This window comes from Xiphophorus hellerii, chromosome 9, assembly GCF_003331165.1.
Source record: "Xiphophorus hellerii strain 12219 chromosome 9, Xiphophorus_hellerii-4.1, whole genome shotgun sequence".
Taxonomy (NCBI): Eukaryota; Metazoa; Chordata; class Actinopteri; order Cyprinodontiformes; family Poeciliidae; genus Xiphophorus; species Xiphophorus hellerii.
In genome coordinates, this window is record NC_045680.1 from 22,939,784 (window position 1) to 23,211,308 (window position 271,525).

The 271,525-nt window shown below is 40.9% G+C and overlaps 9 protein-coding genes and 2 long non-coding RNA genes across 25 annotated transcripts; 3 read left to right on the forward strand and 8 right to left on the reverse strand.

The window, feature by feature from the left end:
- The first annotated feature begins 7,190 nt into the window (after positions 1–7,190).
- Positions 7,191–78,339, forward strand: palld (palladin, cytoskeletal associated protein). Of its 6 annotated transcripts, none has more exons than XM_032571649.1 (23): positions 7,192–7,371; positions 9,476–10,438; positions 33,686–33,861; positions 34,791–34,857; positions 35,350–35,467; positions 35,560–35,622; positions 39,884–40,025; positions 40,130–40,153; positions 40,557–40,676; positions 42,090–42,582; positions 44,879–44,914; positions 62,185–62,862; positions 65,399–65,543; positions 65,802–65,903; positions 68,044–68,082; positions 69,410–69,631; positions 70,328–70,477; positions 70,726–70,814; positions 74,006–74,138; positions 75,942–76,149; positions 76,225–76,390; positions 76,941–77,074; positions 77,162–78,339. In XM_032571649.1, the coding sequence occupies exons 2-23, from the start codon at positions 9,477–9,479 to the stop codon at positions 77,320–77,322; spliced, it is 4,428 nt and encodes a 1,475-aa protein (XP_032427540.1). In that variant the 5' UTR covers positions 7,192–7,371; position 9,476; the 3' UTR covers positions 77,323–78,339. The 6 variants fall into 6 exon arrangements, with proteins under 6 accessions (XP_032427544.1, XP_032427540.1, XP_032427541.1 ...); XM_032571650.1 differs by having other exon boundaries at positions 7,217–7,371; positions 42,093–42,582; XM_032571651.1 differs by lacking the exon at positions 44,879–44,914 and having other exon boundaries at positions 7,217–7,371.
- On the reverse strand, positions 65,388–77,219 carry LOC116725539 (uncharacterized). Its single transcript, XR_004340419.1, has 4 exons — positions 77,120–77,219; positions 73,982–74,172; positions 72,112–72,316; positions 65,388–65,492 (listed from the first exon to the last, which is right to left on the reverse strand). It is a non-coding gene; the product is annotated as an uncharacterized LOC116725539 (long non-coding RNA).
- Positions 78,340–78,690: 351 nt separating the features above from the next.
- On the reverse strand, positions 78,691–82,832 carry cbr4 (carbonyl reductase 4). Its single transcript, XM_032571655.1, has 6 exons — positions 82,701–82,832; positions 82,387–82,535; positions 81,221–81,341; positions 80,194–80,330; positions 79,691–79,825; positions 78,691–79,608 (listed from the first exon to the last, which is right to left on the reverse strand). The coding sequence occupies exons 2-6, from the start codon at positions 82,529–82,531 to the stop codon at positions 79,430–79,432; spliced, it is 717 nt and encodes a 238-aa protein (XP_032427546.1). The 5' UTR covers positions 82,532–82,535; positions 82,701–82,832; the 3' UTR covers positions 78,691–79,429.
- A 2,144-nt stretch (positions 82,833–84,976) lies between these two features.
- sh3rf1 (SH3 domain containing ring finger 1) lies at positions 84,977–129,300 on the reverse strand. The gene is made up of 12 exons (XM_032572220.1): positions 128,980–129,300; positions 127,036–127,539; positions 103,435–103,710; positions 102,804–102,899; positions 100,681–100,986; positions 96,749–96,859; positions 93,919–94,046; positions 92,667–92,837; positions 91,490–91,770; positions 91,130–91,416; positions 88,414–88,775; positions 84,977–88,277 (listed from the first exon to the last, which is right to left on the reverse strand). The coding sequence occupies exons 2-12, from the start codon at positions 127,414–127,416 to the stop codon at positions 88,109–88,111; spliced, it is 2,568 nt and encodes an 855-aa protein (XP_032428111.1). The 5' UTR covers positions 127,417–127,539; positions 128,980–129,300; the 3' UTR covers positions 84,977–88,108.
- A 7,110-nt stretch (positions 129,301–136,410) lies between these two features.
- On the reverse strand, positions 136,411–155,920 carry nek1 (NIMA-related kinase 1). Of its 5 annotated transcripts, none has more exons than XM_032572631.1 (36): positions 155,830–155,920; positions 155,326–155,474; positions 155,141–155,237; positions 154,958–155,055; positions 154,014–154,097; positions 153,861–153,928; positions 153,692–153,778; positions 153,197–153,251; positions 152,806–153,006; positions 152,649–152,721; positions 151,257–151,369; positions 151,050–151,115; positions 150,638–150,697; positions 150,512–150,559; positions 149,998–150,078; positions 149,754–149,905; positions 149,232–149,354; positions 149,047–149,149; positions 148,028–148,114; positions 146,964–147,047; positions 146,795–146,872; positions 145,410–145,505; positions 145,132–145,329; positions 144,297–144,350; positions 143,972–144,218; positions 143,759–143,884; positions 143,533–143,670; positions 143,070–143,204; positions 142,850–142,955; positions 142,001–142,077; positions 141,707–141,921; positions 141,384–141,541; positions 140,280–140,659; positions 139,242–139,375; positions 139,003–139,135; positions 136,411–137,153 (listed from the first exon to the last, which is right to left on the reverse strand). In XM_032572631.1, exons 2-36 carry the CDS (start codon positions 155,440–155,442, stop codon positions 137,140–137,142), a joined length of 4,086 nt encoding a protein of 1,361 aa, XP_032428522.1. In that variant the 5' UTR covers positions 155,443–155,474; positions 155,830–155,920; the 3' UTR covers positions 136,411–137,139. The 5 variants fall into 5 exon arrangements, with proteins under 5 accessions (XP_032428522.1, XP_032428521.1, XP_032428520.1 ...); XM_032572630.1 differs by lacking the exon at positions 136,411–137,153 and adding an exon at positions 137,253–137,379 and having other exon boundaries at positions 143,759–143,875; XM_032572629.1 differs by lacking the exon at positions 136,411–137,153 and adding an exon at positions 137,253–137,379.
- A 995-nt stretch (positions 155,921–156,915) lies between these two features.
- Positions 156,916–166,459, forward strand: fbxl5 (F-box and leucine-rich repeat protein 5). Its single transcript, XM_032571462.1, has 11 exons — positions 156,916–157,072; positions 157,711–157,926; positions 158,993–159,088; positions 159,237–159,432; positions 159,514–159,702; positions 160,785–160,910; positions 161,060–161,214; positions 161,316–161,398; positions 162,294–163,019; positions 164,199–164,347; positions 165,628–166,459. Exons 1-11 carry the CDS (start codon positions 156,989–156,991, stop codon positions 165,702–165,704), a joined length of 2,097 nt encoding a protein of 698 aa, XP_032427353.1. The 5' UTR covers positions 156,916–156,988; the 3' UTR covers positions 165,705–166,459.
- On the reverse strand, positions 159,819–161,149 carry LOC116725424 (uncharacterized). Its single transcript, XR_004340400.1, has 2 exons — positions 161,037–161,149; positions 159,819–160,941 (listed from the first exon to the last, which is right to left on the reverse strand). It is a non-coding gene; the product is annotated as an uncharacterized LOC116725424 (long non-coding RNA).
- Positions 166,460–166,466: 7 nt separating the features above from the next.
- cc2d2a (coiled-coil and C2 domain containing 2A) lies at positions 166,467–184,424 on the reverse strand. 3 transcript variants are annotated; one of them, XM_032571459.1, is made up of 39 exons: positions 184,211–184,423; positions 184,026–184,107; positions 183,763–183,816; positions 183,500–183,580; positions 183,274–183,412; positions 182,125–182,216; positions 181,912–182,022; positions 181,761–181,841; positions 181,460–181,678; positions 180,566–180,722; positions 180,353–180,489; positions 180,129–180,260; positions 179,381–179,590; positions 179,157–179,263; positions 178,940–179,080; positions 177,802–177,958; positions 177,435–177,715; positions 176,578–176,755; positions 176,322–176,475; positions 175,230–175,377; positions 174,411–174,549; positions 174,122–174,325; positions 173,919–174,011; positions 173,732–173,823; positions 171,769–171,936; positions 171,594–171,651; positions 171,396–171,505; positions 170,994–171,090; positions 170,812–170,910; positions 170,565–170,735; positions 169,423–169,437; positions 169,102–169,305; positions 168,924–169,013; positions 168,735–168,848; positions 168,113–168,247; positions 167,894–168,016; positions 167,332–167,390; positions 167,046–167,223; positions 166,467–166,852 (listed from the first exon to the last, which is right to left on the reverse strand). In XM_032571459.1, the coding sequence occupies exons 1-39, from the start codon at positions 184,222–184,224 to the stop codon at positions 166,667–166,669; spliced, it is 5,010 nt and encodes a 1,669-aa protein (XP_032427350.1). In that variant the 5' UTR covers positions 184,225–184,423; the 3' UTR covers positions 166,467–166,666. The 3 variants fall into 3 exon arrangements, with proteins under 3 accessions (XP_032427350.1, XP_032427351.1, XP_032427352.1); XM_032571460.1 differs by lacking the exon at positions 169,423–169,437 and having other exon boundaries at positions 184,211–184,424; XM_032571461.1 differs by lacking the exon at positions 183,763–183,816.
- A 1,804-nt stretch (positions 184,425–186,228) lies between these two features.
- On the reverse strand, positions 186,229–193,127 carry c1qtnf7 (C1q and TNF related 7). The gene is made up of 3 exons (XM_032573311.1): positions 192,623–193,127; positions 189,884–190,120; positions 186,229–187,121 (listed from the first exon to the last, which is right to left on the reverse strand). The coding sequence occupies exons 2-3, from the start codon at positions 190,110–190,112 to the stop codon at positions 186,493–186,495; spliced, it is 858 nt and encodes a 285-aa protein (XP_032429202.1). The 5' UTR covers positions 190,113–190,120; positions 192,623–193,127; the 3' UTR covers positions 186,229–186,492.
- Positions 193,128–195,868: 2,741 nt separating this feature from the next.
- On the reverse strand, positions 195,869–222,355 carry cpeb2 (cytoplasmic polyadenylation element binding protein 2). 4 transcript variants are annotated; one of them, XM_032571729.1, is made up of 11 exons: positions 220,941–222,355; positions 215,557–215,838; positions 210,176–210,266; positions 207,007–207,057; positions 205,902–205,925; positions 203,471–203,644; positions 203,274–203,363; positions 201,596–201,714; positions 201,370–201,484; positions 200,270–200,451; positions 195,869–200,187 (listed from the first exon to the last, which is right to left on the reverse strand). In XM_032571729.1, the coding sequence occupies exons 1-11, from the start codon at positions 221,838–221,840 to the stop codon at positions 199,960–199,962; spliced, it is 2,256 nt and encodes a 751-aa protein (XP_032427620.1). In that variant the 5' UTR covers positions 221,841–222,355; the 3' UTR covers positions 195,869–199,959. The 4 variants fall into 4 exon arrangements, with proteins under 4 accessions (XP_032427620.1, XP_032427621.1, XP_032427622.1 ...); XM_032571730.1 differs by lacking the exon at positions 205,902–205,925; XM_032571731.1 differs by lacking the exon at positions 207,007–207,057 and having other exon boundaries at positions 220,941–222,354.
- Positions 222,356–254,621: 32,266 nt separating this feature from the next.
- Positions 254,622–268,979, forward strand: ndnf (neuron-derived neurotrophic factor). The gene is made up of 4 exons (XM_032572778.1): positions 254,622–255,448; positions 263,774–263,968; positions 264,338–264,462; positions 266,794–268,979. The coding sequence occupies exons 2-4, from the start codon at positions 263,775–263,777 to the stop codon at positions 268,188–268,190; spliced, it is 1,716 nt and encodes a 571-aa protein (XP_032428669.1). The 5' UTR covers positions 254,622–255,448; position 263,774; the 3' UTR covers positions 268,191–268,979.
- The last annotated feature ends 2,546 nt before the right edge of the window (positions 268,980–271,525 follow it).

A 271,525-nucleotide genomic window follows, 5' to 3' on the forward strand; every position in this document is an offset into this window, starting at 1 on the left:
ATTTTACTGTCTTTCTTATATTGGTTTTATGTTTTCTATTGTTTTAAGGCTGATTTCTATTGTGATTTGTGATTTTATGTCTGTGACAGGCACTTTATAAATAAGCTTTACTTAATTACGCTAAGGAAGAACAGAAGTGGAAAACAAGGCAAAAATAGAAAATCTAAGGAACACCAAAAATGACAAAATTCCAAAACCAAACTCAAACAACCCCAGATCTTGACAGCATCTTTGTTTTTGCTACAACAAAAGGACGACATGACAATTAGTTTGCATGCTTGTTATTATTATTGATATACAGTAAATGTTACTGACAGCACCGACTGTTGTCGCCGTAGTGATAGAAGACAGGAGGAGAGAAAGAAGTTCCCTCACATTCCAGATGTTGCTGCTGTCTTATGTGGATCAGGCTTTTTCACCAGTGTGGATTCGCTGATGATGCTTCAGTCCTGCAGCAAATCTGAATCTCTTCTCACACTGACTGCAGCTATAAGGCTTTTCACCAGTTTGGATTCGCAGATGGCTGTTAAAATCACCCTTCTGAACGAAAGCCTTTCCACACTGGTCACAGAGATAGCGCTTTTCACCAGTGTGGTTTCGCTGATGAGTCTTCAGTCCTGCAGCAAATCTGAATCTCTTCTCACACTGACTGCAGCTATAAGGCTTTTCACCAGTGTGAATGCGTTGATGAATTTTCAGATACGTCTTCCTTCTGAAATATTTCAGACACTTGTCACAACGGTGTTTTTTCTGCAGCCTCTGGGTGGGCTGAAGCTGCTGTCCATCTCTGGGACCAACTGAGGCTTTATCATCATGTACACCTGGGTTTGTGCAGGTTTGGTTCTACGAAGGGAAGTACAGTAATTATAACCAACAGTAAATATAATACACAAACACTTTGATAGTCAACAGCTTTATTGCTTTGCAAAGATTAAAAGCATCCTAACACGTTTAGTTTAATCAAATGCAAAAAGTATAAGTATAAATAAATTTCCCTCCGGTAGACTAGAGGTCTGGAATCTGTGGCCCCACAAGAGGCTCTTTGGAAATTTTATAATGGCTCCTAATAATTTTGCTAAAAATGCAGAAAAACCAACTGACGGTCTTTTAATCTAGGCATAATGACAAAAGTACATTTTAATAAAATGGTAAATAGATCTTTTCCAAACATTTTGACCACTCAAAGCAATTTACACTGGAGTCACATCCACCCACAAACTCTCACACATTTATATATCAGTAGGGGGTAAGTGCTTTGCCCAGGGGTACATCAACATGTGCCAGGAGGAACCTAGAATTGAACCTACAACCTTCTGATCACAAAACAACTATTCTACCCACAGAGCCACAGTCGGCTTATAGTCGTCAGTAGTATACAACAGAACAATTGCATTGAATTTCCACAACAGAAGGATAAGAAAAGTTCCATTTATGTATTTTTTAATCTGTTTTTCTTGTCATTGTGTTGAAAACTATCCCATAATTTTACTTAATTCTCCACAAATATCTTCATTGAGATGAGTGATTATTTGAAGGCAGATTCAGGTTTAAATTTTTACATTTAACCTTTTTAGCAGTTAATTTATTCTTCAGGTGTTTTATGATAAATAACTATTTGTGAGGACAGGGACGTCTGTGAATCCGGGAGGAAGGTTAGTTCACACACACTCATACTCATAGCAATTCAGAGAACCCAAATGAAAATAAATGTCATGTTTTTGAGGTGTGGCATGAAGCCAGAGTACCCAGAGAAATGCCATTCATGCACAGAGAGAACATTCAAAGTAAATGCAGAAAGACTATTAAAAACAAAAAAGTAGCACTTAGTTTCCCACAAGTTTTAATAACTAACCTCTTCCAGTGATGCATTCTCTTCCAGGCAAAGTTTCTCCATTTCAGTTCTGCATAAAACAAACATTCATAACATGTAAAATGTAATTTACGATATTTGCGCAGCAGCGGCAGCAGTTTCAGATATAGTTGAAACCAGAAATTTATTAGCGACAACCTGATTTCACACATTATGATTTTAAAGCGGTCTTAACTTCCTGCTTTATGTCAGCCAGGATTAAATACATTCCCTAATTTCTCTGAAAAGTTTTAATTTCCGTTTTTAATTTAGAAAGTTTTCATAAGCTAAGCCAACTATGCATTTAAACAGATGCTTTGTAAATTTCTAGCACTTTTAACAGAAATAAATGAGAATCATGAAACAGAGGGACGATTTCTGCATCACACGTTTACGTTTTAGTAATGACATGATTCTACATTTTGTAAAGTGAATTATTAAACATGAGTATGAATTATTACAAATATATGTGATTGTAACAAGGTAGCCGTTCGCGGTAGGATTTTACAGTGACGAAGCGTTGAGGCAGAGTCAGGTGGAAAACAGCAGTGGTTTAATTCTTCACACAACATCAACCAACACTTCACAGGTGAAAACTGCAGTCTTAAATAGTCCCAGCTGTGACGGATCAAACCACCTTTAATTCACAGGGGAATCTCAATTCATCAATATCCACTTATGTAATTAAAATACCTTTTACTAAATATAAACATTTCTATTTACTTTTTATAAATATTTTATGTTTTATCATTACACCAGATGAAACACCACAAAACCCATAAACAATTCCCCCCCCCACACTTTTCAATGGCCTCTCCCAGAGACTATATATGGTGTCTGGACCCCCGGGGCAGCATTTGTCCAAACACCCTGGAGAGGACACAGAAAAGACAGGTGAGTCACTCTACACTAGCACTCCACACCCAACAGATTATGCACAACACATTTGCTCAGTTTTACCCACTAGTAGCTCATTGCTCTGAGTAACAATTATCCTCCCTCCACAGGCAACCACCTCACTCGTCAATGAGGAGCAGCTGTGCAGAGCCCAGAACAAAAGGCTACATGCTAATGTCTAAAAATACTCAATAAATACAATTAAAACTTCTTGTGTGCAAATTGTTACTGATGTGCAAATCTATGCTTAAAGTGCAGTGCTAAATAAAGTGCTTGTTAATAAAGTGCAAAAATACTTTAAAAATGCAATACAGTGATTTCAGTAAAATAGTCCCAGTAATGAAGATCTCTTCATTACAGTGATAAAGAAATAAGCCTTTACTTACAATTTCTGCGAGCCACCTCTTCAGATTATCTTTGTCATAATATTTACATTTGACAGATGCTCTTATGGTTACCATGGTAACATTGTTCAAAGGATTACAGCTCCATAAACATTTAACTCTCTATGTATTTAAAACAAAACATTCAGCCATCTGATTAGGCTAATTACAGACTTTATTCTGCTGTGCACCAGAAAGTTTCACTTAAATGTTAAATCTATTTTATTTTAACAGATCTGGAAACTTGTTATGGTGCATACAGTACTGTTTCCATGGAGACAGGCTGTTTGGATATTTTAGATCTTAATGTAACCATAGTTGTAACAAATGACTATATTTGTTATGTTTTGTTTTGTAAATGTCACTTCGTTTAAAACAAGCTGCATTCGTATGTGTGAGCCTCTGTGTTTATATCAATCAATCAATCAATCCAATTTTATTTGTATAGCACATTTCAGCAGCAAGGCATTTCAAAGTGCTTTGAAATATACGAGCATGCAAAAGCTAAAAGAGACAGAGGAACACAGAATTATTTATTCCCAACAGTCCCCCTGTCAGGGTGGCAGAAATATCACAACAACAATCACTAAATGTGGTGCATATGGATCCTGCGCTAAAATATGACGGCCCGTTCCTTCCGGCCGTCGTAGCCCCGTGGGCCCCCGACCCGGAACGCCATGGCAACGGCCCGCAGCCCTCAGGGTTGCAACCCCCTGGACAACTAAGCTAATGTGATACTAAGACTGAAGTAATTAAAGTAAACGTAAAAGTTTAAGCAATTTATTGTAAATCATGAGAAACAAAAGTCAGACATTCCTGAGAAAGTAGATGTCAGGATACACTGCAGAAACACAAAATCTTTCCAATTTTCTTCCGTAAAGATAAAGGTAATTTTATTTCTATAGCACATTTTCAGCAACAAGGCAATACAAAGTGCTTTACAGGAATTAAAGGGAAATACAAACAAAATAACAAACCAAAGGAAAGAGCAAAAAGAAGAAAAAAATCGAATGTTGATCTATTCAAAGTATATGAACTAGATGCTCCTGTTCAGGGTTGCAAGATAAGTATAAGTAAGTATCCTCTGGTCTAATTCCTTTGTCTATTTTGTAGTTCAAATATTTTAGTAAACTTGAAATATGCAAAACTAACATACAAGTAACTTTTTAGCAAGATATAGAGGATTGTTTTAAGTCAATAATTCCTTAATATGGAATTATTGGCAGATTATTTAACCTGTAAAAGCCATTTTCCCATAAGTTAATCAGAAAATAGAACTAGTACTTTGTCATCAATATTAAGGATTTACTTAAAACAATCCTTTATATCTTGCTGAAAAGTTACTTTCAAGTTAGCTTGTCTTATTTAAAGTGTTCTAAGATATTTGGACTAGAAACTCGACCAAAATGACTTTAAGTTCCCTGCTAGAATAAAAAAATAATCTGGAGAACAATATTTACATGAAAACCACAGAAACAGGTTGTTGTCTGCATTATTAGCAAAAATAATCTGTTTTCACAATTTTCAGATGCTTATTGGCATTTTGTGTGATACACTGCAAAAACACAAAGTCTTGTCTTTACATGTGCATGTTGCTGTAACTGAGCTCAGTCACTACATGTGCTACTGTAGACCAATATTAATACTGCTGCTGCTCAATCCTAATCCTGCTAAATCTTTCTGGTTCCACATCAGGGTTCTTTGTCCCTCTGAGGGGGACTTCCCTGATGCGGCTCGGATCAGATCGGTTCATTTATTCATATAAACTGCCTGAATGTGAAGCCTGCAGCTGTTCTGGGCGTCCAGGAGAAGCAGAACATGGCGGCGGAGCTCAGCTCACCTGCAGCCAATCCAAGGTAACGCCTATAACGCAGCAAATCTAAAAGCAGAAATCAGAGATCCTGATTGTCATGGAGCCACGATGCAAAGTTTTATTAAACATTTCAAGTCTCGTATAACTTGAGGGACATTAAAGGTATTAAAGCTTCAACAGGTGCAAAGATAAGAAAACAGATCTGGGATTACTCAGCCGCAAAAGGTATTTCAAGAGTTTTGCTAAAATAATCCTTCGTGAAGCTGATTTTCTTGATGGGACTGTTTGGGTCTGGCTTTGTGTTGTGACTCTACTGCTTTAATAACTAAACGCAGTGAATTCAGAGTAAATTCTGCTCATTTGGGTGAAAACTGAACGCTAAAGCAGGTTAGAAGTCGCTCTCCGAGCCCTTTGCCCCTGTTGAGCCGCTCATCCAGCCCACTGAGGAGCACGTCGCCCACCAGAGCCCAGCTGACCAACTCCTCACGCCACGCACGCCTCGTCTCGCGTTTCAGCCATCCATTGCTATCCATTGCTATCAGAGTACAGAGTGCTAGATTCAAATGCACATCACACTAACCAATGTTTTGAATACCATGCAGAGGTATAAATACTTGGGAAACTGTGTATCTTATTGTGTTTTCCTCTTAGGATGTAATCCTTGCTATGAACAAGAACCCCCAGATCTCCTTCCCTCCAGAAGTGGACTTCAGACTCATCAGTCCCTTGATCAGAGAGACCTGCAGGGTGGCTTTTGCCATGCAGACTCTGGACCCACCTCTTGACTTGGCCTACGGAAGCAACGGTGAACTATTCAACAACGCCAAGTTAGTACAATGTCGATTTCTGGGGAACGTGTGTAGCTAAGCAGAGGGCTGACTGCAGTCCTTCTTAGAGTTTTCCAGACAATAGTGGACAACACAAAAACATGCACAAATTACTAACGGTTTTTTTTTTTTTGTACTGTAATCATTAAAAAATCTCCCCTTCAGTTCAACCTTATAAGTGGAGACACATTGTTGATGTTACATTATAAAATAGCTTACAATTAAGTTTTGGCAAAGATCAATGTAATTTTCACAGCGTTGTTGTTAGCAGCTGCTGAAAGTAACTAAAAAAGTTACTTTTCATGTAACTTGGTTACTTTCTAAATCAAGTAGTCAGTAGTCTAACGGAGTTACTTTTTCAAGGAGTAATCAGTAATCTGATTAAAGTTACTTTTTCAAAGTAACTATGCCATCGCTGGTTTTTGATTACACAAATGGGTGTGGATGTTAACTGCAGCTATGAAAATGTAACATTGGTTTGGTTGGTTTGTTGAAATTTGTTTAAGTGCACATGTTTAGTTCTAACTAAAGTGACTGTGTTGCTTCTCTGCTACTACACAATTTTCACCAGAAAACAGAACTACGTCTTTATACTATATTAAGAAGTCACTACTGAATAATGCAGTTACTTCTTGACACCTTACCCAGGGAGCTGATTGCTGCAGACTGACACACAAAGATAATTCCAGGTTGCTCATTAGTTGTTGGACAGCAGGCATGCGTGATGACAGTAAAAAAAATTCCTTCTGGACTTATCACCTGCACTTAACTGTAATCAGTAGATTCAAGAAGAACCAGAATAGCTCATGGAGCACAAAATGTGATAGCAGACCAGAAATAGACCAAGTGAGGCTGTATGATCCCCAACAGCCTGACTATCTGACGGTGTAAGCGTACGTCTGAAGTGTCTTTTTATAACAGACGATTAAGAAATTTGAAAAATGTGTTTACTGGATGGATAGACAGCTGAAAATAATACTTTTAAAAAATAATAATAATAATTGCACAACATTTTCCTGAACTCTAACCTCAACACTAGAACGTGAAGATTATTGGGGGAAAATAAAAGCAGTCCAGCGGTCCGGGTCATGAGGTCGACTCAGCTGGAGAGAGAAGCAACACTGTTATCTCTTCAGGTGTACTAAGAAGACAAAAGATAGTCATGATGCCCTACCCTGCTCCCAGTTTTGCAAGCCTATAGCAGCAGAGTATACGTGTGATGTCCTAACATTACAACTGTCTGTGCCCACTGTGTTTAATTAATACCAGATCAGTGCAGAAAATGTCACCTCCACCTTCTGTTCCTCAGGACCACCTCAATACTGTGTCCTCTTGCCAGCAGTCTGGCTGTGTAACATGAGTCAGGGGCCAAATATAGCCCCACACAGTGAGCAGCTAGGGACCGGCACAGATGGGACAGCAGCAAGCTGCACAGGCAGTATGCAATTGGACCCTGAACCTGAGAGAACCTGCTGACCGTCTGACCAATAAGGCGAGGGACAGTGAAGAGAAGCTTCGTTTTGTTTCGTTCCAACATAAACAAGACAAACCTGGACCCGAAGAACCAGGGAAGAACCTTCAGCCACACAGGGACACTTGAAGGTAAATATGGATTTTTAAATGAATCATATTTTAAGGACTGGTTTATTAGTTGTTTATCAAACAGATGGAATCATTTAATTCTGTAGTAAAGTGTTTCAAACAGCTGTTTTCTGTACATCAGCGGTTGTCTTTTCTGTCAGGTTATTCCAAGGTTATGATTTCCTCTTATTTTGAAGTATAACTTTGCCTTCAATATATCAAATGGTCAGATTGTAATGTGTAAGCCTTTACAGCATGCATATACTTACTAATTAGTATATACAAAACACAGTACTTTCAAAACGAAACACAAAAGACAGATTATATCGGATCATTGCCACAGATTTTCCTCGTTCACATTAAATCAGATCTGTGCGGTTGTTGTCACTCCAAATCGATTCTGTGGAAATCTTCTGCGTTTTTGCTCTGGCTCTAAAGTGATTGTCTCTGCTTGTTTGTGAAAATGTCTCCACTGATACCTGTGTGAGTGTTTGGAGGTATAGCGGCCCCTCTCCTTCTGCTCTGGGCGGGAGGGGCCGCGGCGCTGCTGTGAAACATAGCCGCGGGGGATTATAAATAACAACAGCTGGTCTTCGGGACGCCATGAGGCTCTGAGCGTCACATCATCCGCGTATCAAGTCCAAAGGTTTCGCAGCACATTATTCACAAGCTCAGACTCAGAGGAGAGCAGCTATAAGAGCAGAGCAAATCTGCTCCATTTTGACTTCCAAAACCAATGCTTGTTATTACAGTTTAATAATGCTATAGGAGTAACTCAGAATTAGGTCCACATGCATGCTTGGATTGTATCTAAAGTTGTTGTTTTTCTCCACCTTTTGTTTATGAAATAACATTTTTACACCAATGGTGAACTGTGTTTTCTGTAGGCCAGGCTGCAATAGCAATGAACTCAAAAACACTTTAGGATTCATCCATTTCAATTTCCATTCATCTAGTTTTAATAATATTTATCCAAGGCATTCGGATCAAATGCATGTGTGACTCATTCAGCTCATTCAAAAGTAAAACAAAAGTAAATTATATTTAAAAAGAAAGAAATGCAGTAGGATTAATAAAACTTAAAGCTGTTGCCTGAAGTTTATGTTGTTCAACATAAACTAAATGCATTTATTAATTTGTGATAAATACATCTTTATGTCCAGACTTTGACTAGACTACTCCATAATCTTCCTTTTTGGTTATCGTTGCAATGCCGACATGGGCGTGCTGGTATGCTTTGGATTTTTTATTTTTGGAAATGTAATAATAAAAATAAATAACTTTTTGCATTTACTTAGATTGTTTTTGTTTGATGCTGAAATTTGTTTGATGACGTGAAACATATATGTGTAACAGGAACGACCGCCAAAAAATAGAAACAGAAAATAGCAAAAGCAAAGTATTTAAGAGGACAAATACTCATTCACACCACTATTCTTTTGCTTTGCCTTGATAAGTTGATGAGGACCGAGACTGTCAATTGGAAATGGACAATGTTCCGTTTTTCTTGGGTATAAGTGTGTCTCATCAAAATGGGTACGACAAGAGAACCTGCCATTCCAGTAAATCACACTTTGACACTCGACCGTCAAAGCAATAGCTTAAAACAACTTGAACTTTGACAAACAAGGCTGGACAAGGACTCCAGTTAATGTTGGCAAGTGAGACAAAAACATCTCTAACAATGAAAGTAAAAGAATTGCAGCAAGCGCCACCAAGTCTGCACAACACCTTTTTATTTTAAGACTTTTATATACAAGCTTACCAATAAATGCCAATAACTCTGGAACCTGTTTTAAGTGATGTGATGAACTGTTATGTTGTGTGATGACTGTATGTTGAACTAGACACAACTAGAGAAATGTCAGCGATGTGGACCAGAACCTGAGTAAAGACCTTTGCTAATACCCACCAGCTGTGTCCAGACAGCAGCGCCCTGAGTCATCCTGCCAGCTATGGATGTCTGAGCAAATGACACACTACTGTATTATAAAGTCTTTATTTTAAACTGGACCTGCTGTCATTGCCTTTTTGCAGATGAATATGTAATGTACAGTGAGTCCTCTTTCTGCCTGCAGCATAAACACCCAAATGGTCTGACTAATGAGGCGTGTTTGTCTTTCAGGATGCAGGACGGGAGTTGGAATCAGCCACTCCCCATTTCAGTGCTGCTCAAGGATCCAGCAGCAGGTGGGACTTCGGAGGGCGATGCGGGTGTGTTTTCTGAGGCCTCCTCCGATGGAGAACTCTACCTTGACTCGTCGACAGAGCTGGATTCTGGACACGGGGACTTTGCAGATCTGACTGCCTTCTTGAGTGCAGAGGAGATTAATCTTAGCCTGGACCTGGCCCGGGAGGCCTTCGGTGAGGCGGATGAATGTGAAGATCAAGACCCCTCTAGTCTTAAACAGCTGGAGCAGGTTCTCCAATCTGTCCCTTCCCCCCTTGTTGTGCCCTCTCAAACGACTGAAAACCTCAACTCAAGCCCAAACCTACACCACCAGACCAAAGCCGTTTGCTCCGATGACAATGGAGCAGTTTCAGTTTCCTCCAACCAGATTGCTCCCATCAGCAAACCCGTACAGATCTCCAGTGAGGCTCCGTCCTCAGCTGAGAAGGTTGTACGGCACAAGCCCATCCAGCCCGTGTACAAGCAAGACAAGCCCAGGCTGGTTCACGAAGGCCTCGAGCTGAACGACCGAGCGGCTTCAGTCACAGAGTTCTGCAGCCGAGCGGCCACCTTCATCGAGGAACTGTCATCCATTTTCAAAGGTTCTGCTCAGGCGGCGGAGGAGGAATCCTCCTCTCCTGACAGTGGCTACCTGTCTCCGAGAAGCCAGCGGACCGTCCCTCAAGGCTCGGTCTCTACGTCCTCCCTGCCTGCAGGCCCACAAGAGGACACACACAACAACCCGCCAGAGACGGGACAGGGGGGTTCGGAGAGGCACCTACATGCTGGAGCTTCAGCTGCATCTGAACCCCTGTCCCCACCTCAGTTCCTCCAAAAGCTGAAGAGTCAGGAAGTGGCTGAAGGCAGCCCCATTCGTCTGGAGTGTAGAGTTCAAGGAAACCCACTGCCACTCGTCAGGTAGGCGGCTACACCATTCTTTTGATCCTATGCTGCAGCCGGGTTTTCATGGCTAAAGTATTTAATTCTAGTGTAGGTTTTTTTTAATTATATTTTTCCCATAGTAAAATTCTATAATTACTTCACCATAGATTGGTTCCTCTTTATGTCACCAGTAAAAATATTTAACCTTTTAACCAATCATCATAAATTAAAGCTGCCTTCATCTCCAGGAGAACTGGATTATAGGGGACCTATGATGCAAAATTCACATTTTGCACATTTTTGTACTTCCATTGCTTTGGGTCTCTACTGCTTCTAAAAGCTGCCCGATCGCTTTAAAGAAAAAAAAAAAACTGATATTTTTTTGAAATCTGGAAAATGATCTGTTTCAAAAACTACTGTGGGAAAAGAAGATAAGTCACCTGTTGTGCTATGAATGGGTTTTTGGCCAGACGTTATACTTATCAAACTTAAACTGGATTACAATTAGAACTAGATGATAAAAAATACAGTTTTATGCAAAATGGATTTCATTAAAGGACAGTGTTTGCTTGCGTATGGGGCATTCGCAGAGGGCATAAGGAGCCCAAAAGTAGGAAACCCGTCCAGGGTGCCAATGATACATGAAGGCCAAGGCTGAAATCAACGGTTAGATGTGCATAAACCCCAAATCATGTCATGTACCTGGGATTAATATAGCTGCATAGGGTTGAGAACATCTTGTAAAACTATTGTCACTCAGCACACTCAATCAGTGCATCCAAAAATGTAACCTGAGACGCCGTTTATTAACTCTGTGCTGCAACGCTGCTGAGTCCTCGGCACCATCTGACACCAGATGCACGGAAAAACAGCAAACGCTTGTTCTGTGGTCAGATGACTCCACGGTTCAGCTGCTTCTGGGACAAAGCAGTTGTTCGATGAAGAGGAGAGAGACTAACTAGACTTTAATCGGTGAATTATCAAAAGCATCTGGGATGACGATTTAGGGAAAGAGTGTCTGTGTGACATGACGGACCAATCAGAGCTGCAGTGGTTTACAATAGTGGTTCATATATTTTAAGGTTTTTCTTTGTGTTTTGATATCACAACCACAAGCTTTAGTTCGTTTCACTTCAATCCACTGTTCACCGTAATGATGATGTACTGGGTTAGTTTTCTCCAATATCTTCATGATCTTTGCAGAACAGATGAGTATCAGGCTCAAAAAGCTCAACACAACATTAAATGAATCACTTTCCTCCATTTGAACATATATTTCTGTTTTATGAAACTGAAGTTGAGTTTCTGGCTTGTGCACACAAACCTGGATGATAAACCGAATTGTTCCACTTCATAATTCTGCGTAACGTCTTAGTGTTGGTCTGCCACGTAGAATCACAATAAAATACATTGTGTTTGTAATACGACAAAATGCTTAAAAGTTTAATGGCTATGGAAATTTTTTTGCAAAACCACCTAAACAGTCTTTTTTGTAGTCAGTTCATGATAAATGTTATCATATGTGAATAATTGCACTAATTTCTCTAACAAAAATAGACGTATGAAACTAATATATCCCAGATTTTTAAAAGGATTTTGAGGGTAATTGGACTTACACTGCTTTTAAAATCTTTTTATTTTTTAACACAGTGAGTCTGTTATTTTTGGATCTGCCTTTAAACCCTTCATATAATTTCTGATCAGCTTTTAGCAAGTTTCCACTGGTGTTACGTTTGAGTTTATTAGCCCACAATTTTAGAGTTAGTTTTATTCTCCCTTCACATGAAAGTTGCGAACATCTTAACTTCATAGGGTTAGGAAGTACTAGTGAAAAATAATTTAATGACGTATTGATTTCCAGGTTATATTAGCAGTTTCTTTTCCAGTGAGCTTTGTGTTTATTTTAGCAAAAACATTGTTGCAACAGAGGCTTTTTATTTACAGAGGATGCTCTGTTTCTAAAGTGATATTATTAGAAACACACAACCAGCAATTCACAAATATAATCAATATAACTGAGGCAGAATTTACAACCATTCTCATTGGTTTAATTTTTTTATTAAAGTGAAGTTTGGTGAGTGAAAACACTAAAAATGTCTCTTTGTGTACATTTGCGTCTATTGGATAAAAGTTTGCACAACTTAAACTGCAGATTTTTTTAAATGGCTTTTTTCCATTACGAAACATGAGGTCCATGAATTTAAATAGTTTCCATTAATTAGTCTGGATAAAACAATATTGATTCTCACCTGAGTTGCTTAGGAAAACCTGTTTGCTTTTATGGCATTTAAAGAAAACGAAGCAAAACCTGCTCTGACCTTCAGTATGTGAATCAGCCTGGGATGTTGGTGATGTTGACCAGAACCAGATCCAGCCTCGCAGGCTGACTGTTGCAGATAAAGTGAGTGATTTGGGAGGGGGCCAGATGGTGAAAGCTACCCCTGTGTTGACAAGTCGAGCACCTGGTCTGAAGTTTGGGGAACTTCCACCCAGTGTTGGCACATTTATCCAGTCAGAGTGATGCTTCATTTATAGAGCCTTAAACCCCCTGAACTTTCCACAATTTGTCACATTACAACCACAAACATTTAAATATCTTAATGGGGGTTGATGCCATAGCCCAACACAAAGTAGTGCATAATTATTAAGAATGAATTTTCAATTAATACTTTTTTTTCTTCTAAACCCGTAATGTTTTTTATGTTTCATGGGAAAATTAAAAATTTTATCTGGTCAGGTGAAACCAAAATGGTTTGTGTTTTATATTGTTATCTGTGTGGACTGCACAACACCCACAGTAAAACATGGTGGTGGCAGACTTATGCTATGGGATGCTTTCTTCAGCAGGGTTAAGATGATCAGAGTTGATGGAAAGGTTAAAAAACGAAATAAAACGCAATCCTGGAAGAAAACCTGTAGTAACTTACGACTTCTTTTAAGTTACTGCAGGTTTCCCATTTTTCTTGGCAGAAATATCTGAGAAATCATTTATGCTACTTTGAATTGGTCTGTCACATAAAACGTCGATGAAATTAATTAAAGCTGGTGGTTGTACGGTGTCAAGATGTGAAAAAAAGTTTTGTTACTTTGCAAGGCAATGTATGCAAGTGATCAGCTCAGAGGAGCGTGACCTGTGTTATTTGTAGCACTTCATCAGTAAACTAAAAATACTCAGCTCTGTGTTTTTTCTAGATCTCACAGCTCAGGCTCTGTGCTCACTGTTTACTAGAGAGACATACCTGAGCAAATGAGACCTTCAAGCTATTTGATCGATTGGGTTAGGCCTTCTCTTGACTGAGTTCCTGTAATATACCTATATTGACCATACATCCAGTTTATGTTTTGTACCTTTGAAGATCATATCTGTAGGTGAGTCCACATGTAAATCAAAAAGATACGGCTCAGGATGTGTATCTCCCCTTTTTGACTGCGAGGGGCCTCTTCTTTGGCCGTATAAATAGGCTTCAAGGGAGTAGGAGCCAAGCACAGGAATGTGTGCAATCCAATGACAAGGCGTTTTCAGTCCAGGCTCCACATCTCCCCACACCTTCTGGGGAAATATGAAGCATGTTTGACTGCACAGGAACAGGAGAGCGGGGTCGCTGCAGCAGCACCTACATTGTGCTGCATTACATAGAGAACTGAAGAGGGGAAGTTCTCAAGAGATAAAGGACTGTGAAAAGCTATTTTGTGTTTTGTGGTTGGTTTTTGTCACATTTAAATGTTTCAGATCACCAAACAAAGTCAGACCAAGATTCAGAATGGAGTTTTCAAGTAATGATTTTATTGATTATAGCAACAGTATGTAAAATTGACCTTTTTTTTTGTTTCACATCATGATGTAATGTTATTCCCTCATCAAAAACATACCTGGAGTGTTGCTTAGATTTTTTTCATTCCTGTTTGAGAAATTGTTTAATCTCCCGTGGCAACCATTTAGCTGTGCAAAACGCTTAGAGGAACTGAGTGCCACAGTCGAGGCAAAGCTTCACCTCAGAGCTGCAGCTTCCAACCCTTCCATCTCACAGAGCAGCCTTCTCCAGCAACTCCCCCACTTTGCTCCTTCAGACTAGCCAGGAGCAATTAGCAAACACCTGGTGGAACTGAGCATCTGCTGAGCTCATTGTAGAAGCTACTGCTCAGTGAAACGCTGGTAAAAATGTTATTATAGAGGAGCGGTGTTGTGATTTCTTCCTGAAGGCAGAGTTTCAGAAAGAGCAAGAGATTTTTAAAGAAACAGTAGCCCAATTCCAAGGCGCTAATTACGAAGTCAAATTTCTTTTAAGTCATGTTTGACATTTTTGTAACAACTGAAGGTAACATAGTTATTTGATTGTGCTATAAAATGATGCCATGTGGCTGGAAAACACATAATATTGTCTCCTTAAGGGGAAAATAGCTATGTAAACCAGCCTGAGCTCTGTACAAAACCATAACTGCTGTCTAAACCCAATAACTGACTGTGCCACCCTGACATCCAGCAAATAATATACCAGACAGTACGCGTTTTTCATCGCTATGGAGCAATTTTTTCCCACTCTTCTTTGCAGAGTTGTTTTAATTGAAACAACCGAGAGGGATTTTTATCATGAACTGCCTGTTTAATATCATGCCAGATGAATATAGTTTGACTTGGCACTCTTATTTTGAAGTCGTTCAGAGGTGTACTTCTTGCTCATTGTCTAGCTACTTACCTTAAGTGAGCTTGAATTTAGTGGAAAATCTTGAATCTCCTTCACAACACAGTCTGTCTGTCAAAGGGACACCAGACTATTAGTGTCATGTTGTTTTTCTGAAATTAGGTCTTAGTTTTATGCCTGATGTACCGGGACACATCCCTTCCAACAAGTTCCTCCTTTTTACTGTCAAACCAGAGAATATTCCCAACAAGCCTCGGTGATCCTCCAGCTGTTTTTGGAGCAATGTACGGTGGGTCTTTGTGTTCTTTCTGGTCAGCAGAGGGTTTTGGATTAGACGGCATCTATGGATTTGGTCAGTCTCTTTCTGATAGCTGAATCTGTTTAAATGAATTGTGGTGACTGAGGCCTGCAGTGCTTTGGATATTGTTCTCAGTTTGTTGTGATCTGGTGAGTTCTTGGAGCCATTTGATTAGCCTGACGACTCCTTGGAAAATTCACTGTTCTGTTTTCTCCATCTATGGATAATAATGGCTCTAATTATATTTTGCTGATGTCAACAAACCTTAGAAGTCACTTTCTAATCCTTTTCTAAACTGATAGATGTCAATGTTTTTCAGCTGTCCTTAAACTGATTTGCACTGATTCTTTTTAGCCTATTTCATGTCGTCACACAGCTTCTGTTCAAGTTAATTTTTGGTTCAACAGGAACTAAAAATCGCTGCGGCGCTGTTTTTTTGTTTTCTTCATAGGGCTAATAAAACTGAACAAAAACAACAACAACAAAAAAAAGAGTTAAACCCCAATTAAATCATGATTTAATGAAGAGAAGACAGTTGTGTTTTCACACAAGGCCAGGTTGTTGAAAATAAAGATGAAATATAAAATATATATATATATATATATATATATATATATATATATATATATATATATATATATATATATATATATATATATATATATATATATATATATATATAATTATATTATTATATATTCCTTTATTTAACCAGGTAAACCCCATTGAGATCTACAGTAGATCTCATTTTCAAGAGGGGCCTGGGCAAAAAAAATTGCAATACATAGCAACCTGGTTACAAGATAAAAACAATTAATACATATGCACAAATAAATAAAGATGAAAATAAACAAATAATTCACTTCATTTTTTAAATTAGAAAGTAAAGTGTAATTGAACTGGATGAAGTTAAAACTATGCCACTTGAGGAGCTTTGGGTAAAACATTTAAACAGACGAAGGGGTTTTCATCTGAAATGCAAAATGTATATATATTTTTGTGCACTTTTGGATTAAGTACTGTTCTGAATATGTAGATTTTTACCCCCGGAAAATTGCAGGGTTTTTTTTGAGTCTGCATACTCCAGTTAACTATTAATCAGTTACTAAATTAATTATTAGTTATTATTGCAATAATCGATTCATCACAATTAATCATTTCAGAACTGCAGGGCAGTTTTGCTGCTTTGTCCACTGAGTGTGTGATCCTCAATGTTTGGGCACTAGATGGCAGCAAATTGTTTGCTGTGCCACATAATTCACCTTCTGGGCGCTGAAAAGACATCAGCGACCTAAAGAAAAGTTTTCACAGTCAAAGCATTACTGATGCACTTTCAGCTGCGTGTGACTAAAGTCCAAGAAAACAAATGAAAAACCGGTCGGTAAAGATCCCCAAACCTGAAGCGGGTTGTGTTTCCCAAGTCTCCATGCTGCTGTTGTTTGATGGCGTTTGCACTTTTCGATGAGGTTTTGCAAACTTCTCAGGAGCTCCTTTCCCATGGGGAGCACCTTTGATGCAGCTGCCAGAGTGAGCAGGTGACGCACCTCCTCACCTCCACAGACTCTAATGAGCCGGTTCTGATCCGATGCCAGCGTTCTGCAGAGGCAGCGAGAAGGCATTCCTGGCGGATGGGAGCTAGGCGTGACCTTCCGTGGTCAACCACAAGCTGTCTCCGCCAGAAAGTATTATGGTGCTGAGCGCATGGTATTCTCCAGCATGCCCTCATTCCCCTCAACACACAATGCATAATGCAGCGCTCTGTTTTTAAGGGATTCGTTTCTTGCACAGGGATACATGCGAGCTACATCCCAGAGGGGAAATCATGCATTTCTTTACCCTGAGTTCATACTTTCGTCTTTTTAGTGGCTGGATTTTTGGGGTCAGGATTACAGGATCAGAAATCAAGGGAATGTGTTGAGTCAGTGCAAGACCCCAGTGTAGGTCTGGGCTGCTAAAGAGAGCATGTCTAAACATCGTTGTTGGTGTGAGGTCCCACTCTGCAAAGCACCAAACAAGCCTCTCTATTTCAAGTCCCTGCAAATCAAGTGGAGAAAATCACCGGCATGCTAATTCCTGGAATTTCATGCGACGCTCTCTTCCATATCATTACTCTGACTGCCTCCTGCGCAAACAAGGCAATTCAAAGCTTGGGATGTCGAACATTTGAGGATGATGGGCAATTAAGGGTGGGAGCAGCCTTGGCTTCTAAGTTTCAGACAAACACACACAAAACCACAATGGAAACATTTGAATGCTTTAGTGGCTGCTCAAACATTCTGCCTAGACATCCATGCAAAGCAAAGTTTCCAACCCCAGCATAAGACTGAATCTGCCACTAAGTTCCAGGCATCGCACATCTACAAATGGGATCATGCATCTCTGCTTTCACCAATATTAATCGCAGACAGGCTTTACATTGCAAATACTTATGATGACTTTTGTTAAAAGCAGGAGAAAAAGTTTTAGGGGCTTCCTTAAAATGTTCTGGGAAAGTCATTCAAAAACTACAAGTAACTTTCTGTAAAACCACATTGTTCAGATGGAAGCAATGAATTTGAATTTTTTCCGGTTCTTGAATAGACAACACAATATGTGGCTTTTCAGTAAACGGTTTAAATGTAAATCACATGTCACCCGTTTTCCATCATCCAGAACACGTTTTGGACGTATTAAACTTGAAAACAAACATTGCTTAAGCGTTTTGAGGGCATAAACAAATGAAAGTACTGAGGGAACATGGGAGGAAGACATGTCCACTAATGAGCACAAATTGATTTACAAGTGTTGGGATTTACAAATGGAACTTGCAATTTGCATGCAAATACTAATTGATTCAGTTCAACTCGGTTTGTGTACATAATGCCAATCAAACCACAAATGTCCTCACCAGAAACTTGACACTCATATTTAACTGTACAAAAAACAGAATTAAATCAATTCAAAATATACCAGTCCGACCCAATCACATAGATTCAGCAATGCCTAAAAATGTGTGGAAATACGTCATAAACTCAAAGTACAAAATTTCATATATTCCCTTTAGTGGCATCATGTCTTTATGCACACACTTAGTTCGTCACAGAGCTGATTAAACGCAGGTAAAAACTTGGTTCATGCGGGCTGTCATTAGATTCTTATAAAATGTTCTCTCATTTATGTCTCAACTGATAATTTTACCACAAATGCCTGAAAGTATTTTTCTAGATGTAAAGCATCCTAACATGAAATACATTTAAATTTGCAGTCTTAAAGTACCGTAATACTTTCTACTCATCAAGCAGTGAATCAGTGACAATATTAGACTAATGAATATATTAGACTTCCAGCTAATGAACTATAATGCTCCAACATGTAGTTTAAGGATATCAAGCCAGAATTTGATTGTTTTTCCTCATGTTGATTTTGCACCCAACGGGGTCTGAACTTTCTACTCATTAGCACTCAAAATATGGAACTCCCTATTAGTATTATTTACTCTTAGTTTAACAAGATCCTATGATTGCCTGTGCTAATGCAGATATGTAGTGGTTTGACAAAGACTAACATATAGCACACTATGAAACAAAATCTTAACATTTTATCAACAGATATTCCAGCACCTGATGTTAGCATTTAACACCACTGGATGCTTGCAGAAAAGCTTTAATAACGGACCCTTTGTGAACCTTTGACTTTACAAATATCCTAACTAAGATGTCAAACCGAAGCCCTTAAGGGGCCGTTTACCTCCATCTTTTAGATTTCTGCTTCAAAACACCTGACTCAAATAACCAGGTAATTAGCAGGACTCTGGAGAACTTGACTGCGTTCTGAACAGAGCTGGAGTTTGAGATTCTTTCTGTGAAACTTCACTGGAGGCTGAGGAGGTAATGCAGCCATTTGGTTCAGGTGATGGACCAGGGATGATACAGATCACTAGAGTTTGAAACTGGTGAAGTTTATGGTTGTAAAATTGACTGTCTTGGTTTATCATGTGAAGTAATACTGCTAGGGCTTTTAGATAGTGGTGTGTCTACTCTAGAGGGTGTGTAACTATAGCTTTTCATTGCTCTTGTCCTTTTATGCACAAATAAAAAAGACGGATTTGAAATACAAGTTTGCTGTGGCATTTTAACCAGCATACCATTACAGTAGCTCTTCCTCCTACATTTAGTGAAAAAGATTTTGCATGAGGTCATGGCAGGTGAGATCCCATGATGTAATCTGACTGTAATGCTCACTGTTTGGCCCATTTCTGCAGGGTCATAATTTTTAAGTCTCCCTAGCGGACTCATTTGATCTCTGCAGGAGAAATGGAAAGGCAAAAATAATGATTTTTTTATATTGCTTCCTTCTTTAAAAGTGTTGCAGGCATGAAGTCATTTCCTAATTTATCTCCAAATGTCTGGTGTCGAGAATGACCTTGACCTATGCTCAGATTTAAAGCTACAGTACAAGACGTTTCTATGACTGTAGTAAGCATTTTCGCTTAAACATGACAGCATTTGAAAAGGAGGTATTCCAACAAGCAAAACAGAACAGAGATTGTAGCAGTGTGGTGAGATATAGCCAGCTTGACGTACTGCTTAGCTCTCACCATGCTGATACCTGAACTCTGCTGACAGCATGTGTCTAAGGTGAGAGCACATTTGAACTGCTTCACCACAGAGCTATAAGGGGCTGCTCTAATTTAACTCAGATTATCAGTGAACCAACCATGCATACACCCCTAAAGGCGCCCAGGGGCCTGCACACGTCATTTAAACATCAGCAGTAAAATGCTCTAATAGACGCATGTAGGACACTTTAGTCACTGGTTTGTTAAATGACCATATGACAAGTAGAGCTGCTCCGTTAAGACTCAGCGGTGACTCCAGCTTTCCTGCTGGCCTGGAGACAGAGTGTGAAGTTTCATCTGGCTAGGTGAGACATTTTCTGCTCACCTTGCAGCCTTGGTGTCTGGCAGGGCCCTGATGTTGACAGCCTATGATGAATGGTAGCAAAACTCACACAATCCAGTTACTCGGGTTCACCTTGGTCATGTTAACGCTACAGAAATGCGAGCGGGGCTGTGTCCTTCCGCTCCTGGCCTTGGTCTTGTGAACTGGCAAACACTGCAGGATCAGAGTGTCCCTGCTGAACTGTAGGAGCTTACAGGAAAGGAGATCTTAAAAGACAAAGTGTTTTAACTCTTTGTCCATAGGTTAAATACGCCCTAGTAATCTCATCTTTGGAGAAAGACCATTTCTACAGCCAGAAATGATTCTGGGCTCAGTGTCAGCAACATGACGCAATCATGCTCAGTGCTCAGAGGATGGGTCTTGTGAAACAGTGAGAATGGATATGACTCTATACTTCCCTCCCCAAAAGACTGACCCAGGCGCCAAACGTTAGAGGGAACGCAACTCGCCTCCCTCTTATAAACTGCCAAACATTACAGGACCAGGGTGTACTAATGAACTAAACAACCCACCAGAAATAGGGCAGATTTAAAGCAAGGAACTGATGAAATGAGCTTTGTAAGGACCAGATCAGTGATTGCTGAAAACATGCCATACCAGGTTTAACAAAGAATGTCTGTGGTGGATAAAAGCAGCAGCAGGAGGAGGATTATCCAAGGGGAGGATGACCAGCGGAAGCTGCCTAATAATCCCCACTGAAAACTTCTATGTCTACAGAATCAACCTGTGTGTAATTTATTCTCAATATAACTGCAGCCTGACTCAGGTGTTGTCCCAGTCCTCCATGTAACCTTGAAGAGAGAAATTTGGTTTTGCTAAAGGGCACATATTGTGCAAAATTTACATTTTGCATGCTTTTGTACTTCCATTTGGGTTTCCACTGCTTCTTTTTGCCAGTTTCTGGCAATAGGTTATTGTTTTTTGGTGCCTGGAAAATGTGCTGTTTGAAAAACACTCTGAATGTAACGTCACAAATCCGGTGGCACTGCCCCTCACCAAGCAACCCCAGAGAAGCCCAGCCTGTTACCTAGCAATACAAACTGGTTGGTCAGCTGGTTTTACTGCGGCATGTGCTGTATAATTACTGCTGAAACAGAATAGTGTTTTGTTGTTGACTTACCATTCATAAACCACTTGCTGCATTCATGTTGGTTGTGCAGGAGGCTCTACTTTTACTTTTCAAAGATGTACGGTTGTATAATTTCACATCTGTTTACAGCCATTTTCACATGCGAGTGTAAACATTGAGTTAGAGGACGTGGCCAGCAGCAAATTATTGGATTGGGTTAGGGCCTTAAACATCTCGGTCTGAAAGGAGTTTGAAATAGGAAGAACTGACCAGACTGAAATCTCATGATTTTGTTCACAAAATGTAACAAACATTCTTTATTTAGCCCATAGACTTATCCTACTTGTTATAGGAAGCAAATATGTCACCTTTAAAGATGTTTTGTCTTTATGGCTTTTGAATTTGTATGGTCCTACAGGCATCACCCCTACTATTGCCTATAGTAGATCTGCCCCTTGTCGACAGCTGGACTTCAGTTTCCGAAAAGGTCTTTTCCGTCTCATGCTAACGTTTGTGGTTCAGAGTGCGCGCCACAGCTGGACTGTGAACAGCGCGCTCTGGACTGCCTTCTTCGGTTCACCTGTTTAAACGACTCTCTGCGGTTCATCATGCTTGACGAGGCACTGCTGTTAGACCCGGCTTACAGTAATACGGCTTTTGATGGGATATTTTAAGGCCGGTACTTTTTTTCCTGGATGGTGGCTTCCTGTGCAGCTGCCAAAAAGCTGCGTTTGAAGTAGAGCCTAATTCAAATATGTAGCTCTGACGAAGCTGAAGACGAGGAATTTTGGAGATCTGGTGCGCCTGTCTAAAAGAAACACCAGCAGACTCCCGTTGGAGCGCGAGGCGGTGAAAATGTGTTGCTCCCGCTACGTTGTTACTCTAAAATCCGAGGCTGCACAAGGATACTTCTTTTATGAGCAGATGAGAGGTCAGCGGGGACTCATAAAAACAAGCCAAAAGCCTTCCTTCCCATGTGCATGTGACAGGATAACAGCTGTGCGGACGTTAAACTGTCCAGAACGGAAACTCAAGATGGCCATCTCCACTCCTTTGCCCTTTGTCTATGACTGGATGAAACAATGTTGAAGGCCCTGATATCACGGGGAATGACGGTTTCAGTGGGGGGTCCGCAGAATCGGCTTTCATACTGGCAGAAAGAGGAAGATGTTTCATGTCAAGTTCATGTGTTGGATTAGAACTCGGATGGGTGTCTATAAATCCAGGAGAGGAGGGTGCAGAGTTCAAACCGTGACTGGAGCAGCGTCAGCCTGTTGCAGATTTTGGCATTCGTCTTCTCAAGTAGGCAGGGAATTTACTGCAGTTTCCTTCTTTCTCCCCTCCCCCGTACATTTCTCCAAAACAGCATTTTGAAGATCCTGCTTAGGTCAACATCGACTAACTTCCATATCTCAGCCGAGTTAGGAGAAGAAGTAATAAAGAACTTTGTGATATTTAGATGACATGTAGACACCTTACAAGAAACAGGTGGCCCAACTGTTCTATTCATAAATGTTTAGTATTCTTTTTTGGTGTTTGTGGAAAGATCGTGGGCAGCTTTCTTTGTACTAATGTGTTTCTTGAAAGATGTGACCATACCGTGAGTGACTCACTAACCCTACGTGGGGCCCAAACATCTGCGCAGTGACAGACAGCTATTGCATTAACTGAATCAAATCGATCTTCCCATAAAGTGGTGATACATACCTAAAATTAGTCCTGACACAGGCTGCTGTGTGGTTTATCGTCAGCTAAAATTACTCTTTGACAGAGAGATTGATGGTAGTGGCTATGGAGTACTTTTGAAAAATTAGTAAATTGGTGTATTTGTCGAAGCAAATCTCTAGTTGGGAGCACGCACTTTTGCACAAAAGCTTAAGTTTTGAATGAATGCTCGTGGGGTTTTACATGATGCTAGAAAACAAAACAAAAAGAAAAAAATTAAGACTCACAAGCATAATAATAGTGAAAATGTGCTCTTGTCAGCATTCCCCTTTGTTTTCGTTGGAACTTTAAGCTGCTGTTTAAATGCGCAGTCTCATTTATTGGTTATGGCTGATATGTTTAATTTTGGCCTCTTCTGGATGTTCCTTTTGTTGGTTTTCAAGCTGGATTTATTTGACAATCAGGAGGATACATGGTCTTAACAGTGTGAGATCATGAGCGGACATGGCCTGTGTTTTTGTTAGCGTCACTTGGTCTCCTTGGAGCAGGAACACAAGATGACAGCATGGGCCCACTCTCAATGACGTCAGCTGACCCTCATGGGACCTTTTTGAAACGCAACATGGTCAAGGTTTAGTTGGACTCTTATGTTATTTGCATTTTCGAACCAGAACTCTGCATTTATTTTCCTACAGTTATTTGCAAAAAATATGGATACTCCTTGAACTTTGTCACATTTTTTATGTTAGAAATATGGATGTAGTGTATTTAGATTGTATGTGATAGACAAAAGTTTTGTGTTATTTTCCTTTTCCAATTTTTACAAATAAGTCTGAAAAGTCTGGCATGCATTCATATTCAGACCTCTGTTTACCGATACCCCTAAATAAAATCCAGTGCAACCATGAACAGTGAGCTAATTAGTTAATGTTTCCTTGTAGGAAAGTGTTCGGCATAATCAGCAACTCACAAAGACATCAATATCAATCTAATGATTGATTTTGTCATATTTAGTCATATTCCAGTCTCCCGGTGTGGATAAAACCACAGACCTCATTAATAATTTTATTTTAAGAGTAAACCATTGTGTAGGAACGTTTTCTGTAATACTCACTGGGATATTCGCTGGGATGTAGGGGAAAAGGTGTGGCCTGAAAATTATGCATAGAAATGCACAAAAACCCCCGTCAGTCTGAATCGCCTGGGAAGTCTGGGAGAAAAAGTTCATGTTCCAATTAGATAAAACGCAGCTAACCATAATGCTAAAGAAACACAGGAATGCCTTCGGGAAAGAACTGGACTGAAATGACCGGAGTCTGAATGTGAGAAAGATCTCTGAGGAGACCGAGAGACTCTGGCTGTCCATTCAGCCGAAGCATTTCTGCTAATCAGCTGCAAAAAGTTCTTGTCAGGACGGGGAGTGAGTGCATGTTGCTTCAGCATTATTTCATGCTGCACTTTCTTGTATTAGGTGGAGCCCGAAAACAAGGCGCTGTGTGAGAGAGCGCCACTTTGACTCATTCAGTGATTAATAGGAGCATAGGAGCATGCATGCTCTGTAATAACATGGCAAAGTTTAAGGAGACATTCACACAGCAAGTCTTTATTTTCAAAAACAGTGTTGTTGTTTTTACTGAAATATGATTATTATTATTATTATTATTAACTTGCCGTTCATACTACTAATTAAACCAGTCCGCCACGAGATTTCTTTGAGAAAGCGTCTCGCATGCGCAGAAGAAAAACGTCGATATCACACAGCAGTGCACCTACGTTTACTGAAGTAATAGTGGATGGTTGATTTTGTTCAGTTTATTCAGCAAGGGGAGCCGACGGTATCGTCACAAGATCATAAAAAAACCACAAAAACAGCTAATAAAGTTTTGTGGAGCACTGACTGCAAATTCAGTAGGGAAGTGTGTTCAGGTGTGTAGTCAGAACCAGGAGTAGTCTGGTCATGATGTGATGCACTTCAGTGACATAAACATCTTTCATAAGTTCGTAATCATAATTTCCAGCCAATGTTTATGCCCTGATTGACCACATCTGGCCTTTAAAGACATAAGTCGTTTAAAATGCGACATAACCGCTCAGACTGCAGAGGTTTTGAAAACAATCGGATACTTATCCGATTTAGTTCCACAAATGAAAGTGGCTCAGATTTTTTGTGGGAGCGAAAAAGTCGATGAAAAAGTTGGATATGAATCGCACATGGACATACGGTCGCGTTTGACTGCTGTGTGAACGCAGCCCAATAGTCACATGACTTGCTGTTTGTCAGAACAAATGGACGCGAGCTGATGCCCAACGACAGATATTGTCAGAGGTTTGTTTTTCTCCTCGTCGATCTTCATGTCACCAAGTGGAACCGACACAAAGAGAGCTGACCCTCTCAGTAATGACACCTCGAGGAATCCCACCTGCCACATCCCAGCGAAGCGCCATTGGTGACCAAAAATATCCCGAGTCCTGTATGCGGTAAAGCCCGACTGGCGAGGAGATCCTGCGGAGACCGAAGCACTCCACCACGCCCTCTCGCTCGCTGCATCCGCCAGCAGCTCTCCGGCTCTGAACAAAACCACAAATGGCCGATTTTCGCCTGCTGACTGAGCAGATTTTTAAATTTAATCACCGCTGTCTTATTTTGGCGAGAAAGAAATGACGTATCCACACCTCTCAGAGTAGCCGCAGTCTTCTGTCTTGTTCCTGCCAGGTGCTGCCAAGTCAAAGTGGTCCATTTAGACTCTTAACTTATGCTATTTTTGTACAGGCCGAATTAGGCTTTTCCAGTTGCCTACTTCTAGTTTCTGGCATGAGGAAGTGATTAGGCTTGGGTCAGTGTATTTCATGTTTTCCCCTCTTTGGTCACGCCATTGTGCAAGCTGAACCACTGTCATCTTTTATTAACTTAAAAGCCTTCCTCCTGCCGTTGGAGATTAGAGCCCCAGAGGTTTCCATCGTGATAGTGTTGACTGGCTCCAGCCAAGTCCTGCTGTGGCGCTTTTGATGGTCAGCGGACTGTAGCCAGGACTTCTCTCGCAGCTGAAAAGCAAGATTTCTTTTTTTCCTGTTTTTTTTTTGTTTGTTTGTTTGCTTTCTTTGCTTTGGTAAAGGATTTTAGAATGCACAACCAGAAAAGTTATTTAAAGGTTTGTTGCCCGCTCAAAAAAAAACGTATGAAGTTTACCTGCTCCAAGTTTTGATGGGTTTAAAGTTGCAGATGGTTTGAAGTGCATGAACCGGATTTATCTGTGTTGCTACAGAGAAGCTTCCAGATATTTCAGGAAACCGCTGGAATTACATGAATGAATTCAGTGTGGGCAGTCGTGAAACATTTTTTTTTGTCTCTTTAATGAGTCTTAAATGTGTTTTTTTTTTCCACTCTTCTGTTTTGTGTGGAATTTGGCAGCTCTGAGCTGCTCTCTCTCTCCCTCCTTCCCTCCCACTCAGCCCTCTGCTCAGTCTGAGAAATGTGTGTATCTGTGTAACACTGAGTTGCTCAGTGTGGGTCATGCTGTCAGGAGAAGAGGCTCTGTGTACATCCTTGTATCAGGAGCGTTTTTACTGATCTTGGTTCACCTCAGCGGGAAGTTGGAAACAGAGCAGGTGAGTTGCAATTTGGGCGACATCTGGGTTAAAGGTGTAAAGGTAAAAAAAATCAATTGCTATTATTTTTAAATGAATCCTCATTTACTCAATTGCCACCTGAGACTCAGCTTATATTAATTATTATTACTGTTATTAAATATTAATTAATGTGTTAAAATAATGCACCAGAAGCTCATATCTTTCAGTGCAGAAAGTGGGTGAGAGCGTCACTTGATTTCTATGACGTTGCGTCGCGCTCGCATGCATTTCCGCTCATTTGCGTGAGTTCATGTGTGGAGGGGGCATCCCACTTGAGTGCTGAGGTGTGTCCAACTTTAGCTCAGCTGTTGCACTAATCTGGTACTATTTTAATCTTTGCATTTCATGCATACACACACAACACGGCCGCAATTCATTCCCTCTCACTCTTATTTATCTGGAGCGTTTTCAGCTAAGTAAGGGATGCACGTATTCCTCATCACCTCTTTTTGAGGCACGTTTCATATAGTTGACAGTGTTGATTCTCTAACTCTGAGGTTAGGGTTGTAAAGGTCCTGATGGCCGGAGCTGAAATTCCTTACAGTCTTGTATATTCTGGTTGTTTCCGGTCAGAATATTCGACTGTCATCAGCAGCTGTCTATTGTCTAAATCATCCCAGTCGGGTTTGGCCCATCATTGACCGGGCTCCATCATCACACAATCTGGGCTTGTTTTTTATTTTAACCTCTAACCAAAGCGTTTCTATTTTTTAATTTCTAAGGCTCTAAGTGGAACATCTTAAACTGACCCCAGTGAACTAGGAGTGTTAACGTTTTCCTTCTCAGTCCAGTTGACAGCATTCAAATGAATGAGGTGAGCTGGGCTTTGTATATCATGATTACTCCATAACTGAGAAACAAAACATTCATTTCATTTTTTAGTTGGAAATGTGCACATTCTTTTCTCTGGGTTGAAACTATGCTAGTAGCCTACTGTACTATAATCCAAAGACTAATATTTGCTTGAAGACTGTAGATTACGACAGTGCTAATCAAAGAGGTTATCAGGAAGAAAAGATCACCCAACAGGCTCTCAGGTGGAAGCCCAAAGGGAAGCGAAAAACAAGCCATCCACAAAACATCTGGCGATAAGACCTTGAGGCAGATGTCAAAAAGATTGTCTACACCTGGAACCAGAATGAAACCAGGACAGAAGTCTCTGGAGTTCTTCCTTTTGCAGGCCATACCCTGGGATGGAAAGAAGACGTCATAAACATGAGTTAAACAAGCATCTCATCAATGAGTGAATGGTCTCCAGTTTGTTGTACGGCATCACAGGGCAAACAACTATGGGGCAACTTAGAGAGACCTAACCTCATGGCTTCCTTCCTCTTCCAGGGGAGGAAGCCAGAGTACCTGGAAAGAACCCAGAATATGGACTGAGAGAATAGGCTATCTCCATGCACAAAAACCATTGGCCGGCATTTGAACTTGTACCTGTGATTTAAAAAGTGTCTTTAAAAATGCCTAAAGAAAAACAAGAGATCACAAGAGTAGTTGGAAGTGGTGCTCAGACTTCTTGTAAAGATTTATTGACATACAATCAGACTGAATAAATCAGGATAGCAACCTAATTGGCTATGCTGCAAGTGTGATCCTACCATACCCTGCTTTAAGGATATTTTACAATACCATCATATTGGACACTGAGAAATCATCACTGTTTATGTATAATGGGGACTGTTTTTGACTTTGGAGGCTTTAAGGCTGCATTTGTTTGTATGAACTCAGTCTGCATCCATGGGAGGGAAGAAACCCAGTAACCCTTCCCTTTGCTGTTTGCTTGAGTTAGGCGATAGTAAAACCAGCCCAGCCTGCTATAAGGTTTGGCCAGTCTCCCTTGATCTCCCTCTGTAGTTTGTAATTATGGGTAAAACCAGCCTTGATGCTGCTCTTGTTGTCCGTTTCGGCCTTGGTCCAGTTCTGTGGTCTGCAGACATTAAACTCTCCCAACTGAGAATGCAGGACAGATTTGTCCCAAGAAGATGACCTCCTGTCTTTGTGGGAGGGGAGGGGGTGCTGTGTTCAAGTTGGTCACTCCCTTGTCAATGACAAGGGAGGGTTCAGTCATCATAATGACTGAAACCTCCTTCTTCTACTTCCCTTTCCCCTTCTCCTCTGTTCTGGCCTCCTCCCGCTTGGCTTTGTGGTGAAACTGAGCTTTGCTTCATAAAATTTTCCATCAACTGCAGCAAATAACAACAGGGTCAGACGAGGAGAGAGCAGCCCGTCGAGGCCGGGGCAGCAGGACTCGGTTTGGCCCGTGAGACCCTCTCTTCATTTGGAGAGCAGCTCACAGTTCTTTCTCAGGCTTCATCCAGACTTAACTAAGTTGTGTAAGCTACTTTCCAACATGAGGTTATTGTTCAGAGAGCACAGTGGGAGGCTGTTTGATGCTGATGGTGGGATGTGTAATCACCTTGGTGGCTGACTGCCATTGGGTGGGATGAACGGAGAGTTGAGGTGTTACTCATAAAGACTTTGAGCTCATTCGCATGCATGCTCCGAATAGTTGGGTTTTGTAACGGCATTGTGTTGAGGGGAAGTGGGTGGTGAAGCCACACTCTGCCAAGAAATGTCTACCTTCAGCGCGTTTTCTCAGTGCATTGACGGCTTTGTCTCGACCACACCCTGCTGAAAAGGAGTCTACCGATGGTCAGATTCCTTCTTGTGCCTTGGGCTCCGTGTCTGACTGGAGAAAGTGTCGGTTCCCTCGCTGGAGAAAGCGCAGCATGCTGTTTAGGCCTGTTACGTTCAGCACATTCCAGAGAAACAGAGAGGGGATTAAATAAACATTACCAAATGGCTTTAAATGAGTTTATACAGTAATTATGCGTAATTGCACATAATTAAGGTTTATTAATAAGGGTTTTTACTGTTTTTGTTGAAAGTAGCTTGTGTGTCCCATTTTAATGTCAATGTGATGAGAGCCCTTGTTGCTTTGAGAGCAACAAAAGTTGTATGTTTCCATTCACTACTCTAATGTACATTACAGTTGCAGACGTGCATTTGGGTTCACCCCGCCCAAATCAACACACAGTCGAAAGTGTTTGGCTGAAAGCTTGAAGTCATTTGGATTGTGTCTCCACATGCTTTGCACTTTCAGAGACTGAAATTCTTGCTCGGTCTTATTTGCAAAACAGCTTAAACTCAGCTAGATTAGAGGAAGAGTTTGTGAACGGCAATTTTCAAACTTAGCTACAGAAACCCTGATCTTAGGTTTTTCTGTTTGGGCCTGGACTTTGTTAACACATGAGATTACTTTAATCTAAATCCTTGCCTTGTTGTCCTTCTGTGTAGTCAGTCTCTCTCTCTCTCTTTTACTGTCAAACCATTTGCTGCTTCTGACCGGTTTTCTTCCTGGATTGCCCTGTATTTAGCTTCATCTATTTTCCCATCAACTCTCACCAGCCTCATTGTCCCTGTAAATGAAAAAGACCCTGTAGTGTAAAATATGCTTAAAACATCATTAATATGATTCACTTCACAGTGTAAAATGCATTGAATTTTGCTGGTCTAACGTGAAAAAGTTGACAGGATTTGAAACTTTTGTGAGGCGCTGTCTGTCAGATTTCATGTCTGGGTTGATTCAGAGCAAAGAATCATACCGGTCTGAGCAACCACCTCCCTCCGCCTGTAATGCCCTCTGATCCCCAGTAACTCCATCAGACTTTACTTACGGTTTGAATGACGCATCAAACCCTGCTTGTTTTTAGTGCAACTTAAAACACGATTTTAGAGGATTTATATTAAACAAGCTTCTTCGCACTCTTTGCATTTGTTGCAAAGACCACAGTTAGCAATTTCTTAATATTGCTCGCAGACTGTAGAGATATTTAATTAACCTAAACAACCTGGCTTTCAGGAGTTAAGCCCCAGCAGACACAAGAGTCACGCAAGCACGTTGTTTTCACTTTTCCCCAGCTGGTTATGATCCCGGAAAATGGATTTAAAAACCACACAGGGATATTGTTTGGTGGGGGGGGGGAATCTTTATTTCACTGTCAGCCATGGGCTGGTCTTAATTAGGAAGCAGAATTTGAAGTGAGTGTCGTGTTGCACATTGTTTTCATATCACTGTACGCTCTCCGACTCACAAGACATCATAATATATGATAAGTGACACATGATAGTAGCTACCTGTGCACTAAACAGTTCACTTAATAAATGTAGCCTTTAAAGTAAAGTCACTTTGGCCGCCATTTCTGACAGAAAGCCATAAGGAGTCCTCTTCGCTGTTCGTCACAAGCGGTGCAGAAGAAAGTGCTCTGAATGGAGAAAAGCAAAATGACCACAGACAAAACCCTAAATGTGAAAGAAAACTAATTTTGCACATCACCCTGAACACACAAGCCCCCTGTAATGTGTAATGTGGTGGTGGCAGCATCGTATTTTCCTTTAGCAAGCTGGTCAGAGTTGATGAGAAGATGGATGAAGCTAAACAAACAAAAATGAAATCTGTTAGATGTTGCAGAGGCCTTAAAGCTGAGGTGGAATTTCACCTTGAAGCAGAAAAATGACCCTAAACAGAGAGTCAGAGCTACATTGGAGTGGTTTAGAGCAAATCATCCTGTGTTAGCATGGCCTAGTCAAATCACGTTTAGTTGAATAGCACATTTCACCAACAAGCAGTTCAAAGTGATATACATAATAAAAACATAACACAGTAATCATGAATTATTAAACAAGCAATAATTTTGTCAAATGCCATAATCAATATCATCAATGCACATGAAAATATTGATCAATATTCCATTTGCTATGCTTCAAAAGCAACTCTAAAAAGGTGGGTTTTTATTCTGGATTTAAAGGAACTCAGTGTTTCAGCTGTTTTGCAGTTTTCTGGTGCATAGAAGCTGAATGCTGCTTCTCCATGTTTGACTCTGGGGATGCAGAGCAGAACCAGAAGATCTAAGGAGACTCGAAGGTCGACACCATAACAACAGATCTTTTATGTATTTTGGTGCCAAGCTGTTTAATAATTTATAAACTAACAACAATATTTAAAAGTCTATTATCTGGGTTACAGGGAGCCAGAGTAAGGACTTAAGAACTGGGTGATGTGCTCTATCTTCCTGGTTTTAGTGAGAACACAAACAGCAGCGTTTGGATCAGTTGCAGCTGGAGGATTGATTTTTTTTTTTTTTTTTTGACCAGCATACATGAGTTACTGTAGCTCTTGTTAGAAATCCTTGAAATGTTCTTCAGCTGATAGGTCGACTTTGTAAATGTCTCTATGTGTTTCTGAAAGTTCAGGTTTGAGTTGATCGCTGCACCCAGATCTTGCAGTCAAAGCAAAGACCAGAATCCAATCGACAATCTGCAGTAAGATTTGAAAAAATCTGTTTCATCTAGTCTGACTGAATTTTGTAAAAAAAGAGCGGGCAGAAATTTGTTTTGCAAATGAGCTATACTACAGAGCAGGGGGAGTTTTTTGGATAAGATTTGGATATTTATTTGTAAAAATATAAAAAATTTGCATTTATACACTACTTTGAGTACTGTATTGAATAATAATAATAAGAAGATTTTGCTAGTGATGTGAAAACGCTCAGTATCTGTGTATACTTTGCACTCCTGTCACTTTGTCTGCAGTATCTCACCAATCATCATTTTTTATGTCTGACTTTTCCTTACTCATGCTCTTTCATTCACTTTTCCATATCACAGTTTCCACCCACGTCAATCAGCTCAGTCGTAAATTCATCAACTATGAACTATTGTCTGGATGCGCGAACTGATTGATTGCTGTCTGGAAGACGAGTCAGCGGGCCGTCCAACTGACACATCGGGTTGTGAAAAGTGAAATTACGGCCATGCGGCGGGTTGTTGGAAATTATGCAGCTCTCTGAGACAGCAGGAATGCCTTCAGGTCATGGCTCTGGGTTTGTGAAACAGCTGTTCTTCCGGCGTTTTGGGAATTCCTGTGCCTCCCTCTGACGATTCGCAGGCCAAGAGGTGAAAGAGAATTTATATCGCTTATCATTTAGCGGCGTGCTGACGCTCTTAGTGGTGTGTCAGCGGAGAGTCGACGCTTTGAATGTTTGGAAAACACTTTTAAATAGATTAAGACGTTGCTATGGATCAAAGTCTCAGAATGTGGTCTCGGAGGAAATAGGGTCTCAACAAGGAAATAGTTGAGTGGATCATCACGGTTTGATCTTGGGCTTGATGTGGTGGCACTGACTTTGAGCCCTGCTTTAATCCTGACCCTGTGAAGAGAGATGAAACAGACAAAGCTGCTGGAGTTGGAGGCTCTCTCTTATCCACCTCAAGTCCAAGATGAAGCGAAGGCTGTTCCTCGGCTCCCCAGGGAGAGCTGTTCAGGGCTCACAGCGCTCTGATTGGAAAGAGGGCAGAGGGTGTTCCTGCTTCCCGTAACAGAGCGGCTTGTCAGCGCCTCGGGGTGGCTGATGTTTTGGAAGATATGGAAACTCATACATGCCCAGCAGGTGTGTGGAGGGGTGTGTGTGGTGCGCGTGTGTGTGTAGGTATTCACGTGAAGTTGATTAGGAGACATCCATCACATTTGGAGTAGAAAAGTAGAAACCAGTTTGGTTGAATTATTTAAAGCTGCAGTATATAACTTTTTACTTACAAATATATATGTTTTACATATTTGTTGAAACTGTCGCTATGCTGTGACAGTTTGATATGAGACAAATAATATGTGAGACATTTAGGAGCTCAGTCACAAGGCTGATAGTGTGAAGACCCGCCTCCTGGCTCCGATTGGCTCTGCTTTTTTTCAATAGTATCTCAAGAAGGATGTTTTATTTTTTTCACAGTTTATCTGTCTCTTTTTACACTGTCACGACAGTATAATAAAATTTTTACATATTTGATTAACAAATATGTAAAAAAAACATATTTCTTTATAAAAGTTACATGCTGAAGCTTTAAGAAACAATTTGCACTTTTGAAAAGATTTAAGCTGAAAGCAGAAAATCCTTACCACCACTGCAGCTTTGCTTCTGTAATAAATGAAATAAGTATATCAAAATGTTGCTGGTTGATGTAATCCAGGTGCTCCCCTCCCTGCAGGTGGTTCTGTGAAGGCCGCGAGCTGCAGAACTCCCCTGACATTCAGATCTGGAGGGAAGGAGACCTTCACACGCTGGTGATCGCCGAAGCCTTCGAGGACGACACGGGACGTTACACCTGCGTGGCGTCCAACAGCCTGGGAGCAGATAATACCTCCGCCGAGGTTTACATCGAAGGTCAGGCATTCAAGCTGCTGCTCTCATGTAAATATTCACAGCTGCTGGGGGAAGTTTTCACAAATGGACCTGACATAATTATTATTGAACTGCTCTGTAACATAATCCTAAATGTCGCTTGTTTGCCTATAATGAGCAGGAGTTTTTTCTTTGTTTTAGTTTTTTAACCTCTCTTCCTTTTCGGTTTTTGTGCACCAGAATGAGTACACTAAAGTACGTGTGTCAAACTCAAGGCCCGTGGGCCAAATCTGGCCCGTCATACCTTTTTATGTGGCCCTCTAGATTCTACATTTAACACTAAGTGTGCTTAAATATCATGTTATCAATCAAATCAAGGCAGTTTTTATCTGTTTACTGTCAGATCATATCAACCAGTCCCTCCAGTTTCTTGAGAATCATTGTGGAAATTCATGCAAAATCAACAAATCCCCGCACTTTGTTGCGCTAATACATAATTGGTCCAAAACTTTCTTACTTGTACTAAACAGCTGCCTCAGCCTTAATATCATCTATACGGCGGGTAGTAAAAAGTCGCTTTTACCGTCATAAATATGTGCAAATATTTCCAAATTAGTACCACAAACGCTCTGATTTCAATTGTTAAAAAAAATCACAAAAAGAATCCTGGAGGAACTGAAAATATGTTCAATAATATTTAATTTCAAGAATTCATTGATATTTTAACAGGTTGTCAACAAGGTTTTATCACTATCTTGATTTGGCCCAAAATGAAAATGAGTTTGACATCGCCTCACTAAAGAAAGAATATTAAATAAGACCGGTTTGACAAATTATACATGGAATATGCAGCAAATTGTTTGTGTCCTTGTGGCCTTCAATAGCAGCAAAGAAGATCTTCTGCAAGTTATTTAAAGGTTCTCTATAAAGTTACAAAACTGGCTTCTGCTTTTGTTTCCATCCACTCACAGGGGCTTCATCATCGGACTCAGAGGGAGAAGGAACGGCGTCAAAGTCAAGATCAGGAGCCATGCCTCAGTACGTGTGTTTCTGCACCGCCTCTTGTGACCTCACGACCCTACGGTGAACGCCGAACCCCAGGAAGGGTCAACTGAGCCCTGCAGCAGCCAGTAGTCTACTGTCTGCTTCTCTTTATCCAGGCCTTTAAAGAGCCTTAAGCCTGACCCAGAACGTGGGACGCATTCCTCTAATAAAAGGTCCAAGGGGGTTAATATGAAAAAGAAGCACCGTGTCATTCCATGCCTCTACTTACCTCCAGACTTTAACCTTTCATCTGCACTTCACTGCCTACATGTATGTTTCTTCCATTTCTTGAAGCTCAAGCTGCTTCATACGACCCTTTTTTAGAAACCAAAATAAAGCATCTTGATAAGAATGTATTCTTTCCAGTCCGGCAGAGCAGAATCACTTTACTCCAAATGTTTTTGATTATTCCCCTGTCTTTCAAGGATTCTTGGCTACATTTTGTTTACATTTCCTTCAAGTGTTCCTTCCTTCTCCGTCTTACAGGGCGCAGAGAAAGACCACTTCGATGTCCTTAACAATACGCTCATCATCACCCAAAACCCCAGAGGTGCTTCCTCATCGCTCAGCTCTGGTCCAGTCCATGTCTCAGCCCCCACAGCGGGTAGGATCCCAAACCAGCCGCGATCGTACACCTTCAAAAATATAAAAAATAATATCTTCCTCTCTCTCATGTGTGTGTGTGTTGTCTTCTAGATGCAGAGCCCTGTGTCTGCACTGCATGGTGGTGAGTCGTCAGGCCCTCCACTGTTCACAAAGGTACGCTTGAATAAATGTAAAGTGCTCCAACCCCAAATTCCACCGTGATTTATAAGGATTTTGTGCGATAAATAGGCCAACACAAAGTAATTGCTTATAAAGTGGAAAGAACAGGAAACATGTTTGTTTTTTTTTTTTTAAATAAAAACCTGAAAAGTGTGGCATGCATTTGTATTCCCTTAATCAATGAGATTCCTCTTAAGATTTATTTATGACATTATTCTCTCATCAAAAACAAACCTGGAGTGTTGCCTTAAATCTTTCATGCATGTTTGAGAAATCCTTTAATCTCTCATGGGAACCATTCAGCTGTGCAAAACGCTCCGGCTCCTTCAGACTAGCCAGCAGCAAATGGCAAACACCTGTTGGAACTGCACACCTGCAGAACTCATTATATGAGCTACTTCTCAGTGCAATGTTGGTAATAACAATGGTAAAGTTTAATAGAGAAGCCATGTTGTGATGAACGTCCTGAAGGCAGAGTTTTAGAAAGAGCAGGAGTTTTTAAAGAGACAGAGGCCCAATTTGAAATCGTTAAGTTACAAATTGAAATTTCTTTTGAGTCATATTTGATTTGTATATCATTGTTACAAAACTGAAGGTAACTTAGTTATGGCATTATATGGATGGAAAATACATAATATTGCCCCTTTAAATTAAACTGTGTGACTACAGTATAACCTGAACCATGAAAGGACTCCTCCATGCTTGTACATGGCACCTCATCCAGGCAATCCATCCACAGATGCATCCATAAATGTCCTCAGACATCCCATAATAACTGCTGTGGCTTCCACCAGTGGGGGTCCAATAAAACAGAGACTTTTCTGGTTCAGACTCTCCAGCTCTCCGCCGTCTCCTCCCCTCCTCTTCCTCCTCCCCCAGTCTGCGGGTCTTATGATAGCCGAACTGAGACGGGCTGAGGCAAAGCTTCAAACAGTCCTGCCAAGCCCACACGGGTCAGGCCCCCTTCACTTTCATTCAGCCTGTCAGGCCCTAAATCACTTCCCACTTCATTAGTAAAGGACATTTGTTTTTCCTTCACCCCCACATCGAATTCCTTTCAAACCGCTGCCAGACTTTAATCACGACATTCCCCCGTTGGTCAGCACCCGTCCTCACTGACCCATGAGGCATATTTCTCCTGTGAACCTTCTTTTAAACGTGTCCGTGCTGAAAGCGCAGAATGAGAAGTTCCCAGGTCCATGCGAGCCCACCGAGGCTGAGGGTTCATTGTCACAGTTCGTGTATTCATCCGACTTTATAGATTGAGAGTACTTGTGCAGGAACACTTGATTTTTCCTTCATTTTCTCACAAACTATGCATTCTATGAGGATTTTCTGCAACAGACAGAGACAAGGTAATGCAACACACAAATGTGAAGTGGGTTGAAGATGATACATGTGAACCTAATAATAATAAAAAAAAGAAAAGTGTGGCATGCATTTTTGTTTTTTTTTATGAAGACGAGGAACTGTCAGAAATTATTGACTAAAAAAAAACTTAGAAGCTGCAGAAAATGAATACTAGATTGATGTTGTATGTTTTGTACAATGAACCAAAACATACACCCAGATTTATATTTATATGATTAAATGGCCCAGTCAAAGTCCTGACCATAATTTAATTGGGAAAAGTTGAAAACTGACATTTACAAATGCTCTCCATCTAATAAGTTCCAGTCTCTAGATGTGCAAATGTTCAATGTAAATGTACAACACAGTTTATATATATATATATATATATATATATATTTTTTAGTAAAACGTGTATCATTTTCTCTGAACTTCAAAGCTATGCATCGGTCTCTGTTGGTCCATAAGATCTTAATAAAATATATAAAAAATACACGTGACGTGATAAAATGTTAAAACGTCCAAGGGGCCTGAATACGTTACAAAGCCCCTCAGGAACCAGCTTTACGATGTTGGAGTTTCCTGTTTTCAAACTTTTCCTATAGCCGATTTTTATGACCCCCTTTGTTGTGTGAAATGATCTCATTCGAATTTATTGACTGTTCTGTTTGCTAGCTTCTGATTTTATTTTCCGTATAATCAGAAAAGCACTTCGTAACATCTGTTTCTAAAAAAAATTGCTTTGAAAAAAATAATTAAAAAATCGGATCCCTATAAATCAAAGGAAAATCACCACGACAATCATTATTTTTCAGAGTTTCCCCAGGCAGTTTATATTTCAACAAGACAGTGGCTTGAGTCCTTAGAAAACGGCTAAATTGGACCTTGAATCAATTTGGCTTGATTAAAAAACATGTTTGAGAAGTTATTTAAAGCCTTACTTTGATGTGGAGACGATCATATCTCCAAAGTCTGAACTGAATCCAAGAGAATTTCCTGATTCTTTAAGAGCAGATGGTAATCTGAGCATGATGGGAACCTTGTAGCAGCTTTGGGAAAACGGCGAGACGTTCGTTGTTAGTGTCAGGACTCTGGGTTTTTATGTTTGGTAGCATTATGTTTTAGTTAACTTTAGGTTAGCCCTTCATGGTCATTTCAGTTTTATTCTTTGAGGTTATTTAGTGTGATTACAATTGCCTTGTCTTCCTTATTTTCAGTTCTTCATTGGGTTTCTAGTTAGATTTATTCTTTAGGTTCTGTTATTCTTCTATGTCTGAGTATATGTTAAGCTTTCTTTAGTGATTATAGTTTATTTTTATTTAATCCTCCTAGTTATTCCTTATTTCAGCCTCCCTGTAGTGTTTCTAGTAATGTTTATTTCTGAGTTATTTTTCATCAGTTTACCTTTCTTTAGTAGTTCCAGTTAAGTTATTTCTTAAGTCCTTCTAGTTTTTCCCAGTAGTGTTTATAGCTTTTTTTTATTTTGTCTCTTTAGGTTTAGTTTGCCTTTTGTCTGAATCTATGTCCATCCTTCTTTAGCAATATCTAGTTAAGTTATTTCTTTGTTTAGTCCTTCTAGTCACCCTAGCTCTATGTCCTTAGTTCTTATTGTTAGATCAGCATTCTTTCTGTTTAGGTTTGTTTATGTTTTTCCCTCATGCCTTTTTGTCTTCTAGTTGATCAGATTTTCTTTAGTATTAGTATTCCTTTAGTTTTAGAAGTATTTTCAGCTCCCTGTTGTTTCCTCCCTGTTTTTCCCAGTATGTTTCCTTAGCGTTCCAGTGCCATCTTCTCCCCGCCCCTCAGCTAGCTCCTGTGCCAACTACTCACACCTGCAATCAGTTATCTCATTAGGTCCATTGTTCCATTTATTACCTGCCAGTATTTAAGCTCTCCTGCCCCAGTCACAACCTGCCAGTCTGTCTTGTTACCCTGCTTATCTCCATGCTCATCATCCCCCCTGCAGTGCCCGTGTTCCTTAGTATCTCTTCGTGTCTCAGTTTTGGATTTGCTTTGGTTTGTTTTTGCGTTTCCCTTGGATGTTCATTTTTTGTAAGTTGGACTCTGATTTTGTTAATTAAATTTTCTAAACCGTACCACGTCTTTACGTGCTGCTTTTGGGTCCACCACACCAGATCATGACAGGAGTTTCTTACTATAAACCAACAGTTGTCCGTGGCTATTAATGATTTCCTACACACTTTAAACTCGGACTATGTTCAGACTTTCCTCTGCACCTCTGCAAACAAGGACAGACTCCCAATTATACATCGTTGGCCTTGCGTGTCAAGCAAACATTTAGCTGAAAACTTTCAAAAGCTTTAAAAGGAAAGTTGCTGAACCACAGAGCATCTGTGGAGAGACTTAAAAAGACTTCCCTAATCTGCTTATTCTTGACTGTTCACGTCTGAAAGAACGGGGAAACAAAAGCTTACAAAATTCACATCAAGCACACAGGTTCATTCCCCCAAAAGACATACGGGTTTAATTGAGGCCTAACAAAAGCATCTGAATTTCTATATTTATGTAACAGATTAACAAAACCTTCCAAACACCTGCTTTTGCTTTGTCATTGTGGAAAATGTGTGGTGAGAATATTCCTTTTGGAACAAGCAAAGGGCATGATGAGAAAAATGTGGACGGTTCTTAAAAACTTCTAGATGGACTGTAATGTCCAACAGGAGGGGAGTTATATAATAGTGGGTGGGTTTTTTTTTGGTTTTGAGTGGCCCCAATTTAAAATTTTTTATGAGTTTTATAGCCCTCATCCTCCCTCCTTGTCATGTTTCTCCTCTATAACAGACGTATCTTAATTAGAGATGTGCTCTTCATCCTTCACTCATCGGCATCTTTCTCTTATTGCTTCTCCCTTTCCAATCTTCGACTGTGGCCTCCTCCCCTGCAGCTCCTGCAGGACGTCCAGGCCTCAGAGGGCCAGGTGGTGGTTCTGGAGTGCAGGGTCCGTGGAAGCCCTCCCCTCCAGGTCCAATGGTACCGGCAGGGGAACGAGATTCTGGACTCACCCGATTTCAGGATTCTACAAAAAAGTGAGACATTTCCAAGCTTGACGAAGCTCAGTAACTTTCAGACGTGTGCTGACTGATAGTTGTTTTTTTTTTTTCTCCTCTCCTGCGCTGACTGAACACATCAGAGCCTCGGTCTGCAGCTGAGGCAGGTACGTTGCCTCAGGCGCTTGCAGCTACATTCATGTTTAACACATCCAGGTTAAATAAGCAATGGACTGGCAGCTTTGTCTGGGGATTTAATCTTGATTTCGTCATGACGACAGTGTATCGCTGCAGTCAAAAGGGAGTCCCATCTATTAATAACGTTAAATCACATATTTCCCACCTGTGTGACTCCATGTTTAACTCGGGCTGTGAGTCAGAGAGACATTCCCAAACATCTGTGTGTCTGTCTGCTAGCTTGTCTTCTACACTCTGTTCGTCTGACTCATCAGTCTACCTGAGATAACCATCATCCTTGTCATTTCTGTGTGTGACTCGGTCGTCGTCTTGTCGTATTTCTCTGACCTCATTACAAACAAATGTACTTATGGCGGCGATGATTTATTTCAGAGGAGATCTGCACCTTGGTGATCGCCGAGGCTTTTCCAGAGGATGGAGGTCTGTTCTTCTGCAAGGCGTCTAACGCTTTTGGCTCCGTCAGCAGCACGGCCCAGCTGATCGTGAATCCAGGTGCGTCCAGCGCACAGTCAAAGAGATGGTCAAACTTCACAGGGGCAAAACCGTACCATGAGATGTGGTGTCTGTTTAATTAAATTAATTTACAAGGTAAACTACAGAGAACTTGAACAGAGCAAAAAAAAAAAAACTTTAATAATTGTACTCCTTTCCTTTTCCATTTTCTGGTTTAAGGTGCTGTATAGTCATTAAAATAAAATAAAAATTTCAAGCTTCCATAACAGATTTCAATAGATAATAGGTTAATTCTGGTGTTTTTTTAAAAGAGCAGCTTAACCAAGTAGGCTAGATCACTTGGTTAAGCTTCTAAGATAAACATAAGGATAGGATATTGTTGTTTTTAATCATTCATTTAAAGCATAGATGTTAGAAAAGTCTTAAAGCTACTGAAACAAACAGTAAAACACAAATGACAGAGTTAATGTAATCCCACAGGCGATCTTCTGGCTAGCAAGTTAAGCTAACGGCTAGTTATGATTTAGCTAACACACATGCCATCTTTCTTCTGGGTTAAAAATAATTTAAAGAACATAAATGAATGATTTTTTTTACACAAAGGTTATGCAAGCTCCAGTCCTTCATTGACTTGCAGCTTTTAAATATCTTTTCAACACACCTGAGTAACAGAATTAGGTTACTGTCAGGAATCTGTAATAACACAACATGTCCTCAAAGAGAACAATACATTTATGATTTCGAGAGCTATATCGTTCAGCTTCCAGAATGTGTCCAACCCCAGAAAGAGCAGTACTTTAATATTACCACAAATATACTTTCTTTAGGTTGTCGGGCAAAAAAAAAAAGAAAAAAAGATTAAGTTCAATGTTTTCAGAAATTATATACGGTACTCACAAACTGTGTCTGGAGGTTCCTTCAATTTTTAAGTGAGAGAAGTAATTGTATTAAATTTCTTAATTGAAGGTTTTAACTGAAGATTGAACATCTAAGATAAAATTCAGTTATTTGAGTCATTTTTAGGAAGTTTTGGCATGGCTATAATGCTAAAATCCAGCTAACTTCAGTAGTTGTTTGCTGAAGATCGAGCTGGTTGGGTTTACTCATATTGTCAAGATGTATCTCAGTGACCATCTCCTCGGACTTAACTTAATTATGTTAAGTCTGTATAGAAAAAAGAGAGTTAAACTAGACACAACTATTTCTGTGTATATTATCACAAACAGAGCTGTTGGTACAGTGCAGGATTCACCACACAGTGTAAAGGAAAGGCTGAATAAACAGGGATTGCATCAGCCTGACTGGACCCAGCTGTCGCCCCATATCAGACCAGCTGTGATTCACTGTGTTTGTGTTCAATTTCCACTCAGTAATGGTATGTGCAGGTCCAGAGAGAACTAAATATCAAAGTAAGAAAAAAACAAAACACTTTCCACTGTTTGCTTCCCCCAGCAGCTGAGGACTCATCAAGTAATGGCATGTCTGGCGATAGTTCAGGATTTGAGGATGCGGCCTCCTTCCCTCCTCCGCCTCCTCCTCCTTCGCCACCACCCACCGAGATCAGCCTCCTGGAGTTGCCGCCTAAGGCGCTGCCTCAGCCCGGTTTAGACGCGTTCCGTGTCAATGAGCTGGAGTTGTGGCCCAGTGCGTCCGTTCCCCCTCTGGTGCAAATTAGCTCAGAGGTAGAAGACGGGGACAAGGAGAGAGGGCAGGAACCTCTACAGAACGGCCAACACCCACCGTCACCTCCAAGCTTACCTAAAGACGCCCCACTCCCACCGCCACCTCCTCCTCTGCCACTGTCAGAACCGGCAGCAGCAGACATCCAGGTCACGCCCTCAAGTCAAACCCACATCGTACGAGATTCTCCTCCGAGCCAGGGCAAGCTGTCTCCATCCCCCGGGAAAGATGGTCCTCCGATCCCTACCAAGCCAAAACCAAAGCTGTGAGTACTTGTCATTCCTGGTATGGCTGCGTCCCAGAGGAAGGTTGGATAGCAGGGCTGAGAGTCTGACTGGGAGGACTGGGAGGACTGTCTGAGGGGGAAATGATGTTGTTGTCTCTCTGCTTTGTCAAAAGGGTCCACAGGGGGAAATCCCAGACCTTTTGGAGAAGAAAGCATTATCTTTATGTTGGTGTCAGTAGCTGCGTTTCCATTACAAATCTGCACAAAAGTTTGTCGATATTCTACTAATGGTGGAAAAACCCCCACAATTTCACAATTGCTGTGTTTCCATTAAATAAGAAAAGCAATTAAAATCACACGTGAATAAGTTTGTTCACGTGACAGGTCATTAAAAAACATGGCGCGCCGCCATCCTCCTCCCACTTCCTGTTGTCTTCTTCATCTTTTCTGCCGGTGGTAACGTCCGGCTGTTGATCACATGACCTGTGTGACGTGACAAAAGTGTTTCCATTGCAGTTTTGCAAAATGCACTAACTTCAATATGGTCAATAAACTACCTTATCGTAGCACAAGAACTTTTTATCTTTTTTTTTTTTCCCAAAAAATTTCCTTGTTTCCATTAAGTGAATTTGTTTTCATAATTCCAATTTGTGCAAGTTTAAGGTCAGTGGAAACGCAGCTTGTGTCTGTAACAGATCTCTGTGCTTCTTCTGGATGGCTCCCATTGTATCCTTGTGACCTCGCTGTGCATGCACGTCCCAGGATTCGGCTATTGTGTTTTTTATTCCTGAGGTAGAGTGTCGCTGTCATTTTAGAAGAGCTGAGCAGTAAATGGTTTTCTTTCTGTAGTAATCAGGCCTTGTCTTAACCATCCTACCACACCTTTCCTTTTTTTTTATTGTAAGAATAAAGTGAAAAACTGAGGACAATAAGGAGCAAAGGAAAGACGTGAGGAAGAGAGGTCTGATGTGAAACCAAACTCCACATTCAGAATAAACCATTATGTGGTTAGCCTTTTAATCCCTCAGGCTTTCCGGATGCCTCGCTGATACATGCTTGAATATTTGCTGATGAGTTCTTTACTGGTTTGAAGTTATTCATTAAAGTAGCTAGTCTATGTTTGTTTTCCAGACATTATAGGATTTTTCTTTTGATTTGTTGGCAAGTGAGACACGGTTGGTTTTCTCTTTAGTACATTCTGTGATATTCTAACTAAGTGATAAATATTGTTCTGCTCCATACAAGATGGAAGATAAAACCTAACAACTTTAAACAAGTTTTCCTTTAAACAACTTTAAAGGAATAGTTCAGATGTTTTTAAAGTTGAGCTCTATGAAGTCACCATCAATAGTGATTCCCTCATAGATTTCATAGATGCATGTAAAGGGAATCGTTTTTTCAGCTTGTGTAACTTTTAATGTACAGAATGGATACTTGCAGCCTTAATTAACTCTTCCAGACAGTGATAGTCCTATCTAGGCCTGGGTAGAATATTCTTTTCTGAAAATGTTTAAAAAAAATAATGTTTGAAAGAATGATTCCTTAGTAATAATGACGTATCACAAACAAACATGTCCTAAACTCCTCCACGCTTGAAGACATCATGACTGTGTACTCTGAGTCAGTGCAGAGACGCCATGACTAAATGATGGGGCAACTAAGAGAGAGAGGGAACCGACACCAAGTGAGAGCGAATTTATTAAGTCTGGATCAACTCTGTTGAAACTCTGTGACGTTATTTTGAGGGAGACATTAAATTGCTTGATCACTTGATAATGAGTCCTATGAAAATGACACCTGGAAAAGCATAGCAACACCTGTGACCTTGATACTCAGATGACAGCCTGTTGGGAAATACAAAGTGAATTCCCCTGTTTACTGAACTCATGTAGCACTGATTAGCTGTTAGCATATTCCACCACCTGAAGGGTTTTATTCTAATTTCTACAAACTCACTGCAATTTAACATTTCTCCGGTACAATTAAGTAAACTGTTATTGCTAGTAATTTCACCAAAAAGCGCTTCTGAACTATCTGAACTATCCCTTTAAATTTTGTCTACTACTTTTTCAAAACTGAAGCATGTAGCTTGATCCCTTTTAGTCATGGTTGCAGTCGACGTTTCAGGAGGAACTTTAACCTTTTATGTTGCGTTTTAAGAAAAAAACCTACATTTTCTACCTAAATCATACATTTGAACCTCTGCCCAGCTGCTGCTGATGATCACCTTGCCATGATTCTCGGCTCTATTTGTCCCTGCATGCGCTCCAGATTGCTGCTTATGGGTGCATCCATGTACTGAAAACGTTGTGACTTGATAACTCTGTGCTTCCAGAGCTGACAATATTGAGGAGAAGACTGAAAGCGCCAGGTAATTATTTTGTCGTGTCTGTGATGCTGTCAGCAGCATTTATCTGTGGTTATGGAGAATGCGTTTGTAAAAGCACAATGGAATTTCTTTAGAAGCAATCAAGTTTCGATAAACCTTTTATTTAGCTCTGATTTTTATAGATATGGACATTTTTAGGAAGCTTTTGTGTGAATTCAGGAGGTTACATCTGAGAAAGTTAGACATTAAGAAAATGACCTCGTGCGTAAAGCTGCGTTTACAGTTTAATAATTCACCAGAGTTATATTACGACTGCATACTTTGGACAAGGCACAACATCTGACTTAGTTGCGTGACAAACCCTGCGCAACAAAAAGTCTTATCTGTTTATTTTTTCACAGATAATAAAGCCAGGATGTTCAGGGATTTTTTTCTTCTTATTGGCTTAAATACTTGTGTTCTTTTTCCATAACAACACACTAAAACAATCGGCCTCCGACGTCGAAGAAATTTGCGTCGCCCCCCATCTTCTGCCCCATTACATTGTTTCCTTGCTTAATGAAAACAGCAGCACCGCCATTAACCAAAGGTCATGTTTCTGCAGCACTGCGCTTATGAACAGTGGCCGACTGTAACCAATCTGAAGCTTATCAGTTCAATCAGATCCTGCTTGTTGTGCGGCACGTCGTCTGCAGGCTTCTTCTCAGTCAGCTGCTGGGGAACACTCAATATAAACAGGATGTTTTTATCTGAGTTAGCTACACTCATCTTAAGGGCATGTGTCCTTATTTTTAGTATATATATTTTGTATGTAAGAAGGTGGGAAAGGACACAAGTACAATACATCAGCTTGGCTTAGTGTTGGTGAAGATTGATGACCCTCCATGAAGAACACCATCCCTGGGTGGTGATGCGTAACACCACGGCTGTCCAATACAATAAGGTTTTAACAGTCTCCCACTTCGAGTTAATAAGGGCAAGAGTTATTTGTTTCAGAGAGGAAGAGGAAGTTGGGGGGGAAATGTGGTGTCTGACAGCAACACACAACCTAACAGACCGGTACCCTACTCCAGGATTTAAAAGCGCTCTGTGGCATCCCCGGCCTGCCTGTGTTTCATCACAGTGGCTGTTTGTTTGCTTGTTACAAGATTATGATTAGAGAGACAAAAATGTCAGCATTTTCAGAAAGACCGTTGCACTAAAACAGCCTGTCGACCAATTTCATAAATTAGACTATAATTGAAAACTTCATATATTTCAGTAATTTAGTTCACCAAGTAGAATACTTTAAATATAGTAACTACACTGACTGTTTTTAAGAAATTTTCTGTTAAATACGACAATTTTCTGCTTGTAGCTATGTAAACAGGACATTCAATGTTAGAATATTGCATCAGACCAATTAAAAAGCTTAACAAAAAGCACGTGTAATCCACCCTTGAAGGTTGTTTGACTCTGACAAATGATCCTAATTGAAAAGCACACTCTGATGTAATGAATATAATTCTACACTTCTTTGTGTAAAAGCTAGCACCAGTGAATGAAGGGAGCCAATTCCTGCTTTTTTCACAAAATCACTTTGTATTGCACCTGTGTTGGTTTAACTGCATGATGGAGCTAATGGAGCCGTCAGTGTAATAGTCTGAGGACACAGTCAGGCCCACCACTCAGAGAAACTGTAAGGGAAGTTAAAACACTGATTTTAAATCTGTCGTTCATGTGGCTTACACACTGTGAGGGACAAACAAGCCACCGCTGCAGCCAGTTCTGGTGGGTAAACAGTAAGAGGAATGTTTGTAGAGACCAGATATCGATTTAATTTCTTGTTCTGTTTTGTAATATAAAAGTCCTGAGGGAGAGTATCCAGTAGACTTAAGCATACCATACCATCAAGTCCAACTCTGAATAGCACAAAAAAGAAAGAAAGTTCTGGAGAGGCCTACGCAAAACCTGGACATAAATCCAGCTGAGACACAGAGGTGTGGTTGAAACTAGAAAACCCTCCAGATTGGATGAAAGAAAATGTTACAACAAAATATTGATTAAATTTCCCCAGTGATTAAAAAAAAAGAGACAGTTATTACTGTAGTTTGGAGGCTGGACTTAGAATTAGGTATCAGGGCAACTTGCTTTTTCACATGTAGCTGGGTTGGTTTGGATACTTTATTTCAGCATAATTTGTAAAATGCGTTTTGTTTTTATTGAAGTCACCATTCTCTGATATTAAAGTTGGTTTAATCTAAAACATATTAAAGTGAAAAAAGCACAAATAGAAGAAAACTAGGGGTGAAAATACTTTTTGATGGCTTTCATTTTAATCTAAAGTTGATTCTTTCTGGACTTTTTTAAAATTAATGTATCTATACATCACTGGACAATATGGCTGGAAACATAATATGATACAAGAATTTCACATAAACCAACTAAAGGTGATTATTGATTAGTTTTTTGTTCTAAATATCTGAAATACTGCCAAACTGGTGATGTGATCTTTCCTGTTGCATCAACGGTTTTCTGTTGAAACTGCTGCTGCATCAGTTACTCGACAGGCTGTTGCTAGGTAACCAAAGAGTGAGTGAGTTAGTTAACGCCCCCAACCTTGTTTAGCGGGCTGTGAGAGTTCGAACAACTAAAGCCTTTCTTCTGCCTACATCTCCCAGAATGCTGTGTGGTTCTTGATCGGAGTTCAGTGAAATTATTGAATATTGTGCCAGACGTATTATTTACTGATATTTATCACATATCTATCACAATATATATGTTGTTATTGATTTATTGTATGTAAAACTTTTACTTACGAACAACTCGACCCATTGATTGACTTCATAATGGCTTCTCAGCTTGCAGTATTAACAGACAGAAAACCTGCGATTTTTTTATTTTTTTTTGTTTGGCTCGAGTAATGTAGAGGGTTATGGAGCAAGCTTGAGAGGAAGGGACGTACTGCGGGAGACCTGGCCAATGAAAACAGACCTGCTGACTTTTTTTTTTTGTGGGCTGGATAAGGGCAGATGCCAGACATCGGCGGAGGAATCGAGTGAAAGCTGAACTCAAACTTCCCAGGGAGAGACTCGGATTCTCTGCTTGGATCAGAGCTAAGGCACAAAGTCTGGAGAGAAACCAATGACTTTACCACATGCTGGTAGAGACAGGAGTTTCTCATTGACTGCCTTCCCCCCCAGATCATTTCAGTGTTTCTAAGCATAGCCAACAATAATATTTTAAGGTGTGTTCTTTAGTCCGAAATAACACCTTGATTCACAAATTCACAGGCTGCTGATTGCAGGATAAAATGAACGAGCAACACTTTTCTATAGAGACAGTGTTTTCTTCTCAGAAACTGCTGCAGGGTTTAAGCACACAAAGGAAAAGAATGTTTTCTTAACCTAACCCTACTGCTGGGAGCTTGTGTGTTTTGTCATCGAACCAGAAGTTATCTTGTTGTTGGAGGCCAGTTTAATTGTGTGAGCTTGGCAGGAAAACAGGAGAGCATTGCTACTGAATGAAACGGCTTTCGAGCATTGTGAGGCAAAGACGCGGGCGAGGAGACGGCGCTCGGGAGATTTATGACCCTGTTAGATAAGCTGAGTTGTGTTTTCATGATGCAAGACACCAGCTCGCTTTTATTTTGTTCAGCGTTCACCTGAACACTCACCTTGCAGAACGTAAAGTCGCATTACGACAGGCAGGTAACACCTGGAGCTGGTCGTTCTGATTCACATGTGAGCACATGTTTGTGTTTCAGGATGAGGAATCGACACCGACCATGATTTACAGCTCCTGTTTGTAAGGTTTCACTGCAGTTTTTTTTTTTTATTAACATTCTGCTGTGATGGCGTTCTGCTGCCATTACAATACCAATATTGATCATTTGCAATAATCTTGGCTAGAGATATAGGATTATTTGATATTGTTTAGAACGTGAAGCAAAAGATGTTCCATTATTTCTTCTGTTAACTTTATTAGAAAAGAAAAATCTTGGCTTTAAAAACTTGATCAACTTTGAGGCTGTCCCACTTGTTGCTTCCATAAGATCCTAATAAAAGCATCAGCTGGGATTTTCTACTATCTGAGCTTTCAAAATATTCTTGAGCTAAAGTCAAAAGCTGTTTCAAGGCAGGTAGGAAGGTGGCCTAGTTTTTAAAACATAAGTCTTAAACCTGGTGCTCTGATTTGTGTTCTTTCTTTACTCTGAGAACACTTTACATTTTTTATGGCCCAGTTTGTGTTGGCTTATCACATAAAATCCAAATGAAATATTTTTTTTTGTGTGGACTTAATGTGATAAATCAATCACATCCAAATGGGGTAGAAATAAAAAACCTTGGAAGATATTTGAACCCTGTGAATATTGCTGCTCTGCTAAATGATAGAACATTAGAACATGCAAAGACTTTACACTTTGAGTAAAAAAAAAAGCATTTGACAAATTAGGAGGCATACAACTGGAGCAAAACGATAAAGGTGGAGCCAGCAAAACGCTGCCTGAGCATTATATTATAGGTTGGTACAGTCTAACGTCTGGGTGGGCGTCTCTGTGAGCACAAGAGGCAGAGGCAACAATTATCCATTCCTCTGCTTAATCTCTCTTTCATCAGAGCAGGAATCAACACTGACAGTTGAAATGATTCTCTTGCACGGATTTCGCTCCACAAAGTGCTTTTTGTGTACGCGCTGAAGTCTCACTAGCGGCGTAACTGTGGGTTTGTTTTTGACGCAGCACCGCAGTGTGTTCTCTTTTAGCCTGCATGATGAAAAACAGGCACTCTTTAGCACTTAGCAGAACCTCAATTTAGCCGTTTTTTTCCCTTTGCTACACTTATCCTGGTGTTCCGGCAATCATTCAGGTTTTTTTTTTCTTGCTCTTTGGCTGCATGGATACTGAGGTAATGACTGATTGTAATCTGCAGAACTTGGGTGGCTTACATGAAACCAGACATGGGGGGGGGAGAGAGGTTAACTCAAACAGTCGAATGTATACAGTTTGCAGCCCCTGAACCTGATTTACAAATGGTTTAGAGATGATATTTAAAGAGCAGCCTTGGAGAGAAAAGCACAGATGTGTTTGTGTGAATGGAGCGCAGGCATCGCCAGAGCCACTTTATTTTTCTTTCCTTGGTATTTACATCTTGTGTGCCACTGTAAACTTCCCAATCACATTTCAAGAAAACACTGCAACCTCAGCAAATCACCTATAGACCCACTTTAAGAGAGAACAAGGAAGAAACTAAAGAGTTATACAAAGAGGCATTTTGTTTTTGCAAATGAAAGATTTTCTGTTCAGAAAATGTAATGGATGTTGCATGGAGTAGCCCAAACTTAAGATGGCCAAAGTATTGATTCATTACAAAGTACATGTGGATCTAAAATATTATTATTTTGCTTGAGAAAGATGAAGAAGAAGCCAGACCATGAAGTAAATAAGGGAGCAGGAAACTTTTTTGTGTTGTTCCTAGATGTTTTTGTTGTGAAACATGATGGTGGCAGCATCATAATACAATTCAAACGTATCATCTCTGACCACGCTGATATGAACTTTACAAAAACATTATTTCAGTCCAGTCATACATAAGTTCCAATAGATCCTCTAATGTCTGTCTGCACTACTGGACTGGAAGAAGCTGAACGATTAGAACCCAGAGAGAACATTTTTGAGCTCAAGTTAAAGACTGATTTGGTCACAACACAGCAAATGAAGACGAGGTCAATGCATAAACACAGTGTTGATGAAGGCCAAGAATGTCCTAATCAAATTTAACATGACCCCTGCCGCCTGCTGCTTGACCTCGTACCTTTCAATCCAGGTCGGCTGACATAACGGCCATACCTCTGAGATGAAATGATTTCTGCAGTAGTTTCCAGACCTCTTCAGCTCCACAGAGGCTGCTGTCTGGGGAATAGCAAACGCACCGTTTTCACACACAAACACACAGACTGTGGAGTTTCAGCAGAAGATTAGCTGATCTCCGTTTTCCTCCTACGTTTTTTTTTTTTTTTCTTTAAAGAAGCGGAGGGCATTCACTCAATCTGGTGAATATTTTTTGTCTTGTTTTTTTTTCTGAGCAAAATGCTTTGGTTGCCAGGATCTGTCGCATATCTGCGCTGTGACTCAGAGCTTCCCCTCAGCAGTTTGTTTGTGTTTACGAGGTGCAAACTCTAATGAAGTATTAACAGTCACTTTCCTCTCGAGGTGTTGCTTGCGGTTTTGTAGAAAGCAGGAAACATGCGTGTTACAGAACCACATACAGCCGAGACGGCAGGCTTCTCACCAATGGGTTGTCGCCACCGTACGTCTAATTAGAAGCCGCTGAACACCTTACAAGGCCACATGCTTGGTTTTGATTAGCGGTGTTTGGGAAAAGGCAGACAGGAAGCTGGCTCTCGTTTCGTTGGGAGTGAGGTCCGTAAAATCGAATAAAAAGTGAAAAGAAGTCGCAGGAAGCTCGAGGGAAGAAGGGATGAAGATAATTTCACATGGACTTCTGCAGCTGGGGAAGGGGGCCAGTCTATAAAAGGACATGGGAGACACGGGACTGGCTGAGATGGCAGATCAACAAACCGCTGGATTGGTCGGGGAGGCAAGAATGACCCGAGTGGAATGAAGAAACTCTCCAAATAAGGAAGAGATCTGTGGGAGCTGACCTTCAGAGAGACGAGCCAGAGGAGAGGGAGTGATGAAAGGACGAGCGCTGGGATGTGAGGGGAGCGAGAGACGAGGCAGTGTGTGTGTTTGGGGAGTTGACAGCATGGAAACTCAACTACCTCAGAGTCCCCTCCCCAGTATAAAGCGCTGCTGTATGTAAAACGCACAGATAAACACCCACCAACATACAGCACCTTGAATTTGAATTTATTTCATAAGGGACTGAGCTTATTAAAGAGAAAGTATTATGTAAAACCAACTTTTTTGATATTTACATCATGTTATAATATTATTCCCTCATCAAAATCATACCTGGAGTTTTGCTTTTGATTCTTTCATGAACGTTTGAGAAATCCTTTAATCTCCCATGGCAACCATTCAGCTGTGCAAAACGCCTTGGTGGACCTAGCTCCGCCTTCGAGATGGAGTTCGTCCTCAAAGCTACAGTTTCCAAGTTTCCCCCTCACAGAGCAGTCCTCCACCACAACTCCTCCACTCAGCTCCTTCAGACTAGCCATCTGGGTTTATACTGAATGAAGAGGCTAATGGCTAGCCTGATATCGGTCAATTAGCAGCAATTAGCAAACATCTGTTGGAACTGAGCGTCTGCTGAGCTGATAATACGAGCTGCTTCTCAGTGAAACGCTGGTAGAAATGTGGTTAAAGGGCTAACAGAGGAGCCATGTTGTAATGACTTCCTGAAGGCGGAGTTTCAGATCGAGCAGGAGCTTTTAAAGAGACAGAGGCCCAATTTGAACATCCAATTTCTTTTAAGTCATATTTGAAGAATGCAGCATTCTTATAACAACTGAAGGTGACATAGTTACTTGATTGTGCTGCAAAATGACTCTTATTGTGACATAAGAATGTCACAATAAAAGCTGCAAAAGATTTCAGACTGGGCTTGAGTTTCATCTTGTAGCAGGACAGAAGCTTTAAACATACAGCCAGCGCCACAACGAAGCGGTTTAGATGAAATAATATAAACATACATGAAATTATGTTTCTGTGCCTGGATATTGAAACCAAAATTCACAAATACTCTTCATCCAATCTGATTGAGTCAAAGATATTTTGCATAAAGCTATGGGCTAAAATGACTGCAGCAAAAAGCGGTTCCATTAAATACTATGGAATCCCATTTCTGCTATGAAACGAAGCCCAACAGGAAGTCATATTTTCCAGTTCTAAAGTCATATTTACTAGAATAAATGCCATAATTAGAAGAATAAAGTCATAATTTTGGCTTTTAATGTCATAATTTTTATATAAAATGTCATAATTTCAACTTTCAGTTATAATTATGAGGTATGAAGTCATAATTTTGAGTTTCAGTCATTAATGAGATTCAAAGTCATGAAACAGTTTGACTATGTCCCTCATAATTATGACATTGAAAGTCAAAATTATGACTGATTCTCAAAATTTATTTTATTCTTGTAATTATGACTTAAAGTCAAAATAATGAGTTTGTATCCCCATAATTGTGACTCTGAAAGTTGAAAATATGACTTTTTTCTTTCTTTCATGGCGGGAATGAGATTCCATAAAATACTGACTCTGGGGTTGAATACAAATGCATGATGCACTTTTTATATTTATTTGTAACATGTAGAAAACATGTTACACCACATGCTTTAAGGTCCAGACTCACAAAAACCCAACAACATATTGAAACTTGTGGCTGTAACATTAATAAAAAGCCAGAGTCTGCAGGGTGTGAATACTTCTGGACTATATAAACACAGACAGAGGGCGACATTTTTTCCTTCTGAGATCAATGAGCCTGTGATCAGGCCGTAGCTCCAAGTGGTAAATGTGGCTTATCTCCCAATGGACACTCTCAGTTGGTTGACCACACAACTCCCACTTGTGGATCTCAATTAGAGGGCTCTGTAATGGGAACACACTCCAGTCTCATCACACGGCTGTCACCGAGAACAAACACAGACGGAACTCGCTGTGATTCGCCCCACAAAGTCCGTGAATCAGCCCGCGAGGTATGACTCGCTTCGTAGTCGAACGAGACTTCCCCGAGTGGCTGTCTGACCTCCAGCCGGTAACTGGACTGGGCACATACAACACCCCACTGGAGCGCATCCCAGCTCTCCCACCTTCCACTGGTTCTGCCGTGACTCATCAGCCAGCCTGGAACGCGCTGGCTCTAAAAATAGAGCCATAACACACCAGAATAGAAATGAGAAATTTGTAATAACAGGAGCTTTGCTTCATGGCTCAACAATGAGGAAGAAAATCCTTCTCTTGAGAAATACTTGTGGAAATAGTTGTGTGAATATAAAGCAGAACTATACGGTCAGGATGGGAGTGCTCACACACGCCACACAGAGAGTCGGGCTCTTATATTATTCCCACACCCTAAAACAACACACACTGCATAAAGCTATTGTGCTCCATATGCTGGACATGTAGATAACGTCTTCATACACACCTCTAACATATGAGGGGTGATAATAACAGAGAGCTAGTTCTACGCGCCATCAAACCAAAGCTTGCCAATGATTAAAGGGTTAGTCCAAAATCCTGGAAGTGAGATTTTCTTGAAGCAGCGAACATCTTAACTACCGTAGACGACTTTCAATCTCCAGGATCAAGTCATCTGGGTTTATACTGAATGAAGAGGCTAACGACTAGCCTGATATCGGTCAAAACTCTACAGTCTCAAAGAAAAAGGTCCTGTATATGAACATTAGTTTATAAACCTTTTTAAAAGCATCACTGAAACAGATGCTATATAAAGGATAAAGAATATTTAGAAAGGAAACAAACTTTGGTTTAGCCTGGTTTTCCAAAGTGGCAGAGATGTGACATCATATAGTAGCTCAAAAAATGTAGAAATATAAAAGTAAGCACGTTTGTGTGCTATACATCTTATTACACTGCAAAATTCAAGTGTATGAAGTTTTCTTGTTTTTCTCTCATCTTACAGTTTTGTTTTGTAATTTCTGTCAAGTATTTTGACTTTTTGTAAGCGGCTGCTTTCTGGCTCACACTGTGGAGGGGAGGAGCCCACAGAGCCACTGACTCATGCAGAGAGAAAGAAAGAGAGAGAGGGAGAGAAAGGCAGGGAGGCGGCCTGTGTCACTGTCTGGCTGCCCACAGCTATAAAAGCCGCTCTGTACCTGGCAGAGCAACACTGAGACACTGCAGCGGTTCATTCACACCGAAGATCACCACACTAAAGGTAGACTTTTGTTGTTTTTTTTTTTGTTATTCTCTTGTGTCAACTGGGAGTTTATTCTGACAACATTACGCAGACTCTTGGGTTGGAATGGGAGAAAGGGAGGGAAATGGGCTTTTCTGTAACTTTTTAAGAGTTTTACATCAAGTAGAGAAAAGTTTTCAAAAATGTCAACTCCTTTTATTTCTCGTTTTTACTATTCATAGCCTTCATTTTCTTAGGAATCCAAGTTACCAAATGATGATGTAGATTATATACATTTCAATTTTCCTCAGCTTGTGCTGAAATCCTGCACGTTCAGAGTGGCTCTGGTCTTTTTGGAAACACACAGAGGCTTGAGTTTGATACCCGTTCATTTAGGTGAGGCTCATAAAGAGGGAGCCATCCAGGCTGAAGAAACGAGAAGGGGAAAAAGCATCACCAGAAACCCGTTCTCTCTCCAGGCTGGTGTCTGTAACAAACTCAGACTGTGTTTATGTGGCGGGGTTCGTGTGTTTGCCGAGCTCCCCGGCGGAGTCGGATGGATTAGTTAACACAATAGACTCTCCAGAGTGAGAAAGCTCGTGGCTTGCTGCGCTCCAACTCATTTGCTGGCTGATTTCTTCACTTTCTGCATCTCCTCCTCCTCCTCTCCTTCCACTCCTGCTGCTAATCCCATTTGATGGCGATCTCGCCAATCCAAAGAAGAATGTCTTCAGCATTCCTGCAGCAGAGGAAACTCACTTGAACAGAGAATAGGAATAGGAGAATGGATGAAGATGAAGCAGCCTTCATCTGTTTTACTCCTAGATAAAAAAAAAACGCATACGAAGCTTGGGAGCGGGAGGCGATGGTGTAAGATGAGAAAGAAAGAAAGTAGGACAGGGAGAAAGTGTGCGACTGTGAGTTGTTGGTGTGGCTGGAATAAGAAAAGCGCTCTGTGCTTCGCTTTAAAGATTGTAAAACAAAGTAGGGTCGGGGGTGGGGGGGTGAGAAAACAGTCTGCTTCTATTTTATGTGGTGTGTGTGCAATTATAGACATGGGCAAGGGGAGGAGGAGGCAAGAATGGATGGTGGTACCCAGGGAGGAGTGGGGTTGAAAGTAAGTTGAGCCGTTTAGGAGACAAAAAGCTGGAGTAAGACAGAGCAGCAGATGTGAATGCAGTGACTAATGGACTGTAGACGGATGCTTCAAAGTATTTTATTGGGTTTTATGTGACAGACCAACACAAAGTTCTGCAAAAATGGGAAGCAGAAGGTGACGTCTCAAATCTTTCACAGGTTTGATTGTTTTCCATTTTAGCTCCATCCATCATTCCCCACAACTATGACTAGCTTTGAAAAGCCTGATCCTCACAGTATGATGTTGCCTCCATTGTTGTTTCATCTTGGGAGTGGTTGGGGGTTTTTTTTTTTTTTTTTTTGCCACACAGAGTTTTGGAAAAGTTAGATTTTGATCTCTTGTGATTTAAGTTCAATGATTGGCTTCTGGATTTTTGATAATGGAGTACATAGTCATGCCACACTTCTCAGAATTTGTAAAATAAGAAATGAAAACTATGGATTATTTACATGTCATATCACAATTACGCTCCACTTTGAGTATCCTGAAGTTTGGAGTTGTAACTTGGCATCATGTGAAAAAGTTCAAGGGTCAAGAAATCCTTTGAGTCTACACTGCAAAAACACTAAATCCTACCAAGTATCTCCTCTATCTTTCTGAAAAGTTACTTGTAAGTTAGTTTTGCCTTATTTCAAGTGTAGCAAGAAATTTGTACTAAAAACGAGACGGAAAATACTTGGTAGGATTTTGTGTTTTTGCAGTGTCTTAGCTAGAACGTGCTCTGTTTTACTCTGGAGCTAGCTGTCCTAAAATTCATTAGCAATAAACGCCATTTAGACAATAAATGTGTCATAAAACACGTCGCTGTTTTCAGTAAACGTCTAGAAGCTGCTGATGTGACACATTTCTGCAGAACCAGGTGACTGAGGGAGGTCGGACGTCATTCGACCGATCAGCCTTACCAACAGTCCGCCAGTCATTTCACGTATGAGCTCACTCTCTGTGACAGATTAACGGGATTTGCCGCTTCAGGCGAGTTCATGCAGACACACCGCCATGGTGACGCAATGCTCACTGACGGCAAGGCAGCGTTTCAACACAATGAATATGTGAAATCCAGCCAATATCCAGTGGTTTTATTTAGAGGGTATCAGAGTAAAAGGGGGTTTACTACAAATTCGCAGCATGCTTTTCAGGGATTCACTTCGTAATTATGCTCTGCTTTGTATTGAATCTGAATTAAACACATTAAGGGTTGTGGCTTCAACTGTACATGATTCCCACCTCGTGTTTCTGTGACCCTCAAATCCGGTTTCACTTTCCACCATAAATCATTTATGAATAGCAAAGTCCCCGGCGTTACCAGGCCACGGAGGTGTTTGCAGAAACAAATATTCGGAGGTGTAATCCAAACACGCGCTGGTTTTATAAGCTGAAGGCAGGACTCTAGTCTCCCCTCCCTCTTCTGCTTTTAGAGGAGCGCAGGCAGAGACTCGGCTGTCTCCGTGTTGTTGTTGTTTACAGAAGGAAACCCCTCATTAGTGCCGACGTACACTCAACAGCTTCCTGCTCGCTTCCTGTCTTCAGCTGGCGAGGATAATAAAGCGGCTCCATGGTTTATGGCCAGCTGCAGAGCTGGCAGGATCGGACGGCGGATAAAATCCTTCGATGGCTTTCTGCTTACTTGCTCTGGTCCTGAACTGCAAAAACACAAAATGTCAACAAGTACAAAATTACCTAACAAGTCGCTTTTCAGCAAACTATGGGAGCTTATTTTAATATTGATGGAAAAAGTACTAGTGGATTAATCTGCCGAAGGAACATGACAATTTAACTTATAACATGGGGAAAACTTATTACTAGTAGTTTGTTAATCTTAAGGAATTATTGACTTAAAACAAGCTCCTAAATCTTGCTGAAAAGTTACTTGTAAGTTAGTTTAATCTTATTTTATGTGTACTGAGATATTTGCACTACAATCCAGACCAAAACGTTGTGGTAAGACTGTGTTTTTGCAGTGTGAAACGAGGAGTTTTCAGTGCGATGTGGGCCGTTAGAGTTCAAGAAGGCAACAAAGAGCAAACATGGCCTTTTACAACGCCGGGGTCTCCATTTATTAAAGCAACATGCTGCTGCTGCTGGATCTGGGACTTCTCACTGAGCCTGAAACATCACAGCACTGTAAAACTCTCCCTCAGCGATGTTACTGTCAGCCTGCTACAGGGTCCGGTTATTATGCTTTCAGAAATGTGACAGAGATTCCAGTCTGCATCGCTGTTTGTCTCATCTTTCTTCCTCCGAATTTGTTAAGAATGTACAAATCCGACCCAAAAAGACCTCCTCCGTCGACTCCTCCAGAGAGGGGGCAAAGAGACGGAGAGAGGCCTCCGAGAAGAAGAGTAATTGCGTCTTCCAGTCGGAGCAGCCCACAGAGGAGCTGAAGTGTTTTCTCTATGAAGCGAGCGGCTTTGTGGGCCAGTTGGCCCAAAGCAGAACAGCAAAACACAGGACTGTTGGCGTGGCGACACAGGAAAACTTCCCTACTAATTAGACCCCGCTCTGACATATGGACGGAGAGTAGAAGGGACAGATGGAAATCTGCTGTGAATCTGAAGTCTTTTTGTCAGAGATCTATACAGAAACTGTAGGTCAGGGTATCAGCAGCTGAGCTCAGGCGGATTGTTGAAAAAGCAATGTATGGCGGGACGACTCTGTTGGACTTTGCGGTCAAAGATTTCTGGGAGTAGAAGCTGGAGGCTGATCTGTTTCTGGATGACCTCTGGCTGGTAGCTTGATTGATCCAAATTCTCAAGTGGGACATGAAAATATTTACGCAGCTGGAAATAAGACCAGACTGACCATTTAAACATGAAGCAAATGTTTAAACCAGATTCAGATGCAGCTGTAATTTGGCTATAATTATAATCTTCTTGAACTAAGTAGTTTTGGAGGACGAGAGCTGCCAAGTCATGACAGATTTCTTGAATCTGCATCGAAACTCTGTGGAAAAAGCAGGATAGTTACAAAGTTCTTGACAAGCCAAGACCCTAATTTTGTGACCAAATTCCGATCCCTGATTTTTGTGGAGCTCTACCTGCAGATACAGATTTAACAGCTGTAACAGGGGAGATTTCAGAACAGCAATGACAGCATTTAACAAGACAAGTTGTAAATGAAAGTAAAACTAGCTTTTGCGTCTCATATTAGCCTAGTTAGGACGTTCTGAAAGCGTTGCTCTCTCTCGCTCTCTTGCAGCCGGAACAAAAAGTAGAAATGACACGCTATGTCGCAGGAAACAGACCTCTTGGCTTGTGATTTTGGTGACACACTTCTAAAGAAATGTATTTGCACCTCGAGCTGGAATTTGTAACTTCTGCGACCAACCTGAACTCACCATTCGTTGATCAATTTTTGCGACTCTACCTCCTGTTTCAATTTTATTTTTTTTATTCCAAAACGAAATGTAACACAAGTACGTCAAAAAAGAAGAAGAAAAAACCCTGATGAATGCCAAAAGGGCCTTTGAAGTGTGTTCATGCTGAGCCAGTAAAGCAGTGAGGGATTGGGGCCGTGAGGATATGAAGTGTGTTTCCTTTCTGCCGGCCGCTTCTGCCTGACGCACCGAGAACAAAGCCAAAAAAGGAATGAAACTGCTGCGGAGCGCCGCGAGCCTCGCCAGCTGCCAAACTATTCCTGTAAAAGCTCACTTTCTTTGGAGGCCTGAGGAGGAGAGCTTTGGGGGAATGTAAAGGAAAACGTACACAAAGAGGCAGACATGTTGAACTGATTGTGTTGCTTCTTTTTTTTTTTTTTTTTTTTGCGGTCGGTGAGGACCGTAAGGAGAGCACCAGGTGGGGACGAGCTGGAACGATCGGAATGGATGCTTGTGGATTAATGGGTATTTATTTGGGCCTGTGAAGTCCACTCTGGAAGGAAGCGCATAGCCAAAATGAAAAACCAAAATGGCTCGGAGAGACTAATCAGTCATGCTGCTGTTGGCAGCAGGACCTAAAAGAAAGGGGTGGGGAGTAAAGGAGGGGGGGCTGCACTGTCACAGATAGGAAAAAATAGTTGAAACACTCCACTGATTATCTGACATCTGGAAGAGATTTGGGCACGTGAACTTGGTGGACTCCAGACAACATGCGCGCGCCGGGATGTACAGTATTTTCTGAACAGTGAGGAACTTCTCATTCTCACACACTGCACAGCATGCTGCAAGATTTACAGCGTCTCAGGCTTTTCCTAGAGACCAATGTCGTCTTCCTGATGCCTGCGGAGAGCTGCGCTTCAGGCCTGTGGTTTCTATAGTTTGTGAAGGCTTAAAGGAGCCCCACATTGTCCTCATTTGCAAGTTTGGAATGTAATTTTGGGAGCCTGTTGGAGAGGATTTATATACATGCTGCGTGTTGCTGCTGTCTCTGGTATCAAAAGTTCTCTGAAATCCTCCTGTCTTTTTGAGGCCTGTTCCTCGAAAGATTCTGTTTGGTAGCTCAAGTTAAACAAATAATTATACAAATATGACATGTCAGAATGTAAATAGCTAAGAAAGTATACCCAAAACCACAATACCTTGCAAAATTATTCGCATTTCATAAACTTTTCCACGTATTGTTTACCTTGGAAGCAAAAACGTCTGCATTTTATACCCCTAAGGTCCAGCTATGTGGGAAAGCTCCAAAGTGTCTCATGGTGGAAAGAAGAAGTGCTGCTCTCAGGTTGATAATATTTGCTCTATGATTAAAAAAACCAAACACTTGTAGGAGGATCTGTGTGATACTGCATATTTGGGTATTGATTCGGTGCAAAATAAATACAGGGTTAGTATCGCAAATATCGATACTTTTTATTAAGTATCGATATACTTAATATATAAATGTGACATATTGCCAAACTTCTGACGTTGAGGTGTTTTTGTGTTTATAGGTGTTTTCAAAAATACTATAATAGCATATTAAGATGACCAATAAAAAACATAACATAACATAATTGTGTACATTTTTTCCTTTTTTGGTTTTTTTTTTTTTACCCGTGGTTGGGAAACTGCAGTACAAAACTAAAATCACATTTCAAGAGAGAAGCTGAAACGGAAATATCGATTTTTCCGCACTAATACCGATCTGATACCGATACCAACTAGGAATCAATATTATTGATATTTTGGATCAATCCGCCCACCTACTTCTTGTAGCTCCAGTTGCAGTAAAAAATGGTTAAATAAAAAAAAAAAACATGTATACTTTGAATTTACAGTGGCATGCACTTTTTAGTCTATCACATAAAATCCAGTTAAAATAGAGAGAAAGTTTGCTCTAATATGAACATTTTCAAGGACTATGAATACTTCTGTGAGACTAGTGTGTACACAAAGCTTACGAACCACTACAGGATCAAAGGAATCCCTCATTTGTTGTGTTTTTAAAAGTTTATGGACTTCATATACATAAAAAAAAAGCTATAAACAAAATGAAAAGGATCAAAATAACTTAACAACACTTGGTCTCTTTGAAACTTTACTAGTTCATGTAAAGATTCGTGGAGGATAGAAATGTGGAGCAGATGACATCCGAGAAACTCCACCGTCTCTCCTCCACAATGACATCGCGAGGCGGTCACCAAACTGGACAACCGCAACTCTGAAAACCCCCCAGAAAAACAGCATTTCATCATCCGGATAAATGACTCGCATATGTCACAGTTATGTTTTTCGTCTTTCAGCAAAACATTCAAGCAGGAGTCATACCAAACTGTGTTTCACAGAGAGGAAATCGGCCTCTGCAGCGCTTCTATTATCAGTTTTCTAGGCTGTGAGCCGAACAACAGCAGTCTGACTCCTGCAGTGCATTTAAAGTGCTGTCAACAGTCTGACTCTTTGTTAACGGCTACAAGCTGATAAACTATCAGTCCCTGCTGCTCGTGCAGTTGTTTCCTCCCTACAAGTCGGACATATTCCAGTTTGAACAAACCTGGTGCCAGACGCAGCGCAGGAAGATTAGTTCACTGTAGTTAGTAGTTAAACTCTGTCAGTAGTTCTCATTGACTGCAGCTGATGCACTGCAAAAAAAACCCCAAAAATAAACTACATCTTACCAAGTTGTAGTTTCAGTAGATCTAGCACTTTTTCCATTAGCATTAAAGAATTATTTACTTAAAACAAGCTCCCATATCTTGCTGAAATGTGATTTGTTTTATCTTATTTAAAGTGTATTAAGATATTTGCAGTAGAAACCAGACCAAAAATATTTGCTAAGACTTTGTGTTTTTGCAGCGTAGAAACTTGTTGTTGTGGAGAACCTGAAAACAGATGCTGGGTTTTTGCAGCTTTTTTTCTCGGCGTTGCCGTGTTACATCCGCCCTCCACCTGCTGTAAAGCGGTGAGGATTAAAGGAAGCTGGACTGACTGAGTCTTCTTCTCCTTTTCCTCTCAGGAACGCGGCCCAGCTGAAGCAGCTGCAGGACCAGATTCTGTTGGAGCAGCAGGAGGCAGCCATCTGGCAGCAGCAGCCAGAGCACATCCAGGAAGTCCCGCCTCCACCCTTGCATCTGCTTCAGGAAGCACCTCCACCTGCTCCGCCCTCGCCGCCTCTTCCCCCACCCCCCTCCTTCCAGGAGCTGGAGAGCAGCACCGCCATGCAGGCCAGTACCTTCAACTACGCCCGGCCCAAGCAGTTCATCGCTGCCCAGAGCCCGGGAGGGGCGGGCTACGTCGCCCACTCCTCTGGCTCCTCTGGGTCCAGCCTGTCCTCCCCGCTGTCTCCACCCGCCTCCCACAAGCCCTTAAACCGGGTCGTCCTGCCTCCTTTCACGAAGGCTGGCAGCGTCGAGTCCCCGACTTCACCGTCCTTCCCGCCTCCTCCTCCGCCCTTCCTCAGCCTCAGCAACATGTCCTCTCCCTCCGGCTCCGGCCAGGACTTCCCCCCTCCTCCGCCGCCGCCTCCTCCTCCTGTCTCCATGTCTCCAGTCGGCTCAGATGTGTCGTCGCCGTTCTCCTCGGTGCCCCCGTCTCCCGCCTCCAGCTTTCTGTCCTCGGTGCTACCCTCCAGCCCCTCCACACCCGGCAGCCCCACGGTCAACAGCCTGGGCCTTCCCAAAGGCAACGGCACCATGTAAGTGTCCAAATGTCACACATCTGTTACATGTTCAGCTGCGGTTCTCGTTCACACTGCACTGTGTCAAACGCACCGAAATAGTTGAAAACCTGTTCCTCTCCTCGCCTGTGGTGGCGCTGCACCAAGAACAACAGAAAGAAATGACACAAAAACCTCTGAAGACATGAGCACAACTTCGTTCTTCACAGAATGTAAACAAAAATGGTTGTAGGAATTCTGTTTTGTAATAATAATAATAATAGTAATAATAATACATTTTATATACAAAAGGCTTTTAAAGACACGGTACAGTAATATTTATAAAGACAGCAGCAGTAACAAGCAGGCAGGGAAACTGTCTTTGGCAAAAGACCACAACGCAGTTCTCCTGCTAACATGTTTTGGTTGTATTTACCCAGAATGCCCTGCAGTATAGTCCGCTTCCTGCTTTTGGAGTGGTCTCTGGTCCACTTGCGTTCACATACACATTCAAACCGCACCAGAGTTCACTTCAACCAGACAGAGGCCGAGGTTTTTAGGTGCATCGGCGTCAGAGTGCAGATTCGCACCTCCCCAAACGAATCAGACTTTCTAGACAAATGAACAAGACTTGGATCAAAGCGGACTAAACAGCGCACCCTTACACTCTCTGCTGTCTCTTCAGAGTTATGCCTTGTGTCAAGCGGGACATTCAAGGCCCTTTCTACACAGCATGAACCCATAACAGAACCTGGTTGGACGTAAACGTCCAGGCAGGAGGCTTGGACGGATGAGAAACGACATGTTTACATTTTTATACGACATGTTTGAAAAAGAAAAACTAGATAAAGCAGCGAGAGAGAAAGTAAAGTTTACCAAAGGTGTAATGGCAAGAAAATAAACCCTCTGACCTGAGAAGGAAAGGTGAGTCCAAGTCAAACAAATGCTCACACATGCCATTCATTTCATAAAGTCAATTATGCAACCAGAGAAAAATCCACTTTAGTTTATTTTTTGTTTTTATCAGACGTGGAATAATAACTGAAGTGCTTGAGCTTGGGAGTCCAAAAGCCTTAGAATGGCTTTGTGGCCCTTTTCTAGACACATATATTAAAATGATTTTGTTTTTTATTCATCCTTGAATTTCTTCAGATCAGGCCGTGGTTTATCTGTCTTTTACATGTTATCAGACAGATTCTATTTAAAGATGTTCTCCCACCTCTTAATTCACAACACAAGTAAATGAAAGAACAAACATATCTGATAAAATATGCTTTTTTTTTTTACTGGAAATTTGTTTTGCTGATGGAGGATAAAACATTGTTACACTTAAACCAGGCATCTATTTCCACCAGCTCATTCTTCAGAATTTGAATTAGTTTTGTTTTTCTAGTGTGATCTAGAAACATCTGCCCCCAAACAATTTGTAAAATATTTAATATATCATCACGCTGTTGCAGTGCTAATTTGACCTTACACTGCAAGGCAATCAATCAAATCAATCAATCAAATTTTATTTGTATAGCACATTTCAGCAGCAAGGCATTTCAAAGTGCTTTACATCATTACAAACACAGAAACACAAAGCAAGATAGAATCAACAATCAAAACACAGTATTAAGTAAAGTTCCATCAATAAATTTGTAATTGATTACATTTCAAATACAATCCTAAACAGGTGGGTTTTTAGTTGAGTTTTAAAAGAAGTCAGTGTTTCAGCTGTTTTACAGTTTTCTGGAAGTTTGTTCCAAATTTGTGGTGCATAGATGCTGAATGCTGCTTCTCCTCGTTTGGTTCTGGTTCTGCTCTGCATCCCCAGAACCAGAACCGGAAGACCTGAGAGGTCTGGAAGGTTGATACAACAACAGCAGATCTTTAATGTATTGTGGTGCTAAGCCGACAACCAGACCCACAGCTTTGCCCAAGCTTCCTGGACAGGACACAAGGAAAAAAATCGAAATTAAATAACATTTCTTTTCATTCCAAATTAAAAACATGAACAAGAAAATGAGGCGGTGCTCCTCAAAGTTTGAAATTTATCACAGTTTTAAGAAATTAAGGGTCGTGTGTGATTAATCTGTAAACGGAGGATAGAAACTCCCCGATGAGCGTTTCATCTCCCCTCACTGTCCTCTGCAGGGCTGCCTCGTGTTCATATCCACGTATGATCAATCACTTTTATGTTTTTAAGTCAAAATCCCACACCCGGCCCAGTTGATACTTTCATTTTGCTCTTGGCACATCGACTTGGCTGACAAAAATCTGCAGGTCCTTCCTCTCTCCTAATGAGAGGGGAAAGTTTTCCCGTTCCACCTTCATCTCTCCGCCAGTTATTTTTCATCGGCCCCTCACTCACTCCTGCACTCCCTCTCTCACCCTGGCATTCCTGCGGCATTCGTAGAGAGATAAGAAGATATAGAGAGGAATGCAATAGCTGGACATGTCCAGATAAGGGAGAGCGAGTTCTGGTAACGATGCAACAGGAGTAAAAAGATTTGAGATTGTAGGAGAGCGTGTGCAAAGAAGCACGACTTTAATGATGAGTTATTGTTTTGTTTTTTTATCTTTCTTTCAGCAAAGTGTTTCCGAGGAAGTCGTCAGTCACCAAGACGCCTCGCATCGTCTCCGACTCCGACATCCAGGGCTCCAAGGACGCCGTCATCCAGGATCTGGAGAGAAAGCTGCGCTTTAAAGAGGAGCGCATGAGCAATGGTCAACAGGTGGGTTTTCAGCTCCCGTCAGCGAGCGTGATCACCTTTTAATATGGATTAACACGCGCTAAGAAGAACCAAAAAAGCTAATTAAAACATGACAGCGATACTCATTCAGCTTCGGTTGGATTTGCCTTTGGATAAATGTGAAACGTTTTAACAGCGGGCCTGAACGCAGCTGCCACTGGACCCTACGGTGTGTAAACGTGTGTTTTTGTGCGGCTGACCCCACTAACCCGCGCTGACCTCATTAATCCCTGATTGCAGAGGTTAACCTATGAGGAGAAGATGGCCCGTAGGCTCCTGGGGGCCGACAACGCTGCCACAGTCCTGAACACACAGGACACAGAGGAGGAGCCGGTCACACAGGTACGGGGGCCCTTCGCATGGGGGACCGACACCGCTGGGGCCAGATGCTGAAATTATTACTTTTGTTATTCACAGTCATAATAGGTGGATGAATGTAGAATTTCTATCCTCTGAAATTAGGGATTGTCAGTGTTCATACTGGGATCCTTGGAAATGCTTGAATTTCAATTCGGTGTTTTCGAGATTCCTGCATCAAGTCCTTAAAAGTCATTTTTATTCAAACTGCACTGTTTTGTAATAAAGCCAAAAATTTGGAGAAAAACACTTACCGCTGAACCCAGATATTTTCATACACCCAATCAAAAGACACTTTTTTCCCTCACTGTCTGAAGTTAAATTAGACTAAATGTCAGTAAGAATTACCAAGATTATTTATATTTGCTAAACGCCACAATACTTGGTGAGAACATTTTTTTTTTTTTAGAAATGTTGCTTTTAACTTTCTTTGTATGTTGTGTTTGAGGTAATTTACCTGAACAAGATTTGTTTAAATTGTGTTAATGTCATAAATATTTATCATTTCTAATGGCCCAATGGCTTATTGACTCATTTAGTTGAAATAAACGTTCACTCATGTTTGATGTTGGATATTTTACAGCAACATTATTGAAATTGGGGGATTTATTTTGTGAAATTGGTGTGTTGTTCTCGGAGCAGTCTGGTGTATAAGGAGTGTGTAAAAGAGACATTTCAAAACACAATTGTTTTTTTTTTTTTGTTCATCTGGTTTCTGCTGTAGAATACCATCACAAGATATAATAATTAGTAATAAATGATAACATATTGAAGTGACTGGAAAACATATTTTGAAGTCAATTTGTTTTTGTTTTATTCTCCAAAGTGTGGTGCTGGAAAAGTTTGAAAACGTTCCTTGAAAATGCTTGAAAAGTGCTTGAAGTTTACAGTGGGAACAGTGGGCAAGCCCTGAAAAGCAGGGTTAAACTTTTAAACTTTTTTTCCCATTTGATCACATTACAACCACAAACCTTTATGTATCCAATGTTGATTTCATGTAATCAGAAACCAAAAGTGTGGCGTACATTCGGATTCAGCCACCTTTTAATTTAAACATTTCACGAAGCACATCTTCCACATTAAAGGTGTTTCTACCAGGTATTGGCCCCCAATTCAATTACATGCCACACTTTTCAGATTTTCTGTAAAAACCACACGTTGTTTCTCTTCCGCTTCACCGTTATGCACAACATCAGTTGGTCCATCACACAACACTCCAACGCCAAGCGGCGGAGTTTGTGTTTGTATCGTGACAAGATGCGGAAAGTTGGAGGGATGAAACGAAACATCAGAGAGAGAGAAAAAAAAATAAATCAAACAAGCTCTGAATGTCTCTTTATGAAAACCTTTCAGTCGGTAATATATCTGAAAATCAACAAACTCTAAATAATGTTTTGGAACACATGGCTGCAGTTAAATATTTGAAATCAAAAGGGAAATATTGCAAACGTCGGGCTGTGAATAAGTCTCGGTTGCGTGTTGACATTTGTTTATGCATCTGGCCCCAGGAGGGGAACATCACACAGGCATGGAAACGTTTCACCAACACGTCCTCACCAGGGCGGGTTGTTTCTTTCACTCTGCTGCATGTTCACCGTGTGACGCGAAAACGTTTTCTGACGACACTTCTATCTTCTGACCGCCCGTCAGCCCCGCCCTGTGCCTCTGTAAACACCGGCGAGGAGCAGCGGAGGTCCCGCCGGCCCCTCCATAAAAAGCTCTGTTTATCCAACCCTCTGTTGTTCCACAGGAACATCCAGCTAGCGCTAATGTGGCTGTTTGTCTTTCTCAGAGCCAACGAGCCAGTTCTGTTGAAGGGAACAAAAATAGCAACAGTTCCCGGAGCCGGTCGTGTGTTTCAAAGATGAGCCGTCCATTTCCATGTCAACTGAGAAAAAGCTACATTTGAAACAACACGACGGTACAGCCGCTAAAACGCAGCGGTGAACACAAAGGGTTGACGGGTCACTTACAAACTGACCAAACTGATCCACATTTCCATTTCTTTGTGACTCTTTGCATGGAGAGCTGGAGTGGTTGGAGCACCAAGAGCGCTTGTTTCCCCTCACTGTGTGATGCTCAGAGCCAAACACACTCAACCAAAACGTGTGTTTTCTCCCAACAGGAAGACAAGTCAGCTGATGCAGAAACTTACCCTCAAAAGGTTCATTTCAACCTTCTCTTTGCTGACGCATTGTTTTTGTTTTTTGATTATTACTATCCACACCGTTTTTAGATCTGTAAATTGAAATCACACTGATGTGTTTTTAGAAGTTAGAAAACCAGACATGCGAGTCCTGTCACTGGTTTCTACAAGCATAAAAACGTCTCAGGGTTAGGGTAGCACTATAGTGTTAATATGCAGTATTAATATCCATTACAATCTATTACTGGGATTTTGCGAGATGGCCCAACACAAAGTTGCGAATTTATTTCCAATCCTCTCTGATGCCTCCAAATGAAACCTTCAGAAGTAACCTAGTTATCTGAACCACTAGCAAATAAATTAAGAGCACAAAAAAGGAACTTTGTTCAGCATAAAATGCTGAACACTTATGTCCTCTGTGAAACATGGTCATGGCAGCATCATGCTGTGGGGAGGCATTTTTAGAAGAAAACCTGTTAGAAGCTGCACAAGACTTAAGGATAGGATGGAGGTTTGCCTTCCTGGAGGACAAGTACGCTAGAGAAATGGTTTATGTCAAAGGTCATTCTTATATTAGAATGGCCCAGTCAAAGTCCAGACCTAAATGCATATGACAAAACCTGAATGTTTGATTTTAAGAGGTTCTCCATCCAATATGACGACTTAAATTCACACATCTTGAAAGATCTAATTTGTCAGAAACTTGTTTTAAAAACCATAAATCTCTTTCCTTCAAGTTTATCAGTGTGCATTGTTTTGTGTTGCTTCATCAAATCAAATCCCAATAAAATACATTAAAGTTTGTGGTTGCGACAAAAAGCGAAGAAATCCACGCGGCATGAAGACTTTAGTTACGCGCTGTACAGCGTGTCGTGTTGCTAAATCATCACATCTCACAGTGACGCACGTTGTTTCACGTGTTGTTCACGTTTTAAGCGGCGAACAAGCCCGTCTTCCAGTCCAGTTCTCAGAGAAACGGCCTCCTCTCGGTGTGATCGCGGGTCGGCACCGGCCTCCTCTCCGCGTCGGCTCAGGAGGATTAGCGCCGGCTCTGCAGCTGCGCCCGAGGCCTGTCATTATCTGCGGGATGTGTCATCACGCTGAGCTGCTCTGCAGATGTTCCTCCGCGCTCCGCGGAGCGATGAGGGATTGATGGGGATGGTAGTAGAGGAGGAGGAGTGGCTCATCTGGGGGGAGAAGGACTGGGGAGTTGAGGGGAAGAGTTCGGCTCGATTGGGTGATGATGAAAACGAGTTAATGAACCTCGGTGCTCTGTCCCTGCATGCTCCTCAGATTCTCTCTGGTCTAGACGTCTCCTGACTCGCCCCGTGTGTCTTGTGTTCAGGAGTACAAAGTGTCCAGCTTCGAGCAGCGCCTCATCAGCGAGATTGAATATCGCCTGGAGCGTTCTCCGGTGGAGGAGTCGGACGACGACGTCCAGCACGACGAGGACTCCGCCGGCCAGGGGGTGGCGCCCTCCTTCGACCAGAAGCTGAAACACTACAAGGTGTTCGAGGGCATGCCGGTCACTTTCTCCTGCAAGGTCCACGGAGACCCCCAACCAAAGGTGCCCACCACTGATTCAAACGGTTTCATGGGATCACACTTTTTCCTTTCACACAACCTTCCATCAATACACTTGGCTACAGCATTCTGTGTCCATTATCTTCAGAGATTGTTTTTGTGACCTACCGACATGAATAAGTTTGTTCACAGATATGTCATTAAAAAACAAGCCGCGCTATCGTCGTCCTACCACTTCCTGTCTTCTTTGTAGTTTTTGCCAGTAGTAACATCCACTTGTTGATCATGTGACTCTTATGATGCGAAAAAAAGGTTTTTTCATTGCAGTTTTGCGAAATCCACCTCACATAGCGCTAAAAGCTTTTATCAAAAGACATGAGGTGTTTTTTTAAATTGACGTGTTTCCATTAAGTGAATTTATTTTCATAATTCCAATTTGCGCAATTTTATGGTCAATTTTATGGTTGCGCAATTTTATTTCAGTCAGCAGTCTTTCACATTGATTACCTGCAGGTGATGACACTTATTTGAACAATTATTGTATTTCTGTCTTGTGAAACAAATTTTCTGAGTAGCTGAATTTTGAATTTTTGCTAACTGCGAGCCATAATCCTCAAATGATGTGTAATAAATGCTAGAACATGTGAAAACCTGGTGCTACTTTTAAAACATGATGTTCATAGAAAATCAGTGTAACAATAAAACTTGAGTGTTGAGTTTTTGCATCTTTTCCTTGCAGGTCTATTGGTTTAAAGACGGTAAGCAGATCTCCAAGAGGAGCGAACACTACCGGATCAGCCGGGATCCGGACGGCACCTGCTCGCTGCACACAGCGGCAGCCTCGCTGGACGACGACGGAAATTACACCATCCTGGCAGCAAACCCAGACGTAAGTCAGAAGAAAAAAAAAAGAAACATTTATCTGGGAGGCTGCAGATAACGCCCTGCTGGTCTGAACAGGAAGAAGGCGTTGAAGGAAGCAGGAACTCACTAACACCCTCAGAGGGGTGAAAGGTTCATGTAGGACAGGCTGTAGAGCAGCGCTCTCCTGCTTTATCACACACATCTAGTTTCCTCCTGTTTTGTGTGACTGCCAGTCTTGGGTTCAGACTCCAGCTCTCTGTCCTCCCACTGCAGGGCCGGGTGAGCTGCACCGGCAGGATGATGGTCCAGGCGGTGAACCAGCGCGGCCGCAGCCCACGGATGGCTCCAGGTCACATGCGCAGGTGAGGATCCACTGTCTGACTGTGTTTTTTTTCCCTCTTTCTTCATGCTGGGTCAAATTGCCTGTTAGTGTCGGGTCAGATTTGTTCTACTAAAGGGGGGAAATTAGATGCTTTTGTTCAATTAGGTGCGACAGACTGGCGACCTGTCCAGGGTGACCCCGCCTCTCGCCCGGAACGTTAGCTGGAGATAGACACCAGCAGCCCTCCTGACCCCACTAGGGACAAAGTGTTAGAAAATTAATGAATGAATGAATGAATGAATGAATGAATGAATGAATGAATGAATGAATGAATGAATGAATGAATGGATGGATGGATGGATGTTTAATCAGCTGCTGACTTAGCTAATCTGTTTCATTTTAAAAGCCAAGTGCAACCAACCAAGATCAAAACCACAATCGATGGAAATAAAGGGCGACGTAAATGTTTGAGAAAATAACAGACAAATGTACAACTATACATGACGTTTCAACATTTTCTCAATTATTTATTTCCATAATTCCTAAAATACTTGAATACCAGTATTCATAAAAATACTTGCGGGTGGACACGTGGGTAAGAAGTGGAAGTAGAAAGGACTAAAATGTGAAAACTTGTAGGTGTTTAAGGGTAAATTTGGGGTTCAGTAAAATATATGGCAAAAGACACAATCCAGAACTGCATTCTGGGGGATGTAGGCAGAATAAAGGCTTTAGCTGCTCAACCTCTAGAGGCTAGCTAAGCAAGGGAGGTAGCATCAACTCACTCAGTAGTTGGTTACCTAGCAACAACTTGTTAGGTAACTAGTGCAGCAGCAGTTTCATGTTTCACAAAACTGCTTAAAAATAAAAAAAACAGCATGAAGTGAAATCTGGATAAAGCAGGAAAGGTCACCAGTTTGCCAGTATTTCTGATATTTAAAAGAAAAAACAAACCAATAAAGCTATCGACTGAAACGCTTCTATTGTGATATGTTTTTCAGCCATTCGGTTCCAATATTCAAAAGGGCAAACAAAACAAAACCTGTACTTTTTTAAAAAGTTATCCATCCAGCTGCTGGCTGGCACGCCTGCAGCTGCAGCCCCTCGCTTTTCTGCACAGATTCAGGCCAGAAAAGCTTCCAGGAGACTCAGATTTACACAAGTGTTTGCCATGAACTGAACTCACACTCTGTTCTTTGTTTAACTGTTCATTCAAAGGAAATCAGAGTGTTAATGAGAGGGAACACATGCTTGTTCTGACCTTGTATACACGGTGTGTACTCATGCAAGCCCGGATAGTAAAAGATGATCACAGAGGCTGTGGACATAAAAACCACCTGTGAGCTGTTATCACCATGGACACGCCCCGATTAGATAACAGCGCCGCGTTGTTTTGGGTGAGGAGAGAGACCGAGATAACAATCGGTGCCCGAATGACCTTTTTTTCTTTTTGTTTGTTTCTGGGGTTTTTTTCTTTTATGTACAGCCCTGCGTCAGGTGCAGGTGGGATGGTGAGGTCACAGGGAGGATTCAGAGGAACACCTGTGGGTGCAGAGATCACAAACAGGAAGAGGGTTGATGTCAGACCTGATGGGAGGAGAGCGCACACAGCTTTATTAAAATTACTGCTCCGGTTTGAGGGAGTTTTTCTTTCACAAATCAAACATGTTCAATTTAAGAGCAAGTTTCTTCTTCTACAAAACTCACTGTTTGCTAACAAAATGGTTTATTTCCCCTTTAAGCTGGTTCTGTGGTGAGCATTTGCACAGATATATTCTGCTTCTTGCTTAATCCTGTTTTACTTAAACCTCTAAGTAACCCCCTAGCTCCAAGAGGGCAAAGAAAATTATTTAGAAGAGATTTCAAAAAATACGGTAATTGAAAGCACAGACGTCATCCACTTCAAGAGCAAGCCATTCAAATGGAGCACAAAAACTTACTTTTTAGAAGGAGAACAAATTTGTAAGCAGGATTTTGAGTTTTGAGCAGGACAGATTTCAAAAATCATATTCTGTGGTGGCGCAGGGGGTTAGCACGCCCCACGTTTGGAGGCCTTAGTCCTCGACGCGGACGTCGCGGGTTCGACTCCCGGTCCCGACGACCTTTGCCGCATGTCTTCCCCCCCTCTCCTCCCCCTCCTTTCTGTCTGCCTACTGTAGAAAAAATACGAGCCACTAGTGCCGCAAAAACTCTTCGGAGGAAAAAAAAAAAATTCATATACTGTTTTTTAGAAAGACAATTCCCCCAAATGTAGTGCTTAAAAAGTTTTCTCTGTAAGTTTGTAATTCATTAGGTAAAAGCTTTGTTCTTCAATTAAATAGGGCTGAAACAATTATTAATTATTAATCGATTATTGAAATAAACGTCAACCAATTTAGTGATCAGTTAATCATTAACTGTAGTATACAGACTGAAGAGAAGGCCGTTTGCTGAAAGGACAACATATTCAGAGCAGTAATTAAGACAAAACTCTACAAAAAGATTTCTGTTTTACATTTACGATAAAAAAAACTCTTTGTCTGTAAGTACGTTCTACTTAGAACTTCTCAAGTCACATAGTTTGTTGTTGTTTGTTGCTGAAACTCTGCAGAAAATCAAAAAAAAAAATCTCCTATTAAGCTCGTTTTGCTGTCCAATTATTATCATGTTTAACCAAAAACTAGCCAACTGATTAGTCTTGAAGTTAAAAATATTTAATTTGCAACAATTGATAAATCGTACACTAAAGGGATGCTACACTGACTGCATTTAGACAATTAAATGTTTAAATTCTTATTTAAAAAAGGAAATGATTTGTAATTTTAAATGCATTTCTATTCATGTATAAAATAAGCTCAAGAGGTTAAATAAAAATGGGCAGAATGTGCCAATTTTTTTTTATTAACTATTATCAAAATAATCAATTACTAAAATGATATAATTAATGAACTTATGTTTGGACGCCGTCCTTGCCTGCAGCAGGTTCTGTAGGGAAACAACAGACTGATAACTATATGCAACTCCTGAACTCAATCCAATGCAAAGAAAACTTGATGATTTTCTGCACAAGTAGAAATGATGTTTACTCCCTAGCAGAGCATCGTTTATTGACATCAGGAAAATCTGCGCTCAGCTGAAGTTTGCATCTGTTCAGTTCAAAAGCTGGCGCCACTCTACTGGGCTTAAACCGCCCGCCCAAAATCATTACACTCCCCTAACCGTACTCACTGCTGTCCTCTGCGTCTCTGCCAGGCCCCGGTCTCGGTCCAGAGACAGCGGTGACGAGAACGACAACATCCAAGAGCGTCACTTCCGCCCTCACTTCCTGCAGGCGCCTGGTGACCTGATCGTCCAGGAGGGCCGCCTGTGCCGGATGGACTGCAAGGTGAGGACACACCCCTGGCTCTAGCTGCACCGGTCTGGAGGAAAGAAGGTCAGAGCAGTTCGCTGCTGCTGCTGCTTCGTCCAATCAGCTCCTAATAGAAACCATCTGGCCCATCGATTGGTCAATGCATTTGTTTTGTTTTAGATGCTCTTGCTTTGTAGCAACAGATACCCCTCACACCACCATGCTGATCCGTTATGTCATTTTTACTTCAGTCCTTTGTTACCTGGCAACATATAGAAACACAGTAAAGAAACTGGGATTACTGCGGAGGACAGGCCAAAGTTGTGTCATTCTTGAACTGCAAATGGCCCCCGGGCCGCACTTTGGACACCCCTGTTCTATATTAAAATGAAGCGGATAGAATCCTCTAAAATAACAGAAAATGACTGGGGAGGAAAAAAACCCCAGTTCCAAACCAACGGGAATATGATAATCATAGTAATACAGAAAGCGTTTTCAGATCCACCCTTTAATTCAGTGTCTGGATCGCTCAGAGGGCGGCTCCATGTCAGCGCTGCCAAAGAAACATTTCCACACTTTTTCCTTGATTTACTTGATTTAGTCTGTAGGAAATAAGGAAAACTGGTTCAAAGGAGACATTTGCTTTCTTATGAATGTCTCACCATAAATGGAGAGAATGCAAAGATGGGAGCCTTGAAGGACCAAGTCCAATTTCTGCTCGCAATTACTATAAGTACCTCGCCTCCTTGCAACATTTACAAACTACTTAAAGCTGGTTCATGTAATAAAAGAAAACAGACCCACAATTAACTCGCTATAAAAAGACGGTCTTTTTATGCCTGTAAAAAAAAAACTGCTCTCCATTTTTTCTTGGTCTGTGTATTTATAGCGAAGATTTATCTACAAGACCTGTGTGGAAAAAAACCCCCAAAAACAGCCGGACTTCCGGACCCGTCCAACGGCGCCTACACCGCTAAAACAAAATCTTACCAATGCTTCGTCTAGATTCCAGTGCTATTATCTCATCGCACTTGTAGGTTACTCGCTAACTTACAAGTAACTTTTCAAAGTATGGCAGCTTGTTTTAAAGTTAATAATTCCTCAATATTGATTAAAAATAGTTTTAGTGGTAGATCTTTTGATTCATGAATCAGGCAGGCAAAAGCCTTGGTTTCAGTCTATTCCTTTTTTTGTAACTTAAGGGTTTGTAAAGTGGATTTCTTGCTTTTATTCTTTGTGTAATGTTAATTTACCAAAGTAAAATGAAACTGAACTGAAAAATGTCTCGTTATAAGTGAAATAATCTGCCAGTGGATTTATATTGATTTCATCAATATAAAGGAATTATTGACTTAAAACAAGCTCCAATATCTTGGTGACAAGTTACTTTTAAGTTAGTTTTGTCTTATTTCAAGTGTACTAAGATATTTGCTCTTGAAACAAAATTTAAAAAATACTTGGTAAGATTTTGTTTTTCCACTGTAGTCCACATCCCTTTGTGATTTTCCATGAACGCCGCTGAACTGGAATTTCAGCAGAGGCGTTTGGGAACGGTGAATGTTCCAGGTGGGCCAGGTGTTGGGTTTCTCACCCAGATTTAGTCCTTTGTGCTGCTTGTTCCCATGACGAAGCATGCAGGTGACCGGGCTCCGTCAGATAAACACAACAGAGATAAAACAAACACTGCTGTCTCCGTCCTCTCAGTAAACACACAGAGAACACATGCGGCTGACGCACTCCGTTCTCCGAGAACAACAAGCGAAGGGTGCAAGCCTGGAAATTCTCTTCCACACATTCACCGCAGTACAATGACTTTTTAACGCTTCCTTCCGCCCGCAGGTGAGTGGCCTGCCGACCCCCGACCTCGTCTGGCAGCTGAACGGACACGCCATCCGTCCCGACTCGTTCCACAAGATGCTGGTGAGGGAGAACGGGGTGCACTCTCTGGTCATCGAGCCGGTGACGAGCCGCGACGCCGGCATTTACACGTGCATCGCCAGCAACCGGGCCGGCCAGAACTCCTTCAACCTGGAGCTCATCGTCGCAGGTGAGCTAAAAGGTCACGCGCGGACGACGACCGCGGCTTTTGCCGTCGCCTCGGTAACGATGACTCTCTCGACAGCTAAAGAGATGCACAAGGCGCCCTCGTTCGTGGAGAAGCTGCAGAACACGAGCGTGGCGGAGGGTCACCCCGTGCGGCTGGAGTGCCGCGTCATGGGCGTCCCTCACCCGCAGATCTTCTGGAAGAGGGAGAACGAGTCCTTCACTCACAACACAGACAGAATCAGGTACAGGTCTGCAGTTCTTGCTTTTCCAGAGCAACTCGTCTTCGCAACGTTTTCCACATTTTGTCACATTACAGACACTGAGTATGATGTATTTTAGCGGGATTTTACATGGGATTTAATATAATGGACAGAAATGGGAGGAGGAGGAAAAAGGCTACCCTGTTTTTGCCATGGAAGCCTGAAACTTTTGCACTTTTCAGAACCACATTTACGTGTCTGTTAGGGTACGCATCATCCAGCTTTGCAGATGGATATAAAAAATTCTGCACATTTTCTGCAAAACAAAGCCAAGTCACATTTGATTGAGATCATCTGTCTGGGCAAGTTTTCTTAAATTAAGGTCTCGTTATAAGTGAATGTCTCGTTATAAGTGACATTACTAACCGTTTTCAGTGTAAAAGAGGCTGAATACAAATGAGTGCAACACTTTGGATTTTAATCAAGTTTGAAAATGCATTGGATGGTTCATCGCATTAAATCCCAGTAAAATGTCTGCTGTTTGAGGGTTAGAAGTAAATTTGTATCAGTAACACTGATGGCTCCTTCCCAGCATGCACCAGGACAACTGCGGCTACCTGTGTATGATAATCCAGCCGGCTCTGAAGGAAGACGCCGGTTGGTACACCGTGTCCGCCAAGAACGACGCCGGCATCGTTTCCAGCACCGCACGCCTTGACGTTCACAGTAGGTTCAAACCGCCTGCAGAGTCGCACGTTTCCTCCCACGTACTTTGCCGCCGCGGTCTCCAACTCTCTGTTTCCCCCTCCTCAGCTCAGTGGCAGCAGCCGAACCTCCCGAAGCCCAAGAAGGTCCGCCCCTCAGCCAGCCGCTACGCCGCGCTGACGGAGAGGGGGCTGGACGTGAAGGCGGCCTTCTTTCCCGACTCCAGCCCGCTGCCACCCGGCGGCCTGGTGGAAAGCGACGACCTGTAACGGGGACGCAGAGATTTTTGACTCCAACCCCCTCCCACCTGTGAAGGCTGCCCTCAGTCGCCCCCCCCTCCCCCAACACTCCTGAGACATAAACAGAGAGGCAGGGGGCAGACTGAACTCTAGTCCACCACTGAACTGAAGAGATGGGGAGGGTGCAACTGTGGTTTCCTTCTTATAAACCCTTTATAGTAAAGAAATTAAGGTGACTTGGAAGGTGATTGAAGTGCTTATGATGAGAGAAGAGTTAAAGTGCCTCTTAATTCTGTAAAGATTGAAACCCGTGCAACACAGATTCACTACACATGCACACGTCTGATACCTGCAGTAATGGATCTGAGTGGCCAGAATTTAAAGGGACTGGAAGAGGTGAGCTCTTCCATGCCGAATGTTGAAGGTCTGGTATGACGAAGGTTTGAGGTTAAGTTGAGCAGGATGTATGTGGAAGAGCAGGTGTACAGTGGAGTGAGAGTAAAAGGCTTTAAAGATGGTTCATTTAGTCGATTTCCCTCCACTTTGGAGGTTTATTTTTCCTAGCCGTGTGCAATGTAATGTCCTGACTCATGAAAGGTTTCAGTGTAGCTCTCCTACGCAGCACAGATCACACTATCTTATTCTATTTGCCTTCCCCACCATCCTATCTTAAATTATACCTTCAAAAAAAAAAAGAAATGAAGTTTTATAAACGTACTGCCTTAAATCGCTTCAATTAAACAACTTTTCTTTGCATGTTCTTTTCAAACTCCTGTATAGTGCCAAACAGCTTTTACATGGATGTATAAAACACAACTTCTTGCAGTATTCAGGGGTAATAAACACTCAAAATAATAATAATAATAAAAAAAAAAGAAATTAAAATATATTTATATCTATCATTTTGTCCCCGTTTAGACGTCTCTCTTGTATCAGCTGACCTTAAAGTGCTGGCACGTTTCTATGCCAATCAGTGCCTGTGTACAGATTGTTCTCCTGATTTCATTTTAGCTCATGAACTGTAATAAAATTCCAGATCTGAAGAAAGTGAAATGTTTTTATAAACCTCATTATGGAAATATTTTTTAGAAGGATCCATTTTGTAGGCAGTGTAAAAGCTAAAATTAGGTCAATATGTGGGCTATAACTAGCAGGTTGACTAAAACTGAACTACTAAACGGAGCGGGTCAAGGATAGTCAACATGATACAGCGTTTGAGCTAATTCTGGTCATTTTCATGCAATAAAAACACAAGCTGGTTAGGCTTTGACACAAACCTGGAGCCTGCATAACCTCTCAGCATCGCAACCCCTAATTTGGGTCCGACCGATATGCACCCTTTAGCAGGTGCCTCCTAAATTTCTTCACCGATAGACAAAAGCACAATGAAGACCAGTGGACAAAGCGATGTTGACATTTTTTTGGAAAGGATAAAATACAAAAGGGTTGTACTTTTTGCAATGCAATGCAAACATTGAGAGCAGGAGGGCAGAAACATGTAAAGTTGCTAATTCATTCGACTTTTTAAATGATTCTTTTTAATGGTAGAGATGAACCTAGTAACTTCTCACTACTGGACATGACAGTCACCTCTGTCGTCTCTGCAGGTCCGAAGCTGTAACCAAACACGGGAAAACATTCCCCAATCTAAAAATACCACCCCCACCTCTAATTTTCTCCAGCTGCAGCCCAAAGGGCCTCGTTCCCGGACAGGCCCTCCACCAGAGGTGGAATCAGGAGGGTGATGGTGTTGGGAAGATAGAGGGGGTAACATGTGCTGGGGGGGGGATCTCCCGAGGGAGGTGGGGAAAAACAAAACATGAGCGCTGGAATCAGTCATGGAAAATGAGCCGCAGCGTTAAATCTGGTGATTAAATTTAGGACCCCGGGGCACAGAGGTCTGGACAGGGCCAGACACTTCGGAGTCAGCAGTGTTAGTCACAACACACGCACACAATGCGGCTCAGTGACTCAGCAGGACAGCCCTCTGAAGGCAGATGAGGGATTTCACCTTCTAACTCAGCCTCATCTCCATCCATATTAGCATAAAGCCGTCACTCATCATTAGCATCCTTGCTTAAACAAGACATCCAGAACTGAAAGGCTTTCCTTCCTTATGCACCAGTGATGCCGCTCCCTACATGGCCAGCTGCAGTCCACCGTCTGCCACCAGCACCTGTCCTGTAACGTATGAAGAGTCCAACAGGAAGAGGACGGCCGTGGCTACCTCCTCTGGCGTGCCAAACCTCCCCAAAGGGATGGAGCGCGCTCTGGCCTCCTCCTTGAGCCCCACGGTCATGTCAGTGTGGATGAAACCTAAAAGGAGAAAGGAAAAAAGTTGACTGAAAACAGAAAAATGAAGGCGGTGACGTGCGAAGAGTGTGTGCCAACGCCGTACCTGGAGCCAACAGGTTAACCCGGATGTTACGTGAAGCCACTTCTTTGGCTAGCGACCGAGTGAAACCTTCTAAACCGGCTTTACTGGCACCGTACGCGCACTGGCCACAGTTTCCCTTCAGGCCCACCACAGAGCCTGAAAACACGGCTCCGTTAAGGCAACCAGGTGTGATGGGAACGCATGCAAACACAACTGTTTGTTCCACAAACGATTCAAATCAAATTACCTCAGTGATCTCTTAACATGCATTCCTTTAAATAATAATAATTAAAAAAAACATGTAATAAAGGGAATTTTAACGGTTAAATCTTGAGGTTTTCTTGGGAATTACCCGGTCTGAACTCAGTAAACTCGTAAAATAATTTACAATATAATGTAAAAAAAAAAAAATAATTTAGTGCTATTCTATGAATCCCATCTATGTAAGGTCAACGATGTGACTCTGCTGCCTCCTGGTGTCTAAACTGCTAACCTACAGCTAATGTAGAAGCTCTGAAGCAGACCTATGTTAACGATGGCCGCTCCCGGGGTCCGCAGCATGCTGCGCAGTGCGGCCCTGCAGGTCAGCATGGGGCCCAGCAGGTTGGTGTGGAGCACTGCCACCATTTCTTCAGGCTTCGTCCTCAGCAGCAGAGCATCCCTGATGACAGGATCATAAATATTCATACAGCGCCCTACACAGTCACTACCATCCTTAAGAAGCTTAAAGATATTTTACATAAATTAATCTTCTTAGGTGTACCTTAATCCAATACTGAATGAAATATATATTTTGGTTCTTTGTACAACCACCACTGTCTAACAGGACAGGTTTTCCAGTAACAATTAGCACACAGAGACAGAGATTTTTGACCCCTCTAAATAATTTTCTCCAAAGCGCTCGACTCTTTAACCCAACTCACAGATTTCTAAAAGATTCAAATCTGGGTGCTGATATGTTAATAATAATAATAATAATAATAATAATAATAGTAACTTTATTTATAAACCGCTTCCAAACAACATGCTTAACATTTACAAGGAGATAACAAAAGCCCTACAGTAAAACAAAACAGTTTAAAAACATAAAATACCACAATAGATATAAAACATCTCGTTTCTGGTGAAGCACTTCTGTGTTCATTTGCTCATTTCTTGATCAACATGTTGACAGTTAATGGAAACCAGGCCCACAGCACCACTGTTCCTCCACCATGCTTATCAGGGGCGCCAGCGGCTTCTTCACATGCCCCTTCTGTGTTTCACACTAAACCAACTTGGAGTATTTGCAGCCAAAAAGCTCAACGTTAGCTAAGCCTGGCTAAATCTAAAATAACTTAAGCATAAATGAAGAAATGCTTAAGGTATATTTATTTTAGTGAAATTTTTGTTCCCCGAAATGTACTAATATTAAAAGTTGGATTTTTAATGCTATACTAAAAATACATTTCTCTTAAGCCTTTCAGCGCATCAGTTATCAAGTTGGGTACACAGGCCGAAATATGTTAATACTTCTAGAAATGCAGCTGAGATTTCTACTCCGCCGCCCACCTGTTGATTCCAGCGGCGTTCACAAGGTAAGCGATGTCTCCACAGGTCTTCTGGATAGTTTCAAAGGTTTCCTGCACCTGTTGCTCCTTAGAGACGTCACAGCTGAAGGCCCTGTGGTCAGCTGAGGAGCACACACACACACACACACAACATTTCTGTGAGTGAGCGAGCCAATGCATTGTTACAATCTGTTCTTAACCAAATGAGCAGACAAACTTCAACTTTTCTGTTTAAACTCTTTAGACCAGCAAGTGTGAAGGGGACCTGTACAGCGAACGGTAGCACAAAGAGTCAGTGTGTATAAAAGACGTTGCATGTGGAAGGTTTTTGTTATGGAGGATATGGCATTCTGTCCACAGAGGCTCTGGCAATGGGGCATAAAAATGGAAAAACACAAGAAAATGTTGCTTAACACGCGGATAGCTGATACGACAAGAAAAGGTACATAATAATGGTAATTTGCCTGTCCATCCACTTCAAGCATAATTCAGATAAACACAAAGGTCACCACTGGCCCGACGGCGTGCCCCCCATGGACCGGAAGCTGTTTGTTGTTTTTACCTCAGAGTGGCTAACTCTGGTATTCCTATATCGATTTGATACAGTAGGGGCTTCCACACTTCCAATATCAGCACCTTATGTCACGTTTTTCTGCCATTAAAACTGTTTAATCGTTGTTAACACGTCGTGACCTGTCTTTCCGAGCAGCCGAGCGTACGAGGCTCGCGCTGGGTTTACACCTGTGCTGCAGCGAAGGAGACCAGCTGCTGCTGGGCAGAGCTACTCAGGTGTGCGTTAGAATCATGGCAGCAAACCAGCAAAATGCAAAGAACTTGGTACAGTTTCCCCCGCAAACTAACCGACTGAGTTGAGTAATGCTGTTGGATGCAGGTAATGTATATACCTGCATCCAAGAAAGAAAGAAAGAAAGAAAGAAAAAAAGAGAGAAGGAAGGCCAGACAGACAGACAGACAGACAAATAAATAAATAAATAAATGTGTGTGTGTGTGCCAGAGAAGTAGCAATGGGAGGACTTGTAATGGGGGGAAGAAGGGGCCGGGCTCGCCCAGGTCTCTTTTCATGCAGAAACCGCCACTGCGTCTTTGCCTCCTTCGCAAATGAAAGCAAAGTTTTTCACCCTGATACATGTTCACGAATTACAGCACCTCCGTGTAGGGCAGCCACAGCAGCCTCGGCTGCCTCCTGGTTCCTGGAGACCACTGCCACCCTGCAGCCCCTCTCTGCCAGCAGGCGGGCCACAGCCTCCCCAATCCCCCTGGAGCCTCCACAGACCACCGCCAGCCTGGACATGACCCTACCGGGGAGGACACAATCCCACCCGAACAGTTGGAGGGAAAACTATCATTTTCAGCAAAGTAGCCTGGGATTATTAAAATGTCTTCGGCTCAATGTAACAACTGTCATTTATAATTGACACACTTCATCTCTGTGACATTTTACACATACAACTGGTTCTTACCTTATTTCGTTCTGTCAAACCTCATCAGCTGCCTTGTCTGGCTTAGTAAAGCGAGACCAGCATTTATTCTGAATACACAGACGCCGCCATGTTTCCGAGCCTATATATGCGTTTCTAAGCACCAGCCAACAGAGGGCGCTGTGGGCCCACTGGAAACAGACACACCGGTTGAAAATGTCGCTTTCCTACTAGTTTGTTTGAAGTAATATTTTCGATAAGTATTATGCAGCCAGAATGTTTTAATTGAATCACAATTTTCGAAGAAGTATATAAAAGGCGGAAGTAAAACTTTAGAGAAAGCATGGTCGTGACTTGACAACAGGAAATGCTCAGTAGTTGTCTAAAATGGGGTTCAGTTTCATACCTACTGAATTTATTAATCACATTACAATCCTAAGATTGAAAGTATTTTGTGATACTTAACACAAAAGTTTTGCTGTAAAAAGGAAAAGATATTTTATTTGACAATTTTTTTAAAAAGTATTCCCAAACCTACAACATACTGGCTGGAAGTGGGGGGACCAGCAGGTCAACAACTTCAAATTCACACCCACAGCTGCAATGGAATGATTAAGACGAAAGTAAACATTTGTGCTAAAGTGGCCTTTAGCACAAATGTTAAGTCCAGAACAAAATACTATTGATAATTTGCTGCAAGACTTGTAAGTCAATGTGAACAGACACACTGCACTTCAGATATATAGAGCAAAGAAACATTTCAGTCTTTAAAAGTGCAAAGCTACCATTAAGAGCAATATAAAAAAAAAAGCTCATCATAGGAGAAAAAAGCAAAAGACAACAGCCTGCATTGCAGAAAAATGAGTAATGACAGGAATGGGTGGCCTTGCCCCACACCTGAACATCACACTGGTTCTCTGCAAGATTTATCTGCTGAAGTTAAACAACATTAACGTGTAGAACACCTTTGCCCCCCCGGAGTCCTGTGAATCATATCCTCTCTGCAGCAGAAATCAGCGTGTGTTTTAAACGTCCCAGCTCCTCAACACGGTGTTCCTGACTGTAGTCTAGCTGCAGAGCCAGATTGGATTTGTATTCACATCACCTCCCGAACACATTACTCCTCTCTGTCACACCTTTGTGATCCAGTGATCCTTGCCAGCAGAGCTGTGTACTTTTTCTAACGCACAAACACTCCTAGGACAAAAAAAAAAAAGTTTTCATTGATTTTCTGAAAGCGTTTTCCAGAAGACATTGCAGTCCTGAGAGAAAATGTACCTTCTGTTCGTCCTTCACAAACAAAATCTGAACAGGAACAACCTGATGCTGAGCTCCTGAACTACATTCAGTCCTCAAAAGCTATTTTTGAACCACCTACTGTACCACGGCTTCTATTTTTAAACACATCCCAACCCTCCATGCACACACCAAATGGAACAGAAAATTATGCAAATGCATACTGAAGTTAGAATCTATGTCGATTATATATGCTCTTGTTCTTATTTCTGCTGCCAAGTACATACAGTCTTGAGCTCGTATATCAGAATAACCTATTACCATGGTAACCCGACCACTGCAGGGGACTGAGTGCAACACGATGACCTCTGTGGTGCATGTCAGCTCCTGTCAGTGTTTCCCAGCCGAGCACACCGGGGGAGGCTCACCTCTGCCTGAGAGGCTCTTCGTGGAAACAATGACCGCATGTACCCAAACTCGCTCCAACTGTGTCCTCTGAGGAAAAACCAGAGCTGCTGCTGCGTGTGCATGCATACCGAGCAGAACCTTAACATGGATGTAAAAAAAATACAGCTGCTTCCACACTTATTGGCTCCACCGGTTTAGGAAGATTTCAAAATAAATTCATTAGAGAAACAACCTCAAACTGAAAAAATTACAAACATAAGTTTGGGTGTATTTATTTGATGGGGAAAAGCAATTTCCTGGAAATGTATATATATATTTTAATACAATCTCACAATCTCTCTCGTTTTAAAGTTTTATGCTTTATTTCCAGTGACTCAGGGTGTCTAAGAAACTGCAATTATTAACCCGTGGCTTTCCGTTTCTGAGAATCTAATGCAGCAGTGACCTATTCACCACGGTGACTCCTTAAAATGGGAAAGCCAAGAAAACATGGCTGCAAAGTCATCAACTCAGTGCCTAAACCTAAAGAAATGATGGAATAAAAGGAGTCGTTTTTAAACCCTCTTCACAAGGGCCACCGCTGCGTTGCTGTCAATCAACACTTCTGTACGTCTGTACTCCTAATTTGGCCAGGAAAAAACGCCACATTACCATAAAAAACAGAAAACCTCAACAAAATATGGAAACAGTTTGATTTTATTGTTACAGATTTTTTTTGTTTGTTTTACAAAATATGTGACTCCCTCAAATGCTTCAGAATATTTTTTTTTATTTTCACATAACAGGCATGATGTGCCAAATAATTAGATTTCAGTTTTACTAGTTTTAGGCATAAAACAGACTAATTAAGACAACAACAACAAAAAAAAAATCAAGTAAGTCACCTTGGCGTATAAACAACATGTTAGACTGGATGAGGCAAACACTGTTTGCCGATGCTCAGAAATGAATGAACAGAGTTGAGAGTTACTCCAAGAAGCACTTCATGTTTGCAAACTGTGCAGCATATGCATGAGAAGACAAACAGATATTGGTGAAATTAGCAATGCCTTGACAGTGCGTACGTCAGTAGAAATTTGTGCATTTGTGCCTTTTTGGGTAAGATGAAAGGCTAACTGGTGAAAGAGACGAGAGGTTTGAGCAAATAGTCTGAGGTTGGTGTGATTGCCAAGACATCAGATTCATTCTACTTAAAAAGGACAAAAAAACAAAAAACAAACAAGACCTGGACAGTGACGTGTACCATCGTTCTCCACATATCAGGCAAATTATAACATATTCCAGCAGTCAGTCACACAGTGGTCCCCCTTAATGAACAACGAAAGGCAAAAAAAACAAAAAAACATTAAAAATGTGTGCTTGAAATTCTGGGTCCCCATATTAAAAGCCAAAGTTGGCACAAGTGAACATTAAAATCTGAACAGGCTTCAGACGAAGACAATGTGAAAAGGTCAAATTGCACTAACCGTGTCGGTCGGTCTACGATAACATGAAGGACTGCATGTACTTGATAATGATTTTAGAGAAATGTTTCCTCCTGCTGTACTCAGTCTAACTCAGCTAATTTCATTTCATCTTATGCTTAATGAGCCACAAATGTGACACAAACCCCCTCAAATCACAATATATTAAAAGGAATTCAAGTCTGTATCACATTTAAAAAGAAAATTAAATAAAGGGCTCAAAGTGATTGATTTCGATAAAAATCTGAGATTCCACAGAATCACACAACACGCCTCTTCCTGTGGAGTGATACGTCGTGCTACTTTAGGCAAACAGTCTGCGCTTCGGTCAGCAGTGTGCTTTGTTGCCGCAAGTCACATTAGGAAAGAGTTATTAGTGTTTAAAAACAGAAATCCCAGTGAAGAGTTACTGTGTCAGGTCAGTCATAAGCTCTCCCAGCAACAGATGTCGGCCAATGAAATGCCTCGCAGAGATAAATATACAAAAACACAATCTGTTTTGTTTCTGAAATGCAATGTCGCTCTAGTGATGCAGAGCTCTGTCTGGGTTCGGCTACTGTCAGGGGGTCAGGAGAGCAGCTACTCTGGTCAGTGAATATATTAGCCAAAACGTACAAAAACTACTTTCAACCGCAAAAAAGTTCATCTGGAGTGTAAATTTTTAAGACGTTAACATCCTCACCTTCCGTCCAGTCGGTGGATTTTTTACTAACGACATGCAAATATTTGATCTTTGAAGGTAAAAGCATCGAACAGCAACCTCCACCACACCTCAGGAAAGGACAACAAATAGTCATAAAAAAAAAAAAAATCTGCCCAATGGCACAGAAATATTTAGTCATGTGCAGCATTCACAAATTTGAGCTTTGAGGATTCACACGTGCAATACAGCAGATCTCACTTCTACTCCTCTTGTTCAGGTAATGGGAGCAGGAGAGGATTCGGTTTTGTTGTTGTTCTTACGGTGCAGCGCCCTCGTTTGTTCCAGTCACCTCCATCTCCCTGCTGATAGCTTGAAACAATGATAAAACCTTCACCAGCAGGCCAACAGAAGAAGCACTACGAACAGGGTCAATTATGACATAAGGCATGTGCACGACTTAAAGGGATAGTTCAGGGGTTTTCCAAGTGTATTGAACGGAGTTCCTGTTTTTCAGATTATTTTAGTTGTTCTAAACTTATCCAGAACCGAAACATAAAAGAAACCATTTCCAAATTTTCACATCTATAAGAAAACTATGATTAACAAGCTTTTATGACAGATAACATCTTGCATGTGGAAGCTAACTCTGTTAGCATCTTCATTAAGTATAAATCCATGATAACTGATCCTGGAGGCTGAAGCTAACAGCTAGTCCAAGACCAAAATGGACTTCTTAGTGTCAAAATAACTCCAATTTTAATAGCACTGTAACATTTTTTTATTTTTTTTGCAAACCCTCTTCCATTGGTTAATTACACAGGAAACTGAGGTAGTGGGTCAGTCGCCACGTCAGAGTGACTACTTTATAGAAAAGTCCTGTAGCGTTAAGAAAAAACACCCCAATAAAATAGTGTCCACTTGCAGCTGTACTATTTTTGCTTTTTACACTGCTTTACTTTTATATAAAAGTAGAAATACTTCACTAGTTACTTTCCTGTTTCACGCAGGAACACTGATACTGGCGCACCAACTTCTACTTCCATTTCTAGTATAAATAGTCACTGGACTTAGTGGAAATAATCGGCTGATTTAAATGTGACAACAGCTTAAAGGTTCTTGTAAAACAAATAAATAAATAAGAGGAGTTCATAAAAGCTGCTTTGTTGTTTTGAGACCAGAGTCGTTTTAAATCTACTTTAGTTTTGACCCTGTTGGACTTCAGCTAATCTGGATTTATCCTGACTGAAGACACCTAAAGGAGTTAATCACTGCATGTAAGATGTTTACTGCTTATAACTTTACAACTCCAGAACTATCCCTTCAATCTCTCGATGTCTAGCTTCATAAAACGTCAACATGAAATAAGTTAAAAAGTGAAACAATCGGATGAATATTTCATATGGGTTGTTTCAGAACCGGTTACGGTTGTGTCCGTATGTACGATAAAGTGAGGAACAGTACAAGGCACCCATTTTACAGCTGAGTTGTTACAAATATATAAATAACCAAGAAAAAAACAGAAAGGTTTATGAGTAGTGTGCTATTTTCGCCACCTAACTCTGTCCACTGTGCCTTTTTTAATAAAAGAAAATGTATTTCTCTCCCCCAGCTCTGAGCGACTTTAACTTCAAGTGTTGTTGGTTCTCTCAGCAGCGTTCACGCCGGGTCGTAACGATGGTGAGCGATGAGCCCATCTCTGGCTAGATGCTGTCCACAAAGCTGCCGGGGAACAGGCCGGTCCTGCCGTTCCTCTGCAGCGTGCCTTTGAACCAGCCGTCCTCCCTCTTCCTGTGAACAAACACAATGTCTCCCTCCTTCAGTTCCAGCTCGGCCTCGCTCTGCGGGGGATATGACACCACCACCCTGTACCTGGGGAGGACAGCCAGAGGCACAGTCAGACACTCCAACGCACCGCTTCAAAGACAACCGAGCCGTCCTCGTATAACGTTACACCTTCTGAATCTGGGACAGACAGGACAATACGGCGAAACTTTCACATCAGTACCTCTCGCATATGATGGGACGTGCGTCGTGTTGATGTGATAAAAGAGAGGAGCAGGGCTGCCGAGGGGGCGGAGCGATGGGGGCGCATCCGTCGAGAGGGCCGCTCCTCCGGTGAGACGACTCCGGAATGGAGGAGGAGGAGGAGGAGGAGGAGGAGGAGGAGGATGACGAAGCAACGGCAGCAGGTTCAGGCTCGGGGCAGCTGGCTGAGGTCGAGGGAGGGGAGGTGTCGGGACCCACCGCGCCGTGCAGCACCTCTCCAGCTGCAGCCTGCTCTGCTTCAAGGGTGGGAGAGGACGGGGGCGAAGGACGAGACTTCTTCTTGTTGGAGGACAACAGCTTTAGAAGACTCTTCTTTTCTCTCTGCAAAAAACCCCAGCAACAATTAGATGGTAGAAACGAACAGATCTTAAAATCATTTACATGTCTTTATATCTTTGAAGAGACTCATTTTATTGACAAAAACAAACACTGTTGAGAATGATTTTGTTGTATCCTATAGCAGCAATAGCCACAATATTGCCGTTGCCTGGTAACCTACCAGTTGGTGTTAATCTGATAAGTTTGTATGAGCAACTTCAGGTCCAACTAATCAAAGAATTTTGCCAAAAGTTGTTACAGAGTGAAGAACGCTCAAAGTTAGTCTATCTAAAACAAATTCATTCAGGCTGCAGCTACAGACAGCTAGTCCTCCACAGCCGATGCAGAGTTTCACCAACTCAAATTTAAGACCTTTTAATACCACTATGAATAAAATTTAAGACCTATATCACAACAGAATGCACAGGCAACAGAAGACTGCCAGTGGCGAAAACGCAGACGGTTCAGTCAGCTGGCAATAATTTTACACTTACCCATGATGGATGCAAAAAAGCTAGCTAGCTAGGATTTATTAGCAGCTAGTTAGCACTAGCCTCAACTGCCTCGAAATACATAGTCAAGATTTCTGCGTCAGACTCAAAACTTTTGCTTGACAGAAAAGTCTCACAAGAAAAATGAACTACATAGAATACATGAGATTAAATATTTTTAAAATCATACAATTTAAAACCTGTGATAAATGTATTTAAGGCTAAATGAAATATTTTCTAATGTAATTTCCTCCTTCACCATATTGTACATTTGTCAATTCAGCCATTTCATAACTGACGAAAACGTTCAATTGAAATCAACACTGGGGGCATATCATCCAACTTCAGCAGAAAACAGGAAGGCTATAAGATATATTCAAGTTGGTCTTTTTCTCCTTTCTAGGCTTCAACCTTAGTCTGTCATGTAATATAATGTTAGGTATACAACTACAGTTCCCTGGAGGAGAGGAATGACATACACATGCTGTATGAGACGGGTATCCTGGCAGAAAACATATCTAATCATGCCTTTAGGCGAACAACGGTTGTTCCCCCGTTTGTCAGGCGCTCTTCACCGAGCCTAGGTGCTCCATCCAGGTGATAAAACCTGACAAAAGTGTGGAGTGAAGATCAACAAGCAGCAGAGCACAGGTCCATTTTTAATGATGTCCATGAGGCTGCTACACTCCAGCTAGAGTTAGCTCTCTCAGCCTGAGGCAATTGGGAGACTGATGCTCCTATAAGCTGGGGGAAAGGCCTCAACGATCCAATAAGACAGTCTCTGTCTTGACAAGCTCTGCGCCTGGGGGTGTTGGCAAAGCTCACAAACAGTTGATCGGACAGCCACATCCTCTGTGAATGACCAACTTAGACACACAGTGCGTGCACAAGATGCAGGAAGCTCAACCTCCTCTGTTCCACAGAAAGAAAGGGGAGACGATAAAAACCACAGAGCTCAATCTTCATGGAGGTGTAGTCTGATGGAATAACTATATATTTATCATGAACTCTATACTAGGTGGCTGAACAGAGAGAGTATGGAGGTAACTGAGCATCAGTGAGGGCAAGAAGTAAGGCAGCCTTGTATGAGAAAAACTTCACTTGACTGGCAGAAATGGAGAAGCAGAGGCCCTGCCCTAAACGAGTGCAGGGCCAAAGAATTGGCACCTACCGTAATTTCATTAAAGCCCACATCGGAAGCAGCTCTTAGAAAACCTAACTAGTTAGGATATGTTAGCAGTGAGTTAGCATCGGTAGCCTAGATGCAGTGAAGATGTCTGAGTGCGACTCAAACTTTTGCCTGACAGAAAAAGTCCCGCAAGAAAAAACAGACAAAATTTAAGACCTCGGAATATAGTATTAAAGGCCAACTCTTTAAAAAAAAAAAAAAATTAATTTAAGACATATGGTCTTAATTTTAGATACATGAATTTAAGACTTTTTAAAAATGCGTGAGACCCTGTCTGGTAGCAATGAAGTCGATTGGAGCTTTGCCACTCTGGTTTGATAGCTGAGCTAGTGAAGCCTCCAGTCCTTCTTCAAGAACTTCCTCCTGGACAGACTCTGATCTTAACAGAACATCCTGCACAGTCAGAATCTGACAGAAGTGTTTCAGAGTTAGCAGGGTGGCAAGTATCTGGAATAGCAATATTCTTCTGTAAAATATTAACAATATAGCAAGAAACTTGATTTTCTGTTTAAAATATGAGTAACTAGATCATTTTATACATTTCAGAAAATGTTTGTGTAAACATCGCGAATACTGATATTTTTATATAATCAATTGGTGAATTTGATCCGCCTAGCAATAAGAAATTCCTTGAAAGTTTTTGCTCACAAAATCTTTACAGAGTAGAAACGTCCTACCTTCACATCCTTGTCCAGTCTGCAGGCAAGAGCTGAGTTGGACGAGGGATTGAGGGCAGAGTTACTCCCGACAGGAACGGGTCTCAAAGCGTCGCCGTCCAGAGACGCGGCGCTCACGTTGGGTGGGGTCAGAGAAGCAGCAGCGCAACCCATCGCCACCCCCACCCGACTACAGCCTTGAGCGGGACTGGTGGAGGACTGGGAGCAAATGGCAGCGTGTGGGAGGTAAGTCACAGACTGGATGGGCGTCACTGCAGCTGTGGGTCTGTCCTGACTGTGACAAGCAGCTGCAAAGACCACAGAAACGGCATGAGATGGAAACTCTCATTCACGCCTTTAGGCAACATCTGTGCGCTTTACCTGTTCTGACAGCGTTGCGAGCCTGATTCACAGTCATCTGCGAGTTGACGTGCAGGGGAACCTTTGGCTGCTGGCCTGTGGCCGTCTGGGCTGATGTTACAGCTGCAGGTGGGGAGCAGGCAGACACAGCTGTGGAGCACGCAGGGAGGGGTTTGTTGAAATCAGGCCCAGGAACAATAGCCCCGAGGGGAGCAGAGGAAGGACTGACGATGGTGACTCCTCTGCCAGCCTGAGTGCACAGACTCATGGGTACTTTGGGTTGGGTGCTTCCAGATGCCGTTCTGATGGGGGAGAATGTAAAAGAAAATGGTGAAAACAGGGAGATAATTATAGGATTTCTGTAGGTTTCACCAACTCAAATGTAAGACCTTTTCAAGACCATTATGAATAAAATTTCAGACCTGTATTACGACAGAAATGTACAAAAGAAAATGGCAAATCTTTTGTAGTAGTAGTGGCAAACCAATTGGCAATGATTTTCGCTTACCCATTGTAGATGCATAAAGCTAGCTGGCTAGTAAGGGTTTATTAGCAGCTAGTTAGTGGTAGCCTCAAGTAGAAGAACATAATGAAGATGACTCAAACTTTTGGCTGATAGAGAAGACCCACAAGAAAAATAAACTACGGTACAAAGAATAAACGAGATTTAATAGTCCTGCCACAACAAAATGTAAGACTTGTGATTAACGTATTTAAAGCCAGCTTGCATATTTTCTGACAAATGTAAGAGATTTAAAGGTTTTAATTTTAGATAAATAAATGTAAGACTTCTTAAGGATGTGCAAACACCTCGTGTTAAATAAATGAATAAACTGGCTCTCATAAGTCTCTTTACTCTACTGCTCTAAAAAGATGAACTAAAAGCTAACTGAATTGGATTTCTACTCAAAGCATATCACAGGTTTTACATTTTACACTCAAGGAAATAAACTAGTTACACATTTCTAAAGAGGAATTTGAAAACCACTCAACTGCTCATTTTTATGGGAATTTTTTTAAACAAGGGATGGGTCTATGGTTCAGGAACTTCCACAGCAAATGTATCAATATAGTTCACAAAAGCATCAAATAAATAACCTCTAAATAAAATAGGAGTTCATATTAAGGAATGACTGTGCAGATATGCTGCTGTAAAACTAAGCATGAGTGTGCAGCTGACACCGACCCAGCGACTAACCTGCTGACTGGGCTCATGTAGTTTCCAGGGAAGACTCCAATCTTTCCAGTGTGCATCGAGGTGCCCTTGAACCAGCCGTCCTGACAGCGTTCCAGCACTAAAAACATCTCTCCTTTCCTCAGCTCCAGCTCATCTTCCTTACGGGGGGTGTATTGGAACATGGCCACATAGCTGGATCAAACAACAAACAGATAACGCAGCTTTCAAAACCACGCCGATGAAATCCCAACACCGGTCAGAAATAAAAGCAAGTTTGTGTGCGTTTGATTCCCTGACAGCCCAGCTGGACAGCTGTCCACACCTCTGCCGAGCTCCTCCAGCAGAGACTTCGCTCTCTGACCCAGAAGAAAGTCAGCACGAAAAGGATAAACAAGCTGCAGGTCGTCTGCTTACAGGAGCACAAGAACGGGGCTGTAACAGCGGTCAGAGCAGAGCTTTGCAAAGTATGTACAACATGAAATAATTTATTGTATTTTATTGGGTTTTTATATCAGGGTTTCTGCAGGTTTCACCAACTCAAACATGCATCTCCACAAAACGTCGACCTGCCAACTGGTGAGAAATTTGCCCTTATCCATAGTAAAGGCAATAAAGCTTGCTAGCTAGATAGCAAGGGTACATTAGGAGTGGCCTTATTTTTATATACATGGATATAAGACTTTCTAAGGATGCTCACTATATGATAGATCAACACAAAAGAGTGTATAAATGTGGAGGAAGTGAAAGAAAATAAAAATCTATAAGGCATACTATGTGTTAGACAAAATTCTAACCTAAACCTTACACTAAAATGTGAAGTGGTAGTGGGACAAAAATGTGAAAAAGTTAAAGGTATATAAATACATAAATGCCCATCGACCAACATTTATGCACTGGGAGATCCAGATGACCACAGGAGAAGCCGGCATGAGAAGAGCAAACACTCATCAAGTGTGTGGGTTGACTCGGGAGAGTAATGAGGGTAAAGGTGAGCGGGTCAAAAGTCAGAGGTAAGAGAAAGGATCTCCCTAAGGGACCCTGGAAACCTTCAGTGACAGGTTTTGACCTTTTCACCGGCACACAAGCTCCGTCTGCAGGCCCACACCGACAGCTGAGAGGAGGGTGGTCACACAAAGATTTCCCCTCCACCAACCAGGACAGTGCATTCAGTCTGAACCACGGCAGCACCAACCAGCAGTGACAATCTGCAGCATGTTTATGGAGACCTTAAAAAAATCTGTGTGGGGAGTTTTTGATTTCCTGTTTTACTTACACTGTAGGTCTTTGTCTGCCACATTGGTCACTTATGCTGGGGGAGGGTCTCTGTCCAGCAGCGAGGGAATATGCTGCTCCGCTTACCGGGGACTGAGGAGGAGGAGGAGGCGGCGGCGGAAGAGAATCCTGTGAGAGAGAGAGAGAGAGAGAGAGAGAGTTAGACGGGACCAGTGTTCAATTACAATTTCACAACAATTCATTACTTATCTCCTCTTGTTATGACGCACAAACTCAAAAGCAAGAAGTAATACAAACCTCAATAACAAAGTTACATAGGCGGGGAAACCAGTTTGTTTATTAGCAACAATGAGAGAAGGAGATTGAAAGACGATCGGTCACTTGGGTTGCTCCCTTGGGTTTGCCCGCACCAAGGGAGCACGGTCTGGCAGACACGCGCTCTTATCCCTGACTTTCTCTTGGAAAGGAGAATCTCCTGTTCTGCTTGTTTTCTTACTGCTAGGAGACCACATGGCTAGATCTTAAATCCACTGCAGTGTTTAATTGAGACCATATGAAATGAGAAACATGTCTGTGAGCACACTTTAGAGCAACCACCAGAACCAACCCACGAGTGGACTCACGCTCTTCAGAAGATCTTCGACTGCGAACGTTTAAAACACTGCAAGGGAAACACAAAATCCCCGCAAACGGAATAAAAACAAATACTTAAACCCCCCAAAATAAGTGAGCTGAAATGATGCTCTTCTACTCAGAAGTTCCCCGAGTCGAACACTGGCAGCAGCGAGCAGCAGAGTAATAGCTTCCATGACAGGCTGGGGGAGGAGAGTGGCGCTCAGACAGCCCTGCGGTGTGTGCGAGCCTACGTGTGCACGCCAGCGTCGATCTGCTCCACGGTTCGCTGCCAACGCTTGAGCTGAGGTAATTAGGTTGCCTGCAGGCTGGAGAAATCATGTGTACAAAAACATCATGTAGGTTTCCCAAGTGACGCGGAGAGCTCAACCTTTTGTGTACAACATTCCAGCTCATTCAATAACTCTGCATACCAGAGCAGACGCACGGAAAGACAGGAAGTGTGCGTGCTGTTTTCAGCGGCCTGCAGGATGTTTTAATGAAACTTTTAAGGCTTTGTGGACTGTCAAAAAATCTCTAGGAAAGATGGATTTTTTGAAAAGCACATTTTTATGGACATTTTTACACGCTCAACCATCTACAGTGCCTTGTAAAGTATTCACACCCATTAACCTTTGGCTTTTTGTTACATTCCAACCACAAAGTCTAATATGCTTTATGTGACAGACCAACACAAAGTAGATCATAATTGTAAAGTGGAAAAAAAAAAATTACATGGTTTTCAATACTTTTTTATTTTTTAGCAAAATGTAACAAAGTGTGGTGTGTGTTCATATCCACAGTCCTGACTAAACTCAGTCCAACCTAAGACTTTTAAGGGTTGTGTCTCGTTCACCTTTGCAGACTGATATTTTTGCCCGTTCCTCTTTTTTATATTACATTAAGCTCCACGAGACCAGAGGTATTCCACGACAGAATCAAGAAATGTAATAACTATATTAAATGAAAAAAAAAGATTATTGTGCGCAGTTTAGTGATACAAGTTACACTTTAAGTGAGTGGCATCCTGAAGAAGTCTATTTCAAATGGGATTGTTTTTCAAGAACAGGATTTGAGTTTTTGCCACTATGAATCCTGTGACATGCAGTCACAGCAACCAAGAGATCTAAAAATGTAATAGTTGTAATAATAATTTTTTATCATTATCACAATAGTACCACAAAATATTGCAATAAAATTCTAAGTCCATGTCACCCGTCAATCCAACCAAGTCTCCGTTCCTTTGCACTCAGGTAGTCTTACAGGATTTCCCCTGCATATAGCCCTAACATAAACTCTGGTCAACCTTACTGGGTCTGCGCAAAAAAAAAAAAAAAAAAAGCATTTCCACATCACCATGCTGCCACCAACAAGTTTCTTCCACAGATTTGAAATCGGAGTTTTTACTATTTTCTCATGCTGCTCTTCCCCAAAGTGAACATGAGACTCTGCTGCTTCTCCAGTGAATAATCTCCTGACCCTGTCTGTCACTTTGACGACCTTGTCTTGGTTGGTTGGTATTTTTTGTGTCATGCTCTGAGACCTTTAAAAGACAGCTGCATTTAAACTGGAATCAATTAGAAACGGTTCATCGTCATTTACTGATGAGATGAAAGAGAGGGCAATTGGTTGAATTTGATTTTATTTTCGGACATCAAATTGCACCTTAGACAGGGCTGCGCGATGTGGCTTAAATAAAATCTCTAATTCTTTAATGTCAAATTCAATTTCTGATTTTAAATAGATTTCCCCCCCCCCATTTAAAAAAAAAAAAAAAATCTAAAGACAGAAAATATCTGGCATTAATTTGTTTTGTGAGTTCACCTGAATTCAAAGTCAAAGTAAACAGAAGCTGTAAAACACTTTTGTCAAACAAGATGTTAGTTCCTCACTCTGGAAACCCAGAAAGTGCATTGGTGAAAAAAATTAAATAAAATCCAGATTTTCCAAAAATTTAATCTTCAAAAACAGAAAATTTGATCCATGGATAAAACTGATTTGTCGCCCAGCCTTAACCTTAGACTTTTATTTGCAAACCTGGAATCATGCACTACTTTCTCTGTTGATCTGTTAAATAAAATCCCAATAAAATACTTCGGCTTTCTGGTTGTAATGTGACAAAATGTGAAAATGTCTAAGTGACATGAACAAATTTTTTTAATGACCCATAAATGGTTATAAAACTTCCAAAGTGGGAATCTATTGAACGAGCTGTTAAAGCTTGTAAAGCTTTAACAGCTCGTCCATGTTCGACCTACCAAAGCGATGGAGGTGTAGCTCGTCTCTGAAGGAAATGTGAAGACCGTTGCTGTGGTAACCGGACTGCTAGGGGGTGGGGTCACTATTAGTCCCGTTGTGCAAATGTGTACCTGTCAAAGCAAAGAGAAATGTTGACTATTTAATACACTCTCCTCTCATCCAATAAGAAACCGAACACCCTCCAGTGAACACAATTATTGTAACCAATTAACTGATTAATTAGACATACAATACAATTACACTCTGACCATTAACGCAGTCTCATTACTTGAAGAGTTACAGAGTTTGCCAGGATTTCGTTAAAAGAAAAAAATAAATCCCTCTCCTGTCACATTGTGTAAATGACCCACTGAGCAACACAGAACACATGTGGCTTTGTGTCCAAGCTTTGACCACGACGCTCGCCTCGCGGCCCGATTGCTCAAAAGGAGTCAGGTGATCACACACGAGGGTGTTTCATTGGGCATGTTATCAGCGGGCAGAGGAGGGGGGGGCCTTCCCGGTCGGTAATCCACCCGAGTCACTGTGGTGTCCTGGTAACAAGGCAACACTGTTGGGACACACAATATGCCCCTGTAGCTCGGTGACTCTCCACGGCTGGCTGATCCAGACAGATCCGCCTCCTAAAGGTGAGCCTCTCTGGGAGCGGGACGCAACCGTGCGCTCACAGGCGCCTCGGAGAAGCAGCTCGTTAGATGATGGCTTCTAGAAAATGGAAATTTCTAGAATCTTCTGGGAATCTTGGGCTTAGCTTTGTTATTTTCTTTTTTTCTTTTGTTTATTTTTTGGTGGAAAGACGACAAATGCATGCGAAGGTAAAGAGACTGGGCATGCACAGGCAGAACAGTCGTGTGCTGTTGTGTTGTCAGTGGGGAAGATCGCTTTACAGCCGCAAGCAGGTTCTCTAGAAAAGCCTTTACGGCTGAAACTCTCATACATAATAAATTAGAAATGCCCCAATCATGCTTCTCCAGGCCAATACGGAGTTATGATTATCTTTGAAACTTGGTCTGCTGATTACCATTTTGACCAGATCTAATTTGTTGTTTTAAGGAAAACAAATGCATTGCAGGTATAGATGGTAGCTTCAAATCAAAGCAAAAAAGAAGAAGGTATTAGATTAGATCAGATTCTGATTAGGGGTGCACGATAAATCGGCATGAACATCGGTATCGGTTGATATTAGTCAATGGTCCGATGAATAAAACTAAGCTGATTTTAACAACCGATATTTTTTTTCCAGCTTGTTTCCGTTTGTTTCTGGAAAGTTAGGGGAAGAGGTTGGTCATGTGATATTTGTTTAGTCATTTGACAGTGATAGTTTTGCAGCAAAGGATTGTGGGGAGTTTAACTGAAGCAGAGAAGCAAAGGTGAATCAGCAGTGTGGTCATTTTATTTCAAGGTGTCTTATTGGCCCAAATTTTCACATCCATGCATCACAAATTTTTATTGAACTCAAAATTGAGTGCCTCAAATTTAACAGACACAACCATGCAGATTCTAGTTTTTATGCACTAAATGAAAGATGAAACAGATTTTTTTTTATTTCTGTTTTATAATAGGCCCACCGATCACTAATCAGAGGCAAACAAGGGATAGTTGGATGATCGATTGGTTCATCTCTACAGAAACAACAACATGCTCAGAAAAAGATCCTCAGGAGAGGCTTTGCTGTAGAGGAGCACTGAGTTCGTCTCACAGAAAACTCAGGAACATTTAACGGTAGAAGTTAACAGGAGGTTTTAGTGCAGAGATTTGCAGAAAGTCTAAATGCATCAAAGCGAATATGTTCCAGAGAAAAATGTACCCAAAAACACAGACAGTAATAAAAAAAGAGTTCACTGAAAACTCAAAGTTGATGAAAGTAGGACATTCGTGCGGCAAGAGAGTCGTCGTCTGTGTTTCAAATTATTCACAAACCAAACCCGTGTTATTTTTTTAATGCCCGTCATTGTTGAATATAAATAATGCTGTAAGAGAAAATACTCAAAGCGGTGACAACGCTAGTGAGATTCTGTCTGGAAAAACAAATGATAAATTCATGCCGCATATTAACGGAGGTCTATTCTCAAAAATGTATCGGGCTCTTTTTGCTCGGCCACTTGGGCAGTTTAAAGCGACATCAAAGTAATTGTTTTGTTTATCTCTACACATCTGTTTTTCTGGCTTTAAAGCATCAAATCAAGACTCAACTTCCAACAAGTAGAAACCACAGCGCAGCTTTGAGCTTCTCTCATGTCAGGATTGGTGTGGAAACCTTGAGGGCTAAGCTGGAGTCATTTCTGTGGATGAGTCAAGACGCATATGGATGACTTTAAGTTCCTAAAATCAATAATAGTTTGCTCGGTACAAAGAGAGAAAGAGACGTTTGTCTTCATGTTCAAAGGATAAAAGTGGTGCTTCCTGGAAAAATAAAGTTGGGAAAATAAGAGCAGCTAAGTCGAGAGTCTTGCATAAATGCTTGAATGCTGGATCCTATATAAAGGCCATTTGTTCAGGTTATCAGTTTTAACCAGATTAAAATTGTAAAAATAAAAAATAAAAAGTTTTGTATTTTGTGAGAATTCCCTGGCTTTTTAGTTATTTGATTAAAGCAAATTATTTTCCTCCAATAATCAAAACGTTTTACTTTTTATCTGATAATTATTACATTAACCACACTCCACTCAAATGTTAGATACATTAAAGTCCCAACTATATGTATCACTGGCCAATTAAAGAATGATAAAAAACACATAAATAAGACAAACAAAACTTATGATCTGAATTCATGTCTCTCCTGTCAGCTCACCAGTAGACAGTACATGCATTACGCCCTGCTGAACCAAAACAAAAGTGCTCATTTATCATCACCTACATTAAATTACTCAGATATTTTTTTTCAGTTTGAAGATAAAAACTGAAGAAACTGATTAAACGAGTACATCCCTGTAGTACTTTGCAGTAGTTGCACTTTTTTTTACTTATATTTTGCATGGAAACAGAAATAGATTGCTATGCTAGCCGGATGATAAATGCTTCAACAGGTGACTGAACAAGTAATTGACTGGTCTTGGGTTTCGGCTTGTCATTAAAGGCTGATGGTGCATCTCAAACGCTGACTAGTTGGGAACTGGCTTAGACGGAGCTGATTAGTGGTTGGAGCCAAAACCGACTGACACACGCACCACACCCACAGGGTGCCAACAGACTGAAGCCAGGCGCTACTTTATTTTGTCTAAATGCTCCAATAAAAAAAAAAAGTAACAAAATTAAAGAGGCGGTATTATGTATTTTCCAGGCATTTTATGGCACAATCCAGTAACTATGTTAACTTTAATTGTTATAAAAATATTACGTGTAGGAAATTTGGCTTTATAGGTTAACATCTTGAAATTGGGCCTCTGTCTTTTTAAGAAACTCCTGCTCTTTCTAAAACTCCACTCCCAGGAAGTCATCACAACATGGCTCCTCTATTAACCCTTTAACATTGATTTAACCAGGGTTGCACTGAGCAGTAGCTCCTATAATGAGCTCAGCAGATGCGCAGTTCCACCAGGTGTTTGCTAATTGCTTCTGGCTAGTCTGAAGGAGCTGAGTGGGGGAGTTATGAAGAGAGGGCTGCACTGCGAGGCAGAAGCTCGGAGACTGCAGCTCTGAGGAGGAGTTTTGCCCTGAAGGCCCAGGCCTTTTTTCACAGCTGAATAGTTGCCACAGGAGATTTAAGGATTTCTCAAACATGAATGAAAGAAGCAAGGCAACACTCCAGGTGTGTTTTTGATGAGGTAATAATATCTTAACATGATGTAAAGTAATTTTCACATTTTTATATAACACTGCCCCTTTAACAGAATTGTGAAGACGAGAACTCACTGCCCAAACTAACAAGTCAGAAACGAACAACATCCAGAAAAAAACCCTCCTCCATGCATCTCCCAGCTGACCATCCTACCTGTGAAGGTGCGCTGCAGGAAAGCCCCCCGCTGATCTCTCCGATCCGGGCGGCTGCGGTGGGGTTGCTGGAGCTGATGAGGACCGGGCCGCTGATCTCCATGGAGTGGCGCTGTGGCGGAGGAGCGAGCATGGGTTTGTGGGACATGGTAAGAGAAGTGAAGGAATGTCGTTTCTTGGTGTTCTTCTTCTCCCCTGGCCGCTGGGCGCCGTTGCTCTGGGGTCCCAGGGAGGCTCCTTCAATGGACTCTCCACTGGAGTCGGATGGCTTGTCCAACTCTATGAGCTGGCGGGCTGCAGAGTTGAACTATGGGAGAATGAGAGGCAAGGGAGGCAACAAAGAGAAAATCACTAACAGAGGAAAATTGTTTTGAAATCTGACCCTACCCTGCAGCTGATTGGCCTATATTTTCTTACATTTTAGCTCTTAAAGTAACGCCATAGTTGGCAGGTCAAAGATTTACCGAAACTGTGAATGTGAAGAAAACGTTGGATCTCTGATGAAGCATTAATGACCTTCATCATAACAGTGTCTGAATGTCTACTTCATCAACATATTACCAGAAATACTGCTGCTTCTACAAGCAGGACCAACTTTATTTTAAGGAAGCTTATTGGTCTTAGCCAGCTGCTAAACTGCAGGTTTTGAGACTCTTTAGGCAATGTAACGTGCGAGTGAAAGACGAAGGTAAAAATCCAAGCAGCAGTTTTGGTTAATCACAGGGTGCGTGAACTTGCCATCATCTCTTGCCCCAAGCAGCTCTTTTTACTTAAAAGCCTAAATGTTTCAGAGCAATCCGGTGGTGAGTCTGTCTGGGTTAATCGCTGAAAGGCAGACAAGTACCAAATCATACAATAAATCAACTTCAGATGAAAACAAATGGCTCAGAGGAAAGGAAAAACGCAATGACCTAAATATTCCTTATTCACTCTGAACTTTCATTGTTTAAAAATATACAGAATGAGCCATTCTCAATTCTGTCCCTCACAATATTAGCAATGAATACAATGACAGTTAAACCAGAGGAAGAGGGGATTTATATTGTAAAATACTCCCAGGCTAAAATAACTTTAAACATATTTTGCTTGTATTTATTTTTCCTGAATGTATAGACAAGATCGCTTCTGGCCAGTAAACCAAAGCACCAGCATTTTCTGCCTTTGTAGTTTTGGTCATTTCATACTAAAATAAACAAATAAAGCTGCGTACCATGTTTAGCACCGACCCTGTATAGTTGAAGAGGAATCTGACCAACAAATGACGGAAACAGGGAGAAACACGACATTACGGGAGATTAATATAAAGATGCATGATGCTATCGGCACCAACATCAGTACCAGCCGATATTAGTCATTTTTTAACATGTCAGTATTGGTCCGATAAATGAAACTGGACCAATATTAACAGCTGATATTCGTTTCCATCCTGTTGAAGTTTATTTCCAAAGGGTTGTTTAATGTGGTATTTGTTTGGTCATGTGACAGTGAGTGAAGTAGCAAAGGATTATGGTGAGTTTAATGCAGAGAATGAGCGGTGAAGTCAGCGGTGTGGTGGTTTTTCCTAAGTGTCGAAAAGGTAGTGAAATATATATCGTCACCTTCGTAAAATAATAGCTTACGTCATTTTTTGTCAAAAGATGAATTAGGCACACACAAAAAACTTTTGTTAAAAAATTACTTTAGGACCATTATTTTAGGAAAGTGATGATATACGATACATAAAATGTCGGTAAATATCACCAATTGGCCATCACAGCAATAATACATTTTCATATTGATGCATCCATGGGTAAAATGCATTTAAATAGATTTACACGAGGTTTGAACCTTTCGTTGACTAGTTACCACCATAATTAAAAATACAAAGGGAAAAAATCATACGCAGTAGTGAAGTACAAAGGAACAAATTCCCATAGCGGTTAAAAGAAATGACCCCGACAAGGCGAGACACTGACCGTTTCTAAGAGTAAAAGATCCTTACACAGAAAACACTTGTGTTTCATAAACTTTAGTAGATTTAAAGAAATAACAAAAAAAAGAATAAAATTAGACCATGATCAAAGTCCCAGACATCTGACTGTGATGTGAGGCAGTTTCATCACAAGAATGAAGTTACACCCTTACCTCCACGTATGAGATGGGGAAAATTCCAATTTTATCTCCCAGCATTCCCTCGGCCCAGTTTTCATCAACTCTGCGGATTACGGTCAGGATATCATCCTAGAATAACACAACAGAGAGGGAAAAAATGTAAATAAGGGTTGGTATCTAACGCAGAGCGTTGCTCAACCTTAGGGAGTGAACTTCAGAGCAGAAATAATGAGGAGGAGAAGAGTTTTTGGGGTTTGTGAAACAGAACATACCCTGGGACTAAAAACAGTCCATCAGATGAGATACTTGCCGAGCTCGTTTCTGGTGTGGCATATAAATTGATGACAGATTCCAAAACAATCAACTTATGACCCAGCAGCTGAATAAACAAAGCAGCTTAATTACTGTAGTTAAGCGATGCCTCGCTCTATACGCCATTCATTCTCTCCAGCCTAATTACAGCTGCTCATCAAGGGGCCCGGCTTAAAATCCAAACCGTTGCTGTGGGTGTTTCATTTAAAAAGCCGGACGTTCTGACACGCACATAACTCCAGAAAATGAAGGCCTACAAGGCAGAAGCGTCACTGTAATGAGAGGTATTTTGGTTTTACTGCGCTGGCTATGTGGCAGGAGAACGGCTGCTGAACGTCTGCGGCGTTCTCACCTTACAGAAGGGCAGGCAGTCCTTGTCGGCCTCTTTGTCTTTCAGCTCGAAGTCGTACAGAGCTTTGCACTGAGGCGGCGGCTGCGGCAGAGGCTTGATGACCTGGACGAAGTTAGTGGGGAAGAAGCCGTGGACTCCGCCCATCTCACCGTGGTACCAGTTCTCATCCACTTGCCGGCGCAGGATGATGATGTCGCCCTTGCTGAATTTGAGGTCTCCCGGTTCCTTGCCGTCATAGTTGTACAGCGCCTTGGCACAGGGAAGCTGGGGCATTCCCTGAAACGGCAAAGAGATTTGGCGAATCAATTTTTAGCTTGATTGTAGAATCTGATTTTTTCAGAACATTTAGTGCTACTAAGTCTCACTGTTCAGTGCAGTTACAGAGTAATGAATCGTCAAAGTTAATGACTGTCGGCATCTGTGAGGGGGTTTATATAGCTAGAGGAAGCTCAGACATGTGAGCAATTTAATGGCAGCTATATGTTCCACTAAATGGAGACATGACTGCAGTTTACTTAAGCTACAAGAGAGCGAGCAAGAGCAAGTCTTCACAGAAAACAGGAAGCCTGACCAGAGAAATAAGTTGCTCAGTTTCATCTGGCTGAGCTTTTAACCTCAGCCCGTTACAGAACGAGCACAGACAGCTTTTCAGAAATCTCCAATTTTACCATGGAATACATGAAGATTGCAGCTTTAGCAATGTCACTTACATTAAAACTCAATACTCATTTAAGTCTTGTTTTTTTTTTTTTTAAGTATTAGTTGAAACCTACTTTCTAGCTCACACATAACATCAAGGTCTATAAGACATTTTCAGTGCTGTTCTTATGTCTTATGTGTATGATCCGATATTGGTATCGGAAATCAGTCGGAGAGTCAAAAACCAGGTATCGGATTACATTGGTCAGAAAACTTCTTATACGCACACAGATGGATGCACTCTGCTCCAGCATTCAGTCTGCAGCAGCATTTCTATCCAGCAGCGCTTTGCATTTTGCACAAAGACCCATTGGTTAATAATAAATGGGTCAGTTGTTCCAACACATTTTGTTGTTCACTATTGTTCTCTGAGTAATTTCACTTGATTAAGCATTCTCTAACATTCCACACTGCAAAATAAGCAATAAAAGTATGTATGATTCATGCTACTATCATATCGGGTCAATCACGATATTGCATTGAAAGTGAAAAAGTTGAATCGGGAAACCCTTGAAAAAAAGATTTATTTTTTCATTTGATTATTTTTCTACATCTGTAATATTTGTTACAGAAAATGAAGCGAAGCCCTTGTTATTTATGTATGTACAAATAAAAAGCCTGCACAATCAGAAAGACCCCGATAACAAGTTTGAATTAGAAATAAATAAATGTAGGTTTGAGTTCAGTCACCACCAAAAGGAAAAAGATTCAATTACACCCTTCATTTAAAAGGCGAAAATGGGGCTGTATTGTTTTCCAGTGATAGATGATTATGAGTCTGTCTGGTTTAAGTTTGATCTGTTTACGTTTGAATAATATTAACATAATCTACACAAATGTGTGAAACTCGGGCAGCTAACACATGGATACATCAGCTCTTCTAAAGGCTGAAGTAACTAATCAGAGCATCTCTGCTACAGTATGAGCTTGGCTGATTCTGTAACTTCTGACTGGGGGCTTGAAAGTACGCAGAGCTCTGTGCGTTTTAATAAGCAGAGGAAGGTTTCGTATCCAGGCCTGCAAGCCTGCGGTCCTGAAAGGCTCATTCAGGGAATGACAACCCAGGGAAAGAGGGAACGCTAGTGAGGATAGTGAAGCATCAATGTTCTCTATTCAGTGAGAGAGTCCATGAGAAAGGCTTCGGTCCAAAACAACCCCCCACACTACCGACCCCGCTGCTGTTGGTCACAGTCCGCAGTGATCGGAATCCCAAACACCTTCAGTCGATTTGATCTGAACTCCAAAGCCAAAATTGAAAAATTACCGTTGGACAACAGAAAGAGACCCAAAGTGCGCACTGAAAGTCCGAGACGGAGCCAGACACGGAGGGGTTAACGCAGAGTTTGGAGTGGGCTCTGCAGTCTTGTTAAAGACTAATGAACCGTTTAAAGGCTCAGAGGAGAATAAAAGTACAGAATGAGCTGTGATGGTGAACCAGGGTGACATTACCCTGCTGCAGAGAATCACACAGTCTGAAGCACAGAGCCAATCACACTGCGGCTCTGCCGCAGCTCCGGCCTGTGGAGACCGCGGGGAGACCAGGGGTGCGCTGTGGCCCCTTGGACACTGCGCTGGAGCTGGGCCTCTCTGCTTTTTCAGAGGGAGAAAACAAGGCTTTTGAAAGTGAAAGCTTTGACATTTTTGTTTCAAATGACAGTACGGGTTCAGGTTAAATCCAATTACATGGTAAATATGAAATGCTTGTTCTCATGAAACGGCAACATTTGTAATCGCTTGTGCGTACAACGAGGCGCAATAAAGCCTGTGTCCAAAGTCAGCCGTGTTATGCAATTTATTTCTGTGACTGCAGCCAATAAATAATCTACTTACAAACATAACAGTTTGAATTAGCCGGCTAAAAGTGCAATTGTTTTGTCTTTTTATTATTTCTTACTCAAGCTTTGTAGTCAACATATTTATTGGCACTTTGTGCTATTCTCAGACCTTTACTGCCCATTTCTAAACTGAGTTTAGGTCCTGCTGTCTGGAGTCATAAAAGAGGTGTTGTCAGCAGATCTAAATTTCCATGTTTCACTTGGCTAGATGCAGTGAGAGTAACAGGGAGAGGAGGAGGGGGGGGAAATCAAGAGACTGTCTGTAGGGGGCCCTGGATGAACGAGTTAGTGAGGGGGGAAAGATGGGCTAAAACTGGGGCTGGAAGATAGCTCAGGGGGGTGGCTAATATCTGGTGTGCATCCACAGAGACAGTGTTGTTGTTTCTAGAATCAGGCTGCATAGAGAAGTGTGCAGATACAGAGCAAAGGAGGCTGTGCTCGAGGAGAAAACACACAAAAGTGAGCCAATATCACAGGAATGTCCTAAAAACATCTCAAGCACACACATTACGTAAACACACAAGCGTATGCAGATAGCTCAAGCTTTTACTGCTATTAGACCGTCTCTAGAGACAGGACAAGACTCGAACAGAGAGCATCTCGTGATGAATCTCCCTCGATTTTATGCTCCAATAAAAACAGAGCAACTACAGAACAATTCAGCACCAGGACGATTATTTTTTATTCCTCCGTCTTCGCCGATGGTTTGAAAAATGAGCAGAGAGACTACCGTAGTGATTACAGGATCATACGCCACTGTAAGACTGTTGCTACTTAACAAGAGTACACGCAGCCAACTTCAAGTGACTTACAACCTCTTTAAAGATTTATAATACACGATTACCCACAACAGCAATAACCCACTTTGGCCTAAGAAAACAAAAAGGCAATGTACAGGCCACAAGAGGCTTATGTTTCTTTAAAACTAATATGGTAAACCAATCCACAGGCCACAATAGTACATTGCGGAACAAAAACCCATCACTGTTGTCGTGTCAACTGAGCTTTCTCCACCACGAAAGCTGGTGGAGAAAGCTTTCATCTAACGCTTCCATCGTAACGTTAGATGGGAAATAGGATCTGGAAAAATAGAGATCATTTGGAAAATGTTTGAAAAAAGTACCACCGATGGCCTGAGATCAGTATCTGTCAAAGCTTCAGACCTGCTAGTGAGGTCTGAAGCAGGGATCTCAACAATCCCTGTTTTTGTGAACCCATCAAAACTAAAGGTTACCATGTCACAGTTTAATTATTTTTGAATATTCAACCTTTCTGCTATGGAAAATATTGGATTTAGAAATATTTAATTTATTTGTTCGGGGCGATGAATGTTAATTAACAGATTTGCAATTGCCTATTTTTCATCTGTTGTTCCTGAACAATGAGTAATTTATCTAGCTAAAAATTAACGAAGGTCATACAAACGAGGTTAAAATGAAAACTTCACAAATTTTGTCAATAAATACAAAAAATACAATCAATACAAAACAAGCAAACAATTATAAAGACCATAAGAAGTCATTAAAAAAAAAATTATCCATCTAGATGGCAACACACAAGTGGGATTAGGAGAAGGTACTCATTCAAAATACTGACAGATCTGATGTGATATGAACCAATTCCTTAATTGTTTTTTAAACAGATTAGAAGCGATAGCTATTTCTAAAACTAAAAGTTACAGGTCTACTTTTCCCAGGGAATACAAACAGAAAAGGATGTTTAAAAAATGCTAACTTTGCTAAATGCTAAACTCTAACCAAAAATGCCAACTCTACAATACTTTATTTCACAATGCTAAAAACTATTTTCCTTGCTTCTTCTCCTAGCACAAATAATGACCAATCATTACAAAAAGCCTGCAAAACATATTCTGAATCTTGTTTCTTTGTCTTCCTAGATTATAGTTCTTAAAGAACAATCATAATTAACTAAAGGTTTGGACACCAGAGAAACCTCAGAGTGTCTAGTTCTGAGACATTAAAAAAAACTTTTATTTAATCTTTTTTGCTACATTAAAAACATCGGCCAATTAAAGAATCGTTCAACAATGTATCATGAAGGAGAATCTGTTCTCATAAGTTTGCTTCTCTTCCTTGATTCTAACTCAAACAGAAACCCGTCCCAGTCTGTGGACATCAGCTGGTGTTTTGCAGCTAATGCAGTTAGACCTGTGTGCTAAAGGGATTTTACTGTTATAATGTTCTCTTCCACAGCGCTGGGCTATAAGTGAATTATCCATGTGTGCTGCTGTGCAGCACAAGGAGTGAGTAAACAGGCATTTAAAACAAAAAGCAGACACGTAGAACTACACTTAGTCTATCCAAACAGCTTCATTTTACAATCTTTGTTTTTTTACAGCCATATTAAAGACAAAATATGCCTCCCTTAGTGCTCAAAAACCCAAATAAAACTATCTGATCCACACAAAGTAAGCAACGTAAATGAATTGGACTTAAACAACAGCATATCTTGACAGCTAAGGATGCGGTAACTTTTGCTCCATCAGCAGTCTGGGAGCAGTGTGCAACCACAGCAGACTGGAACCTTTACCCCCAACCAGCAAGTGTCAGACATGACTCCACTCCCATATGGGCACATGCAGAACCTCAGCGGGGGCTCGGAGAATGAGCCGGAGGTACTGCTGCCAAAACGGTGCGTGTGTAGCGGCGGGGTTAGTCTGGCCACTGTGCTGCTACAAGCAAATCCAGGCTTGTTAGGCATTCAGAGAGAGAGAGAGAGAGAGAGTTGGAGGGCGATCTGCATTTTTACAACCAGGCAGCAGATTGTTGTGGGTGTCGTCGTCAGCGCTGCACCGAGTGCAAGAACTGACACATTGAGAGTGAAGAGTGGGAAAAAAAATTCACAACAAAGTTCAGCTTGATTCCATTGCAGATAGATTAGTTTAATTGATTCCTAATGGCATTTTTATTGACCACTGTAGGCCAGGCTTTTTCCCACTACTTCACTGCACTTTGTTCATTTATAATACAAGAACAGATAAAGAGAGGGAATCAGCAGCGTTGCTGCTAGGAAACTCATGAGAGCAACAACCAGCATCAGCGGGAATTTTAGATGAAATTGTAACATTTTTATATGAAAGTGCCTGCAATCCCTGGCAAAAGAAACCTACCACTTTAAACTTTCACATGTCGTGTTGTGGTGATGTTTTATGTCAAAACCAGGGTTTCCCCCAGTGTATTATAAGCCTGGCGGGCCACCAGACTTTACTTGCTCCTTATTTAAAGTAAGAAGCAAGTAAAGTCTTGCTCTTTAGCATGACTTTACTAAGGAGTCTTGCTTAGTAAAGTTGCTCCTTATTTTAAATAAAGAACAAATAAGGAGCAAGTAAAGTCTTCCCCCTCTTTCCTGTTGGACTACCATCAAATAAACATCAAATAAACAAAACCTTTTTTTAAAAAGTGGTTTTTGTACACCAGTAACAGAGACAGAAAAGACAAATTAAGCCAGGTTTATAGATGACAAATTGAACTGGGAACGAAGAGGTGAGCACCAGTTGTGCCGACCCTGTAACTTTGCCAAATTATGATGCTTGCCTGTGCAGCATCAAATTTTCGTAACTTGTACAGTTTAACACAAAAAAGCAGTGGAGTGCCTTGCGCCTCTACCAGCAGGCTTAGCAGCTTTTCTAGGGAAAACCCAAACGATGAATGGCGCAAAAAATTACAACGTTTCTAGTAGGGGATCGTTTATTTTCATCCAAAATAAACGATGCATTTATTGTATAGTTTATCATTTGCAAGAATTTTATTTATTCTTTTGTTAAGACAATTTTGTGTTGTCTTGATACATTTCAATTAGTGGTGTTCAAAAAAATCCAACAAAAAAGTGAAGGTATTATCTGAAATTTTATTTTTACCATTTTCTCCACTCATTGTTCCACAAGACCGTCAATAAATATGAGTAAATTTGAAAATGTGGTTAAATACAGTTACTACATGCAGTTTAATTCACAGTGCGTCCTAAAGAAGACTAACTAAAATGAGAATGTTTTTCCAAGCACAGTGCTTGTGTTTGTGGTGCTGAGTGCTGCTGTGCCATGCAGTCACACCCATTAAGTTAACTAAAAAAGTGGTAATATATGGGGTGCTGTGGTGGCGCAGGGGCAAAGCACGGACCACATATGGAGGCCTTAGTGGTCGTGGTGGTAATCGCAGATTTGATTCCCGGCCTGGTGACATTTGACTTCCCCCTCTTCCCTGCTGGACTATCAAAGAAAGGCCACTACAGCTAACAAAACCTTTTTTTTAAAAAGTGGTAATATATAGTTTTCATCATCATTTTTATCATTATCACAATAGCACCACAAAATATCGCAATAAAATTCTAAGTCCATATCACCTACCCCAAGTTTCTACTCTTAAAAATCTAAATCTGAAAAGTTTGTTATGCATTACTGTCCAGGAACCTTTACCTTGAGGTCCTTAAATAAAATTCAGTACAACTGGCTGCTTTTAGAAGGAACCTAATTAGTAAATAGAGTACAGCTGTGTGTCATTTAATCTCAGTATGAATCTCGTTGTTCCGTGAAGGCCTCAGACGTTTGCCAGAGAGCGTTAGGAAACAAACGAGGAACACAGAAAACCAGTCAGGGATAATGGATGGAGACGTTTAAAAGCATCATTAGGTTATGGGACAGTTTCCCTAGCTTTGAAAAGTTTACTAATTAAATGCACAACTGCATCCAAGGTATTTACGTCCATAAAAGATATTAACACCTTCAGGTGTTAAATTGCTTATTTTTGCTGTGCAGGAAAGCTACATTTTTAAAATTATTTACAGTTTTCAAAATGGGTGCCAAATTGCTTCACTGTTTATTGGTCTTACTGGTTTTGCCTTACCAAGACAGTGACCATATTGTCTTTTTTAATTAATGCTAAAAGAACCCTATGGTTTCAAAGAAAGTCCAGACCATAGTGGAAATTGTATTGAATATGTTCCTTCGTATCAGATTCAAGTTTGAAACTTTAGTATAGAGATAAACAGTTTGGACAAGTATTAGTCATTCTCTTGTCATATCAGTCATGTCATGCTACATTAGAAATGCATTTAAAAAGGGGTGGAAATGAGAAAATTGTTTTAGACAATAAAACCAAAATTAGTCAGCCCTGTTTGGAGGTTACCACAAGAAACAAAAACCACGAGGAGAAATGAGACCAAAACTGAATGTTTTTGCTAACACACTGTGTGTGGAAGGAAACCAACACTGCTAATCATCGTTCCTGCATCGAGGCATGGTGGTGAAAGTGTCATGCAGCAGGGAAGCTGGTAAGTGTTGACGGGAGGATGGATGGAGCAAAATACAGGGCAATTCTCGAAGATGACCTGCTCAAGGATGCCAAAGACTTGCACAGGTCTTTGGCATCCAGGGTATTTACGTCCATAAATACCTTGGATTTATGCTTGCTTTAAGCTGTTCGAAAGGTAATGCAAGCATTTCAAACAGGTTACCTTAGGATAAAGACCCTAAACATACAGAAATGGCTACAATGGAATGGCTTAATCATTTGTTACAATATCCTAGTCAAAGTCTAGCCTTAAATCCAGTGGACAATTTAACCTTAAATCCACTACACAATATGTGCAGAACATGTTTCAAAACTGTTGTTTATGGATTCTCTACTCTCTTTTGCAATCCCTGGTCATTAAAACGTAGTTGGAGTATACGGAGAGTATACCCAAAAATGTGGTTGAACACCTGCAAGCCAGAAAGAAAGCGACCATTTTCATTCTACTTCACAATTATTCACAACTTTATCAATAATAGTTATTGTAAACTAGTCTTAATGGGACAATTACTGGAAAGGTTCAGCATTCCTAATGCTGTATTTTTTGTGTTTTTTTTTTTACAAACATGTTTCATAGCATACAATTGGTATTAACAGCACATTTTGGCTACAATAAATTGCTTTCTCAGTGCTGTTTTCTGATAAGACGCCCAATCTGAATTAAGATGGCTGTATATATCGTAAGCACAAAAATATCGCAGCGTCAAAAACATAAAAAGACATCGTTTCAAAAGAAAGTTGACAAAAAGTACAAGTAGGGCATGTGAAACTTTCTCAAACTAATATAAAGTAAAGTGCTGGATGAGTCCTCGACACGGTAGAATGTAATGACGGCGCTTCATCATCTAGAGCTGCCGTCTACTCCTCAGCATGAGACAATAGAAAAACTTCCATCTGCAGGTTTCTATGGAAACTCCACGCAGGAGCTATTTTCCCCTATTTTTGGGTCTCTTGACAGTGAAGTGAATCTTACAAAGGAGACTCTTGAACATCTCATTGGTGTCTCAGTATGGAATTGTACGGGTGACGTTACTGGGTTATCGCATCAGGAAAAATACCTCGTTTCTCAGGGAAATTTGTTCAGCGTGAAAACATTTAGATCAGCTAAAAATCTCTGTTGTGTCACTGTGACAAAAATCAGAATGCAAGACTTGGGAGACTGAAAAACCAGCCACGTGAAACAAAATGAAATCCTAGGGTCGAACGATAAAAGAGAGAAATTTAAACTTTATGTGAATGATTGCCTAATTCAGCTTCAGACTGGCGGAGAGCAGAAGAGATTAAAGAGTCAAACATCTCAGCGAGCAACAGCAGCATTTGTACATTAGATTCCTGGATCAGCTACAACAAAAATGTTTAAACGCCTGGCATGAAAACGTGGGGGAAACGGTCTTTATCAAGCAATACGGTGTCGAATGTTGTGGGAATGTTTACCGACTTTATTTACATCCAAGATGTCGAGGAGGCAATAAAACATTCAGGCCTAACTAAACTAAAACTTTATGTGACAAAACTCAATGCTTGTTTGTTTCCCCTCGCTACATACTTAAATGAGGTCCCACACATTAGTCCACAGGCATGAAAACACTCAGCGCAGTCTGGACGCCAGATGGAGGCTTGGATCACATGTGAGAAGGAACAGGAAGCTTTGAAAAGTCTTGGAAACTCTCCCTGTGTTCATCGATGTTGCTCGAGCCGCGAAGGCATCTGTCAGTTAGCCTGATACTTATTTAACATGAAGAAAAACAAATGCAGTCTACTCCTCTAAATGCAAGCGATAAAGCACATCTTCAGAGTACCCACGCTATGACCCCAGGAGTTTGCTTTACTGCTGGTTCTTGACTCTTCAGCTGTCCCCTCGGGGGGTGCGTGTAAATCTGGCTGCTTAGACAAGAATAGGAGGTCTGAAAAGTCAGGAGCTCCATGAACCGACGGTGGCGAGGTTTTATGAAAACGTTCGACACATGGACATACAATCAGGACATTTTACAGAACTTTATTAGCTGCAGAGGGAAAGCGTTTTAAGAGGAAGGGGAAAGGATTTATGGGAGAGCATGTGCACACATTGTAGAGGTGTCACGCATGTGGTTTTCATGAAGCTCTAGTGCGTCTGGCCATCAGTGTGGGTTCTACTGTGAAAATGCAATTAGACAAAACTACTCGCACGTGAACTGGCCCATTTTTTGCTTAACCTTTCTGTTTATGGGCCTGCTTTTCATCCACGGGCCGGCCTTCTGACGCGGGGGTAAACGCCGGCTCTGGGTGGCCTCGAAATCACCCGGTCGGCTGGTCTGATTCGAAATCCGAAAGGACGGAACCCTTTAACTCGGTGCCAATTCATACGCTGGGCTCACCGGTTTCTCTCACAGGAACCTGCTCACATTTCACGGCAGACGGAGCGTGTGAGGAGGCAAAACACGGAAAGCCAGAAAGACCTGAGCGGAGAAACAGTCTGAGATCAAAGGGGGAAAAGAACATGAGGCAGAGAGAGGAAGCTGGGCTTGAGTTTCTGAACCTTTCAAACAGCGGAGAGGCAAACACAATTGGTCAGAAAGCCTGACTAATTTGGTACAGGCAAAAAGACTGACTAGAAAGAACAGAGATGTGAATTATAAAGTAGAAACGCACTGAGAAATCGGCTGGAGACTGGCACTGAATGATTTAATGCTTGACCAACTCTGATCTAAGAAGGAAACTAAAAATGGGATCTCTTTTGATGAGTGAATACATAAGTAAGCGCTACCAAGTTGGGTATTTCAACACTGTTCAATGTGGAAGCAGATCCTCAATAAAAGAAGCAGTTGGAGGAATCACAAAGTTGCCAGAAGCTTTTAAAAAAAAAGGCATTTTCTATGAGGATATAATGGCTGTTAATCCAAAATTGTACCATTTCTGGGATTTGTTTGTATTTCTTGGTGGCAGATTTGTGCTTCTCACACTACATGTGTGAGAAGCACAAATATGGCTCACATATATATGCACATGGCTCTCTATAGCCTTAACCCCTGTAGTGCAAAGCTTTTATGCACATAATGTGCATAACATTGTATGGGTTGGCAACAGAAGTGAGCCAGAGGAAAAGAAAAACATCGTCCAGCCAATTGACAATAAATTTGCACTTACACATGATAATTGTAAAAAAGCTAGTTAGTTAGCTAGGATGTGTTAGCAGCTTGTTACTGGTAGCTTCAAACACCTTGAGTCACAAAATATAATTAAGATGTCTGTGGGCGACTCAAACTGTTGCCTAACAGAAAAGTACCGCAAGAAAAATAAAAAATCTACATAGAATATGAGATTAAAAGGTCTGGCCACAAAATTTAAGACCTGAGGATAAAGCATTTAAGGACAAATTACATTTTTAATGAATCCAAGACATTTTAAGGCCTTAACTTTATATACATTAATTTAAGACTTAAGACTTTTTAAGGATGCACAGACATTTCAGACAAAGAAATGCCATTAGCTAACATTTTTGCAAAGTACTAAAAATATATAATTTCTAATGCTTTTAACTACAAATTGTTAGAAACGTCCATTTAAATCACAGCTTTTCTATTTATATGTCTTCAATTTTGTATAAAATGTTCAGATACTGACACATCTTGGTCTTTGAGGTGGTACCAGGTTATTTCTGATTCTAGGTGGACAAGAGACAACACAAAGGATGGTTGACGGTGCGCTGCGGTCTGGACGCCGCTCAAAGCAGCCCCACTGTGCCACGAAGCAATAATCTCTACATTATACATAATAATTCAATCTGTAATGAGACAGTAAACCCAGAGACACCCTCAGTAATAACCAGGATTAGGACTGTGAAAGCAGTCTCACGTAGGAAGCTAACTTGTATCCAAGCTACGGAGGGATTAGTTCACAAATGTCACAGTATCTGTGTATTGAGTACTAGTCAATATGAGCTGAATACTAAGCATTTCCTCACATTACTCTCCACTGTGCTTGTGAAAGCTCACAGTGTCTGTAGGCTTTTGTCCCTCTCAGTCATTCAGGCTGAGCCACCTGCTCTGCTTGGCTGACGCTGATTTACACACGCTGCAAATTAAGGGAAAAACTGATGAAGTGGACAACTAGCTTGTAAGAAATTTTGTATTAACCGTGGTTCGTACAGGCAGATCATCTCATTGTATGCGCGGGTCCTAAGACACTTCTAAAGTAAACAAACAAGGGCAGGAAATCGACTCGGTCCTGGCAGAAATCCAAGAGACAAACACTGCATCTTTTCACTGACTCAAGAGGCAGCATTATTTTTTCCACTCTCTCAAGAAACTGTTTGTCCTTTTCACTTGACTCAGTGCAGATGTCACATGTAACTGCAAGTTTCACCCATTTCTCTGCTGTGGAGACTGAGCATGTGAGGCACCGTGCGAAGAAGCCCTCCGTCATTCCATATATTCTGCAGGAGGACAAAATGACCTCGTTCTTGCAAATGTTTGCTTCGGGAAAGAAAAAGCGGTGAAAGGGATTGGCCAGTTTCTGTTGCAGTAAGAATTGAGTGACTTGTGCCAACTTACAAAGGCCTGGTTTCATCCGTCGCTTGAACAAAGATATTAAATTTTAAGTGTTGAGAACTGAGCAAGAGCTGCAAAATCTGAACAGCACTGCACTGGAGTCTACTGGCTGGCATGTCACCAGTCCTTAAACATCCTCACTCTGTCATGGAAATATGCTCTTTAATTAACTTTTTATTGCATTTATAGAAAACATAGTTTGGTGGATTACAAAGAGTTGAATCACCAAAACCACTGGGTAATCCAGGCAGCAGTAACAATATCAACCAGGTTTTCAGCAAGTTTTGCTCTAATTTAATTACCTTTTAAGACCATTATGAAGTACATTTCAGACGTGTATCTCCACAGAAATACTAACATACCATTGCTGGCGGGAAAGGATATGTTAGCAGTAAGTTAGCAGTAGCCTCAACCAGCCAGAGACACACAATGTATATGTCAGTGTGACTTTTGCCTGACAGAAAAGACTGGTGGAAAAAAGAAATACATAGAATATATGAGTTTTGTCGAAACAAAATTTCTACATTTTCAGGTACCATTGGATCTGTTGCACGATCCAATGGTACTGGGATCGATCAACTAAAAAGAGAAAAAGGGGAAAACAGAGTTATCTAAATGTTTTCAAACAGAATATAGAGTGTTCTACCATGAAGCGGAGAAATACAGGCTGAAAGTCTCACTGGCATTTTAAGTTGTTGTCTGAATATGTTGCAACTCCCCACTTGTATCTGTTTTTTGTGGTTGTACACAGTTTAATGGGTTCTCGCGGACATAAAGCCAGTCTGAGTCATTTAAACAAACATAACCCTCCTTAAATGAGGCCAAAGTAATGGAGGATAAGGTGTGTTCATATTTGAGAAACCAAGCAGGTTGCAGCTGAATGTGTTGCCAGAAGTTATGATGAGATTCTGGCATACATGTAAGCCTCTGGCCGGCGCTTGTGCCAAAACGTGAGTACACTGACAAAAACCATCCTGCTCTTTTTCAAGTTCCTGTTAATAATTAATCATGGGTTGTCAGCAGGAAAGACCCCACAAGTGAGAAGTAACAGAGAACCAAGGCTTCTGGTAGAAATGTAAATTTTCTGAGTGACAAAAATAAAAACTGAGTAAAACAAAAAACTTAAAAGACTAACCTACATCAGTTTTGCTATAAGCAATTTATATACGAGTAAAAACTACAAAACTGTGAACAATGTGTACAATATGCCCGTTTGCTGTCAACACTGTTCGTTCCTACTTTCTCAGATTAATTTAAAACAAAAAAGTCAGAGGAAGCACAAAAGAAGTTGTTAAAAAGAAAGCCATATTTTTTCGGTCAGGTTGTTGCTTAGCTTCTTCATCATTTCATACTTATGAACTTTCTACTGGTTTGTACTTAATCATCTTTGGGTACATAAAGGAGTCGTCTGCACCGTTCTGTAGCCACCTCGGAGACAATTCTTTAAATAAAAGCTGACTTCGGTTCGCCACAGGAAAGGCTGAATGAAGCGCAGTAAAGTTGACCTGTTTTATTTTTTTCAAGCTTCCAACCTTTTTCCTATCACAGAAACAGCTGGAGTTGGAAAGACTGGCAGCATTTTAGAAACTTTAGCATCTTAGCAAGCTGTGCTAATTACTAATATGCTAAAGTAAGTTTAAAATGTCAACTCTGCTCTCAACCAAAAGGTATGACATTGTCTCTGCTCTTGAAACAAATAAGTGCTCGCAGAATGTAAGCTGCAATTTTTTTTTTTGAATGCTATGAATTAAATTGTTCAGAAATAGAAGCTAGAAGCTGCTAAAATTTGTATCAGCAGGTCAAAAAATGAACAAAAGGTCAAAGATCAATGAGAACCTTAGTCCACGAATCCCTAACCACTCTGGATTGAAAAACAGAAATGCATTGCTCCTTACGGCCAGTGGGTTGCGACTGAAACAATGTTGGACAACAGATTGTTTGAATGAAAGTTGGACTCTACATAGAGCGAACCAGATTAGCAACTCACACTTTGTCTCAAGTCTGCATCAACTGTGCACCAATTTTGAAGAAAATTAATCAATTTATCATCTCTGAAAAGGAGGCAAGGATCAAACACCAAGGTGAGCCAGAGGGTAAAGATGCATCAAGAGGCAGTAATAGCGCCAGGGTCAGAGGTCAAGCAACTGAAAACGAAACTCGCAGCAAAAAATGATTACGCCTTAGGGATCAGAAATGAACACTTAAGATGCCAGCGGTCAAACGGTCCATGGATGACCAGCTCAGGCTAACCAATCACTTCGAGGGGTGAGAGGTCAAACTACTCAGTTAAGTCCAGAGTGGCGGAAAAGCTACCTCGGGAGTAATGAATGAGAGGCACCACGTGACACACTGGAAAACAGCTTGCAAAACGTTTTACCAATAAACCGACATTTGGAAAACATTTTGGTGCCAACAGTCTGGTCCACACATACACACTGCACTGGCTCCAAAGAAAGGCTTTATCGGCCCACACAGGTGTGACAAGGCTGTGGATAAGAAGGTCATGGATGTTTCTTTCACTGCTCCATGCTGAGAGATGTGACATGAATGGACACAGCACAAGAGGTTGAAGGGGGCGGCGTTAGCAAATGTGGCATGTTGGTTTGGGGACCACCTAGAGAGCAGAGCTAAAAACAAACAAGTAAACTCAAGACGTCTTTGTTCACAAGCTTATTGACACAGAGCGAGGCTGACTTTCCATAAAAAGACAGCCAGGTGGCCAGCACTTTATACAGCAGGACCTTAAAACAGGATGAAAAAGCTGCAGCCAAGTCGGCCCGGAGGCTTTCAGGTGCAGAGGAACATCACAGCTTGGATTACTATAAACAAAACTTGCAAGACCCTTCTTCATCTACTTGACAAACCAAAAATCAAAGAACTAACCTGTGGTCAGGGAAGCAGATTAAAACATCTAAGAAGGTACACACCCAGCGTCTGCTAAGAGGGGAAGGTGAGTGTTAGCTGGCGGGCTGGACAAGACCCGACAGGTCCGCTGTTTGGAAAAGAAACAGTGACCTGCAACTGTTCACGGCATTCCTCCAAGACACTAACACAAAACATCCCCCTCTGTCTGGGAAAAAAAAAAAAAGAGAGAGAAAAAAACACACAGAACAAAAGTGTTTTCCTCCATATGTCTGGCCTGGAAAATCTTAAAGAGCCTGAAAAGACAAAGACAGGCACAGAACCCTCATCAGAGGAGCAGCGAAACCCAACAAAGAGACAGCCATGATGGCCCATTAATCACGACTGGGTTTTTTGAACTTCTCTTCCTTGGAGATTTGGTAAACATATACTGTATTTGGAGGGAGCGTTATCTCCCAGAGTATAAGTAACCCTGTTCCTGTTCACTGTATCCGTTCCGAGACGTGCCCAAATGGTGACGCATTTAAAAGCTTTGATTATTATGCCACTAAGTTTTCCCACGACACCAGCAAGGCGACAGACTGGGAACGTATCCAGGTACATGTTTTTAATTCTAGTACAAGACACATGTCGGCCAACTGGGAACTTGGACAACATAATGAAAATAAAGTGGCAGCTTACATACATTGAGGATGGATGATGTGGTAAATATGTATAACAATTTCCTTTAGAATAAAATCAAGTATTTTCCCAACAATTTCCTCCAAGTTTTAATCGTTGTTGCGACTTACAACAGTTGATATTCAATACTTAGTGTTTGAGTTTACCATTTGTGTGTCAGTACTTGTTTTCAAGTATTTTATTTAATGTCTATGCACACATGTAGTTTAAAGTTTTTCATATTCTTAAAATGTGCTATTTTGAAGAAAAAAAACTAATACAGGAGCATTTGTTTTAAGAGAAAGAAAAAACGTTCTGTAAAAACTATTGAATTTTAAGCTTAAACAATTCCGCTAAATATGTGAATTTATTATTTATTTTTAAAAGATTCAGCCCATAGGACCAAAAATACAAAATGTTCAGTAAATGGACATCTCACTTCCACTGAGGATCTCTGCAGAGAAGCGGAGTTTGCCAAGGTGCTAGGTTAAAGTTAGCTTGCATCCTCTTTGTTTTGATAAAACTTGTTGATTTAAAGCTGAACTTAAAGAGATGTTTCCCTGTTTCACAAGCTAAGTGCTTTACTTTATGTTCTTAACTCTACATGAGTAATGCTTCAGCAGAGGTCTCACCAAGAGTCAGCCTGATAACATATCATGACATATCAGAATCGGATGCAGTAACTCTTATTACTCCACTTTGACACTGAACATCAGCATAAAAGGTAAAAAAAACAAAAAAAACAATTGGAAACATCAACAAATCCTGCAATGATCAAAGTTTTCCACAAGAGAGAAACTATTGGACCCTACTTACAGGGCAACATTGCAAAAATATTTTCATCATTCATGATCTAATATGATTACATTGACAACCTTGAGTCAGCACTGAGATTTTCCAGAACAAATCATGTTCTATTTCCTACTTGGAAGGCTCAAAATACTGTATAATCTTTGTGTCCTAGATAAGCATCTGAAAATACAGAACGTAAGCAGAGATGGAGACACCCGGTTTGCTGCGCCACACAGCAAGAGTTTTGTTTCCTCTAAATGAAAAGTAAGGAGTAAGAGGAGAACAGGGAGCAGTGCTGACTCTGTATCTAATAAACTCTAATCCTGATTAGACCCTTAACGAGCTCCAGCCTGGATTTAGATGGTGAGGAGAGAAGGTAGAAGGCAGAAAATTACAGGAAAAGCAGAGTTTGTGTCGACATCAGTTACGGGTTCAAAGCTGATAATATTGTTTATATCATATATATAATTTTAAAACGCTTTCTATGCTTTAACGTTGTTACAATGAGATATGACGAAGAGTACAAGACTTGTCTCCGGCTGTATGAAGTGTAGAGAAATTAGTGATGAGTTATCCTCAATGTGTTGCTGCTCATTGCCAGACAGCTGGCTGAAAGACGGGCAACTATTTTCCCTTACGACAAAGAAATATTTATCAGTTTAAAAATATTCCAGGAGGCAAAAAGCATAGATAGTCAATAAATGTTATTAATTAGATTCTAATTTTGACAGAAATATGTAAAATTACTTGCCACGAGAATAAAGTAAGTGATGCTTTTCTGTATAAAATTAAACCAACGGTGTGCTGGAATATTTTGCTATTTTACTTTTTTTTTGTTGGTATTTTTATTTCAAGGTATTGCACTATTAAAAACGCACTATCAGCTCTCCAACACCATAATGTTCTTGGAGGGAACATTTAGGTCACTCCAAGATGTCTGCATTCACTGTCCAGAAGGTCTTTGCCGCTTCGTAAACCTCTGTGGGAAATAGAGGAAGCAAGAGGAAAGCGTGAACGTTGCAGAGAAGAGTGGGAACGAACAGAATGAAGCGCTGTGAAAAAAAACAAATTCCCAGTGGAAAAGCAGTGAGCATGTTTGCCAGCGTGCGGGCAGTGTGAGGGTGTAATGACGGGGTTCTGTCATGCAGGCTGAGGTCAGGCGACCGGGCAGAAGTTAAGACTTCAACAACAATATGATGTAATCAAAGAGAGCGAGCATTACTCATCGACCTCAGACACAGGAGGTGCTCAGGAATTTTATTGTGAGCACTTCACACGGGGAGGCACGCAAAAGCACTTTTTTCCCCTTCCCTCTCGCTCCCTTTCTCTCTCATGATATAAACGCAGAGAGAACCCGCTATGATGTTCATCCAAGAATAACCGGAGGACCAAGAAACATCTGTAGCGTCTTACAAAACAACAGAACTTCCTTTTAATCAGTAGGAAGTTGCACCAAATTGTAGCGCTGGATTTAGAGAAAACAGGCCAGGAAGAAGTCTTTAAGTAGTAAGAGGTAAAGCTACATGAATCACAAATCAATGCCCGGACACGATATCTGGTGGGCTACGTTGTTAGCTGAAGTACCAGCCAGTAGGGATGGACAACTATAGCACTGTAAAAATTGTGATTTACCATGATAACCAATGGTAACAAAGGTAAAGGTAACAAGTGATTGCTACCTTTAAACGTATTTGAAAATATGACAGCATTGACCTAGTGAGTGCTGTTTAGTGGTCCAATTGGACTACTGAATGTAACTGATATAGTAGTTACATTTTGATTTGATAATGGCTTAGTTTTGTTTTTCAGAGCAGCATTTGTGTTTTTGGGACTCTGTATGCAGTGACATACTCTGAGTGCGTTTTCACACCTGACAGGCCGGTAGACTCTGTTCCACTGAGAACCAAAATTGCAACATTTATTCCAGTTGGTGCGGTTCACTTTCACACTGCACTGTGTCAAATAAACCAAACCCATTTCCCCCCTTTGCCTGTGGTGTCGCTGCACCAAGAACCACTGAAGGAAACGACACAAAAACCTCTGAAGACGACGAGCGCAACTTCATTCTTTGTGAAATGTAAACAAAAACAGAGTAGCGTCAGATTTTAGCGACTGCAGGATTTCTCTTTTGCTTTTGGCAAATGTCCATGAGTCATTTCTCCCACTTGTTCTAGACTCGTGCACTTGTTTTGATTATATTTACCCAGAATGCCCTGTGCTATAGTCCTGCTTTTGCAGCGATCTCCCATCAGTTTAGCACTCACATATGCATTCAATCTGTGTTAAGAGTTCACGTCAACCAAGGCGAGACCTACGTGTTTAGGGGGACCAGAGTTAGCTTTTTTGATCCGCATCAGAGTTCAATTGCGCGTTCACACCTCCCCAAACGAACCAGACTTTCTAGGCAAGCCAACTGGAGTTGGATTAAAGTGAACTAAGCAGGGCTGGAATGAATGCCCCCTTAGTCACCTTGCCACTTTTACCCTTATCAAAACAAATGTGACAAAATATGGTGATAAAACCTCAACTCCATGTAACCCACCGCTAGCATGACAACGATATATTCAGCTGGTTAACAGACTTTTACTGTCCTTAATGCCAAAACCTGATGTAAACATTAGTGACCAAGATGCTAAAATTCACTGGACGTTGCAATAATGACAAAAAAATGAGTGAGGAAAATATGTGTTTAATTGTAACCCATATATTTAATTCAATATTCTAAATGAATATCCTGGCAGAAAGTTTTCCTATCTTTGTACCGCCCTAGAAAGAGTCAAATTGAAAAGAGAGACAATGACCTGAATACATCGAAGGAAGGTTAGAGAGAAACCAGCGTCTCATTACTTATCAGCTAAGCATGAGCTGACAGACATGAAACAAAAGTTCTGAACCTAAACTTCAAACTCCAAACTGTGGCTGACTGGGAGCATCATTAAAAATGAACACAAAAGATTTATGAAAAACCCCAGAAATGCTATTTTGGTGCAAAGGATTATGGGTTCAACTCTCTGGGGAGCCACAATGAAACTGAAGACATTCACTTGGATCTCAAATTCCCTTCCCATTTCCCCAGTTGCCGATGACCCTTGTCAACCGTGACTCGCGAACTCCGACCTTTTGACTCCCCCACAGCTCAAAAGGCCTCCCTCGCTCTTGCGGAGAAATACCACCAAGTGTCTGCTTCCAATGTCTGCCAACCAAATCCTGTGTTTTATGAGTCAACACGGGGCCAGGGGAAGACAAAACATCCCCGTAATGGAGCTCCGCTGGAGGCGAGTCTCACACGCAGACATTCTGCTACAGTGAAGACGAGCCTTTTGATGGCTCTCGTGAAGCAAATGCCACGTCGCTGCGTCAAAGACAAGCCACAGTCCCGGAGATAAAGAAAGGTTGCTCTCTGAACATTTGTCCCTTTTGGGCCCGACGTGTTCACTCAACACTGTTACCGGCGGCCTTCCACACACATAAAAATCACTCTGTGGGCCACTCTACGCGTGTCGGCCGGTCAGGAGGATCAGAGGGAACCCAGAACAAAACCCTGTTGTGCATCTGTCAGCCAGTCTCCACCATTCTGCCCTCCAAGCCATTATTTAGTCACATAAGAATCGGAGGTGGAGCCCTGCTTTAACAGAGGAACAGTACCAGAGGAGCAGCCTCAAGCTTTAAAAGACGACCCCTCCCCACACACACACACACCAAATCCCCTTCCCCAAAACCTCCAACCCTTCCCAAAAGGGACAGATGACAAACAAGAAAGAAATGGGACTGAGGGTGTCACCCGGGAGCAATGAAGCGTTCAATGCCCATGGATCGCTGGCCAGAGATCAGACTGGACGATGTGTAAGAGCTTTGATCTCCGTCTTTTGTGTTCCCAAAATGATACACCTGCACGGCCGCATCTTTTCTTGATTCTTTGGAGTCGACAGAATGCATTTGGACAGCAGGACAGACTCAGGAGATGCAGTCAATGGCACAACAGACGACAAAAACGTTAAAATAACACGTGGAAATAGTTCAATCTCTTTGAAAGACTTACCTGTACATTATATGAATATAGGTATGCATCTTGTATGTCAATTAAACTGTCGCTTTTATTACGGTACAACTAAGCCTGTCACAATAACAAGTTTTGCTGTAATATTATTGTTTATTGCAATAAACAATACTGTTGTTGTTTTGAGACCATGTTTATGTTGATAATGGCACCCTCTTAAAGACCAATAAACTTGAATTTTGTAAAGAACACTACATAGGACATGGAGAGTTTTAAAATATTCAAAATCAAGCATGATAACTGAAAACAAGACATAAAATGGAAAAAAAACATCAAAACTATGAAAAAAGTGGATTTTGTTTGTGTAAAAAATATTAGCTAGTGCTATAACTACTTCTTGTATTCAAGTGTTCTGTCAATTACTTTATTAAAAAACATGTTTTTTTCCCATAAAAATAAAATGTTCTTATATTTTTGTACAGTTTTGCCTTAGTTATTGTTCTGAACGTATTGTTTTTTTCAGCAAATGAACATTCTTTGAGTCCGTATGCACCAGTTAACAATTAATCCATTACTAAATTAGTTGACTTTTATTTCAGTAAATCAATTCATGACGATTAATAGCTTTCAGCCCTACAATGAGAATGAAATTTACCAAGCTCATTTTTATTCATCATGCGATTAATTTCTTAATTGCTTACTGAGAGGAGCTTAACTACAACATCAGACTTTAATGGATTTCATCTGGATTTCATGAGACAGACCAACAGAAAGTAGCAGAGAAGAGTTCACGGGAAATAATTGGATAGTTTCAAATGACGCCTGCTCAATTTCCAACAATCAGCCTCCTTAGTATCTGCAAGGGGAGATTCCAAAAGGCAAAAACTGCTTTGAAAAAGGAGAACAAATCTTCTGAAGTGATACTTTGGAGAATGAGGCAGGTCCCCCAGTAGCAATTCACAGAAGGTTCTCTGATCTTCATACCTGCATGGCTGGGCAGATACATTATCAGCCCAGCCTGATGTCAGTGTAGAATCACTGACATTCCAGTGATTCCACACAGAACCTTGACATCTTTTCATCTACCCAATCCTCCCTTCGTGGGCACCAGCGCAGCTCATAGAGGGGCCCACAGGTAATTTTCCTGCACACATCAGGAGGTACCTGAGAAGAATTACAGCCCAAAATTTTGAAGAAATCTGACTGAGTCAAACTAGTTTGTGTAAATTTTAAAAAGGAAGGGACTTACGGTTTGATAATTGTGTTTCATACAAAACAGAGTCTGGACAGGTACGTTAAATAACACTTCCTAACAACATTTCCTTTGAATTTTGACCTTTTGCACAGTGTTGATATAAACTTTCATGTCATATCAGTAAAAGAGAATCCAGTTATTCTTCTTTCTACAAGGGAAATACAACTACTAAATTTCTAATGTACAGTGCACTCAGATTTTATTTACAGATACACCAGTCAAACTTGTGTGACCAATTTCCTGTTTTTACAAAGCTTCTGACCTGCTGATATCAATTTTAAATAATTTATGCTAATAATAATAACTTTATAAATGCTTTTAGAGCATTGAACAATTACAAGGAGATAAAAACAACTAAATAAAAACAATAAAAATGGGAAGTCAAGGCGATGCAAAACAGGTCTTTACCATTTCAAACCAACTACTACAAACTAATTTAGCATCTTGTACTAGCAGTTAGCATGTGTGGTGCATCTAGAATAACAAAAACGGTTTCATTTTGCGCTCCTTAGAAAAGTTACGTCCTTAAAACAACTCCATGATTTCCAGAAGGTTGCAAATATTTCCAACATCAGCATGTTCAGCAACAGACAGGTGCACAGTCTCAAAAGATAAAACCGAACTTTGTTGTTCTCCATTCAGCCTTCCTGTTACCTGCTGAAAGTATTAATGAACTCAAAACATGTCATGTTGCTGAATATACAATATTTTCCGGATTTTCAACTTAAAAGCGGCATCATATGAACTTCTTTGTGTGGTTTCCTTGATGAGGGGGTTTGAAAACATTTCTCCGTCATGCCTGCTGCTAGCAGTGCTTGTTCTAAATGAAGATCAGCATTTTCTTCTTTGATTTCCAATTTTGACTTCCAATGATTCACTTCCTGCTAAAGAGCCCCCTGGTGGTGGAAGAAAAATCCACAGAAAAGCCGCATGGTTCAAAGTGTGGGAAAAAGTAGCGGCTTATAGTCCGAAAAATACGGTAATTGAAAAAGCTTATGACTTTGTTCTAAATATTTTAAATATTTTTTCTATTTCACAGCTAATTTGGGTCTTACTCAATCACAACTTCCACACCAAAAAATGTTTTTAACACAACCTGAAAGCACTTGCGTATATGCTGATTGAAATATATAGGACTTTTGTCAACTGGCCGGTCATAATCCACGGCAAATGAGCCGAAAATCAATTAATAGAAGACAGGAGGCAATTGCTCTGGGCATCTCTAGTTTCATCATCCGTCTATTCGTACCGGCAAATGTGTAGACCTACCTGTTAATGTTCTGTAATTTGTATGTGTTAATTTTATTTTTCTTGGATTAGGACACTAAAACCAGCTACAGGCGGTATTCTTCTAAATCCGGTCCTGACTAAAAGGACGCTAATGACTGAATCCACAAAGAAAAATCTGTGTGCCATCAACAGGGTAAGTGGAATTATTAGCGGCTAAACTACTGACTGCTCTAAAATCTCCGTCTGTGGTGGTGATGGGCTGCTAGTCAACTGGCTGGCTTAAAGATCCCCCACGATAACCAGTAATCCGGACCAAAGATTAGAGACCCGACATGCTGCTGTTAATCCACGCAGATTTTCCCTGTTTTGTCTCAATTTGGCTCCAACAATGGGAAGGACAAGCTCACTTAACGCGTGTCCGGTCAGGCAGGGTACTCACCCGGACGGCAGTGCTCTTCGCCTGGGCGCGTTGGGGCTGCACACCCGGAGCGCCCGGGTCCCTGGTTCCGCTCCCGTGCGCCCGCGCCACGGCTCCGGACGTGCCGTTGGCGCAGACGCCTCCGGCAGACGCGGAGGCCCGAGGCCTCTGCTTGATGCCATCCAAAAGGCGCACGAGGAGGATGTTGCTCGGCAGTTCGTCCACGGCGCACTCCACCAACGTCCGGCACTCGGGGCAGCGCAGCTCCCCGCGCGAGCCCAGGATGCCCTGGAGACATCGACGGCAGAAGGTGTGCTGACAGGGAAGGACCTTCGCCGAGGCGTCCAGGCGCTCCAGACACACGGGGCACTCGAGCAGATCCAGTAAAATGGACTCATCCATACTTTGTGCGATGCGCCTTCACTTCAGAAGGACATGATAGCTGAGGAGGTTTCTGTTCGGAAGCAGCTCAGGGGCCGTCACGTCACTGCCATGCCTCGGCTGTGGCCATGGCATTCGCATCAGCTGTGACCAAAAAAAAAAGGTCAAATGAATCGGCTCTGCAGCCAAGAAATAGGTCATAGCATCTATATAACAGACAGGACATATGGCTGAGGCCGTGTGTTGTGTCATCCGCTGAGAAGTGGAACAATGTCAGGCACAAACAAGCAACTTTTACAGTTTGTGTGGATGAAAGTTTAACAGCTACAAAATAACTATAGATCTGTAGTCTGGTCACCATTTGAAAAAACTTGATAGTACACCTGTTAGAGTTTGCAAGGTGCATTTGTCGTATTATTTATGATTTACTGTGAAAATTTTCTTTTCCAACCCTTCCCTTCCAACCCTTGTGCCAATAAATTACAATATCAGTAAATATGGTTAAGAATAATTACTATGTATACTTAACTGTATTAAGTATACATAGTAATTATAGTATATTTACATAATTATACATGATCCTTTAATTAAGAAATTAAATTTTTTTAATTAAAGGATTCTTTAATGAAGAAATAAGAAATTCTATTTCTTTAATTAAGTGCCATATGAAAAAAAAAAACTATTTCAAATGTTGAAATGTTTTTCAAGAACAGTATTTGTGTTACCATACAGTCACAGTCATACAGTTACCTATAAAAGTATTAATAGTTTTTTGTTACCTCAATAGTACCACAATATATCGCGATAAAATTGAAAGTCCGTATCGCCCACGTGTAAATACATTTGGTAGCTTTTGTCCTTACACATCGTGACGATGCTGTGTTATGTCAAGATTCAATATAATTCCAGATATAAATATCCCACCGGGTGAATGATGGATAAAATATTTAGCCAACAACACAGGAAATAAAGACTGGAAATACATTTGTAATGCGTATCCACAGCTGGAAAATACATAAAAACGCTTAAAAACCAAAAATCTGATTTTTCCAGATTTGGTAGAAGCCCTAATACAGACTGTGAACACTGCATAATAAAAAGGAGCGCAGGAGTGAAACGCTGTGATTTATCATTCAGGAGGACAAACATCAGACTATCAAACATACGATCAACACACTCCGTCTGGTAAATGATTTAAAATAGCGCAAATAACCTATTCATCTAACAACAAGTCGATTTCAGCCAGAAAATAATCTCGCAAGCCGCAGCAGAAATATTCTTGCAATGGTCGTGAAGAACGTCAACATTACGCAACACTTTTAGCTTTTACAACCTCACGAGTTAAAGCTGTCAAGTTTTAAAGAGACACTTAAACATACGAGAAAAGAGGCGAAATTAAAGCGGAGATGCTGGAATATATTACATGTGACGTTAATGTTGCCACATTATAAATACATTATACTTTTACGAGTTTATCTGCCTATTCGCACTTTGATATAACAGTTCCAACAACTTACGGGACGGAAGTCAGATTACATAAAACACTTTAAAACAGCTGAGAGGGTAAAAGTAAATGCGGCTCACCTCTTCCAGCAGGACTCCTCCTCGGTTTGTTGCGTTTTTCCCAGTTTCTGTCTCCTTGCTAGCGGTAAGTTAGCAGCCGAGCCCCGGAATATTTTACCCACTTAGCAGAGAGTGTTACTCCGACAAACACGGCCGTCTAAATAACATGTGTTTGAGTCACGGAGGCGCAGTGGGAGGAATAAACAAGCCTCTGTTGGATACTAAAGTAAAACCAAGCGAGAGAGAAAAGGCGGAGAAGACAACGGAACTCCAGCCGCACGGAGCGCCATGCTAGTAGTCGAGCTGCTCGGCTGGAGTGTTGCTGCTGGAGCAGCGGGAGGAGAGACAGCAGCGGGGAGGGCGACCGCTTCAAGGACGCATGGGAAATTAGAGAACTGAGCGAACTGTTCTTTCGCATCACTCAAAGATGTAGCATCGTGTCAGTTTTTTTTTGATTTGTCAGGGTTTTGGGGGTTTTTTTTTTCAAATTGCTACTTTTCTATAAACTGTACTCTGTAAAAAACCAAATTCCACATCCCTTTAGTGACAAAAGTATCAGATACTTTTGTGTATAGTTCTTTTGATAACTTTCAGTTGTATTTTTCTAAATTCTCTTTTTTTACTGACCCTTTCTAAAATCAGAATGTACATTTTTAATTTATTTTTATTCCGTCACCGTTATTTCAGATTAAGATTCTTAACAAGTCTCACAAAACTCAGATCTCACTCCAAGGCCTTGTTACCAATATGCTCCACTCCCACTCAGCTGTACAATAATCTCTTCTTGTCTGCATCCTTCTTATTTTTCCACTCAAACTTCTTCTGCTCATGGTTGAAACCTTTGCTCTCTGCTATCTTCTTTTAGCTTGTGGATCTCTATGGAGGAGGACCAAAAGAAAAGAATAAAAAGAAAATCTCAATCAGGACCTAAAAAGAAATGGGAAAAAAAAAATAGACCCAGAAATATTAAATATGAGCACAGAAGCAATCTTTTCAGAGAAAGCAGAGCATTTTCAACATTGAGAAAGAGTCACTTCTTTATTTTCTGGAATGTGTTTCGAGCGAGAGCAGTGTGTTACGACTGGCTCAAGGTCCTAACAAAAACGGGAGACCATGCAGTGGCTAGAGTGCATAAAAAAGAAATATTTGTTAACAAAAACAACAATGGATTGTGGATGTCAGTATCAATGGTGTAATGCAAATGCTTGGATGTGGCGCATGAGTGCATATGGAAGTGCTGAAGTGCAAAAACAAAGACAAACTCAAATGTGCAAAAGGAGGGGAGCGGAGGCCTGGCAACAAAACACCACAAGCATCAAGCGGCAGAACGGACGCCGAAGGCCACCCAGAAGATGGAGACAGCCAGGCTTAAATACTCTGTGCTCCAATCAACGGACCAGCACCACCTGCAAAGGGGAGGAGCACAAAGACAGACAAAAGCACCTGCAACCCATCCCACAAGGCCCAGGGCCGTAACAAGTGCAATCTCTAAAAGTGAAAGCATGCTCTTAAACTGAAGATGTACTCTCTTTGATTAAACCCAGGTGGGGTTTGATTGAAAACACGGGAATAAAGAGTGAAGCCAGAGCATGAAAAACACAGATGAAAGAACTTCAGGCTTTACGCCTTAAATGAATATCGTAAGAGAGAAAGACATGGACTTATTGAAGGTCACACATCTGCAGTGTGCACCAATAATGGTGAGTCATCACCATTATTCTAGTCAACAACAGAAAGAAGAAGAAGAAGAAAGATCCAATAGCTTATACTCAGAAGTTGTCTGGGTAAGATAAAGCAGTTTTCATTCATCCCTTGGCTCATGAAAATAACTCAGATGCTTCATCATTTCTGCCAAAAAGACACTCATCCAGTATAAAAGAAAACCAAATTTTGTTATAAGTTACTATCAACAGATATACAATTAGAAGAAAAAGCCGCTAAAAACGGCTAAAAGGCCAAAAGAAAGTGATGAAACATAACGTGTATCCGCAAAATACACAAGCACGAAATGCAAAACAAGGAAACTGTGATGAAACTACAATTTCCGAGTTGCACCTGAAGGCGTTATGTAGTGTTGTAAAAAGGGCGTAAACTACGCTGTCAATGAACGACGTTCCCTTCCAGACACAATGGAAAATTCCTTGTTTTTCATTTTTTAAAATTCAAATCTCTACGTTTTTCCATCGGTTAACCTTTTTGACTACGATGTGCTCATCTGATTTTTGATCCGGTTCGCTTAATGTCTCTGTCGTAAATATATCCGACTTTAATTCTGTGACCAAACATGCTGTTAAAGCGATGTGTCGTCTTCAGTTTCTCAAGATATTGGCTCGCCTCATTGAAATAATTTAAATTTGTTCGATATTTTTGTCTCGCTCTTTTCTTGTATTTGTCACAAGAGCAAAATTTTGTCTGAGCTGTAAAAGTAAGAAGATTTTTATTGAGACTCTTTCTGTGTGTATGAAGCGTTTGAAATGTTTCATTTCCGGTCAGAATTTATGTGCAGAAACCAGTGAAAATTTTTTATCTGCTTTAAATGCCATCTGGTCAATTGGGACAACAGAATCAGATTACAGGTTTTCGTAAATGATTCATGCAAATATAACGTAGCATTAAAATCAGATTCTCTTTTACTTTTTTCCCTTCTTTTTGTCTCATTTAAATGTTTCTGATCATTTAAAAAAAAACTTAAACATTTAATTAGGCTAAGTAAATACAAAATCAAATTCTGATTTCCTTTATTAAGGACAATGAATTTCTAGACAGTCATGAAGGACTTTTAGTTTTAAACATGAATTGACACTCGTAGGTCACAGAATCTCACATTTAAGTCCAGACTTTGACTAGGCCATTCCCAAAACCTTCCTTTCTTTTGCTCTCTCTCTCTCTTTTCACTTCCAAGTGCAGTTGAGGCTGAACTCGGGATTTTCTGAACTCGTGGTTCCAAGAAGTTGCAACAAAAGTTGTCCCAAAGCCTCAAAACAGCCCCACATCATCACGCCACCACGACCATGTCTGACAGTTGATATAGTACTCTTCTTCTTCTTCTTCTTCTGACGCAGAAACAGAAAAAAGTGTGCGGGTACTTTTTCCACAAAGGCGTCATTTACAAAGAAGGAGTGAAATATCTTGTATTACTTGACGTGGAAGCTATACCCAGTGAGAGACGGAGGACGTGTTGCTGCCAGTGTTTGCAGACCCTGGAGAGGTGAAGAGGGACATCTGGTGGTCACAGTCCAGCGGGACTACGGACATTTCCGCACGTTTCCCACGTTATTTTTTGCGGCTTTTTCTTTTGCTGAATATGACTCATCCGCGGTACAGTCCGTCACCACTTCAAGTCTTTGACTTGTCTCTGGGTTTGGCAAAAAAATAAATAAAAAATAGACCAAAGTCCAAAGTTTGGGGCTTGAAAAAACCCCCAAACTTTTCATTATTATTATTATTATTATTATTATGAAATACAAATTTGCAATAGACCTTTAACTCCCAAGTAACCTTCACAGCAGAGGCAAAAGCTGCTATAAAAGAAGACGGAAGATCCAATGAGACAGAGCCAGACACTAAACGTGATTTATTTTGATCCCGTCCAGAGGACGGCGCGTATTGAGCAAGAGGGAGAGAGGAGGAAGAGAGCAATAGAGAGGAAGATTTATTTGTGGGGGGGACGGCTCTCCTCTGTCTCCTGCGGTCCCGGTGGGTTCCAGCAGAAGCCCCCCACCCCCACCTATTTTTTAACCAGGAAGGAGGCAACGCTCCACCCTCCTCCTCCACCTTCACTTCCACACATAGACTTCAGGCCTTCCGGAAATCCTTGACCGCCCCAGCACTCATGAGGAATAAAAAACATTTAGAAAAAAAAGAGACCCTGGCAGACATTATTTCTGATGTTATTGTAAAAGGCAACAGGAATGATTTGTTCACTCTGAAAGGCAGTAATCCTTTATAATAAGAACTGCAGCTGAGGGTGTAAAGAAAAGATCACGGGGAACACACACACACACACCCACGCACGCCCACATAGAGAGAGAGATGATGGAAGTGACAGCTGTGCCTCCACTTGTGAGGCACGGGAAGACCTGACGAGACGTACGCCCTCGTTTCCACTAAATATATAGGTTATATATTACACTCTCTTGCGCTTCATAGATATTCAACATGCACAGACTGAATGCTAATAAGTGCAGATATCCACAAGTCGACGTTTGGCGAGTTGAAGCGGTGCAAAATCTTTGGCTTTTACTCAATCCTTACATCAGGATCCTGACATTACCCCCCTCCCTGATCCTCTCTTTGATAAGGCTTTCAGACTCACTCGCTCACTCAGCCTCAAGGCTTTTCCTTTTCTTTTTTCTCTCTCTTTTTTTTCTTTTGCTTTTGAATTAGATTAGGAAGCAGAACTGAACTCTAAATAACGCCGTCTGATTTTTTTTTTTTTTTCTATACGGGCCATTTAGCGCTGGCTTCCACTGGCGGACGAGCGAGTCGGAATAAAAGCGGGTTGAGGGAAATCCCAAACATAGTTACATTTATTAGTCGTCAAGCAGAGATAAGGTCGCCAGGGTCTGTGAGGGTCTGAAATGCGTCTTTGTTTTGGTTGCAGACGGGCCTTGTTGGGATGTTTGATTCTTTTATAGGCGATGACCCGATGAGATCGGTTTAATACGATTCATAAAGGGGGGGAATCCCGGCAAACACCGATGTGACATCTGACTGTACTGAGTGCATGCTTTCAACCAACAGCGTTGCTATTGTTTCGTCATGGCGCTTAGCCTGATATCATTTTTATTGTTAAGGGAAGACAGACTTGCCGGCAGCCATGTTTACCGCAGACACAGGACCAAACTGGTCTGGAGCAATATGTCAAAAGAGTGAGAGCCTCCTGCCAGAAAGGACAAAACAACCAGAGTGTTCTGCCTGTAAATTTCTGTTCATTTCAAATGTGATTTATTTCTCAGAGCAGACATCCTGTGGCACTTAATGGCATCTAAAGGAAACATAAATACAATACCTTGCACACGTAATCACACCACTTGCTCATATTTTGTCATGCTACAATAACAACCGTCGGGGTGATTTATTAGGATTTCATGTGAAAATTGTGCAGAATTGTAAAGTGTTACAAATGAAAGTTTAAAGGGGCAGTACGATGTGTTCTCCAGGCCATTTTATAGCACAATCGAGTAACTATGTTAACTAAAGTTGAAAAGAATGTTATACCAAATACGATGTAAAAGAAAATTTACATTGTTATTTAATACCTTGAAATTGGGCCTCTGTCTCTTTAAAAACTCCTGCTCTTTCTGAAACGTCATTTTCAGGAAGTCATGACTCCCCTATTAACCGTTTAGCAGGAATTTTTTTTTTTTTTTAAACCACCGTTTCACTGAGAAGTAGCTCACATAATGAACTCAGCAGTTCCACCAGGTGTTTGCTAATTGCTGCTGGCTAGTCGGAAGGAGCTGAGTGGGGAAGTCGAGGGGAAGAGCTGCTCTGTGGGGCGGAAGCTGAGCCTCGAAGGCGGGGCTAGGTCCACCCAGACGTTTTGCACAGCTGAATGGTTGCCATGGAGATGAAAGGAGGACATAAAGCTCATAAAAGTCGATTTTACATGATACTGCCCCTCTAAAAATATGGCACACATTTGTCTTCACTCTGATACCCCTAAATAAACTGCAACCCGGCTCCTGAAGATTAATCAGACTAATTGTCACTGAACCACTTTGGATTCTAAATACAGGAAGTGCAGGCTCGGTATGAACTCCGAACTACCAGAAGAGGAATAAACAATGTATAACTGCTGCTAGTAACACCTATTGGTTCCTAAGCGATAATTCTGTGTTTTAGGTTGGTGTATGTGTGAATCCTTTAAATTTTCAAGACTGTATTTTAAATTTGGGGGTGGAGATACACCAATTAGTCAGCTAGAGTTTATCACACAATTTTCCTCTGAAAAACTGATGTTCATTAAATGCATCAAAATAAAATAAAAACACTTCCACTGTTTCCAGTCTACAAGTGCATCAGTTAATATGCAATTTTATTTGATTAAACTAAATGTGACAAATGTGCCGATGCCTAGATGGGAACGATCTTATGAGTCCTTGTTTTCCTGCAGACGTCAGAGCTACTGCTGCGATCAAAGAACCTGCAGCACATCTTCTCTTATTTCCTTTTTTTTTTTTTTTAAATTGTCCTCAGGGAAATCAGTTGAAGAAGGAATCGGCAGGACGGACCTCTGACAAAACTGCAAATCAATTCGAACGCGGAGAAGCTTCAACCATGAATTTGACGTTGCACAAACAGAGCGGGGCTGCACATTGCATGTTCTTCTGTGTGTGTGCTAAAATATTAAAATGCTGGAAAATTTAAGAGCCCGAGTGCACAGTCCATATCGGACACAACCACTCCTCAACATTTTATTGTTGCCACTTTTAAAATAGCATCTACAGCCTCCCCACGACTAGGAAGATCATTTATAAAAGGAATAGAAGCGACAGACAGCTGTAAACATTTTATCAAGGCCAGAATTGCTCTTATTTCAGTGGATTCACCTTCTGAAAAATCCTCATGACAACCGAAATGCAAACCACAAAGCTGGAACTACAACCCATGCATAATGCAAGGAACAAGAGAAGGCTTCAAACAGATGAACAAGACGAGACAAAGATCAAACAAATAAGTCTGTCCTGCATCGGATATGTTTAATGAGGGCTTTGTGACGGGAGTAAGAGCTCTCGCTTCCAACGCTCCCACACCCCACCCAAATACCTAGAATAAATTGTGTGGAAGACTGAAAGACGAGCCAATCCCATACACGTTTTAGTCCTTGTGCTGCGTTCAAGTTGTACTCGAAACTGGGAAATTACAACTTGGAATTTTGGGGGGTAAAAAAAAAATCTACTGGAATGCCGCCCGAAGTCAAATTAACCACCAACTTCGACATCGTGTTTCAATATGGCCGCTCCTCGCATCAGCAGTGATAACATGAGGCAAAAACTAAACATGTTACCGTTAAAAGACACAAGCGTAGGAGGTTCTTAAAGAGACAGACTGATTTTAATTTTGAGTAAAACTATAATGCTAAGTCAAATGAATTTAAAGTTATTTTCAATATACGCACCATTTTCAATGCAGCAGTTGATTGTGCTATAAAACGGCACTGTGCGCCTGGAAAGTACATGAAACCGCCCTGTTTACATAAAAGGGAGCTTGTGAAGTCAAATTAAAGGAGCAGCATTATGTTTTCCAGACATAAAGTGTCATTTTACAGCACAATCAAGTAACTATTTTAACTTCAGTTGTTACAAAATGGTGGATACATCAAATATGACTTTCTTTTAAGTCGAAGCTGTAATTAAACAGCTTGAAATTGGGCGCGTCTCTTTAAAAATCATTTGTTGCAACATCCATCATGTCAGTATGCAAGTCTGATGCAGGAAGAAATACAGATTCAGGTTATTAGAAAGTTTATTAAATAATAATAAAAATAACAGATTTACAATATTTAATCAAACATGAATTATCGGTAATATCTGCACAAGTTACATCTTGAAGACAACAGTGACTTAATCTTACCAAGCAAGTCTCCCAAGCCAGTGCTGCTACAGCGCCTTGGTGGCAATGCTTTGCTTTGATCTGCATTAAACGAGTTAGTAAAAATAATACGGAAAATTAAGTCGGCGTTTGTAACTTGGTATATGGTAGAAATTCTGGTAAGAAAGGGAGGTATAACTGGTTTTTGAGTACATTATATAGTCCTTTATGTTGAGAATAACCTGGTTTATAAATTGAAGTTGAGTGTGGCACAGAAAGAGAGCACCTGAGAGAACCAGATCTAAAGCCCCCCTAACATGAACCGCCTCCAGAGTTCAAGAAAACTAAATACGTACACGTGTCATTCATCTGAGGACGCAGGCAGCAATAAATATTTACAGAATCGTGAAATGAACTTTGATTACCAAAAAACAAAACAAAAAAACAAAAACAGATTTAACACTGCACTTCTGAACAAACACCGGTTAGAAAAAGGGAGTGTCAGGTGCTGACAAGTGCTCTAGTTAGAACATCATGCAAGTGAGTCACTAACATGTGAGGGGCAGCCAGACTTCATGCATAGATCCTGCTGTCTGTAGAGGGAAGACGGTCAGACAGCCGCCAGCAGCTCCACTGTTCTGAGCGTTACTCGTCGTTGTCTAAACGAGACAGAAAAGGAAAACTGATTAGAATGAGGCGTGAGGGCGTGCTGTGGTGGCACAGGGGTTAAGCACAACCCACATATGGAGGTCTTAGTTCCCCGACGAGGCTGTCGCAGGTTCGATTCCCGGCCTGGTGACCTTTGCCGCATGTCTTCCCCCCCTCCCTCTCATTACCCACTTTTGAATTTCTAACCTAAAGCGACGCAGACTGGACGCCACGCATCTGTCGAGAAAAACGATAACGACGTGTGAACGTCGGCGACCACTTTGGAAAAATGCCAAATAAATATAATTTATCACAACCCATCACAGTTTAAACAAAAATCTGTTGTTTTAAGTCTGGCTAATATTAGCATTAAGCTAAAGCTCTTCTGTAATAGAACAAACTGACGATCAGTTCATATTCTCACTGAGGCGAACTCTCTTCCCCATTGTTAGAGCTCAACGATCTTTGTTTGGAAACCAAAAAGATAGAAAAAAAAGAAAGTTAAAATTGATATTATGGTTTTAGACAGAATTCATTTCATAAGAGCAAGGTTAAAAAATGTCTAGGTTAGAGATTCCTAACCTAGACCAACATCCTCCTAAATCTGAGTGTGAATAATTATAAGTAGGGCAACAGACTACAGTTCATTAACACAGAACGCTCTCCGAGAACCGCTCCACACATCTTTTCAGACGTGTGTGGAGCTGCTCTCTGCGTGGAGGTGATAAAACATCTGCCAACGATCCCCAGACGAATCCTCAGGGAAAATATTCGACATGTGCAGCTTCTCCTTCAACGCAGTAAAAATAGAAATCAAAGAGTTGTCAAACAGAGATGTTTGCTAGAAAAAGAAAAAACAAACCCCAACATATCTGAAGACTATTTGGATCCTGAGGGGAAACCTTTCAAGCCTCTCCACCCTCCAACATCTATTTCTGGTGTGGCCACAGTGCGACAACAGATCAGGCACAGAGAATGACAAATCAGGGAAAGCAAAGGGAGCGTTTCTCCATCTACTCAGTCCCTTGACAAGTTGGTGCAGTGACGCAGGAGAAGTTGGTATGTTGGAGACTTAAATCTGGAAATATTGAAGAAAGGTGATCCAGATGCAGTCTGCATAAACCACTGAAAATTCACAGCGAAATAGAGGTGCTGAAAACATATTAAAACACACAAACATTTCCTGGTTGTTTAATCAACCATTCCTGGAAATATCATAGCCTTCCTAGGAAATTTACACAATTGGGGTGGGGGGGTGGGGGGGGGGGGGAGAAAAGTACAAAAACTAAAAGAGTGTAAAACTTTTGCCAAGTTGAATTTGCTGATTTGTAGTTTTATTCTCTGAAAATCATGAATCAACAGTATTCATTTTGGCTCCTGATTCAGAAGTGACGTCAAGGGCAAGTTGAAAATTATCACAGCAGATCATAATTGTTATAATAATAAAATCTGTGTGGCATAGGGGAAAAGAAAGGTTAAGCACCTTGAGTTCAATTTTAAAAACACAAAAAAGTAGAGGCCAAGATAAACAGTGTAGTTTCCCCTTTAAAATTTTAGGGGAAAAAAAGTGTTTTTATTTGTTTTTAACTGGTCAACCATAATGGTCACAGAATGGGACAAGAACACAAACTGTTAAGTGGCAAACCGAATCTAAAAGGTCTATTTTTATTACAAAAAAAATAAATAAATCTGTGTAAAAAATACTTATTTTCCCAGCAGAGTCAACTTTTAAGTCCGGAAAGAAAAAAACATTTTCCACCCGGTTTTAATCTTTTTATGCTTGTTTAGACGTGGAAACTGAGGAAAAACTTGTTTTTAAAAAAAAAAAAAAAAATTACTTTATAAACAAAACCCACTAACCTTCTTGGTATGCACCGTCAGCCATCACTAGATGAAGGATGTTGGGGTACAGATGCTGGTGCTCAGTTCCTAGGATGTTTGACACCAAACTGGAACCCAGTTCAATATTCTCATCTTCATCTTCATGTATAGCCTTGGGGAAAAAAAAACAAACAAACAAAAAAAAACAGGGATATATATTGCGAGGTCAGAAGAAAGAATGGGCTGATTTTAGAGACTCCTAATGACTAAATCTGTACCTTTATCTTGTTATAAGCTTCGATGAACTTCTCGAATCCCATCTGCTGCTCTAGGTTGAAGCGCAGCTCCTCCAGGCGACTGTAGATGCTGTCGTGATGGCGAGCCTCCACACCCTGATCGTCTCCGCTGCCATCTATAATGGAGAGGAATGAGGCATTTGTCTTCTTAGGATGCTTTGGTTTACATGAAAATGTCTCCAACTATAGTAGGAAAGGCTAAACGGGTAAAGACAGGTGGTAGGGCTGGGCGATATGGCTTCAAAATAAAACCTCTGATTTTAATCGATTTCTTTTCCCCCTTACTATGAATATGTTTAATTCTGAGTAATAATATATATAATTAATGATAGCAAGAATGTTGGAATAAAGACAATTTTACCAGAAGACAGTCTTAAAATTACGAGAAAAATGTTGTTTTAGTGAGAAAAAACTAAGTTTCAAGAGTTACTGATATCTGACGTGATCAGTCTGTGTGGTTCTCTCTCTGAAACTCAGTCGTTTTCTCGACTGCTCTCGATAATAATCTGATGCTGATGTGTTAAAAAAAAAAGAAGAAATGTCTTTACCTGTAAAAACAATACCAAAGTATAACTTAACGAGATGCTCAGTAGTCCTCGGTTTAAGTTTATTTTTTATGTTTGAGCTCTCGTTAAATTACTTAATTGTGTTAATAATACAACTTTATTATGGTAATGACGCTTCTTGAAATACACTGACTTTGTCCTACGACTGATATTTTATTGTGACTATATTCTTGCAATATTATAACTTTATCCTTGTAATAATAATAGTAATAATAATAAAGTTGACCTGAATTCAAATTCCAAACAAATGGAAGCTGCAGAACTCGCTTCTCAAAGAAGATAAATAAAATTTTTGGGCGTGCTGACAACAATGGAAAGTGCTTTTGATTTAATTATTATTATCCCCCTCCCCCAATTTTCCAAAAACTACATCTTCAAAAAATAAAAAATTCAATTGCTCGATTTCTCCGTTTCACGACTAACTCCTACGACCACGCGTGGCGCTCCCTCCTACCTGACTGCCATTCTTCGTTGAGCTGCTTGCCGTCGCTTTGCCGCTCCTCTCCGTCTCCGTCAGCCAGCAGCTCCCTGGCCTCGTCGTCTGCCGGACTCCCGTTAGAGCACTCCTCGTCTTCATCCTCATCCTCCTCTTCGTCCTCGTCGTCCTCATCCTCCTCCTCGTCGTCCTCTTCGTCGTCGTCCACAGCCATTCGGTTGTTGTCCTGATCGAGCTCGGAGGCTATTGTGTTGTACAGCTCGCCGTCGCCCGCCTGTGGGGGGTTTCCGTTAAAATCTCCGGCTCCGTTAACGTCTACAGGGTTTCTGTCGCCTTCTTCCTGCAGCAGTCTCTCCATCGAGGCCCGGATGTCCCGCAGGTCTTCGTCTTCGTACGCACTAAGAAACGGAGCAGAGTCTCACAGTGCGCTCTTACCCTGCAGTAATTATTCTCCATCTTGATTCTTAAATTGAATTCTTAAACATTTTACAATACAAATATTTTGTTGGCAGAAGATTCTGAACACAGAGTCTTAACTCGAAGTATTCACATGCCTTGAAACTTCCACATTGTCATTTTATTTATGATAGATCAGCATAAAGTAGTGCATAATTGTGATATTACAAGAAAGAAAAAAAAAAAAAAAACCTGACCCGGTTTTGCAAGTTTACAAACCAAAATCTGAGAAGTGTGGAGTACAAGCCCTGTCCCGATAACAATTTTTTCTGGATGATAAATTGTCTCAGAAATTATTTCCATAAATTATAATATTGTTGTTTTGAGGCCATTTTCAAATCGTATATCAACAACGACGTAATAATGCAAATTCACCCTCTCAAAGACCAATAAACTTTAACTTTGTATAGAACACTTAATACTGGACCTGGAATATATTTTAAATATAAAAAAAAAACAAAAAAAAAAACACAATAGTTGAAAGATGGATGATAGAAAATATGTTCAACAACTGACTTATTTCAGTTATTTACATTTTTAAACATCTCAGTAAAAAAATTGATTGAGGTTTGTGTTTCTAACGAGACAAAATGTGGAAAACCTCAAGGACATTACTTTAGCGCGGCGTAGACTAAAATGATTAAATTCAGAGTCGGCATGACTTACTCCTCAGCATCTGATTGGTCGTCGTCTTTAACACCCTCCTCCAGATCCTCAATTTCCAGGTCTTTGTCCGGGGAAACGTTAGCCTTGCTAGCTTCATTGGAGTCCTGCTCAGGGCTGAACAGTCGACTGAGGTCGGGTAAAGAACACGTCCGCAGCATCTAACGGCACAACCGGAGCAGAAAGGCATGTGAAGAAACTCGATAAAACATATTTATTAGAAAATTCATGAAGTAAAATATAGGATTTGGCACTGAATGATCCTAAACCCAAGTGTTTGATGCTTCCAGTCCAACTCCAGACAAGAACAGAAGGATGCTCATCACCTTTGGGTTGTTGGCATCAAACATGCCGGCAGAGAGACCAATGAGGAGGGCGTCCTGGTTCTTGGTGCGCAAAGGTGAGACGGATCGTGAGCGGGAGGCCAGAGAAGAGGATGACTCATCCATGGAGGAATTGGCGGACATCACTGAGAGGGCAGCGGCGCGGCGGTGGGCCGGCGAGCATTTCAGAAACAGCGGCTCTTCGTTTTGAGCCGAGCCTGGTGAGGGTGGATTTAATCAGAGTTATGATCACAGGGGGAAAACAGGCGGCCATGACAGCGGGGACGTTCGCCTTACATGAGGAGTCGGTTGGCTTCTCTGAACTCTTCTCAATGTCCTGAGTGACCGTTGGTCCTGTAACGCCCCCTTGTGGCCTGTAAGAAGAAGACACACGCAGTAATGAAATATGACGGAACATTAAGATTTTTTTTTTTTTTAATTCGGGAGAACAAAGATACAACATTACCCAAAGAAAGTCATAAAAGAAGAAAGAACAAAGATACAACATTACCCAAAGAAAGTCATAAAAGAAGAAAGAACAAAGATACAACATTACCCAAAGAAAGTCATAAAAGAAAAAAAAAATCACTAGAAAAAAAAAGTTGTTTTAATGAGAACAACGCTGCAGTACAGTGGTCAAGATCTGACGTGACCAGTTCTTCAAGTCCATGTGGCACGTTCTTCGAAATAGTCGTTTGAACACATCAGCATCATCAAATTTACCATTTTTTGTAAGGAGTTCTCATAAGATTACTACTTCATTTTCCAAACATGACGACTTTATCATTCTCGTATCATTTCGACTTTGTGATAATGAGAGAACAAAGCACTACGACAACTTCATTTCCGCACCATCACAACTTTATTCTCGTATTATGAATTTTCATAATATGTCTTCACTCTCATATTATTATGACTTTATTCTTGTAATGTTAAGACTTTTTTCTTAGCCTGGCCCCTATACTGTAATGTATACAGTATACACTTTCATTTGTAGGTATTACAAATGAACAACCATTGTAGGGTTTCGCTGTAGCTGTATGACAAATCTACATGGAGTTTCTTTTTTTTGCCATTTGCATTAAAATATCCTCAAAATCTGCAGTTTATTGCAACATTTATAATCTAACACATATCAGTACTCACATTTGCTTCTGGGTTTCCTGTTCCCAAGCTTGTTGCACATTAGCAGGTGGATTTGATTCTTGTTTAGGACTCTCCTCCAAAATCACTGACTCCAGGTCGGCTGGATCTAGAGGAATTTAACCAAAACAAGATTTTCGTTTGCTGAAAATGAATACAAGTCTTGATTGGTAATCATCAATAGTGATTATTTATATTAATATCAAGCTAAGAGATAACTTACCCTCTATATCAGCAAGTTCAGGCAGCAGCGATGTGTTTACCACTGACGTTTTCTGATCTGAATCCTGGTTTCCATCAGTCGGTCTCTGAGCCACAGCAGAGGTCAAAGGTTCACTGGGAATTTTCACACCATCAGCTGCAGCAGAAAACAGAAAATACACCATTAATATTAGACAATGAAAGCACCGAGGGTATTCTTGTGCTTTCATTTGCGACCCTCTCGTGCTCTCAAAAAAAAAAAAAAAAAAGTTTAGAAATCTGTCATTTCCAGATCATAAAGGGAAATCAGAATCAGCCAGAAATGATTTCGATAGGCCAGAGCTTCACAAAAACGTGCGGAACAAAAAAAACAACCAAAACAGATCAGATTGCTGATTTCATGACATTGTCTGTATGAAGTACATCTGCAGCTGATCCTTAAGACAATGACTCGAATTAAGAACAAAAACCAGAGAAGTCCGTACGCTTTGTGGAAACCTCCAGCTGTTCAGCGAGCGGCTGAGGCGGCTCCGGCCCCTGACACACCGGACTCGCCTCCCACGCCTTCCCGGGAGCGTCTTCCTGAAGCTCGCCCATCCGTATAACTTCCCCCAGCGTTTGATCTGAGACAGAAAGCAGGACAGCAACAAAACAGACCGTTTTCTAAAGCACGCACTTCCCATGTCCTCCCTCAGAGTCGACGGTTGTTACCGGCGGTTGTGATGCACGTCTCTCCGAGCGTTTGCTGTGCAACGGCGAGGACGAGAGGAGCCGCTGCCTCCCACCTCTTCCTGTCTCCACCAGAGCCTGGCCTTTCCTCTGGAGATGCTAAAGTGGCTAGCAAAACAATTAGGAAAAAAAAAAAAAGATGTTAACAATTGATGCACCAGATTGATTTTTGTTTGCTTGGAAGGCTGAACTCACTGCTTGATGTGGAACAAGTTTCTCCAAAGGTTTGCTGAGGCACAGGGAGCACAGGCAGCTCCGCCACTTCCCACTTTTTCCGGTCTCCGTCCGAAGAGCGGCGTTTCTCAGCGTCTGGCTGTTGGGGCGGAGCAGGAGTCGGTTCTGATGGTGCCGGTGGCGGAGGAGGAGTTTCCTCCGCCTCGTCCACCGGGCTCTGGGCTTTCAGGTTCTGGTTCAGTCTGCGCAGAATCTGCTTCTTCTCACTCTGTTGCACAGGAGACATTAGTGGACGTCGACTAATGGAAATTTATTTACACAAAAATCGACCGGCACGTTAACAAACCCGAGTCACGGTCGTTGCCTCTGTTTCGTTCAAGTTCTCCTTTGGTGGAGTAATCTGTAAATGAGTGAAAACAGTCACAATTTAGCGATACAACTACAGCTGTATGTGCGTATTGTTTATTGTAAGTATCAATTAATTGATTATTCCAGCAATTAATTAGATTAAACACATGGTCACATGCTGCAGATTTTTCAGTCAAGCCTTTTTTTTTAAATCTTAGAAATGTGTTAAAAAATACAAAACAATTCAATTCACTTTTTGAAATAAGAAGGTTAAGATTTTATAGATTAAAATGCAACATATCATTCCTTTAGTGAACGCTGGATATGTTAATAGAGTCTTTATTGGTTAATGCTTTGGTCATTTTGTAGCAGTGTGATATTTGTATGTAAAGTGTAGAATAAAATATTATTATTAGGATAATATACAGTAAAGGATGCATCTGTAGTGAAAAAAAAATACTAACAATACTTTTATTCTCAGCCCTTTCTGACATCAATACATTGTTGGGCTGATCTGTTGATTATTTTTTGAATTACAAATTAATAATAGAGTAGCAAAAAGTGCTTAATAGAAGATTTTTCAGAAATAATTTGAACCAGGTGAAACTAAAACTATTCTACTTGAGTTTTGAGTAGGACATTTGTGCAGTGTTTTTTTTTTATTTTTTATCTTAAATGCAAAATGTATATAATTTTTGCACAATCACTGCTGTGAGTGAGGTGTTCTGCCATCATTTTCTTTTGGAGTACGCAAACTCCAGTTAATAATTGTTTGACTAACAATTATTTCATCAATCAGTGGACAATCTGATGAATCGTTTCAGCACACTGACCGCTCCGACGTTCTCCAGCGCAGCGGTCATGGAGATGGGCGGTGTGGAGGCTTCGGATGAGGGCTGGGCCGAAGCTTTGACGGCTGGGTCGGGCTGCGGTGGCACGGCCTGTGGAGGAGGACAGTCGGAGGAAGACGCCGCGGCTCCTGCTGCACTTACAGGTGCGATGCCGCCCTTGGCAGCTCGAGCTGCAGCAAGCTTTAACAACAACAGAACGTAGCCAGTATTGGACTTTATCCGTTTTAGACGTGCGTGTATGAAGGCAGTGTGAACCCTACGTGGTCCTCCCAGGCCTTCTTCTCTCTCTCGTACGCTTCCCTCCTCTTCCTCTCCAGCTGCTCCTTCAGTACAGCAACACGGGCGTTTGCCTGAGCCTCAGAGAGGTTAGACAGACACAGATATGAATATACACGCACTGCAAAACAAAATCTTACCAAGTAACTTTTCAGCAATATTTAGGAGCTTGTTTTAAGTCAATAATTTCTTAATATATATAGTTTAAAAGAAAAAAAATCATCTATAACACGGGAAAATTTCTTGTTATAAGTAAAATAATCTGCCAGTGGAACTTTTTTTTTTTTTGGTAATTTATATTAATTACTGACTTAAAAACAAGCTCCTATATTTTGTTGAAAAGTTACTTTTAAGTTATTTCTAATTTATTTCAAGTGCACTAAGATGTTTCCACTGGAACTAGACAAAAATACTAAGATTTTGTGTTTTCTGATCGTCATATTTACTTACACTCAATGTGGGCACGGGTGCCATTAAGTTGGAGATTTTACCGATGCACTTAAGATTTAATTTTTCAGAGTGGACTGATGATAGAAGACACAATTTCAATTAAATTAAGCAAAACAAGATTTTGATCCTGTCTCTCTAAGCCACATCAAGTCAAAATGACACATAAAGAGTCAAATATATATGCAAACATTAAGTAAATGCATGTATGGAAGCTATAAGGAAACTACAAGCGTCTATCAAGAATGGTGGTGGCAGCACCAGGCTGAATGAGGACCATCCTCTGGTTTCTTTATTGTTCTTTAGCAGCCAAATGGTTGAAATGTTGGCAAAAACTTCCACATTTTTCACGATGAATAAAGCAGGCCAACATTAAAGTACTGGAACGCCACCTGGCCTGAAATCTGTTGAAAGTTTACAGTCGGGGCTTAAAAGCTGGATTTGTACACCAGACAAACTCTACTTCCTATTATCCGGCCAGAGTTATACCAGGAACTCTGTGATGGTTATAAAAACGAAACATGTCTCTGCAATTTGTTAAGGGTCATTTACCTAAATATTAGTCATGGTGTACATTTAGCTTAACCTGCTGAGACAGAGACAAGTCCAAAAGGAGATCACACACTTGCACCAAGTTCTTATTTTTTAAAAACAGTGAAAGTTTTTGTCTTATAATCACATTAATGACAAAAAAAAAGAGATGAACTGCATCATTAAAAGCCCAGAATTAATGGCATTTGTGCCTCTAAGCAGCAGCCTACACATACAAGGTTAAACAGAATAAAACAAATACCAGCTGATTTTTCGGAAGCCTAAGCTATTTATAGAAACACCTCTGACCTTCTTAAAGAGCAATTCCAGAAGTTAGAAATCTGAGAAGTAAATAAAAATGTCAGTGGCTTTGAGCTTCTTGCAGACTCACTTTTAAAACCTGTATCTTTTTCCTCCTGAGCTCTGCCTCCTCACTTGACTCCTGGCTATCAGAGCCGTCGCTGTCATACTGAAACACACACACACAAAAATATCAGCAAAAAAGACAACAAATCTCATTGCAGCCGCTTTGACGACTGACGGTGTGTGTAGGTGTGCACCTTCTCTCCTCGCAGCCGGGCTTTGATCTGTTGACGCTCATTGAAGTTCTGCAGGCGGATCTGCCGGAGTCTTGCCAAGTACTCCTGGGAACAGATCAGTCCTTCATGAACGGTGAGGAAAACACTTACCGTCTACATCTTGTTAAGTCGTCATAAACACTAAACACCCACGCATGCTTAGCAGTAGAGTTGGGCAACATGGCTCAAAATTAAAATGATAGATTTTTTTCAGATCAGATCCGACTTTTTTCTTGCTTTTTCTAAAACAAAACACATACACAAAAAAACAAAGTTACAAATGACAAAATATTTTCAAAAAGTGGCCTTTATGTCGATCATTCCTTTCTTATTTGTATGACAAAATATTAGGGCCAGGTTACAAGAATGCTTAATTATGAGGATATGGTCATAATATTAGCAGAATAAAGACAGTTTTACCAGAAAAATATCTTCAAATTACAAGAAAAAAAAAAGTTTGGATAATTTTTGTTATTTTTGGAGTTTTCACAAAACTACAACTTCATTCTCTTAATATTAGAACTTTATTTTGGTTATATAACTACTTTATTATCATATTACTACAACTGTATTCCTAATGACTAAAAAAAAAACAAGAAAAAAAAACAAAACTTTACCTTTATATTTTGTGATAGTCTGAATTCAAATCCAAATAAAAAGTTGTAAAATACTAAACAGATGTTCCAAAAACGGATCATTTCAACTCAGACCAGTCATAAGGTGAGTATCTCATTAGAACAGCAAATAAGAGACAGAATTAATCAAATCAAATTTTGCAAACTTCATGCCATGAAGAACAGCTTTGTGTATCAGTAAAATACAAACATGGTTTAAAATAAATAAATAAATAAAATTTGCATGAAACAATGGCCGTTGTTGGGGAAACACAACGAGGAAACCAAACACAAGGAGAGAGCTTGATGTTGCACTGCTGGGTGGAGTTATGGTTGCATCACAGGGGGATGGAGGGGGTTTGTGCAGACAAGCCAGGCGTGCTGTGATTCAGATGGAGAGTCAGGTTGGGGCGTTTGACTCTGGGCTCCTACCTCCTCCTCTTTGTTGACTTTAGGTCGCCGGAACCGAGCCGAGCCGGCCCGGCTTCCATAGATTGCAGCCAGGTTTTGTCGAGTGCCCTGTTCAGCATTCAAGTCAGCCACACTTTAGACGGATACAAAGCCTCAGCGTCTGACTACAACATTTAAGTTGGAAATGTGAAGTTAAAGCGCCACTGATCAATGTTTAGCTTTAAGGGGGAAAAAAAAAAAAAAGATGAAATATTGCCACTGCTCCATTAAATTTATTTAATGGCTGCATGACAGCAGCCTTCGAAGCACGCAAGCGTAAAAATAATCAAATTGGAACATTAAGAAAACCTAGTCAAAGTGCTAAAGTTGGAGTTGTACTGCAAAAGAAAAAAAAAATTACAGTAATATTTTTGATAAAGCCGCATAGCATATTTCTGCCACTAGGGGGCAGAAGGGCTCTTAAAACTTCTGTCTGATGAAACTGTGGGTTTCCAATGAAGGTGTTTTCATAGACTCTCCACAAAACATTTCAAAACTACTAACAACCAATTTAACACATACAGAGTATCTGCAGGTAACAGCGAGTCAAATTTAAAACGTTAAAAACCTGTTTAATGCCACCTTGAATTAATTTTAAGAGCAAAAACTGTAACTATAGGGGATAGTTGGGGGATACAGCACCCAACAAATTTATCAACTGGTGATAAATTTGAACTTACTCCATGATAGATGCACAAAGCTAGTTAGCAGGGGTGCATTAGCAGACACTTAGCAATAGCCACAACCACCTGGAGTCACAGAGTTCAATGAAGAAGTCTGCACATGACTCAAACGTTTGCTTAACCCAACTGTCCCGCAAGGAAAACACTAAACAAAGATGATTAAATAGTCCTGCCACAACAAAATTTAAGACCCGATGAATATCTTTAAGGTCAAATATTTAGATAGATGCATGAATTTAAGACTTTTTAAGACTTATACAGATTGTGCAGACTCCCTGACACAGTCATCAATATGTAACGGTTTCATGCATTACGTACCAGCTGTCCCTCAGCTTTCACTTTGTTGAGCATTGCTTCTCTCTTGCGCTGTAGAAACTCCTCGACCTGAAAGGCTCTTTCGGCTGGTATCTGACCGCGCTGCCTACAGACAAAACACGACAACATATATTCAAGCCGCCTTCTCAACACAGAAATCTGGTGGTGCTCTTTCAAGTGGGACTGACCGGCTAATCTGGGCTTGTTTTGAAACGTGGTGCAACCTCTGAAGTTCTCTCTTGATGACGTCGGAGTTTAGTCGACGGGCCGGTCCGTTGAGCAGCACTGGGCCGGCAGCAGCTGGTACGCCTCTGGAAAAAAAAAAAAAACACAAAAAAACCCCAGAAAGAAATACATTTAACTCTCCTTTCCTCCTAGCTCAAAAAATTAGACAATAAAATTTTTTTTAAATCATTCTTATTACATAATTTAATTATATTTTAAAATCCTGAGATGCGTCAGCTGATAACGCGATTCTAATTTGAATCATTCCTAATGTATTAGGCCACATTTTATACACTTAAAGCAATTTTGATCTGCTGCTTTGATGGTTCCAAAACTCGGCTCCGTGTGTAAAACTGGGTTTCTTATTCCATGAGAGTAGCCAAGTTCTACTTAAAAACTCCAGTTATTACAGGTACGTGTGAAAGTGTGTGAATACGTTTGTAGCGTCCTGGATACATTTAATAAAAACAGAAATATTAATTTACCTGATGGGACTGCCAGGTCCTGCTGAGGGTCCCTCCCTGCTGGGGTCTTTGGGTTGGGGTTTAGCTACTTGGTCCACAGCAGCATAGTGGTGTTCATACGGGCTCAAAACAGAACCTTGGATCCCCACAGCCCTTTTACCACCCACAAAACACTGAAAACACAAGATTAGGACCCTGATTTGAAGCATAAGAGGAAAAAAGGGGGTAACTTTACTTAAATGTAATTAAAAAAAAAAGTCACCACCTTCCTCTCTGGGCTGCTGCCTCCACTTGAACTCAAGACATGCTTCCAACCTTGTTCTCTGGCTTGGTTTATTCGACTAATCTGTAAGACATTATTGATACACAATTTCATGTGCATTTCTCTTCAGTACACCACAATCACTGCTTTGCAGAACCATCTTTCACTCCAGGCAAAGACTTCTGGATGTGTTTCTGCTAGCTTCACACATTTAGAGCCTGAACACAGCAGCATAGCTCAAATCAAGTACAAAGTGTCACTGAATATTAATTTTAAATTTCTATCACAGATTTCCAATTCAACTAATTCAACTTAAATTGCGCCTCTGTCTCCTTAAGAAGCTCCTACTCTTTCCAGCACTCCGCCTTCAGAACTTCATCACAACAAAGCTACTCCTTTAAGAAGTTTACAAATATTCTTAGGAGCGTTGGACTTAGAAGTAGTTCCTATGATAAGTTTCTGTTAATTTATCACATAAAAGCCTAATAAAAGACTTTTGCAGGACACTATGGCTCACCTTTTCCTTCTCATATCTCTTCATTTGCTCGCCTTTCAACAGGAACATCTGAGAGGGAGAGAGAATGACAAAAAGGAAAAGCCACACACATTTAGACATTAAAAACAAGCTAAACGTCATGCTTACCTGTTCTCTCCGTTTCCTTTCCTTCTCTATCAGCTCCATCCTTTTCTTTCTGATGCCATCCTGCAGAAGAGACAGAAGCACCACAAACTCAAAAAAATAAATTTAAAAAAAATGTAAAAATATATCTTAAAGAGCTTCCCCTAGAGGTGAGAGGATGCAGAACTGCTCTGTCACAGGGCAGGCAGGCGAAGAGGGAAAAACGACTGGTTAGGAAAAAGCTAAACTCAGGCAGAAGGCTCAGAGTGGAAAACCAGGTGAAGGCAGGGATCAAGTGTAATGGGAGGGATGAAAACAAAACAAAACAAAAAAAAACAAACTGAAAAAGTAACCCACGTGTGTGGGTGAACGAATGGAGGAGAGGAAGGGCAACACTAACAGAGAACACAAGTTAAATGGGGGCGCTCAGCTGTACCTCGTGCTTTTTCCTTTCTTCCTCCACTTGACTGATTCTTCTGTGAGGGGCTGCTGGGAGAACGGCCTGAGCAACATATAACATGTGGCTTCAGAGTTGCCGACATTTTCAACACACGGGAACACCCACTAACATTTAGACAGCATTCAAGCAAAAAAAAAAAAAAAACAACCCCAAAACAATAACAAATCAGTATAAGAGACTAACCGGTTTGTGTTTTACTGCAGCTTTCCTCTCCGAAGGCTTCTTTGCTCCGTCGCCAGCCTTCCTCACTGCTAAAGGCACTCCATATTTACATGCTGGTTTTGTAATCTTCTGAGCTGAAGTGAAAAGATATTTGTAAAAAAAAAAACAAAAAAAAAAAACAATAAGGGGAACAACAGGGCATCCAATTTATGCTGCAGGCACATCTACTAAATATGTAAATCAGGATATAGAAAGCAGTGAGTTCCTCCAACTGGACAAAAAACAAACAGTAAAATGCAGAGTGTGACTCTTAAAATACAATTTACTACTAAATATTGAATCCAAGCAGTCCTTCACACTTACAATTTTGCAGGTAGTTATATTACAATTTAATATGGAAGTTTTATCCTCGGTCACTGAAATTAATCTTATTGTACAAATAAGAGGTTCAGAAATATGAGAATGGAGAAAGGCAGGAAGTGTTGCTACGCCAACTACTGAAGCTACCAATTATAATAAGCTATCTGTTTAACAATATCATGGGAAACAGCAGTCATTACAGTGAGTTTAATGACTGGACACAACTTTGGTTACCCATCTGAAACCTAGGCTCTTATTTTGAAGGCATGTTTTCCTCTGTGCTCCTTCCTGAAAGGCTTGGATGAAAATTGATTTAGCATTAGCTTGGCATGGCTGGTAGCCGTCAGGCTGATGTAGTGTGACAGCATCACTTTTCTATTCCCACAGTGAATAGAAAAGTGATGCCGTTTGGATGATTTCTGCTATGGCTTCTTTTTTTCTACTGAGCATCCAAAATGGTGGACAATACTTTTTCAGGCAGACTTAAATTTGACACAAAATATTTTTAAATTGTGAGATCCCACTATATTTGGACTGTACGCTGAAATTTAACAGAGGATTAAAATCAATTAGGGCTGAAATGATTAATCAACTGTTGAAATAATTGTTAACTAATTGAGTAATCGATTTATTGTTAATTGGAGTATACAGACTCATTTTGCATTTGAGATAAAAAAAATTGTAAACATGTTCGACCAATAACTCCTCAAACAACCTAGTTTTAGCTTCACCAGGTGAAACTACTAAGTACATTTTGCTGTCAGATTAATACAAAAAAAACACACTTAATTTAGAAAAATAACTGAATAATTGAGGGGGCTGGTCAGCGACCTTTAATGCATTTCTAATAGCATGAAGCTTAAGCTTAAGTAATCTGTGGAATGATTAATCATTTATTCAGATTAATCAGAATAAATGATTAATTAATAAAAATAATCGCTAGTTCCTGCCCCAGGTTGAATTGTTTGATGCATTTTGAATCATTTTGCCCAAAACCAGCAGTAGAAAGTTGGGACTCACTGCAGCAGATAGCACTGCATGAAGGCTCCTTACCTGATGGCACCTGTGCCACGCCCATTTTAGGCTGCTTGTGAAGAAAAGCATGGCGGAATTCCTGAGCGATGATCTGAAAGGAGAAAATAAACCATTTTCCTCTCCATCACAGAATCTGATGGCTGAAAATAACAGCAGGAGAATTGCGGAACTCTACCTGTGGTGTGAGAAACCTCTCTATCCTACAAGAGAGGAAAGGCTTGTCCAGAATACTGCCGATTGAAGGCCTCTCCCGGGGGTTGCGTTTAAAAAGCTGCGCCAAGAGAGAGCGTAGCTCTTGGGAATAGTGAACAGATACAGGAGGGAAAGAGCCTCGAATTATCTTCAGAACCAGGTTCTTCATGTTGCCAGCTTCAAACTACAAAAAAAAAAAAAAAAACAGTTATGATGATTACCTAGAAAACACTGACGTTATCATGGGTAAGAGTGGCAATCATGATTACAACTAGGCTCAGAAAAAATAAAGAAACATGGTCACTGCAGTGCTGCAAAGGATGCATAAAAACGCACATTAATATGTAAACAGTTAGCACACATCAAATACTTACTGCATGCTTAAGAGTGCACATTTCATAGAGTACACACCCTAGGGCCCAAATATCACTGCAGAGGGAAGGAAAGTAGGAAAAAATAAGACAACGACAAGGAAACAGACAGGCAGGGATACGTTTTCTAATCAGTTTGCACTCATTTAGTTGGGTAATTGTGAACAACAAGTGTTTTTTTCCCCCCTCCGTAGTGAGATATAAATACATTTTAACCCTTTATTAAACTTAAAGAGCTTCCTAAACATGACTTCACTGACTGTAACTAAATTGGATCGGATGACATGGAAACCTAAAAACAGAGCAGGAAATCAATATTGGCTTCCTGTTGTGGATGTAAACAAGAAGCTGACATGCTATCCTCCTGGCCTTATCTAGAAACCACCTGCTAATACTGGAGAGAACAAATCAGGTGAGGACATATGGATTGTGCAGCAAACACTACAAGAGAAATAGAACAAACCCCCAAATGATTCACTTCAACAGAAGATCAGGTACCTTTTATTGTTGTACGGCTTGTTTTCACAGATCTCTGGTGATAAGTAATATGGAGTCCCTATGCATGTTCTCGCCAGTTCTACAGTACTGGAAAAAAAACAAAAAGAGCAACATTCTTGAGTCTGTTTAAAGTCCAAGTTTTATCGTTACAGACATCTGCCAAACATACCTGTTCAGGACCCTCGCGATCCCAAAGTCTCCAAGTTGAACCGTCCCTTCTTTTGTCAAAAATATATTCTGCAGAAGAATTTTTAATCAAAGAACAAATACACGATTGGGAACACAAGATTTGCCAAGATCTGGCTACGAGAAGGAACAATACCTGAGATTTAATGTCCCTGTGGAGAATTTTCCGCCCGTGTACGTGCTTCAGGGCCAGGCAAATCTGCACAAACCAATCTAGGATCTGAAAAAACACAAACAACAAAACAAAAAAAAACTATTTCAATATGAACAATGAACATTTATTTGGCAGCATCAGAGGAAGCACAAAGCTGTCGAAAGCTTCCAGAAAGGAAGTTTTCCCCATCAACTGTTCTTTCAGGTAGCAACTTTTAAACAGTAAATTAACAGAAAGCTGAAAGCATTACAGAAAAGTTGCTTTGTTTATCCTTCAAGTGTTTAGCTTCAACAAATGTTGCCTTTGTGGTTAAATGGAAGTGAAATCCGGTTAAACTGCAGAGCTGTGTAACGCCCACTGCTCTCGCATCCACTCTGGTCTTGATGTAAATAATTAATGATCCCGACAGAAAAGCTTCTTAAGGGGCAACAAACTGCTGCAACCAACGACGGGGTGATTTAAACACATAGCAGCAAATTGGAGCTTCTTCCTCTGTAATACGGAAGTATTACATGTACTGTGCAAAAACAAAATGTTTGTGAGCTGATTTGTAAACAACATATGTTGAAATAATTTTTTATTGGATCAATGTCTAACATGGAGCTTTTTATGGCGTTTTAAAATGTTTCGTAATTTTGAGAGATGTCACTGTTTTGCGAAAAAAAACAACAAAAAACCATTTATTTTATTAGAAATGCTGAATTGTTAGACCAGTTAAATAATCTTGCTTATTAGTTAAACGTCGCCTGCCCTTTATAGCTCAAAGAGAAGTCGGAACTTGTCAAAAAGGATCAGAACTTCACTAAGTTAATGATAAGAAATCAGCCACAAAATATCTGGACGGTGAATTTCTAGACGAAATAAATGATAAAGTTCCAACTTCTCAAAAACTATAATTTAGAACTGGCAAAGTGTTACAGGCTTACTTGTTCCTCGGGAAACAGCACTCCTTTCTGAGAGTTGATCTTTTTGAAAAGGTCCCCTCCCTCACAGTAGTCCATGACAATGTAAAGGCATCCCCCTTCTAAAGAAAACATAAAAAATACAAATTAAATGTCATTATTAAAATACTTCTAAGATTCTTCACAGAAACACAAATGTGCGAATACCTTCAAAAGACTCCTTATACTGCACAATGTTGGGATGACTCATGTTGGCAAGAACAGCAACCTCTCTCCTGGACTCCTGCCTCTCTTTACTTGACATCTGTGGAGAGAAATAAAAGGATAATTTGTTATAATCGTGATGAAGAAGTAAAATGGGCTCCTACTGCCCATAATAAATAAGAGCTTACTCCAGATATGCCAATCTCCTTGATGACATACTGGCGTCCATCATCTTTGGATTTCACCAGGATGGCTTTTCCAAACGAGCCCTCCCCAATTTGTTTCACCTTTTCGTACTTTTCCATGCTACTGGAGAGACTGGCTCCGCATAGTGGATCTGAAAATAAATACAGACAGCATGGGAAGACTGAAAGCTTCGATTGAGGGCTTAGAAACAGTGAAGCGTCGATTTTATTCTCTGATCAGAATCCCGAACTTTCGCGTTATGATGCATAAATGTTGAATCAATATGTCAAACATTAATTATTTACTCTAAAAGGGTTGAGATGCCGAGAAATTACATACAGCTGCCAAATGGCTAATGTTGCCGTAGCTAGACGACGATGTGAAAAACCAAATTCCTGCTGTAGACTACGACTGTCCCGTAAACGCTCAAAGCCCTGAGCGATAAAACGCGACGGCTCATTTAGCAACAGTTTGTAAATGCTAACAGGAGGCTAATTGTGTATTACCATTAGTTCTTCGCTGCTTCTCGCAGAAATTCTGCTTCTTGCTACCGTCCTCGAACTCAGTCTAACTACAGTGGCTCTTTCTACGTTTTTATTGGTCAGCGTCTCTCTTCTCGACCAATGATTGGTTAAACTAACTGCCCATTACGTTTTATGCCCACCCCCAACCAACGGCTCTGTTGCTGTGGACATTTCCCTTAGCAACCAAAAGGCACACCGTGTTAACTACAATGGTTGGTGAGTTTAACCTTTTCACAGCGTCCAAGAACTAGTTTAACTTACAAACTATATTAGTTAACATAAAACAAAGAGTTCCTCGTTTGATAGATAGGTATCGTGAGACTCCCATTAACGTGGTGGGAACTGATAAATAATACTAATCATACTATTCAGAGGAAAATCTGAATCAAAATGGTTTGATTGAATCATTTCTTCACAATTTATGTACTGCTGTTTATTTAATAAACTATGTAAAATGAATAAGGCCAGGGCCATAGAATCAGGATAAACTTTAATGACCAGGATTGTGTGCATAAACATGAGATTTGCCATTGTTGACATTTCATTGTTGACTGACTATGAAAACATGAATGAGTGAGCCATGGCATTTCTGGAATGTCAATATCTCTCACAAAACAACAGAAGTGGTGCTGATGATAGTAGTGTTAGCACTAACTCCCATATAGAATTCTGCTGGAAGGCGAGAAATAAACTTTTACTAGCTCTCAAACCAAAATAAACAAAAACAAGCAAAAAAACCAATGTCACAATCTTTTAAGATTTGAAATCTAATATCACAAGGTTTATGTTTCTATCTGAATTTTGTTCGGTTTTTTTTCTAAATTGTTAATCTTTTTAAAGAAATTAGCTTTTGTTCCTTTTTATTACTCATTAAATTAAACACACACCCACGGATAGAACGTTAAAATGTTTTGAATTTATTTATTCAGTGTATGTATTTTGAAATTATGCTTAAATAATCGCTGGAATAGCCATTTAATCGATATATTCTTCCGTTACGTTTAATATTACTTGAACGTTAGCACCAGATGAAAACCGCCCCTCATTAATAAGTTGTGGTCACGTGGGTGGCTCGCGCAAGCTCTGCCGCACACCTCGTAGTTTGGTTCTATCGCAGATGACGCAGTAAGGTCCAGTGAAGATGGCTCCCTTTCCGGATGAGGTGGACGTTTTTACTGGCCCACACTGGCGAATGAAGCAGCTGGTGGGTCTGTACTGCGATAAGGTACGTATACACAGCTCCAGTCAGTTTCTAAGAACAACAAGCAAACGGCCTGCGGTTCAAAAAGGAGTGTTCGCCAGCTAGCACGCTAGCTAGCTGCTGTTAGCTGGTTTGTTTGGCAGCGAGTGTTGAGACGGAGTAGATGAAATGCTCCCGGGTAGTCTCGGGACTGCTTCGCCGTTGTTCGGTTGATATGTTGTTGGACTAACATCTGACCTTCTATTACTTTAAATTCTGCGTTACAAATTGTTTGTACCTTTTCAGCACAACTGAAAAGCAGCTTCGTATTTGGTTAGCCTACGTGCAGTATGTTTGTTATGCAACACGTTCTAAGTGTGACACGCACGCCTTAGTGTTTCATCAGGCAGGGTACTCATAATAATGGGATTTGAAAGAGGCTTCCTGTCACAGCCTACAATAGGTGTCAGATAAGCTCAATTAGGACACTAGCTAATGCACTGTTAACCTGAACAGCCGTGGTTACAAAGTACTGCACAGCTGTCATGTTATACATGTTTTGCAAAGCATCCGTTACCATAATATAATTCGAGCAATAGGAATTTGAGCTAATGCCAGTTCCAGTGTAAAAATAAACAGCTTTTCTTTTGAATTATTGACTCAGGCATGTCTCTCCTCCACAGCTGTCCAAGACAAACTTCTCCAACAACAATGACTTCCGCTCCTTTCTTCAGTCCCTGTGCGCCACCTTCAAGGAGTTCAAGATGCACGAGCAGATTGAAAACGAGTACATCATCGGTCTGTTGCAGCAGCGCTGCTGCACCGTCTACAATGTGCATTCTGACAACAAGCTGTCGGAGATGCTGTCTCTCTTTGAAAAAGGACTGCAAAGCGTTAAGGTGAATCTGCATTCAAAACCACCTAAACCAGCTCAATGTCGTCATGCCCTGGCCGTAATTTGCACCTGCTGTGCTTTTTAACAATGGACCCGCAGAAAAATACCAGGGTTACACCATAGAGGGAGACCATAAAGTGCATGTACTTCTCCGCTGATGGTTGGTAAACAGCGTGTCATTAAATTGACTGTTATGTTTACCACACAATATCAAACAACAACACCAGACCTGTTATTGAATTTTTTTTACTTATGCATGCAATTTATGAAAATGTGTACGGTTTCTACTCAAAGTACTGTTTAGTTTATATTATGGGAATTTTAGCATCTGCTATAATCAAAAGTCAAAACTATTTCATTGCATTTCTAATGAAATAACTAGACTTAAAGAGACAAAACATTTTTTTGTCTCAGGATTAAAAAAAAAACAATTTATAAAAGACATTCTGAGTAAATGTTGTTTTGTAAATTTGACCTTCCCCTTTGCCCAGCTGCTTAAACAAAAATCTAATTCTGGGTCAGATTGAGATCTGGCTTCCCTTTGAAAATATGTTTTCTTGGGAGATAAACAATAGTGCTCTGATATATTTATAAATATTTGAAATGTGTTCAATTTCCCTCTTTTTAAAAACAGAAAGTTTGGAACATTGGGTCACGGGGAGGTTAAACCATAATAATCCAGCTTTACAAACCTAAAAATAGTAACAGTGTAACAAAAATATTGCTACGTCTCAGCTAAAAATCCTTACTTGTGAAAATATCAAGTCTGCAAACTTGCCTTTTGTCAGTTCTGATTCAAAACGTAATGAAACAACTCTAATAACTCATAATTCTAATGAAATAACTGGACTTAAGGAGACAAACATTTTTGTTTCGGGATAAATAAAAAAAAACAATTTAAAAATAGACATTCTGAGTAAATGTTGTTTTGTAAATCTGACCTTCCGCTTTGCCTTCACTTTGTGGTCTTTATTTATTCATTTGTTTAAAAAAGCCCATTACATGTGGAGTAAGTAAGTTTAGTTGAGGATAAAAAAAAAAAAAATAACGATTTGATTTTCTGATTGTAGAGTGAATATGAACAGCTCAACTATGCCCAGCAGCTGAAGGAAAGACTGGAAGCTTTCACACAAGATTTTCTGCCACACATGAAGGAAGAAGAGGAGGTATAAAACACTCAGATTTATTGTCATTATTAAAGACATCTCTAATAATTGGAAAGCCTTATTATTTTAATATTGTAGATTTTAGCCTGAATCTAACTCGGAGTGTTAATCTGTTGCAAGTCATTCTTAAACTAGAAGTGTGTTGCAGGTGTTTCAGCCTATGCTCATGCAGTACTTCACATACGAGGAGCTGAAGGACATTAAGAAGCAGGTGATAGCGCAGCACTGCAACCAGCAGCAGCCGGACTGCGCTGCCGAGGTGCTGAAGGGCTTCAGCTTGTGGACCCAGGCTGAGGAGCTGCAAAAGGCTTTTAAATATGCTGATCACGAGAAGACGGATTATGGCAAGTGTATTCTTTTAAAAATATGTTACATTTTCTTTACAAGCTCACTCTTAAGTTTTTTTGTTGTTGTTGTTTGTCCAGATCTGGAACAAAGAAGGAGTTCTTCTTCAGCCCACGTCTCCCAGCTTCCTGCAGAAATCATGCTGAGGTTTTTCCATTACTTGGGCCCCGTGGATCTGTGCCGCTGCAGTCAAGTGTGCAGCGCGTGGTCAGACTTGGTCAAGACCGGCTCGTTGTGGAGGCACCTGTATCCTGTCCGCTGGGCCAGAGGTATGCTTTAGTTTTAAAGTAAACCAAATTTGCTTCCTTAATTTAAGGAAGCTATGAGTATGTCGAGCTTCTAAAATATGTATTAAAGGGATGAATTATTATGCCCCACGAGGCAGTTCAGTTTTACTGTATTTATTTATTGCAGACAAAATCAATTTTATTGCCAGTTACAGACACTATAGTTTGGTTAAGGAAAGTCAGTACAGATTCCTCTTGGTCAAAGTCTTCTCATGACTCTAGAGCAGGGGTCTGCAACCCGCTACTCCAGAGCCACAAGTGGCTCTTTGGACCTTCTGCAATAGCTAAAAATGATAAAGAACAAACAATTGTTTTTAAAGATAGATGTAAAGCAAATGTAAATCAGTTTTTATAGACAAATTGCATTAAATTTCCACAACAAAATGACACAAAATGTACATCTTAGATCTATTTTTCTTGTCATTAGGTTGGCAACTATATCATATTTACTGCAAATGTCATCATAAAAATGTACTTTTCTTTATCTTAAAATAAAGAAAAGTGTTTCTTTATTTTAAGATGACAAAAAACTGAAATAAAGTGATGGTTCTTTAAAAATTACACTTTCGTCTGTATTTATTTTTCAAAAATGGTTTTTTTCCCCCATCATGTAACATTTGTGGCTCTAAATGACTCTAAATGGTGTTTTTTGGATTGTAAATGTTGCAGACCCCTGATCTAAAGCTAAACAGGCTAAAATGCAGCACCACTCATACAAACACCGAGTAATGTATTATTCAGATGAACCAATAACTAATAATTCCTCATTGTTGTTATGTTATGGTTTTTGTCTTATGTTGTCTTCTTTAACTTTGGTTTCATTGGTAGCACGTTCTTAAAGCTTTTAGATGTTAACGTTGAGAGAGAGATATTGTTTTGATGGGTTTTTTTTCTATAGTGTTAGTCATTTGTTATATAATCTCTAAACAGAGCTTTGAACAACGAACGCAAACGTCTGTGATCGAGGCAACAGAAATGATTAAACAGCCGGTTTCTGTTCAAGAAAAAAAGAAAAGAAGAAACGGTTTCATCTCTGTGGTGTGCACCTGTGTCTTTTTCTTCAGGTGATTATTACAGCGGCCCTCCAGGGGTTCTCGACCAGGAGCCAGACGACGACTGGGTGAAGAGCCGGCAGAACGAGGGCCGCGCTTACCAGGAATGGGATGAGGATGCTGACGTTGATGAGTCAGGTGAGGTTTGGTTTTCAGCTAGTTTTCATCACTGTGGGGAAGAGTAAACGGTATCACCAGATGTGGCATCTCCAGCTGAAGCTGAACTGACTCGTAGGGTTGGAAATGTTTGGTTTGAATCATTACCTGCATCTCCCGTGTCTTCCCAGATGCCTCCGGTCACACTGAAGGCTCCCTCGCTATCAGCACGGCTCAGAGGGAGAAACGGCTCCTAAACGGGATCATCCAGCACCTTCTTCCCACTGTGGGTTCTTCTGTCAAGTCCATGATTCTTGCCTATAGTTCTACAGTTTCAAGCAAAATGGTATGTGACACAAGACTTTAAAAAAAATTATTATTATCTTGGAACTTAACGGTGTTTCCGCCTAAACATCCTCTGAAAGTTCTGCTCTGTTTTATTCGCAGGTTCGTCAAATTCTCAGCCTATGCCCCAACATCACTCATCTGGACCTGACCCAGACTGATGTTACTGATTTTGCTTTTGACAGGTAAAACCTCAAACTGGGTGCTCTTTTCAAAAACATATTCTGAATAATAGAAAAAGAAAATGACATACCCTCTCCTTTAAGGATCCACATTATTGATTAAAGAGTTAATCTAAAGTTGACTGATCTTATCGATCAACTAACAATTTATTGATGGGAGCTGCCTTTTTTTTTTTTTGAAAACCTGAGAGGACCAACTGTCTTTCTATAACATAAAAAGCTGCGTTCTTCATGATATGTTGAATTAAAAAAAATAAGTATAATTGTAGCATTATTTTGTGTCAGCTACTATTAACAGCTGACACAATTTAAATGAGTTTTTCCCATTACCATTGGGGTATAATCTTTATAGTCTGATAACTACATCTCTTAAAAGATGTAGTTTTATACACATACATCATGGGTTGATGATACCTTCCACTCCTGTGACTCCAATACACAATTTTTTACTGAATTATAGTCTTTGAACTAAATTATGACAATTATTATTTATTAAGAGAATTATAACATTGTATAGGTAATATTATAACAAATAGTATCATAATAAATATAAAATATCTTACCCTTTCTGATGTACATTTTAAGAAAAATTCAGCGAATGCTCAAATGAGACAACGGTACGGATCGCGCAGTCATAAACCGTTTCTCGTGTGGACACCGCCATCTTTATTCCTGTATCAACTGGCTCCTCTTAAGGATGACCAGCTGCACCCTCTTCTGGATGGAGGTCAAACTACAGTACTAAGATGTTATTAATTGATAGGAACTCCTTTTAATCTAAAACCATTAATCACAAATTATTATTTTTTTGCATCCGTTGTCTGCTTGGTGAGATTGTTGCTAAAATGATCATAGAGCTCAATACTCACAGTGTTGTTTCCTGTCTATCCTCTATCAGCTGGTCCTCTCTTGGAGCTTGCCGCTCTCTGGAGCACCTGGATTTGTCGGGGTGCGAGAAGATCACCGATCACACCCTGAAGAGACTGTCTGTGGGTCTGGGCGACCCCACGTCCTCTGTCAGTTCGGACAAACACTCAGAGCGACGAGCCAAGCTGCTCAAAAGCTGCCCTGTGCCCATTACACTAGTGGAGGAGAGAAACCTGCACGTGGTTGGGCGAAGGCAGCAGGCCATCATTTTCAAACACGCCACCGGTCGCTGGGGCGCTGCCTGCATCCCAACTCACGTCTGGGTCCTGGACACTTCCAACCTCGCTGACATCGAAGACGCCGCAGAGTGGAGTCATCGCGGCGGGATGCCGTTCTCCGAAAGCTTGGCGGAGACGACGCAGCTCGTGGGAGGCTCGTGCTGCTGCAAGAGGAGGAGGAAGCACAGGACCCGCTCGGATTCATCCTATCTGCATCAGCAATACGCCATATCTGGGGAAATGTTTTGCGGTCACTCCACCTGCTGCTCAAGCGAGAAGGCCCTCAGGACTTTTACTGGGCCCCAAAGCGAGTCGGGCACCACCAGAACCAGCACTGCAGAATTGCGGACTAAATGCTCCCCATTAGGGCAGCAGCAGTGTCTGGAGCCCGAGAACAGGACTAACTGCTCAAAGGCAAAACGATCACTCAAGTTTCTCAGCCTCTCTGGATGCTACCAGATCACTGACCTGGGCTTAAGGTAATGATCACACTTTGATTCAAACGGATAAAAAAATATTTACTTAGACTTCATCCTACCAGGATAAAATCCCATTGAGATTAAAAACCTTTTTCAATAGACTCGAAGTGAAATATGTTTCACTTGAAAAGTAATTATTTCCTGCTCAAATTTACTTTCTATATGAAGATTGAAATGTTAAATTAAGGAGCTGCAGTGAAATTCTTTATTCTTTAGTCTTTTCATAGCACAGATAAAGTTTTAAAACATTCAGCAATACTTTTTTAGTGATTCAAAAGAAAAAATATTGAAATAAGCTATGCCACTTATTGAGTAAACTTTTCTATACAAAAATATACAGCTTGGATCCAATCAAGTCTCTTACAGTGAAATTTACACGTTTTTATAATTTTTAAAAATAATTATTATTTAATCATATTATGACATTTATTTATTAATTATTGTTTTATCTATTTTCCATGTCTAGATGAGTCTTGAAAATGGATAACTTTTTAAATTTTTTTTTAAAGAAATAATATTTTCCACACATTTTCCTTATTATATTCTAAAGAATAAACCTCAACTAATACCTAACAAATTCAGGGTTCATAAAGATAAGAACAAATTTACAAATTTAAAACTTTTAAAAAAATTGTTAAATCACATGTTGAATTGAAAGTTTTACTAATCTGCACTTTTCACTTACTGACTAGCTGCACCTTTATTAGGAATTCAGAAAACTGTCTTTTTTTTTGCAAACCACTTAATTAATAGAAATCCTCACTTTTCTGGTTGAACTGGACCGGATTGAAAACTTGGTCTAAAATGCCAAAGAAAGTACTACTGGAGCATTTATAAGAATTTTTGCTAAACAAAATGAAGGCAACATTTGTTGTGAAATCTTTTAAGGCAGGTTTCAGAAACTTTGCTTTAAAGAGTCAAGCAAGTTTATACTTATTATATTTTATTGACATGAAAATAATAATAATAAAAAAACCTAAGATGAATGTGTAAGAACCCTGACTCATCGGTCCTAAATAATACATTTGCTAATGAAATATTGTTAATCAGTGGGAATAATGAACAGTGCAGCTCCTATTAGTCTAAGTCTGGATTAACCATGCCCATTTATTTGCCTGAGCTGTAAGTCTGCATTACTCGTTACCTTTAACGAGGTGGCATTCCCCTCTTGTATTTCAGGGCGTTATCTCAGCGTGGAGGGCTTCCTGTCCTGGAGCATCTCAACTTGTCTGGCTGCCTCTTCATCACTGAGGTGGGGCTGCAGGAGCTGGTGTCAGCCTGTCCTTCCCTCAATGATGAACACTTCTATTACTGCGACAACATTAATGGTAACACAAGCCAAAGTGCCGGAGGTTGTTGTACATTTCTGCCTTCCACAAAATCCTTCATGTTTGTGTGATCTAGGAAGTGCCTTGATGAAGACCTTTGTCTCTGTTAAAATGTAATATTTTTATGATGACTGTAAATGATTTGCCAGTAGACCTATAACAGTGTGCAGCAGCTGTTACAGACAGGTAAGTATGAATTATGCTAGTGTCTGCCACACAGGCCTATGAGATGAGATGTGTTACAAGTTCAAAGTGTAGAAATATTAGTGATGCAAGACATCCATTAGTGAGTTAATCTAAAGCTGATTGATCTTATCAATAGACAAACAATTAATTGATATGAGGCCATTTTCTTAAAAACCTGAGTTTTCCCCTGTGAAGAAGGTTGACCGCCTTTCCATAACATAAAGGGCTAAGTTTTTTATAATATACCAAATCCCCCCCCACAAAAAAAGTCAAATAATAAAATGTAACAGAACAGGCACAACAGCGTATTAGGGCCATTGTAGATAGGAAAAAAATAGGAGTAAATTTACACCCAAAAACTTGACATTTTGAGATTAATCTCAGACATTTTCTAGAAAAAACCTGGAAATTTCTGACTTTCAAAAGTTGCCATTTTTCAACTAACTTTTAAAACTAAAAGTTTGTCTGGAAAATTTCTGAGATTTATTTTTGGTGGAAATGTACTTTCTTTTTTTAAATTCCTGCCTACAATGGCTCTAATGCTGGTGCTGCTGTACAAAAGAAACCTCTCAAGTTGCTGAATGGAAAAGTTAAAGACGAAAAGAATAAAAGATGAGACAGAAAGATGTTCATACAAGGTACCTGTGTTACCTGTATCTGTGGTTGTTCCACAAGGAATGCTAGACTGAGAGCTGTTTCAGTGATAACTTAAGGAGCTTGTTGAATGTTTATATTTCAAAACAGAAGCACGTAAAGTTAATTTTGCATCCTACACTGGACTCTATTCGGGGCGTTTTTCTTTCCCATTCTGGTATGCTACCGCCTTCTTTGTTTCTGTATTAACTGATTCCGCTTAAGGGTGACCAGTGGTGCCCTCTTCTGGACTGCTGCCGAACAACACAAAAAAAGGTCTTAAGTGGGCGCTATTAATCAATTGGAATTCATTTTAATTTAATAAACTATTAATCGTCAATTAATTGTACGTCGATTGCTTGCATCCCTAATAGATTTCTTTTTTTTGTAGCACAGCATTTGCCTCTTCTTGTCCTGATGTGTTTATCAGTAAGTAATCAACACGTGACTGTTCTCTGCAGGTCCTCATGCAGACACAGCCAGCGGTTGCCAGAACCTGCAGTGTGGTTTCCGAGCCTGCTGTCGCTCCGGAGAGTGATTCCCGTCTACCAACGCTCCCCTAAAAATGTCACTTCTCCCTATTGTTGCACTTTATCCTGGGAAATACCATTTGCTGTATTTTGTCACTTAAAAAGTGTTTCTTGATGAAACTGTAATTTTTGCTCCTGCTGTTTCCCTACTTATTTAGTGGAGATAACCATTTAGAAAGAAGAAATAAATAACGGGGTGAAAGAGTACTTGTTGGTTCCTTTGGCTTTGAAAAAGTGAGACAGAAAATTTTTACACAATTGTTTTTTTTTTGTAGATAAAAGCTGACTGTTCCCTAATGTTTGTGCATACAACTTCTAACAACCACCATCCTTTCATCCCTTTGCAGTTGATGCTGGTGCAGAACATGTTTACGTTACTTAGGGCCTGAGTTCTGATATTTTCCAGAATCAGGCACCTTCTGAATAGATCTACAGGATAAACACAAAAAGTATGATTTTGGATCCAGGCAGCAAAGACATAGGAACAGGCACATGATGTTGCCATACGTTTTGGTTTTGATCTTTACCATTCTGCCCTTTCAGCTCTCCCTTAAAGGCTTTTGTTCTTTCCCCCCTTTTCTTTATCCACTCCAGTGGATAAAAAAGAACAAATGTTAATATGAGATGATCACCGCCATGTTGGAGGGCTCTGTTGTGTACATAACTGCTTTATCATTCTGCAGCAGGATTTACTTTCTGGTTCTACAGTCTTGCATGAGATCTGTTGAAATTGTAAACTGGTAATAAAACTTTAGGCACTGCAGTCTGTCTACCTTTTTGTGTACAAACATACATTTTATTTTCAAATGTGTTTCCCTACTGCTATTCCAATTCAAGGCATATAAATATTTCTAAGCACTGTACACAAGATATTTATACCATGTTGACAGATGCACAATAATTAGGTAAAAAGTCATACATTTTCTTAACAAAAAAGGAACAGTGAAACGAGTGTACTGTTCAGTCTTTGTCATGTGCGGACGAGTGAGGCGAGGTACACCCACACAGACAGCACGTTGTTGGGATAAGGATGTATGTACACGGCCAGTGCAAACTCCACAGTGGATGAGTGAATATTGTGAACCCCAGTGCTGTGAACTGCCTCTATGATTGGTCCGACCTCAGAAAACGGCAGATGGAGGGGGAATCCTGAGATCTGAAAAGATGGGGATCCGCAGTCATTTTTAGATAACTTTCTCCAAATAAAGTGACATCTGATGCCAGTTTCCACAGAGAACATTGAAGAGATGACTCAAAAAATAGGAAGCAGTGTTAACTGCAAATCACTGCATAATGTCCTTTTATGGAAATTGATCAGTAGTGAAGGGTCTCAAAGTTTTCCGACTCACCCTGTAGTCTCCGAGGAGGTTCTGCAGCTCGACCCGGTGGCCCTCCGCTACATTCTGACCACGACTCAGCTCAAGTTTGGGCAGAAACTGTTTCAGGGTGGTGTTGCAGTACCGGTTCCAGCGAGTTGGGTGACGAGGGCGCCACTCCATAATCTTCTCCTTTAGTATCTTCTCAACTCTATCCAGAATTAAATGTTAAAGTGTAATTTAAAAAAAAAAATGTTTATAGTTAAACACTCTGGATCAGTACAGAGATAACTCAGCTGCATTTATTCCTGTAACTAACCTGTCCTGAAGCTCTGCTGCAGCTGCTTTGTCTGTTTGGCGGTACACTAACTCCTCTGGCTGTGAGAGGAAAAATAGTTAGTGAGAACCGGGCATCTGCCGGTTCTAGCAAGTCACACTTAAGACTTTTTAAAGCCATTTTAATTTCAGCTTGGATGAAATTTAAGACCGAAAAAACTAAACACGGAGAATGACGCTGGCAACAGAAGTGAGCCAATGGCAAAAACAAAGATCATCCACCCTACTGGTTGTACATTTGCACTTAGCCATGATAGCTAACTAGCTAGCTAACAAGGGTATTTTAGCAGCTAGTTACCAACCGCCTTTAATCAGAATGTACTGAAGATGTTTGCGCAAGAATCAAGCTTTTGCTTGACAGAAAAGTCCTGCAAGACAAAAATAAAACTACATACAAGCCCGAATAGTCTTGCTACAACAAAATTTAACACTTGTAATTAATGCATTTGAGATCAACTTACATGAATCTAAGACATTTTAGGGATGCACAGGCACTCTAGAGAAAATGAAAATATAGATGTTCATAGACAGTATTTTGCATTTACCTGTACACTAGACAGCCCCGGGTGGGAGAAGGAGCGGGAGAAAAACGGTTTCCACATTTTGGCCTTAGTGATGTCAAAGTTGGTGTGTAATGGTGAAGGATTTTTCTGAATGTTGAACCAAACCTAAGCAACATGCACCCCCAAAAATCTTGTTATAGAGGAAGGCGACATCAACGAAGACTGTATCATGTCACATATAACTGCTAATTTTTCACTCACGTTGTCAGAATTAACCAAGCAGCCGACGGTTTGCAGAGGGCAGAAAGTGTCGCCCTTCTCATAGAACTGCCCGCTGCTGGGGTTCCAGATGAAGTAGCCACTCTGCTCATGGGTCAGAACATATGCTGTTGGTCCCTGTGAAAAATCCACATGTCTGAAAGGTGCTCCCAAACAGTTCTTTCTCTGCTCTTGGAGGTTTTTGAAATGGCCAATTTTCCAGAGACCAAAAAACCATCTGTGTGTTTTCTTTTTTTAAGCACTTGGGCTGTTTTTAGAAACAGTTGAGACCCAAATGGAAGAATAAAAACATGAAAAACGTGAGTTTTGCATAATAGGTCCCCCTTTATATTTGATCAACTTTAAAACAGAACGTCTGGTAACGTCGTTTTATTGTGATTGTGCTTGGCAAATAAACCCAACAAGAATAGAAGGTTTTGTTCAATCCCTTGTGGAAGCAAATTTCAACCAAAGTTTCTTCCACCAGAGCTGTGGATCACTACAGCTCCTCCAGAGTTAAAACATGGCACTCATGCCTGCTTCAAAAATTAATTTATCATTTCAGGTGGGTGACCATGTCTTGGAAGGTTTGCAGGTTCAGGATTAACAAGTAAAGCTCATCTACCTCTGGTATGGCTGTGCCAATTATGAGCCACGCTTTCTTTCCCAAAAAAAGAAAGTAGTTGCACAACAATACAGCGTGTTCCTGCTCATCTCCTGCCAGTAGAGTCAGGAATTGCTGAGAACAAACAGAAGATACATGTGTAAGTACAGCACTCGTACTGTTTCCACATCTTACAGAGATTTCACTCACGTCACATGTGCTCAATAAGTCACAGGTTGCAGAGAAGGAAACCTGATCTGGCAAAGAAGGGATCAGGGAGACATATTGGGCAACAAGGCTCTGCGAGGGGACAGAAGAGGTATCAAGTCAGCTGGTCCACTAAAAGTGAAACCTGGCATCACTCAGTGTTCAGCATGATCGCACCGACCGTGGCTTCCTGAGGGTTGTTAGGAAATGCATCCAGAAACTCCTGCGGGGGGTTGAGCGGTCGGACGTAACGAGTGATGAAGACCGTCTTTCCGCTGAGGTCGATGACCGTGGTGATGCAGGGTCGGTCCGGATAGCCTCCGGCTGCGTGTTTCTCAAACTTCTCTGAAGCCTGCAGTAAGCGCTCATTCTCCTGACTGTTGAACTGCATCAAAGTCACTTCAGATTAACACAGAGTGTCTTTATGGAAACATTTTTACCCGATGCACAAGTCTGCACAAATGATGATAAAATAGAGTAAAAGAAAACAATAGAAAGTTACCTCTGCTTCCTTTATCTACCGCACGAAGAAGAGCAAAAGCCAATACATAAAAGAAGATAAGGACAAATTACTGAAGTGATATGACACCACCTACTTTTAGCTAAACAGTCTGAAACGAGAAGAAAAAGGAATACAAAACCTAATAAATACATGAAAAGGAAAGATAAAAATATATATAATGTAAAGATATAGTGAAAGGTTTTTATAACTTTGAAACTTTTCAAACTGTGACACTGCAACCACAATGTGACTGTGTTGTATTTTAACCACCACAAAATAGAATATAAATGTGAAGTGGAAAGAAAATAAATCATGTATATTTTAAAGTGTAGCCTGCATTTACATTCAGTCAAATTTACTGTAACCCTTAAATTTAAAAAAAGTACAACTGAGTAGGGGCGGGCGATATGGACCTAAATTTTAATCGTGATATCTTGTGTTAGAACTGTGACAACAAACTGACAATAAGAACTACTTATTATTTATCTTTTATGGCAGTGATGACATAACATAGCCATTGATGTATATATTTATAATATATCAATGACACAACGTAATGGCATCACAAGCACAATTTGTAATACACTCAGTCATATTTTCAAATGAATATTTATTGATACTATCATTGTACAAACAGTAGAGAAAATAGTAAAACTAACAACTCTGAAAATACGGACAGTTTTAGGGGGCTTTAAATGTTAATCGGAATTTATTGTGACAAAGACGAATCAGAATCCTTATCATGTGAGGAAATTTAACCCAATCAATGCCCACCCCTACAACTTAATGTCTTTAGAAGCCACTTCATAGGTAAGTAGACTCAACATTTGTTGAGACAGGTATTTCAGGTCAGGGATAAAGTTAAAAGCAGGTTTTGGTGAAACGATATCTCAGGCTTTGAACTGCTCACAGAACACTGTAATCTACTACTCCTCTTCCACAAGATAAAACTGAGATAAAATACTTTGAAGCTTGTGGTTGTAATGAGATACAATTTGAAAAAGTTCAAGGGGTATAAATATTTTGCAAGTTAGTCTAAACCTGAATCAAAAGAAGTCAAAACAGCGATGCGGACATGGACACTGAAAAAAAATAAAATAAAACCCCGGACAGGACCCCTCCTGAATGTGAGACTGGGTTACCTTCTGTCTAACAGACTCTCCAGGCATCAGCTGAGGTTCTACAGTGATGAAGAGCCGTATGAACGTCCCACCCTGTGTGCTCCGCCACTGATCATAAACGCTGGTGCTGCCGTGCTCCCTGCTGTACCCCAGCAGCACGGCTGGCGTGTTCACTTTGAACGCACCGTCAATCTGCCGGGGCAAAGCGAGAAATGTCGATCACTTGGGAAAATGTCTGCTTATACAAACAACGCAGCGGAGTCTTTACCTTTGACTGAGAGTAAATGGTGCTGAAGGGAATCTTTACCGAGCCCAACCAGTGCTTCTCTATCTGCGTGTGAATGGACGTCGCCCTCGATTTGTCGCTCTGCGCGGCAAAGTTACAGTTGTTATAACTGACACGGCTGTTTCAGATGTAAAATGTGATTTCAATCGTAGACGGATCTTTACCGGTCCAGTCTCATACAGCACTTCATCAAATATGTTGATGAAGACTTCATCTTTGACAGACTGCAAACTGCCAGTGCTGTAGTCCCCATTTGGAGCGCTGCGGAGAAGACGTTTGAAAAGGAACACCCACTGCTTGACTGACTAGTTAGCGTTCCAGGAATTTTCTCAGGATTCAGGAAATCGTAATGTAAACACAAAATGAATTTTAATATATACAGTTGAACCTTCCTATAAAATACATTGAAGGTTATGGATGTAACTTGACAAAATGTGAACAGGACAAAAATCTGTCCCAGCTGAGTCAAACTGGACGGCTGTACTGGAGATCTATGTTTTAACTTAATAAAATAAAACCTCATAATAAATCACAAGAGGCAAGATAAAAAGTCTGTAGTCGGTTACTTAAATGGCAGCTGCAGCTCCTCATTCCAGCTTGGATTTGGTCCGTCGGCTGTGGTTGTTTGGAGCACCGTGCGTTGGAAGGACACTTCCACAAACGGCCTTACTTGTACCTGTATTACACAAAGTGTACATACTTAACATTGATGCTATAGATCACAGTGTTCCCACAGTGTAATGTCGGGTTGGGGTGTCCTGTACCTGGCTGAGGTACCAATCACTGCCCTGGATGGCACTCTGAGAAGACTGTCCCGGTTTACTGGAAAGCAAAAAGTGGGACGGTGTCAGGCACCGAAAACTCCACAATCCAAATACAAGTTCGACACAACGTCTTCTTGATTATTAAAAAAAAAAAAAAAAAGGTGCTGGTGCTCACTTGCTCTGGGGTTTGCGGATCGGGATGTTGTGGGCCCGGATGACGTTAACGAGCAGTCTGATGTCCCCGTCCGACAGATTCTGCGCTGTGACTTTTTTCCTTTCTTTCCTTTGAGGTTTCAGTGGCCGTTTGGATTCAGCGAGCTTGAACAGGTTAATTCCCAGAATGCTGTTGGCAGCAAGAGACATGACGTGTGAAAACCAGACGTTTAAACTATCTTCTGGAAAAGAATAAAAATGGATGGGTGGGATTGTTGGCTACTAACAAGTACCCAGTGCACCAAGGAGACAGGCAGAGACTCCTGAGGTGAAAATTTAAGGTTCTCTATTGGTTAAAGCTTAAATTGTAGCTTTACTAGAGTGTGACGAAACATATTCTGGATTTTAATTGTTGACATTTTAAGCAAGGATATTAAAACCAACATTTTGCTGTAGATATAAATGACTTCAAAAAGGGTTCATGTGTTAGTTACCTCATTATGGTAGCAGTAATAAGATAAAACTGTTATGACTTATGAATTTTCGCTTGTGTAAAATACTAGAAAGGAGAGACATCACACACAAGTGCCATAAGATGATGTATGTCAATGTTTCAGTGCCAATTGTTATATTTTTGCACCATTTAATTGAGGTCCTTCTACATTATCTTTTCCAAAACCGTTGGAAAAATCTGAAAATTTATAAGAGGACTGAACACTGCTGGTGGTCTATAGGCACTAGAGCTTTGGTACCTGCGTTTGCAGCTAAAAAGCACACAAAGGGCGGGGGGGGGAAGCAAAAAGAAAAGCATTACAAACATACCCTGAACCTGCACCACTGTAAAAATGAAGTGCAAACGAATAGCATAAACATAGAAAACACATTTTAAACATCGCAGATATAAAAAGAACAGCAAACGTATCACTGATGCACTCTTCTGTGTACAAGTTATATATTGTACAAAGCAATTTTGTTGGGAAATGTGTAAAAAGTCATGAAGTAAAGTCATCTTTTTTTTGCGGTAGCAAAGCGGGCCAAAAAAACAATGTGAAGAAAAATTTTTAAAATTGGACAAAATCAATGGTGGCACAAAAAATGGTAAACTAAAATATGAGAAAACGTTATGTTTTGAAATGTCTCCTTTACACACACCCTAAACACCTCAGAAAAAGTTTTAAAAAAAATCTCTAAAAACATTTTGCCATGTTTTCTGACATTTAGCAAACAGTTTTGATCATTCTAAAACTACCAGAGAAGTTTGGTCTGAATTAATGTCAGACAGTGAGAAAAAATATATAGATTTATTTTTATTATCTTCAGATGTCTGGTTTCAACTATAAATGATGCTTTCCAAATTTAGGTTTACAATCAAGGGATTGCACTGTATTACCAAACTGTGCAGTTTGAATATCAAGAACTTTGAAGGGCTTTATGCAGAAGTCGAGCACTTCTCAAACCTTGAAAATACCTCATTGATATTCAAGCATCTTCAAGGATTTCAAGCACCCGTACAAACCCTGTAAAAAAAAATAGCACCTGTGTATTTTATTTATTCCCTATGAGCCAAAAGGTCAGGGATTACTAGTTAAACTTTTCTAGAAAAAGAGAAATGTATGAATAAAAAAAGCTCCAGTTACATTAATTTTAAAGGGAATATCAAATGTGTCAATACTTGTGGCACCACGGATTTTGCAAAAAAAAAACCATTTCTCAATTCACCCCATAAATTAAAGATTTTCTAGATTTTTTTTTTTAGAGCGACTGGAATGAAAAATTAACTTATTTGGGGGTTTTTTATGCATACTTATAAAGTTTAGTATGAATCTGATCACAAGAGAGTGTTGTACATTTCTAAGACCGTCAAACTAATTGTTTGGATTGGTATTTTGTGGTAACAACAAATTAATCTCACTTCTTAGAACATTCTTAGAATAAAAGAGTGAACTTTGCAAGAGGAGAGGTAAAATGTCTGGTTTAATATTCACCCAATGCTTGGTATTTCTTCTTCGATCACCAGGTCGGACAGTTGGTAGTGATGTTTGGAGAGAATAAATCTGTTGATGACTGATTCTTGTATCTATGAGGCAATGGCAGCAGCAACACGGCTCATTCAACGGCACAGAAAACAAAGATAAATCTCAGTTTCTACATAAAAAAAGGCACTCAAGACACCTGCTGAAGGTATTTGGCCACAACAGCTCTGTGAGGATCCAGATGTTGCCTGGTGTCAATCGTCTCCCCCTCTTTCAATCTTTTTTCATAATCCTAAACTCATTCAAACCAAAGCAAAAGAAGAACGATTATTACAGCTCACAAATCGTCTGAGAATCCTTTTCAGAATATTCTGCGACTTGGCATGATGTTGGAAGGCTGACCTGGAAAACCTTGTCAGAGACCTCCCTCTCCAGAAGAGGGACAAATTTGTAATTGCGAAACTCGGGAGCCTCCTGGTTCCTCAGCCTGAGCAGGCGGAACCTCTTGGACCTCTCCATCTCCTCATCACTTACAAAGTTGAACTCCTCCTGCAGGTGTTCAAGGCGAAAGTAGTCGGGAGCGGTCACCTCGCCACTGGTCGCCACCTGTGAAGACAAGGCGGCTGTTCTTATCCGGGGTTTTGACTTTATCCTGGGGAAATCCAGGAAAACAATCTTGTGTGTTACGCACTTTCAGCAGGTGCATGATGGAGGTGTTCTTGGGATCGTTGGGGTCCAGTCGCGACTGTATGGCCCACTCACCGATCTTTTTCATGTCATACAATCCGGACGCCCCGATGTATGAGACAGCATCCAGATGGCCTGGCCCTCTAAGATGCGGAAATACACAATTGCTGATGTGTGGGGAAAAGTCTAGGGGTGAGATTTTTTCTGTCTAGGAGGGAGATAGGCACACAGCAGATCGGACAGCGACACCAATCGAGTCTATCAACGTCAGCTCAGGTCCTGGGAGTAGATCTAATTTTTAATACAGATTTTATAGTTAGAGGAACTTAAAACAAAAATTCAGCATCAATGTAAAATTCCAAATATATTGAAGGGGTCATGAAATGTTTTTTGAAAAATTTACTACCAAGACAAATTGTATTGGTTACCTTTTACTACCTGGTCTTAATTTGAGCTCATTTAATTTACTACCTTTTACCCAGAAACCCTGTTACAAGAGGCAAGAAGCTTCTGACCCACTGTAACAGTTTATAAACCATTGACCTACTTTAACACGCCTGATTAGCGCACCATTCTGTCCTAACATGCAACAAATTTAACTATTTAATTATTCAACTAGATTTTACAAATATTCTGGAAACATTTGCTACACATACAAATACGAGCAAATGTATTTGTCCTTGCCAAAGCAGACACGTTTTCATTATCCGTGTAGCAGGAATTCAACCTTACACCATCTGAGAAGCTCTTAGATCTGTGGTGTTGGTTTCAACACTTTGTTTACATTGACAATCGACCATTGTCCCCCTGTGACAGTGAGTACCTGTGCGCGCCAGCAGGATGCTGAGAAAGAGGCGGTGCGAGTGGGACACCTTCTTCCCCGACGCCCCACGACACGCAGCAAGACAGCTTTCCGGACGTCAGCAGTGTCAGTTTGTTGCTGCCATCGGACTCAAAGGAGAGCGGCACATCTGAAGACACGCACAGAGAAAGAGGGTCGATGAAATGGCAAGAGCATGTGCCGGTAGTCCTTCATGCCTTTGAAGTTTTGCTCCCAATGAATCAAGAATGTTTTTTGCATTCTTTTTAAACAGCCAAGTTTAATTTTTTTATTTGAACTCGCTTTTATTTCTACTTTCGCATCTGATTATCACTACATTAGTGTTTGTTTACGGCTGTGGTTGACACAGAACCTTTACAAGATTAGCAAAGTACTAAATCACAAAAACACATTTTTCATATTTCGTTTCAACTAGAGTAGAGAAGTCTAAATTTCACGATTCATTCACTTTCAAACTTCTACAGCACCACACTTGAACTAAAGAATGAACTACAGAAAACAGCTTCTCATCATTGTTTTACATAATTTATATCAGTTATTAATAATATTGTGGTGTAGTATTCCACACTCTACAGCAGGAACAAAGTAAACCTTAATATAATAAATGTTTATGTTTTGAAATGTCTTGCTTGCACACATCCTACACATGTGACTGAACTGAAATAGTTACAAAAAAAAATCTCTGAAAAAAGAGTTTTCTGGCATTTAGCAAATAGAAATAATTTTGGTAATTCTAACTGACCTACAGCAAAAGAAATTTGGTCTAATTTAATTTCAGAGGGTGAGGAAAAAATGTGCCTGTGTGTTTCAGTGTCTTTACATATCTCGTTTCAACTGTAAACAAAGTTTTACAAAACGTTTTTACAAAACTGTGCAGTTTGAACATCAAGCACTTTCCAAACCTTGACAACACTGAATTGAAATTCAAGCATTTTCAAGGATTTCAAGCACCTGTACAAATCATGATATTTGGAGCAGGAAAAAAGAGAAATTAGGAGTGACTTGAGACTTTTGCAGTCTGCTTTCCGGGTATTTTTCGTCGAAAGTAGAGTGATCTGGAAAAAAAACAAGTACCACTTCCAACTCCCTCGTGATCAAACATCACATGCTGGTTGCTGCTGAACTCAATTTCCTCTATAGGGGCTCTGCCTGTAACGACTGAAGGGTCGGGTACAGGAACAAACACCTCAACCAGCAGGGAGTATGATGACCCAATCTCCTCAAACACCTGCTCAGACACAGTACACAAACACAACCGGGTAAAACAGAAAGACTACAGCGAGTAACTGAACCGAAATATGCAGGAACAGACAGAAGAGTTTTACTGTACCTGCAGATTAATGCTGTGTGGACAGTTGAGCACCTTCAGATTGAAAATTTGTCCAAAGTGAACCCTGAAGTCGGTGCTCAGGGAGCAACTGTCTGTTCTGGAAACTTCCTTGTGGTTGTAAAGGATCTTGATGAAAAGAGAGCGCCTCGAAACATCTTCCCTGCGAGCTATTTCAGCCCTGAAAGATGATGCAAAACCTCTCAGTGTGGAGAACAGTAACAGGGTTGATGAAGGTTTCGCCAACTCAAATTTAAAACATTTTAAGACCATTTCTAAACATAGGGCTCCCACTGGTATTTAGACAAAAAAAAAATCCATGACTTTTCCATGACTCTGCATGACCTTCAATATAATTTTCCATGACCCATGCACAACAGGTACAGAAAGAAAAGTGTAAAACTGAAAGAGTAACCCCACCAGGTTGAACTACAACAAACATGTAAAAGTTTAGTGCAGGCAGACAGGGAGGAAATATAAATGACACTGTTACCGTGTTCAGAGCGTAACAGAGACAACCGTTGCTAAGACAGTTCACTATGTAGTAGCGATACTTCTTCTAATTGAGTTATTTTGTGTTGCAGGTAAGCTGGTGATGTTCATAATATATCCCATGGTATGTTATTGGGTTCTGTAAAGTACCAATTACCACATTGAGTTCCGTATTAATATTGTTTCTGTTGTAAGTTAATTTTACTTTGTGAACCACTTTTTTTTTCAGAATCTAAGACATTTAAAGGCCTTCATTTTAGATACATGGATTTAAGACTTTTTAAGGATACGTGGACACCCAAAATACACCATTTGGCAAATATTCTGGCATCAGGAGGATTTGATAGTTGTTACTTGAAGGTGCCTACCTGGGACATTGATCGTTGCCTGTGATGCCTCCTGATGTAGACAGCTCCGGGATCAGAATGGCCTCTCCTGGTTTTCTACGTATCCTGGAGGCTTTTTCTCTCACCCACCGCTCCAGGGAGTCAACGCCCGGCCTTTCTGGAACCTCCGGTTTCACGGGGTCTTCCTCAAATGGATCCTCTGACTCAGTCTCATCCTGATCCTGTTCTTCTTCGTCTTCTTCTTCTGTGTCATCCTGTGTTTGGCCTTTCTTTTTCTTTTTCTTCTTTCTTCGCTTGGCTTTCTGCAAACATTGAATATGAGAACATGGGCTTGAATACGAATGTGAGGCTGACGAAATAAACAGGCTGCACTATGACTGGTAGGCACCTGCTTCTTCCTCCAGAGTTTCCAATCTTCCAGTTGCTTGTTATACTCTGCTAGCTTCTTTTGGTGCTGCTCCTCACTTTCTGCTTCCAGTTCCAAAACTTCTTTCAGGATTTCGCCTTCATACTCCCACTCATCCAAAGCCCGATCTACATTCTCCCTGAAGCAGTGACATAAAAAAAAATGGAAATGTGACACAAATGAACACAAAGCTCTGATAAGAAGCAGATAAGTACAAAAAGTAGTTGTTTTTACATTTCCTCATGCTCTGATCACAAACTGTAATGAATTTTATTCGGATCAAATTAGAACAAGGCAAAGTAAAATGAAAACGATGCATAATATTAGAAAAACAAATACAAATCTGAAAAGTGGATTCTTTTACTAAATAGATGGATTCTGGAGGTAACTTGTTACAATGGGTTTTATTTTGTGCCATATCTTTTTCTTTGTAACATTAGGGCGTCTGTGCATTCTTAAAAAGTCTTAAATGCATCTAAAATTAAGGCCTTATAGTGGCTTCAATTAGTTTAAAAGCATTATTATTTTTGGTTGTTTTTTCCTTGTGGGACTGTCGTGCAGACATCTTGAAGCTATCGATAACTAGTTGCTAACATACCTTTGCTAACTAACTAGTTAGCTTTTCTGTGTCTATCATGGGTAATTGCAAAGTTTTGGCCAGTTAGCAGGACGACAATCATTTTCGCCACATCAAGCGAGGCTAGATGCATTCTCTGAAAAAATAAACAAAAAACTTTTAAGCTTAGCAGTACACAGGTTAAGGCTGTAGAAATCCATATGCAGTGTAATACACCGGAATCCCCAATATGTTTATAGCTTTTATTAGGTCTTAAATTTCATTCAAGGTGGAATTAAAATGTCTTAAAAGTCTTAAAATTCTACTTCATGAAACCTCCAGAAACCCTGAAAATGTTGAAAACCACGTTGTCATTTCCCTTCCACCTCATTGTTTCCCTGTACATTGTGTTGGTCCTTTGTATAAAATCCATTAAGGTTTGTGGCTGTGATGAGGAAATTATTGAAGGAGAGGGATCATTTTCACAGTGAAGCAACATCAGGCAGAAATTTTAAGATTAACTAATGATGTTTTCGTTGAGAAGTCTATGAATTAAGTAGTTACCTTCTGAGAAAAAGCTTAAAAGGTGTATTGGTATACTTCTGAAACTCTCTCAGGGACTTGATCTCCTTCCACACTTTAATGATGCTCCTCAGCAGAGTCCTGTCTTTCTCCTGCTCCAAGTCGCGCAGCTGCCGAGTGTTCCTATTGTGGACGCATAGGAAAACCGGTTCGTTACGTAGTCAGTACTGTTGTACCTGCTACAGAACAGAGACCTCACCTCACTTCTAGACTGTACTCAGAAATCCTGTGCTGCAGGGCCTCGGAGGAGCCCTGCTCACCGTGGATCCTCATCATGTTCCGCAGAGCTTTCCTCAGGCCGTTCAACTACAGCAGAATGAACACAAAAAGGTACCAGACTATAAATACTGCAACAAAGCATCTTGGAACAATAGAAGCAAAATCGGGTTGGTGTGAGGACTGCTTTAATCCACTAGAGTTTACCTTCTCGGTAAGGTGCCCTGTGAGATTATTCTGTTGCCTGCTGAGGTACTGATCATACAGCTGAGCTAGCCGCGATGCCAGGACATGTTCGCGGCTAAAGAGAGGATGATGGGAGAAGATCAGCCCGGAGACATCAACGTCAAGCTGGTAGTCTCCCTCCTGGTCCGTGGCACCAGCAATGTACAGGTTTGCATACTGGGACTTCATAGCCTAAGACATAAATAAAAAAACACAATTACCCATCATCCACTGTCCTGAAGGATGTGTGTTCGGTTTCTACACAATCGTTTTGTGAACATTTCAAAGATAGATAGATTTAAGTTGTTTCAGAACATCTCTTGCACAATTTATGAGCACAAATATCAATATCACAGCCTTCAGATCCTGCTGGTTTACAACTCGCAGCCTTCACTAACAAGGGGATTTCTCCTGGATAATTTCCCCCAGCGATAACTTCTGTGCTCCGGTGCTCATATATGTGTCCAAATGCATTCAGTTGAATTTGGTTAAGGCAAAAATATAGCGTAGGAAAATTCTAAACTTTGACTAGAACCTTTTGAAAAGGTTGCCACAAAATGAGGAATAATAGGCCACAACAGTGACAAAAAAAACATCCCAACATCCTGGAAAAACTATAAAAATGCAAGCAAAGTCGCTCACCATGCTCTGCATTGTTACCATCAACATCAGATTCTGCTAATCAACATATTTCTTGGATGGATGGATTGGTTGTGAAGGAGTGTCTGACCTTCCTGTATACAGTTTGCAGAGCAGGATCCAGCTCCTCATCCATGTGGAAAAGGGGTGGCCTTGTGGACGATTCCTTTATGGGGTCAGGCAGAGCAAGAATCTTCCCATCATCTCCAAACCATTTGCTTCCCTTCAAGGAAAGTAAAAAAAAAAAGGCTAGCATAAATCTAAAATTGAACACAGTTCTTTATACGAACAGTTTAGCAGATCAGCTGATGATACCTCAGCCATTTTCAAAATGCGATTCTCTGAAATGTTTTCGTTGGTCATAGATACAGCAGGCCGTTGTCCCACATAGAGGCCCTCGTCCTCCAGAAAGCGGGGCTTCATGTTTTCAGGCAGCTTGACGGAGGTTGGGACTGTAAAGATTTTTGCACAATTCCAGTTAGACCAACACTTGTGAGTCGAAGGGGAAACTGCTAAAACGTGTGTTACCTGTTAGAAAGCTCGGAGTAAACAGGAGTTCACGGTCTCGTTGGACGCGCATTTTGAGACCAACATACTCCGCTTTCCTCACTTCCACAAAGTCCTGAGGTGAATGGTCAATGACGAATAAATCGTCTTCATTTCGCACCAGAGGAGCTTCTTCACTCTTAGGCAAGGTGTAAAACAAGAGTCAGTCACTCACTACTTTCCAGCGTAATACGGTGCCTTGATATTTCTTAAACATTTCCACATTTTTCTATACTATATTCACAAAATTCAATCTTGGGTGGTGCCATTTTGTGTTTCTGTTCATAATGTCGGACATAGGCCTGTCACAATAACAAATATTACTGAATGATAGATTATCCCTGTTTTTATTTTGATAATTACAGGGATAATTATTGAAAATGGTTGCTTTTTGAGATCATTTTGACGTAATATATTGATAATGGCGTCTCAAAGACTAATGGACTTAAAAACAAACAAAACAACCAAAAACAATAAATGAAAACAAAATAATAAAAAAAACACACACAAACCCAAACCATAAATAAATAGATAATGAAGTCTGTGTGAACAGAATTGCCCTTCAAAGAAATATTTAAAGCTCATTTTAATTTATCATGCAATTAATTGATTAATTTCTTACTGCGACAAACTTAGCTGCACATTTACAAATAAAAATAAAAAGAGTCGGCTCCCATCTGTTGCCCCGTCCCAGGCTCTGTTTTTCACTGGCTGTCAGTAACATGTTAGCAGTAGAGGCAGTTATCAGTTCACCCTGCATCCAGATCTGCCCTTACAAAATTCAAACATGTTAGTTTGACTCTGACTGAGATGCCGTCCGGTCCCCTCACACACTTGCAGACTCCAGTCTTCACCCCATCTCACACTAAATGTTACCTGGAACTCATTTTGGTCTTGATTATCTTCCTCTGCTTCATCCTCCACTTCCTCCTCAGCTTCCTCTTGTCTGTTTTCATCTCTATCATCCTCCTCAACTCCATCTCTCTGTTTTTGTCTCATCCTGCTCTTACTCTCTGGCTTACTTGGCTGGTCGGGCTCATAGTTAAATGTAAAGAAATTGTATGCTTCTTCAGCAGATGGGAAGTCTTTTTCTACCTGGATTTGGAAAGGTAAAAAAAAAGCATGTGAACAAAAATATTAGTTTTAAGAGAAATATTAACGTCAGTATGCAGCTTACTCTTCCAGCCGGCTCTTGAAACTTGACTCTGGTGCGAAGGGTCAGGGGGTCGTCGTGTCTTCCTGAACTGACTGGATGAGCCTAGTAAACACTGGAAAGTTACTTCTACTGCTGTACTTTATTACATGTGCTCAGATGTCTTTCAAATCACCTCTCTATCGAATCTTGTTACGGTGTCTCTGTCTTTGAGCTGCTGGAGTCGACTGACCGGCTCACTAGAATCCTCTGAAGTTTCCTGCTGCCGAAGGCTCTCTCCCTTAGACTGCAAAGCAGCGTACATACAGTGGCGCTCACGGACTGACAGGCATATGAGTGGTAATAGTTTTACTTATATAAAAAAGGAAAAAGAGAAACTGAAATTTACCCTCGCTGCTCTCAGCTTCTCTTGCAAATGCCGTGTCACAAAAGTGTCTAAATGCAGAGAGCTGGAGGGCTGCTCAGATTTTACAGAGACTCCTACGAGAAACAGTAGTCAGGACAATGTGACACTATAAATAAAGTAAGCGATAGATTGTAAATGCATTGTTCAAATTAACATTAAACTGCATAGAAAGTCTTGCAAAAAATATAGACCTTCCTTAACTATTTAAACTTTTGTCACATTATATCCACACTCACCAATTTATTTGTTTTTTTTGGGTTTTATTTTACGGAATATGCTAAAAACAAAGTAATGTATTACTGTGAAGTTAAGAAAAATGCATAAATGGTTTTCAAACTATGAAAACTATGGCATGCATTTGTATTCATCTGTTTTTCCCTCATCCTATAAAAAATAGCTACATTCTGTCAGACTGAATTTCCAGATTTTCAGATGATTTCAGGATTGGACTTTGACTAGCCAATAACTGATCTAAAACCAGTGGGTTAGGTAATAGCAGGGGATTTTTATCAAATACATTTTTAAAGACACACATATACAGTATATATATATAAATGGCTGTTGTCATTGTTCTCCTGTTTAATTTGCTGAAAAGCATACTCAACTCACAGTCAGGGTCAAATGTTCACACTTACTTTTTGAGTCAAAGGCTGAGAAGCTTGGAAGCTACTCTTCCATACAGCTCTGGCTGTATTCCTTCCTTGTAATGGAAGTTGAAAATATTGCTTTTTATCTGGCACACAAACGTTTGACCACATTTCTCCTTTTCTAGCCTTCCTGCTGTCTGTATATTTTAGGATTCATTAAAAAAAGTCTTGTTCTTTAATTTTTTCTTCACTGTTTTTCTTTTTGTTGTTGTTTTATTAATATATGATTGCTTTATTGATTTTTTTTTGTCATATTGACTTTATTATTGCATTATATGACTGCTGTTTCCTTTATTCTGTGTCGAGCATTTGGTCCTGTGGGTATTTAAAGAGCTCTATAAATAAAGCTGGTATGGTGTGGCACTTCAGAGTTAGATGCTACTTTGTGTTTGTCCGTTAGACAGTAGATAACAGTAAAAATGCATAAAAATGTGAGGCTGTAATGTGACCAAAACAGAAAAGGTTCAAAGGGGTAGACACAAACCTCTCTGAGACCCAGTTGGAGGTCTTGTAAAAACCACAGAATCATCCGCCCTACTAGATGGTCCCTCATTTGGACTGTTGTACTGAGTAGGGGAAACTTCCCCAACATCCTCATCCTGGACGAAAGACTGTTCCAGCAACTAATCAACAAGAGCCACCAGTGATATTAGGCATAATGGGAGTAAAACTGAGGCAACATAAAAAAATCCCAGACAACTGGGTTGCACCTTTGTCTTCCTCTTCTCTCTCTGGGCTCTCAGTGTGCGTCTCAGAGTCTCTCCTGGGTCCTCGTCGCTGCCCACAGCTTCCTAGTGGAAGACAGCCACGCAGTTTTAGAGCAGGCAGAAACACAGAGCCCACATCCACGCTGCTATTAGCCACTAAAGCTGCAAGAAGGCTTAGGATGAAGGGAGATTGGTGTTGAAGAGCCAGCAGCACACAGAGGAGAGCAGCAACAACCTAAAAGCTAAGCTACAACACACAAACCAACCTTCATTGCAGTCGGTTGCTTGTCCATATTGAACCTGGCAGACGGAACCAGAGCCTATCGAGTACAGTTAGATTTATCAGAGCGTTAGCAGCTCCTGTTTCTGTGCTGTAACATCTTCTTCCTTCCCTCGGGTCATGTCCTGGCTTGTTAAAAGTGACGCTTCATATTGGACTGAGAGTTAAGTATGCATGCACGCGCTTAATATTAAATACTCTGGTACGACGTTTAGGCTTCATTTAACCTTAAAGGTTCAATTACTTTACCTGAATGTCGTCCTCGTTTTTGTTTTTTACCAAAGTATCTTGCAAGGCCCGCCGTTTCTTTCGTAGTTTCTCCCGAATTTCGCTAAAAATTTGTTTCAACACAGGAAAGTATGTTTTATTAGTAACCAAGCGTTAAAAAAGGTAATTCACAGATTTGCTTGTTACCCGAGCAGTCAAATGTTTACCTTGATGCAGCCATTTTTTTTCCATCAACATTTCACTAACATGTCGTGAAAACGTTACATTTATAACAGTGTAACTATGCGTATAGATGAGAGTAATCTTTTAGACGAAGATAATTTTCTGCTAATGTCTGGAACTCCGTTAACGCTGCCTAGTAACGACGTAAACTACTTCTCAATCTACCACGAGCGACGTCGTGAATGCAACCTAGTAGTCCACAGAGAAGGATTTCTATTGGTCGGAGTAACTGCCAATCAAAACTCTCACTTTAAAGTAACCCGCCCACTACGTGGCGCGAGGACGGACAAAAGTGCAAGTTTAAAAAAAAAAAAGTATTATTATTATTATTATTATTATTATTATTATTATTATAATATTTATTTATTTATTTTATTTTTTTTCCGAACTCGTGTTGCTTGTGGAGTAGTTTTTCTCCCCCCTTCATCTGCACTTCTGCAATAAGGACCAAATCTGACAAAACTGGGTAGAAATCTGCCCAGTTTTGTAGATTTAATAAGGCTCGAAAACAGCCTCAGTAGTAAGGCTAGACTTTTTGGATGAATCCTGAACTAAAGTTACAGCTTCATAGTGGGAGGATGGCAAATATTTCTTACGGCCTGCATATCCTCTGCATTTTATCCCAGTCATTTTCTCACCTCCATTGCCGCATATTCTGCTAAATTAAAAACTCACAACAGGTGTTTTTATTTGCAAATTATTTAAATCCAGCAAAACGTGCTGAATCTCAGCGTTTTACAGAGTTTGCATTCAAATCCATAATCCAAATAATTAAAGGGAGTAATGCTCACATCAAAACCTTGTTCAAAGCGATCTTAACTGGTTGCAGCGTTTATGTTCCGGGATACAGATTAAAGCCATCCCAACTGACCAGGATTAGGATTTACAGATTTGAAATTTGAATGGAGCAGATATGCGGCTACAGCAGCTGTGTCTGTACATGATGTTCAGCATTTTTTGTTTTTTTTTAAACCATCCCAAAGCAAGCAGGCTTTAATCCACTGGAGATCACAGAGGACACACGAGGTGACTAACTCAGAGAACATGAATGAGTATCACAAACTGAGACTTTACTACACCACAGAGGGTTGAACAATCATGACTGAATGAGTGGCGTTCTGCTGCTTACCCAGCAGATCAGCATCAGGTATGAGTGAAGCGGTCTGCCTCAGATCACCTGCAGCTGAAGGAAAATAAGCCAGCACATGCAAAACAAGTTTCTCGAGAGTGGCCTAGTCAAAGTAAAACCTGTTAGTAGGGTTGAGGTGTGATTTATTTTTCAAATAAGCCCAGGCAGGTTTGGATATCTCTTTATCCTAAATACAAAAAAAAAAAAAAAAAAAAATTTGGAACAACTTTTGTATTTATTTATGTTATCTTTGTCTGATATTAAAATGTGTTTAATGATTTGATGAAACATTTCAGTGTGACAAAACAGCAAAAACAGAAGAAATCTGTATGGAGGGCAAAGAAATTTTCACATGGCAACACTGGAGGAGTAAAGTTATGCTCACTTTGCAGGACTTAGTTTGCTTAATAGTCAGTTAGTTTAATTTTGGGGAAAAAATAAAGTTCACTGTAACAAATATGAGGCATTTCCCATGTTAAAACAAAGGCGAAGCTTACGATTGTTCAGAGATCTTAACTTGGGAGCCCTATCTCTCTGTAACATGGAATTCAAATATAATTTATGGATCCCAAAGGGAAATTAAATGTTGTCGTAATATATATATATTATATTAATTATAATTATAATTAATTATATTAATTCAAATTCTTGAATTATTGTATGGATGGTTATGGTTGTTTTTCAGGAAAGATCTCCTGTAGCAGTCTGTACTGCAGCACTCTGTCTCGTAAAGAGGATGGTCGGAGTTGTCCATAATTGAAACTATAAGATTTCATTACTTTAATTTCGAAAATAACAAATAGTTTAAAAAATATTCTTCATGAATAAAGAAGAATCTTAGCCAAAATCAGAGTAAACAATGTCTCCCAAACGGAAGGTTAGAATGTCTTTTTTCTTTTCTAAACAAATTCACACCTTAAATTATTTGGAATTTTTATTTAAATCAACCGGAATCAAATAAATCACCTGAAGCTTCATCAGATTTCCATAATGTTAAGTGAATACTTCGCTAATCCCATAGTAGTACAAACATGTAAATAAAACAGTACATATAGTTTGTTCACACCAAACGTGTTCTGACTGAGTGATAATAGCAGTAGCAAACAGTTTGTGGTTCTGCCTTGTTCTCCGGGTTTTCTACGCGTAGTCCGCTGCCAGTGTGTCAAAGTAGTTTGTGTCTGCGTAGAGCAGGAACCCAGAGAACAGGCTGTCCGCCCAGCTGGGGTCCGAAAATAAGCCGTTCTGATCACTGAAGAAGATCTCCATCCACACCTCGTCTTCAGGGTTCAGGAACATGACGGTGGAACCAGACGCCACGTCGTGGTTTCCTGTGTTGGCGTCAAAGGTCTTAATGCGGTATTGACCGTTCTGCACCAGACTGATGGCCAGGTGTTTGTTGGCCAGTGTAATGTCATAGGAGAAATAATAGACGCCTGGGTATGCGCAGATGAATTTCCCCGTCTGGGGGTTGTAGTGTCCGCCTTCATTGAAGAGGACCTTGTTGAACTTGATGGGGGTCTTCTCTGCGGGGTAGCTGCTGGTGATTCCCACCGAGAAGGCAGATTTGGGTAGCAGGCTGCCACATTTGCACGTTCCCGCAGTTCCACGGGGTCCCCGCTCGCCCTTATCGCCTTTATCTCCATCGCGGCCTCCAGGTCCAGGAGGCCCCGCGTCTCCGTTGTCTCCCGCGGGGCCTCGTTTTCCCGCGGGGCCGCGTTCACCTCGCTCTCCAATTTTCCCCGTCGGGCCAACTCTGCCCTTCGCCCCTAAAACAGAAACGTCAAAGTTAAATGTCAGTTTTGCAGTGTTATGGTTGTGACTTTACAACCGCAGGGGTTCTATCGGGACACTATGAAGCAGTGTTTTGTCTGAAACTTCCTTTTTTTTCAACCCGTTTGACTTAATGTCTTGCAGGATCCCGCCCCCAGGTCCCTGCTGGAGGGAAAAAAGCTGCCGGCTGACGATGACTACCTTTGGTTTTAGCTGTCAAATTGTCAACAGAACGCACTTAACCTTAAATGTACTCATGATATACAAAAGAAAAAGGGATGCTAATTGTCAACACTATAACAACTAGGTGACAAGGTCAGGAAAAAGTTTTAATTAAAAAACAAAATACAGCAAGGGAGAGGGAAGTAGGTCGGTGATGCTAGCTTGACTTTGACAACTTTAACATGTAGATGTGCTGTGGAATTTGGTTCAGTACAGCCGGCGACCCGTACACAATTCTGACAGGTAGAATTGTTTTCTTAAAATATTGCATGTTTGACTAATTAAACACGGAAAAGAAATTTATGACAAAATTAAATTGTTTTGCATTTTTAACTGTAATACAAAAAATATGGCCTCAGAGTGGTTCAGCTTGTGAAAATATTGAAAAATGTACATCATCTCACAATTGTGCACTTCTCTGTGTTGGTCTGCCCTACGAAATCTCGATGAAATGCTCTACAGTTGGTGGTTGCTATGTACCACGTGAAAGGTCCATGGGTTATGAAGACTTTTTCACGTATGCGCTGATTCCTTATTATGTTGTTCTTCCATTTGTTGAATCAGTTTCAGCACCACACCTACTCCTTGCATTAGGTCACAGCTGGAATGCAGCCAACTTGATATTAGAACAACACAGTTTGGAGGCCGCATTCCTCCGAACTATTTTATACTCAATCACCTCCATCCAGAGTAAATAGCCCAAAGCAAGGACATAGTTTATGTTTGAGCACGCTCCGTAGGCCCAAGAGGGTTATACAGGAATCCATGTCGTCAGACAATGGAAAACATAACCTTTTTATTTTTACTTTTTTATTGCTGACAGCTTTAATGTGGTGTAGGGTTCTAAAGTGTTGATGGATTGGTATTTTATTTTGGCGAGATCAACAGAATCTAGGCTTCACAGCTAAATTGGATCCTTAGAGGAAGGGTTACATTTGGAGCATCCTTAAAGAAAAAAAAAATCTTGGCAAAATCAATAAACGCACATCCAGACAGCGTAACTTTTATGAATGAATCTATCTTAACTGGTGACATCTTACAAAATCACATCAGTCCTCCTGTCTTTCAATCTCTGCACGTTGTCGCTTTAAACATTTCAGTGCAGAAGTACAAGGATGCAATTGTTGGGCTTGGCATTGCTGGTACATGCCTATAAATTACGCCGCGTGTTTTAGCAACTACCAATACCTCCAGCTCTCTGTCAGCAAACTAAACAGTCAGTGATACAGTAATATTGAACAGAAACTCAGCCAAGACCAAGCAGCTGTGTTTGAAAAACTCCCATTCTGAGTTCAAAACCAGCAGACCAAATGCTGTAGTCAACTGGCAGGTATGATCGCCTCCCGATGAGGGGGGTTTGCAAGGCTTTTGCTCACATCTCGAGTTATTTATAAAAGAAAAAACTTGGAAAAAGTGGTTTTAAAAGAATTGAAATCACTTCATGACAGACTCTATGTGCCTAGGTTGGTATAATAAAGGTTGAAGCTGATAACATTTACAAAATGACAGAACGAGTCTGACTTGATGGGAAGGATTGCTAGGCAGGAAAAGTATGTTGCTTTTAATAAAAATTTAAAAAAAACATGAAAACATAATTTTGTTCAAACAACATTTTTGGGATGAGATTGAAGAGGAAATGTTTGCCGTAACGCACAAATCAAAACTCTGAGCCTCATAACCGGCAAGCATGGTGGAGGAGGTGTGATGATTTGGCCTTCTATTTTGTTCGCTTCCCTTTAAGTCTTTGTCGGTTGGAATAGCAGCAAGGTGTTTTCCGATTTCTTTAATTTTGGGGTTCGGCGATCGCCCAATAATGATATATGAAAACGATCTTATTTACTTTTACATAGCCACAAAGCTGCCACGTTTAGGCATTTCAGAGTTAAGGAAACCTAAAACTCTGCACAATGTTTTTGGTGATTTAAGTCATTTTGTTCGCTTGTCCTCAACTGACCTCAAACTTTGTGGTTTTGTAAAAGCAAAACACTACTGTGTAAGAGGCTCAAAGTAGTAGTTTGGACAGCAATGCTCTAAATAATATTTCATATACATTCGAGAGCCCTACCTCGTGTGCTGTTAAAACAAGTTTGTATTGTTTCAACGGGTATTCTTCAGGGTTTTTGGAATATCGAAGGTGTATTGTGACCCTTATACGTCCTGACAGTGTCCGTTATGAGGAAAAAAATCGGCATCGGCCAAAATCAGAATCGGCAGGTGTGGCTTTTTTAAATGATCTGTGAACGGCCAAAAAGGTGCAGTCAGTGCGCTCCTAATATGAAGCTAACTTTTAAGCATGGTGGAGAAAATGTGATAAATTGTGCTTGTTTTTGATTCGCTTATATGTGAAGTTCAAAATGACTTGGCTGCATGTGCAAATACATTAATATCGGTTCTTTGTCAGGTTGTAGCTTGTTGCTCACAGGCTGGTGATGCTTCTTTAGAAGCATGCATGTGATCATTTGCCACATAAATATAATGTTTGATGTATTTTTTTCTTCATAGTTCATATGCCCGAAATAAAGAGTCCATATTATACCTGTATCGCCCTTTTCTCCCCTTTCCCCCTTTCGGCCGTCTCTGCCGTCTCTTCCTGGAATTCCGACATTCCCATCGCCTCCCGGCGGCCCGCCGGGACCCAGTTTGCCAGGCGGGCCAGGCGACCCGGGGACGCTGCAGACCAGTCGAGGCGCTCCTTTCAGCTTGGACTCGAGCAGCTGCCCGGCGACGCAGTGACACAGATAGATGGCTCCCATTAATGCCCACATCTTCAAATCTGCAGAAGCAAACAATTTAGTGAAGGACAGTTAGTTTTCCGTGTGCAAAACGATTTCTACCCCTGAACCTTTTCTGATTTTGTCGTTTTACAACAAACCTTAAGGAGTTTTATTCGTATTTTCGGACCAACACGAAGCAGTGCTTGGTTTAAAACGGGAAGGAGCGTCACACATGGATCACATTTTATTTATTGTTTGTATAACAATGTCAATGCTAGTCAAAAGTACTATGTGAAACCACTTTGCTCTGCATTTACACCTGTGTTTTGGAGTGTGTCTTCTGCTATTACTTTTTTCCCATGTAGATTGTAGAGAATGAAATTTTCTGAATTAATAAAACACATTTTACGTTCTAATAAATTTGTCACTATGATGAGTTTGTACACCATTAGGTCAATCCTCAATACCAATGATTGGAACAACTTACAAAAAAAACACACCAAAACTCAGTACGCTAACTTTAATATCGACCTTTATCAACTCAGTAAAAACCAAAAGCCATGATCAATGTAGCTGTTTTTAAAAACTACTGACGTAACATGAGATTATATTTAGTCAGTCTGAATATGGTTGCACTTTTACTTTTTTTTTTGATATTCTTCCATTTCCTACGATATGACATTCTGTCGTATGATGTTTTAATGTTTTCTAAACAGGTCGTTGTCAAAAATAAGAATTTGTTTTCTCAATCTAGCCGCCTCGTCAAATAAAGGTTAAATGAAATAAAAATAATAATTGCCCATTATACTTTTCAAATGTTATCAAGTTCAGCAAGATTGGAAGAAGAGAGTCTGTGAGGGTCACCTGTCAAGTCTTGAAAACAAGTCTTGCAACTTGTTTTCAATCAAATTAAGGTCTGGACTTTGACTGGGCCATTTTAAAACATAAACATGCTCTACACCAAACCGTTGCGTTCATAATTCTGGCTGTATGTTAAAGCTCCCGGTCCTGTTTTAAGGTACATTAGATGGACTAAATCACAAAGCATATAGGTTACTTCTGAAGAGCATAGGCTGGACTGGGTTTTATTTAGGGGGTTCAGAGTAAAAAGGACTTAAGACTAAAAAACAGGCGTCAGAATGTCATTAATAAAAAAATGTTAAAACTATTCCTCCCTTTCCTTCCACTCCCCAACTGTGCACTACTTCGGGTTGGTCTGTTTGTTACATTGAAGATACATTCAAGTCTGCAGTTGTAATGTGACAACATGTGAAAAAGTGTGTGTGTGTGTGGGGGGGGGGGGGGGGGGGGATACTCTTGCAAAACCAAAGAAGGTTTTGTTCTTACAGATAATTAGGTGATGAATGAACCGACAGCTCCGTTTGAACCCTCACTCGGGGTTGTCGTCATGATGGCAGCAGGCGGTATGGAGAAAGCCTTTTGTCTGTCGCTGTTCTCTCTTTATTGAACGCAGCATGAGGCCAGATGTGATTTTGTAATCAGGAACAGCTAATATCTGATACACAGACTTTCTCAACCAGCCGCAGGATTACATGAGAGAGAGAGAGAGAGAGAGACGTCAAAACAGAAATCTTTAGCTCTCTTCCAATCCATGTCTTCTTCTCCCAAGACATTCTCCAGCTATGACGTAACACGCAAGCGCGACTTCTGTCTCCTAAACACGAAGCAATGGCACTTCATTGGACCCCTCGCAACCTAGCTTCCCCACAGAAGAAGACGGAAGAACATCCCGTAAGGAAAGGGATCCCAATACTGGCAAATCAGCTCTCATCCTGGGAACCTTAACCCATCGTGTTCAAGATGCACATTCCTTACTTCTTACTCCACATGGATGTATACCGACAAATAATCCTGCCCTGTGAGAAGTCTTTAAACAGTTCGGCAGAGGGGAATTTGCGGAGATGATGGATGCACGTGGCCTTTTCTTGGCAGATTTGCCAACGTGGGTGTGAGAACTCGAGCCGTGCATCTGCTGTTTGTCTCTGGTCAGTGGAACATTCGGGTCAGGCCTACAGAGAAACATCGTTCCCTCCCGAGTCTTCAAACAGAGAGTGAGCTGTTTGTTACTCATGCATTTGCTTTGTCTATCCTATAGACACCCCCAACCCGCCTGCAGGAATGTGCTGGACAGCCCCTCTGGGCATCAGTGTGCATTATATTCGATATCAGGGCTAATCAGTGGCCAGTCTCCTGGGGGTTATGTAATAGCTGTTCAACTGTTAAAAACAAAGATATTAAATGAAGTTTCTATTTATAGCAGCAGGAAAAGTTCTCTTGTGTCCTTTCGGGGGACGGTTCTGCAGGTGGACGTGCATGTTTGTCTCAAGAGATCGATGTCAGCACTTTGGTGGTCTTTCTAACCAGCTATTCCAAATGGAGGAAAAAGTTAAGAAGTGAAAACAGACAAGAACACTCTCTCACTCAGACGTGTTTTTCATGCACTTATCATTCGCTCTAATGACAGAAAAAGGAGAACAATGGTCTGGAACATCATCCTCTCCTCTCATCCCTCCAAGTGAGACACTCTTAGATGTCCTTACCCCTCACTCTACAGCTGTTCGTCTTCACGGCTGATCAACTTTGAAGCGTCTCCGTCCCCTTATGTGCTCATGTTCCAGCCTTTTCCTTCGCAGAACATGTTCCTCTGACAGGTTTGACACAGAACTCCGCCGCTCTGCTGCTGACAGCGTCTCATAGTGCATCCAACTTCCTCCTCCTCCTCCTCCTCCTCCTCCTTCTCCTGCTCTTCCTCCAGATCCACTCCCTTCTCTTTGCTCCACAAACTTCCCAAGGCAAACAGGCTGTGATCGTGTCAAACCCAGGGACCACATGTTGCCGTGTGGATCCGTGGAGTCACGGAAAAGAAGGCGCGGGAGTGAATCACACGAGAATCGTAGAGCTCAGATGGGTTGATGTTGTAGAAATAAAGTGGGAAACCAGAAATTACAACAATGGTTTGGAACCTGGTGACCTGTGTGACTCTAATGTGCATTTATGACGTTTACCTCAAGATGGCGCCATGACTTATTACTTATTATTATCTGTCACATCCTCACGTTTCTTAAATAATGATAATGGCCCGAATCGTCGTCTTTTTTTTTGACAAATATATATATATATATATATATAGGCTATATATATATATATATATATATATATATATATATATAGCCTATATATATATATATATATATCGAGCAAATTTGTTAAAAACGGTCACAACACGGTGAGACAAATTACCTGTGGAAAAAAAAATCAAGCTCCTCCACTTTTTCCCAGTGAATTGCCTTCTAAAGAAATGCAGCACCACTAAGGGCAGAGAGACACCATTCAAGGATGTCATCGGTGGCCATGGTAACTAGCATGAGCGTCCATGGCAGCTTCTGTTGTAGTGAACCAAGCATCTGTAGTGGCGTGAGCAGTACACAAGCTGATTGACAGTGCTAAAACCCTCCTCCTGGCTCTGATTGGTTGTTTCTGACAGCAGCGTATTTTGTGCAAATGACAGAGAAGCTAGATGAGCTCGATTTTTTTTCACCGATTATCTCTTGTACTGATCATTTTAACAAATATGTAAAAATGAAAATCTCAAAAGTTACATAGTGCGCCTTGTATTACTACACAGGTTTGATTGTGTGTGTTTTTTCTGTGCCTCTGTTTGAACCATGAGCTGATCTTTTCAGATTTCTGTTCATGCTCGGCCCAATACTGCTGGAGATCTCTTCCTGTTTAAAGGGAGTCCTTCCTTTCCACTGTCTCCACATGCATGATCAGGATGAGAGATGGCAGCAAAATTAACCACTGAAGGCGTTCTAGATCTTTTTCCCCCCCTCATTAATTAACACAGTGATACATTGGGTGTGTTGTATTGCAGTTTGGTCTGAATTGGACAATATGAAACTGAATCTGACTGACTATGAACTAAGTTAAATCTGAGACAAATTCAGAGTCTTTAAAAGAGGAAGATGGCATGGAGGTCATTATGTAGGGACAAATGTTTAGGAACAACAAAGCTTTGTGAAAATTTGCTCAATTTTGTACATTACATCATCGAGCTTGCGTGCTACTCGAGGTTTGAGAAAATGCGGAAAACCGAGCCAAGGACAAACTGATCTTGTGCTCGACATCGTTTTGGCTGAAAACTATTGCTGGTGAACATGATCCTGTCTGAGAAACGGTGGACAAACTAAACGGAGCTCTCATTTGAGTGTGAAATCTAACTTGAAGACCAACAAAGAGCTCAGGGATCAGGAAAAAAAAAAAAAAGCCCAAAAAAGTCATTTGGCGCATTTATTTTAATGAAGAAGGTGGATTATTCAGACGAGACACAGCAGAACTTGGCTTGCGATGACAGAAACACCTGGTCCGTGAATGGTCTGTACTTCAAAACTTGACATGTACAGGGGGTTTTGCAATAAAACAAAATATGTTTTAAACAAGATTTTATGAGCGTCAGAGATCCAACACAATCCCAAAAAAACATTTGTTTTTTTCTGCAGCTTGGAAGTAGACCTATTCTGCTATCCTAGATGATTGCTCAAAATAATACATCGTTCGACTGAGGGTGAACAGGATAGCTAAGGCCTCACTCATAAGAACAGAAAATGTGCTTCTAACACGGCACTAATTATTCACTTTACTTCCTGATAAATGGTGTCGAAACGTAGCTTACTCGAGTTTGTGCAAATTATTTTAAATTACACTAGAAATTGCACTTTTAGGGGCGTGCTGTGGCGGCGCAGGGGGTTAGCACGCCCCACGTTTGGAGGCCTTAGTCCTCAATGCGGACGTCGCGGGTTCGACTTCCGGTCCCGACGACCTTTGCCGCATGTCTTCCCCCTCACCCTCCTTCCTGTCTACCTACTGTTGGAAAAAAAAAAAAATACGAGCCACTAATGCCGCAAAAACTCTTCGGAGAAATTGCACTTTTAGATATTGTTCTCATTGTCAGCATATAGAGAAAACAAAAAAAAAGTTGATCTAAGAGTTTTATATAAAAATGTTTAAAACATCAAATATTTAAACTCTACAAGACATGATAGCCTCTAGTAGACCTGAGGGCTCTTTGTAAATATGAGTCAATAAAAATGCAGCCAACAGGAAGTCAGTGCAGTAAGCACTTTAACATGCCCACTCTTTCCCACTATTGCTGCAAGACGAGCAGTGGATGTTGTTGCTGTGTACAATAAAGGCGCAACTGATCTAAATGTAGTTATGATTTGGTTTTTTTTTTAAATCTGGATGGCGGGACTCTGTTTTTGTTAAAAGTGTCAACTGTAATGTCTGATTTTACCTTCTTAAAAGGGCGACTTGGCTCCCCAACATGGGTGCCATTCCATCTGGGGGTGGCACAAGAACTCAAAGGCAAGAAAAAAGGTGATTTGTCAGGTGGACCCCAGACACATTTTGTTTTTGTTATTTGCATGTACAGATGATAGGGAGGTTAGTATGTGATAAACAAGTTTTGATCCGATGCTAGCCTAAAAGCCTGTTTTTGTTTTGGAATCAGTTCGAAGCTAAACAAATGCTATTTGTGAAAAGGTGTGTGAAAACGGCAACATACTGTCAAGTAGAGAGAGATCAAACATAGTCTCAAATATTCTGCATTGATTACTTCTCATTGAATTATGTGGATTTATTAGGCTTTGCTTTGCTTCTGAAGACCAAGAAAATTGATTATTAAAAAAAACAAAAAACTTCTCGAGTCCTTTTTATGAACCGATTTTCATGCAGGGTCTCAAGAGAAATGGGTCTTTAACCGGAAAAACACATTGGGTCAGACTGTGTCCAAACAGAATGGGTCTTTATTCAGGAAGTGAAAGAAAAGAAGATTTGTAATCAACACCCCATTTAAATACAAAACCAACAAAAATAAAAATAACCATGATATTCATCTTGCATATCAAAGAACCATTCAGTAATAATCGCAATCCAAACACCTTATAGACCGCTTTGTGAATCTATACACAAACTTTGATTTAGAAATTAGTCACTTTACCAATAAAATTACAAATATTTAGCTTTAAAAATAATCAAAAACTCAAAAATATCTCAGCAGTTAGCATCTCAAATATATTATGTGTCCACATAAAAATACAAATAAACCTCCACAAAAACAATAACATTTAAATATGACGAATTCTTCCAAAACAAAAAAAAAAAAAAAAAAACAAGACAGAAAAATAATCTGCTACTGTTAAATGAAAAATAAAAACGCAGGACAAAACAAGATGAAAGGAAATAGAAATACGCATGAAAAAGTCTCTCCTTTTGTTAGCAAAACACTATTCAAAATAACTACAATCATTTACATCAGTACAAAGATATCTGGATTTAAAAATACTCGCAATGAAAAAACGGGGTTCGTTTTTCTGACGGTAAAAAATGACACTGTGGATCAGAAATCTGCAAAATATGCAATGAAAAAAATAAATCTGCATTTTAAAAAGGTCTACACTGTAGTTCTTACTTTTATACAAACATTAGAAACAGTATTGCACATCACAACACAGAGTCGAGGTTAGTCGGCCTTTCAAAATGTGTTATATTCAAGTTTCAGAGCATCTACGAGGACAGGCAGCCGGGGCCTCGATGCAACGGGGTGGGGAAGGAAGGAAGTGGGGGCTTTTGAGGGGGGCGAGAATGTCAAGTGTCTTCCCAGATTTAAAGAAAACCTTCATGTTTCCTTCCTTCAAACAACATGTGCCTCGCGTATCAAAATAAGAATCACCTGTGTATCAAAAACGTCTGATGGCGTTGCTAATGAAATGATTCCTCTGAACCTGTGGGGCGTAATTCATTGGTGGGGGGGGGGGGGGGGGAAGAGGGGGGGGGGGAAATAAATTGTCATATTAGTCCTATTTAAATAGAAAAATACAATCAAAATCAAAAAATCTTTTTTTCTCGTCTACAAAAATAGTGAAATAAATACGCTTTTACAAAAACAAAACAACAAAACAAGGGACACGTACAGAATAAACGAACAGTGTTTCAACATAGAAAAAATAAAAAGGAACCACATGAAGACAGTTACGAGTCAAGTGTTACAGGTGACGATATTCACACATCATCGGGGTAACTAAAGGGAGGGAGACGGGTCCAGATGGTTTCCTTCGCTTCTCACTTTGTTTAGTTTTTTTTCTCCTTTTCGGACTCCCGCTCCTCTGAACAACCAAATTCCACTGAAATATATTAGAAACAAAATCTGGGGTTCTGGCTCTAATCACAGAGAACATAGATAACTTAAGACCACTGCATCACGCTACATCTTAAATAAGTAATTGTGGGGGGGAAAAAAACCATTTAATAAATCATCTTTACAGTTACAATAAATAGGTGGAGTCCACGTTTGCACGGAAATCGTTAGGTGGGGGGAGTGAATAGAAAAGTAGTGCATAATAATAATAATATATAATCAAAAAACATCTCAAAGAGCCAGTGAAGGGTAAGTAATTGTCGACACAAACAGTTTAAATTATACGAACCAGCTATAATAAGAATATATACGTTTGAGTTTCCGTCCCGTTAAGGTTTTCGTAACAGCACACACTTGACTAACACTGAAGACCACACTTTGGGGGGGCGGGGACGGGTTCGGGATGGGACAGGGTGGACACCGAAATCACGACGACACAGGAGCGACACACGTGTACGGTCACTGAGTGGACGGCCGGGCGGGGCGGCCGTCCAAACAGAAAAGATTGTCCCTAAACGGTTTAGTCGAAACGTCTTTCGAACGGGTCGAAGCGGAAACCGACAGAAACGAGTAGAAACGAACGATTCGCTTTTTAAAAATTTTTTTTCTTACTAAAGTCATCGTCCTCGCTGTAAAAGCTCAGGGCGGGAGATGGTTTGTTGTCCGGTTTCCTTAAAACTGCGGCGCTTTGGTCGCACGGCGTGGAGCTGTGACTGTTACATTACAAAATATACGGAGCTCTGCAAACATATTCACACACCCAATATATACTTAGATTTTCCAAAAAAAAAGTCATTCATGTTACAACCACACACTTCCACGTATCCGTTTGGGATTTTATGTGACAGATCAACACAAAGCAGAGCATAACTGTGGAGTAGAAGGACGACGCTACACAGTTGCAATTTTGGGGAAAAAAAGGTCACCTGAAATCAGTAGACTTCACATGACTCTAAACATTGAGCCAGAAATTGACGTTCACATGTACTCTCCATCTCAACAGAACGGCCTTCTTTATTTCTCTAAGGAAATGTCAGACTCTAGATCTGCACGGGTGATTTTCCTCCGTTTCAGAAACCTGCGATACTTTCCATTGGTCTATAACACATCGATGGCAGTTGTAGTGAGAAAAATGTCCGAGGGGTATGAGTACTTTTGCTTAATAATGTCACTCTTGTGTTTGCATCTGTTTCTGCCAGAGAGCTGCAGTCTCAGATCACTTGGGGACCGCTCAGGGGTTCGACCGCAGGAAAAACGAAGGCATGTTGTTGAATTTTTCTCTACGTAATCTGTTGATAACTAAACTAGAGCCTCAGCCTACACTAAGAACAATCACACAGCACAGGGACAACACAAACCACTGAACACCACTCTGCTTTTGAGATTTTTTTTTTTTCATCTATACAAGGCGCCGTGTCACCAAAGGATGGCGTCTACTAAGTCTACATTAGAACCGATATCACTTGTTTTTGTATTGATAGTATGTAAACAGATCAAACTACAGAGAAACATCGATGCATGCAAGTTTATGTACGGTTTTTTTTTTTCTTCTTCTTCTTACCTAACTTCATCTGACTTTTTTTTTTTTTCCTTGTCATTTAGGAATCTGCAGTTGATGATCATGCTACCCAGTACAGAATTTCAGCGTTTTAAAATAGGATTTGAGTGATCAGCTGTTTTGGTTTATTATATCTTTCTCACATCTCACATCCTGCATGCTACTTCTGCAGCTTACAAGCCTAGTGTGCATGCACTCTTACTCTTTCTGTGGCGCCGTTAAGTGGTTGAGTGCATACTGCATTTCATTTTACATGATTCGGGTTTAAATATAACACCAACATATCTATTCATATATATTTATATATAGCAGCAAAGCTTCTAAAATAGCTTTTTTTTTTTTTCTTCTTAAGTATAAATGTTAGCAGAAAACCGGATTTTGTGTTTTGAGGTATCGCTCTACAAGTTAGAATGAGCACAAAAAAATAACCTTTTCTTCTTCTGGGTTTTTTTTTCTCTCCTTTCAATAAACTCTCTAAAAAGTAAAAAAAAAAAAAAAAACAACAACAAGAGAGCCCGTGGCGGCATTAGAAAGTAACGCTTGTTTCCGCGTCAGACAGCGTGTCGGTTTTGAGCTTCCTATCGTTTTTTGCTACCTTTGGTTAAATTACCTGCGGCACGCGTCGACGTTAGAGAATCGAGGTCTTTTTTTTTTTTTCCCCCCGGAAACAAGTGTGCACTGAACGCACTGTGTGGTTGCTAGCAGCAGACAGACAGACAGACGAGCTGCCCCCATGCAAAAAACATTCCTGTATCTACCTTAAATCTCACATACAAAAATAATAAGAGTAATCATAATAATAATAATAAAAAGCTACAAAAATCAATCTCTTTTTTTTTCTTTTAAATCTCCACTTAGAAAAAGATGAAAGTACCACAAAAGAGTTGTAGAGTTGTCAGAGCCTGAGATGTGAGGGCGGTTTTGGTGAAAAACTGAGGCTTGCGGTGTTTGGCTGCTACAAAAGATATATAGCTATATATAGTATATATTGTATAGTGTTGCGCACTTGATTATACTGATAGCTTAGTTTAGCAGGAGAGCAGAGCCAGGCTCTTTTTCCCGTTAGCCGGTGTTTCGCTTAACTCTGACCGTCACCATTGGATGTGGAGCCCCCCTGGCCCCTGTTAGTTCCAGCGGAAGTGAATCTGGCGCGGGCGGTCGGCGCCCTCCTTCACCAGGGGCTTGTGAAACTCTCGCCCCGCGCGGGAGTGGATGTTGGCCCAGCAGAACTCGCAGTAGTACTGGAGACAGGTGACGTTAGCGCAGAAGAAGGGAGCAAATTTCCCGCCGCAGCGAGCGCCCTGGCACTCGTCACACAGCTGGTCATCCAGGACGTAGGGCTTCACCTCCACCTGCATTTTCAACGAGAAATTGTGTGTATGTCACATCTTAAATGACTAGGTGTGTGGGAATTGTCAAAAAAACAAACTGTACCCGCTTATCGATGTCTCCATGTTGCAGCTGGACGAATCTTGCACTGATGGCAGCGATGTAACTCTGCTGATTGGAGAACGCCACCCGCCCTGCCCCTTTAGGGTACTTGAGCTCTGGATCTGTGTCGATTCCTGCGTAACACACTCCACCGTAGAGGCGGTCCATGATCATGGCCAGCTCAACTAAACAAAGGCCAAGAATATTAATAAAGGAAAGTTAACATGACATGATAGCAGTTCTGGGCACAGCTAGCTAAAAAGTTAGTTTTGCTAACCCTAAAACACTAGTCATGAACATCAGTTACACAAATGCTAAAGCGCTATGGCAACATAGTATTTAGTAGAAGCTAATGCTAAAATGCTACTACAACACAGTATTTAGTAGAAGCTAATGCTAAAATGCTACTACAACACAGTATTTAGTAGAAGCTAATGCTAAAGCATGACGTCAACATGGTATTTAGTAGAAGCTAATGCTAAAGCATGATGCTAACATGGTATTTAGTAGAAGCTAATGCTAAAGCATGACGCCAACATGGTATTTAGTAGAAGCTAATGCTAAAGCATGATGCTAACATGGTATTTAGTAGAAGCTAATGCTAAAGCATGACGCTAACATGGTATTTAGTAAAAGCTAATGCTAAATGCTAACTTCAACTGAAATTCTATGATGTCAGCCCTTGAAATGCTACACAGGCAAACATACAAGTTCAGTTGAGGAAATAGAACTGAGGAAAAAGAACTATAGCATGAACAGTCTTCACACACTTAAAAACAAGAGCATGAATATAATCGATTAGTTTGAAGAATTCTTAACAGTAGATAAAACGTCAAACTTTCAACTTAAATCTTACAAAACAGCCAAGAGAATCAGCGCTTTAGAATTTACCATAAAAAACACTAATTCAGGGGAGGGTAAGCTTGCTAAACGTTTTCAATGTTAGCAAAAATGCTAAAGTGCTAAACCAAAAAATAGCTTCACTATTAGCATATTAATAGAAGAGAGGCCACGACCAGATAACACCCTGTCCTGTTATCCATGGCTGCAGTCGGGATAGTTATGTTATGTTGTTGTCTACTAACACAGTTGGGGGTACGTACTTGCTCTCAGGGGACGAGGGACGCCTCCCACAAAGATGGTTTTGCGGGGATCGAGAGGCTGTGATCCGTCCATCACAAAATCACTGTCGCTCAGGTTCCATGGTCGGATTTGCACCTACAGTCAAACACGACAAAAGATTGACTCACATCTCTTGATAAGACGTGAAACATGTTCACGACGACTCCTTTTTGTTTCTGCCAGAGAGCTGCTGCACGTTGAACTCACTGGTTTGTCCTTGATGGTGGGGCTGGAAACACACAGGTAGAGCTTCCCATCCTCCTCCATGCATGCGTCAATCAGGGCCTGCACCGAGCTCTCCTCCTGGAACAGCAGGAAGGCGTATCCTTGGACAAACACACACACACACGCATAAGGTCTTAATGTGGATTCAGTACAAAACATCACTTTGCACAACCAACTGGGGCCCACAGGAAAGCATTTAATCTTCTTCCTTAACATTTCACAAGAGTGGATCATACAGAAAGGGATATGTGAGCCTTCCTGTTTGAGAAATCTGTATCTGATGAGCCACTTCTGTGTTCAGTTGCTCAAATGTTTTGGGTTGTTATCTTGTTGGGTTTAGTCCAGCCTTTTCTGTCAGCTGTTCTTAAAATGATCCAGGATTGGTTGAACATGTTGGCCTAAATACGTTGTAATTTTCCTATTAACTAACAAATTGCTGTTTGTGATTCGCCAAAACTCATAATTACTTCAAAAATGCGCATCTTTTGTTTTATTTCTCATCCATGGAGGTCGAAGTTGGGAATGTCAGGGCTACTAACTGGTTTGCATTGGATATTTCCTGATTTATGAAAACCTCTACAATATTTGAACGCAGAGCTCCTCCATTATGACTAATATTACAATCATGATTTTTTTTGGTCAACAGTGATTTTAATGAGTTTTGGAAAACAGCACATATATCACACTTGAATAACAATGAACGGCCCTGAAACACAACATTTCCCCTGATTCAAGAACTCAAAAAGAAGACTTGAATGGGAGGACTAAGCCTCCCATAAAATAACAAGTCTTTATCCATATCCAGACTAATAAATGTACAAAATATATACATATTGCATAAACTCCAGCCCCTTTTTGCACATGTTTCTCATAAATCACTTCATGGTGAATGTCGGGTGGCTAAACAGATTTGTCGTGTTGACATGTGGTGCAGAAACCCTGGAGCAGAAAATCCTGCACATCAAGCATTTGTTTGATTGAGCTACATTTTATTATTACTACTATTATTATTATTATTGTTTTTTTTTTTGGAAAGGATACTGGAAACAGAAAGACTATTTATGCTATGAATTAATGAATGGAAAAGGGGTATGATTATATAAGTTATGGTAAACTTCATCATACTCCTTTCCAGACTCACAGTCACCGAATAAGTGGTGTATTTACATGCATTTGAGTATGTAAATTTGATAGTAAGGTCATGTATTTACACTTAGAAACATCAAAGTCTTTATTATTATAATTATGTTTTGTTGGTGAAATGTCTGTCTGAAATAAATGATCATCATCATCAAAATAAATGGGTCCAGCTTCCAGACAATGACATCATCTACTATTTTTTTCCTATTTTGGATTAATGACTCTGGGTAATGGGTTTCTGTGTGATCATATTTACACCCCGGAGGGGAAACACGACGTCATGGATTATTTACCAGAATTGAACATGACTGCTAGAGGCGAGGCTAAGCAGGGCAAATGATGGATGTTAGCGGGTGCTAATAATTGTGACACCAGTGATTCTACTAAATCATTTCTTAATTTGGGATTTTCTCCCACTAAATAAAGATTTTACTTTAAGAATTTTATTTCAGGATGCCAACATTTATAGAAAACGGCTACGAAGGTAGTTATGGTAGGTGTTCATGTGTTTTGTCGATACCTTTAGGGGGAAAGTAGGATTTGCTCTCAGCTTTGTGTGGCCAGTCGACCACCAGGTGACCGAAGCGACGGAAGCTTGAGGTGATTTCATCTGAATCGACGTTTAGAAAGAAGAAAAAAAAAAAACAGACAGATGTAAAAAGTGAAAGACGGAACAGAAAAAAAACCCCGACGTGGAGCCAGTCTGGTCATCCTCACCTTCGTCTATGTCAGGAGGCAAGCCCCCCACAAACACCTTACGAGAGAAGCGCTCGATGCGCTCCCCGTTTTGGTGGGGGTAGCAGTTGGGAGAACCGAGGACACCCGGGACACCCTGGTTGCCGTGGCCGTCATCGAGAAGATTGTCGTCGATCGGGAAGAGAGAGGAGCGGCCTGGCAAAGACGAACAGGAAGGTGAGACTGCAGCAAATCGCAAGTGGGCATTTGCAGAAAGTGCCCCGACAAAGCTGCCTCTTTAAGGGAGCATCATTTCTCCTCTATACAGAGGGACAGATTTGAGAGTATAGCGCTCTATAAAATGACCTGTCCACTTTCATCGCACTGCAACGCCGAGACAAAGCAGCAGCTTAAAGTGAGGATTAGGTGCAGTTTCGTTTTTGGCAGATCTGTGACTGTGACACGCAATAATCTGCCCTCTGCGTGGAGCAGCATGGCTGATGAGGCAGGACTGAAAAGCTGGGAACAAAATTATGTGACCTCTGAAGTGTTCAGTTTATTATCCATCCTACTAAAAATAATTAAACTGATAACATAAAAATCATGTTTTCTTCTAAAATGTCATTACCCGTTTTACCAAAGGCAAACATATTCAATTTCATCTTTTATAATTACGTTGAAACTATTTGTGGCCTGTTAGCCTAAAAAAAAAAACCCAACTAAGTGAATATACAAAAACACAAAAAAAATTTAATTAACTTAACAAGGCTGAATTACAAACTGAGACAGCTCAGTGTTAGAAAATGTTCTGGATAAGGAAAGAATATACAAGGGTTCTCCAACATTTTAAAAGTAATTTGATTTGGACTTTAAAAAAAAAAAAATTGAACCAAACCTCAAAAAGTATTCACACCCCTTAAACATTTCCCATTTTGGGGCGTGCCGTGGTGGCGTAGGGCGTAGCGCGACCCGTATTTGGAGGCCTTGAGTCCTCGACGCGGCCGTCGCGGGTTCGACTCCCGGACCCGACGACATTTGCCGCATGTCTTCCCCCCTCTCCTTTCCTGTCAGCCCACTATCACATAAGGGACACTAGAGCCCACAAAAGACCCCCTGGAGGGGTAAAAAAACCCAAAAATATTTCCCATTTTGTCATGTTACAACCAGAAACCTGAATGTACCTCATTGGGACTTTATATGACTGATACAATAAGAGCATATTTACATTATTCAGCCCCATTTACAATGATACCCCTAAATAATATCCAGCAGGCCTGGGTGTAATTTAACCACAGTCTGAATTCAGGTGATTTTAGCGCGCTAAAACATGGTCAGGATCAAAGGACTTGAATACTTTAAGTCTCAAAGTGGGCCTTGTAAACAAAGAAGGTGTTGAAACCTGCAGCACCTGCCTGTCAACGACCCACTCACATTCAGCGGCATATGGCCAAAATGTTAGGCACACATATGTCAGCGTTGAGGGCTGCACTGTAGAACGGAACAACCTGAATGTAATCCACATTCTGCAGAACCGGGCTTGGTAGGTGACCTTTTATAGAGAAGGAAGAAACAAGCTCTCAAGAGCTCAAATTTTAAGGCTGCCTTCATGTTTTGAAAATCCAATCGGTAATCTAAAATGTCTGAAAAGAGATTTTTAATCAACCAGACATTCCATGTCTACGTCACTCACATCTGAAGAACTCAATAGTTATCAAGTAGTATCCCAAACATGTTGTTATTATTATTTATGTTAAGGTTACAAACGTGGCATTAAGGTTAATGCTTACGCTGAGGACACTTAGCTTTACATTTCTGCATCTCCTGATAACCGAAAAGCAACACTTTTAACTGTATTTTACATTTTGACATGTACATCAGAGAAGTTTATCCAGCTTAACCAGGGAAATACTACAGTTTCCATTATTGGCACAAACCTTTAGAGACAGAAACTAATACCACAACTTTGAAGCACTGGAAATTAACACTTCAGATTGAGTAAAAACTTATAAGTTTTTTCTTTTTTTAAATTTTATTAGAATTTTATCATTTCAAAAGCTACAGCGTATGTTTTTTATCAACTGGAGACCATTTTCCTCCTAGTTTAATGCACAGGAGCTAATGCATGTTTATATAAAAAGCTAAGCTGATTACTGATTGTTCTATGTAAAAACACCTACACAACAATAACTAGACATTTCAGATCAAATATTTACAACTAATGGAAAGAGGATATCACTCGAGACCAGATCTGGAAACCACTGTTATCATTCTTATTTGGTAAGTAAAATAATCGAATAATTGTTTTTTTATGTATAGCAAAAAGGGGAAAAAAGTCGTTTCTTCCTAAGAACAAATAAAAACCCCCAACATGTTCTAAAACCTAAAATCCAAAATACAGCGAGTTCTCAAAGCCCATTTAAAAATAAGCAGGAAAACATGCCACAAGAGAAGACAGACACATTGCAGTATTTACCTCGACGTCTCCCATAGCTTCTGGCTGCATGTAGAAAAGTACAAGAGGGCAAGGTTCAGCTGTGCAAACATTTGTCAAAGGGCGTTTTGTGACTAAAGACTTTAATCTGCAATTATCTCATAACTTTGTCCAACTACAAATCAACTAACTTGAGTAATTAATTAACAGAATGGAATGTCCTGCCTTAAAGTTAACCATTTTAAGTGACTCAAGAACATTCAGACTGCAGAAGAGCGAGAGAGAGCAAAACATCGTCTAGTGTGTAATATGCTGAGTATGTTGGCAGCATTTTAGAAATCTCAGAGTTGAGTCAAGGAGCATAATTTTCTAGACTAGGGGTGTCCAACTCATTTTCGTTTTGGACCAAATCAAGATCACGAATGCTTTAAAGGGCCGGTTGTGCCAGAATGTATCAATAAAACCTGTTCAGAAACTGTTAAAATATCAATGAATTCTTAAAATTAAATAATATTATTAAATATCTTTTCAGTCCTTCCAGGATTTTGTGATTTTTGTTTTTGCAATAAAAATCTAAGGGTTTGTGGTACTAATTTTGACATTTTTTTTAGTTTTTAGCAAAATCTGCAATAAACTCCCAAAATGTGAGCACACTTGGTGTTTAATCTAGAACCCAGAGGGCCACACAAGAAGCTATGGCAGGCCGGATTTGGCCCACGGGCCTCGAGTTTGAAACGTGTTCTAGACGATCCAAACGGGCTTGCGATTAGAAATCGGCCACAAAAAATTACCGTAGCTTCTGCTGAGTTGAGATTTTAAATTGAACCGATTTAGATTTTTTTCTTATACTTAGAACAAATGAAAACAAAATCATTTAGATTTTCTTTTTATTTAAAGGCATGCAAATGAGTCTGTCCCCATAACTAGACATAACAATGTAGATCAGGTTCTGAGAATATCAATACTAAGGCATCTATAGTATGTTGCCCTTAAAAGCGTGACAGCATTTTAAAATGGAAAGTCTTGAAGAGTTACACGAGGAGCCCTGCAGGTGGTGAAGTGTGAGTCCAATGAGGTTAAAGAGTAACAGAGGAAGCAGCGAAGGGAGAGGGAGACACAGAGGGAGACGACGCTTCCAGATAATTACCATTGAGCATGAGAAGGCCGTCGGCCCCGGGGTTAGGGCAGCCCACACGGCCTGACATGAGAAACACACGTTATGTTACAAACTCAGACACACACCACAGAAATACAAATACAGATACAAACAGGGGGAAAGCGGAGGGAGAGGACAGGATGAGGCCGACGCATTTACATGGCAACTGATGCAGAAACAGATAAACAACAAATAGGGAGAGCACAGCTGTGTGCTGCAGGCAAAAATGAGACAAACGTTGATAAAAAACTAGAGCATTTCTGACATTTTTTTTCACTAATTACATTGTTTTTTATTTTTATTTTTTTTAGAACAGGTGAACCTTTGCTTTTTTTAAAAGCTGGCTTCATGCTGGAAATACTGGTATTCACTTAATGATCCGTCTTATTTATGGTTTTGGTTGTGTGTGGTTTCTACTTCCTTTTTAGTTATTGTTTTTGGTTTTGTGTTTTGTTTTGGATATTTAAAACCTCTTCCTGTTCTAGTTTGGAGTGTCCTGTACAAAAATAAAGTTCAGGAGTCTTTGAGAGAGGGTACTTGCATTATTATGCCATTATGAACATATTATGTGAAAATGATCTCAAAACGACAATATTATCATTTATCGCGATCATTTTTGGGACGATTTATCGTCCAGCAAAACATGTTACAGTGACAGGCCTAAATGGCATTTTTATGCAGTAAACAGCATACAGAGCAGGATGTTTTAGTATTATTTAATATTAAAATGGTATCTAGTTACAGTGAAACCTCTGAAGCATGCAGTTTCTTATTGTAATATCCTCTCACAGAGCATTTGTATTCAGCCTCCCTTCGTCAATTTTACAAAGCCACAGTTTGGAATTTTATACACGTTCTTCTTGTATAGCACGTTGAGTGGTCAGTATGTCTGAAAAGGTGCTATATAAGTTAGTTTACTCTAACCCTAGGAATTTTGAGCTGTATTTACACTAAACCACACACACAGGATGTGTCTGCAGACAAATGATTCAAGTGCATCAGAGTAAGGAGGGCTGAATAAAAATGCACAACAGTACTTTTCAGATTTTCATTTGTAAAAGAAAAAAAAAGAAAACCATGTTCATAATTTTTATTCCACTTAACAGTTTTGTTGTACTGCACCACATAAAATTCTACTAACATCATACTTTCTGCAGGTTTCACCTACTCAATTTTAAGACTTTTTAAGACCTTTAAGGCCAGTTTCAATGGCAAAGACTTGTAAGACTAACGTTTGAACGCCTTGTTTAAAATCTATTGAAATTCCAGTTTCCGAGTTTTTATGTCGCATTAGCAACAGTCACTGTTTTCTGGGGCGCTTTAGCCATGCCGGGTCAAAACTGTGACATTTCTGGGGAATGCTTTTTGCACAGAATGCACAAAAAATTTAGCTATGGAGTTAGCTAGCAAGGGTATTAGCAGCTAGTTAGCAGTAGCCTCAACTGCCTCAAGTCACAAAACGCAAAGAAGATGATTAGATGACAATAAAGTTTTTTGAGAAAAAAAAAAACATATACAAGATACAAATAGTGATGCCATGACAAAACATAAGAACTGTGATTAACATATTTTAGCCCTACTTACATGTCTACTGAATTTAACACAGTTTAAGGCCTTAATTTTAATACTTTTAAGAGTTGTTATGGCTGAGCGGATTCCCTGAGAATTCACAGAAATTTGTAGTTGTCATGTGACAAATGATGAAAAGACTCATAATTCCTGTTGTGAGGAATTTGCACCAACCCATGCTGCTTTTTAAGTTACCTAATTGTTGTTTTTAGGTTACCGTTAGTGCTGTGTCATCTGCACAACCATTTGCGAGTGAATTCTGAGAATTTGAAGAAGATGTGACTTCTGAACCCTCTTCTTTAGGTCGCTTGACCTGTACTGACCAGTTTCACGACGTGAAACTGCATTTGCAGACACTGACAAGAATACAAGGCAGGACACTTTGGCATGGTTTTGCCAAAGCTCCAGCACAGAAGCTGCAGTCTGCAGGTGAGTCATGGTGGAGCAGATAATGGGCTCGTCTGCGTTTTATTTTTGATTATCTACCAAAGCGGAACCAAAATCTGAAATGTTTCATTCGTAGCTGGAAAAGATTAAATAAACCTCGAGAGCATAAAAAGTTCTTAGCTTCTTATGCTAACAAGCTAATGAAAACTGATAATTTTACCATGTGCTCTTATATGTAAAAGCTGTTAAGCATAATAAAGTGGTAACGCTGTAAATAGCCTGTCAGGGCCTTGTAAGCCGTCGTCCCTCTCAGCTCCCCTCTTGGCTGTCATAAACAGTGTGTGGAAGGGTGATCTCATTTAAAATTAGCCCACCCCCCTCCTGTCTTCTTTTTTGCTCTGCACACTGGTCCATGTCCTGTCCATCTGTTCAGGCAGGAAACCCCCTCCCGATCCACCACCCCCCAAAACACTATATATATAAAAAAAAAGCTCATGGAAGAAGAGCACAGGTGGATTGCTAATAAAACGGAAAGGAATGACGGCGCTTATTGCTTGTCCACAAACAAATCAGTAACCAAAGCAGACGTGCCTGCTTGTGCCACTGATGTTCTTCCTCTGTTCTTTCAATGTTGTAAAGTGAGAGCGTATATTGCTCGCACGGCTGTAAATGAGCCACTGGCAGGCGGTGGTAGCGGCGGAGACGGAGGCAGAGGAGGAGAAGGGCGCGAGGGGTGCAGTCATCCGACACTGCTACTCTGATATTCAGCAGCTGAGTGCGGGAGGCCAGGACAGTGTCGCACTCTCTGCCTGTCGCTGTCAAACCATTAGAAATAATTCAGAAGAAGCCCAGCGCTCATTCTGAATCTGTTGAATTTCCAAAGGCTGAGCAGTGAGAAAACAGGTTTCTCTTCTTATTCTTACTGAAGCACAAAAAAACAAAACAGCAGGCCGGTTCTGCTGGCCAGGTTAAGCCAACCACTAGACCAGAGCTTTAAGGGTCAGTTGAACGTGCAGCTGGTGGCACCGGCATTAAGCTCTCAGCGGGGAGGTAAATAAGCCCGCTTGTGGAAAAAAACAACACGTCTGTGGGAGAAACGGGCTCATTGGCTCCTGGAGACGATTCCCCGAACAAGATCACCTTCCTCTGACCCCCCACGCCTCCCCACGACGGACGGAGACCAAAAGAGAAAAGGCCACCTTACCTTTTATCGGATCCTGCTCCACTCGCATGATGTTGATCAGGGAGCTCTCCAAGGAGTGCATGTTCAGGCTGTCGTACATTCTGGAGCGGTCCTGGAAAAGTAAAAGAAAAATAAAGTGGGGGATGCATGTGTAAATCTATCACAGATTTGTGATTTTGGCTCGTGAGTATTAAAGCCTCTGAAACTTGGCTATTGGGCTTAACATGCAGGGGACCGTAGATTCAGATTAACATTCTTTCCATATTTATTCAATTAGAGGGCCTGGAGGTAAGCCAGTGAGGGGCTGGTCAACTATAAGGAACTGAATTGTATATAAAAAGGTGTCAGTGTACATGTTGTTGTTTTTTCTTTTGCATTTTGTCACATAATAACAGGCATGTGACACAACACAAGAAAGTTGAAAAATGCTCAACTTTTGTCGACGTTGACGTTCATTGTGTCAGGTTTCAACTTTTACCTGTCGCCGTCGTTCGTCGCTTTCCGTATGTTGCGCCCATCACCCATGAGAGACATAAAAAGCTAGCTAACTGGCTAGCAAGGGTATATTAGCAGCTAGTTAGCGGCAACGTCAGCCGCCTTGAGCCACAGAACGCAATGAAGACAGCTGAGCAAAACTCAAACTTGACTGACAGAAAGTCCAGCAAAAAAAAGCAACATGTACGAGATTAAAAAGTCACGACAAAGTTTAAGACCTGCAATTCACGTATTTAAGGTTGACTTATGAATTTAAGTCAACCTTAAATTCATAAGAGTTTGTGGACACCCTGAAACACAGCATGTAATCTTTTTGGGACTTTATGAGACAGACTATACGTATATCATAAATAAAGGGAAGGTCTGCCATCAGTGAACATCAGCATCATGTACATTAAAGGAACATGGCAGACTAGCAGTATTAGGTAACAAAAAAAACAACATCCCAAACTTGGACCAATCAGTTGACAGGAATACTATTTGTCTTGCCCTCTATTTATACATATCTAAAACAATCTCTCTTTGTGTTAAAAAACTAATTAATGAAGGAACAAACTGCTTGTGTCCACTAGGGACGATTGTGTTTGTTATAACTTTTCCAACAGCCAAAAAGTGTCTAACCACCTGAGATTGTTGTATATCTAATGTAACAAAGAAAGCAGGAAAGGTCATAAATAGGAAAGCTTGCAGCTGTGGTTTGATGGGAAGATACAAATACAGGACAAACCTGATGGAAAACCTGTAAAAGGCTGAAAAAAGTTGTGATGCTGGAGTGAAAGTTCACCTCCCAGCGGGATGACAACCCTAAACGTACAGGCCAGAGCTATCATAGAATGTTGCCGTGTTTGAATGGCCTACTCAAAGTCCAGCCTGAATTCGGTGAAGAATCTGTGAGAATGTATGTACACGACAGTCTCCATTCAGTCTGACAGAATTTTGCCAAGAAGAATCTGGAAAAACTTCAGTCTTGGGATCTGCAGCGAAAGGTGGTTCAAGTATTGACTCAGAATACAAATGCACAGCAGTATTTATTTATATTTAATCGTAAAGAAATGTGAAAGCCTGGAATCCTTTTATTTCCAGACTTTGCGTCAGTCTGTCGCACGAAACTGAAAGCATTCAAAGGACATTAATACTTCCGCAAGGTTCTGCATGTGAAACCTGTCACGATGCAAGGTTGAAATATAATTAGTTTGATCTCATTCAGTATAAATGAATGAGATCAAACATTAATTTAAACTCATTTATGACATGAACATTCATTTATGAAATCATAAAATGATGTTCAGAAAACATCATTTTATGAACCCCTGAGGTACAAAGTACAGGAATGAAAAGGCGTCCTTAGAAATTTCTGTGGTTTTCAGTTTTAAAAACGAGACGAATCCGTCCTTTTGCTCCTGCTAACGTGTCAGAAATGCAAGCAGAGACACCTAGCATGTTCAAACACGAAGATAAAGCAATATCTTTATTGGAAGAAATATTTGTACTTCAAAATTGGACTGAACCAATTCATTTGTAGCAAAAGTTGATTCTGTTATTGACGATTGATTTCAGCCCAAACTAAATTTGGTTGGGGAATTATTCTGACCTCTGACACCGAGAGCAGAGGTGACTCTCTCTCTCTTACCGTCGTCAGTCTGAATCCCATGTGACTGTGGAAAGGTGACGCTGCATAGATGCGCTCTGTCAGCGACTGCCAAACGTTAAACAGAAAAGGAAGGAAGAAAGGAAGCAAAAAATTTGGAATCTGAGAAATTTCTGGGTCTGACACTGTTTATGGAAATTTATCCATGAAGTCAGGCCTGCTTCCTGGAATGGAAGCGTTGTTCTTCTTGGCACCGATACAACTAAAAATACAAACTCATAGCAACCATCGCACAACTTGGCGGCAACCTCATTCAGGCTGATATCATTAGTTTAATTTGAATGAGTCATATATGACTTACATAAAAAAAAAAACCCAGTTAATGAATGTAAGAAAAACTAAGTGTCTGATGAGGCCTCAGTAAGTATAGATTATTAAATAAACCCTTTAGAAGACATGAAATGTGACACTTTGGTTCAGTGTTCAGATGTGACTTTGTGATTTTCTCTCAGCAGTTTCTGCCCGAATGGCTTCATGGGAGAATTTAGCAAGAAAAACATCAGGTCTTTGGCTAAAGGACAGGCTGAGGGAGTCTGGAGAATGTCTGGACAAACGCATCCCGATACTGTCCAGAGTTTGCCTCCGAGAACAGACGACGGCAACCTCTTAATAACACAGCATGCAGAACACACAATACTTCTTCCTTTAAGTTCCCTAATCAGTCGTCAGCCAAACCTGTCATCACGCTGGCTTCGGTAGGCAAAAGGAAACACTAAGTTTGATATCTGGAGAGGCCAGTTCTTACAAAATTTGTTCCTAAATGCTTCTCGTCCAGGTGTTGATGAGTTGTCGATTTTAGCACTGCAGTGAATTGGAGAAAAAAAAGCTTAGATTAAATGTTTTGATGTGGTTCATTTGAGTCATTAGGCAATTTACGTGATGCAAAACAACTGAAACGTAAGTGCTTTTCCTTAACTGAAGAGAGTTTTACATTCAAAATGATAGTTTTGGAAAATAAAGTGCATTTATTGTAAGAAAAGAAAATGCAAATATGAACAGGTGAATCGAAAGAGTTTATGTAGAAAGAACTAAAAATTGTTCAGCCCACGATCAAATTTTCTCTAAGTAGCTTCTGATCAATGATCGGGAAAGAAATTTGATTTAAATGGAAAACTCCCACTTTTTTGTTCAGTAAGTGCATCTTCATTTGCTATCTTTAATTGTGAAAAACAATAAAGTTTACACACACAAAAACTGTATGTGTGTATGAAAATTAGGAAGTTCAAAAATATGAGAAACTGGTCCTGCCAGTCAAACTCTGATTAGTTTGACTGGCACAGTTTGAAAACGACTGTTCAGTTGTTTTGCTGAAACAACTGAACAGTCTGTTTCAGCAAAAGATCTAATATACATGAGGTGTTAAATTAAACAAGTTTTGCAAATTGTGTCAGACTTGGCAAGGAATAAGAGGACATGTTGGATCAGCAAATTTCAGTCTGAGCCAACGCAGTAAAACCCAACGATTGATCGCATCTTTCCAGGCATGACAGGATATGCCAAACATCCACAAAGACGACAGACACTCTAAAAAGAGTAAATGTTCCTATGAAGGATGTCGACTGCAGTTGCTGTTTAAACTTTCCTTTCGGCTTTCATTTGATTTGAGTTCAAACTAAATTACAGCCATTATTATTCCCAAAAGGACAAACCGGTTTACAATTTGATTAAAGGATCAATTCACATTTTCCTAGTGAATGGAAATTCGGCTATTGTTTCCTCCGATATCTAATTTTAATGGCTGAGTTTCCCTTTGGAAGCACAACGTTCAAGTACTAGACGAGCAAATTCACAGAAATCTTTAGAAACAAAGACGTGAATTAGTGATTTAGCTTTTCAGAGTGCCTGGAAATATTCTTCTCCCTTGAGCCTTTCCACATTTTATTCCATTAAAACTACAAACTTCAATGCATTTTGTTGGGGTTTTGTCTCATAGATCAACACAAAGTAGTACATAAAGTGTGAGGCGGGAGGAAAATGGTAAATGGTTTTCGTAGTTATTTCCAAATGAAAATGTGAAAAATTTGGTGTACATTTGTGTTCAGCTCCCTTGAGTCAATGCATTAAAACTCTGACATGTCTGCCTGTATGTCACTACAAACAGAATGCTGCCACCACCGTGTTCCTCACTCTATCATTAAATTACAGATTTGTGAAAAACATGACTGACAGCTGTCAAAAAGACAACATCCTCCAGAGATAAAGTGACCTCCTGGCTACTTCTCTGATTGATGGTTCATTGTCGGTTTATGTCTTGGTAGGCTGACAGCTGTACTCTACTCTTTTCGTTTTCAGACAAAGGATAGAACAGGGCTCAAATGTTGTCGTAAATCCTAACCCTACTTGTTACTTTTTGACGTCTGCTGTGATCCTTGCTCTTCAAGATGCTATTTGTTCTCTCTTGTCCTCCAATAAAACGCTGAGACCTTCACAAGAAACCTTTATTTATACCGACATTAAGATAGCATTCACACCAGACCCATTTAGTCTGCTTTAATCAAACTCTAGTTTGTTTGTTTAGAAAGTCTGGTTTGTTTGTGGAGGTGTGAATGTGAAATTAAACTGATGCTGACCAGAAAAGCGAACTCCGGTCCGCCTAAAAACCTCTGTCTCGGTTTGATTGAAATGAACTCTAGTGCAGTTTGTATACATGTGTGAACACTAGCGGATCTGAATCTCCTCTAAAAGCAGGAAGTGGACTATAGTGCAGGGCATTCTGGGTAAATGAACCAAAACAAACACTCTAATCTAGTGCTAACAGGAGAACTGCCTTGTGGTTATTTGCCAAACTGCTAAAACCTCACACCACTCTGTTTTTGTTTACATTTTGCAAAGAAGGAAGTTGCTCTCAGTGTCGACTTCAGAGGTTTTCATGCTGTTCCCTCCAATGGCTCTTGGTGAAGCGCCACCACAGGTAAGGAGGGGAATCGTTTCACACAGTGCAGTGTGAAAGCGAACCACACCAGCTGAACATGTAATAAATGTTGCAACTTTGGTTCCCAATCAAACCCAGTCTATTGGACTATCAGGTGTGAAAACATCCTAAATTACATGTTGACCCTTTGTGCTGGTCTATGGCATAACAACCTGGAAAATGTTTTGACGTTTGTGACTGTAAAGCGAGAAAATGGGACATTTGAGAAGAGGAACAGGAAAGACAAAAACTCAACATTATGATTGGGTTAATATGCGCATCGACGCGAGCATAAACTAATTCAGTTTAACATAAATGCTGAAATCATGTGAACAGCTGAGCTCATACCTGCAGGGGCAACATGGTGTTGCTGTTGCTGTCCGTGCGAAACATGTTCTCCTCCATCCAGGACTTCGGCCCCAGCGATCCTCCGGAGCGCGGGAACTTGGGCGGAGCGATGACGTTGCTGGAGAAGGGCTTCTTCAGGGGCGAGGCGTGACTGACGGAGCCGGGAACGCCCATGCCGCTGCCTCTGCGGTGGTCCCGGCCCCAGGACATGCCCCCGCCGCCACCGCCGCCGCCCCAGCCGTTCCCCTGGTGGCTCCCCCACGGGGACGCTTTCACCATGGGCTGAGCCAGCAACAAGCGAGAGGTTAGATCAAACGCATAAATATGTCTCAAACAAGCAGTAGGTTTAATACTCGGTTTAATCCCATCCCTTATTTCCCCTCGTCAGCCACTGCCGAACTTTATCTGCTTCTGTAATGGGTGGGTAGATAAGAAGATTTAGAGCTTTAAGACTAATACTAAGTATCCCGTGCCCTGCGACACCACCACTGTCACTTACACACTCTCTCCACCTGGACCTACTGTCTTCTGCTGAAGCATCACCCTCTCAATCTTTTTTGCCAATGTCGTGTGGAAATCCTTTCCAGAGGCATTAGGCTTTGTTTATGACGAAGAGAACCAAAAAGATGAAAAATAAGAGTGTATTTAGCTCAAAAATTCAAATAGGCGCATCTGATGTGTACTACCCCAACTGATAATTGATAGGAATGAGTGGAAGTGGCGCTACCGTTTTTAATCAGGTACAGGAGCATTGCTGCAGCAAACAGTTATTTTAGTAATTGGTTGTACTGATGATTAATTGGATTAAAAAATTAGCACATTATGCTAATTTTTCATTTTGTACAACATTAAAAATACATACAATATGTAAATAATGAAATTGATTTTCTTAAAAGAGAAAATAAACATTTTATTTCCTTTAAATTCAAGAACAAAGCATTCATTTTGTGAACGTTTGAAGCTAAGGACGCATCTGCAGGTAAAAAAAATACATCTAACCTCAACATGTGTAAAGCCTTTTCTGCTTGACCTCAGTACATTGAAGGGCTAATCTGTTGACAATGTTTTCGATTAACCAGTTAATAATTGGACAGCAAAGGGTGCTTAATTAAAGACTTTTTATTAAAGAATTTGAACCAGGTAGAGATAAAACTATGCCACTAAGTTTGATATCTAGTAAGGTGGAGGGGGAGGAGTTCTGTATAAAATATATTTACAAACAAAGGTGTTTTTTATCTCTTTATTGCAAAATGTGTATTTTTTGTACAGTTTTGGCTTAATGACTGCTCTGAGGCTGTTGTGTTTTCAGCAAATTGCTTTTTTTTTGTCTGTGTACTCCAGTTAACAATTAATCAATTACTAAATTAGTTGACAATTATTTCAATGATTAAAATAATTAATCAGAATTATTCCGATTAATTGTTTCAGCCCTACACAGGAAATAATGTGCGAAGGCCACAGCGTTTCTCAAGGTGAGAAATATTTAGAAAAATAAAATAAAGTAATAAAAATTAACAGGTGTGTTTTTTTTTGTTTTGTTTTACAAACTAGTGCTTCTTCTTAAAAAAAGACAATCTCATCAGATGCCAGTGGCTTTGTGCTCACATCCTCGGTATGAGCAGAACGGCAGAACCTACAGAAGACGACAGAGATGATGTACCGAGGAACAGTCTGCTCTGGCTCTGATCCGAAAATCGGAACATTTTCCGATCAGTAAACCACAGCGTCCCCTAAGTGCTCTCGGGTCACGCTGACAACAACAACGCTGGGATGGTTTGAGTTGTTACTGAGGGAAGGAGACCTAAAGCTACCTCCGTTCTGTTGAGAGAGGTGTTCGAAAAGTAGTCTGAGGAAAGAAAGCTATTTCCTATGGAGGCATGTCAGAAGTCCATTAATGCAGACAACAGGAAACCGAATGTACTCTCGGAAAGTTTCTCTATTTTATCCTTTTGAAGAACCAGAATCTGTCTGTCATGGAGCGTAATGGAACCTGACTCGTCCAGAACATTTTCTGGACCAGAACGACATTTGCAGAGACACACACACACACACGTTTGTTTAAAGATAATAGTGAAATTCTTTTTAACTGCTTAGCCGTGTAAAGCTGACCGACCTATCTCTCACTCACACACCCAGTGTGACGTCGTCTCTGGCTCTAATATAATTAATCATTATGGGACATAAAGGCAGCTTAAGGTTTCCATATAGACGAATGAATGAATGAATGAATGAATTAATTAATTAATTAATTAATAAACTGACACATCTGACGATAAATCTTGAGTTTTTCCTCCTTGAATATTAAGTTCAAATCCACAATTGTTTGTTTAAAACGGATCTTGGAGAGAAAAAGAGTATCTTGTTATCTGATGGACCGTTATAATTTTATGTGTGCTAAAAGACAAAAATGTGTAATATATACAATCTTGTAAAGTAGTAAAGGTGTAAAAATGGAGTCTTAGGGCCACTGTAGACAAAGAAAACAAACTGGCTGCAGAAAAGTAAACTTCTGTCAAGAAACTTTAAAATTCTGAGAATAATTTTATACATTAGAAAAATCTTGGATATTGAAAAGTCATAAATGTGCAAGAAAAAAAACATTTTTTCCAGGAGAATAGTCATAAATCTACACCATAAAGTCAGACGTTTGTTTTAAAAAATAAGAGATATCTGCAACAAAAAGTAACACAAGTCCTAAGGTTTAAGTGGTAAATGCAGATGATTTGCATCTATATACTTTTCATAGTGGTTTCTCTTTCCGAACCAGAACGACATCTACAGGGTTCAGACTCATCATAAGTGCCTCAAACGGGATCCAGAATACACACCTGAGACAGGGAGGAAGAAGCTGCAACATGGCTGCATCGAGTCTAAACCTGGCAAATGTCCTTCTAATACCGGAGAAGAGTCTAGATCTGCCACCTACACTTTGGAAAATATCCAGATACACATTTTCTAGATCTACTCCACCACTCTTTGAGGACTTCTGGCATTTTTTGTTGCAAATGTCTGATTTTACAATATTAGTAAACTTCTGAGATTTTTCTGGCAAATTTCTGACTTCACAATGTCACCAATATTGTGAATATGATATATTTTTTAATATGAATTTATGCCTTTAAATATTGAAAATTGCATTTTCAATATTTAATGAAATGTATGACTTTTCAACACAACAGAACATTCAACTTTATTCATGTATAGATGTGAAATTAGTCTAAAAATTGTGGAGATTTTGGGTGGTAATTTAGTCCTCTGTGGCTAATTATATATTTTTCGTTTATCTCAAATGACCCTAACACTATTGTATAAAAGAGGTATTGCAACATTGTTGTTGTTGTTTTTCATAGATTCCTTTCGCATAACCAGGAGGATTTTTACTTTATCAGTACTGTAGACTGTCAGTCATGTGAAAGAGACACACCTGGTCCTGTTTTTGAAAAGGTTGTTTTACTTTTCTGTTTTTGTTAGCATGTCATAACAGTCATGACTGTCACACAGCAACAGTCTTCAGTCAGGGGCCTCTTCTGATTGACTGGAAGATGGACTGCTACCAAAGATCCTTCCTGCCCACAGCATCACGACCCAAGAAAGTTGGATTATATGAGTTACTTACGACAGCATTTAATTGATCTTTTGTTATTTTCAACTGAATTGAATTTGAGCTAAATAGGGAAAAATTAGATTTTTAATTCCTCCAAAGAGGCTGTTTAATGTTTTATATACTACTTAGAGTTAAATAGGAACTAGCTTATTTAGCTAGTTCTTATTTAAAAACTAGCTTAAACAAGCTAGTTCTTTAAGCTAGTTATTAGATAATAACTAACTTAGTTCTTATCTAGTTCAGGTCAGACCTTTACAAAAATTGGAATAAAGAAAAAAAACCCTGATGTGACGTCATAAGAAAAGAAGAATATAGAGTTAGAGTGTCATCACAGTTTGTCTCAGTTCAGAAATAAGCTTCTTCTGTGTTTCAAGATCCTAATGACGTCACCGCATGGAGAGAAGTCGACTTTCTGCCTTTTCTCTCCTGTCGCTACGTTTTTGGATGAGTATTTGATCAGGGCGTGGCGAGGGTGGGGGGGCGCGCCGACAACAACAGTCACATGATTGCCTTTGTTGCTTTCATGCAAATATATTTACAATAGATTCAAAGAAGAGAAAGAAAAAGGTTAAAGGGCGAAGAAACAACAACACTGCAGAAGCACTTACAGGCACACACAGTCAACACACACACACACACACACACATGCTTCGGTGCACACACATACCCAGTCAGTGTGCAAATCACATGAGAAACCTGAAGCTGAAGGCTACCCGGCTCGTAAAGCTTCCTGTTGCAGAGCGGGGAGGTTCGTGTGAGTCTCAGGGTGTGCCACGCCACCAAAACACTGGATGTTTTCATTTCACCCAAAAAAATAAAAAATACATAAAATAAAATAAATGAGCACCCACTTAGGACGTGGAAAGAACCCTGTGAGGCTTTATATTCCCACCGAGCGAACCACAAGACAGGGGTGGTCCGGCGCCATGTGACTGCATCCCACTGCCAGCTTCCAGGAGAGAACAACAGGAAGATTCAGCGATGCTCAGAGTTCCAGCGTTCCCCCACTCCCTCTGTATGCCTCAAGGGTAGAGACTCTAAGCCTTGCATAATGCATTATGAAAAGAAATATTTATCCCTCAAAGAGCCTGGCAGCAGACGGGGCACATTTTTTTCGAACACCTACTGTACTGTCACAAGGTGGTTCCCATAGGGGTGGAACGATTAGTCGGAATAATCACGTTGAATCGATTATTGAGATAATCGTCAGCTAATTTAGTGAACAATTAATCGTTAACTGGAGTGTACAGACTCAAAAAAGTGGCCGTTTTCTGAAAGAACAACGTACTCAGAGCAGTAGTTAATCCATAACTGTAGGAAAAATTACACAAAGTTTCTATACACTGTGTTGATGTTGAGTGTTGTTAGAAGTATGGTTTTAGTTGCACCCTGTGCTACAAATGACCAAGCTTCCTAAATGCTATTTTATTGAATTTTAGAAAATAAAATGTTTGTTACTTATTTAAAAAGGAACTATATTATCTATTTGCACGTTTTAATGTGTTTCTAATACTGCATAAACAATTAGCCGAATGTGGCAATTTTTTATCCGATTAAATCGTCAGAATAATGGACGGTCTAACCGATAACTAAAATAATCGTTAGTTGCAGCCCTGGATCCCCAAAATCGAAAACATTGTTTCCATAAACAGACACTCAATTTTTGCCATTTGAATACAATTAATTGAACTCCGTTTTTAAGTACATTTTTCACTAATTCCTAATATCCTGATACATAATGCACCGTCTTGCTATGAGAGGATGCTGCCCAGCTGCTCACCTGGTGTTGGTTGTAATTGTTCCTCTGCTGCAGGAAGGCGCCCTGCTGGGGGTGCATCTGGGGACTGACCGGGGACCTGCGGCTCTGCGGCTGCTGAGGAACGTTCATCTGAGGCGAGAACGGACCGCCGAAGCCCTGCACATTAATCCCGGCGCACGGATTAGCCGACACCGGCGAAAAGCTCTGGAAGAAGGCCGGGTTGATGGAGGACGGGATGCCCGGGTAGAAGCTGTTCTCGGAGTCCGTGCTGGGCATCTGGCTGATGGCGTTCGCGTGCATGGGGTTGATGGAGTTGGCCGGCGGTGGAGGCGAGGAGCTGGTCTGCACGGACCAAGGGGTGCCGAAACCGGGGAGGGAGGGCGAGGACGGGCCGCCGCTGGCGCTCTGGATCTCCTGGGAGGAGGGCAGGTTGGGGAAAGCGGCGCTGAGACCCCCGGACAGCATATTGCCGGTGCTGCTGCTGCCATTGCCGTTATTCAAGTGGTGGGCGATGGGGGAGTCCATTTGGATCTCGTTCAGATTCACAGAGGGAGGCGATGGCGTCGCAGCATCGGCTTCGGCCGCCTCCACAGCAGAGCCGCGGGGGTCAGCGGCGCTGGAGAAGGGCTGCAGGTGACTGAAGCGCCCCTGGGGCGGGGGGTACAGCTCTGCCGGGGTGAACTCTAGCTGCTGATGTATGCTTCGCTGAAGGTCACAGAGGGACTGCGTGTGGCAGAAATGCTCGGGGAAAGCGATCTTCTGGGTTAGGTGGCTGTAATCCGACGTGAAGGAGCTCAGCTGGCTCTCGGTCTGGATGGCTTGCTTCGCGGATTTGCTGACCGAGCTGCTGCTGCGGTCCTCCTCCTCCTCGGCTGTTGGGGGTAACTGCGCGGCTGTCACCCCCACAGGCTCATCCTGCATGTTGTGCTGATGCGCAGTAGCTGACAGGAAAACAGGGGACGCGGCGACGCTCGTGAAGGGCGAACCGAGGAATAAATTACTCTCGGGGAAGCTGGCAGGGCGAGGCGCCGTACCCGTGCGGCGGCTAATTCTGCGGATACCACATTCGACGTTTTAATTCAGCAGAAAAGCGTTTTAAAAAACGTGTATATTCGACCGCCCGTGTGTCCGTGTGTGGTCCTTTCAGCGGGGGAAATATGAGTGAATTGGCTGGAGGTGGAGGGGGTCAGGCCTAGGCAGAAATACTCGCCTGGTTCTCGTCGTAATCTCTCCTCGTCTCGGCGGTCTCACTATCTACCTAAACACCGAGCTGTTTCGGCCTGGTTACGCGTATCCTAGCCGGCGCGGCCCATTCCCGTCCGAACCTTGCTGCCCCCCTCCTCCGGTGACCGGCTGGGCTGCTGCGGCAGAGGATTAAAGATCCCCGACTCAAACCACGTCACGGCCGCATCACGCCTCCGTGCGCCCGCCTCGAGCCTGGAGCCGCAAAGAGAGCCGCATTGTTTACGTCACTTTTTCATTATTCATAAAGTGCAGCAGGCCTACACACCCTCACTACACCCCTAAAGTAGCCTACAGCTGGGCGAGGCACCATATATTACCGTATTATTGATTAATACGGTCAACAATATACACTATACACTGCTATACTGCCTTATAGAAGTGTATTCAGTCAGTGAACGCAGTCACAAGCCTGTACAGTACACAGCGTACAGACTACATTGCCCGAGCGTCCAAAGTGCCACAAATAGAAATATATATACGTGTAATAATTATTTTTAAATGCCAGTGTCAAAATGTAAAAGAAATTGGTAATATACCTTAAACACATAGCTACATTTAATTGCATATGTCACTTGATTATTTTAAATGACTTAAGTCTAATTATGTGGATTAAAAGTGTAAGTCAACCTAAAAACATTAATTATTTTTATTCCAGCAGTTTCATGGTTCCTGTTTCCCATTGCGTCATGCTCAGGGGCACGTGTAGTGTTTTTACTTTGGCACTGTAAAATGGCAACGTTTGTATGGACCATCAATCATTCAATCACACATTCAAGTAATCATTTATTGATTTGTTTTTTTTTTTTTGATTATAGTGTTTTTGGCCCAGCATCAGTCAGTGAGAGGTAGTCAGCGCGGTTTACCTGTAGTTAACTTGCTGTGCAGGTTAACCAATTAAGCGTCACAGCCTACTAAAAGAGCCACTATGGGATTTTCAACTATTTCATGGTGCGCAGCAAAAAAGGACCATAAAATTATTCAATAATGCTATAATAACATGTAACTTTAATGTGTCTTAAATTTTTATTTTATTGAATACAAAAATAATGATTAACTTTTAGATTCCCATAACTAACACACTAAAAACACAGAGGCTCTTTGGATATATATTTTTTTTTATGAATTTCATCTACTTTATTGAATTTCATATGTAATCCGTGCTTATTAAGTATAAATATGCATTTAATGACTTTATTTATTTGATTTTGACACTTTTGTTCTTCCATAATGACCGTTCGAACCATTGTAGAACCAAAGATCTGTGCACTATTTCATTTCTTAAGCTGCTGCTGTTGTTCTATATAGGGGACATGTTCTATTCAGAATGAACTATTTCGAAACCCAATTAATTTTTTTGTATATTTATTTGAGCAATTCATCTTGAATTTGGCCAAAATTCCGTTTTGTTCTCAGCTCCTCGCTGTAAGCCTAAAATATCAAGAGGCTACATTTTCCTGAGCTCCTGCCAATCAGTATTCAGTTCGCAGCCACCGTGCGTACGTCTGCGGCAGCGTCACGTTACGACGCCAGCTTCTAAATATAGTTTTCTATGTCAGCCCTGGATGGGGGTGCGGAGGGGGTGGGACCCATCTCCGTCGACGGACAAGCAGCCCCACCATATGATCTGCCTCCTAAATGGCCATCACCGGCAGCCCCCGGGCCTGCATGGCTGCTGGGGAAGTCTATTTCTGTGCAGATGGAAGGATTAGACTGTGAATCCTGTAGTTGACTGTGGACGGGGGAAATAAAAGTCATGTGTTCAATAATATGAATAAAATTATTGCCCTTAATTTTTTCCTTGTTAGCTTTAGGGGTCAGGGTTAGTAATTATTATTATTATTATTAATAATAATAATAATAATAATAATAATAATAATAATAATAATAATAATAATAATAATAATTCTTAGATTAATCAGTTTTGGGGTTTTGGTCTTTTTTTTTTTCCAGCAATTGATTTTCAATTGTTTTGAGTAGTTTATCCAAACATCTACACTGAACAGAAAACCAGAGCAAAACGCACAACTCTAGTGCAAAATCAGAAAAAGTTTATTTGACAAATGAGAAATGTCCCAGGTTGTGATGCTCCACAACCCGAGCATCCCGAGCTCAGATTCAAGCAGTGAAAGCAAATAGGTGCAAAAAAAAAATCTTTATATGGCGGCAATGTTGATATACAGTACCTACAAATGTTTTCCTAACTCCTTTCTGTATGAACTTCCACTCTCTTGGTGTCCCAAGTCCGTCAAAAGGATATAATGAGTGGCCATTATTTGAAAGAGCACAGAAATGTACATTTATATATATATATATATATATGCTGCAACTCATTAAAACATAAACTATTCTGTCATATATTTGTATTAATGACTGGCTAACATAGTTAGTTTCACTGGGGAGCAACTGGTGTTGCCAGACAAAGTCAACCACAACCCTGGTCTCCTGCGGTGGCGACAAGCAGCTTGTCATTAGGCTGCTTGTTATGACAAAAGTGCTCCGTGTTTCTTGTGCCTGTCCGGTGCTGTGTTGTGTTAACACGGCATCGTGTTTGTTTGAGAACAGCGTCGGTCGGGGCTCGTCACAAGACAGGCTCCGAGAACACATCCTTGTGGTGCATCCGGTGTGTGAATGTGGCGTCAGTCTCACATCTGATCCTAGCTTAGTACTGCTAGCTTATCCAGCCACAAACTGCAACCAAAAGTTGCTTCCTGACAAAGCACCACAAGTTTGCCATAATTGCATGTTGCTGTTTGTCGCAACACTGAGACGAGGTTTTCTGAAATAAATGCATCGCCATTGATCGTCATTCCGTTCTGGTTTTGGGGATTGCTTCCCCCGCAGTGTGAACTCATCACCCTTCATCTCCAAACCCCTTATGTCTTACTTCACCTCCTCCCTCATCTTCCTCCTCGCACCTCGAGCTGCTTTCCAGCTGTAAGCGAACACCCCAATAATCGGGGTCCCAGATGGGACGGTCCCACCAGTGGGAGAGCGGGGGCAGGTGTGGTGGTTGCCTTTATAGCCGGTGAGCACCAGTGATTAGCCGGGCCCAGTAAAGTGCTGGAGGGAGTTCACTGAGTGCAGCCTTTCCAGCAGCTGGTGTCTGATGGTGAGGATGAGCTGGGGAAGCAGGGAGGGTTCAGCCTTTCCGACTGGGACCGCGGAAGGGAAGCAGAAAGAAAAGGGGCGGGTCCCAACGAGGCCGCAGAAATAGAAACATGCATCAAAAAATGCAGCCTGGGCAGAATCCCTATTTAGTCACTGTCTGTAAAGACTTAATGACAAAGTGTAGAGCGTTCATTTTAGCTCTTATTTTCAAACCATACCCGGGATATACCAAAGCAAAGCAGCAACATGCGCTTTAATCAAGTTTACGTGTGCTACTGCGCTCTCTTATCAGCACACACCTGGCCTTTCAAACCATATCAAATTTCAACATGCTCCTGCGGCCAGCTCCATTTAGGCCTGTGCCAGGCTGCAGCTGCAGTCGTCATAGCAACAGGTAATCTGCATCTCCTTTTGTATGCCTGATTAGTCTGTTTGGACTGAAGGCTCTGTGTCAGACTCTGTGTGTGTGCTTTAACAGGGCCGGGCTGGTGGCATTGATCAGCTGGCTGAAAAAAAATCAAACAAACAAACAAACAAAAAAACCCCAACCCATCCATCAGTGCTGATGACTGCTTTTGGATTGACAGGGCGTGTTCCACCTCCTTTAATTCAATCTCTGCTTACCGACGTCGCCCGCTTACGAAGGCGTCGTTAGGTTAGGCTGAGGCGGGTGAGTTCTGTGGCCCTCTAGAAAATCAGCGTCCTATAATCCGATAATTAACTCCCGAGATTGCAAATTACAACCTGAACTGCGTTCACATTTGTAAATGTGCCTCCATTAGTCTCACTTGATCATTCAATGCTTCTTTAAAGAAACTTCTATAATATGGGTTCTGACAACATTTAATTAATCAAGTCTTGTTGTTGTTTTTCCTTTTTATTATGTCGATTCGGATGTCAATGGTGATCTGCTGTTGCAGGCTCAGATCTCTCAGCATCAACAGCGAGATTGGTGCAAATGTTTTCAGATGGCAAAGTTGGCCTCTTTTGTATGGAATCATGGGAGTGCCAAAAGTAACACAATTTTATAGTAATAGTAAGAAAAAAAACGATTTCTGCGCATACACTTTCCTAAATAACTTACTGCTTTTGTTAGAGAAATTTCAGCACAATTTTTTTTTTTTTTTTTTTTGTAGAATCTGAACCAGTCATGATCGGAACCGGCAGGTCAGACCTGATGGAGAGAGAAAATGAAAAAAAAGTCTTAGCGTATTTATCTCAAACAACAATTAGCAGCTGCTTTGCATGAAGCGTTTCGAACAATAAATAATTCAACTGTTTGTAGTTGAATTATTTATACTTTGATATAGTCCATGGGGGGGCTTAGGGAATTTGCTAAAAGTAAAAAAAATAAAATAAAAAACTTCTTCTTGTGTCTTTTTGTCCAGGATTTCCAGCATATAATGGAAAACATCTTGTTTTATACGTCTCGTGCCTCTGATCCAGAGCGATGTACAAAGTAACGGATTATAGGAGAGAGAAGGGCAGCGTCTCATCCACATCGGCAGATATGAACTCAAAATAAAGGGCCTTCTATCCTGTTTCTCCTGAGTTAGGTGGACTGTCAGAACTTAAAGAAATATGAAAATTCTTATAATCAGAAGATCTAAAGGCAGATAAAGAGGTAAAACCAAAGCTAATTCGTTTTGCTCTTTTGACCTAAAGGCGCAGAGGAAATGTGAATGCGTTTATACATATTTTGGAGTGTCGGACACTGAACGTTTGCCTTTTATCAAAAGTAACGGCAGAAGATGAATGTTCCATCTCTCGACCCTAATTTTGTGCATTGATCCAGCAGTTTGAAGCCGGCTGAGTGACGGGAGGGGTTTTCGTTCCAATTTGTGCCCAACGTGGCCTCCAGGACCGAGGTGTCTTTGTTGCCATAAACTGTCCCTTTGTTGCATCTCTCTGGCTTTTTGAATGGCCCTTTGTGTTTGCTGACTGATAAAGCTTCTGCAAACAGCCATCGTGGTCACACACACGCACACGCTTGCAACCCCCCCCCCACCCCCCCACACACACGTGCATGAAGTGAAACACAGAGATATGCAGCCTGGAGGTGTCGACAATGACGATACGTCCATGTTGCAAACTTATCTCGCTTTCAGTCTGATCACGGGTCAGGTCCACTTTTTCTTCAGAATCAGTCAAAAAAAGAAAATGAAAACAGTCATGACAGACTTATATATATTGTACTTTTCATGGCCTGATGAAGAAAGATTGAGTTTCGCCTTCTGTGAGGTGGGGGTGTGACGTTGGACGTAGGACATGGTTGCCTCCTTACACAATTACCTCTGGTTTTGCTTGTTTGTTACATTTTTCAAATTCATTTAAAATTCATAAATGCTTTCTTGATCCCAAAGGGAAAATTGCATGTTGCTGTAACTTATGTTAAATCAGGGTTCTTCAAAAAAAAAAAAGAAAATAATAATAATAATTTAGATGGTGACGGGTGCCATAGCTCCTGTAGCAGTCTGTATTACAGCAAATTTGAAGAAGCCTCTGACTGAAGACGATCTGCTTTTCTCATGACGAGGATGCTGCTGTCATTGTCATGTTCTGTGTTTTCTGTGTATTTATTTTGAGTTTTCTGTGTCCCCGAGTCTTCGTGTTGTCCTGTCTTCCCCTTGATTGTTCCCAGGTGTGTCTCGTTCTGTGATTACCCGCTGTGTATTTAACTCCACCTGTGTTCCTTGTTCCTCGTCGGGTCCTTGTCAATGCGTCTAATGTGCGTGCTGCCTGTTGTTTGGACTGTGCTTTTCTTTATTAAAATCAACTATCCATCCTACCTGGGTCTACAGCGTCTGCCTCACCACCCCTCACCGCACCGTTCATGACAGTCATTACAACATAATCTAATATCAAAGATGACCTGAGCAAAAAAGAAACAAGCTGTTTACAAATGATTATTTTATTTATCAAAGGGAAAGAACATCAAACCAATCAAAGCTCTTTGTGAAAATATTTGTCACCTCAACTAGTTTCAAATTATGAATCGACTGTCACCCACAAATGAAGAAAATTATGGAACGCTCCTTCACAGGAGTGAACCTCGCTCCAGCAGGTTTAAACCCTCCCCCCCCACCCCCAAAACATCGTCTAAACACCTGCAACGCCTCACCCGCCTCGGTTCAGATCAGAGGAAAACTAAACAAAAGTTTCGGCGTGGCCTAGTCAAAGTCCAGGCTTAAATCTGTCTGAGATGCTGACCTTCTGCTCTGTCCTCTCAAAACACCAGTCGGCTGTGGCAGATGGCCGCTTGCACTGGGACAGGCTCTGGTTCTGCTGGAGATTTCTTCCTGTTGAAGTGGAGTTTTTCCTCTCCACCGTCGCCACATGGCCGAGGGATCAGGGGTCGCTGTAGCGGCTCATCCAGGAAAAGTTAATGCTGCAGCTCTGTGAAACCTGCTGACTTCCTTTGGACAGAAAACTTTTGAAAGTACTTTGAATTGAGTTACCGTTTGAGAACTACGATCAGTTGGGAAGATTGAACTGAAATAATTTTTTCTTAGTTCTTTGAAACCGCATTTCTCTATGAATTGGTACTATATATATATAAAGCTGAATTGGATTGAATTGGCCTCACATGCTTGGTTGGGATTTTTTCCCCTTCCCGCTCATTGAATGAAACGAACAGTTAAAACTATTTTCGTGTTCATTCCGTTTAGCTTTGCCTGTGCTTGAAATTCTCTTCTGTAATCTAAACCTAAAATCCGTCAGGAAGGTGAGCGTGACCTCACGGCACTGCGTGTGACCTCGCGGCACTGCGTGTGACCTCACGGCACTGCGTGTGACCTCACATTCTTGTGGGGGAGCCAAGAAATCAGTCTGACCCAAATGATGATCTTTTATCGTGTTTGATCAGTCTGTTTCCTTTGTCTTGGCCCCTCTGTGGATTCTCGCTCCTCATCCAATTCCCCCGATATTCCCATGAGTGCTCTCCGGCGATCGTCTCCATATCACATCTCTCTGCTTTTCTTCCTCGCTCTGAGCTTTGTGCACACGTTTGAGCGAGGCGGGGATGTTATCTTAACGTCAGTGTAAATTTCCTCCGGTTGTCGCACAGAAGCCAGAGCGCTGTTGCAACGGCAAACACTCACATGAGGAGATAAGTGACCTGAAGCCTCCTGTTCTCTTTATTTGCAAACAAATAGGCAAAAGGACCCACCCACAGGCCCTAATGTCAGGTCCAAACAGGGGTTAGAAAACACACACGGGGATGCCTGCCCTACTGTATAGAGGAGAGACAAAGGGCACACACACACACACACACACACGCCCACGCGCGCGCAGGCTGTGTGTTTTCTGATTCAATCTCCGCAGGCACCTGTTCGCCAGTGCATTACCGCCGGTAATGCAATTAGGTGTGTGCTTGCGCCTCGCCTATGCGCCCGTGTTTGTCCGCGCGGTCTGGGTTGTTAGAAAGCGTCTCGTGTGTCTCTGGGAGGGAGCTGCAGCTGGGGGTCGGAGGTCACCGGCGACAGGTGTTTCTCTGGTTTGCAGATGCCGCGCAGAAAGCCAGCAGGGTGTAGTGGATATCACAAAAAAAAATGTAATAAACAAATAAACAAACAAATAAATAACTAAATAAATAAGTAAATCAGCAGCGTTGGTGAACAGTAACATGTGGCGATGTTGTCTAATGTGGTCTCAGGATGACCCCTTCAGAAAAACGAAGTTCAAATTAAGATCAATCGATGATATCTTTTGTTTATTTTTTATTCTTAGGGATAAATGCTTATAATCTACTCTAAGAGAACATAGATGTGGATTCATTTTAGATTCATTTTAACGGGGGGAAAGGTCAAAGTGCGCGTATATTCCTATAAGGAAAAAAAAACCCAACAGATTGCTCGGCCAAAGTAATCACACCCGTTAACTTTTCTCACATTTTATTATGTCACATCCGTAAAATGCATATTTTGTGTGACAGACCAACACAAAGTAGTTTTTTTTTTTTTTTATTAAAAAAGAAAAGTGTATGAGGTCACTCCAGTTTACCAAGATTCCCCTAAACACAATTCTAAAATGTCAAATGGCACATTAGCGGTGGAAGAGTAACTCGTCACGATGAATATAAGTGATATGGTGGCGGCAGCATCATGCTGTGGGGATTTTGCAAAGATGTACGCCTCCAGGTGAGCTGACATAGGTGGATGACTACAAAGGAATGCCACACATTTCAGATTTTACTTCTCGTAAAATTAAAATAAATACCCATCCTGTTATGCTTTCTCTACTTCCCAAAGATGCACTGTTGTTTGGACCCAGCGCAAATCCAAAGCCATAGTAAGGTTTGTGAGGGAAAAATGTGGGGGAGGGAGGAGCTGAATGTGCCAATACTTTTGCGTTTGTAATTCAAAATGCACTTTTGTTTTATTGACACGCTGCACCTCCAAAGTCAAATACTCTTCACTATGACGCAGGCTGGTGCTCGATTCGGACGTTAGAGAAACAAATGCAGGATTTGATCCTCTTTTCTTGGTTACCGTTGTGTCTCTCCACATTAAAATCATGACAAAAAAACTATTTTAGACCTTACACATTGTTATTCACCTATAAAGTCAAAGTGTTAATTGGGTCTACAAAGAATCAGAAATATGAGAGATTTGTACCTTTGACCTCCGACCATGACTTCTCTGTGGTTGTCGCAGCTTTGTTTCTTGATAAACAAAAGAGAAAAGAAAAGGAGGCATGTTTAGGTTTGATAAACGCCTTCCTGTCGCCTCACCTCCCCTCGCGCGGCGCTTGTTCTCGCCTCCCGAGTTTGCGTCCCTACCTGGGGGCCGCCGCAGGATGTGAGGAGGTGAGATGTTGGCAGGCGAGATAAGGCGCTTCCCGATTATTTCCTGTGAGCTTATCTTCGGCGCTGATGAAAATTGCTTGCATAATAAGTAAGGCCTCCCATTTGATCCCACCTTGGTTTTAAAACGAGGGAGCTAAATCATTCCTAAACCTGAATATATTCAACATTGATTTAGGATTTTATGTCCCTTCTTTTTTTTTTTTCTCCATTTATTTACAATATGTGCAAAAAAAAAACCATCAGAAGAATTAGAAAACACAGCGTATGAAGTGTCAGGATGACTGATGATCAGCAGTCACATGTACTTGGACTCTTGCTTTCCGTAGGGTGTATCGGTGTGTGCGTGCAAATAAAATAAAAAAAAAAGAATTTGTTATGCAAATTGAGGGTTAATAAACAAATATTTCCCCGAGGTCGCCTCAGGACGTTTATTTAGCGACTCGCAGTGCTATCGTGACGTGCAAAATGCTAACGGTGCCCTGTAACACTTTAAACAGCGATTAAACTATAATGCAGAAAACCACTGGTGCTAATTAGTAGTGCATGTTGTGTTTCGTTGCTGTAAAATTTTAATGTATCGCTCAACCACAGGTGTAAAAATGTCAAATATTCATGTGAATTATTACTTGTCCAAGCGTAGTTCTTAATCAAACACATAATAATGTAGTTTGTCAAACTTCTGTGCTCCCTGTCAGAGTAAGCTCTAAACCTGACAAGGGAATCAATCAATGTTCCCAAAAATGATCCTGTAAATCATTAGATAATGGGAGGGATTTGAAACTACCTCTATCTGGTAAAAATCTGCCTACTGCAACAATTTCCACCAAAGAGCAGAACATCTAAAGTGAAAACAAATCTCCAAACTTCACAAGAATCTGCAGGTGAAAGTGTTCGACTCCTGGAAACGTTTGGCCGTAGATACATTTATCTTAGGGAGCACCAATGCCAAGGAGATAAAATAATATACTTTATTCTACTTAATGTTAAATTCTAGCCGAGCTTCTGAGGCTGGTGTAAATTTCAGCAAGCTACGCTGTCAAAGAGTCAAATAAGAGCCCAGTACTAGCATCAAAGCTCTGGACTTTAAAAAGTCCCAAGTGTGTCCGTTCTGCCACATTATTAAACTACAGTTTTGCTTTCATTTGTGGCCAACAAAACAGTTACAAAAGCCACATTTCTTCCTTGTTACGTTTACTTTTTTTGTAATGGTCTATTCAAACGGAGGGCCTCGGCGCAAGCAGGTGATCATAAATGTCAGGATTTTAATGGTGACATGGGAAACGTCCAAAGTAAAATCAAAACAAAGATCCACCGGCAGAACAGAGGTAGGGCGGCAGAGAAATCTAACCAAAGGATAAAAAGGATAAATATTGAGGAGAGTGATTAGATTGGGAGATAACTGATGCATGAGTACACTGATGTGGTGAAAGTTGGCAGATATCTTGCCGGAAAGGATATATAGTCTTTCAGTTTTATTTGCCAAAAATATCGTTTTAAAAATTTTGATTTAATGTAATAATTTCTATGGGATTATAACCCCGCCCCCCTACAGTTACACTGTTCTTGTGGCGCCAGACGTCTCAGACGTATCTACATCTTAGGGTCAGTCAGTACTGATTTCGACATCAAGCGATGCCTAGCGCCCCCGTGTGGCTCAAACCGTGTGACAAATTTTAGCTAGCTTTAACTGTTTTTACTTTTACATTGTTTTTCCACACTGCATAGGATATTTTACTGTAGGTTAACTTTCTATTGACAGTCCATGCTATCATTAGTATATCAGCTAGCTTTAGGTTTTTTTTTTTTTTAGCTAATTTCACCTTTTGAACTGCTGTGACCTTACAGATTTACAGATCATTTTCACCAAAAACATTCAGCTTACAGCATTCACACTGCATTTTTTTGCATCAAAATTGCAAATTGTTCTACTTTTATTTGGTCCATCTCACTTCTCTGCATAGCTGAATTGTAATTTTATTTATATAATTTCATACATTGCCAGCTGTACGGCATAAATAATGTCCAGAAAAATAGAACTGATAGGAAATGGACAAATGTTTTCTTTTCAGCTGTGTGTGGCATTATTCTTTTTCTCTCAGAGGCGTCCAACCACTTGTGCATAAGTTCATAATGTTATAACATAAACATGTTTTATGTTCTAATTTTATTGTAATTCATTTAATTGTTCTGAAAGATCATTTTCAAGTGTTTCCAACAATATAATCGCTTTTTTTGTTCAGAATGTGGAAGGTTTTTGCAACAATGTGAAAAATATTGAAAGATAATTAATAAAATGTGTGTGTGTTACGTCATAATATAGCTTTCTTTTTCTTCTGGTTGGGTGGAGCATTTTTTCTTATGTAATAATTGCCTCGGTGCTATTTTCAGTATTTATCCAGGTATTGTTTTAGCACTGATGATTGAATCCAAGAATGCCATTTACAAAAAAATACCGAATATTTCTGAAAGGCTTTGCAGAAACATCCGCAGTGTGTGGATCGAACCAGCGGGGGGCAGTCTCAGCCTTTCCTTTCTTGACTTCTTCGCTCCTCCCACAGATGGGAATAAGGGACTAAACCTTTAAGTGGCTTCTAAAAGCTTTTCCAGTCCCCCGCGGCTGGATTCAAAGCAATTAAAAAAAAAAACGCCTCTATCGTCTGTATTTCCATTTGTTTTCCATTCCAGAAATCTAGATTTAAATGTTGATCTCTCCCCTCCCCCCCTCCGGGGGGCTGCAATACAAAGTCCTGCGTCAATAAATGTATTTCCAGCAATTCATTTCAGACATTTACATGCTCCGCTAAACTGAGATATTGTACGTGGAATGTTATGAGAGGATTTTTTTTTTTATATAGTCTTTTCCACTAAAAGTGTCCTCTGGGAAACCTCCCTGACAAGCAGAGCAGATTCCAATGTTCTTTTGTTTTTTTTTTTTGTGTGGAAAGTGTACCATGTCAACCTCAAAACAAATTAAATTTAATATAATCTCAGCACCTCTTTTTTTCCACCCCCCTCTCCCAATCAAATCTGATCCACCATCAGGACTTCATCTCAGCCTTACGATCTGTTAAAGGTCGATGGTTTTGCGTTAAATTGTAACATCTTTCTTATGCCTTAGATCTTTTTGCTAGTGAATGAAATACAAATAATGATTGTTTTTTTTGGTTCATTTTTCTGCTTGTGCCAGATAAAATGCATGGAAGTAAACCTTTTGTCCACTTGGAACATTTTAAATCAGGCGGATAAAGGGTGCCACAAATGGATCCAATTGAAATCAAAACTCATAGTAAAAATGGTAAGCAACTGGATACGTTTGTCATTTGTTTTTCTTTTTCTTTTCTTGGGACACTGGCATGTAAATATAAGCCTCTGAGTAAACTTTCACAACACCATGTGAAATTGTATTCCACCACTTGGAGCCAGTTTTGGTGCCCGACACACTCATATGCATGTAACGCATATGAGTGTGTGGGTGTGGATGTATATATACTTGGACGTACAGTACAGACCAAAAGTTTGGACACACCTTTTAATTCAATGAGTTTCCTTTATTTTCATGATTAATGACATTGTAGATTCACACTGAAGGCATCAAAACTATGAATAACACATGTGGAAATATGCACTAAATAAAAAAGTGTAAAACAACTGAAAATACCCCTTATATTCTAGTTTCTTCAAAGTAGCAACCTTTTGCTGTGATTACTGCTTTGCACACACTCTGCATTTTCTTGATGAGCTTCAACAGGTAGTCACCTGAAATGGTTTTCACTTCATAGCTGTGCCCTGTCAGGTTAATAAGTGGGATTTCTTGCCTTATAAATAATCATGAAAATAAAGAAAACCCATTGAATTAGAAGTTGTGTCCAAACTTTTGGTCTGTACTGTATGTAAACCCAGGTAAAATTGAAAAGTAATTAACCTGTTTATATTTTCTTTTTGATTTGATTTATTAATGAGGGTCCATCTGAAAATATTGTACGAGTTTACGGGGCAGGAGTTCATACATTTCTTACTTCTTCCTGCTCCTTTTCGGGCTTGTCAAGATTACTGTGGCACAAAGAAATATGTGTCTTTTGCATTCCTTGTTCTTGGGCATGATTTTGTATAAATGTAAATCAAAAGATTAACAGCAGTGAAAATATTGGGAGTGTGTTGAAGGGCAGGACCCTGATAAAATAGAAAATATCTGAATAAATGGATAGTAAAGTACAGGTTAAAAGGTTAATTAAATACTAAAATAGAACTAGAACTATAGGATAAAATAAAAAACTAAAGACAGAGCCAAGAAATTAAGGAAACAGAAGATTGTGATAACAGTGTGTTGGCAAATAAATAGATGACTAATTGAAACACTAACTAAATAAATACAGGAATAAGTAGATGAATATAATAAATAAAAAAATATCTAAAAACTGGAACAAAAGTCATAAAGGAAAACAAGTAACAGACAGGAATGTGAAACACAAGAAAGGGGAATATGAACGTTTTTTTAAGAAGGAAAAGGATGAGGAAACTTTAAACAGTTAAAGTTTCATAGAAAGAAAAATAATGATGAAAACTACTAGCTCATGGTTTGCAGGAATTAATAAACTGAGTAGTAGGTTTGGTAAGTAGGCATATGTGGTGATTTAGAAATAAGGAGAAAGGCAAGGAGCAAGTGAGTCAAAGTAAGAGAATGGAAAGATGATTTGAACAAATATCAAATTAAAATGATCGTTGTGTTCAAGTTGCTCTCATAGCGGTTTGGAAAAATGTAATAACTGGAAATAGAAAATAGATCTTATAGAGAAACAGCTAAAATGCTTTGCATGGTCCAAAGGATGTTTATAAAAATCTGAGTAATAATTATGTAGAATTATAAGAATTAAAATATTAGATAAGAATGTTAATTATTCTTTGCGCAGATTTAAAAAAAAAAACAAGCTGCAGCTGATTCTGGACATCTTAACATTCTTTTAATAATGAACAAAACTTTATTAAGATAGAGAAATATTAAATCTACAGGACTTACTTTTAATTGATTCAGTGAAACTAAAACTAACTCTCTTGGTAAATAGTCATTGATCAAACAGAGGAACACATAGCCTTCATGGATTTCAAATGCACCATTAGCTCTGCTCCTAAAACCTTTATTTTTATTGCCAATATAAAACAAAAACAAATGTTTGCAGTCCAGTTTAAAGAATCCAAAACAGATTACAGTTTCTCTGGCTACAAGATCAATATACCAATGGGCTCTTTGCACCTGCTGCGCTGACGTCACGTGCTCATTCATCCGACACATTATGAGAGTCAAACTGTGTTTGCTGCAGCCAGGGCCGCAACTACATATTTTTGAGGTGGATGCGAACATCATCATTGTAGGCTAGCTTAAGCTAACCTGAATATTTACAACTCTCTTGTTGATACACTGACATTTCTTACCTTCTGTCTTTCAACCACTTTGAAAAGCTTTTCTTCGTCTCTCCAACATCTTTATCCTTCCCCCTCTTCCGTTTTCTGTTTTGGGCCCCGGAGTTTTTTCTGCGCCCCATCTTTAGCTCCCTGTTGTCGAGGCATTATTACAAATTTAAAAGAAAACAAAACGCGCCTCAGCCGCTGCCCAAGCTGCCTGTATGGGAGGGGGGCGCCTAATCAGTGCTGTTCCTCTGTTATTGATCATTTCATACACAAACAGCTGTTAAGTACATAAAATGCTGACTATATAAAAAAAATTCCCCACATCGTTTTTGCGCCCCCTCTAGTGCAGCGCCCTATGCGTTGCATACACTGCATAGCCACCTTTTGCGCCACTGACTGTGGAATAAACTTCACACTGGACTTCAAGCACGGTCGATTCTGTGCCTCCACACTTTTCCTTTAGGTTCTGGGACCTTAATTCCCAAATTAAAGTCAAAATATATTTTCATCTATAAAGGCAACTGGGCAACTTTATATCCCAAGTATGACGCTCATGATGTTGTCAGGATTACTTTACGACTAAGAGTCGTGGCTATTATTAGCCCTTTCATGCATAGTGGTCACTACAGTGGACAGCTATCTAAAAGCCATTTTCTTGTGCTTCCTGTGGATTTTTATGTTATAAATGCACACAGACCACTGAAGTGGACACTAATGCATATAAAATATACCATCAACTACTGGCCATCAGCTGCAAATGCAAGAAATTATTTTTGTTAAATACAATATTGGCCGACAGACAAAAAAGCATGAGAACCGACCCGGTCCCTCCTTCTACTGTAGACGACTCTTGCAAGTAAAAAAAATATTGTTACATCAGATAACCCCTAAGGAACAATACTACTGATGTATTTTTCAAATAACTGTGTATTTGGACAAAATTACAATTGATCACATAAAAAAAAATATATATATATATATAAAAAAATTTTCTTACAAAAAAGAAAAAATTTTTTGTAAGAAAAAAATTTTAAAAAATGGAAAAAAAATTCTGAGACAAAGGATCATAATTTATGCATGAAAGGGTTAGACTTAATAATAGCCACCTGCAAGTTGTCGGGAGGTTCGGCGTGCAAGCCAGCATGTGGAGGGGTTTAAATAAATTAGAAGATTGTCTAAAAGTTTTATTTGAATACTTGAGTTAGAAAAAGTAAACTCATTTATATATTTGATTTATGTAATACGTTATTTTTATTATCTTGACAATTATGCAGGAAAATGTTGAAGGGTACGCCACAAAGCTCTATATGCAAGCGTGTTAATGGAAAGTTGAGTGGAAGAAAGAAAGTGTGGTAGGACAATGTGCACAACTGTCTAGGACAGGGGTTTTCAAAGTATGAAAGGGTGAGCCCCCCTCCAAGGAGCACAATGCCTGCTGCGCCCCCCCCCCCCAATAATCAACCCACACACAAACAAATGCCACTACACCTTCTAATTGCTTTTATTTTAGAACCATCTCATCTTTTAAAATGACACTTTACCTGAATGAAATTTAACACATGAACATTTTAAAACATTTCCTCCCATTTTAATTATTTTATCAGGGCCTTTGTATGGCAAATACGCCCTTTTTTCATTTTTCTAATGATAAGAACAACCCCAAACTCATTTTTCAACCGTTTTCTCAAACAAACGTTACATCTGAGATTCTGAGTTTAATGTTTGAGATACCAACAGTGTTTTCACATCTTAACAAAAACATTTTGATCAGATCTTTGGAACACATCTGTAAACGTTGCACATTTCCTTGAAATTAAAAAATAAATCAAAAACCTAAACTGTTGCAAAATCGTGGCGCTCTTTTTGTGGCTCATCTAAACAATTTATCTCGAGCTAAAAGAGCGTGCTGTATGAAAGAGCGGAGGCATACGAAGGAAAAAACAATTACGCACGCTATGCGCACCCTTTCTTTTTCTATCATGGTCCTGAATCATGTGTAACTCATTTTATTTATGATTTTAACTAAATTGGCAACATGGCAACACATTGGCAACATTACTGTTCAGCTCACCTTAGTTTTAGTGGGAACAATGTGCTTGTGCTTTTGATGCGCGAATCCGGTTAATGCGGGGTTGCAGTCCAGGAAAATCCAAACTTTAAGTAGTCGTTGTCATACTTCCTCTTTTTTCTACTTACGCCAGAGCTTGTCTCCCCTGCCTTTTTCTTTACTAAAAATGTGTCCATTCTTTCTCTCACATCAGTAGACAGCAAGCAGATAGCTTCTTTTCCGGTTTAGTTTTTCCCTCGCACCGCGCCTCCCCTAAAGTGCTCTGGCGCCCCCTAGGGGAGGCGCGCCTCACACTTTGAAAACCGCCGGTCTAGGACAATCACAGTTTTGTCAGGATTGTGAAACGAAGCCCAATAAAGAATTTGGGAGAGATTCAGAAGGTGTAGACAACCACTGGAGTCTCAAAAGACATACAAAGTTAAATTCAATTTGAATTCAAGAATACATTATTGATCCTAAAATTAAGTAAAATATGGTTAAATATCATGTTATTCAAGGTTCTTCAAATGGTTGTTAGGAAGGATCTCTTGTAGCAGTCTGCATTACAGCAAACTTGATGAAGCCTCTGACTGAAGACTCTTAGTCGTAAAGTAATCCTGACAACATCATGAGCGTCATACTTGGGATATAAAGTTGCCCAGTTGCCTTTATAGATGAAAATACATTTTGACTTTAATTTGTGAATTAAGGTCCCAGAACCTAAAGGAAAAGTGTAGAGGCACAGAATCGACCGTGCTTGAAGTCCAGTGTGAAGTTTATTCCACAGTCAGAGAGGATTTGGACAGCAACGCCATCTGCTGTTCATGTCCACTTTGCTTTTATCAAATATAAAGTCAGCAAAGCCATCTACCAGGGAATTTACTGCACTGCTGTCAGCTTAGTCCACTTTATAATTCAACCAGGTCAAATTCATCCAAACCAGTTTTTGTCTGGTTTGGTCTAAATTCAGTTCAATTCATTTGAACAAAAAATACTTAGATTCAGATCCAGTCACAATTTTAGTTCATCACTGTTACAAACTGATTAGTGGATATAAATTAAGCCCATCTGATTGTTGATTTACCAACAATTTCTACATCTAAAGCACGGGGCGACTGTGGTGGAGAACAACTCCCTTTCAACAGGAAGGAACAGTAGTATGAGCGTTGTGACTGTACTGTGATCGGCTGAGGGTTGAGAGGACAGAGCAGACAGAAGCACAGGTCCAGGATTACAGTCAGAGCCGTAGGCGTAGGAACCGGGGAGAACTGGAGGGGACATTATAGTACCCTAGACCGTTACTTGGTCTCTGACACTAACGACAATAAACGCAGGTAATATACTTGAAAACAAGGTAAAAACATTGTCCGTTAGAATGGATGAAAAATGTTACTTAAATAGCACATTTTTACAAGAAAAATGTCTAGCATAAGCTAAAGCTAATGTTAGCCACAAAGTTTAAAGAAAGTAAAACTCACCTTCGTATCTGTGTATAACGAGGCGAACATCTTGAAACCTTTCTCCAGCTTATTGTCGGGGCTTCGGCTAGATGTACATCATTAATTGTTACCTTGGACAAGCCCTTCAGACGCCCAGTGTAAAGAGCCTTTTTCAATAGATCGGAAAAGATTGAGCCGCTTTGCCCCGAACGCGGAAGCTGAGGTGCAAAGAGCCCAACAGTTCAGAGTTTCTCATAAATCCTTTATTGTCACTATTTAAATATCATATTCATTGTTCCAGGTAGGGGAAGCCATGCTTTGCTGCATTTTACAATGAACTTAAGTTTTATATCCAGACTATCAAAGACAGAAAATAGCTATTAAAACAATTGAAATCTGTACTGCTTTGAATGAACAGTTGGGAACCGAAGCCCCGTAGCTTTTTCTTCATCTTGAATATATTTATCTGTATTTGGTTTTTTTTCTGGAGGCAGAACAAATGTTTCACTCTGTCGTTGTACAGTGTGTCTGTGAATAAAGTTTAAAAAAAAAACATCCCCCCTCCCCCACACCCAACAGACTTCTTGTGGCTTTGATGTCACAGTGATGTCACTCATCCTGTCTATGACATCACTGGCGGCTGCCTTTGTATTGCCAGATTCCACAGAGAAATTCATTTGCAGTTTGAACCAGAGAGCAAACATGGAAGAGGATAATTTTTTGTTGACTAAAATAAACAATTTACAGAAGAACCGCAGCAAGCTGCAGGAGGAGAACCAAGAGCTTCAGAAAACCGTAGAAAGTCTGAAGATTAAACTAGAGAGACTAAACAGAACGGACAAGACACATGACTGGCATAAGGAAAATAGCTTACTTTTAAAATCAAATGCATTTTACAAAAAACAAATCAGAAAAATTCATCTGGACCTGGAGGAAGAAAATGAAAATATACGCCAACTAAGATGTGATTATGAAGCCAAATTAAGAATAAAACATAAACTGGAAGAGGATCGGAAAAAACTGAGAAACACTGCAGAGGATAAATTAAGAGCAAAAACAGAAAAACTCGAGTGGCTAGAGAGAGAAAATGGAGAGTTAAATAAAGAGATTGTATCTCTGAAGATTAAAAATGACAGGATCAAATCCAGGGTGGCGGAAAAAAGCAAAGATGTCCAGCAAAGGGAAGAACCAGTCAGGGAAAATATCCAGGAAGAGGAACTATCAGCATGTCAGAAAGTAGGGAGAATTTTTATGCACATGTATGATTCAAGAACGTTGGCGTATTGGGTGCCACCCTGGGTTTTTTTTTAACAGAAAAGGATATTTTGGGTTGCTGGAAACAGGATGTTTGTGGGATAGTGATGCGTTTAAATTAATTACAAATATAAATACTCTTGCTTTTGCTTTGCTTACTTTGCTTTTGGAATTTGTGCCTAGTGAGAGACGCTTGCAGGAAGACATCTAAACGGGTCAAACTGGAAGCTGACACCAGATGGTCTGCAGCAAGAGTGATGACTGACGGATGATTAAGGGTCGAAGTTTATGAACCAGAAACAGAGGAACTGTACATGAGACAGGGATGCACAAGACACCTCCTTGTTCTGTGGGTTCATCAGTTCCTGCATCGTTTCTACAGAAGGAAATAAACAAGAACTCTGAATTTTGCATTCTACATTACGGCAGCTTGCAGGTGCAACACACCTGTGACTCAAGAGAACAGAAGAAGCAGCTGCTATGTGATTAACTCAAGATAACCAAATCCAGGGGTCTCAAACTCCAGGCCTCGAGGGCCGCAGTCCTGCAGTTTTTAGATGTGCCACAGGTACAAAACACTGGATTGAAATGACTTGATGACCTCCTCCTTGTGTAGATCAGTTTTCCAGAGCCTTAATGACCTAATTATTCTGTTCAGGTGTGGTGCAGCAGAGGCACATCTAAAAGTTGCAGGACTGCGGCCCTCGAGAACTGGAGTTTGAGACCCCTGAATAGGCTCTGTAACTAGGACCGCCCTAAGGAAATAAAATGAAATTCTCTGGGAGGAGCTGTTTTAGAGCGGGTAGATTGTAACTAAAGCACGCTGCTGTCCGTTCTCCTTGCTAGTAAATCTAAAACTCACTTGTCTCTCTCTTCTTTTTCAGTTTGAGAATGCTTAGGTAGATGAACCTGACATTAATTTGGTCCTTCGAAGCCGGATCCCAAGATACTGAAGGAATCCAGCGGGTGAGACCGAATCCAGAAGGACCGTGCGCACGGCTAAACTCTTCAGAATGAGTTTAGAGATCTTTTTCCGGGACTGGTATTTGGTTTACCAGCTGGAATCTGACGCTTGACGGGACTCCGTTAACTGAGAGTAAATTGTCTTTTAAAAGAAAAGCGTGAATGAGTTGATGGCGTTCGCGTTAAAAGAAATCCTGTGTAAGAAACGCTGTGAATCCTGGGCTCTAACAGCTGAAACTAAACGGCTTTAACTTTATGCTGTTGTGGTGATAATTGGATGGCGGAGTCCAGCGAGCAGCCGCTTAAATCCGTCTTAAAAGTTTCATTCCGTAAAAAAAACAAAGGGCGGCGGAGTCCTGCGTGAAGACGCTTCAGCTCCGGAACTGAAGTGTGATTGGAGGTATAAACACCTTTAGGTATTTTATCTCATTTAAAGTAGCGGGTTTGGAAGGAGCAAACCAATTGAGGATGCAGAGGCAAGAATCCTCCACTCGTAAGAGTCCAAGAAAGGATTACCACAATTGGTATTTAGGCCCGAGCAGCAAAGCGCTGCGAAGGCCTATTGTATCTGTACTGTTTCTTATTACGATTCTGCCCCCCCAAAGAGGCGCCTTTTTGGGGGCTTTATCATATTCAAAAACTCACCAAACTTGGCGGTCGCGACTAGAAAATTTAAAAATTTTGAATTTTAAGGTTGTCGCAAAAATCGCAAAAAAAATTGCTCAACGCCGGCAACTAGCAATTTTCTGTTGACACAATGGTATGAACGTACTTCATCGTAGAGACATGAAATTTGGTACACTTGTAGAGCTCACCAAAAGACTCAGAACTTACATTTAATGTTATAAGCCAACTATCACAGGAAGTCAGCCATTTTGTATTGAAGGTCCATTTTTTACCTCGATTTTGACGTTTACAGCCTTCGTATTTGATCGAACTCCTCCTAGGGATTTCGATTGATCGGCTTCAAACTTGGTCAGTCTGATCATAAGGCATGTTTGATTTAAAGTTATCAAATTGGTGAGTTTTGGAGCATGTTGAAGGGGGGTTAGCAGGGGTCAAAGTTCACCTACTCGCCATGAAACACGAAACTCTTATATTTCCTATACAAAAACACATAGAGGGACCAAACTTTCAGTGTTTGATCGTCATCAGGTGGCCTACAATACACTATGGTCAAATGATGACATCACTTAGGCCACGCACCCTGAGAACAGGAAGTGTAATGTTTTACTGTGAACGGTCGCTATCTTAGCCCTTTGACCTAATCAACATGAAACTGTGTCCAGAGACAGAAGACATGTTGGTGTGTTGAGGATTCCAACCCCGACCTGCTTTGACATAGCAGGTGGGTGTGGCGGCGTGGCGAAGTGACCTGTAACGCCGTTGCCATACGTTTGGCTCTGAATTTCACAATTTCAGGCCCAGCTGCTCCAAACTCACTAGGATGGATCCTTATCCACCCACCGACAGGAATTCATAACAAAATTTGGTGGGCGTGGCCTAATTTCTCTATAGGGCCCCCTAGAGTATATTAAATGAACAGCCCCAAGCCATGCTTTATCCTAGAATTACGAAACTTGGTACATATGTGTATCTTGTCAGGACGTACAAAAAAGTCTATTAGAGCCATGGTCGAAACCCAACAGGAAGTCGGCCATTTTGTATTGAAGGTCCATTTTGGACCTCGATTTTGATGTTTACAGCCTTTGCATTTGATCGAACTCCTCCTAGGGATTTCGATTGATCGGCTTCAAACTTGGTCAGTCTGATCATAAGGCATGTCTGATTTAAAGTTATCAAAACGGTGACTGTATGAGCTTGCTGAAGGGGGGTTACCAGGGGTCAAAGTTCACCTACTCGCCATGAAACACGAAACTCTTATATATCCTGCACAGAAACTCACAGAGATACCAAACTTTAAATTATTGATCATCATTAGGTGTCCAAAAATACCCTGTGGTCAGATGATGACATCACTTAGGCCACGCCCCCTGAGAACAGGAAGTGTCATGTTTTACTGTGAACGGTCGCTATCTTAGCCCTTTGACCTAATCAATATTAAACTGTGTCCAGAGACAGAAGACATGTTGGTGTGTTGTGGATTCAAGCCCTGACTGGCTGCGATGAAGCAGCTGGCTGTGGCGGTGTGGCGAAGTGACCTGTAACGCCGATGCCATACGTTTGCTTCTAGATTCCACATATTTCGACCGAGCTGCACCAAACTTGGCCTGACTCATCCTGGTGTGATGCCTGTCGATCCTACGTCATCATATTATGATGTCATCTAAGCCCCGCCCCCTCAGAATGAATTAGAGAGATCTTCTGTGTAATTACATAATAAACAGTCCATGTTTGTCGTTTGTAGGGCAATGCTGCCCTCTGCTGCCCACTGAAATAGTTTCAATATTTCAGTAATTCGACACCAGAGGGCAGCATTGCCCTACGGATTGACTAAGTTGAATTTTGTAATGAAGAGGAAAAAATTAAAAATTTGTAATTCTAACACAAAAACTCACAGAGACACCAAACATTCAGTTATTGATCATCATCTTGTGTAAAATAATATCCAATGGTTAAATGATGACATCACTTAGGCCACGCCCCCTGACAACAGGAAGTCTTGTATTTTACTGTGAACGGTCGATAGCTTCTGCACCAAACTTGGCATGAGTGATCCTGCTGGGATGCCCGTCGATCATACGTCATCATATTATGACGTCATCTAAGCCCCGCCCCCTCACACCCGGAAGTGCTATTTTTTTCCTTATAAAGTTACATTTATGGCTCTCTTGACCTAATCAAGGTGATTCTGTGTTGGATGACAGATAGGAAGTTGGTCTCGCTTGCTTTAAAGTGCCAAGAGTTTTCAATGGCGGCAACGCCGTTGGCATACGTTTGCCTCTACATTCCACATATTTTGACCGAGCTGCATCAAACTTGGCCTGAGTGATTCTGGTGGGATGCCCGTCGATCCTACGTCATCATATCATGACGTCATCTAAGCCCCGCCCCCTCGGAACAGGAAGTGCCATTTTTTTCCTTGGAAAGCTCTGTTTATGGCTCTCTTGACCTAATCAAGATGATTCGGATGATAAACTCTGTCAATGCTCGCTGCTGGCTGAACCGTGTAGGCGTGGCCAAATGGCGAATATCAGTCCCTTGCCATATGCATACGTTTGGCTCTTATTCACGCATAGATCATCCGATTGGCGCCAAACTGGATATGTGTGACCTTTGTTCACCTCTAAAGAGCCCAACGAGGTTGAAATGTAATTTGGCTCCACTGCGCCCCCTAAGTTAATACATCGGCTGTATCTCCTCGATGCATCGACCGATCTGCACCAGATTTTTTGACAGTCGTCGGGGAGCGCCGCCGAACGCATTCACGCGTATCGCCCGGTGGACGGGCGGGGAAAAGTGCGACAGCTTCTGCGGCGGCCGGCGGTGCTGGAAACTGCGGCAGAGCTTCTGCGGTGGCGAGCGGGCTGCGGCTCTGGAAACCGCGCGAGAGCTTCTGCGGTGGCTGGAACCCCCGCGGTGGCCAATAGGCCGGAGCGGCGCTTGCTGCGAGGGCCGCCCGAGGCTGCTTGCAGCTTTAATTTTAATTGTTACCCACTATAAAAAAGAAACCAGTTTTTAGATCAGCCTAGGTGTCGACAAACTGGTCTAAATTGTTTAAAATGGGTAAAATTAGCAGGAAGTGGAGAGAAGTGTTTCAATATGTGTTCGTTTAAATTGTCCGGAATGGTAGAAAAATAACTGCAGTACTGGAGAATACACAGCAGATGGCGGCATAGCAAACTCGCCATTAACAACCATTGAACGAATTACTGCTTTATATTTCAACAGTAAATGTCAGAGGTGTGACCAAGTCACTGTGTTGCAAGTCTCAAGTAAGTCTCAAGTCTTTGTCCTCAAGTCCGAGTCAAGTCTCAAGTAAAGACAGGCAAAAGTCGAGTCAAGTCTCAAGTCAGGAACCTTTAATTTCAAGTCATTTCGAGTCGTTTTTAGTTTACTTATTTTTTATAATTTGCAATTATACAAAAAATTCAAATAATAGACCATTTGTTTGTTTTAAAATATGTATTTATCTCAAATGATAGAACATGTGTAGCTGAACACAAAGTATAAAAAACATTTTTAAATTGGACCACTTTATTGCCCAGTTCTGTTAAACTTGATATTCAATAAAAAAAGACGAAAATGCTGACATTTCCACAGCACAATACAAAGAACCATAACAGCAGTTTTTTCCTCTTTTCTCTGACCTGTCAAAACAATATATTGTCAATATAATTTCCCGACGTAGATGTCTTCAAATACACCAACCATCCTTAGATGATACTAGACCCAGCTCATCATCATGATGGGACAGAGAGACTCTGTTCCCTGTGTTCAGGTCCAGAATCTGCTTTCTGTTCCGGAGCCCCGCTCACTATCCACCGGCTTCCTGAGCTAACACGGTGCACATTATTTGTGGAGGCATTTGAAGGACCGGATTTATGGTAAATAATCACCAATTTAACCCGGAGTACACATGCTAACACGAAGTTAGCTAAAGTCAACTATCTTACAGCAAAAGAAAAGTGCCACCTACCGATCTTTGTGAAGCTTCAAATGCCGGACAAAGTTGGACGTCGTGGCATCTCCATCCGATATTCTCTTCTTGCATGTTTTACAAGTTGCAGTTCGTTTTTTAGTCGAAAGTTCATAACCTACGTAGCCAAAAGAAATTACTCGCGGAAGCATATTCGAGCGGTTATTTCGTATTTCGTTCCCTGAGCTCTGTAGCTTTGCCGCGTTTTTTTAAACGTCCAAATCCTGTTAATTTGATTGGTTGTGCTGCAGCTACGTACACATACATACATAAGGAGAGAGGAAAACCATAGTGACGGTCTGCGCATATTGATACGGAATGAGTGACATTAATTAATGACGCCACTTTATAAATAATGTGTTTTAAATTTTAAGACTTTGAGTAAAAAATATCAAGTCTTTTCAAGTAAACAGCTTCAAGTCGAGTCAAGTCCCAAGTCAATGGCATGAAAGTCAAAGTCAAGTCCGAGTCTTTGAGCATTTTTTCAAGTCAAGTCTCAAGTCGTGATTTTAACGACTCGAGTCCAAGTCATGTGACTCGAGTCCCCACCTCTGGTATTTACTATCATGTTCGACAGAAAGAAAGAAATTAGAAAAAAGTTCAGGTATCGATCAACCGTGCACTTTTTTATTTTATTTCATATTTTCAGCTGTTCTTGACTTGATGACACATCATCTGATTTTTGTGTTTCCTTTTCTGAGTTTAATGTGAGATTCTTGCCTTTTCCCACAGCGTCAGCCTGGTAACACTTAACCACCTCTTTGTGGTCACTAATCACCACCCAAACAGATATATATATATATATATATATATATATATATATGTATATATATATATATGTATATATATATATGTATATATATGTACACACTTCTTGGTTTACTCTGTTTTCTTTTTTTTGTCAGATCCTTCTGTTCTACCTCATCCAGATTCTGTTGTTCTCCTTCATCCCTGGGTTTTATTGTGTTTTTGTAAGTTTTGTGTAAAACTAAAGTTTGTGATGTGAAAATGTTCAAGGTGTATTCATTCTTTAGCAAAGCGCTGCACATCAGAACTGCCTTTTCGTCCCGTTGGTGGAACCAGACTGGGTCTGCCGCCGGCAGTGACGTCTAATACAAACCGAGTAAACAACACCCAGAACGGGTAGAGTAATATTCGCTCATTTACATCTACCTGGGTAATATTTTGGACAAATACCATGCCATAGTTTTTACTTTTAGTAAATCTATTATTTTTTCAGTCTTACTTGAGTAGAATTTCTGGGGGGATTTTTTCTTTTGCGTTCCCTCACAACACGCTTACTGCAATATTTGCTGGTATATTTTGTGCACAGTCACAAATGTCAATTTAAAATTTCAAATATATACACATTTAGAGCAGAAACGTGTTTATTATTAGTAACTCTTTGGTGCAAAAAAAAAACAAAAAACCTTATTCAGTGCATATTTATGTCTGTTTGTAAAAGGTTGAGATGGAACTGCACATGAAAACGGCCCTTTAAACCATTCAGACTAGCAACAAAAAAAAGACACAATCAAAACTGTCAGATGAATTATTGCCCCATGATAACAGTCCAAATAGCTTGGATGTATTTTTTTTATTATTATTTATTCCTACTTATGGAAAGCTTCTGTTTATATCATAGGTTTGTTTCTATCCTAAAGAAAAAGATATAAAACTTCAGATATTCCACAACGAGATATTAACATACGTGGAAAAATCTTACGAAAACCTTATATTGTAGCAGAAAAGACGATGGCCACCTAAGAAAGGCGTACAGTATTCAATTATGCCGCTTAAACTGATCGGTACATCATTGCGAGGTAACACAAAAGAAAAACAAATTCTCCATGTCCCCTAGGGGGCGCCATAACTTTTTACTTCTATTTGAGGACAAAAAAAAAGAAGAAAAGTGCTGAAGTAGTTCTTACTTAACTTAAGTACAATTTTTGGGTACTCTGCCCACCTGACAATAACAAAACTGGCAGGATAAAATTATATCTGTCAGGGGAGATATAATATCTCATCGTGTGTGTGTGTGTGTGTGTGTGTGTGGGTGGGCGTGGGTGTGCGTGGGGGTGTGTGGGTGTGTGTGTGTGTGTTTTTATATATCACAGGTGTGAATGCGGCTAATGACGCAATGTTCCTCCCGGCTTGTCCTCCTCACAGCCTGCCGACGGGAAGCAGAGCGGGGAGCCTCCTCCACTTGTTTCTGCCTCCTCCACTTGTTTCTGCCTCCTCCACTTGTTTCTGCCTCCCCATGGCTGTGTTTACAATAAGCATACCGCGCCTGGAGCGGCTGCCTTCTAGAGTTTCACTAAAAAGCTCCGGGACGGACCTCTGTCTGGATCTGGCTGTAAATGGAGAGGCCAAAGCTTTGCTCTTTGTTTATCCCTCCCTGTCCCCAGAGGATTTCAGGCACCGCCGACATGTTGCCCCGACGAGCGCCGCCGCCGACTATCCCCCTCATTGGATAACGAGAGGAAGTCGAGACGCTGACATGACATGAGCTCGTCACTTGCGCTTCCCTTTCATCCGACTTCGCTTCGTGGCTTTTAGTCCTCTGGAAGAGCTTTTTTGAGGAGGAAGACAGGATGAGTAAATTAGTAACTTGAAGGACGGTCCGGTTTCAAAACAAGCGAGACGCTCATAAAACCCGACTGCCACGTTTATACTTTTATCAGTGGAACCTTCCAGTTTTCTGCTTCACCAAAACCCCACTAAGGGGCACCGCGTGGGACAGTTGTTAAAGCGGAAGCTAGCTACATAGCTCAACATGGCCGTCACGAGTTCGAATCCCACCCTGAGTACCTTTCCCCCCCACTTTCTGTCCAATTACTTGGAAATGAAAGCAACTGGAGCTGGAAAAAAAAAGTCTTAAAAACCAATCCAAACTTCCCAAGGCCCGTTTTATCTACTGTTTGAGCTAGTAGCCTCGTCTGCTGAAGGCCTGGTGGGTACTCGGTGGGGTGAAGCACGCACAACCCGGCTTCCTGTCGCCATCCTTTCCCTCCCTCATTCTTTCCCTTGAACCCTAACCTCCTGCCTTCTCCTCCTCCGACTCTCCTCAGTGATGATGCCTTTAATACGAAGCAAAAGTGTTTGCGCTGAGCAAGTGTGTCTACAAGCGAACAGGAGAGATGTGTTCCATCTTCAGCAGGGTCAAAGTTCATGCATTGTTTGTCCTCCCTACTCCCTTTGAGAGGAGACAGGAGGTGGAAATGATGGGGAGAGATGTTTGCAGAGAGGTTGTTTGTCTGGAGAAGGCTTTCAGCTCTTCTGAGTTAATGATGAACTATGAATTAGGTGTGATAGGCAGCTAAAACGTTGCTACTTTTCTTGTTTTCTGCTCCCCCCCTCAAACCTGAGTAAATATATTTTAAAAAACAGCTTTCATATGCTGAGTCTATTATGTATTCAAAAGCAATTTAACCTCCTTTGTAATTGCCCCATTTTTGTCAATCTTAAATTAAGTGTGATAGGTTTATTTTTATTAGCCGTACTGAGGTTTCATCAATGCCAGACCTTTTTAATCAAGAAATCACTCAAAAAAAAAAAAAAAAATCCATCTGGCAACATAAACTAGGCCAAAGGAATGTGAATAGGCATCACGTCGTGTCCCGATCAAAGGAAATTCGAGAACACATTAGAAACAAAGTCTGGAAAACAAGCCTTTTCTATGTACTTTTGGAGTTCACCATTCAGCAATAAGAAAGAAACTGGGTAAAAAAACCGAGGTGAAAATAAAACCCCTCCAGATCTTCAAGACTGTAGTTTGCATTTTCAAATGTTATCGTTGTCTATTAAGATTAGTTTGATGACCTGAAACATTAAGAACAGCAAAAAGAGCAAAAACAGTAGAAATCTGTAAGCACCTCTAAAAGCACTGAAGTTGTGTTTCCGTCCTGATGAGTTCTAGTGGATCACCTGAGCCACTGGAGGTGTGTAAGAGGATCACCTCCACCTCGGCGTGCAGTAACGTCTTACCCCCCAGAGCAAACAAGACCCAGGTCAGAGTACAATGAGGTTCCTGTCTTTTGACAATGTCCTGGTAGCAACATAGGACAGATACTCCCTTAAATCATAAACACGGGGAAAAGGTTTTCGTTACACCCTCAGTGTGGGGTATCGGTGTGAAATGCAACACCCGCAACGGCCAAAAACAAGTTTGGTTTTATGCATGACTTGATATTCGAAGAGGGTAACACAAAGTCAGTCCTGCAATCGTGTCACAGTTTTGTGAGATCCTTAAAGAAATAGCCAATTCAAATTCCAGCAGAGATCTGTATGTTTCTCACTTACCAACAAAAATGTTGCAGATGGGTTAGTTGAACATTACTGACTTTACTTTTTTATATACAAATAAGTTGGGTCTAGCTAATGTAAGCTCTTGATTAATTGAACATCTGCAAATGTGATTACCTTCCATTTATTTTTGGTTTGCTGGTCTTGTACACACACAAAGAAAGACATCGGCCCTGACCTTAGAGAAGAAATTGCTGCCGACCACTGGTCTGGAAGGGAATTTTCAAACAAGATGAAGTCAATCTTTCTGCGGTCACAGCAAATATCCAAAAGAAAAAACTCACCACAAGGTCAGACAGTGCAATGCTCAAAGACTTGCTAAAAAGTCAAATCTACAACTGAGACTCTGGAGACCTCGGTTTGCAGGCTCAACGCTAAAGTTCATGGCTGAAAAAGGCAAAGTGTGTCTTGCTGAGAAAGGTTGCTATAGAGCTGAGGTATTGTTTTCTAAAGCCGATCAACCAAAACAACGTAGGTTTGTCAAAGCATATCTGAATTAACCACGAGATTAAATCAAACCATGAACTCCTCTGCACATCCAAAATGCTCCGGAGTCCAACAGGAGACAAACTCCTCAACAGCTTGAAATTAAGCCATGCAAAGGGACCGTTTTCAAATGAACCGGTTCATGATTGTTGTTTTTTTTGTTGTCTGTTTTTTAAACGTGAAATGAATGTAGCTCACCGGCAAAATCACTTACCACCGCTCTGTTTGGGGGTAAAGACGGATTCAGTCTGTTGTTCAGGGTCAAACTGTGAATATTTCACCCAGCATTTTCCCTCAAGGTGGGCGCATGGTGACTGCTGAGCAGCACAGGTAGTTTTATACGGTAGAATGACTTAAAAATGTGCAGCGAGGTTTTAACTATTAATATAATTATATTCCTCTACATACTGCTGCCCTGTTTTTTTCCAGGACAATTTACTGTTGCGTGGTTTTGACTGAAAAAAACAAAAAAACAACTCATGCCAAGAAGATGTTTTCTTCTCCACTGTGGATCACAGTAAAAATGTGAAGCGCTCTGCTTGCGAAACAGCCCGAGTCGTACGGCGAGCTACGCAGCGGGAAAAAGCAACAGAAAGGGCTTTGTGAACAATCTTTTCCCCTAAATCTAACTTTAAAAAAAAAAAAGTAGTTCTTCATTGACTTTAATGGAGGAGATCATTTTCTCCATCTGCGCTATAAATCTTCCCCAGTGTGGATACGTTTTCAGGATTCAGAGCCGTAGCACCGCGCCTCAGTTCATTTTTGTGCGTCCATATCCATGTGCATAATTGGGGGACTTGTGGATGCACATGGCCCCCCGAGAGCTGATCTGTTTTCACAGCTGAGTGGCGGGGCAAATAGCACATTCAGTTTGGCCTCGGTTTCACGGTCAAGGATGCCGAAGTCATGAGGGTAGCATTTATGACTACCAGGGATAAAAACATATATAAATATAAATATGTATATATAAAACATCTGTATAAAAAATGTATATCTGAAAGCACTGAAATGTGTTCGTTCCTTGTGACATTTCCAACTTGTGTGGCGTTTCGACCACAAAATTCAAGGCATTTTGTTTGGGTTTTGTGTGTCAGACTAACACACAGTATTACTTGTTTAGTTTTGGCTTGGAATTTGTTTTTATACGTAAAAATCTGAAAAGTGTGGAGCGCGTTTGTATCCTTCCCGACACGCAGCGGAGCCACCTTTCCCTGCATTGCCAGCTGCAAGTCTTCTGGGAAGCTGCCAGCTTTGCACATCTACTGTACACACTGAAAACATTTAGCTTGTTGCCCAAGATTCTCAATTTGATTTAGGTCTGGACTTTAACTGGGCCATTCTAACAGGAATACACTTTGATCTGAATCATTCCATTGCAGCTCTGGCTGTATTTTTCTGCCATGCTCTCTCCATTTTCAGATGATTATTCAACCTGAACTTGCATTAAACGTCTCCATGACTTCATCCCTGACCTTTTCGATGCGTTTCTCCGTCTTCACTGCTCTTTTCCAACAAACCGTCTGATGAAAAACGGGTCAGCTATATTTATACAGTTATGCAAAAGCTGACTAATCATATGGATTTTTTTTTAGGTGTATTAAATAACAGAAGACTGAATACAAATGTATGCTACACTTTTAGGATACAATTATGCACTACTTAATGATGAAGCTGAAGTTAGTTTACATAAAACACACGTGGGAGAACATTTTAAAATGGCAGTATTATGTAAAATCAACTTTTTTCCATCATGTTATAATGTTATTCCCTCATCATAAACATACCTGGAGTGTTGTTTTGGTTCTTTCGTTCATGTTTGAGGAATCCTTTAGTGTCCTGTGGCAACCACTCAGCTGTGCAAAACGCCTGGCTGGACCGAGCTCCGCCTTCGAGACACAGCTCCTCCTTCTAGGAGCTGCAGTTTTACAGGCTTCAGAGCTTACACCTCACAGAGCAGCCCTTGCTGGCTCCTTCAGACTAGCCGGCAGCAGTTAGCAAGCACCTGGTGGAACTGCGCATCTGCTCAGCTCATTATAGGAGCTACTGCTCAGAGAAACACTGATAAAAACCATGTTAAAGGGTTAATAGAGGAGCCTTGTTGTGACGACGGAGTTTCAGAAAGAGCGGGAGCTTCTTAAAGAGACAGAGGCCCAATTTCGAGGCGTTACATCAAATTTCTTTTAGGTCATATTTCAGCAACTGAAAGTAACATAATCACTTGATTGTGTCCAGGGTGCGAATACTTTTGCAAGATGCCATAGTTTTTTGTTGTTTTTAAAGGCAGACTACATTTATCTTACTAAACAACGTGAGTTGATTCCACATGCAAATCCCTGTCGTTACTGTTGCTGACGCTAGATGACGCTGTTGTATCAACACTGCGTCTTGTGATTTAGCTGCCTACACAGATCGCAGTCAAACAGATACTGACAATGAATGAATGAACGGCTTTGGAATGAGAATATCTTTTCGTCTTCTGTTATGAAGATTAATATAGATTTCTAACAGCACGCTGTTGTGTTTACCAGTTAGTTTAACTTTATTTACGGTCTTGTTTTTTTTTTTGTCGTCAGATTACGCAAACGTAGTTACTTCCTCAGGGATCAAGAGAAGACGAGTAGTCATTAGTGTCCCTCTGATGACCCTGTAGATGAAGAGGAAGCTGATTTTGTAACCTTGCATTTCATTTCTGCAGGAAACAGTCGCATCCCCTTAAATCCAGGGGGGGCGTGAGGGGGTTAGGGGACCCCCCACCACCACTCCATCGAATCAAGGCCGTAAATTCGGGAGACTCTTCAGTTCCGAGACTCTTATCTTGAATAAATGTTTGCTTCCCCTTCCCAGCCAACAATAACAGCACTTTATGGCTCACTGGGAATTTCCACAGCTGATCGGGAGTGGAGGTGGAGAGAGATGGGGGGGGTAGGAGTACGGGGCGGGGGAGAACAGGAGAAGACGTCGCTTTGGTGCGGTGTGCGGTTGCATGCGCACGGGCCAAAACCAAACTACAGGCTGCTGTTGTGATTGTGTCTGTCTGCACACCCGCCCAGGTATCAGAGGCCCGGGACAGAGCACGCCCAGCACGCCAAAAGCCCCCGAGGGTTGCGTGACTCCGGCAGGGCGCCGCTACCGCTTCCACTGATCGTTTCCTGGGAGCATGAGAGTAAACACACAGGAAGGATAATCTGCGACTCTGACTGGGAACCCCCGCACCATCTTTAAAATTACAATATTCTACATCTTAATTTACAGGGGTTTTTTTGTTTAATAATAATATTGTGTGTGTGTGGGTGTGTGTGTGGGTGTGTGTGTGGGTGTGTACTTTGTTAATCTGATCCTAAAGTTTGGGCTTCAGAAGTGCCTGTTTTCGGGGGCTGATTCTGGAATCTGCGTCCCGGCGCGCAGGGAAGAGGAAGAAAAAGCAGAGGAAGAAGTTCGCACCAGTTTTTGCCTCCAATCCAGAGGAGGTTTCAATAGCAGCGGCGCGGCAGGGGAGGGACGCACTGCCAGCACTCGGGATACCCACCAAGTCACACACACACACGCATTCTCTCTCTCCTTCTCTTTCGTCTCTCTCTCTCTCTCTCCGTCTTTCTTAGACACACACAAACACACTCCTGCCCACTGGAGACCAGTTAAATCCGCAAGAAAACTGCAAACGCGCATCAGAGCGGTCGCCTAATCCGATTGATCGGTCCAGACAAGACGCGTGAAAACTGGAGGAACTACTGGACACCGCAGAGGACAACTTGCTCTTTTGATTTTATTTCCCCCCCCCTCACTGTGAGATCGGGGTAAAAAAAAAAAATTGTTTTTTTTCCACATTTTATTTTAAGGAAGTTTTGGCCAACAAGAGGCACCATCTTTAGAGAGGTAAGGCTGATGTGAAGATTTTTATTTATTATTATTAATATTATTATTATTTGGCTTTATGTCTGATCCAGGATTATTTCCTTTATTACCAGAAAACTTTTTTTTATTTGTGAAACTTCTCTGCCGCGTCCCCCTTTTTTTTCTTTGCAGCTCTCTCTTTCTATATTTAAGATCCGAGCCGATCGGACTTCTTCTCTGGCAATGAGAGACAGAGAGCGGAGGAAAAGAAGAATGTTTTTTTTTCCTTCTTCTTTCTTTTTTTTGCGGCTTACAACTGCGGGAAGTGAAAAGTTTCAAACGCGTATGAAATCAAGCCCCGGCTCGCATGCTGTTTTAATTTGGCGTTTATCTTCGGGTTTGGCACGGCAACACACGGTGCGGAGGAGATGATGAACTTTAGAAAAATCCTCTTCGCCTTTGTGCCTGCCTCCCCTCCCCGTCGGTTGGGTTCCCATGCTCCCAGGGGTGACCCAGCACCCAATAAAAGGCGATTTATCATTACGCGCAGGACGTCTCCAAACTCCACGCGCGCTGCCTCTGACATTTGCTCCTGTCATAACTTTTTAGTATCAAAACTTTTTTGTTTCCTCCCTTTTTTCTCCCCGCCCCCCCCGCCCCCCCCAAAAAAACAAAATAAAAACAAAACAAAGTTGAATGTGTACATTTTTAGTGTCACCTTTGGGTGCTTTTGCGCACCTGTGAGAGCGCAGTCCGGGACGAAAGGAGCGCTGAAAGCGGAGCTACACTACAAAAACCGAACTGTTTCGATTTAACCAAGATATTCGGTGTATTGCCTATCATTTAGGTAGGTAGTTCTTTTGCAACCTTAACCAAGTTTTAAAATGTACTTACCAGTCCCAGTTAGTTCAATTTTAACTAATTAAGATCTTTTTATGTTCCAAATTAATTGTCATTGATAAGTCAAATAAATTTTGATTGGTGACAGTTGTTTGACTTTATGTTGACTAATTATTATTAATTTAAAAAAAAACAAAACTGTAATAATCATCAAATGACATCGAACTAAATCAAATGAAAACATCCGCACAACCGACAGCTAAAAAAACAACAGGAGAATCACATGACGGTTCTCCATCGAGAAAAAAAAACTTCCTTAACCTATCCCAAACCCTGACCTTAACCTTCCTTCATCAATACCAAGAACACCTGATTAATAACGATACAACATAAGGGCTTTACAGATGCAGAACTATGTAACTTTGCTGGTCGTTAAGAAGAAAACCTCGTCACTGTTACTTTCATGAAGTCCTCACTTGTTACGGAGAAGCAACAACTAAGGCTTACCCTCGGTGTAGGCGTAAAACATTATTAAAACCTGTTTCAATATGGTGGCATGGTGGCTTTTTCTTTCTTTTTTTTTTTACCATAGAACCGCAGATTGGAGTTCGTTGGCAATGAACCCCAGTCTGCCAATGGCTTGCTAGCTGTCAGACCTGCTAGCATGTTCAACACGACACGCAGTGGGGGTCAACGTTTTGTTCCAGCTCAAAACGTTTCTCAACCTAACCTTTTAAAGTTTTAATGCCATGTCCAAGGCGTACCCCGCCTCTCGCCCAACAACAGAAACCAACATCTTCAGTTGGCCTCAACAGTGGACATTTCTTCATAAAATAAACGTGGCTAAAGTTCCTACAGTGGGAATGAATTCTTACAATGGTGTAAAATGTTGCTCTTGCTCCGAGGAAGAACACCGCGCAACTAAAAGCTCTTATGACAATTGCTAACTTTTACGAAGACGATATATTCATTTACGTTACAACCCACATATACAGCACCACATGCGATGGGCGATGATAAATGTGATAATAAGGTAGTTAATTAGTCTCCAAAATTCTTTTTTTTTTTACAGTGAACTTCTACTTATTTTTATTTTCTTTTGTTTTACCTGCTGATGTGTTTTTGATTCATTGAAGTGATCCATTCCAGCTCTGTGACACCTTGTGTTGTTTTCCTCGTCCGGTCCATCTGAGAGCCGCTCTGTCGGGTGTTTGATGAGGGACGTGTGCACGGGGAGCTGAATAACTGTATTTAGCCGGGTGAAGACACACCGACTCCTCTTTAGCTTTCTCTGGAGAATGAATCACGAAGATGGAAAAAAAAAAAAAAAAGAAAGTGGTGGTTGGGGTTCGGTGGAGTTGGGGGTGGGGGGTTGGAGAAAAGCAGTCCTAAAATGGGAAGGTCCGCGTCGCATACCGTAACTAAACCGTGATTTGCATATGAAAACTCTGGGGCTGAAAGAATTCCACCAGTGTTGCTGCTGCTGCTGCTGCTGCTGCTGCGGTCGCTCGCGTCCTGAGAGGTGACAGGTTTCTGCTTGTGTGTGCATACAGTCTCCTTTGCTTTTCTGTCACACATCCAGAGTCAGAGCGTGCAAGTTTTTTTTCCCTCATTTCCTAGTTAAATTATTCATTATATCTCATGTGCCTCCTGACCCTCCAAACCCCACCCACCGCCACGCTCACTTTGCGAAGCCCCCTTATTATTCTCCCTCAGACCGACTGCTTTTTCCATGCGCCACCTATCTGCCCTCACACACACACACACACACACCCCTTCACACACCATCCAGAATGATGGGCAGTGGGTGGATGACTTTCCCATGAGGGGGGCATTCTGTCTTGTAATCTACAATCACCCTTGTGGCAGTCACAATGCCAGCCACATCAGTCAGACTCAGTTCCTTCTGAGTGGATACTTAAAGCCCACCCCGACCCCTGCTCAGAGTCGAGGAGGGGGGACATTCCAGGATGCGAAAACCCCAAGGTCGGACGTCGGGCCGCGCAGAGAGCAAGGAAGGAGAAGGGGCGAGAGAGCTGGAAGGAAACTGAGCTCCCCAATTTCCATGACAGCGGCGAGCGGTTCTGATCATGTGGACGCGGTTCAGAAACTCAAACTGTGAGTGATGTTGTGGATGGCGAGGCGACAGCTCCTGAGTGATGATGTAGACTTTGCGCAGAGGGTGGAACAGTGCAGTTTGATGGTTTGGATGCACTGCACTGCACACACACACACACACACACACACACACCCGCGCACACACACACCCACACACTCAAACACAAGATTAAAGTCTCTGTTCTTGGCTCCAAAGTCCCCCGCACACCACAAGTCTCTACCAAACCATTAACGAGCTGTTCTCGCTGTCCAAGAGATCCAGACCTGATTTGGTTTGGCCGGTCTCTTGCGCAGGTCCGGGTCCTGTGCAGATTTTTTTTTTCTTTTTCTCTTCTGCCTTTGACTCTTGATTTTCCTCTCTCCCTTCTTCCACTCCATCACCAATCTACCATATTGGGCGGCAATCCCCCACGTTGGCCCTGAAGTGACAGCGCTGATGGAACTATCTGCACAGCACCCACCGTAAATCTGCCCCCACAGATTTCCTTTAAGAAAACACACACAAAGAGAGAGAGGTCCCGTGTGGGCCCCCGCCAGGCATCTTGTTGGGTGGAATCCGAAATGTGTCTTTATTTGTGTAAAAATTAAACTGCCTTTTATTCCTTCCCGTTCTGTTAATGAGCTCCATGTGTCAGCAGGCAGGAAGCTTATCCATATTGACAAGGAGCTGGAAGGAAGGAGGAAAGAGGAAGGTTGGAAAAAAAGAAAAGTAATGGGAGGAAGGGGAGGCCGAGGACAGATTGGTGAGCACATGCAGCAGGGAGAATGAGCATTGGACTTTTTTCTTAGGAAATATCTAACTCATTAGACATACTGATTTGAAATTCAGACTGGATGTTGACAATAACCCAATCAATCCACACGTACAACACATTCACAAGCAAGCAACGGGCTCTCTCATAACCTTCGCAGCCTCCTTGTTGCTTACAAGCGTCAATCGAAGCCTCTGAAAGTTCCACTGAGTCCCTTAAGGGCCATAATCCAGAAGTGAACGGAATGAAATTGCTACCGCAGACCAGTCATGGGAAGCCAAAGGGATAACTGGTTGTCCGAGGTCCAATGGCCACTTGCAGAAGAGCTGGAATCAGCATCGTCTTTTCTTTTTCCCCACAAAGAGAATGAGTAGAGCGCTCAACCGCAGTGAAATCTGTACGTTTACTGTGCGAGACTCCATTGCTGAAGAAAAGGCGTGTTGAAGCCTTTGTGCTTCAACGCATTCGGATGCCGCTCACCAAGGACGCGATATTGGGGAGAAATGGCGCCGTACATCACTCCATAGACACCATGCTCACGGTGAAGTTTGGAGGAGACAGAATCGTGATATTTTCAGCGCCAGACTTCGTAGAACTGAAGGGAGTCCTGTCCTGGACTGACGTGCAGGGACAGGAATCGGTTGCCGTTTTTCCAAAATGCTCGACCTGAAATGAAGGTGCAAGAAATGGTTCCCCAATATGCAGCCAAGGAAACCCTTAACTAGCTTCAGACAAAGAAAACAAAGTTTATAGAGTGGCGCAGAAGATTAGAGTCCTCTGAACAGTCAAGATTTGAAGACAGTTGCCTGGAGGAGTGGGTCAAAAGATATGAAATCCCAGAGAGAAATTCAAGCTGTCACCATCAAGAGACGCTTTTCAACCGTACATTTAATACATTTAGGTAAACAAGTGCAACACATTTCTTTCTGTTATTCCGCCTCATCACACAAAACTTTATTTATGCTCTAATTTGGGATGATTGCTTTGTATGAGTGGTTTGCTTGGTAATAGCTTAGCGATCGTTTAGCGTTCATTTAGAATCCAATACACGAACTTTTATACTCCGGCTTTGCGCGTGATTTGATTTGTAACGTCCACAAATCAGAGCAGTTTCAAAGCTTTTCCAAGTCTTTAGAGCGGAGTGTCATTCCTCAAAGAAAGGGTGTGGAGGTCATTGGTGAACTTTTTCTTTTTTCCTGTTACTGTAGACGTTGAAAAGACTGTGTCATGGAAACAGAGAAATGATGACCAAAGTGCTGCGTTTTGTCCTTTAATCCTATTATACGGGGCCTCTTAGGCACCAGTTTGCCCATTATACACACGCAAGATGGTTTTTTTCCCCCCATCTTGAATTCCTGTTGATTCCCACAAAAAAACAAAACGAAAGCTATAAATATATAAATAAGCAGACCAAAAGCAGCGGGGAAACAAAGTTAACACGATTGCGGGTTAGTTCGTCTTAAAATGATTTGGTCTTTGAGATGGACTCAATTCTTCTGTGTTCTAATTAAACATTGCACTTTATTTCTTCCAGATGCTGCTTCCCTTTTAATGTGTTGTTTTGGTAGGTTAACTGTAGAGCACCGGAGTGTGTGTGCGTGCGTGCGTGCGTGCGCTCTGGGGGCGGGTGGACAGCAGGCTCGCACGCAGAAGCTGCCGCAGCCTGGACCGTGTTGACACTGCGACAGTCCGCGCGACTGCAGTGACCCGCCGCAGCTGCTCTGACATTCAGATGTCATCCCTCCGTGTTGTACGGCGCGCTGCGATGAAGGAGCGAGTGTTTTCGGTGCCCGTGGGAGGGGTGTCACACACGAGGAGCGCTCTGAAGACACCTATCAAATGTGCTAATGACAGGGGTGATAAAATGCTTGGAATATGAGCCGGGTGACATCAGCGCGCAGGGCCACGGCTGGCGCGGGCGGATGGGGGTCCTCGCCGTGTCTGTGTGGAATGACTGGCAGCCGAGGGCCGCAATGCGCGTACCGCCTCCCCTGCCGTCTCGGGTATTAATAGACAACGTCTTTGTTCTAACTGACGTGGTTATTATTATTTTTATTTAATTTTTTTTAAAAAGCGGAATGAGACAAGCCGAGACGATAAGGATCTCCGCTCTCTGTGTGAGTCAAACCTCAAAGTACCACTTAGGTGGTTTTTCTTTTGCTCTCTGATGTCTGGCGGTTCAACAGCGGGCTTGGCTTAGACAACAGCCAAGACCGAGACAATGACAGGACCTGTCGAGGTTTTTTTTTTTTTTTTTACCCTTGCCTGCACTTTTAGAAGACTGTAACGAAGAAATAAACAATTTTTTTCAACGGAGGTCCATCCTCATCACTTTAAATCCTCAGATTTGTATTAATCTGCCCCCGTTTACAGTGACAGTGAAAGAAACCGCAAAGAATCGAAAGGGAAAGATGTGTGTGCACGAGTGTTAAAGGGATTATTTGCTTGATGGAGAGAGAAAAGAAAAAAGAATAAAGGAAAAAACCTGCGATCAACAGGCGAGGGCGGGAGTGCTAGAGAAAGAGAGAGGGAAAGAGGTCATTAAAAGGACACCATCTCACTCGCAGTAAATGGCAGTAAAGTATCTGGCTAATCTGCCATCATTACGCTGATTAAATCCCGGGGGATTTTGGCGTTCCCATCAGCTGCAATCAATGGGGCAAAAATCAATAGACAGGCGATACGCGAGAGGCGGTTTGGCCTTGGTCAGCTGCACCTGGCCCAGATCACTGTGGACTGCGCCACCAGCATTTTTATATGGGGGTCAATAAAACTTAAACGACGTGGACCGGAGGATTTTATGTTGAGGGTTTTGTGAAATACTGCAGTGTGGTTCCCCGGGGGCACGAGGTGATGTCTTTTCCCTCTCACACGTTCCCACTTAAAGTCTAATCAATTCTCTCTCTTGGAGGAGGCCTGGGGTTCTCGTTAGCGCTCCGTTTTCGGTGATTCTCGCTGTGATTTGGGATTGTCATTTATAAACTCGTAAGAATTTTGCTCAGTAGAACTAAATTACAAAGTCATAAGTCATAAGTGATGCCAAATTGCTGCACCGAAATATTCGGAAGTCATATTGGAGATCTTTATTTATGTAAATAGCTCATTGAAAGTGAGGTTTACTCTGTAAAGTAGCCATTCATTATTTTGCTAACTGACTTTGTGCAGAACAGAAAGTTGAAATGTCTCATTTGTCTGTATGCAAACCATGAGCAGTTGTCAAATAACTTAATTTAGCTTACCTTAGCCCTAACAGCTAACAGTAGCTTCATGCATTTAGTTTTACTTTGCTAAATTGTAATATTTGGACCTTAAAGAAAGGTATATTTGTGAGAATTAAAAAAAACTATTCATAGAAAGTTGCATAAAGCACTCATTTATATGTACTAACCATAAAACTGGCACCAAGATTAGCTTGACCTAACTGTTTGATACGAATGCGTATTGACAGATAAACACGATTTCCTAGAACGGGAAAATAACAATAAAATTCAAAAGACGTGGTTTTTATGACATGTCGAAGAGCTAAACAAGAACAGCATCTATTTATTGCATTTAGCTGTGTTGTTAGTAGCTAAAGGTTAGCCGCTAATGACAGTTTTCTCACAATGCTTACAAATAATTTGGATTCTGTCTGTCACTGTTACTTTTTTTCTGTTGAGTACTTAAAATAACAACGTTAATAAGGCTCCTTCAGTAGTTTCATGATTAGTGTCTTTATTAGTGGATTCTTGTTAGCATAACAGGACTTTATTTCATTTTTAATGTACTCAGACTTCCCTTTTTCCTTTGTTGAAACTGTTGATTGATCAAACTGATTGATGACTGGGTATTAGTTGCTACGATGACATCCTCATTGTAGCGCAAGAGACAGAACAGAAAACTAAGTTCAAGAGAACAAAACATAATATTTTTGAATAAGGAGGTGCGGATGCAAAAGAGTATTTCTAAAGAGGCCATTTTTTTTTAAAGAAATGGTTTCTCCAATGAAATTAACATCTATAAATCTTGCCTAAATTTTCTAAATAATAATCCATAATGTAATTTTTTCAAAGACATATAAACAAGTAGCCTACGGACTGGGTCATAAAAACTGTGAAGTAGCCCTTTTGTTTAATGCTGAAGCTCCGAAGAAGATGGCAAGTTTAGTTCAGCTAGCGGCTAACGGTTAGCCGCTAATGACACAGTATACTCATAGTGCTTACAAATCATTTGTATCTTGTCTGTTAGCATTTCCTTTTCTCCTGAGAGCCCAAAATAAACTACAAAGAGATTTAGAAGTAGCAGAAGCTGCTCTGATGGTTTCATGACTGAAGGTCTTCATTAGTGGACTCTGTTAGCGTAACGAGGCGACTGCAGAAATATTTCCTTTTTTAAATCAAAATAAAAGCCTCAAACATACATACAGGACATCAAGCTTAAAGTACACACTTTTATTTCATTAGATAAATTAAAATCGCAAGATACAGCAAACTTCACGTTGACTAGAAATTTTGCGTTGCTTTAATATCCTGAGATCTTGTCTCTGAAATCGTTTCAACCCCACACCGGAAATTCATACTGGTTTTCCAAACATACGGTGGTTCGTGTCAAGTCAAGAAACAGTAACTTGTGATGCATGGTTCGATTCTTATAGTGGCAACGTCTTTGTGTGTTTCAGAATGAGGCAGTGTAAAGGCTGGAGCTTAGTGCTGCTGATGGTTTTGGGCCTGGGGTCGTTGGCCCAGAAGCTGCCTACGAGAGACGAAGGACTCTTTCAGATGCAGATCCGAGACAAGTCGCTGTTCCACGACTCGTCCGTCATTCCAGACGGAGCTGAGATCAGCGGCTACCTCTTCAGGGACACGCCAAAAAGGTGAGCACTCTGAAGACACCTAGTGGCAGACTGATTGACATGAACCTGGTGACCTCTTCAAGACCGAATAAAATGAGTCAGTTTCATCTTGAGGTGGCTCATTCATACTCGGCATGGAAGAAAATATCCCATTTGTGGATGGTTTCTCCCTATAAATAAGTAGGAAGATAAGATGTTTCTCTGTAACGCGATCTATCGAGTCGATGCAGAAATAAATAATAGATGAGAATGTCAGTGTGGGAGAGCAAACAAGGTCGATGGTATAATATCCCCCTGTTCTTCAGCGTCGGTGTCCTAAATGGCCTGTGCATATTGTTTGGATAACATCAGACTATAATGAATCGTAAGCGCCAGTGTTCATTTCCACAGGTACTACTTTGTGGTGGAAGAAGACAACACCCCGTTGTCTGTGACAGTGACACCTTGTGATGCTCCTCTGGAGTGGAAACTGACCCTGCAGGAGCTGCCGGAGGAGTCCAGTGGGGAAGGATCAGGTATAACTTGACATCAGACAGCAGTGGAAGAGGTTAATGACATGCCATGTGGAAATATCTCTATCCCCCATACATAATTAGCCTGCGCGGCAATGTTAGGCTTGGTGTTTTGGAGGGTTTTAATTAAGTCACACTCGTAGTGTCTAGTCTGACCACTAATGAGGCATGGGCCTGTCCCAAACTGACGTCTATAATTTCAAAAGTCGGCTGTTCTCTAGTCAGCCTTCTGAATCAAAGTCATTACGTCCTTTTGCTCAAAGCGTTTTTGGCCTTTTCCAAGCTAAATCCTACTCTTCTCTGTTCTGTCCGGCTTCCTTCTGCTATTTTTAATTTTTTTGACTCACTTCAAAACTTTGTCCATATGGAAGCTGTCCTGTGAGCACGAGAGGCCTCGCCAGACGACTAAAGCAGTGGTTTAGATTACAGAAGTGTGATGTGAGCATTTATTTGAATGTTAATGCACAAGCACCTGTTTGCGCCTCTGCCATTGTCAGATCTAATACTCTAAAATGGATAATTGGCCAGTAAACTAGTAAGTTTACACAAGCCCTGCCTCAGGAGAGAAGAATTCATCCTAAACCCAAATAATGCAGAACAATGCCAGCTGGGCTATGCTTGGGCAAAGTGTGAAACTATAATAACTGTGAAATTGAAGTTTCACACAAACAAATGTATAGTTGGTATAATACTGTTTTTGTTATATGTTTTTATACATTTTTTAATACATTAAAAAAATGTCACTTGGCCGTAACAGGTACGAAAGTCATCATATCCGTTGCTATGACACCAGTTCAAGTATCTCTGATTTTCACTAATCATCCTTGAGATATTTCTGCCACTTCACTGGAGCCCACCTGTCGTACATTCAGATTATTCAACATAATTTGGAACCGAACATAAGCTCTCAGTTGATATCAGAGGATAAACCATGAAATGAAGTCGATGGAATTACTCATAGACTGGACTATGTCAAAGCACATAGCTGAGAATTGGACACAAACAAAAAATAATCAGCAGCCCTGATTATTTGACATACCATGTCAAAAATAGCATGTCAAATAATCATGTATCTCCCTTGTGGAGATACTATAAGGAAGCATCCAGAAAGTCGGCTATAGCTAATTCACTGCACCGACCAGATCTTTACAGTACGGTGGCCGGATGGACATGGAAGCTTTAATTTTACCAAAAAGCAACACAGAACGGGTTAGACCATGATAAGCTAAATTCTCTGGTCAGACGAAACTAAAATAGAACCTCATCAACTGGCTATAAAAATTATTACTGTGATGTGGGCAACCAGACATAGGAGGCAAGTTGACAACATCCAAACATTTAGAGTGTTCAGGAAAACCTGTTTTGAAGTTGTCTGGACCTGAGAATATGGAGAGGGTTTGTCATCCAACCTGACAATGACGTCAAACACACAGAGGAGTGGTTTTATGAGCATCCCATTGGTTAATGTGTTTAAGTGGCCCAACCACAGCCCAGACTGAACTCCAGTTGAACACGGGGAGAGTTCAAACTGACTGAATCCAAGCCGAATGAGCTCAAAAGGATCTGCAGAGAGGAATCGAAAAGATTATTTTTAAACAGGTGTGCTAATCTTGGAGCGTCTTACCCAACAACAAACGTTCCAAAGCCTGGTCTTCAAGGCCAACTAGAGGTTGCAATTGTTGCCAAACGCCCTTTAAGAAAAATATCAAACCATTGATGGGAATACATAGAGAACACTGAATTACCAGTTGTGCAAAACTGTAGAATTACCCCGTTAAAAGCTAAGTAGTGGTTTTGATATACCAAATATTTGATATATGCCAAAACTCAACACACTATTAGTTTCGTGAATCTGACTTTAAAAAGGCGCTACAGCAAGAGTTAACCTTGTGAATTTTTTAATGTCTTTGGTCTTGGTGTCTCCAGGGGGAGTAGATATTTGAGCATTAATTTTTAGCACTCCACTGAGCACACTCTCTGGCTGACAAACATAATATTATGGTTTCTGGCTTAAGTTGGAGTTGGAGCTCGGACTGTCTCTCTCACATAGGAGCTACAAGGCGCCTCTTTGTGGCATAGCTTCTCTCGGACGGCCAAGTGAGTGAATGCTGGCCTGTGATCTTCGGGGATGTTTGGAATGTAAACACAACCGTGACGCGAGCGAGCCAATTATCTATAAGTTTCATCGCAATCTAACAGCAATACAGTTCTTGTAGTGAATGTTTTAATAAAGCATGAAAGATATTCTACACTTCTAATCTATATTCATGATAAACTAGCGGAGATGCAACACCACGCAAGGAGCTCATGTTGTGTGTTTGCTTTTCTTTCCAGGAGAGCCTGAACCCCTGGACCAGCAGAAACAGCAGGTGACTGTAGACGAAGGCACAGAGCTTTTCACCTACAAGGGAAACGATGTGGAGTCCTACGTGGCAACAAGCACGCCCTCTGGTCTCTACCAGCTGGAGTTGCTGTCCACTGAGAAAGACAGCAACTTCAAAGTGTACACCACCACAACTCCGGAGTCTGACCAGCCTTATCCGGAGCTGCCCTACGACCCCCGTGTTGATGTGACCGCGTTGGGTCGCACCACAGTCACGCTAGCCTGGAAGCCGACGCCGACAGGCTTTCTGATGGGCCAACCTGTCCAGTACTGTGTGGTAATTAACAAGGAGCACAACTTCAAAAGCATGTGTGCCGCTGAGGCCAAAATCAGTGCCGATGATGCTTTCATGTTGGCTCCAAAGCCCGTCAGAGACTTTAGCCCTTTTGACTTTGTGCACTTTGGCTTTGTTCCCTCTGACAATGGGTTTGGCAAGGAGAGAGGCCTTACTAGCAACAAGATTTCACGAGCATATTTAGCCAAACCCAAAGTGTCTGACATCCAGAAGGTGTGCATTGGCAACAAAAACATCTACACCGTGTCAGACCTTAAACCAGACACGCAGTACTACTTTGATGTGTTTGCCGTGAACTCGGCCACCAACACCAGCACAGCGTACGTAGGAACATTTGCTCGCACCAAAGAGGAAGCCCGTCAGAAGACCCTGGAGCTGAAGGACGGCAAAGTGTCGGATGTTTTCATCAAGAGGAAGGGCACGAAGTTTCTACGCTTTGCTCCCGTGTCTTCGCACCAGAGGGTGACGCTTTTTGTGCACTCGTGTCTGGACTCGGTCCAGGTGCAGGTGAGGCGAGATGGCAAGCTGTTGCTGTCGCAGAACGTGGAAGGGGTGCGGCAGTTCCAGTTACGGGGAAAGCCGAAAGCCAAGTACCAGATCCGCCTTCGAGGAAGCCGGAAAGGGGCCTCCACGCTGAAGGTGCTCGCCACCACGCGGCCCAGCAGCAAGCAACCCTTCCCTTCTCTACCCGAGGACACCCGCATCAAGGCCTTTGACAAGCTGCGCACCTGCTCCTCCGTCACCGTGGCCTGGCTGGGCACGCAGGACCGCAACAAGTATTGCATTTATCGAAAAGAGGTGGCTGACAGCTTCGGGGAAGAGCAGCGACGCAGGGAGCAAAATCAGTGTGCCGGGCCAGAGACCCGCAGGAAGTCCGAAAAGGTGCTGTGCAAGTACTTCCACAGCCCGAACCTGCAGAAAGCTGTGACTACAGAGACCATCACGGGTCTGGAGCCAGGCAAGACCTACCTGCTGGACGTTTATGTGGTGGGACACAGTGGCCACTCAGTAAGATACCAGAGCAAACTGGTGAAAACAAGGAAATACTGCTAAATGACTCTGCAAAGAATAAATCTATTATATAAATATATATATATTAAATAAGTTTATTTAACACTAAGTGATATTCTACTAAGAAGTGTACACAGACTGACTACTCATGCAGCTGATGGGCCCGTAGTAGAGACTCAACTGTTTGTAGAGAAAGAGAAAGATATCAACCTGTATATTTATGTTTACATTTTTATCTCGGCGCGTCCGAGAGGCCCGAAGCGTGAGCTGCTTTTCCTACCAGGCTTGTCGTCTTGACATCGAGTTGCCGCCAGGGAGGGGGGGCCGAACTAAAGCGAAAAATCACATTTCCTCCCGCGCCGGTTCCTGTGTCGCTGCATGACGTTTGCTTTCGTCCGTCACATCCTTCGGTAAGAATCACGGCGACCGGAGGAGATCCAGAGGCTTCCCGCTTTGTATAGATCTCTCAACTGCATACTCGTTTCATGTTTTAGGAGAAAATTTAAATTATTTTATACTTTGTGTCTATATTTTTGATCGTCTCTTTTTATTGATGACAGCGTCGGCTGTTCCAGATCATTTCCGGTTTTTATGTGGAAGCTGTAGTTCAAGACATTCCCTTTTTGTATCCCAGCCAGTGTTTTCCTCTAGAGCCCATCTTGTAAATGTATTCTGTTTTGTGCTGGAGATCTGCGTTGTTATCACTGTATCGCTGTGTGTGCACGTGTGTGTGTGAGTGCGTGCGCGAGTGAGTGTGTCACATGTACAGAGATGTCCTGCCAATATTCATGTACATAAAGCCTAAATATAGAACAAGTAATCCCTGTGTCACCCTGGGTGTCAAGTTCTTTTCACCAAGCAGTTAACATCGCATTCACAGCTCTGTGATGATGGAGCACACTGTGCGTTTTATTCCAGAGACCTGAAATAGCATTGCGTACTTTTCTAAATGACAGCCCGACGCTCACAATATCAGATGTAAAAATCCAAAAAGGTTTTGATAAATCATTGCCGAAAGCAAGATTTAACAAGCAGGACTTGCGTTTTCTAACAAATAAATAGCTATACTTGCAATTCAATTTGAGCTTAAATTTTTGGTTCCTTTTGAGATCTACGTGGGGCGTAGCTGCAATACAAAAACAGTGCAGCATAATGCACTGTTTTTGTATTGCATTATGCTAGAAAAAGGTATTTGAGAGATAAAGTGTTGAAAAATACCAGTGCCACGACTGGATGAGGAGACAATATGCAGTAAAATAACTTGATAAATCTTGAATATCTGGCGCTTTGATGAAGCAGAGATCAGTTTTCAACTTAAGAGCCCGTGAGTGATGCCAATAATAAAAAAAAGGACTTCCAAGATGTTAAAACAGCTCAGAAAGTTAATTAAAAGCACTTTTTGAAACAATCTTTAGACCATTTGCAGTAGATGAATATCCACCCATCCATTATCTACGCCCAAGTGTCCTAGCAGGTCGTAGGTGTGCTGGTGTCTATCTCCAGCAGTCATCGGGTGAGAGGTGGGGTAGGCCCTGCCCAGGTCAACACTCACAGGACAAACTACCATGCATCCAATAGATGAATATTTCCAAAGAAATTTACTGACCTTGTTCTTTACAAAATGACATAGATTTCAGAGTAATGGAATTTTATCCAGAGAGGCATCCAACATGACCCATCATTCATCCAACATGACCCATCATCCAACATGACCCATCATTCATCCAACATGACCCATCATCCAACATGACCCATCATTCATCCAACATGACCCATCATCCAACATGACCCATCATCCAACATGACCCATCATACGGTGGACGTTGAAATGCGACCTGCTGATATCGATTTAAACAAATCCTGATTTCCTTTGAGACTGAATCCAACAGAAACATACAGATTTACAAAACTACTGCCATTTATGGATCAAAGCATACATTAAAGGGGATGTATTATGCAAATATCACATTTTGAATGTTCTTCCATTTGGGTTTCTTCTGCTTCTAAAAACAACCCAAGTGCTTAAAAAAACACCCGGGCGTCTTTCTGTTTTTTTTGGCAATACGTTCATGTTTTTTGGCGTATTGAAAATGAGCCATATCAAAAACCTCCGGAATGCAACGTCACAAATCAACAGGCACTGCCCCTCGCTTAACAACCCTAGGGAAGCCCAGTCGTTACCTAGCAACCCACACTGAGCTCCAGGACCTTTCGTCAGCTGGTTTGTATGTGCTGCACAATGGCTGCTGGAAAAGACCAGTGTTTTGTTGTTGACTTTCAGAAACCACTTGCTGGATTCTTGCTGGTTGTGCAGGAGGCAGTACTTCTGCTTTCAAAGATGTAGGGGTCGCATAATTGCGCATCTGTTTGCGGTCATTTTCACGTGCGAGGGTAAATGATAGGAGGCGTGGGTAGCAGAAGCTTATTTGAATTTAAAGTGACAAGATGCCCTAAAACAGATCATTCTGAATGAAGCTCAAAATAGGCATAACTGAGCAGGACTGAGCATTATGCAAGAATGATTTTATGCAAAGTGGAATGAATATGTTTTGTGTAGCCCACAGTCCTATCCTAACCTGTCCAAGGAAGGGTAACAATTCGCTTGAACAGGGGCCTGTTACGTTTTAATAATATTTACTAACTTCCATAACCTTATTTTTATTGAACTCAACATTTACACATCAAAGTAAATGCTTTTATTGAGGTCCAGAAATAATTAATGAATTGAAAAAAATAAATTAAAATTACATTTTCCCGTATTTGACCAACCTATCAATTGGAGCTAATCAAGAAAAATTTGGTTGTTTTCAATGGCTTCTATCTAACACATTGTTACTCTGCAGTCAGCTAGCATCATTTGCTTTCTTAAATCATACATAACTTTAAAAAACACACAAAAGAACTAGTACATCATGCCATAAGAAGAGGCCACAACAGCCACAGGGAAAAGCAATCCACTCCCAGGTTTGATTTACTTTTCAACAAACTTGCTGTGATTTGCACACATTTCCGCTACAGGGAAACGAGCCACGACTGATAGTGGTTCACTTACTTGTTTCACAGAAACTCACCACAAAAAATACAAACTGATCCTTTACAGCTGCAGTTGGTAACTTCTATTATTATTATTATTATTACATATTTGTTAAAACTATCGCCATGTCGTGACAGTAGGACACAGATAATCTGAGAAAAGGTCAAGCTTCTCCACTTGCTCCAAAAAACAAAGAATCAGAGCCAGGAGGAGCATCTCAGCGCTGTCAATCGACCTGCTAAATTTGCTAATGGCAGAGAAACAACTTAACATGGCAGGAAAACCGTTTATCCCCGGTCATCGGTGGTTATGCTAACTAGCTACTACAGCCATGGACAGAGAG

What these genes read in the sequence shown, in the direction of transcription:
- c1qtnf7 (XM_032573311.1), bottom strand. Translation starts at nt 190,112, where the DNA reads ATGTGGGCATTAATGGGAGCCATCTATCTGTGTCACTGCGTCGCCGGG. An exon ending in GGGAGAAAAGGGCGATACAG is followed by an intron (nt 187,122 to 189,883) that starts GTATAATATGGA and finishes TTTCTGTTTTAG; the next exon opens with GGGCGAAGGGCAGAGTTGGC.
- cc2d2a (XM_032571459.1), bottom strand. An exon ending in CATCCTGCTGGCGCGCACAG is followed by an intron (nt 174,550 to 175,229) that starts GTACTCACTGTC and finishes TCCGCATCTTAG; the next exon opens with AGGGCCAGGCCATCTGGATG. An exon ending in CGGGGCTGTCTAGTGTACAG is followed by an intron (nt 167,391 to 167,893) that starts GTAAATGCAAAA and finishes TTCCTCTCACAG; the next exon opens with CCAGAGGAGTTAGTGTACCG.
- sh3rf1 (XM_032572220.1), bottom strand. Translation starts at nt 127,416, where the DNA reads ATGGATGAGTCCATTTTACTGGATCTGCTCGAGTGCCCCGTGTGTCTG. An exon ending in CGAAGAGCACTGCCGTCCGG is followed by an intron (nt 103,711 to 127,035) that starts GTGAGTACCCTG and finishes TTGCCGTTTCAG; the next exon opens with GGAATGCCCCAGCTTCCCTG. An exon ending in GACTGGACAAGGATGTGAAG is followed by an intron (nt 88,776 to 91,129) that starts GTAGGACGTTTC and finishes GGTTTTTTGCAG; the next exon opens with AGAGAAAAGAAGAGTCTTCT.
- palld (XM_032571649.1), top strand. Translation starts at nt 9,477, where the DNA reads ATGCAGGACGGGAGTTGGAATCAGCCACTCCCCATTTCAGTGCTGCTC. An exon ending in TTTCAGGATTCTACAAAAAA is followed by an intron (nt 40,026 to 40,129) that starts GTGAGACATTTC and finishes TGAACACATCAG; the next exon opens with AGCCTCGGTCTGCAGCTGAG. An exon ending in TCCTGGCAGCAAACCCAGAC is followed by an intron (nt 70,478 to 70,725) that starts GTAAGTCAGAAG and finishes CTCCCACTGCAG; the next exon opens with GGCCGGGTGAGCTGCACCGG.
- fbxl5 (XM_032571462.1), top strand. Translation starts at nt 156,989, where the DNA reads ATGGCTCCCTTTCCGGATGAGGTGGACGTTTTTACTGGCCCACACTGG. An exon ending in TGGGTCTGTACTGCGATAAG is followed by an intron (nt 157,073 to 157,710) that starts GTACGTATACAC and finishes TCTCCTCCACAG; the next exon opens with CTGTCCAAGACAAACTTCTC. An exon ending in TGCTGACGTTGATGAGTCAG is followed by an intron (nt 160,911 to 161,059) that starts GTGAGGTTTGGT and finishes GTGTCTTCCCAG; the next exon opens with ATGCCTCCGGTCACACTGAA.
- nek1 (XM_032572629.1), bottom strand. Translation starts at nt 155,442, where the DNA reads ATGGAAAAGTACGAAAAGGTGAAACAAATTGGGGAGGGCTCGTTTGGA. An exon ending in AAGCCGTACAACAATAAAAG is followed by an intron (nt 153,252 to 153,691) that starts GTACCTGATCTT and finishes TTCCCTCTGCAG; the next exon opens with TGATATTTGGGCCCTAGGGT. An exon ending in TGAAAGCTGAGGGACAGCTG is followed by an intron (nt 148,115 to 149,046) that starts GTACGTAATGCA and finishes AATGCTGAACAG; the next exon opens with GGCACTCGACAAAACCTGGC.
- cpeb2 (XM_032571729.1), bottom strand. Translation starts at nt 221,840, where the DNA reads ATGCAGGATGAGCCTGTGGGGGTGACAGCCGCGCAGTTACCCCCAACA. An exon ending in GGAGCAGGATCCGATAAAAG is followed by an intron (nt 207,058 to 210,175) that starts GTAAGGTGGCCT and finishes TTCTCATGTCAG; the next exon opens with GCCGTGTGGGCTGCCCTAAC. An exon ending in ATCCTACTTTCCCCCTAAAG is followed by an intron (nt 201,715 to 203,273) that starts GTATCGACAAAA and finishes TGTTTGTCCAAG; the next exon opens with GATACGCCTTCCTGCTGTTC.
- cbr4 (XM_032571655.1), bottom strand. Translation starts at nt 82,531, where the DNA reads ATGTCCAGGCTGGCGGTGGTCTGTGGAGGCTCCAGGGGGATTGGGGAG. An exon ending in AACGCCGCTGGAATCAACAG is followed by an intron (nt 80,331 to 81,220) that starts GTGGGCGGCGGA and finishes TCCTGTCATCAG; the next exon opens with GGATGCTCTGCTGCTGAGGA. An exon ending in GGTTAACCTGTTGGCTCCAG is followed by an intron (nt 79,609 to 79,690) that starts GTACGGCGTTGG and finishes TTCTCCTTTTAG; the next exon opens with GTTTCATCCACACTGACATG.
- ndnf (XM_032572778.1), top strand. Translation starts at nt 263,775, where the DNA reads ATGAGGCAGTGTAAAGGCTGGAGCTTAGTGCTGCTGATGGTTTTGGGC. An exon ending in TTCAGGGACACGCCAAAAAG is followed by an intron (nt 263,969 to 264,337) that starts GTGAGCACTCTG and finishes TCATTTCCACAG; the next exon opens with GTACTACTTTGTGGTGGAAG. An exon ending in GTCCAGTGGGGAAGGATCAG is followed by an intron (nt 264,463 to 266,793) that starts GTATAACTTGAC and finishes TTTTCTTTCCAG; the next exon opens with GAGAGCCTGAACCCCTGGAC.